This window comes from Oncorhynchus gorbuscha, linkage group LG19 (genome assembly GCF_021184085.1).
Source record: "Oncorhynchus gorbuscha isolate QuinsamMale2020 ecotype Even-year linkage group LG19, OgorEven_v1.0, whole genome shotgun sequence".
NCBI lineage: Eukaryota > Metazoa > Chordata > Actinopteri > Salmoniformes > Salmonidae > Oncorhynchus > Oncorhynchus gorbuscha.
The window spans coordinates 11,870,611-12,136,197 of NC_060191.1; the positions used below are offsets into that span (position 1 = coordinate 11,870,611).

A 265,587-nucleotide genomic window follows, 5' to 3' on the forward strand; every position below is an offset into this window, starting at 1 on the left:
ACCTTTACCATACACACACACATCTGTCGTGTCTTTACTATCATTAAATTGAAGACTTATAGTTATCAAAGATTCTCTGTAATTAGTATTACGTGATCAACTGATTAATCACGTAACTGTAATTAACTAGGAAGTCGGGGCACCAAGGAAAAATATTCAGATTACAACAAATAACTTCCTAATATAACTTTTCAGATATTTTCATATCTGATCCATAGTCTTCTGATTAATGGATTATTTACTTTACCTCACGTTAGTCTAATTCCAAACGTCGTAAATGGTTGGTTATCTGCACGAACCCAGTCTTCACTATGAGTCATCCATACATCAATTGTCTTAAATTATTTATTTATTTCTAACTAAGTAATTCACAGAAATGCATAAACAAACAAACAAGGTAAATGTGGTTACAATAAATGATAGGGGAATGTGCAATAGTGGTCTAAACCGGCATCGCGGCTTGTTAGACAAAAGGGGAAGTGGGGGTCGACTAAGAAGTTACGACAAAGGGATAATTATAACAATTGAAATGCTAATCCTTTGCACATGAACGCTCACTCATTCAGGAACAATTGCAATCAATATATATATATATTTACGCTCAGTATGTCGTCGGGATCTTTGTTGAAAAGTTTGTTTCTGTTAGAGTTTCGTTCTCTCTCTCTCTCTGTCCTGGATTGCGGGGATAGTTCAGTGACATTCATTCATTTGTTATAGAATGGTTGTTTCGTCGGTTGTCGTTCTTCGCGTTTAATGATACCGAATTCCTAGCTGCAGACTAGTAATTAATATCAAAGACTTGTTCTTATTCTGTCAGTATCGATAGTCTAAGAGTTTAACCACGTGGTATGGTTAAAAGATTCAGCAATGGTCTACAACCTTTGTCCTCCTAATGGAGAAAAAAACATGGTCTGATGATCATTTCTCAAAGTTTTTTTCTTCTTTTCGGAATTGCAGAAAAGAGGCTGTCCCAGGATGCCTGACCCGAACTGGGCTCAGGGGCGGTCCTCTGATTTGGTTCAAATCAAACGGGAATTGTATTTTCCTTCATTAAACAGTCCAAAATCATATTACAATTGTGTAAACCTTATCATACTCACTCATTCATCTTAGGTGTAAACCTCATATCTGAGGCTATTACAGTGAGGAGAACAAGTATTTGATACACTGCCAATTTTGCAGGTTTTCCTACTTACAAAGCATGTCGAGGTCTGTAATTTCTATCATAGGTACACTTCAACTGTGAGACTAAATCTAAAACAAAAATCCAGAAAATCATGTTGTATGATTTTTAAGTAATTAATTTGCATTTTATTGCATGACATAAGTATTTGATACATCAGAAAAGCAGAACATAATATTTGGTACAATAACGTTTGTTTGCAATTACAGAGATCATATGTTTCCTGTAGTTCTTGACCAGGTTTGCACACACTGCAGCAGGGATTTTGGCCCACTCCTCCATACAGACCTTCTCCAGATCCTTCAAGTTTCGAGGCTGTCGCTGGGCAGTACGGACTTTCAGCTCCCTCCAAAGATTTTCTATTGGGTTCAGGTCTGGAGACTGGCTAGGCCACTCCAGGACCTTGAGATGCTTCTTACGGAGCCACTCCATAGTTGCTTTGGCTGTGTGTTTCGGGTCGTTGTCATGCTGGAAGACCCAGCCACAACCCATCTTCAATGCTCTTACTGAGGGAAGGAGGTTGTTGGCCAAGATCTCGCGATACTTGGCCCCATCCATCCTCCCCTCAATACGGTGCAGTCGACCTGTCCCCTTTGCAGAAAAACATCCCCAAAGAATGATGTTTCCACCTCCATGCTCCACGGTTGGGATGGTGTTCTTGGGGTAGCACTCATCCTTCTTCTTCCTCCAAACATGGCGAGTGGAGTTTAGACCAAAAAGCTCTATTTTTGTCTCATCAGACCACATGACCTTCTCCCATTCCTCCTCTGGATCATCCAGATGGTCATTGGCAAACTTCAGATGGGCCTGGACATGCGCTGGCTTGAGCAGGGGGACCTTGCGTGCGCTGCAGGATTTTAATCCATTACGGCGTAGTGTGTTACTAATGGTTTTCTTTGAGACTGTGGTCCCAGCTCTCTTCAGGTCATTGACCAGGTCCTGCCATGTAGTTCTGAGCTGATCCCTCACCTTCCTCATGATCATTGATGCCCCACGAGGTGAGATCTTGCATGGCGCCCCAGACCGAGGGTGATTGACTGTGATCTTGAACTTCTTCCATTTTCTAATAATTGCGGCAACAGTTGTTGCCTTCTCACCAAGCTGCTTGCCTATTGTCCTGTAGCCCATCCCAGCCTTGTGCAGGTCTACAATTGTATCCCTGATGTCCTTACACAGCTGTCTGGTCCTGGCAATTGTGGAGAGGTTGGAGTCTGTGATTGAGTGTGTGGACAGGTGTCTTTTATACAGGTAACGAGTTCAAACATGTGCAGTTAATACAGGTAATGAATGGAGAACAGGAGGGCTTCTTAAAGAAAAACTAACAGGGCTGTGAGAGCTGGAATTCTTACTGGTTGGTAGGTGATCAAATACTTATGTCATGCAATAAAATGCACAGTAAAGTGTACCTATGATAAAAAATTACAGACCTCTACATGCTTTGTAAGTAGGAAAACCTGCAAAATCAGCAGTGTATCAAATACTTGTTCTCACCACTGTATATAAACAGCGTTATGGTAATGTGGCCACACAGTCACCCATGAGCTTCCCCAAGTTGTAACAAATGGACAAGTTCGTAGCTGGATTCTTCTCCGGAACATGAAATTTGTTCGTACCTCAAGTTCTGTGAGGTAGAAGAAATTCCTTTGTGCTCTATGAAAATTTACTCTGCCTCTTATACTATGTGGCCATGTAGCAGGGTCTTCTCAGGAATTTACGACCTCTCTCTGACCACAGCAGCCTAGTTGGAGGAAAGGGGGAGGCAGGGAGAGGGGGATGGGGCTTGCTATACCCAAAGAGGGCAACGTTATGACACATCCTATAAGCTCGTTGGTTTACTCCCCTCCCCTCTATCGACATGCTAGAGCATGTGTTTAGCTAATTGCTCAGTATCTGTTTACATTTGTTTAGAAAGTGGTAACCACAAGGGGAAAAAGCTTAATTTGAATGCAGCAAATTCCTCAAGCATATCTAGCAAACCCAATAGATGGTGAACGCACCAGCGCAGCAGCACAGAGCTCATACAGAGCAAGAGACTGAGTGGGTGAGCGAGCCACATGAAAGGGAAGGGAAGGGAAGAGACAGAGAAAGGAGGGGTGTGGATGTACAACCACAGTGTCAGTGGGGGCTAAGAGAGGGGGGGGGGGGTACAGACGTGACCGTGTCCCAAATGTAGTTCTGAAGAAAGGAGAAGAGCTGATGCCTTTGAGATGGAAATGGCTGTGAAGGTAGAGAGGGCGTCAGAGGGCTGGATGAAAAATTCAAAAGGGCCTTTTGATTCTTGATGGGCATTCACTCTGAGAAAAGAGTGGGAGGGAGAAAGTCAGAGAGAGAGGATGGACAGGCACTGACAGGGAGTTAGTTTTTCATCTATATGATTTTTACTCTCATTCCAGTGTTACAGGAAGGGGACGATGATGCAATCTGGTCCTCCTACATGACAGACAAGGCCTACTTCCTGTTTGGCCCTGTCCGGGGGTGTCCTCGGATGGGGCCACAGTGTCTCCTGACCCCTCCTGTCTCAGCCTCCAGTATTTATGCTGCAGTAGTTTATGTGTCGGGGGGCTAGGGTCAGTTTGTTTATCTGGAGTACTTCTCCTGTCCTATTCGGTGTCCTGTGTAAATCTAAGTGTGCGTTCTCTAATTCTCTCCTTCTCTCCTTCTTTCTCTCTCTCGGAGGACCTGAGCCCTAGAACCATGCCCCAGGACTACCTGACATGATGACTCCTTGCTGTCCCCAGTCCACCTGGCCATGCTGCTGCTCCAGTTTCAACTGGCCTGGGCCCTAGGACCATGTCCCAGGACTACCTGACATGAGGACTCCTTGCTGTCCCCAGTCCACTGGCCATGCTCCTGCTCCAGTTTCAACTGTTCTGCCTTACTATTATTCAACCATGCTGGTCATTTATGAACATTTGAACATCTTGGCCACGTTCTGTTATAATCTCCACCCGGCACAGCCAGAAGAGGACTGGCCACCCCACATATGCTCTCTCTAATTCTCTCTTTCTTTCTCTCTCTCGGAGGACCTGAGCCCTAGGACCGTGCCCCAGGACTACCTGACATGATGGCTCCTTGCTGTCCCCAGTCCACCTGACTGTGCTGCTGCTCCAGTTTCAACTGTTCTGCCTTATTATTATTTGACCATGCTGGTCATTTATGAACATTTGAACATCTTGGTCATTTTCTGTTATAATCTCTACCCGGCACAGCCAGAAGAGGACTGGCCACCCCACATAGCCCGGTTCCTCTCTAGGTTTCTTCCTAGGTTTTGGCCTTTCTAGGGAGTTTTTCCTAGCCACCGTGCTTTTACACCTGCATTGTTTGCTGTTTGGGGTTTTAGGCTGGGTTTCTGTACAGCACTTTGAGATATCAGCTGATGTACGAAGGGCTATATAAATAAATTTGATTTGATTTGATTTGATTACTTCACACACTAGCTCAGACTGGAAGGTTAATTGGTTAAGACCTATACAATCTTGGTGGGATTTTACATATTTATATATGTGACCATATTCAGTGGTTCCTCATGCTGTGTTACTGTAAAGGGCTTTGTGACAAATGTTACTGTAAACATGGCTACATAAATACATAAGGTTTATTGATTGATAAATGAATTAATATCCATTCTTGTTTTTCTACTCTCACCATTTTTATTCTCCAAATAGTTTGTCTAAATGTGGGACTTGAGTACACAGTGCAGTGGTCCAGTCCTCATTTCCTCCCTGTTCCATCTGATTCAGACATGTTAACCCCAGCTCCCAGTGGGTCAGTTGACTGCATTTCATTATGGATTAGGAAGGGGCCTGTTTCCTGAAACCAGGAGGGGGGAGTGATACTAGTGTCTGTGTCAGCACCACTGACCAGTCTCTGCTCATTCTGTGAGGACAGAAAGATGGGACAAACAGAAATGCGTGTGGCCACCGGGAGACTACACGCACCTATGAGATTGGATGATTTCACACTCTAACCAATCCTGTTAAGAGATAGCTGGATGTAATATAGATTGATGTAGGAAATTGGACTGACAGAATAAGGGCTCAGATGGGTGTAGGACAGTGGACAGACTGAATAAGGGCTCAGATGGGTGTAGGACAGTGGACCGACTGAATAAGGGCTCAGATGGTTGTAGGACAGTGGACAGACTGAATAAGGGCTCAGATGGGTGTAGGACAGTGGACCGACTGAATAAGGGCTCAGATGGGTGTAGGACAGTGGACTGACAGAATAAGGGCTCAGATGGGTGTAGGACAGTGGACCGACTGAATAAGGGCTCAGATGGGTGTAGGACAGTGGACTGACAGAATAAGGGCTCAGATGGGTGTAGGACAGTGGACTGACTGAATAAGGGCTCAGATGGGTGTAGGACAGTGGACTGGGTGGGTGGTGAAACAGGAGAGCATGATGTACAACACACTGACATGCTGCAGTCCAGGAGGGTTCAACATTACAGAACACACTATTGTGTAGAACAGAGGATTAATTCAAGTACAATAGGGAAGGATGTTATCTATGTTCATTAACGTTTCTATCTCTAGCTTTCGGAATGTTTGACCTACCTGAATACACACCAGCAGAGGAGGCTGGTGGGAGGAGCTAAGTTTGGTATTTTATTAGGATCCCCATTAGCTGTTGCAAAAGCAGCAGCTACACTTCCTGTGATCCACACAAAACAAGAAACGTAATACAGAATGACATAATATAGAACATCAATAGTCAATAAAGAACAGCTCAGACAGAACTACATAAAAATAATTTAAAGGCACACGTAGCCTACATATCAATGCATACACACACACAATATCTAGGTCAAATAGGGAAGAGGCATTGTGCTGTGAGGTGTTGCTTTATCTGTTTGTTTTTTTTAAACCAGGTTTGCTGTTTATTTGAGCAGTATGAGATGGATGGAAGTTCCATGCAATTTGGGCTCTAAATAATACCTGCTAATAGTCCCCATGCTTCTCTCAGAGCAGCACGAAAAGGTGCTAAAATAGTTGTAGGCTATTGCTTCAAATCCTATTGCTTCTAACTTCAATATGCTCTTTAAATAAGTAAGAACTACACCACTTTTAACAGCACATTACTCAACACTAGTGAAACTCATGTCGCCTATGGTAGGCCTACAGTATATAAAAAACATGACATAACTCACCTCCAATAATTACATATAGAGGATTGGAGGATTCTAAATGAAAACCAAAAGGTATCGGGTATCGAACCTGCATCTGTAGCAAAGCATTTTGCACTGTGGGAGCCCCCATCCACTCTGGAGCCCCCATCCACAAAGTATCAAAATACAGAGAGGTGTTTGTAAAGGTATATTGTCCTGCTAATGGCCCATAATGGTCTATTATAATTTTGTACATGGTGTCCAGGTCAGAATAACCAAAACATGTCTTTATTAAAGACTATCAGAAAGAATGTTGGTACTTATTTATTTTTGATCCAAAGCTATGAATGAGTGAGTCATTCAGCTTTATGTTGGTGCTGTGCCATCAACTTGATAATATGTAACAATATTTTGGAGGTTATTTTGTTTTCAAAAAATCGAAAGTGAGCTATTGTAATCTGAATAAAGGCCAAAATAATATTTGTAAAGTCCAAAACTTTTTTTCTGTTTTTAGAGGGAGAGAAACGCTGGGCCAATTGTGCGCTGCCCTATGGGAGTCCCAATCACGGTCGGATGTGATACAGAATAATAATAATAATTTTTGTTGTCTTATTTTTGTATTTTCTGGTGGATCAAACTGAAATTGCAACCAATCATGGCCGGATGTGATACAGCCAACCTATTTTAGAAATACATTTGACGATACCCTCCTTGGCAAGTCTATTGTCCAGCTACCTGCTAATAAGCCATAATGGCACTGTACAACATGACCGTGTGTGTTTAAAATTATATTTTCCAGTAAGCAACCATTTGTCTACCTTCATTAGACCACTTTGTTACAATATTTCTGTAATTCAGTGATATTTATTTCCATAGTAATTAGTTATGAATCCATAACTAAATAAACATTGGCATTTTGAAAGAGGTGTTTTATCATTATTTTATTAATGAAAGCATAAAGATGCCATTCTTAGTTAAATTGTTTTAGTTTGAACTTGCAGACTGGCATTAAGAACAGCAGGAACATTTCCCTGGTCAGCGCCATTACTAGTGCATTGCCTCTTAGTGTTGCTCTGTGCTACCCAGTGTGGCAGGGTGGGAGTCCACTCTCCCTCCCCCCTCCTCCTCCCTTCCCCATGGTCAGTCTTCTGTGCGCGGCTCTGCGGCCCATCCCCCGCCCTCGTGCCTTGAACCTTGCGTGTTTTGAGTGGATACAGCTGGAGAACTGCAAGGCAATCCCATTGTACACCTCTCATGAGCTATGACCAATATAAACTCAGCAAAAAAAATAAACTTCCCTTTTTCAGGACTCTGTCTTTCAAAGATAATTCATAAAAATCCAAATAACTTCACAGGTCTTCATTGTAAAGGGATTAAACACTGTTTCTCATACTTGTTCAATAAACCATAAACAATTCATTAACATGCACCTGTGGAACGGTCGTTAAGACACTAACAGCTTACAGACGGTAGGCAATTAAGGTCACAGTTATGAAAGCGTAGGACACTAAATAGGCCTTTCTACTGACTCTGAAAAACACCAAAAGAAAGATGCCCCGGGTCCCTGTTCATCTGCGTGAACGTGCCTTAGGCATGCTGCAAGGAGGCATGAGGGCTGCAGATGTGGCCAGGGCAATATATTGCAATGTCTGCACTGCGAGACGCCTAAGACAGCGCTACAGGGAGACAGGAAGGACAGCTGATCGTCCTTGCAGTGGCAGACCATGTGTACACCTGCACAGGATCGGTACATCTGAACATCACACCTGCGGGACAGGTACAGGATGGCAACAACAACTGCCCGAGTTACACCAGGAATGTACAATCCCTCCATCAGTGCTCAGACTGTCCACAATAGGCTGAGAGAGTCTGGACTGAAGGCAGGTCCTCACCAGACATCACAGGCAACAATGTTGCCTATGGGCACAAACCCACCGTCGCTGCACCAGACATGGTAAAAAGTGCTCTTCACTGACGAGTTGCGGTTTTGTCTCCCCAGGGGTGATGGTCGGATTTGTGTATATCGTTGAAGTAATGAGCGTTACACCGAGGCCTGTATTTTGGAGCAGTATTGATTTAGAGGTGGAGGGTCCGTCATGGTCAGGGGCGGTGTGTCCACAGCATCATTGGACTGAGCTTGTTGTCATTGCAGGCAATCTCAATCTCTGTACTTTACAGGGAAGACAACAGTCACTTACAGCAGTTTAACTAGACACCTAGGTATTTGTAGTTGTCCACATATTCTAAGACAGAACCGTCCAGAGTAGTGATGTTGGACGGGCGGGCAGGTGCAGGCAACGATCGGTTGAAAAGCATGCATTTAGTTTTACTTGTATTTAAGAGCAATTGGAGGCCACGGAAGGAGAGTTGTATGGCATTAAAGCTTGTCTGGAGGGTTGTTAACCTGTTAAGGATGATGCGAATTTTCGCAGCCTCTCGCAGCTTTTTGTTAAAAATCTTGCAACATTTCAAAGTCCTGCTACTCATGCCAGGAATATAGTATTTGCATATGATAAGTATGTGTGTATAGAAAACACTCTGAAGTCTCTAAAACTGGTTAAATTGTGTCTGTGGCTATTACATAACGGGTTTAGGAGTAAAAATCCCTGGTAAAACTGATCACCAAAAACACCCAAAAAATATTAATCAGCCATTCAATGTATTGTCTAAGGCAAAATAAAATAAATGAGGATCCCCTGTAAACGCCTACAGCTTCCACACGACGTCGCCAGTACTGGCATTAAAGTTTGCTTTATCCTTGGTTTGATGACGTTTTGGCTCCTCCTGTTTTAGGCTCACCACAGGATGTTGTGAAAATGGAAAACATGGACGATGATTTCAAGACTTGCTGCTATCGAATACAGATCGCTCCGTGATCAATTTTGTAGATTATTAACGTTTATTAATACCTAAAGTTGGTTTAGAAAAGTAGTTTGAAGTGATTTGTAAAAGTTTATAGGCAACTTTTGCAATTTTAAAAAGTGACGTTGCGTCTTGGAAAAGGGCATTTTCCTGGATCAGACCGGCTTCCAGCAAATGACATTTTGGCTATACAATGACGGATTTAATCAGGAAAAAGACCCAATTGTGATGTTTATGGGACATATAGGAGTGCCAACAAAGAAGCTAGTCAAAGGTAATGAGTGTTTTTTATATTTTATTTCTGAGTTTTGGGGAGCGCCGGCTACCGCAAAATATGTTGTTTAGGTGATGTTGAGGTATTTTGGGGGGTGCATGCTATCAGATAATAGCTTCTCATGCTTTCGCCGAAAAGCATTTTACAAATCTGACTTGGTGGCTAGATTCACAACGAGTGTAGCTTTAATTCAGTACCTTGCATGTGTGTTTTAATGAAAGTTTGAGTTTTATCAAAAACTATAGGTGGCGCTCTAAAATTTCCGCTGATTTGATCCCGCCACAGGAACAAAGAAGTCCAAAGAAGGGCCAGAAGTATACAGAATGGTGTTGTCTGTGTAGAGGTGGATCAGAGACTCACCAACAGCAAGAGCGACATCATTGATGTTTACAGAAAATAGAGTCGGTCCAAGAATTGAACCCTGTGGCACCCCCATAGAGACTGCCAGAGACCTGGACAACAGGCCCTCCGATTTGACACACTGAATTCTATCAGGGAAGTAGTTGGTAAACCAGGCGAGGCAATCATTTGAGAAACCAAGGCTATAGAGTCTGCCGATGAGGATGTGGTGATTGACAGAGTCGAAAGCCTTGGCCAGGTCAATGAATACGGCTGCACAGTATTGTTTCTTATCGATGGCGGTTAAGATATCGTTTAGGACCTTGAGAGTGGCTGAGGTGCACCCATGACCAGCCCAGATTGCATAGCGGAGAAGGTATGGTGGGATTCGAAATGGTCGGTAATCTGTTTGTTGACTTGGCTTTCGAAGACCTTAGAAAGGCAGGGTAGGATAGATATAGGTCTGTAGCAGTTTGGGTCAAGAGTGGCCCCCCCCTTTGAAGAGGGGGATGACCGCAGCTGCTTTCCAATCTTTGGGAATCTCAGATGACACGAAAGAGAGGCTAGTAATAGGGGGTTGCAACAATTTCGGCAGATGATTTTAGAAAGAAAGGGTCCAGATTGTCTAGCCCGGCTGATTTGTAGGGGTCCAGATTTTGCAGCTCTTTCAGACCATCAGCTGACTGGATTTGGGAGAAGGAGAAATGGGAAAGACTTGGGTGAGTTGCTGTGGGGGTGCAGTGCTGTTGACCGGGGTAGGGAACTGACCCTAGCCCCCCGACACATAAATTACTGCAGCATAAATACTGGAGGCTGAGACAGGAGGGGTCAGTAGACACTGTGGCCACATCCGATGATACCCCCGGACAGGGCCTAACAGGAAGGATATTACCCCACCCACTTTGCTAAAGCACAGACCCCACACCACTAGAGGGATATCTTCAACCACCAACTTACCATCCTGAGACAAGGCCGAGTATAGCCCACAAAGATCTTCGCCACGGCACAACCCAAGGGGGAGCGCCAACCCAGACAGGAAGATCACATCAGTGACTCAACCCACTCAAGTGACGCTCCCTTCCTAGGAACGGCATGAAAGACCACCAGTAAGCCAGTGACTCAGCCCCTGTAATAGGGTTAGAGGCAGAGAATCCCAGTGGAAAGAGGGGAACCGACCAGGCAGAGACAGCAAGGGCAGTTCGTTGCTCCAGAGCCTTTCCTTCACCTTCACACTCCTGAGCCAGACGACACTCAATCGTTTGACCCACTGAGGAGATGAGTCTTCAGTAAAGACTTAAAGGTTGAGACCGAGTTTGCGTCTCTCACATGGGTAGGCAGACCATTCCATAAAAATGGAGCTCTATAGGAAAAAGCCCTGCCTCCAGCTGTTTGCTTAGAAATTCTAGGGACAATTAGGAGGCCTGTGTCTTGTGACCATAGCGCACGTGTAGGTTTGCACGGCAGGACCAAATCAGAGAGATAGGTAGCAGCAAGCCCATTTAATGCTTTGTAGGTTAACAGTAAAACCTTGAAATCAGCCCTTGCCTTGACAGGAAGCCAGTGTAGGGAGGCTAGCACTGGAGTAATATGATCAAAAAAATTGGGGGGTTCTAGTCAGGATTCTAGCAGCCGTATTTAGCACTAACTGAAGTTTATTTAGTGCTTTATCCGGGTAGCTGGACAGTAGAACATTGCAGGAGTCTATCCTAGAAGTAACAAAATCATGGATTAATTTTCCTGCATCATATATACATTCACCAGTCCATTAATCAATTTGTGTGTGTGAGCTGTGTGGTTGAAGCTTCGACCCCATAGGCTAGGCTCTCTCATCCCTTCGAGGCTTCCGTGAGGGAGGTTGGACAATAAGCCCGTCATAGTGGATGTAAGCAATGTCCCCACGCGCTCTGGCAGCTTTCATGGCTGGGATCAGATCTTTCATCTTCTGGCGTACAGCTTCAGGATAGTCCTTGTTGAGGAAGATATAAGTTCCTCTAAAGTTCTTGGCTCTTTCCAGAACCGCTACCTTGTCCTTGAACCACGGGAACTTGACCACTATTGGCCTGGGCCTATCACCTGGACCGGTGGTGGGTTTTCCTGGGCCGGTGGTGGGTAAGTCTCTCTTTTTGTTTGTTTAAAAGATCCTTCACGTGTGATAGAGAGACACCACTGTCCTCAACGGTACTCCCACCGGCTTTGGTCTTTGTCATGGTTGCTAGCAACTTAGGTTATGCTGTTATTCCTTGCAGTTCCAGACAGGGCAGGTCACGGGGAAGATTGAAAACAACATACAGCAGGGATCTAGACAGACACAATCCCAGGACAATCCGCGGTCCCAGCCACAATGGCTTACTGCATCACAGGCTGCGTTCAAGAAAACCCCACTAGCTTGATATGCAGCTAGGCTAGCCGCGACGCCAAATATCTCCTCAGACCCATCCTTGGTCAGCAGGATCACTGGAAAGAGACAAGCAGTCCCTGCAACTGATGCCAACTGCATTGTGTGATCCAAACTAAGAAGCTAGCTAGCTACCAAGAACATTCCAATACACTTTCAAACAACAAACTTTCCAAACAAACAAAACCAAGCTCTTCCTCGTTCCGCGTGCAACAGGAAGTGACGTGAGGGAAGGAGGATTAGATTTGGGAAGGACCGGCTCATTCTAATGGCTGAAATTGAATTAATGAAACCGTATAAAACATATGGAAATCACTTTTGACTTAGTACCATTTATTTCATTCTAGCCATTATGAGTCTGTTCTCCTATAGCTCCTCCCACCAGCCTCCTCTGCACAGCAGTGTCTGGGACTGGACACTGGGGGTCCTCCCTCAGACTTTTTTGGGGGGAGGGCGGGGGTGTTTATCTAAAGCTCATTTCCTGCATTTCTACTAGGGCTGTCCCCAAATAAAAATAATCTTGGTCGACCAAAATTAGTATTTTCTTTTGTCTGATGCTTTTTGATGAAATAATTAAGACACACAAATGACTGAAGAGGGAGCCAGAGATCAAGATAACCTGTTACCTATCCTCCTTCTGCTGCCTGTCTTCGCAAATTCTGCCATTGTGCTCCTGAACTTGCCGGTAATGGGCAACACCAGCGGCCGGCAACCTTATCCATTTGGAGCGCCAATTTATCTTACCATTTCTACCAATCTGCATGCCAGTTATGATTTTCATATGCGCAAATTCGTGGAACAGTTTCAGTTCATTTGTATTAGTCTTTGTATCTCATCATTGTCTGTGGTTAATCTACATTATATCTAAAGGAAAATTATACCAGTCTAAAAGTAACTTTTATTGCCATTGCAAACTATGTAAAAATAGCCAACACAAACGCATTGCAGCCTGCAGGTAGAAAATATCCTGATATAAAATAAACATCCTATAAATCACATTGACTTAACGCATGGCCTGTCTGCAACAGTCTTGATACGTATCAACTGGGTCACCCCAAAACTTGTGCTAGCAAACTTGAGACATTGTATAAAATATTCTGGACCCCCAGAGTTTCCCACGCCAATGAGCTTGGGACAGACATAGCTGTAGGCTATTTGTGCAAGGGATAAGAAGTAATCGAGTGTTTTATGACGTTTTCACTGGATCAGAGCATTACATTTTTTCCCTTTCATGTCAAGTGGTTATCGAAAGGGAGAGAGCTGGAAATATTGTTCAAATGCTTTCAGGAACTTTTGTCATTCAATTGATTCTAAAAACAGACTTTGTTTACTTGCTGTTTGAGGTGAAGAAAAATTACTTTGATTAAGACAATCAGAAATACTATCAGACAACCCCAAATGGGCTCATTTATTGGCCTACATTTGTGCGCAGGCCAGGTTAGACTAGTCCTACTTCTATATGCGTAATCAGGTGTGCGTTCTTATTCAACATTGACAGGAGCTTTTCAAAGAGACAATTAATAAATTGACAAAACCTTTAAATGGTGACAAACAGGTTTTAGTTTATTTCATTCAAGTGTAGCATAGGTTGTAATTTCTGAAAAACACATGTCTACTCTAACAATGAGAATGGTAAATGACTATAATAATAACATATTGAATGTATTAACATAAATTACCGTAACCAAATAAACATAGCAGATTAGAAATGTTACTACTGGTGATATACAGTACCAGTCAAAAGTTTGAACACACCTACTCATTCCAGGGTTTTTATTATGTTTACTATTTTTTACATTGTAGAATAATAGTGAAGACATCCAAACTATGAAATAACACATATGGGATCATGTAGTAACCAAAATGTACTAAACAAATATATATTTTAGATTCTTCAATGTAGCCACCCTTTGCCTTGATGACAGCTTTGCACATGCTTGGTGTTCTCTCAACCAGCTTCACCTGGAATGCTTTTCCAACAGTCTTAAAGGAGTTCCCACATATGCTGAGCACTTGTTGGCTGCTTTTCCTTCACTCTGCGGTCCAACTCATCCCAAACCATCTCAATTGGGTTGAGCTCGGGTGATTGTGGAGGCCTGATCATCTGATGCAGCACTTCATCACTCTCCTTCTTGGAGTTGGGGGGTGGGTCGGTCATGTCCCCCCATCCCCAGTGTAAGTATTCCATCCTGTTTGCATGTAAATGACTTTGTCTGTGCATGTCTGATTCTGTGTACTGTAGGCTATGTTTGAGGAAAATTGTCGTACCTAGGGCTGTGACGGTCATGGAATTTTAGGTAACAGTAATTGGCCAAATGACCATGGTCGTCATAGTATATAAAACATTTTAAAGCATATTTTCTCCTCTCCTCCAGTCCTCACTACCTGTGCTGGAATTGAAATATAATTATTTGAAAAGGCATCCCCATTCAAGTCAATGATGGCATAATGGGTGGAATGGCTGCCATTGTGAGTGTACCCATAAGCACAAAGCAGAAAGTAAAATATGTGTGTTGTGATTTGTTGATTCAACTGACATTACAAAAAATACAGTCCATTGCATAAGCCACATCAGCTCACATAATTTGAATGCAATTTTACATTACCATGGAAATTATAACATCACAATACCTGGTAGCCATAGTCCCAGTCGGTATTAGATAGATGGAGCATCACGGTCCTGCCCGCCTGTGGGGAAAACAACCTGTGGTTACCCCATTTGGCTCACAGCAAGAACTTCACCTTTTTTAAACAAAATGTTCTTGTTGTCTGCTTGTTTTAGTCAATTACAAAACTACCCAGAAAAATATGTAAACGCAACATGCAACAATTTCAAAGATTTTACTGAGTTACAGTTCATATAAGGAAATCAGTCAATTGAAATAAATGTATTAGGCCCTAATCTATGGAATTCACATGAGTGTCCCAAACATGCTCAATAGGGGACGTCTGGTGAGTATGCAGGCCATGGGAGAACTGGGACATTTTCAGCTTCCAGGAATTGTGTACAGATCCTTGCGACATGGGGCCGTGCATTTCATGCTAAAACATGAGGTGATGGCGACAGATGTATGGCAGGGCAATGGGCCTCAGGATCTCGTCACGGTATCTGCATTAAAATTGCCTTCGCTAAAATGCAATTGTGTTCGGTATCCATAGCTAATGCCTGCCCATACTATAACACTAACACCAACAATGGGACACGATTTACAAAGTTGACATCAGCAAACCGCTCGCCCACACGACACCATACATGCCTTCTGCCCGGTACAGTTGAAACTGGGATTCATCCGTGTAGAGCCATCAACGGTGGACATTTGCCCATTGAAGTCGATTACAACGCCTGACTGCAGTCAGGTCAAGACGACGAGCATGCAGATGAGCTTCCTTGAGACGGTTTCTGACAGAGTCTTCAGTTGTGCAAACCCACAGTTTCATCAGCTCTCCAGGTGGCTGGCCTCAGATGATCCTGCAGGTGAAAAAGCTGGTTGTGGAGGTTCTGGGCTGACATGGTAACGTGTGGTCTGTGGTTGTGAGGCCGGTTGAATGTACTGCCAAATTCTCTGATACGGCGTGGAAGGCGGCCAGCACAAGGTGCACCTGTGTAATGATCATGCTGTTTAATCATCTTCTTGATAAGGCACACCTGTCAGGTGGATGGATTATATTGGCAAAGGACAAATGCTCACTAACAGGGATGTAAACAAATTGGTTCACACAATTTGAGCAAAATAAACTTTCTGTGATCTTTTATTTCAGCTCGTGAAACATGGGACCAACACTTTACATGTTGTGTTTGTTCAGTGTACAAGAAAAGTACAACATGTCTGAAGATGACTTTTCAACGTTGCCTGCTCCCGAGCATTCTCACTACTTAGAAAATCACAATATTGTAGGGCTTCCCAAATGCCCCTTTTTATGACTGTGCTAGCAGCCACCTGAGTGAGTGTTAGCTAGCTACCGTCAGGAACATTAAGCTAGCCTAGACCAAAAACAGAAACAAACAGACTTTACAGGTTCATGTAGTGAGTGGAGTTACAAATGGACTACAATAAACAAGTTAAATGTCTTACCTGAGATTAAATGTGTTACACACACACAGACAACTGTAGCGTACTAGGACACCGGGTCCCCACATTTCCTACTATCCCACACCAAATAGCCTGAAGCCACAGGGCTCTTTTCACAGGCTCTTTTTCCCAACATGGGAGCATTGCAAACTGTAGGTTGGGATTTTTGCCCTGATTTTTGGCATGTTTTGTTATTTCTGTATAACTGGGCGTCAATGGAAATAATGTTTTCCCCAATTTGTGGGCGTGGGTGTGGGAAATTTCTAATTATTATGTGAATATCAACTTGGACTATTGTGAGTGTAGGCTACCCATGAGTTTACCAGTCAAATTGCCAGGTTTAGAGTTTCCAAGCATGCTCTATTCATTCTATGTTCTATGTCTGCTGCTGCGTTGTGGCGTGCGTTGCCTAGGCAACCGAAGTCTAATTTGCTTGTTTCAGCAAGGAGCAACATCGTTTCATCACATTGTTAATAAGAGTCCATGGAACGGCTGAAACGGACTCAACCACACGAATGCCCCGCCCGCCCGTCTTCAGGTTCGTTCCACGCACAAAAGTTATGTTATTATATATTTTTTAAACATTTATGACAGTTATTTTCATGACGGTCTTTATCCATAACCTTTGCGGTTATACATTGAATATTCCAGCCCTAGTCGTACTTTGAAAATGTAAAAAATTGCATGAGTCCTGGTGGCAATCCCTGTTCTGAAAGCTGTAGTAGGAGTTGATGAGAGAGAGCTGGAAAGAGAGGGAATAGATTAGGCTAGAGGAATAGGCGCATCAAGAATGAGGAAATGTTGGAGTGAAGAGATGTAGGAGGGGAAGAGAGGTAATGGGGGGGGGGTGCAGCAGCTAGAGCCGTTAGAGGAGATAAAGATGAGATCATTCAGACAATCAGCCGAGACCTCAGGACAATCATCACATCTCATCTGTTTTCAAGAGCAATTCTGTCTTCTATTGAACTGTTGTGACTCGGTCAGGGAGGCAGTCTCTGGGGGCTTTAACACTCGCTGTGCCACACTCTCACAACATTCTCGTTTCCAGGGATAAATAATGGCGAGAAACCGGTACATTATAATACATTATTTATATGAACAGCGTGACGTGAAAGTGAACTGTTAAATTCTATTTTGTGTCCATCTCTGGCTTCTCTGTGGCCTGCTCTGCTATCTGCAAGATCAAACATCAGCGCTCAGTGTGCGATTGTGTGCGTGCTGTTGTAGCCTACCGTAGGCCTATTTACTTTCACAAAGTTGACATAAATTCAAAGGGTTGCGTGCAATGGGTTCTCCTACCTTTCCATTGCCAACAACAAGTAGGCCTGCGGGCTATACAGATCCGCTCCCCCAAAAATGGCCATAGCCTACCCTCCCCAAGAATCCCTCAACTTATCACAACTGGTGAGATGATATGTAGAAAAAGAGAAGGGTAAAATATGCGGAGATACAAAGTATGCACGTGTGATGTATCAACTCTCTGGCTTCATTCATACATTAAACCAGTCAACGCTAGCAGCCTACCATTCACTCATCACAAAGTCCCCAATAGAAAACATCCCTTAGGCTGCATGGCTTCTGAAAATGTAATTGCTTACTATATGTGCAGGCTACACGCAACCTCTTGACGCCGTTACCGTACACAATCTCAATATCAATCTCACATTCAAATCTCCACTAACGTGGCACTGGCAGAGGCTGAAATACAAACGGGTGCTAATCACAAAACGGCAGATACGGTGTCCACAAAAGCGCTTGAGGAAATCGACATTTGCACCATTGTTTCATGATGTTATTATTACAAAAGCGGCCACACGGTGGGCTGCTGGTCAGATTTGCGGGCAGTTGATTAACTGAGCTATCCATGGTGCTGAATCTCCGCTAGTTTAGGCCTGTTTGTTTAGAAGCTGATGTTCCCTGCGACAGTCACCACAATAATGAAGTAATGAAGTAAAAACACCCATAACCTTCCCAAATCCCCCCGATAGCCAGGTACAAAGGCGAGAAACGCTGAGGTAGGCTAAAACAAATGTAATTTTAACTGGACCTCATAATATTTGAGCAGTCGGCCAAAAGTGTTTCATAGGCCTAGGGGGGAATTTTACCCTAAATCCATTTGAATGTGCATTTCTAGTCAACCCACCATGCATACGGTCTCGAAATTTCATTTATCATACGGTTGCATCTTAGATATCGAAACACCCCGCCTGTCAAAAAGTCAAATTACGTCACCATGCGAGACTTAAAGCAGCACGTTCTAGCTGACTCTCTTGGGATGTTCAACCACCGATGGACGTGTAATTCAAATGATTTGCTGAGATGCTTAATAGAGCCCTGCCTGAGCCCTACCTATGCCTGCAATGTTCAGGCCCTACCCTACCCAGGCCCGATTGCTTTTGCCCAAAACACGAAATTAGAAATAACTTTGTTCGTTATTAAATCCATTAGCTGCTCCTCTCTGTCTGTCACTCGCTCGCTGTGGATGAGCTCTGCCCATGGCGGCTTTGGATGTCTGTGTATATTAGCACCAGCTCCTCTTGGGCTGCTCTGCTCAAAGACGAGACATGAGAGAACACAGAGCATGGCTGTTAGCTACTTTTCGTCACGCTAAACTCTGACAATTCAAGGAACATTATTTTCTGCGAAATAATCTCAACTGTTTTATATTTGAAGCAGTTTTGACACCTATGTGTTGAACCAAGTCAACACACTGCCCATTCAATCCAGTTAGAGGGGAATGTTGGGAGAATTTACTCAAGTGGGCAATTGGGAACATCAGGAATAATCAGGACATTCAAAGCTAGAAATCTAGACTCATTGTTTTGAAAAATATTTTGTGAATTTGTCTACTATGGACTACTGAAAAGAACAAAACCAATTTACTTGGGTAAAATAGTCATTTAAAACTAGGCTACGTTAGATCCATGTGTGCATTTCTCCATTTACAGTGGTATAATCAAGTCAGTTTTTTTCTCGCTTGTATTATATGCCTTTAAATAGCACTTCTGGTTTCAACTGGAATACCGGGATACTGGTCATTTCTTGCAATTTTCTCAGGAAGAAACATTGGTAAATTCTCTGGAAAATATTAAACCCTAGTACACACTCTCTCTCTCACACTCACACATACACACACACACACACACACACTAGAAAGATAAAGGTCTAGACCACCCTGGGTTTGTAGGTCCTCTGTTGAAGTAGTTATAGATTTTACTCACGTCACTTGTACTTGTATGCTGTTAGGGTTTATTTTGCTCCTGTGATGCTCTTTCTCCCTGCTCAACAACAAGCTGAGCTGGTGGTCTCCTGTGGGCCCTTAACCATGCAGGTTAAGTAAAGGACACACACACACACGTTACAATATGAATTAATGCTGAGGTCCTGGGGTTACAAATTGTCCTTCCCACCTGGTGGCAACCAGAATTTGAACAGATATGGTTGTTTCAGTCTGGAAAAACACACACAGCCACTTGTCAGTCCTGTTGCATCGCACCTCGGCTCTCACCATTAACTATTGACCAGTCTAGCAACCATGTCTGATAAATAGCACAGCTGAAGAGTAGACGGTGGGGTGACTTCACCTAGACCTTCAGCTATAATATAGGCGGTATGGTATAGGTGGTATACAATAGGCGGTGGCAAATTGTGTATTACAGTACTGTACATGCTGTTCCAAACTTAGTTACCATATTATAAGTGCTCAATTACACAAGACAACATTGTAGCCTAGCTCAAAGAAACATTGAATGTATCAGTGATGACCCAGCTGTCGGTTTGTAATATTTTACTGATGTCTCTGTTATTCTTGTGTTTAGATGTTAGCCGTAAAGGAGGCGGAGGAGAGGGGAGCAGCAAGCCCACCTACGGCTGTCAGGTGACCATCCAGTCGGGAAGGAGAAAGAGATGAGGAAGAGAGGGAGAGACACTGGGATGACACCGAATCCTCTTCCGACCTCTACTTTGACCCCAAGGAGATGAGAGCTCAGAGGTGAACCACCACACTCAATCTCGCTCTCTCTAGCTCTTCCCTTTTCTCTTCTCTCTCTTCCCTTTTCTCTTCTCTCTCTTCCCATCTTTCTCTTCTGTCTCTCTTCCCATCTCTTTCTCTTCTGTCTCTAGTCCCATCTCGTTCTCTTCTGTTTCTCTTCCCATCTCTTTCTCTTCTGTCTCTCTTCCCATCTCTTTCTCTTCTGTCTCTAGTCCCATCTCGTTCTCTTCTGTTTCTCTTCCCATCTCTTTCTCTTCTGTTTCTCTTCTCATCTCTTTCTCTTCTGTCTCTCTTCTCATTTCTTTCTCTTCTGTCTCTCTTCTCATCTCTTTCTCTTCTGTCTCTTCTCATCTCTTTATCTTCTGTTTCTCTTCTCATCTCTTTATCTTCTGTCTCTCTTCTCATCTCTTTCTCTTCTGTCTCTCTTCTCATCTCTTTCTCTTCTGTCTCTCTTCTCATCTCTTTCTCTTCTGTCTCTCTTCTCATCTCTTTCTATTCTGTCTCTCTTCTCATCTCTTCCTCTTCTGTCTCTTCCCATCTCTTTCTCTTCTGTCTCTCTTCCCATCTCTTTCTCTTCTGTCTTTCTTCTCATCTCTTTCCCTTCTTTTTCCAGTTTCCCCTTTTCTCTCTGCTATACTTATTTTTCTACATCTCCCCCTGTGATCTTCTTTCCATATGGAAACACCCTCCTGCATTTGTCATCACTGCTCGGCTGCAGGTTATAAGAAAAAAAAACACGGCTCCTGGTCACATTTTTTTATGAAAAAAACAAATAAGAAAGGATCTTTCTGAAAGTTTACTTTCAGAGGATAAGAAAGCGGTGCAGCGATCTGTTTAATTAAAAAACGTATCCGGGCCAAATCCGGCAGAGTGTGAGGGAAGAGATTAACAGAGAGGTAAGCCATGTTACATTAGCAGAGAATAGTATTACTGCAGCGCCTCACATCTCCACACCTCTCCTGCCTAACAGCTCTCAACTCTAGTATCCATCCCCAATCACAACCAACCGCACATTAAGCATATGTAAATATGGCTGTTCTGCTGTTCATGTGGATGTTTGGTGTTGAAATACTATATATATATTTCTTTATGGGTTTTATGGATGTGTTATTGTTGTGTCACAGTTGTGTTGTGGCTGATTAATGGTTGTGTTACTCCAGAGTGTAGGCCCTGCTGACAGCACGGCGGTCTCCAGTGCTGAGCAGAGAGAGGGTGTACAAACGCGTCCGATACCCCAACGTCTATGACTGCTACGCCGAGGCCACCAAGACATCCGCCTTCGTAGGGGGAGCCAAGGTACAGTATGTGGGGATTACCAGATGTGCGTCACAAATGGCACCCTTTTCTTATTTAATGCACTACTTTTGAGCAGGCTCCATAGGGCTCTGGTCAAAAGTAGTGCACTATAAGGGAATAGGGAGCCTTTTGGGACAAAGCCCTGTACTGCCCAAAACCAATTCTATGCCCTATACACTTGACCTCCAGACCATCATGTTCTATCCAAATAAAAAGTGATTATAACAAGACTAGAAGACATTTTCAAATCCTGCCCACCTGTATTATTGGGCAAAATGAACAGCTTGTATTAGTTTGTATTACTTCCATTTCTCTTTCATAGTGACATGGAGGAAAGTCATAAAGTACACACACACACACACACACACACACACACACACACACACACACACACACACACACACACACACACACACACACACACACACACACACACACACACACACACACACACACACACACACACACACACACACACACACACACACACACACACACTTTTCAGTTCTTTGTTTACCCACCATCCTTCATGGCAGTCTGTTCCTTTTATTACACACCAGCACCCATCACATTACCCACAAGCCACTGCTTTTATCCTGTTTTTTTTTTGTTCTTGGTGATTTTTCACTCACTATTTACATCAACTAACCTGGGGTGTGTTTCTTTAGTCCTCAGTTCAGTAAGAGCAGGTGGGGTCGGGGAAATTATGTTCGCTGGAAAGTTGATACAATTTCAAATCTGAACATGACTTTTGCAATGTTTTGAATGTGTTTGTTTTCAGGTTGAGGCACTGGCTGTTGTTTTATTATGTGTATTGTAAAATGTTTAATATTATGTAGTTCAGTTGGTAATAAATATATTGGGGTGGAAATGTCCTTTATGTAATGCGGTGCGTTGTTAATATTTGGGATGTGTTTGTGTTGTGTTCAGCTGATGTTACCAGAGGGGATAAAGAGAGAGAATAATAAGATGTATGAAGAGGTAAAGATTCCTCCTAGTGATCCCATGTCCATCGGCTTTGAGGAGAAACCCATCTGCATCTCTGAACTAGACGAGGTAAGACACCCAATGGTTACATGTGAATTTGGGAGGTCGGGGGCTAACAGCACTGTCAAACGCACACGGCATACTACACATCACGGAGGGACTTGCAATTTTGGAGGGAGAATGACTGTGAGAAGGTCAGTTCTGGTTACTTTTTAAAAGGACTTTCTACTCATAAGTGAAACATAATTTCCAAGATACAGATCAAAATATTTGACATACAGCAGGTTTTAAAAGGACCAAAGAGTTAGATCTGCTTCCTGTTTTCATTTTTGCCATGGAAAAGATATCACAATACTGGTATCGTCCCAGTCCTACTATTTATCAGTAAGCATCGTCACATGATGTAGCCCACCTGATGCAGCATAGCGGATAGAAATAAATAGTCTGAGGGTTGCCCATCTGCATTTACCCTATTGTGTCACAAACTCTAAAGTTCAAACATTAGGCTATCTTGCTGCTAGTTATAGCAAAACATTGACGACTTGAAAGTCCCCCCCCACCCCCCAAAAATTTACTCAGCCAAACAAGGATCATGTACTGTGAATATAATGTAGACCTGCCAGGGCCCCCTGTTGATTTTGTTTGTAACTCATCATATTAACATGGCATAAGTAATGTCAAAATGTGTAGAATTGCAGGAAAGTAGCTTTAAAACAACGACCCTAAGCACACAGCCAAGACAACACGGGAGTGGCTTCGAGACAAGTCTCTGAATGTCCTTGAGAGACTAGTCAAGGACCATATCACCTCCACCCTACCTGACACCCTAGACCCACTCCAATTTGCTTACCGCCCAAATAGGTCCACAGACGATGCAATCTCAACCACACTGCACACTGCCCTAACCCACCTGGACAAGAGGAATACCTATGTGAGAATGCTGTTCATCGACTACAGCTCGGCATTCAACACCATAGTACCCTCCAAGCTCGTCATCAAGCTCGAGACCCTGGGTCTCGACCCCGCCCTGTGCAACTGGGTACTGGACTTCCTGACGGGCCGCCCCCAGGTGGTGAGGGTAGGCAACAACATCTCATCCCCGCTGATCCTCAACACGGGGGCCCCACAAGGGTGCGTTCTGAGCCCTCTCCTGTACTCCCTGTTCATCCACGACTGCGTGGCCACGCACGCCTCCAACTCAATCATCAAGTTTGCGGACGACACAACAGTGGTAGGCTTGATTACCAACAACGACGAGACGGCCTACAGGGAGGAGGTGAGGGCCCTCGGAGTGTGGTGTCAGGAAAATAACCTCACACTCAACGTCAACAAAACTAAGGAGATGATTGTGGACTTCAGGAAACAGCAGAGGGAACACCCCCCTATCCACATCGATGGAACAGTAGTGGAGAGGGTAGCTAGTTTTAAGTTCCTCGGCATACACATCACAGACAAACTGAATTGGTCCACTCACACTGACAGCGTCGTGAAGAAGGCGCAGCAGCGCCTATTCAACCTCAGGAGGCTTGTCACCAAAAGCACTCACAAACTTCTACAGATGCACAATCAAGAGCATCCTGGCGGGCTGTATCACCGCCTGGTACGGCAACTGCTCCGCCCTCAACCGTAAGGCTCTCCAGAGGGTAGTGAGGACTGCACAACGCATCACCGGGGGCAAACTACCTGCCCTCCAGGACACCTACACCACCCGTTGTTACAGGAAGGCCATAAAGATCATCAAGGACATCAACCACCCGAACCACTGCCTGTTCACCCCGCTATCATCCAGAAGGCGAGGTCAGTACAGGTGCATCAAAGCTGGGACCGAGAGACTGAAAAACAGCTTCTATCTCAAGGCCATCAGACTGTTAAACAGCCACCACTAACATTGAGTGGCTGCTGCCAACACACTGTCATTGACACTGACCCAACTCCAGCCATTTTAATAATGGGGATTGATGGGAAATGATGTAAATATATCACTAGCCACTTTAAACAATGCTACCTTATATAATGTTACTTACCCTACATTATTCATCTCATATGCATATGTATATACTGTACTCTACATCATCGACTGCATCCTTATGTAACACATGTATCACTAGCCACTTTAACTATGCCACTTTGTTTACTTTGTCTACACACTCATCTCATATGTATATACTGTACTCGATACCATCTACTGTATGCTGCTCTGTACCATCACTCATTCATATATCCTTATGTACATGTTCCTTATCCCCTTACACTGTGTATAAGACAGTAGTTTTGGAATTGTTTGTTAGATTACTTGTTGGTTATCACTGCATTGTCGGAACTAGAAGCACAAGCATTTCTCTACACTCGCATTTAACATCTGCTAACCATGTGTATGTGACAAATAACATTTGATTTGATTTGATTTGAGTGGCCCAGCCAGAGCCCAGACTTGAACCCAATCGAACATCTCTGGAGAGACCTGAAAATAGCTGTGCAGCGACACTCCCCATCCAACCTGACAGAGCTTGAGAGGATCTGCAGAGTAGAATGTGAGAAACTCCCTAAATTCAGGTGTCCCAAGCTTGTAGCGTCATACCCAAGAATAGTCTAGGCTGTATTCGCTGCCAAAAGTGATTCAACATAGTACTGAGTAAAGGGTCTGAATACTTTATGTAAATGTTTTTATACATTTGCAAAACATATCTATACCTGTTTTTGCTTTGTCATTATGGGGTATTATGTGTGGATTGATTGGGGGGGGGGGGGGACGATTTAATCAATTTTAGAATAAGTTAACAAAATGTGGAAAAAGTCAATGGGTCTGAATACTTTCCATATGCACTGTGTAGGCTGCACAGACCAGTAATATAAACAACAAAAATGTGCCATTCTGTTCTTTTGAAAACACATTTTATTAGTCTTATGTTTTAGGGCCCGCATAAAACAATTTAGTAATATATTTCTTTGTGATGGTGTATATTCAATTGATTTATTGATATAGATATCCATCCACATCGGCCCACATCTACTTCCTCCCCTAAACCTGCCAGAATCTGCACGGGAGATATACAAGGCTTATCCCGGCCAAGAATATGGTAATCATGGGACTATATGTATTTGGCCCTAAAAAACATTGGCTGATCATTTTTTTTTACTGGCAACATACCGTAAAGGGTTTCTGTGTGACTGTGTGAGTGCCAGCCAGGGCTCAGTTTCACTCCCTGGTGTCCATATTCCTGCGACTGGGAGCGTTCTGGAGCCGTAATTGGCAGTGAGTGATGTTGAGTCTTAATGGAAGTGCTGTACTTCTCAGCCAGCTGTCTGGAGCCACAATGGCTTCTCCTCCCTCACTGACAGGTCGAGTGACAGTCTAAGTGACAGGCTTACAAATCTTCCCTCAGCCAATAGCAAGGAAGTGGACCGGACTGATGGACAGGTGAGCCAATCCCCACCCAGCCATGTGGGAGATGGGAGAGCAGAGGTGGTCAGTCGGCTTCAGTTCAATCACATCACCGTCTTTTCTTCTGGTTCTTCATCTACACTTCTGGAGTCATTCTGTATGGGATCATGGTGGGATGTTTAGAAACAGTTATTATGGCATTTATTCACTGTCAAGTGTGTTGTGAAATGCACTACATTCGATCTTGAATAGATTTTGGGTAGAATCCTAAGTGTGGAATTAACTCCCCTGGATGTCCCCAAACATGGCATCATATTTATGTTTCAACCTTGGAACATATTTTGTCATATTTGAAGAGTACTCCTGTAGCTGTTCACCTCACTTAACCTGTCTGTCACTCAAGATGACAGGCATACTGTGTGTGTGTGTGTGATCACAGGCTGAGACAAATTGATTAAGAGAAAGATTGGTCATGCATGTGTGGTTGCTGTTGTTATTTTTGCGGTGTCTATGACGCTGGCTCAGGTGTTTGTCTCCCTGCCTGTCACTCATTATCTTAATTAGGCTTTTTTAAATGTGTAAATGTCCAGATTTTAATAGCGTTGTTTTTCCAAGGAAACGTCTCACTCTATCTCCAATCAATCCCTAGCTTCCTCTGGTGGGCTAAGTGGAGTTTTGACTATTTCGTTTTTACACCCATTCTGCTATTCCAGAGAGGGTACTTCATGAAGTGGGCTGTGATTGGATGTGAGAGTATCACGAGGGCTGGGATTGGATGTGAGAGTATCACTAGGGCTGGGACTGGATGTGAGAGTATCACTAGGGCTGGGATTGGATGTGAGAGTATCACTAGGGCTGGGATTGGGTGTGAGAGTATCACTAGGGCTGGGATTGGATGTGAGAGTATCACGAGGGCTGGGATTGGATGTGAGAGTATCACTAGGGCTGGGATTGGGTGTGAGAGTATCACTAGGGCTGGGATTGGGTGTGAGAGTATCACTAGGGCTGGGATTGGATGTGAGAGTATCACTAGGGCTGGGATTGGATGTGAGAGTATCACTAGGGCTGGGATTGGGTGTGAGAGTATCACTAGGGCTGGGATTGGATGTGAGAGTATCATGAGGGCTGGGATTGGATGTGAGAGTATCACGAGGGCTGGGATTGGATGTGAGAGTATCACTAGGGCTGGGATTGGGTGTGAGAGTATCACTAGGGCTGGGATTGGATGTGAGAGTATCACTAGGGCTGGGATTGGATGTGAGAGTATCACTAGGGCTGGGATTGGGTGTGAGAGTATCACTAGGGCTGGGATTGGGTGTGAGAGTATCACTAGGGCTGGGATTGGGTGTGAGAGTATCACTTTCAAAAAGCTCTCTCCCACGCTAGAGCTGGGATGATACCAGTATCGCAGCAAAGAAACAAAACATTAAGTGGATTTAACTTCTTTAGGAAAACAGCCCTACTGTTGGAAACAAACATAATTATGTTGTCATCCAGAGTAACAATGATTGATTTTTCAAGCTATAGCAGACAACATTTTACACACAGCAGGTTTTTAAAGGACCAAAGAATTTGGTCTGCTTTGTGTTTTCATTTTGGCCATGGAAGAAATATTGTGAGACTGGTATCATCCCGGCCCTATCCCATACCTCAGGTCCGGTCTCCTTCCTTAACCCCCATCTCCAACCCTGGATTCACCCCTAGCCCTGGGTTCAGCTGCTTTGGCTATTACCCGCACCAGTACCTGATACATTTGCTCCTCGGGTTGGTTCTCGGCTATTCACACTGTATCTTCAAGCCTCCTGGCACATCAAACAGTAAGTGTTCTAAGGGACCAGGTAGGTGAGAGGAAGGTTTGCCCAAGTGCCCGAATAGAGAGGCAAAACATAGTTGTATATGCACACGCATGCATGTCCTAATCAAGGTAGGCACAGTCTTTTGCTCGAAGCGTAGGCACAGTCTTTTGCTCGAAGCGTATTTGAAACTATTCAGTAGTATCTGAAATAAGACAAATACTATTGGAACCCAGGTCTGATGTGAGCCCTCACATGCAACAGCACAGTCGTGGAAGAACCCTTGGTCCTCATCATGAAGGAAGTGATCAATGTCTGAGGCTCTCCTCTACTTTAAGTGGGATGCACAGACAGGATTTATCTCTTCCTCTCTCTCTCTCTCTCAAATTAATTTCCTATTTCTATTTGTCTCACGGGAACAGTGAATGACAGTACACCAGGGCATGATAAGTTTGTGGTTGTGTCTTACAGAGAGAGTTAATAAATAAAGCTCCTTTTCAACGTTTTATTCATTCTGCAGCCTTGGCCGTCGCAAAATTAATTTACAAGTTCCACATTAAATGTTTTTTTTTTTTAAAGAGACAGTGAGAATAAAAAAAGGGAATTCTCTGAGGTGCCATCTGTTTTTCTATATTTCTTTCTTGTATTGTTTTGTTCTGTGCTTCTCCCTGTCTCTCCACTAGCTCCAGCAGGCTAGATTCCCTGCTTCCTGTTCTGTTTGAAACCTCCGTGTGACTGATCCAGATTGATATGGAGCCTGTTCAGCTGAGCGATGTGAATTAGCCCCTAGCGTAGGAGATCCTCTATTCATTAACTTAAGCCATGCTACTCTGAAACAATATGCTTCTCTCTTATTAAGCGCCAAGCACACAACACCGAGGCTAATAAGTCTTTATGTGCTATTAGGAGCAGTGCTTTGCAAGGCAGGCCGAACCGAAAGCCTGTCAGCTTTTTCCCCTTCCCTTTCTTTCTCCACCATCACGCAGCGTAGCGTAGATTGTCATTTATTGAAATCTGTAATGGGCAACAGGGCTCTGCCCTGCCTGGCAAGCCTTTAATAGCACTGTGAAACATTAAAAGTGGGGAATTTATTAAGGGGCCTTTTAACCAATGAATCAGTGGCCTACACATCCTGCTCTCGTCACGCTGGTAAAAGCCCTCCTAATTTCTGTGAATAAATTTGTGTGTTTGTGTGTGTGGTTGGCTTTCCTCCTAATACTGACAGAAAAACAACACAACAACCCCTCCACTCAGGCACTAATAGATGTACTGAAAAATCAACTGAAATATCCACGGAGGCTTGAGAAGACACGGACTAGGGTTGCAAAAGGGAGGGTATATTACTGGAACATTTCTAACTTTACCAGTAAACTACCAGAATTCTGGTATCTTTCAGTGATTTTATGTAATCTATCACAAGACATCTCGTGGCATTGTTGATTAGATGATTTTAAAATGAATTAGGCAATTTTCTCTTGAACCACATGGTCTAGAAACTCATGGACAGTATGACACAGATAAATGTATACTAAATATCAATATTTTTTTTAAAAGTATAAATGACCAAAGTTAAATTACATTGCCATAGCTTTTCTGTTATTTACCAAAATTACTGAAGATTCTGGTAAATTACCGGTAGCTTTTGCAACCCTATCAGACACATCCTGTCCCCCGAGGAACTTCTAATCAGGACCACCCTCCTCCTCAAGGATTCTAAGAAGACTTGACTTACATTAAGACATATGGTTATTCCCGAAGCGGAGCACTGAATTGAGCGATAGGATTTAGGGGCGTGTGTGCTTGCGCTGATGGTCTTTACTGTCCCTAGTGGGTCTTTTAAAGGGCAAGAACATGAGTGATGAATGGGGGAGAGTTTCCTGCCAAACTCTGGTTGTGTATTCTCCTGCAGCTTCTTCGCCTAAGTGGATATTGAACACTTAGCCTGTCTTCTTCATAGACATTGACATGATTGTGTACTGATGGACAGGGTTATCTGTCTACTCTGCTGTCATAGAGAGGGAGGGTCAAAGGGACTTGTGATGGTTGGAATCATGTGTGTGGACTCACTCTTCTGTCCTCATGTCCTGACTAGGTGTCTCTCTCCTCACTCAATGCAGATTTTGGACCTTCATGTGTTCAAACCGTCAAGAGGAGTGTCGTACGCTCGGTTCTTGTTCTAGGATTTAGCACGAAGACTCTTCTAAATGAAGTGAGGGTTTCCACCCTCCTCTTATCTCCTAATTCAATGTTCAACCCTCCCCCATTAGTGTCCCCCCACTTGTTGGTGTCTCTACCTCACCCTTCGGTGTGAAATACATGGGTCCTGTGCTCTGGACTGTGGCAGGAGGACACGAGACAGAGCAGGGAGTGCCATCCATAATGAATATGTCCTGATTACGTTTCCTAATCCAGTTTTGATTTCCTCAGTGCACATGTGTGTGTGTGTGTGTTTGCTCAGACTTGCAAAGCAGGTGTGGGGATGAGAGAGACAGAGAGAGAGTGGGGGGTGGAAAGAGCACAGATGGTGGACAGAGGCTTGTTAAAGCCTTATCTCTGATGTGAAAGGAGAGGCCTTGGGGAGTGGCAGCATACATCTCATCTAGAGCCACTTATCTCTCAGGTTGTGTGTGTGTGTGAGTCCGTGTGTGTGTGAGTCTGTGTGTGTGTGAGTCCGTGTGTGTGTGAGTCCGTGTGTGTGTGAGTCCATGTGTGTGTGTGTGTGTGTGTGTGAATCCGTGTGTGTGTGAGTCCGTGTGTGTGAGTCCGTGTGTGTGTGTGTGAGTCCGTGTGTGTGTGTGTGAGTCCGTGTGTGTGCGAGTCCATGTGTGTGTGAGTCTGTGTGTGTGTGTGAGTCTGTGTGTGTGTGAGTCTGTGTGTGTGTGTGTGTCTGTGAATCTATCTGTGCGTGTGTGTGTGTGTGTGTGTGTGTGAATCTATCTGTGTGTGTGTGTGTGTGTGTGTGTGTGTGTGTGTAAATCCGTGTGTGTGTGTAAATCCGCGTGTGAGTCCGTCCATGTGTGATAGCCTGTGTGTGTGAGTCTGTGAGTCCGTCTGTATGTGAGATCCTGTGTGTGTGAGTCCGTCCGTGTGTGAGAGCCAGTGTGTGTGAGTCTGTGAGTCCGTCTGTATGTGAGATCCTGTGTGTGTGAGTCCGTCCGTGTGTGAGAGCCTGTGTGTATGAGTCTGTGAGTCCGTCTGTATGTGAGAGCCTGTGTGTGTGAGTCCGTCCGTGTGTGAGAGCCTGTGTGTGTGAGTCTGTGAGTCCGTCCGTATGTGAGAGCCTGTGTGTGTGAGTCCGTAAGTCCGTCCGTGTGTGAGAGCCTGTGTTTGTGAGTCCGTGAGTCCGTCCGTGTGTGAGAGCCTGTGTGTGTGAGTCTGTGAGTCCGTCCGTGTGTGAGAGCCTGTGTGTGTGTGAGTCCGTGTCCGTCCGTCAGTAAGTCAATCCGTGTGTGCGAGTCCGTCAGTCTGTGAAGAGTTGACTTAGTCCGTGTGTGAGTCTGTCTGTGTGTGAGTCTGTCTGTGTGCGCGTAGGGGTGAGTCGGCGCGTAGGGGTGAGTCGGCGCGTAGGGGTGAGTCGGCGCGTAGGGGTCAGTTGGCGTGTAGGGGTGAGTCGGCGCGTAGGTGTCAGTCGGCGCCTATGTGTGAGTCGGCGCATAGGGGTGAGTCGGCGCGTAGGGGTGAGTCGGCGTGTAGGGGTGTGTCTGCGCGTGGGGGTGAGTCGGCGCGTAGGGGTGAGTCGGCACGTAGGGGTGTGTCTGCGCGTGGGGGAGTGAGTCGGCGTGTAGGGGTGTGTCTGCGCGTAGGGGTGAGTCGGCGTGTAGGGGTGAGTCGGCGCGTAGGGGTGTGTCTGCGCGTGGGGAGTGAGGGTCGGGCGCGTAGGGGTGAGTCGCGCGTAGGGGTGTGTCTGCGCGTGGGTGGTCGGTGTGTCTGCGCGTGGGGGTGTGTCTGCGCGTGGGGGTGAGTCGGCGCGTAGGGGTGAGTCGCGCGTAGGGGTGTGTCTGCGCGTGGGGGTGAGTCGGCGCGTAGGGGTGTGTGTGTCTGCGCGTGGGGGTGAGTCGGCGCGTAGGGGTGAGTCGGCACGTAGGGGTGAGTCGGCGCGTAGGGGTGAGTCGTGCGTAGGGGTGAGTCGGCGCATGAGGGGTGTGTCTGCGCGTGGGGGTGTGTCTGCGCCTGGGGGTGAGTCGGCGCGTGGGGGTGAGTCGGCGCGTAGGGGTGAGTCGGCGCGTAGGGGTGAGTCGGCGCGTAGGGGTGAGTCGGCGCGTAGGGGTGAGTCGGCGCGCGCACGCAGGGGTGAGCCGGTGTGTGGGTGTGTCTGCATGTGGGGATGAGTCGGCACGCGTGCGTAGGGGTGAGTCGGCGCGGGGGTGAGTTGGCACGTGCGTAGGGGTGAGTTCCGCGTAGGGGTGAGTCGGCGCGTAGGGGTGTGTCTGCGTGTGGGGGTGAGTCGGCGCGCGCTTGCGTAGGGGTGAGTCGGCGCGTAGGGGTGAGTCGGCACGTAGGGGTGAGTCGGCGCATAGGGGTGTGTCTGCGTGTGGGGGTGAATCGGCGCGCGCAAGCAGGGGTGAGCCGGTGTGTGGGTGTGTCTGCGTGTGGGGGTGAGTCGGCGCGCACTTGCGTAGGGGTGAGTCGGCGCGTAGGGGTGAGTCGGCGCATGAGAGTGAGTCGGCACGTAGGGGTGAGTCGGCACATAGGGGTGAGTCGGCGCATAGGGGTGTGTCTGCGTGTGGGGGTGAATCGGCGCGCGCAAGCAGGGGTGAGCCGGTGTGTGAGTGTGTCTGCGTGTGGGGGGCGTGCTTGTGTGAACGAGTGAGTCCAGTCCCAGTGCCCCACGGGCGGGTGCCTCAGGATGGGGTGATTGATTGCTTCTCTTATTCTTGCTCTCTCCCTCGCTTTCACTCTCCACTCACCCTCTGTCTTTTTCTCAATTTCCCCCCCTTTTTCTCTGCCTCTCTTTCCCTTCACCTCCCTCTCCTCTCTCCCTTCAACTCCCTCTCTCTCTCTCTCTCTCTCTCTCTCTCTCTCTCTCTCTCTCTCTCTCTCTCTCTCTCTCTCTCTCTCTCTCTCTCTCTCTCTCTCTCTCTACTGGTGTGCTGTGGGGAAATTAATGGGCCTCCTGTTTGCTGCATCTGCATCTTACTCTGTCAAACCCCACAGTACAGCTTGTGTGTGTGTTTGTCCAGGTCATTCAGGGCTATGTGTGTGGGCTTGGAGCAGGCTGATAAGCTGTTTACTAAAACTAGCAATTAAAAGTTGATCAAGCTGTCAATTCAAATGGAATGAAATGGAACTGAAAAGTAATTAAAAGGATAGCTCCCCATTACCAATGCACATCATTTAATTAGTTTAGCTGTTCACACACTAACTCATACAGTCAGCTTACACGTATACAGTAGCCATACTCACACACCTTTGCACAGGACATTTTTAGTTGAGCAGGTCCAGTGCATTTGGAAAGTGTTCAGACCCCTTGACTTTTCCACATTTTGTTACATTACAGCCTTATTCTAAAATTACATAAGTACTTTTTTCCTCATCAATCGACACAAAATACCCCATAATGACAAAGCGAAAAAACAGGTTTTCAGATTTTTCTTTGCACATGTATTAAAAATGTAAAAAACAATACCTTCTTTACATACAGTTGAAGTTGGAAGTTTACATACACTTAGGTGGAGTCATTAAAACTTGTTTTTCAACCACTCCACAAATTTCTTGTTAACAAACTATTGCTTTGGCAAGTCGGTTAGGACATCTACTTTGTACACGACGCAAGTCATTTTTCCATCAGTTGTTTACAGACAGATTATTTCACTTATAATTCACTGTATCACAATTCCAGTGGGTCAGAAATTTACATACACTAAATTGACTGTGCCTTTAAACTGCTTGGAAAATTCCAGAAAATGACGTTATGGCTTTAGAAGCTTCTGATAGGCTAATTGACATCATTTGAATCAATTGGAGGTGTACCGGTGGATGTATTTCAAGAACTACCTTCAAACTCTTTGCTTGACATCATGGGAAAATCAAAAGAAATCAGCCAAGACCTCAGAAAATCAATTGTAGACCTCCATAAGTCTGGTTCAACCTTGAGAGCAATTTCCAAATGCCTGAAGGTACCACGTTCATCTGGAGAAACAATAGTACGCAAGTACAAAAGTATCTATATCCACAGTGAAACGAGTCCTATACACAACCTGAAAGGCTGGTCAGCAAGGAAGAAGCCACTACTCCAACACCGCCATAAAAAGCCAGTCTACGGTTTGCAATTGCACATGGGGACAAAGATCGTACTTTTTGGTGAAATGTCCTCCGGTCCGATGAAACACAAATGTAACTGTTTGTCCATAATGGCCATCTTTATGTTTGGAGGAAAAAGGGGGAGGCTTGCAAGCCGAAGGATACCATCCCAACCGTGAAGGACGGGGGTGGTAGCAACATGTTGTGGGGGTGATTTGCTGTAGGAGGGCCTGGTGCACTTCACAAAATAGATGGCAAGACGAGGAAAGAAAATTATGTGGATATATTGAAGCATCTCAAGACATCAGTCAGGAAGTTAAAGCTTGGTCGCAAATCGTTCTTCCAAATGGAGAATGACCCCAAGCTTACTTCAAAAGTTGTGGTAAAATGGCTTAAGGACAACAAAGTCAAGGTATTGGAGTGGCCATCACAAAGCCCTGACTAAGTTACACCAGCTCTGTCAGGAGGAATGGCCCAAAATTCACCAAACTTATTGTGGGAAGCTTGTGAAAGACTACCCGAAACATTTGACCCAAGTTAAACAATTTAAAGGCAATGCTACCAAATTCTAATTGAGTGTATGTAAACATCTGACCCACTGGGAATGTGATGAAAGAAATGAAATCTGAAATAAATAATTATTTCTACTATTATTCTGACATTTCATGGTCTTAAAATAAAGTGGTGATCCTAACTGACCTAAGAAAGGGAATTTTTTACTTGGATTAAATGTCAGGAATTGTGAAAAACTGAGTTTCAATGTATTTGGCTAAGGTGTATGTAAACTTGTGACTTCAACTGTAATTATTCAAACCCTTTGCTATGAGACTCAAAATTTTAGCTCAGATCTAGATCTGGCCTCCTGGCCAAACTGAGCAATCGGGGGAGAGAGGCCTTAGTCGGGGAGATGACCAAGAACCCAGTGGTCACTCTGACAGAGCGCCAGAGTTCCTCTGTGGAGATGGGAGAACCTTCCAGAAGGACAACCGTCTCTGCCTCACTCTACCAATCAGGCCTTTATGGTAAAGTGGCCAGAAGGATGCCACTCCTCAGTAAAAGGCACTTGACACCCCGCTTGGAGTTTACCAAAAGGCAGCTAAAGACTCTCAGACCATGAGAAACAAGATTCTCTGGTCTGATTGAACTATTTGGCCTACATTCCTGGAGGAATCCTGGCACCATCCCTACGGAGAAGCATGGTGGTGGCAGTGTTATGCTGTGGGGATGTTTTTCAGCGGCAGGGACCGGGAGACTAGTCAGGATCGAGGCAAAGTACAGAGAGATCCTTGATGAAAACCTGCTCCAGAGTGCTCAGGACCTCAGACTGGGGCGAAGGTTCACCTTCCAACAGGACAACGACCCTATGCACAATGTCCTTGAGTGGCCTAGCCAGAGCCCCGGACTTGAACATCTTTGGAGAGACCTGTAAATAGCTGTGCGGCGATGCTCTGTATCCAACCTGACAGAGCTTAAGAGGATCTGCAGAGACGAATGGGAGAAACTCCCCAAATACAGATGTGCCAAGCTTGTAGGGTCATACCCAAGAAGACTCAAGGCTGTAATTGCTGCCAAAGGTGCAATTATGGGGTAATGTGGGGTATTGTGTGTAGATTAATGAGGGGGAAAAAACAATTTAATCCATTTTAGAATAGGGCTAAAACGTAACAAAATGTGGAAAAAGTCAAGATGTCTGAATACTTTCCCGATAGACTGTATGTTAAAACTAGGACTAGGAGGCAATTGGACAGAGACTGCTCGGTAGGTGTTTTAGATTTAGCTGTAGAATCATTACTGGGATCTTTGAGGCTCCAATTAGTGAGTTTAGAGTGGCTGGTGGATTGGTTCTATATTGGCAGTTTATTCCCATCCAGCCTGGTTGGCACATATGGCCGTAGGCAGGGCTAGCACTCTGATAATGAGCCTGCCAGCTTCCATCGCACTCACCACACAGTACGGACTGGGAGATATATACACACAGACTACACTGTATGAACCGAGACTGGGAGACAAACACACACACACACACACACACACACACACACACACGACATAGTACGGACTGGGATTGGAATACACACAACACACAGGTGTTCTGGGCTTTGATGGGTTCGATACTCCCACAAAATCTGTGTCGAACGGTCACGTTCCATCCAGCTTGCTCACTTTAACAGTGTGTTCACAGTGATGATTTAGCCAGCTGGGTTTTAGAGACTGGCTACAGTTGGGGTCCACACAGCTGGCCTCATTAGGAACTGAATTTAATCTTGCTGCTACGTTGACCACAGATGTGTATGGTCCTCTATTAGACATCTGGAACTAACAACACTTTTAGTCACTGGGTTAAGCACATCCAAGATGGCTGCTTTTTCTCTACCACATCTCCAGATTCCTCCCGCAAGCTTTACACCGGATCATCGCAGCTAGCTAGCTGCAATCAGAGTGGCTACTCCTGGCTAATGTCTCTGTCCCGAAGCAAGCACCACTTAGCCTTGAGCTAGCCTCGAGCTAGGCCCATCTCCCGGCTAGCCGAAGAGGTCCACCAGCCAATACTTGGGCTACAATACCTCTTTTGCCAATTGGCCTGGACCCCTTTACTGCTGACACAGAGCCCCGCCTATCCATCACGACTGGTCTGCCAATGTAAATGTCCAAGGTGGTCTCAACAGGCTCTTCCGTTGCGACGTCACCGGAGGCTCATCTGCTAGCCCCGGCCGGCTAGCTGTCTGAATCGCCGTGTCTCCAGCTCGCCAAGCATAGTAGAGACTACTGAATCGGCCCTCTGACTCATCTATTGCTACTCATTGGACCCTATGATCACTCAGCTACACATGCCTCTCCCTAATGTCAATATGCCTTGTCTATTGCTGTTTTGGTTAGTGATTATTGTCTTATTTCACTGTCGAGCCCACAGCCCTGCCCAATATTATTATTATTATGTTGGTATTATTTCACCTTTATTTAACCATGTAGGCTAGTTGAGAACAAGTTCTAATTTACAACTGCGACCTGGCCAAGATAAAGCAAAGCAGTGTGACACAGACAACAACACAGAGTTACACATGGAATAACATGGAATAAACAATAAACCAGCCAATAACACAGTAAACAAGTCAATGGCACAGTAGAAAAAAGAGTCTATATACAGTGTGTGCAAAAGGCACGAGGAGGTAGGCAATAAATAGGCCATAGTAGCGAAGAATAACAATTTAGCAGATTAACACTGGAGTGATAAATGAGCAGATGATGATGTGCAAGTAGAGATACTGGTGTGCGAAAAGAGCAGAAAAGTAAATAAAAATAATATAGGGATGAGGTAGGTAGAGCTATTTACAGATGGACTGTGTCAAGCTGCAGCGATCAGTTAGCTGCTCAGATAGCTGATGTTTAAAGTTGTTGAGGGAAATATAAATCTCCAGCTTCAGTGGTTTTGCAGTTCGTTCCAGTCATTTGCAGCAGAAAACTGGAAGGAAAGACGGCCAAAGGAGGTGTTGGCTTTAGGGGTGATCAGTGAGATATACCTGCTGGAATGTGTGCTATGTGTGGGTGTTGTTGTTGTGACCAGTGAGCTGAGATAAGGTGGAGCTTTACCTTGCATAGATGTATAGATGACCTGGAGCTATTGGGTCTGGCGACGAATATGTAACGAGGGCCGACTAGAGCATACAGGTCACAGTGGTGGGTGGTATAAGGTGATTTGGTGACAAAACGGATGGCACTGTGATAGACTGCAACCAGTTTGGTGAGTAGAGTATTGGAAGCTATTTTGTAAATGACATCGCCGAAGTCGAGGATCGGTAGGATAGTCAGTTGTACTAGGGTAAGTTTGGTGGCATGAGTGAAGGAGGCTTTGTTGCGAAATAGAAAGCCGATTCTAGATTTGATTTTGGATTGGTGCGGGCAGTGAACGGGCAGTGAACGGTTGAAAAGTATGCATTTGGTTTTACTAGCGTTTAAGAGCAGTTGGATGCCACGGAGGAGTGTTGTATGGCATTGAATCTCGTTTGGAGGTTAGTTAGCACAGTGTCCAAGGAAGGGCCAAAAGTATACAGAATGGTGTCGTCTGCGTAGAGGTGGATCAGGGAATCACCTTCAGCAAGAGCGACATCATTGATATATATGGAAAAAAAGAGTCGGCCCGAGAATTGAACACTGTGGTACCCCCATAGAGACTGCCAGAGGTCCGGACAACAGACCCTCCGATTTGACACAATGAACTCTGTCTGCAAAGTAGTTGGTGAACCAGACGAGGCAGTTATTTGAGAAACCAAGGCTATTGAGTCTGCCGATAAGAATACAGTGATTGACAGATTAGAAAGCCTTGGCCAGGTCGATGAAGATGGCTGCACAGTGCTGTCTTTAATCGATGGCGGTTATGATATTGTTTAGTACCTTGAGCATGGCTGGAGTGCACCCATGACCGGCTCCGAAACCGGATTGCACAGCGGAGAAGGTACGGTGGGATTCGAAATGGTCAGTGATCTGTTTATTAACTTGGCTTTCGAAGACTTTATAATAATAATAATAATAATAGAGAGGCAGGGCAGGATAGATATAGGTCTACAGCAGTTTGGGTCTAGAGTGTCACCCCCCTTTGAAGAGGGGAATGACCGCAACAGCTTTCCAATCTTTAGGGATCTCGGACGATACAAAAGAGAGGTTGAACAGGCTTGTAATAGGGGTTGCAATGATGGCGGCGGATTGTTTTAGAAAGAGAGGGTCCAGATCGTCTAGCCCAGCTGATTTGTACGGGTCCAGGTTTTTGCAGTTCTTTCAGAACATCTGCTATCTGGATTTGGGGGAGGGGGGGTGGCTGACTCCTGCCTTCATCAGAGTTGGGTTGGGTTGTCAGGGGGGGGGGGTGCTGCCCGAGGTTGGAGTAGCCAGGAGGAAGGCATGGCCAGCCGTAGAGAAATGCTTATTGAAATTTTGGATTATCATGGATTTATCAGTGGTGACCCTGTTACCTAGCCTCAGTGCAGTGGGCAGCTGGGAGGAGGTGCTCTTGTTCTCCATGGACATTCCAGTGTCCCAATACTTTTTGGAGTTAGAGCTACAGGATGCAAATTTCTGCTTGAAAAAGCTAGCCTTTGCTTTCCTGACTGACTGCATGTATTGGTTCCTGACTTCCCTGAACAGTTGCATATCGCGGGGACTATTCGACGCTATTGCAGTCCGCCACAGGATGTTTTTATGCTGGTCGAGGGCAGTCAGGTCTGGAGTGAACCAAGGGCTGTATCTGTTCTTAGTTCTGCATTTTTTGATCGGGGCATGCTTATTATCTAAGATGGTGAGGAAATTAATTTTAAAGAACGACCAGGCATCCTCGACTGAGGATGCTGGAGACGTATATCTCCCTCTCTAACTTTAAGCAACAGCTGTCAGTGCAGTTTACCGATGGCTGTGTACAGGTACAGTGAATCTGTAAATAGCACACCCAACTACCTCATCCCCATATTGTTATTTATCTTCTTGCTATTTTGCACACCAGTATCTCTACTTGCACATCATCATCTGCACATCTATCACTCCAGTATTAATGCTAAATTGTAATTATTTCACCTCTATGGCCTATTCTACATTTTCACACACTGTACATAAATGTTTTTCTATTGTGTTATTGACTGTACGTTTGTTTGTGTAACTTTGTGTTGTTTTTGTCGCACTACTTTGCTTTATCTATCTATTTTATGGATTTGTGGTCAAACACATTTTAAAGTGAGCAGAGGTTCGGGAGAGAAGTTCTTTCACAAATGTTATGCTTCTGCTTCCAGCCCCCTCTGGACATCAGAGGACCTCAGATCAGCACCACCTGGTTGACATCCTGGGGAGAACCCTTTGATACCTGCATGGGTCTGTCTTTGTGGGGGAGTAGGGCTGGGACATTCCAGTAACTTTCCCCAAATTCCCAGGTTTTCCAGAAATCCCAGTTGGAGGATTCCATGAATATTCCAACCACGGTTTTTGGAAAACCTGGGGATTTTGGGAAAGTTACTCGGATTTTTAAACCCCAGGGGTGGGTGAAACTGGAATTTGAGATTGGTTCTCGAGGTGTGTTCTCTTTTTGAATGCCTGGGGGATTAAGTGTGTTTAAGACTTGTCGTCGTAATTGAGTTGGAATCTTGCCTGGTGATGTCAAATTGATTTTGTTACTCAGTTTTTTTCTATGAGTTAATGTGATAATCCCAGTGTGCACACTGAATGACTGATCGCAGGCCTGTTCATAAACTCAGTGACAGGAAATAACTCCAACAAACTGAGGCCAGTTGATAAAACAACCGTATAGAATGTTCTAATCTTAAACGTGAATTGTGGTGTCTATTGTTGTTAGTTTCTCTTAGATGTGGTTAACTGTAGGCCGTCATTGTAAATAGGAATTTGTTCTTAACGGACTTGCCTAGTCAAATAAAGGTTAAATAAAATACAAATGTTTCAACTGTTAGCTATATTTGTGGTGTTTCACTTAGTGCTGAAGATGTATAACCATGCTGGTGTTTGTTGCTTGGAGACAGGGATTTTAATTAAATTAATGTTATGTTAACAGCTGCATCTGATGGTATCTCAAGTAGCCTACAGTAATGTTACCTCTTCAGTGCTGCTTGGACCCCGGAGACGACTCCTGGCAGGGACTGCTGCATCTCTTATTGGAAGATTTACAGTGCATACATCTGATTAACAATGAAGCCAGCCAGAGACGTTTTAAGAAATGAAAAAATGAAAAACAAAGCTCTGAACATTTTCAAAAAATCATTGAAAGATGGTAACTTCATATTTACATGTATGCGTTACCTCAAGGTGAATATTGTGACAGGCATACATTTGCATGAATTAGCATGTTTAAGGAGTTTGGGACGCTGGCTCCTCGTTATCTACAGACAAAGTCGATAAATCAAAACAAAAGGGGGTCTAGCTGCTTAAAGTGAACGTGTTTTCCACAGCGACACAGTGTGTGTTTGAGTCCTGGCAATTGTGTGTGCTTGCTTGTGTGTGTGCTTGCTTGTGTGTGTGCTTGCTTGTGTGTGTGCTTGCTTGTGTGTGTGCTTGCTTGTGTGTGTGCTTGCTTGTGTGTGTGCTTGCTTGTGTGTGTGGTTGCTTGTGTGAGTGCTTGCGTGTGTGCTTGCTTGCGTGTGTGCTTGCTTGCGTGTGTGTGCAGGAGCCGTGCGGAAGAGGGTGAAACTGGGCCGCTCCTAATTCAGAAATGCATATTTATAAATCGGTTGGTGCTCTCAGGACTTGGCCTTGGGGGAAATAATTGGTTAGACAGGAGGACGCTCGACTCGCCAGGGAGAGAGGATGAGAGGAAGTCAGCCCTACAGTCATTTAGACTAGAGAGGAAGGATGGGTACAAAACAAACTGCACTAATATCCATTCCTTTACTCGCTTAGTTCAAAGATGTGTCAAGATGGTGTGTATAGCATCTCCTTTCTCTCTATTGCCCTCTTTTCAATGTCTCTCTCTACCTCTTTGTATTACTCTTTCTTTGGCTCTCTCTCTGAATAAATGAACAAAAATATAAATGCAACATGCAACAATTTAAACGATTTTACTTTCTTATAGTTCATCGAAGGAAATCAGTCAATTGAAATAAATTCATTAGGCCCCAATCTATGATTTTCACATGACTGGGTAAGGGCGCACTGGGGTCCACCCACTGGGAAGCCAGGCCCAGCCAATCAGAATTTGTTTTTCCTGACAAAAGGGCTTTATTACAAACAGAAATACTCCTGAGCACCCCCCCCCCACTCACACCCTCATACGATCCCTCCTGTTAGATGGATGGATTATCTTGGCTTGTGATTGGAAGCTTTTTGTGCATATGGAACATAATTTATTTCATCTCATTAAAAATGTGACCAACACTTTACATGTTGCATTTATATTTTGTGTTTGTGTGTGTGTATAGATATATAGATCTCTCTCTCTCTCTCTCTCTCTCTCTCTCTCTCTCTCTCTCTCTCTCTCTCTCTCTCTCTCTCTCTCTCTCTCTCTCTCTCTCTCTCTCTCTCTCTCTCTCTCTCTCTCTCTCTCTCTCTCTCTCTCTCTCTCTCATGGTGTATCCACGATCAGCGGCTTAAGTGGACTCTAATAAAGTTGCTCTTTGATGCATTAATAATTTAACCTTTTCCTCCTCCTGCCTTCATCGGAGTTGGGTTGTCAGGGCCACGGGGCTGACTCCTGCTTTCATCAGAGTTGGGTTGGGTTGTCAGGGCCACGGGGCTGACTCCTGCTTTCATCAGAGTTGGGTTGGGTTGTCAGGGCCACGGGGCTGACTCCTGCTCTTCATCAGAGTTGGGTTGTCAGGGCCACGGGGCTGATCTCCTCCTTCATCAGAGTTGGGTTGTCAGGGCCACGGGGCTGACTCCTGCCTTCATCAGAGTTGGGTTGTCAGGGCCACGGGGCTGACTCCATTCATCAGAGTTGGGTGGACTGTAAGGGCCAAGGGGCTGACTCTTTCATCAGAGTTAATAATTTCACCTTTTCCTCCTCCTTCATGAGTTGGGTTGGGTTGTCCTGATCATCATCAGAGTTGGGTTGTCAGGGCCACGGGGCTGACTCCTGCCTTCATCAGAGTTGGGTTGTCAGGGCCACGGGGCTGACTCCTGCCTTCATCAGAGTTGGGTTGGGTTGTCAGGGCCACGGGGCTGACTCCTGCCTTCATCAGAGTTGGGTTGGGTTGTCAGGGCCACGGGGCTGACTCCTGCCTTCATCAGAGTTGGGTTGTCAGGGCCACGTGACTCCTGCCTTCATCAGGGCCACAGGGGGTTGGGTTGTCGGGGCTGACTCCTGCCTTCATCAGAGTTGGGTTGGGTTGTCAGGGCCACGGGGCTGACTCCTGCCTTCATCAGAGTTGGGTTGGGTTGTCAGGGCCACGGGGCTGATCTCCTGCCTTCATCAGAGTTGGGTTGGGTTGTCAGGGCCGCGGGGCTGATTCCTGCCTTCATCAGAGTTGGGTTGGGTTGTCAGGGCCGCGGGGCTGACTCCTGCCTTCATCAGAGTTGGGTTGGGTTGTCAGGGCCGCGGGGCTGACTCCTGCCTTCGTCAGAGTTGGGTTGGGTTGTCAGGGCCGCGGGGCTGACTCCTGCCTTCATCAGAGTTGGGTTGTCAGGGCCACGGGGCTGACTCCTGCCTTCATCAGAGTTGGGTTGTCAGGGCCACGGGGCTGACTCCTGCCTTCATCAGAGTTGGGTTGGGTTGTCAGGGCCACGGGGCTGACTCCTGCCTTCGTCAGAGTTGGGTTGGGTTGTCAGGGCCGCGGGGCTGACTCCTGCCTTCATCAGAGTTGGGTTGGGTTGTCAGGGCCGCGGGGCTGACTCCTGCCTTCATCAGAGTTGGGTTGGGTTGTCAGGGCCGCGGGGCTGACTCCTGCTTCTTCTCTCCTCTTTGGCCCCAGCCCCTGGATGACACGCAGCACTCATTCTTTATTTTTCTGAGTGTCAGAGCGAAGGAAGGAAGAGTAGAGTGATGGGATATTTTTAATGAATCCTTAAATAAATGATATTGCTGTCTAAGCTCTAGACATCCTGATCCACTCTGAGAGATAGAGAAAGAGTTGAGAGAGGGAGCACGAAGTAAAATAAGGCTATAAAGTGTGTGAGATTGATGGACAGACGGGGACAGAGCACACACCTGGACCTGCAGTTACAGTGGGGAGAACAAGTATTTGATACACTGGCGATTTTGTAGGTTTTCCTATTTACAAAACATCTAGAGGTCTGTAATTTTTATCATATATACACTTCAACTGTGAGAGACGGTTGATTTTTAAGTAATTCATTAGCATGTTATTGTATGACATAAGTATTTGATACATCAGAAAAGCAGAACTTAATATTTGGTACAGAAACCTTTGTTTGCAATTACAGAGATCATACGTTTCCTGTAGTTCTTGACCAGGTTTGCACACACTGCAGCAGGGATTTTGGCCCACTCCTCCATACAGACCTTCTCCAGATCCTTCAGGTTCCGGGGCTGTCGCTGGGAAATACGGACTTTCAGCTCCCTCCAAAGATGTTCTATTGGGTTCAGGTCTGGAGAATGGCTAGGCCACTCCAGGACCTTGAGATGCTTCTTACAGAGCCACTCCTTTGTTGCCCTGGCTGTGTGTTTCGGGTCGTTATCATGCTGGAAGACCCAGCCACAACCCATCTTCAATGCTCTTACTGAGGGAAGGAGGTTGTTGGCCAAGATCTCGCAATACATGGCCCCATCCATCCTCCCCTCAATACGGTGCAGTCGTCCTGTCCCCTTTGCAGAAAAGCATCCCTAAAGAATGATGTTTCCACCTCCATGCTTCACGGTTGGGATGGTGTTCTTGGGGTTGTACTCATCCTTCTTCTTCCTCCAAACACGGTGAGTGTAGTTTAGACCAAAATGCTCTATTTTTGTCTCATCAGACCACATGACCTTCTCCCATTACTCCTCTGTATCATCCAGATGGTCACTGGCAAACTTCAGACGGGCCTGGACATGCGCTGGCTTGAGCAGGGGGACCTTGCATTCGCTGCAGGATTTTAATCCATGACGGCGTAGTGTGTTACTAATGGTTTTCTTTGAGACTGTGGTCCCAGCTCTCTTCAGGTCATTGACCAGGTCCTGCCGTGTGGTTCTGGGCTGATCCCTCACCTTCCTCATGAGCCCCAGACCGAGGGTGATTGACCGTCATCTTGAACCTCTTCAATTTTCTAATAATTGCGCCAACCGTTGTTGCCTCCTCACCAAGCTGCTGGTCCTTCTGTAGCTCAGTTGGTAGAGCATGGCGCTTGTAACGCCAGGGTAGTGGGTTCGATCCACGGGACCACCCATACGTAGAATGTATGCACACATGACTGTAAGTCGCTTTGGATAAAAGCGTCTGCTAAATGGCATATATTATTATTATTATTATTGTCCTGTCGCTCATCCCAGCCTTGTGCAGGTCTTCAATTTTATCCCTGATGTCCTTACACAGCTCTCTGGTCTTGGCGATTGTGGAGAGGTTGGAGTCTGTTTGATTGAGTGTGTGGACAGGTGTCTTTTATACAGGTAACAAGTTCAAACAGGTGCAGTTAATACAGGTAATGAGTGGAGAACAGGAGGGCTTCTTAAAGAAAAACTAACAGGTCTGTGAGAGCCGGAATTCTTACTGGTTGGTAGGGGATCAAATGCTTATGTCATGCAATAAAATGCTAATTAATTACTTACAAATCATACAATGTGATTTTCTGGATTTTTGTTTTAGATTCCATCTCTCACCGTTGAAGTGTACCTATGGTAAAAATGACAGGCCTCTACATACTTTGCAAGTAGGAAAACATGCAAAATCGGCAGTGTATCAAATACTTGTTCTCCCCACTGTATGTGTCTTTTTCCCTAGGAGTGTGGGTGGCCGGAGCAGTTAACTGCCCACTCTGACGACTGAATGTCTTGTGTGTTTCCGCGTGTGTCCGTGTGTGTGTCCGAGTAGTGGGCAGTCGACTGGTCGCGGTCGCTGTCTTTCAGAAGGGTAATTTCTCTCCTTATCAACGTTGGTCGCCGGAAGATTGAGGCATGTCTTTCACCCACACTCTGTTGCCATGGAGAAGCCAGGTGGTGGGCAGGTTGACTGACAGCTGTTCCCACCGCTCAGGATTTAACCTCTCTCCTACTGGTAGTCAAAGCCCTTCCCCTTCCCACACCCTGTCTGCAGCCACCCCATAGGCAACAGCAAATTACCCCCCCATATAGCAGGGACCATCAACTAGATTCAGCCTCGAGCCAATTTCTTTTCTTGAGCGGATGCTTGTGGGGCCGGAACATAATTGCAAATAATTTGTAGACTGAAAATTGACCACAAGAAGCCCAGACAAATATGTTTGACTAAAACATAATAATTTAAAACCTTTGTTTTCATTTGTATACGGTCATGTGTTTCTCTATTGGGAATACTTTCATTTAAAATCACTTGGAGCTAATTTCCTGGTGTTTTTACAGCTTTTATGTGCAACAATTCAAATTCAAATCAAATCAAATCAAATTTATTTATATAGCCCTTCGTACATCAGCTGATATCTCAAAGTGCTGTACAGAAACCCAGCCTAAAACCCCAAACAGCAAACAATGCAGGTGTAAAAGCACGGTGGCTAGGAAAAACTCCCTAGAAAGGCCAAAACCTAGGAAGAAACCTAGAGAGGAACCGGGCTATGTGGGGTGGCCAGTCCTCTTCTGGCTGTGCCGGGTAGAGATTATAACAGAACATGACCAAGATGTTCAAATGTTCATAAATGACCAGCATGGTCAAATAATAATAAGGCAGAACAGTTGAAACTGGAGCAGCAGCACAGTCAGATGGACTGGGGACAGCAAGGAGCCATCATGTCAGGTAGTCCTGGGGCACGGTCCTAGGGCTCAGGTCCTCCGAGAGAGAGAAAGAAAGAGAGAATTAGAGAGAGCATATGTGGGGTGGCCAGTCCTCTTCTGGCTGTGCCAGGTGGAGATTATAACAGAACGTGGCCAAGATGTTCAAATGTTCATAAATGACCAGCATGGTTGAATAATAGTAAGGCAGAACAGTTGAAACTGGAGCAGGAGCATGGCCATTTGGACTGGGGACAGCAAGGAGTCCTCATGTCAGGTAGTCCTGGGACATGGTCCTAGGGCCCAGGCCAGTTGAAACTGGAGCAGCAGCATGGCCAGGTGGACTGGGGACAGCAAGGAGTCATCATGTCAGGTAGTCCTGGGGCATGGTTCTAGGGCTCAGGTCCTCCGAGAGAGAGAAAGAAAGAGAGAAGGAGAGAATTAGAGAACGCACACTTAGATTTACACAGGACACCGAATAGGACAGGAGAAGTACTCCAGATAAACAAACTGACCCTAGCCCCCCGACACATAAACTACTGCAGCATAAATACTGGAGGCTGAGACAGGAGGGGTCAGGAGACACTGTGGCCCCATCCGAGGACACCCCGGACAGGGCCAAACAGGAAGGATATAACCCCACCCACTTTGCCAAAGCACAGCCCCCACACCACTAGAGGGAAATCTTCAACCACCAACTTACCATCCTGAGACAAGGCCGAGTATAGCCCACAAAGATCTCCGACACGGTACAACCCAAGGGGTGGGGGGAACCCAGACAGGCCGACCACAACAGTGAATCAACCCACCCAGGTGACGCATCCCCCCCAGGGACGGCACGAGAGAGCCCCAGCAAGCCAGTGACTCAGCCCCGTAACAGGGTTAGAGGCAGAGAATCCCAGTGGAAAAAGGGGAACCGGCCAGGCAGAGACAGCAAGGGCGGTTCGTTGCTCCAGAGCCTTTCCGTTCACCTTCCCACTCCTGGGCCAGACTACACTCAATCATATGACCCACTGAAGAGATGAGTCTTCAGTAAAGACTTAAAGGTTGAGACCGAGTTTGCGTCTCTGACATGGGTAGGCAGACCGTTCCATAAAAATGGAGCTCTATAGGAGAAAGCCCTGCCTCCAGCTGTTTGCTTAGAAATTCTAGGGACAATTAGGAGGCCTGCGTCTTGTGACCGTAGCGTACGTATAGGTATGTACGGCAGGACCAAATCAGAGAGGTAGGTAGGAGCAAGCCCATGTAATGCTTTGTAGGTTAGCAGTAAAACCTTGAAATCAGCCCTTGCTTTGACAGGAAGCCAGTGTAGAGAGGCTAGCACTGGAGTAATATGATCAAATTTTTTGGTTCTAGTCAGGATTCTAGCAGCCGTATTTAGCACTAACTGAAGTTTATTTAGTGCTTTATCCGGGTAGCCGGAAAATAGAGCATTGCAGTAGTCTAACCTAGAAGTGACAAAAGCATGGATTAATTTTTCTGCATCATTTTTGGACAGAAAGTTTCTGATTTTTGCAATGTTACGTAGATGGAAAAAAGCTGTCCTCGAAATGGTCTTGATATGTTCTTCAAAAGAGAGATCAGGGTCCAGAGTAACGCCGAGGTCCTTCACAGTTTTATTTGAGACGACTGTACAACCATTAAGATTAATTGTCAGATTCAACAGAAGATCTCTTTGTTTCTTGGGACCTAGAACAAGCATCTCTGTTTTGTCCGAGTTTAATAGTAGAAAGTTTGCAGCCATCCACTTCCTTATGTCTGAAACACATGCTTCTAGCGAGGGCAATTTTGGTGCTTCACCATGTTTCATTGAAATGTACAGCTGTGTGTCATCCGCATAGCAGTGAAAGTTTACATTATGTTTTCGAATAACATCCCCAAGAGGTAAAATATATAGTGAAAACAATAGTGGTCCTAAAACAGAACCTTGAGGAACACCGAAATGTACAGTTGATTTGTCAGAGGACAAACCATTCACAGAGACAAACTGATATCTTTCCGGCAGATAAGACCTAAACCAGGCCAGAACATGTCCGTGTAGACCAATTTGGGTTTCCAATCTCTCCAAAAGAATGTGGTGATCGATGGTATCAAAAGCAGCACTAAGGTCTAGGAGCACGAGGACAGATGCAGAGCCTCGGTCCGATGCCATCAAAATGTCATTTACCACCTTCACAAGTTCTCCCCAAAATGCTAAATAAATACTTTTATGCTCAGAAGACTTGGGGAGGCCTTATAAAAGCATTTGGCCCGTGGGCCACCAGTTGGAAAACCTGCCCTATAGAATGAGGGAAATGGTCTGTCAATCAGTGGTAGATAGGTTTACACTTGTGTGTATGTGGGGGGGGAGTGGTTTGTCAGAGTGTTCTTTCCACTGTGTGACTCATCTAAAACCATTCAAATGTTCTGGTGACACTCTCAATAAGGACAGCCAATGTTTGTCTTTACCCTGACCATCTCTCCCGTCCACTCTGCTCTGTCCTGACGTGTATGTTGGACTTGTATCATTATGCTCCCATGTCTGTCTTTGCATTGACTCTCATAATTACTCTGATTTGAACCTTTTCTTATTATCTTCCCTCCTCTTGCGCTCTCTCTCTCTCGCTCTCTCTCTCTCTCTGTCTCTCTCTCTCTGTCTCTCTCTGACTCTCTCTCTGTCTCTCTCTCTGTCTCTCTCTCTCTCTGTCTCTCGCTCTCTCTCTGTCTCTCGCTCGCTCTCTCTCACTCTCACTCTCGCTCTCTCTGTCTCTCTTTCGCTCTCTCTTGCTCTCTCTCTGTCTCTCTTTCCTTATAAAAGCATTTGGCCCGTTGGCCACCAGTTGGAAAACCTGCCCTATAGAATGAGGGAAATGGTCTGTCAATCAGTGGTAGATAGGTTTACACTCGTGTGTATGTGGGGGGAGTGGTTTGTCAGTGTTCTTTCCACTGTTTGACTCATCGCTCTCTCTCTGTCTCGCTCTCTCTCTGTCTCTCTCGCTCTCTCGCTGTCTCTCTCTCTCGCTCTCTCTCGCTCTCTCTGTCTCTCTCTCGCTCTCTCTCTGTCTCTCTCGCTCTCTCTCGGTCTCTCTCGCTCTCTCTCTCGCTCTCTCTCTCGCTCTCTCTCGGTCTCTCTCGCTCTCTCTTGCTCTCTCTCTGTCTCTCTCGCTCTCTCTCGGTCTCTCTCGCTCTCTCTCTGTCTCTCTCTCTCTCTCACTCTGTCTCTCTCGCTCTCTCTCTGTCTCTCTCGCTCTCTCTGTCTCTCTCTCGCTCTCTCTCGCTCTCTCTGTCTCTCTTGCTCTCTCTCTGTCTCTCTCGGTCTCTCTCGGTCTCTCTCGGTCTCTCTCGCTCTCTCTTGATCTCTCTCTGTCTCTCTCTGTCTCTCTCTCGCTCTTTCTCTTCCTCTCTCTCGCTCTCTCTCGCTCTTTCTCTGCCTCTCTCATTCTCTCTGTCTCTCTCACTCTGTCTCTGTCTCTCTCTCGCTCTCTCTCTCTGTCTCTCTCTCGCTCTCTCTCTGTCTCTCTCAAATCAATTCAAGGGGCTTTATTGGCATGGGAAACGTGTTAACATTGCCAAAGCAAGTTAGGTAGATAATATACAAAAGTGAAATAAACAATACAAATTAACAGTAAACATTACACATACAGAAGTTTAAAAACAATAAAGACATTACAAATGTTATATTATGTATACATACAGTGTTGTAACAATGTACAAATGGTTAAAGTACACACTCTCTCTCGCTCTCTGTTTCTCTCTCTCGCTCTCCCTCTTTCATTCCCCCCAGGTTGGTTAGTTGGTGTTTAAGGGGATGCAGCGTCTGAACAGGATCCAGTCCATAGTGTTTGAGACAGCCTACAACACCAATGAGAACCTGCTCATCTGTTTCCCCACCGGGGCCGGCAAGACCAACATCGCCATGCTGACAGTCCTCCATTAGATCAGACAGCACATCCAACCTGGAGGGGTCATCAAAAAGCATGAGTTCAAGGTACCACTCAGCTGTGTGTGTGTGTGTGTGTGTGTGTGTGTGTGTGTGTGTGTGTGTGTGTGTGTGTGTGTGTGTGTGTGTGTGTGTGTGTGTGTGTGTGTGTGTGTGTGTGTGTGTGTGTGTGTGTGTGTGTGTGTGTGTGTGTGAGCGAGACATACAAACATACAGTAGAACACATGTATTATTGGTTGTCCCTATAAAGCCACACACCCCCCCCCCTCCCCACACACACACATGTTCTAATACACACCCATTCTAACACCACACACCCAATGCCAGCCAGCGAGTATTGCCACTTTCTCATACAGTACATCTCCATTAAACTTTTCTTAATCTAAGTGGCCTGTTTCATATTTTTCAATAAATAGTGATTTATGCTGGTTGCCAGGGAACAAGTGATACTCTGCTGTACACTCATTTATCATGACCGTGACCTTTCACTTCCTCTCACTTTCTTTCTCTCTTTCTCCCCCTCCCTGCACACCGTTCTCCCTTTTCTCTATATATATTTATCTCCCTCCCTCTTTCTCTCTCTACTCTCCAACTCGCTCCCTCTCTTCCCTCTATCCCTCTCCCTCCCTCTTTCTCTCTCTTCTCTCCTACTCGCTTCCTCCCTTCCCTCCATCTCTCTCCCTCCCTCTTTCTCTCTCTTCTCTCCTACTCGCTCCCTCTCTTCCCTCCATCTCTCTCTCCCTCCCTCTTTCTCTCTCTTCTCTCCTACTCGCTCCCTCCCTTCCCTCCATCTCTCTCTCCCTCCCTCTTTCTCTCTCTTCTCTCCTACTTGCTCCCTCTCTTCCCTCCATCTCTCTCTCCCTCCCTCTTTCTCTCTCTTCTCTCCTACTTGCTCCCTCTTCCCTCCATCTCTCTCTCCCTCCCTCTTTCTCTCTCTTCTCTCCTACTTGCTCCCTCTTCCCTCCATCTCTCTCTCCCTCCCTCTTTTTCTCTCTACTCTCCTACTTGCTCCCTCTCTTCCCTCCATCTCTCTCTCCCTCCCTCTTTCTCTCTCTTCTCTCCCACTCGCTCCCTCTCTTCCCTCCATCTCTCTCTCCCTCCCTCTTTTTCTCTCTACTCTCCTACTCGCTCCCTCTCTTCCCTCCAACTCTCTCTCCCTCCCTCTTTCTCTCTCTTCTCTCCTACTCGCTCCCTCCCTTCCCTCCGTCTCTCTCTCCCCCCCTCTTTCTATCTCTTCTCTCCTACTTGCTCCCTCTCTTCCCTCCATCTCTCTCTCCCTCCCTTCCCTCCATCTCTCTCTCCCTCCCTCCTTCTCTCTCTTCTCTCCTACTTGCTCCCTCTCTTCCCTCCATCTCTCTCTCCCTCCCTCTTTCTATCTCTTCTCTCCTACTCGCTCCCTCTCTTCCCTCCATCTCTCTCTCCCTCCCTTCCCTCCATCTCTCTCTCCCTCCCTCATTCTCTCTCTTCTCTCCTACTCGCTCCCTCTCTTCCCTCCATCTCTCTCCCTCCCTTCACTCCATCTCTCTCTCCCTCCCTCTTTCTCTCTCTTCTCTCCTACTTGCTCCCTCTCTTCCCTCCATCTCTCTCTCCCTCCCTCTGTAGATAGTGTATGTAGTTCCTATGAAGGCACTGGCAGCAGAGATGACAAACTACTCCAGTAAGCGGTTGGAGCCACTGGGCATTGCTGTCAAAGAGCTCACTGGAGACATGCAGCTAACCAAAGGGGAGATTCTGCATACACAGGTACTGTACAAACACACACGGGTGCGCATGCACGCACACAGTTTCTGCGTAGGCTTTCCTTATGCTCAGTTGGTCCAGAGTGGAGTTGTGTTCTGCCTCACAACTGTTCTCTAGCGCCTCTCAGTGGTTGACTCTCAGCTCGGCTCTCTGGAATACAGTAGCTCTGTACCCTCTTCACACTGAGCATGTTTACTTGCACTAATACATCGATATTAAATGGATTATGACAGTAGGTCGGTTATGGCAAATGTCATGTAAACACTTTACGTGGCGTTAGGTCAAAATCACATGAAGCATATGCCGATTTAAACACCTGGTGTTCTGAACAATCTTTTGAATTAGGACATTAATTATTAACAACTTAATCAAAGTTATAGCCGTGTATTTTTAAATGATTTTGCAAGAGTAATGTGACTGTTTTTTTGGCGGTAGTAGAGTAAGCTCACAGTCATTGGCGCAGTGGAAACTTTTGCTCTGGAGTATAAATCACACTTCACCATCTGGCAGTCCGACGGATAAATCTGGATTTGGCGGATGCCAGGAGAAGGCTAACTGCCCGAATGCAGTGCCAACTGCAAAGTTTGGTGGAGGAGGAATATAATGGTCTGGGGCTGTTTTTCATGGTTCGAGCTAGGAGCCTTAGTTCCATTGAGGGGAAATCTTAATGCTAAAGCTTAAAATTACATTCTAGATGATTCTGTGCTCCCAACTTTGTGGCAATCAGCACAAAGCGAGGTCCATACAGAAATGGTTTGTCGAGATTGGTGTGGAAGAACTTGACTGGCCTGCACAGAGCCCTGACCTCAACCCCATCGAACACCTTTGGGATGAACTGGAACGCCGACTGCGAGCCAGGCCTAATGCCCAACATCAGTGCCCGACTTCACTAATGCTTTTGTGGCTGTATGGAAGCAAGTCCCCGCAGCAAATCAAATCAAATCAAATCAAATTTTATTTGTCACATACACATGGTTAGCAGATGTTAATGCGAGTGTAGCGAAATGCTTGTGCTTCTAGTTATGACAATGCAGTAATAACCAATAAGTAATCTAACTAACAATTCCAAAACTACTGTCTTATACACACAAGTGTAAGCGGATAAAGAATATGTACATAAAGATAAATTAATGAGTGATGGTACAGAGCGGCATAGGCAAGATGCAGCATCGAGTACAGTATATACATATGATGAGATGAGTATGTAAACAAAGTGGCATAGTTAAAGTGGCTAGTGATATATTTTACATCATTTCCCATCAATTCCCATTATTAAAGTGGCTGGAGTTGAGTCAGTGTGTTGGCAGCAGCCACTCAATGTTAGTGGTGGCTGTTTAACAGTCTGATGGCCTTGAGATAGAAGCTGTTTTTCAGTCTCTCGGTCCCAGCTTTGATGCACCTGTACTGACCTCGCCTTCTGGATGATAGCGGGGTGAACAGGCAGTGGCTCGGGTGGTTGTTGTCCTTGTTGATCTTTATGGCCTTCCTGTAACATCGGGTGGTGTAGGTGTCCTGGAGGGCAGGTAGTTTGCCCCCGGTGATGCGTTGTGCAGACCTCACTACCCTCTGGAGAGCCTTACGGTTGAGGGCGGAGCAGTTGCCGTACCAGGCGGTGATACAGCCCGCCAGGATGCTCTCGATTGTGCATCTGTAGAAGTTTGTGAGTGCTTTTGGTGACAAGCCAAATTTCTTCAGCCTCCTGAGGTTGAAGAGGCGCTGCTGCGCCTTCTTCACGATGCTGTCTGTGTGGGTGGACCAATTCAGTTTGTCTGTGATGTGTATGCCGAGGAACTTAAAACTTGCTACCCTCTCCACTACTGTTCCATCGATGTGGATAGGGGGGTGTCCCTCTGCTGCTTCCTGAAGTCCACAATCATCTCCTTAGTTTTGTTGACGTTGAGTGTGAGCTTATTTCCCTGACACCACACTCCGAGGGCCCTCACCTCCTCCCTGTAGGCCGTCTCGTCGTTGTTGGTAATCAAGCCTACCACTGTTGTGTCGTCCGCAAACTTGATGATTTGGAGGCGTGCGTGGCCACGCAGTCGTGGGTGAACAGGGAGTACAGGAGAGGGCTCAGAACGCACCCTTGTGGGGCAGCAGTGTGGAGGATCAGCGGGGTGGAGATGTTGTTGCCTACCCTCACCACCTGGGGGTGGCCCGTCAGGAAGTCCAGTACCCAGTTGCACAGGGCGGGGTCGAGACCCAGGGTCTCGAGCTTGATGATGAGCTTGGAGGGTACTATGGTGTTGAATTCCGAGCTGTAGTCGATGAACAGCATTCTCACATAGGTATTTATCTTGTCCAGATGGGTTAGGGCAGTGTGCAGTGTGGTTGAGATTGCATCATCTGTGGACCTATTTGGGCGGTAAGCAAATTGGAGTGGGTCTAGGGTGTCAGGTAGGGTGGAGGTGATATGGTCCTTGACTAGTCTCTCAAAGCACTTCATGATGATGGAAGTGAGTGCTACGGGGCAGTAGTCGTTTAGCTCAGTTACCTTAGCTTTCTTGGGAACAGGAACAATGGTGGCCCTCTTGAAGCATGTGGGAACAGCAGACTGGGACAGAGATTGATTGAATATGTCCGTAAACACACCAGCCAGCTGGTCTGCGCATGCTCTGAGGGCGCGGCTGGGGATGCCTCTTGTGTCTGAGCCGTTGAATTGAGATTATACTTTGTCTCTATACTGACGCTTAGCTTGTTTGATTTCCTTGCGGAGGGAATAGCTACACTGTTTGTATTCAGTCATATTTCCGGTCACCTTGCCATGATTAAAAGCAGTGGTTCGCGCTTTCAGTTTCACGCGAATGCTGCCATCAATCCACGGTTTCTGGTTTGGGAATGTTTTAATCGTTGCTATGGGAACGACATCTTCAACGCACGTTCTAATGAACTCGCACACCGAATCAGTGTATTCGTCAAGGTTGTTGTCTGACGCAATACGAAACATATCCCAGTCCACGTGATGGAAGCAGTCTTGGAGTGTGGAATCAGATTGGTCGGACCAGCGTTGACGAGACGTCAGCGTGGGAGCTTCTTGTTTTCGTTTCTGTCTGTAGGCAGGGATCGGCAGAATGAAGTCTTGGTCAGATTTTCCGAAAGGAGGGCGGGGCAGGGCCTTATATGCGTCGCAGAAGTTAGAATAGCAGTGATCCAAGGTTTTGCCAGCCCTGGTGGCGCAATCGATATGCTGATACAATTTAGGGAGTCTTGTTTTCAGATTAGCCTTGTTAAAATCCCCAGCTACAATGAATGCAGCTTCAGGATGTATGGATTCCAGTTTGCAAAGAGTAAAATAAAGTTTGTTCAGAGCCATCGATGTGTCTGCTTGGGGGGGAATATATACGGCGATGCGTGGAGAAACCATCTGGCTGCACCGACTCCGATAGCGTCTCTCCAGTGAGCCATGTTTCCGTGAAGCAAAGAACGTTACGGTCTCTGATGTCCCTCTGGAATGCTACCCTTGCTCGGATTTAATCAACCTTGTTGTCAAGAGACTGGACATTGGCGAGAAGTATACTGGTGAGTGATGCACGATGAGCCCGTCTCCGGAGTCTGACCAGAAGACCGCTACGTTTCCCTCTTTTACAAAGTCGTTTTTTTGGGTTGCCGGCTGGGAACCATTCCGTTGTCCTGGGTGAAAGGCAGAACACAGGATCCGCTTCGCGAAAGTCATATTCTTGGTCGTACTGATGGTGAGTTGACGCTGCTCTTATATTCACTAGTTCTTCTCGACTGTATGTAATGAAACCTAAGATGACCTGGGGTACTAATGTAAGAAATAACATGTAACAAAAAAACAAAAAACTGCATAGTTTTCTAGGAACGTGAAGCGAGGCGGCCATCTCTGTCGGCGACGGAAGTACGTGTTACAACATCTAGTGGAAAGCCTTCCCAGGCAAGTGGAGGCTGTTATAGCAGCAAAGGGGGGACCAACTCCATATTAATGCCCATTATTTTGGAATGAGATGTTCGACAAGCAGGTGTCCACATACTTTTAATCAAGTAGTGTATGTTTGCATTCATCTATATGCCAACAGTGCTCAACAATTAATCATAACCATTATAGATAACTAATTGCCAAATTGCCTCATATAAACTTAGCAAGAAAAGAAACGTCTTCTCACTGTCAACTGCGTTTATTTTCAGAAAACTTAACATTTGTAAATATTTGTATGAACATAACAAGATTCAACAACTGAGACATAAACTGAATAAGTTCCACAGACATTTGACTAACATAAATGGAATAATGTGTCCCTGAACAAAGGGGTGATCAAAATCAAAAGTAGCAGTCAGTATCTGGTGTGGCCGCCAGCTGCATTAAGTACTGCAGTGCATCTCCTCCTCATGGACTGCACCAGATTTGGAAATTCTTGCTGTGAGATGTTACCCCACTCTTCCACTAAGGCACCTGCAAGTTTCCAGACATTTATGGGGGGAATGACCCTAGCCCTCACCCTCCGATCCAACAGGTTCCAGACGTGCTCAATGGGATTGAGATACGGGCTCTTCCTTGGCCGTGGCAGATCACTGACATTCCTGTCTTGCAGGAAATCATGCACAGAACGATCCTGCTCCAGAGTAAAGGCCTCAGTGTAACGCTAATTCTTTCGACGATAAACGTGAATCCGACCATCACCCCTGGTGAGACAAAACCACGACTCGTCAGTGAAGACCACTTTTTGCCAGTCCTGTCTGATCCAGCGACGGTGGGTTTGTGCCCATAGGCGACGTTGTTGCCAGTGATGTCTGGTGAGGACCTGCCTTACAACAGGCCTACAAGCCCTCTGCCCAGCCTCTCTCAGCCTATTGCGGACAGTCTGAGCGCTGATGGAGGGATTGTGCATTCCTGGTGTAACTCGGGCAGTTGTTGTTCCCATCCTATACCTGTCCCGCATGTGTGATGTTCGGATGTACCAATCCCGTGCAGGTGTTGTTACACGTCTTCCACTGCGAGGACGATCCTGTCTCCCTGTAGCGCTGTCTTAGGTGTCTCACAGTACGCACATTGCAATTTTATTGCCCTGGCCACATCCGCAGTCTTCATGCCTCCTTGCAGCATGCCTAAGGCACGTTCACGCAGATGAGCAGGGACACTGGGCATCTTTATTTTGTTTTGTTTTTCAGAATCAGTAGAAAGGCCTCTTTAGTGTCCTAAATTTTCATAACTGTGACCTTAATTGCCTACCGTCTGTAAGCTGTTAGTGTCTTAACGACCGTTCCACAGGTGCATTTTCATTAATTGTTTGTGGTTCATTGAACTAGCATAGGAAACAGTGTTTAATCCCTTTACAATGAAGATAGCCTAGGCCAGGTATGCCAATTTGGGTTCCCCCAGGGGAACGCGCAATGCCGTCAGTGATATTCCAACTTAAAATGTGTTTCACATTTTTTTAAACAAAACACTTTGTCATGTAGTACAGTTATATTTTCCAACTGGGCTATACAATTGGGTGAGTTTTTTTCTTACCTGAGTAGCCTCGTTTCACTGCCAAAAATAAAATGAAACCTTCTTGTGTTCAGCGAAATAAAAACACAATGTCACATACAGGTAGCCTAGTCAAATAATTAACATCCAATCACATTAACCGTTACTCTCTAGCGGGAAACCTTCACTCTTGTGCAGTTAGAAACAAAACATAACAATTTGAAAAATAAACCAATGGAGTTTTTTGAGCGAGAATAAAGCTGACTTTTGAGTAGTAAGACATTTATAAAAGCAACAGATACCGTTAATAAGAAGGGGCTAGAAGCGTCTTATTTGATGAGCTACCGAGTGGCTAGGAAAGGCAAGCCCCATACTATTGTTGACTTAATTCTTCCTGCTGCTGCGGATATGGCTGGGACAATTCTGGGGGAAAAGCCAAAAAAACTATACAGCCAATGTCTTCATCAAACAACGCTGTTTCACGACGCATCGTTGTCATGGCAGGAGATGTTTTGAAACAATTACTGCTTCACATACAAGCCAGTGAATGCTATGCGTTACAGCTGGATGAGTCAACAGATGTGGCTGGCCTGGCATAGCTCCTGGTATATGTCTGTTAAGTTTATGGGGCATCAGTTCAGGAAGACATCCTCTTCTTCAAACCACTGGAAACCAGGACAACAGGAGAGGATATTTTTAAAGAACTGGACAGCTTTGTGACATCAAATGGATTTTGGTGGTCAAGATGTGTTGGTATCTGTACTGATGGCGCAAAAGCCATGACGGGGAGACATATTGTGGAGTGGTAACGCGCATGCAAGCAGTTTCTCCTGACGCCACTTGGGTACACTGCTATAACCACTGAGAGGCTCTTGCTGCCAATGAAATGCCTGTCCGCTTGAAAGACGTTTTGGACACTACAGTGAAAATGGTTAACTTTGTTAAAGCAAGGTCCCTGATCTCTTGTGTATTTTCTGCATTATGCATTGATATGGGCCACTTTTACAACATACAGAAGTGTGTAGGTTATCAAGGGGTAAAGTATTGACACATTTTGTTTTAGCTGCGAGACTCGCGTAAAGTTGTCTTTAACTGACCATCATTTTCACTTGTCTGACTGCTTGCATGATGACAAGTTTCTCACACTACTGGTCTATCTAGGTGATGTTTTTTCTCGCCTGAATGATCTGAGCCTAGGATTACAGGGACTCTCCAACTATTTTTAATGTGCGGGACAAAATTGAGGCTATGATTAAGAAGTTGGAGCAATTCTCTGTCTTCATTAACAAGGACAACACACATGTATTTCCATCATTGTATGATTTTTTTGTGTGCAAATGAACTCAAGCTTACGGACTATGCACTTGAGTTGGGTGCGAAATTATGCAGGTACTTTCCTGAAATGATGACACAAACAACTGGATTCGTTATCCCTTTCATGACCTGCCTCCAGTCCACTTACCGATATCTGAATAAGAGAGCCTCATCGAAATTGTAACAAGCGGTTCTGTTAAAATTTTATTTAATCAGAAGCCACTGCCAGATTTCTGTATAGGGCTGCGCTCAGAGTTTCTTGCCTTGGCAAATCACTCTGTTAAGACACTGATGCCCTTTGCAACCACGTACCTATGTGAGAGTGGATTCTCGGCCCTCACTAGCATGACAACGAAATACAGGCACAGACTGTGTGGGGAAAATGATTTAAGACTGAGACTCTCTCCAATACAACCCAACATTGCAGAGTTATGTGCATCCTTTCAAGCACACCCTTTCATCTGTGGTGAGTTATTCACAATTTTCGATCAACAAATAAGGTTTTATATGTAAGATGGTTAAATAAAGAGCAAAATTATTGATTATTATATTATTATTTGTGCCCTGGTCCTATAAAAGTAATTAACCCCGCCCATTTCTAAACCTATCCCTTAAACCTAACCTTAACCACACTGCTAACCTTATGCCTAACCCTAACCTTAAATTATGACCAAAAAAATAAGTGTTTGAATTTTTTTACGATATAGCCAATTTGGACTTTTTGGTTGTTGTAACTAGTGACAACCGCAAAGTAGCCTAAACGGAAATTAGACGGGACGCAATTATTCCAAAACTGCATCTCGTTGTTGGAACACACATTTCCTATACTTAAGTCAACCAGTACATTTTGTACTTGTAATAAAACAGTCGTCATTTGGCATGGAATGTAGCTTGTGTATCTCATCAGTTAGATCCATTTTTATAGGCATTTATTTTTGTAGGCCAACCATGTGTGTAGAGGGAGCAGTCGCAAAGCAATTGATTGAGTGAGACACGGAGGGAAAAACGGAATTTAGGGAGAACTGTTTGATGCTTTGCTTGGTTTCTCTTTTGTTATGCTCCACAAATGCTCATGTGCAAATGGGAAACTAGAGTCAAAGCAAATGCACATTGTGTAGTGTCTTTGGCTATGCTGGATTAATTGCTAAAACATGCTATTCTATAAAATAATTTCTCCGTAATTAATATCACCTGATTGAGCTAATCATGTAAATGTAATTAACTAGAGAGTCGGGCACCACGAAATAATATTTATAGAGCTGTTATCTTCCGAATAAACTGTTAAAGATCTAGTAATATTTTACATCAATAGGAGTCAATATCAATCGTCATCTTACTTCAGTCTCATAATCTGAAAGTTGTACATTCTTGGTTATCTGCAAGAACCCTGGCTAACAAGTTGAATCAGCAATACAACATTTGGTTTAATTATTTATTTACTAAATACCTAACTAATCACACAGAATTCACATACACATAATTAAATCATAACTTGATTACAAATTACGTCATAAAGGAAAATGTCCCTAGCGGGCGGAACAGATATGACAGCTTGTTACACAAAGGAAAAGGGGCTGGGTTGAGTGAAAGAGCGGGGGACTGGGGAACAAAGGGAAGAAGCTGTGCTATCATAAATACAGTATCTGATGCATTCTAAATAACCGCCCATTGGGAAAAGGAAAATGCAATAAATATTTACTCTGAGCTGCGCTTCAGTAGGTTGGTGGTATATGGAAGACCGTGTGGCCAAACCGAGTCCTCTGTCCTTTGAAGAATGTCTCTGGTGGTCACTTGGATAAGTTGTAGTCACGTCGTTGTGTGGTAGATGGGATACTCTGTCTGTTCCTTTCTAACCTGCGTTTGCAGCTGCGGTCGCTAACTCAACGGCTAGGAGGTATCCCTTCTGTCGTGAATAAGAGTTCAAAGTTCATACCATTCGCAACCAAAGCTCATGCTGATGTTGGCTTCATTCTGTAGTTTTTTTCTGAACCATTCTGACAAAGGACCATCATCCTACCTCATTGGAACATGAAGTTCTGTTGTCATCCAGGGCTTATATAGGAAGGGACAGGAGTATGTGTTTGAAAAGTTTTATAGCCCTTGTTCCTTCACAGGGGAGGGCCACTGATTGAGCAGCCCTATTTTATGAAAATCCAAATCTCACATTTTAGAAGCTAAAATCCCATTTCATCCCATCACAAATAATTCAATATTCAAACATTTACATTGAACAACAATTCCATGTGAATCTGATAAATCTGATGTGTAGATTTTCCACTGTAGAGTTTATGTCATCTTATCATTGATGAGAATGTTTCAGATGACAACCGAACTGAAATCATATTCATTAAGTACCACCGCATATGTTCAATTGTTCAGATTACCAGAATATAGTTAATTTCCCCCAAAATTCTGACGTTCCCAGAATCTCTATGTTAACCAAGGGTTTTGCAAATGTAACCTCAGTAGGTTAGAGAGGAAAAAGGGGGGAAGAGGTATTTATGACTGTCATAAACCAACCCCCCAGGACAACATCATGACAATTGTCTTCAAAGTAAAACATAGACCAAAAACACTGAACAAAAATGTAAATGCAATATGCAACAATTTCAAAGATTTTACTGAGTTAAAGTTCATATAAAGAAATCAGTCAATTGAAATAAATGCATTAGGCCATAATCTATGTATTTGAAATTACTAGGAATACACGTGACTCGTTTCAGGGAACTAGGCGTATTTCGCGGGTCAATAGCATTTGAACGTAAACTTTTTTTATTTTTTCAAAATGCGTTTTTTGGCAAAAATGCCTTCTGAAATGTGAAATTTCATGTTCCTTAATAACAAACTTGTATGCCATCTCTAAGTACAAATAAAATGCTTAAATTACTAGCCTAGTTGGTTTCGCTAAAGAAAAGTTAGCAACTTTCCCGACAACCATGATTGGCTGAGATTATAAGTGGACTGGACATGCAGAGAGATGTTTTCAGATGAATCCGCCATATAGCACATTTCTGTCTATTTGAGCTGGTCAGTATGTGTAGGTAATCCCGTCTAACGCAGCTTAAAAAAATGTATCGTGTAGTAGAACTGTATGAATGTTGCTTTCCACTTTCTGTAGGACCGGGTTTTGAAATCAGTGGAATTAGAATATGATAACTAAGGAGATGGAGAAAACACCTGTCTCCAGATTACATCTTCAAACTATGGGGCAACCATGGCATCTGTGACAGGGAGAAGCATCCACCAATGATGTATACTGGTAAGGTAGTCTAGCTAGCACACATTTCTAATTTTGACAAAGTCGTTTTCAATTCAAGTTAGTGTACTGTTAGCTAGCTAACGTTACGTGTATGTTCTTACTATTCATATCTCAGAGCCATTTGTTTGCTAGTTATAGCCCAATGTTAGCTGCCTAACATTGAACCTGTTTGGTTTGCTATCTGCTCATGCAGGGTAGTTACCTACCTCATGCAGGGTAGTAACGTCATGAGTTGGGATTATGGTTCATTGTTTATCTAGCTAGCTACATGTCCTCACAAAAGACTCCATTATGCAAGTAACCTTTTCAATAGAATGTCACTGCGACAACTGATGATAGACGTAGCTGGTAAATTTGCTCTGGCTATCTACTCCGATTTCAGTCACTCTCATCTGAGTGTGCCAGAGTGCAGAATTCTCAACACCCGTTGAATAATGGGCAGTGTCAGATAACATAAAAACAGCCTAACCAGCTCTGCTAGGGTGAGTAAACTGGTCTGTGAGCTGCTCGTTCTCCCAATGTTAGCCAGTTAGCTTGGGTGCTTGACTGCTCTTTTTAGGACAGAATGCTCGGCTCAATCCTTAAAGGAGATGGGTGGGGCTGAAGCTTAAGAGGGTGTGAACGATGCTGAATGACTGTAGATAAAGAAGAGCTCTCCTCTAGGTACTAAAACATTCAAAGGCAATTTTCTCAAAAGTGAGGTTGCAAGTTTATCAACTTTCAAAGCAGAATTACTTTCCCATTATTCCTCAAATGCAGTGTATGATATACCATTTTGTAGGGACGTGGATCAGAAAACCAGTCAGTATCTGGTGTTAATACCATTTGCCTCATGAGGTTCGACACATCTCCTTCACATAGAGTTGATCAGGCTGTTGATTATGGCCTGTGGAATGTTGTTCTACTCCACTTCAATGGCTGTGCGAAGTTGTTGGATATTGGCGGTAACTGGAAAACGTTGTCGTACGCGTGTCTGGTGAATATGCAGGCCATGGAAGAACTAGGACATTTTCAGCTTCCAGGAATTGTGTACAGATCTGCCCACTGAAGTCGGTTACAATGTTGAACTGCGGCCAGGTCAAGACTCTAGTGAGGACAACGAGCATGCAGATGAGCTTCCCTGAGACGTTTTCTGACCGTTTGTGCAGAAATTCTTTGGCTGTGAACACCCAGTTTCATCAGCTGTCCGGGTGGCTGTTCTCAGACGATCCCGCAGGTGAAGAAGCTTGACGTTGAGGTCCTGGGCTGGTGTGGTTACACGTGGTCTGTGGCTGTGAGGCCGGTTGGGCGTAATGCCAAATTAGCTAAAACAACATTGGAGGCGGCTTGTAGTAAAGACATGGACAGTCAGTTATCTGGCAACATCTCTGGTGGATATTCCTGCAGTCAGCATGCCAATTGCACGCTCCCTCAACTTGCCATCTGTGGCATTGTGTTGTGTGACAACATCACACATTTTAGAGTGACATTTCATTTATTGTTTTTACAATTTTATTTACAGTTGAAGTTGGAAGTTTCCATGCACCTTAGCCAAGGACATTTAAACTCAGTTTTTCATGATTCCTGACATTTAATCCTAGTACAAATTCCCTATTTTTGGTCAGTTAGGATCACCACTTTATTTTAAGAATGTGAAATGTCGGAATAATAGTAGATTTCTTTCAGATTTCATTGGGTCAGAAGTTTAAAAACCCTCAATTAGTATTTGGTAGCATTGCCTTTAAATGGTTTAACTTGGGTCAAATTTTTCAGGGAGCCTTCCACAAGCTTCCCACAATAAGTTGGGTGAACTTTGGCCCATTCCTCCTGACAGAGCTGGTGTAACTGAGTTAGGTTTGTAGGCCTCCTTGCTTGGGGTCATTGTCCATTTGGAAGACCCATTTGCGATCAAACTTCCTGGCTGATGTCTTGAGATGTTGCTTCAATATATCCACATACATTTCCTACCTCATGATGCCATCTATTTTGTGAAGTGCACCAGTCCCTCCTGCAGCAAAGCACTCCCACAACATGATGCTGTCAACCCCATGCTTCACGTTTGGGATGGTGTTCTTCGACTTGCAAGCCTCCCCCCTTTTTCATAAAACATAACAATGGTCATTATGGCCAAACGGTTCTATTTTTATTTCATCAGACCAGGGGACATTTCACCAAAAAGTAAGATCTTTGTCCCCATATGCAGTTGCGAACCGTAGTGTGGCTTTTTATGGAGGTTTTGGAGCAGTGGCTTCTTCCTTGCTGAGCGGCCTTTCAGGGAGTGTCTATATAGGACTCGTTTTTATGTGGATATAGATACTTTTGTATCTGTTTCCTTCAGCATCTTCACAAGGTCCTTTGCTGCTGTTCATTGATTGATTTGCACTTTTCGCACCAAAGTACGTTCATCGCTAGGAGAACGCATCTCCTTCCTGAGCAGTATGGCGGCTGCGTGGTCCCATGGTGTTTATACTTGCATACTGTTTGTACTAATGAACGTGGTACTTGCAGGCATTTGGAAATTGCTTCCAAGGATGAACCAGACTTGTGGAGGTCTACAATTTATTTTCTGAGGTCTTGGCTGATTTCTTTTGATTTTCCCATGATGTCAAGCAAAGAGGCACTGAGTTTGAAGGTAGGCCTTGAAAAACATCCACAGATACACCTCCAATTGACTCAAATGAAGTCAATTAGCCTATCAGAAGTTTCCCACTGGAATTGTGATACACTGAATTATAAGTTAAATAATCTGTCTGTAAACAATTATTGGAAGAATTACTTGTCATGCACAAAGTAGATGTCCTAACCGACTTGCCAAAACTATAGTTTGTTAACAAAAAATGTGTGGTGTGGTTGAAAAACGAGTTTTAATGACTCCAACCTAAATGTATGTTAACTTCTGACTTCAACTGTAACTTGGCAAGTCCCCAGCACAAGGTGCACCTGTGTAATGATCTTGCTGTTTAATCATCTTCTTGATATGCCACACCTGTCGTGCTGTTGTCGTCGTTTTAGGTCTCTCTTTATGTAGTGTTGTGTTGTCTCTTGTTGTGATGTTTTTTTTGTCCTATTTTTATTTCTTTTTTTATCCCAGCTACAGGAGGCCTTTTGCCTAGGCCTTCAATAAGAATTTGTTCTTAACTGGCTTGCCTAGTTAAATAAAATAAATTAAAACCTGTCAGGTAATTGGATAATCTTTGTAAAGTCGGTTTTACAGTAGGGGGAAAAAAATTGTAATCTCTTGTTAAAGATTGCGTTTTGACGTCCGTTCAAGTATTCATGTAACCGTACCCACTGTAGTGCCAACCACAGACACACACACAGACTATAGTGCCAACCCCAACTATACTGTTCTGGCTCAGATCTCTTTCTTTACATTGTCCATTGTAAACAGGCTAGCCCAGCACAGCTTGGCTCTGTTTGGCTCGATAGGCTCAGTATGTGAAAAGGGCATCTGTCATAGCAGTTTATGGCTGTATAGAGTAGCAGGGTTTACAAAGCAGAGGGAGATAACAGGAGAGAGTCTATTGTTGATGTTGTCTATCTGGGACAGAGATCCACACGGCCAATGCCAGTGTCTGGGACAGAGATCCACAGGGCCAATGCCAGTGTCTGGGACAGAGATCCACAGGGCCAATGCCCGTGTCTGGGACAGAGATCCACAGGGCCAATGCCCGTGTCTGGGACAGAGATCCACAGGGCCAATGCCCGTGTCTGGGACAGAGATCCACAGGGCCAATGCCCGTGTCTGGGACAGAGATCCACACAGCCAATACCAGTGTCTGGGACCGAGATCCACATGGCCATTGACAGTGTCTGGGACAGAGATCCACACGGCCAATACCAGTGTCTGGGACAGATCCACACGGCCAATACCAGTGTCTGGGACAGAGATCCACAGGGCCAATACCAGTGTCTGGGATTCTTCACAAAAAAATACAGTTTTAGATCTTTATGTTTGAAGCCTGAAATGTGGCAAAATGTCGCAAAGTTCAAGGGGGCCGAATACTTTCGCAAGGCACTGTATATATATATGTTTTTATATTTATTAACTGTTAGGACTTAAACGACCCCAAAAAAAACACTTAGGCAGTCCGCCCAAGGATTACAATGGCTGAGAGGTCAGTGTGTCATGTTTTGTCATTGATTATCATGCCTTGTCCCTGTTCTTCTCCTTCTATTCGTTTCCCTCTGCTGGTCTTATTAGGTTCTTTCCCTCTTTCTATCCCTCTCTCTCCCCCTCCCTCTCTCACTCTCCCGCTCTCTCTTCTCTCTATCGTTTCGTTCCTGCTCCCAGCTGTTCCTATTCCCCTAATCAATCATTTAGTCTTCCCACACCTGTTCCCGATCCTTTTCCCTGATTAGAGTCCCTATTTCTCTCCTTGTTATTCGTTTCTGCCCTGTCGGTTCCTTGTCTAGAATTCACCGTGCTGTGTTTGTGTATCGCCCTGTCGTGTCGTGTTTTCCTCAGATGCTGCGTGGTGAGCAGGTGTCTGAGTCTGTTTGGTTCAAGTGCCTTCCCGAGGCAACCTGCTGTTCACCTGCTGTTCAAGATCGAGTCTCCAGTTTGTCCTCGTCATTTCGAGTGAAAGTTGTGTTTTTTGATTGTATTTACTTTACTGGATTAAAGACTCTGTTTTCGCCAAGTCGCTTTTGGGTCCTCTTTCACCTGCATGACACAGTGTGTGGCTACTTGGTTGACATTATTTTAGGAGGGTTTGTGTGTGTTCTTTTGGTCTCCATATCTTATCTCTTTCTCTCCCTCGTCTATACTTACTACCCCCCTCTCCATGTTCCTGATTCCTTGTTCTCGGCAGCCTCAGTTGTATTTGCCATGGTGACTGCAGTAAGTAGTACTGTAAAATACCAAATTCATATCCTGTTTATTGTCCACTGTATTTGTGCCCTTGAAGGTGGTGCTTGTATTTTAACGCGGGGGGAGAGAAGAGGAGATGCTTTCAACATTACCCAGCAGTACTTTAGTCAACCTCTTTTAAAGTGCTCTCCCAATTCAAAGTGTTCAAATAAGAGTCCAATGCTAGTTACAAAGGCTACTCTGTTTTCTCCAATTAACAAGATGGCTGGATATATTGGAAATGTGGTTGGCATGAGTTGAGACTAACTCATATTTGAAATGTGTCTGTGGTCAGGTTTAACTTGCCACTCACAAAATGAAGATGATGAATATAATGTTGTTATTGAGTAACTAAACCAATTAGATTGCCACTTGTTATGCTCGTAGTGACATAACCAATCAGATGTTTTCTTTCAATTAAAATGATTAGTCAATTGTCCAATCCGATTTCCAATTGTAACAGCTCCCCAGCAAATTAACCAATTAGGTTGTTTGCCTCAGTGAGTGGCCTGTAAATGAGTTTGTTCTTGTCTTTAATGTATTTGTCAATACCTCTGTCACCCAGGTGTGTATTCTCTCAATTGTAAAATCATTCATATTTCCTGCTACTTCTCCCTTGTTTTATATTAATTTCATTAAGTATATATTTTCATTATTAGTCATTATTTTCCCCAGAGCATTTGACTGTATGTGTGAGTCAACGTTGCGTGTGTGAAACAGAATGTAGAAAAGGTGGATGAATGGGATTTGTGAAGGATGTAGGCTAAACTCCTTCCCATCTAGTGAGCCCCTCACTGGTGGAGGGGGTGAGAGGTGGGGGAGAGGTAGACAGAGAGAGGAAGGACTAGGCTGAAAAGGTTGCCAAGAACAAGCATATCTAGCAAATCCAAAAGAGGATAGTAAAGCTTAGACTTTAGAGGTTCATAAACCTCCTGGTACTTAAGGATGGTGAGATGAAAGCAGAGAAACCGAGCGAGAGAGAGAGAGAAATCGAGGGGAGAGATGTGAATCTTGAGAAATGAGGTCAATACCAGTTAATCTGGAGGTGTGTGTGTGTGTGTGTGTGTGTGTGTGTGTGTGTGTGTGTGTGTGTGTGTGTGTGTGTGTGTGTGTGTGTGTGTGTGTGTGTGTGTGTGTGTGTGTGTGTGTGTGTGTGTGTGTGTGTGTGTGTGTGTGTGTGTGTGTGTGTGTGTGGGCGTGCGTGCGTTTGTTTCATTGTGAGAGAGAGGGCACACACACACTTTTAATGAGGATGGACTGGCAGAGGCTCAACAATATTATCCTTACCCCCTGCATACTCCCACCAACCAGCCTTGCTTCTCTATCTACTCAGACTGTAAGAGCTTTGGATGAAATACAATTTCATGAAATGACATTCTGTTTCTTCTAGTGTGGAGTAAGTGTATAGTAAGTGTATTAAAACTCCATTAACTCCATTAAAGTTCACAGGTACTATAAAGTTAGCTCTCTGGAGACCTCAGGGTAAATAAGCAGGATTTTTTTACATGATCCTCATACATTTTTGTAATCTGAAACAACTTTGTAACAGACCTTACTATTTATCCCCTCCCACAGACATATCACACCAGTCTTTGTTTCTCACTGTTTGCTTATATGTGTGAAATCATTGCTGTAGTTCGATACAGAGAAGATTAGCATTCCTACAATATTATTCTGTTGCAATTTAATTTGATCTCTGAGAAATTAAGCTAATTGATTACTGCTGTACATACATTCCTTGTAGTAGTATTGTACTGTTAAGAACTTACTGCACTGCTGGAGCTAGAAACACAACCATTTCCCTGCATCTGCTGGTCTGTGTACGCAACAAATAAACAATGTTTCGATTTATGGGTCTGCTGTTGTCACAACTCCCATTAAAAACATGCAGTGTACATCCACTGCATGTTTTTAATGGGAGTTGTGTGTTTATATATATATATATATATATATATATATATATATATATATATATATATATATATATATATATATATATATATATATATATATATACACGCACACACAGATACATTTGTAGCCTTGACAAGCTGTTTTGTCGTTCACTTACAGTATGAAAGCAGTGAAACAATTCTACCTTCTTACCTTTCCCTCCTCGCAAACCCCCCCTCTCTCTCTGGCACAGATAGTTACCATGGTAACAGTCAATGGGCTTGGAGTGGCTGCTGGCTGGCAGACATGCCAGTGTGCGGGTGGGTGGGTGAATGGACAGTGGGCGTGCTGGTTCTCCTAGTCCCTCAGTCCAGAGAGTAAATAGTAACTTAATGACAGAGTGGCCCCTTGGTGCTCTGCTCCACAGACAGAAAGACACGCACCCACAGACAGACAGACCGTCGGACAGTCAGTCAGACAGGTAATTAGTAGATAAGTGGTAGTGTGGGAAGACCTCGCCATGCCCCTTGGTTCCACATGGCTGTACACATCACTGTTACCATGCTGGGTAGAGCTCCCCTTGTTAACATGGAGCTGGGGCTGAGTCACATTACATAGCAATATAGGGTCGGTTTCTTAGACATACATTAGGCGTAGTCCTAGACTAAAATGCTCTTTCAATGGGGATTCTCCATTCAGTATGATTTTTGTTCAGGGCTTAATCCGTGTTCAAGAAAACCCCTCCATGTGTTCCAGAATTGTTCTGATCCACTGGGTGCACGTTGGGTAGAGCCCCCCACTCATCCTATGGCTGGGTCTGACCACCACAGACGAGCTGCAACTTGCACATCAGAACAGTTCTAGGACACTATTTCTATGTGATCATCATGGAACGTTGATTTGAATGTGGATGTCCATTCTAGTAATTGTAAATCTTCTATAATGGAAACCCACTTTGACACAGGTCTTTATCCACCCCAATTGTGTTCCAGGACTGCACTCTCTTCTATTTCACCAACGCTGCATATTCACAAATATTGTGTTTTTTTCTATCGGAAGGTTTTTGCAGCACTAAGATTAATCCGTGGGAGTCTGTTCAACCATGAATATTAAACACTTAGCAGCCAGTCATAGAAATAAATAATGAGATCAATATCAATGTTATTAAAAACAACGCAAGGAAAATAATGGCTGTTTCCTGTTAAGTCAAATGGCATCTTGTCATTGTTTTTGTTGTGTAATTGAAGAAAGCACTGTGGCCTGCTAGTCGTTGGTTTGGAAGCCAGAGCTTTCATTTAGATGAACCTGCAGCCTAATTAAGACAGCCACTTCTCTCCTATCTGCTAGCACTGTGCCAGTCTCTAATGGCAATGTGTGTGCGTGCGTGGCAATGTATGTGTGCGTGGATGGCCGTTGCCTCTCTGCTAGGAAGGAGCGCCAGTCTAGCCAGATGGATTTGAATGTAAACTAGAGTCTAATGAAATGATTTTACAAAAAGTGTCACACACACACACACACACACACACACACACACACACACACACACACACACACACACACACACACACACACACACACACACACACACACACACACACACACACACACACACACACACACACACACACACACACACACACACACACCCCGATGGGTTGGCAAACAGCTTCCACACCATTCATTATGCATTGTTCTCTTTTTCTATCGTTAGACGCTTAATTGCACTAGAACAATGATTCTGAAGGTTTTAAACGGGAACAGGTGAGATGATGATTAAGAAGATGACAAGGGAGGAGTGAGGGATGTGTAGAGGATAGAGGGATGAACTGATAACACAGAGGATGGATAGAGTGCTCTGGTTGCAGGTGGTGTATATGACACAAGTAGGGCCCAGAGTTTTGCCTTATCATGTGACCTGGACAGGAAGAACTCTGTCCATTAGTTAAACACAGGACCATGATCTGATGGTCATTAAGAACTCTGTCCCCTATTTATAACAGTATCCTGACCTGATGGTCATTAAGAACTCTGTCCCCTATTTATAACAGTACCCTGACCTGATGGTCATTAAGAACTCTGTCCCCTAGTTAAACACAGTACCCTGACCTGATGGTCATTAAGAACTCTGTCCCCTAGTTAAACACAGACTGATGGTCATTAAGAACTCTGTCCGCTATTTATAACAGTACCCTGACCTGATGGTCATTAAGAACTCTGTCCCCTAGTTAAACACAGTACCCTGACCTGATGGTCATTAAGAACTCTGTCCCCTAGTTATAACAGTACCCTGACCTGATGGTCATTAAGAACTCTGTCCCCTAGTTATAACAGTACCCTGACCTGATGGTGATTAAGAACTCTGTCCCCTAGTTATAACAGGTGATTAAGAACTCTGTCCCCTGACCTGATGGTCATTAAGAACTCTGTCCCCTAGTTATAACAGTACCCTGACCTGATGGTCATTAAGAACTCTGTCCCCTAGTTATAACAGTACCCTGACCTGATGGTGATTAAGAACTCTGTCCCCTAGTTATATTAAGAACTCTGTCCCCTACAGTACCCTGACCTGATGGTCATTAAGAACTCTGTCCCCTAGTTAAACACAGTACCCTGACCTGATGGTGATTAAGAACTCTGTCCCCTAGTTATAACAGTACCCTGACCTGATGGTCATTAAGAACTCTGTCCCCTATTTATAACAGTATCCTGACCTGATGGTCATTAAGAACTCTGTCCCCTATTTATAACAGTATCCTGACCTGATGGTCATTAAGAACTCTGTCCCCTAGTTAAACACAGTAACCTGACCTGATGGTGATTAAGAACTCTGTCCCCTAGTTATAACAGTATCCTGACCTGATGGTCATTAAGAACTCTGTCCCCTATTTATAACAGTACCCTGACCTGATGGTGATTAAGAACTCTGTCCCCTATTTATAACAGTACCCTGACCTGATGGTGATTAAGAACTCTGTCCCCTAGTTATAACAGTACCCTGACCTGATGGTGATTAAGAACTCTGTCCCCTAGTTATAACAGTACCCTGACCTGATGGTGATTAAGAACTCTGTCCCCTAGTTATAACAGTACCCTGACCTGATGGTGATTAAGAACTCTGTCCCCTAGTTATAACAGTACCCTGACCTGATGGTCATTAAGAACTCTGTCCCCTATTTATAACAGTACCCTGACCTGATGGTGATTAAGAACTCTGTCCCCTAGTTAAACACAGTATCCTGACCTGATGGTGATTAAGAACTCTGTCCCCTAGTTAAACACAGTACCCTGACCTGATGGTCATTAAGAACTCTGTCCCCTAGTTATAACAGTACCCTGACCTGATGGTCATTAAGAACTCTGTCCCCTAGTTATAACAGTACCCTGACCTGATGGTGATTAAGAACTCTGTCCCCTAGTTATAACAGTACCCTGACCTGATGGTCATTAAGAACTCTGTCCCCTAGTTATAACAGTACCCTGACCTGATGGTCATTAAGAACTCTGTCCCCTAGTTATAACAGTACCCTGACCTGATGGTGATTAAGAACTCTGTCCCCTAGTTATAACAGTACCCTGACCTGATGGTCATTAAGAACTCTGTCCCCTAGTTAAACACAGTACCCTGACCTGATGGTGATTAAGAACTCTGTCCCCTAGTTATAACAGTACCCTGACCTGATGGTCATTAAGAACTCTGTCCCCTATTTATAACCTGATGGTCTTAAGTCCCCCTAGTATCCCTGACCTGATGGTCATTAAGAACTCTGTCCCCTATTTATAACAGTATCCTGACCTGATGGTCATTAAGAACTCTGTCCCCTAGTTAAACACAGTACCCTGACCTGATGGTGATTAAGAACTCTGTCCCCTAGTTATAACAGTATCCTGACCTGATGGTCATTAAGAACTCTGTCCCCTATTTATAACAGTACCCTGACCTGATGGTGATTAAGAACTCTGTCCCCTAGTTATAACAGTACCCTGACCTGATGGTGATTAAGAACTCTGTCCCCTATTTATAACAGTACCCTGACCTGATGGTGATTAAGAACTCTGTCCCCTATTTATAACAGTACCCTGACCTGATGGTGATTAAGAACTCTGTCCCCTAGTTATAACAGTACCCTGACCTGATGGTGATTAAGAACTCTGTCCCCTAGTTATAACAGTACCCTGACCTGATGGTCATTAAGAACTCTGTCCCCTATTTATAACAGTACCCTGACCTGATGGTGATTAAGAACTCTGTCCCCTAGTTAAACACAGTATCCTGACCTGATGGTGATTAAGAACTCTGTCCCCTAGTTAAACACAGTACCCTGACCTGATGGTCATTAAGAACTCTGTCCCCTAGTTAAACACAGTCCCCTAGTTATAACAGTACCTGACCTGATGGTGATTAAGAACTCTGTCCCCTAGTTATAACAGTACCCTGACCTGATGGTGATTAAGAACTCTGTCCCCTAGTTAAACACAGTACCCTGACATGATGGTCATTAAGAACTCTGTCCCCTAGTTAAACACAGTACCCTGACCTGATGGTGATTAAGAACTCTGTCCCCTAGTTAAACACAGTACCCTGACCTGATGGTCATTAAGAACTCTGTCCCCTAGTTAAACACAGTACCCTGACATGATGGTCATTAAGAACTCTGTCCCCTAGTTAAACACAGTACCCTGACCTGATGGTGATTAAGAACTCTGTCCCCTAGTTAAACACAGTACCCTGACCTGATGGTCATTAAGAACTCTGTCCCCTATTTATAACAGTATCCTGACCTGATGGTCATTAAGAACTCTGTCCCCTAGTTAAACACAGTACCCTGACATGATGGTCATTAAGAACTCTGTCCCCTATTTATAACAGTACCCTGACCTGATGGTGATTAAGAACTCTGTCCCCTAGTTAAACACAGTACCCTGACCTGATGGTCATTAAGAACTCTGTCCCCTATTTATAACAGTACCCTGACCTGATGGTGATTAAGAACTCTGTCCCCTAGTTATAACAGTACCCTGACCTGATGGTCATTAAGAACTCTGTCCCCTATTTATAACAGTACCCTGACCTGATGGTCATTAAGAACTCTGTCCCCTAGTTAAACACAGTACCCTGACCTGATGGTCATTAAGAACTCTGTCCCCTGTCCCTGTTACCCTAGTTATAACAGTACCCTGACCTGATGGTGATTAAGAACTCTGTCCCCTATTTATAACAGTATCCTGACCTGATGGTCATTAAGAACTCTGTCCCCTATTTATAACAGTATCCTGACCTGATGGTCATTAAGAACTCTGTCCCCTAGTTATAACAGTACCCTGACCTGATGGTGATTAAGAACTCTGTCCCCTATTTATAACAGTACCCTGACCTGATGGTCATTAAGAACTCTGTCCCCTAGTTAAACACAGTAACCTGACCTGATGGTCATTAAGAACTCTGTCCCCTATTTATAACAGTACCCTGACCTGATGGTGATTAAGAACTCTGTCCCCTAGTTATAACAGTACCCTGACCTGATGGTCATTAAGAACTCTGTCCCCTAGTTATAACAGTACCCTGACCTGATGGTCATTAAGAACTCTGTCCCCTAGTTAAACACAGTAACCTGACCTGATGGTCATTAAGAACTCTGTCCCCTAGTTATAACAGTACCCTGACCTGATGGTGATTAAGAACTCTGTCCCCTATTTATAACAGTTCAATTCTAATGGTCAAAGTATGTAATGGATTTTGAGTATATGGTGCTGAACGGGTACTTTTGGATCAACTGACAAATCATGTCTGTCTGTGTTCATCTGTCTGGCACTGACGGTGTGTGTCCATCTGTTTTCCAGATGCTGGTGACCACCCCTGTGAAGTGGGACGTGGTGACCAGGAAGAGCGTTGGGGACGTGGCTCTGTCCCAGATTGTAAAGCTCCTCATCCTGGATGAGGTGCATCTGCTACATGAGGACCGAGGACCAGTTCTGGAGAGCCTGGTGGCCAGGACACTACGAAAGGCTAGTCCCTCACTGTCTCAGCATAAGGCTCTAAAAATATATAAATATATATTGGTAGCACTGGTGCTCCCAACTTTAAAAAGTTAGTAGCACAAAATAAAATGTAGGAGCACCAGAAATGTAAACATTTTTATTGATTGAGATAAAGCCTATATTGGAGATATATTAATTATATCTACTTTTGAAGCACATGCTGTGGCTAGAAACTATAACCCTTTAAAGACATTGTTTGTCAATTATTATATACACTGCTCAAAACAAATAAAGGGAACACTAAAATAACACATCCTAGATCTGAATGAATGAAATATTCTTATTAAATACTTTTTTATTTATAATAATAATAATAATAATAATAATATATGCCATTTAGCAGACGCTTTTATCCAAAGCGACTTACAGTCATGTGTGCATACATTCTACGTATGGGTGGTCCCGGGGATCGAACCCACTACCCTGGCATTACAAGCGCCATGCTCTACCAACTTAGCTACAGAAGGACCTATTATTTACATAGTTGAATGTGCTGACAACAAAATCACACAAAAATGATCAATGGAAATCAAATGTATCAACCCATGGAGGTCTGGATTTGGAGTCACACTCAAAATTAAAGTGGAATACCACACTACAGGCTGATCCAACTTTGAGTTAATGTCCGTAAAACAAGTCAAAATGATGCTCAATAGTGTGTGTGGCCTCCACGTGCCTGTGTGACCTCCCTACAATGCCTGGGCATGCTCCTGATGAGGTGGCGGATGGTCTCCTGAGGGATCTCCTCCCAGACCTGGACTAAAGCATCCGCCAACTCCTGGACAGTCTGTGGTGCAATGTGGCGTTGGTGGATGGAGCGAGACATGATGTCCCAGATGTGCTCAATTGGATTCAGGTCTGGGGAACAGGTGGGCCAGTCCATAGCATCAATGCCTTCATCTTGCAGGAACTGCTGACACACTCCAGCCTCATGAGGTCTAGCATTGTCTTGCATTAGGAGGAACCTAAGGCCAACCGCACCAGCATATGGTCTCACAAGGGGTCTGAGGATCTCATCTCGGTACCTAATGGCAGTCAGGCTACCTCTGGCGAGCACATGGAGGGTTTTGCAGCCTCCCAAAGAAATGCCACCCCACACCATGCTGGAGGATGTTGCAGGCAGCAGAACATTCTCCACAGCGTCGGCAGACTGTCACGTCTGTCACATGTGCTCAGTGTGAACCTGCTTTCATCTGTGAAGAGCACAAGGCGCCAGTGGCGAATTTGCCAATCTTGGTGTTCTCTGGCAAATGCCAAACATCCTGCACGGTGTTGGGCTATAAGCACAACCCCCACCTGTGGACGTTGGGCCCTCATACCACTGGGCCCTCATACCAGACTCCTCATGGAGTCTGTTTCTGACCGTTTGAGCAGACACATGCACATTTGTGGCCTGCTGGGGGTCATTTTGCAGGGCTCTGGCAGTGCTCCTCCTGCTCCTCCTTGCACAAAGGCGGAGGTAGCGGTCCTGCTGCTGGGTTGTTGCCCTCCTACGGCCTCCTCCACGTCTCCTGATATACTGGCCTGTCTCCTGGTAGCGCCTCCATGCTCTGGATACTACGCTGACAGACACAGCAAACCTTCTTGCCACAGCTCGCATTGATATCCTCCCAGAGCGCTAAGAACCTTGGCGTGATCCTGGACAACACCCTGTCGTTCTCAACTAACATCAAGGCGGTGGCCCGTTCCTGTAGGTTCATGCTCTACAACATCCGCAGATTACGACCCTGCCTCACACAGGAAGCGGGGCAGGTCCTAATCCAGGCACTTGTCATCTCCCGTCTGGATTACTGCAACTCGCTGTTGGCTGGGCTCCCTGCCTGTGCCATTAAACCCCTACAACTCATCCAGAACGCCGCAGCCCGTCTAGTGTTCAACCTTCCCAAGTTCTCTCACGTCACCCCGCTCCTCCGCTCTTCTCCACCTTCCAGTTGAAGCTCGCATCCGACAAGACCATGGTGCTTGCCTACGGAGCTGTGAGGGGAACGGCACCTCAGTACCTCCAGGCTCTGATCAGGCCCTACACCCAAATAAGGGCACTGATCCACCTCTGGCCTGCTCGCCTCCCTACCACTGAGGAAGTACAGTTCCCGCTCAGCCCAGTCAAAACTGTTCGCTGCTCTGGCTCCCCAATGCAAACTCCCTCACGGCCAGGACAGCGGAGTCAATCACCACCTTCCGGAGACACTTGAAACCCCACCTCTTTAAGGAATACCTAGGATAGGATAAAGTAATCCTTCTCACCCCCCTCCCCCCTTAAAATATTTAGATGCACTATTGTAAAGTGGTTGTTCCACTGGATGTCATAAGGTGAATGCACCAATTTGTAAGTCGCTCTGGATAAGAGCGTCTGCTAAATGACTTAAATGTAAAATGTAAAATGATATACCATCCTGGATGAGCTGCACTACCTGAGCCACTTGTGTGGGTTGTAGAATCCGTCTCATGCTACCACTAGAGTGAAAGCACCGCCAGCATTCAAAAGTGACCAAAACATCAGCCAGGAAGCATAGGAACTGAGAAGTGGTCTGTGGTCACCCCCTGCAGAACCACTACTTTATTGGGGGTGTCTTGCTAATTGCCTATAATTTCCACCTGTTGTCTATTCCATTTGCACAACAAAGTGTTCCCTTTATTTTTTTGAACATTACTTAAACGTAAATGTATCCAACAATAACCTATTAAAAGCAGTTCTGTAGCAATGAGGTTTGTGCAATAGGCTATAGGCCCAATACCATTATCACTGCATATTGGCTATGCTGGAATTGCCCTGCTAATGTTGTTCTTCTCAGATGATTTAAGTATTTCAAAACGTATGGTTTATGATCACACCGGTTCTAGATCAGTTGTTGTATTACTTGTGAAGACCAGCTGAGTGAGCATACATTTTAATAAAGTGCTTTTTTATTTCATGGACTGATGGTGCCTCCATCTGATGGTCAGCTTCAGCGGGGGGTGGGGGGGGGGGGCGCAGCAGAGGGTCCACCTCTCACCATCCCTCTGTTCTCCCTCCCTCCGTTGAGACTGACTGTGACCAAAAAGGGACGTCATCCAGCTGATGGTGAAACTTGAGTCTCATGCTCAAATTCATGTTACTCCTATGACCAGTGGAAGTGAAATATTCCTCCATATAAAAATAGACACAAGTTGCCAATAATAACAATGCAAGCATTTCGATACGCTTTGCTGCTCATTCATTGCAGCTGCAGTGCTGGTTGAAATGCGAGTGGAAGAAGGGAGAAGCTCATTTAATGGTGTATAAAAGTGTTCAATAAAAAGTGGTTACAGTGTTGAATAAAACTGTAAACGTGAACTGACTCATAAAAACAGCAGCTCTCTAGTTATGGTTTTAAAGTCTCACAGTATCAATTTGGCTGTGCATCAAGTAAACTGCAGACACGGGAATCTGAGCCATCCGATTGACCAGCTGAAGGACCATAGGTGCATTTGATTTGCTCTCCGTGCTGGCGAGTATGACACTCGGAGGCAGCGGCACAGCGAGGCCGAATCATAACAATTATTCTGGGTGATTACATTTTTTTTGGTAGTCACACTGGTGCTCCCAAAATAAAATTCCAGGTCACAAAGGAAAATGTGTTTAGAGCATATGTGACCAAAATGGTTGCACTTTAGAGCCCTGGTCCCAGCCCTTATCCTACCCTGCCCCCCCCCCCCCCCTTGTCCCCTTCCCCCACACTAGCCTGGCGGTCAGCCCACTCCGACAGGTCAGTCCCTCCCTCTATCATTATACTAGGATCTCCTCACCATGGTGAACATTATGCACAAGGACATTCATATTAATATTAGTACAACACCGTCATTGTTAAATATTGTAAGACTTTTGTCTAGTCTTGGTTTGTGGAGCTAGCTTAGCTTTAGTTAGCCTGTCTGTCTGTGGGCTGTGCTGTGCTGTCTGTGCTGTGTGTTTCTGTATCTGAGTGGGATGCTTGATTCCCGCTTATGATGATTGACAGCGTCATGCGCAGGAATCAACCCGGCCGTTTTGGGATATTACAGTGATTATGCAAATTCCGACAGTCTGGGAAATGGGAGCCATCGTTCCGGAGTGTCCCGCAACCGTGTACCATTGTGATGAGCTAGCGTCAGGTGTCAATCCCAGCCAAGGAGGAAATGAATAAATGGAGGGGGGATAGAGAGATGCATAGTAGGAATTTTCATGGTCTCCTAGGTGACAAGAGGGATTGGAAAGATTCGTTTTTTTCCACTGGCAGACACACACACACACACACATCGATATACCAGTATGAATGTTAAAATATTGATGACAGATATAAAAGTTGGAGATGAAAGAGAGGAGTGTTGAGAACAAAATGGAGAAAGAGACCGATACTGACAAGATATAGTGCTGCTTTTTATTTATTTATTTATTTTAGTGTGCTGTGACGTCGGGGACCTCTGGGTGGGTAAGGTTAACCGCCAGGTAATTGAAAAGCAGTCCGTATGTCTGACCACTGTTGACTCCGTTCACAGCCTATTCATGTGCAGCTCTAGCTGCTACCGCCACACCCCTACCTAGAGACTCTCCTCGACCGCACACTGCTGCCTCTTTGTCTGTCTCTTTGCATTTGTCCAGGGTGTTAGAAATGCTTATAACACTTGAACAATGAGCCTTGGGCTGTTATGAAGGCATATAATGACTTATAATGCATTATGACTGTTCATTCGGCCTAGACACAGGCATGTGCTTCAGAGGCAGTGTTTTTTGGGGGTTTTTTGCACATAAAATCCAAGATGGATCCAACCGTCCTATGTAGCACAGCAGAAATGTATTTCCTGTGTTTCTCCACCCAACGTTTGTAATTAAGGTGTTTGTACCGTACTGGAGCCAACAGTCAACAGCACATTGGAAGGTGTCTTTAAGACACTGTGAATTGTTGATTGGCGCACAGTAAGCAAGATTGTTGCCTCTGGAAGTACAAAAAGGAGTCACCTCATCAATAAATATGATGAGGTGGAGAGGAAACAACACAAGAGTTCTCCGAAGGAGAAGGACAGGGTCTTTAGTTCTCTGGTTTCCAAGAAGAAACAAATCAGTCAGAGCACAGACAGCACTGCAGACACTGGGCTCTGTTGTAGAGCCTTCCAGGGAAGTCTGTGGGGGTCCAGTAACCCGGAAGTTGTGCTCTGTGGTTGCTCTACAAGACTTCAGGCCTCAGCCGCAGTCATAACCCACAAATCATATCTCATATATGATCATATCAATATTTAGGTTAACCATCAAAGTTGCGGTAACTTTGATCCAGAACACACAGGAGTACATGGAACAACCAGACTTCAGAATGATATGTGCTTCAGTGAGACGGTGAGGAAGGGTGATGGTGTGTATCTTTATATGACAAGCTTAGATAGACCTATAAACCATTGGGTTCAGGCCCCAGTAGAGAAATCCATCATATCTTATTCCTTCTCAACGGAACCCACAAATGTAGACACATAAGAAACCGGAGTCTTTATGGTTCACTCTTTCTCCCTCCCAAAGATGTTCAGTCATTTTTGTTGTTGTTGAGAAGTTCACATACTTAGCCTCCATTCCTACCCACAATACACCAGGAGTTGAAGGACCCCAATCCCATTGGACAGATACCCCCAACCCTAACTACACACACCCCTCCTGTCCAATTACCGCTACACCTGACAGGCTAGCCTAATTGTTAGTGTTTTCTGCTGGAGGATCCACGGCTGGAGGAACCACGGCTGGAGGAACCACGGCTGGTGCTCCTGACACAGGAGGAACCGGGTGCTTAAGTTCACATCTTTTAACCTCATGAATATGGAAATCCCTGCCTCTAAATTAAGTCGAGGCTCTAAAGGATGTTCTATTTTCCTCCTTTCTCTTTATGTAAATTTAGGATGATAACTGAAGCAGTTATCACGTGATTTGCTTGTCAAAGTTTTGGTTTATTTCATTTGTATTTTTTTCCCGTCGTCGGGGAGATTAACGCCAGACTTTGTGTTGCTCCGTAGATAAACTTAGGTTATTACCTGCATCACCGTTCATCACTGGAGGCATGAGTGTGGATGGCTCTTTGGTAAAGTATCATAGATGCAGAAGTGTGGAATACTGTATAATTAACTAATGCTGATAATGTAATGTGTTGGTATTGCTGAAACACTGAATAGACTGTCTGGGACAAAGCTCAGGGAAAGCAGCCGCCCTCGAGAGCCCATTAACAGTGAGAGTAGTGGAGAAATGGTGTGCATAAGAAGCCCACTATCATCTCAACCAGGCTGACTGGGGCACTATTAATGAACATAATGTGTATCTACAGTATGGACCGCTTTGTACCACTGGGCTGACACAGTGCTGTGTGTGTGTTAGGCTGATCCGGGCCAGGACTATCGGCTGCCAGGGATTGGCTGGACCCTATCTTGATAGTGGGTATAGACGGGTACTGCATCACATTAAAATCCTTGCCAATCTTCCCTGTCACACTCACCACAGGAGGCAAGGAGATAGGCCTCTCACACTCTCTCTCTCCTTCGCTGCTCTTTGTCTGCTTCTATCTGTTCTCTCTCTTCCTCGCTTCTCTGTCTGCATCTATCTGTTCTCTCTCGCTGCTCTCTGTCTGCATCTCTCTGTTCTCCCTCGCTGCTCTCTGTCTGCATCTCTGTTCTCTCTCCCTCGCTGCTATCTGTCTGCATCTATCTGTTCTCTTTCTTCCTCGCTATACTGTCTGCATATTTCTGTTCTCTTTCTTCCTCGCTGCTCTCTGTCTGCATATTTCTGTTCTCTTTCTTCCTTGCTGCTCTCTGTCTGCATCTATCTGTTCTCTCTCTTCCTCGCTGCTCTCTGTCTGCATCTATCTGTTCTCTCTCTTCCTCGCTGCTCTCTGTCTGCATCTATCTGTTCTCTGTCTTCCTCGCTGCTCTCTGTCTGCATCTATCTGTTCTCTCTCTTCCTCGCTGCTCTCTGTCTGCATCTATCTGTTCTCTCTCCCTCGCTGCTCTCTGTCTGTATCCATCTGTTTTCTTTCCCTCGCTGATCTCTGTCTGCATATATCTGTTCTCTCTCTCCCTCGCTGCTCTCTGTCTGCATCTATCTGTTCTCTCTTCCTCGCTGCTCTCTGTCTGCATCTATCTGTTCTCTCTTCTCTCTGTCTGCATCTATCTGTTCTCTCTTCCTCGCTGCTCTCTGTCTGCATCCATCTGTTTTCTTTCCCTCGCTGATCTCTGTCTGCATCTATCTGTTCTCTCTTCCTCGCTGCTCTCTGTCTGCGTCTATCTGTTCTCTCTTCCTCGCTGCTCTCTGTCTGCATCTATCTGTTCTCTCTTCCTCGCTGCTCTCTGTCTGCATCTATCTGTTCTCTCTTCCTCGCTGCTCTCTGTCTGCATCTATCTGTTCTCTCTTCCTCGCTGCACTCTGTCTGCATCTATCTGTTCTCTCTCCCTCGCTGCACTCTGTCTGCATCTATCTGTTCACTCTCCCTCGCTGATCTCTGTCTGCGTCTATCTGTTCTCTCTCTTCATCGCTGCTCTCTCTCTACATCTATCTGTTCTCTCTCCCTCGCTGATCTCTGTCTGCATCTATCTGTTCTCTCTCTTCCTCACTGCTCTCTCTCTGCATCTATCTGTTTTCTCTTCCTCGCTGTCTCTGTCTGCATCTCTCTGTTCTCTCTTCCTCGCTTCTCTGTCTGCATCTATCTGTTCTCTCTCGCTGCATCTCTCTGTTCTCCCTCGCTGCTCTCTGTCTGCATCTATCTGTTTTCTCTTCCTCGCTGTCTCTGTCTGCATCTCTCTGTTCTCTCTTCCTCGCTTCTCTGTCTGCATCTATCTGTTCTCTCTCTCTGCATCTATCTGTTTTCTCTTCCTCGCTGTCTCTGTCTGCATCTCTCTGTTCTCTCTTCCTCGCTTCTCTGTCTGCATCTATCTGTTCTCTCTCGCTGCATCTCTCTGTTCTCCCTCGCTGCTCTCTGTCTGCATCTATTTGTTCTCTCTCCCTCCCTTTCTCTCTCCCACACACACAGACACAGCTACACTGTCTTTCCTGCTCTAAAGTGTATGCTTCTTGTCCACCTCGTGTGTAAGAAGCACTTCTCTCACTTCTTCCCTTTCAAGGAGACTGGTGTAGGGAAGCATCCAGGTTTGATCCAAATCACCTACTGAAATCCCTTTGTGTCATGACTGGTGAAGTCCAGTCGGATTGTGATGTTATCAGTGTGGGACGTTGCGTTTCATTCAGAGTACGTCATCCTGGTGTGACCTTTGACCTTGGTGTAGGTTTATTCCAGGTGGAGACCCAGAGTATGATCCGTATCCTGGGTCTGTCAACCACGCTGCCCAACTAACTTGACATGGCCTCCTTCCTCCACGTCAACCCCTACATCGGACTCTTCTACTTCGACAGCCGCTTCAGACCCATGTCCCTCGGACAGAGTTTCGTCGGCATCAAGTCCACCAACAAGGTGACCACATACATACACACACACACACTGCTAACACGCATCAAGCTGAACATACTGCCAGAACTCATGTGTCTTTAGCAGGACCACGAGTTTTGTTTTACCACGTTCTTCTGAATCATTTGATCTGGTTAAACGTAGGGAAAGGGGATACCTAGTGAGTTGCACAACTGAATGCATTCAACCCGAAATGTGTCTTCTGCATTTAACCCAACCGCTCTGAATCAGAGAGGTGAGGGGGCCTGCCTTAATCGATGTCTATGTCATCGGTGCCTGGATAGCAGTTGTTGTTGGGAGTTAACTTCCTTGCTCAAGGGCAGAATGGCAGGTTTTTTTACCTTGCCGGGTCAGGGATTCAAACCAGCGACCTTTCGTTTACTGGGCCAATGCTCTTAAACAGTTCTAATACAGCTAATATGGGTTTCGCTCAGATCCAGCAGCTTCATGATATGGAGGAGGATTGCTATGAGAAGGTTCTGGAGCAGATCAGAAATGGACATCGGGTAAGGTTCTCTGTACTGTGTGTTAGTCTGTCTCCCTCTCCACAGCCCCCAGCTTTACTCCACCAGACTCACTCCCCCAGCTTTACTCCACCAGACTTCCTCCCCCAGCTTTACTCCCCCAGCTCTACCCCCCCAGCTTTACTCCCCCAGCTCTACCCCCCAGCTTTACTCCACCAGACTCATTCCCCCAGCTTTTCTCCACCAGGCTCACTCCCCCAGCTTTACTCCACCAGACTTCCTCCCCCAGCTTTACTCCACCAGACTCATTCCCCCAGCTTTACTCCACCAGACTTACTCCCCCAGCTTTACTCCACCAGACTCATTCCCCCAGCTTTACTCCACCAGACTCACTCCCCCAGCTTTACTCCACCAGACTCATTCCCCCAGCTTTACTCCACCAGACTCACTCCCCCAGCTTTACTCCACCAGACTTACTCCCCCAGCTTTACTCCACCAGTCTTACTCCCCCAGATTTACTCCACCAGATTTACTCCCCCAGCTTTACTCCACCAGACTCACTCCCCCAGCTTTACTCCACCAGACTCATTCCCCCAGCTTTACTCCACCAGACTCACTCCCCCAGCTTTACTCCACCTGACTTACTCCCCCAGCTTTACTCCCCAGCTTTACTCCACCAGACTCACTCCCCCAGCTTTACTCCACCCGACTTACTCCCCCAGCTTTTCTCCACCAGACTCACTCCCCCAGCTTTACTCCACCAGATTTACTTCCCCAGCTTTACTCCACCAGACTCACTCCCCCAGCTTTACTCCACCAGACTTACTCCCCCAGCTTTACTCCACCAGACTTACTCCCCAGATTTACTCCCCCAGCTTTACTCCACCAGACTTACTCCCCCAACTTTACTCCACCAGATTTACTCCACCAGCTTTACTCCACCAGACTTACTCCCCCAGCTTTACTCCCCCAGCTTTACTCCACCAGACTCACTCCCCCAGCTTTACTCCACCAGACTTACTCCCCCAGCTTTACTCCACCAGATTTACTCCCCCAGCTTTACTCCCCCAGCTTTACTCCCCCAGCTTTACTCCACCAGACTCACTCCCCCAGCTTTACTCCACCAGACTTACTCCCCAGCTTTACTCCACCAGATTTACTCCCCCAGCTTTACTCCACCAGACTCACTCCCCCAGCTTTACTCCACCAGACTTACTCCCCAGCTTTACTCCACCAGTCTTACTCCCCCAGATTTACTCCCCCAGCTTTACTCCCCCAGCTTTACTCCCCCAGCTTTACTCCACCAGATTTACTCCACCAGCTTTACTCCACCAGACTTACTCCCCCAGCTTTACCCCCCAGCTTTACTCCACCAGATTTACTCCCCCAGCTTTACTCCACCAGACTTACTCCCCCAGCTTTACATTTACATTTACATTTAAGTCATTTAGCAGACGCTCTTATCCAGAGCGACTTACAAATTGGTGCATTCACCTTATGACATCCAGTGGAACAGCCACTTTACAATAGTGCATCTAAATCTTTTAAGGGGGGGTAGAAGGATTACTTTATCCTATCCTAGGTATTCCTTAAAGAGGTGGGGTTTCAGGTGTCTCCGGAAGGTGGTGATTTACTCCCCCAGCTTTACTCCACCAGACTCACTCCCCCAGCTTTACTCCACCAGACTCACTCCCCCAGCTTTACTCCACCAGACATACTCCCCAGCTTTACTCCACCAGACTCACTCCCCCAGCTTTACTCCACCTGACTTACTCCCCCAGCTTTATTCCCCCCCCCCCCAGCTTTACTCCACCAGACTCACTCCCCCAGCTTTACTCCACCAGACTCACTCACCCAGCTTTACTCCACCAGACTCACTCACCCAGCTTTACTCCACCAGACCCACTCCCCCAGCTTTACTCCACCAGACTCACTCCCCCAGCTTTACTCCACCAGACTCACTCCCCCAGCTTTACTTCACCAGACTCACTCCCCCAGCTTTACTCCACCAGACTCACTCCCCCAGCTTTACTTCACCAGACTCACTCCCCCAGCTTTACTTCACCAGACTCACTCCCCCAGCTTTACTCCACCAGACTCACTCACCCAGCTTTACTTCACCAGACTCACTCCCCCAGCTTTACTCCACCAGACTCACTCCCCCAGCTTTACTCCACCAGACTCACTCCCCCAGCTTTACTTCACCAGACCCACTCCCCCAGATTCCTGAGTTGTGGATTCATCCGTTTCCACTCAGCCCCATCTGCACTGTGTGTTGAGTTCCCAGTCCAGCCTGCTGGTTCTGTCTGTATCCCCTTAACATACACTCACACACCTATGTGCACAACATGTACACACACTTAGGCACACCACGAGCACATACACATGTGTGTGTTTACACATTGTCTCACTCAAACACACACAATGCACAAGTAAATGAATTTACACACAGTTTGCCTGCTGTCAATAAAGTTTTTTAAAAGGATCTGAAATACTGGACCAGGTTCTGGTATCTGAATTGGAGAATGTGGTTTGTGCATAATGTTATTATGTGTGGTTTGTGCATAATGTTATTATGTGTGGTTTGTGCATAATGTTATTATGTGTGGTTTGTGCATAATGTTATTATGTGTGGTTTGTGCATAATGTTATTATGTGTGGTTTGTGCATAATGTTATTATGTGTGGTTTGTGCATAATGTTACTATGTGTGGTTTGTGCATAATGTTTTATAATGTGTGGTTTGTGCATAATGTTACTATGTGTGGTTTGTCCATAATGTTAGTATGTGTGGTTTGTGCATAATGTTATTATGTCTGGTTTGTGCATAATGTTATTATGTGTGGTTTGTGCATAATGTTATTATGTGTGGTTTGTGCATAATGCTATTATGTGTGGTTTGTGCATAATGTTATTATGTGTGGTTTGTGCATAATGTTATTATGTGTGGTTTGTGCATAATGTTATTATGTTTGGTTTGTGCATAATGTTATTATGTGTGGTTTGTGCATAATGCTATTATGTGTGGTTTGTGCATAATGTTATTATGTGTGGTTTGTGCATAATGTTATTATGTGTGGTTTGTGCATAATGTTATTATGTGTGGTTTGTGCATAATGTTATTATGTGTGGTTTGTGCATAATGTTATTATGTGTGGTTTGTGCATAATGTTATTATGTGTGGTTTGTGCATAATGTTATTATGTGTGGTTTGTGCATAATGTTATTATGTGTGGTTTGTGCATAATGTTATTATGTGTGGTTTGTGCATAATGTTATTATGTGTGGTTTGTGCATAATGCTATTATGTGTGGTTTGTGCATAATGTTATTATGTGTGGTTTGTGCATAATGTTATTATGTGTGGTTTGTGCATAATGTTATTATGTGTGGTTTGTGCATAATGTTATTATGTTTGGTTTGTGCATAATGTTATTATGTGTGGTTTGTGCATAATGTTATTATGTGTGGTTTGTGCATAGTGTTATTATGTGTGGTTTGTGTTTTCAGTCTCACAGTAGGTGAGTCTAGATGTGATGTCATCTTTCTGTCTGTGGGTCACAGCCCTGGAGCCAAAACTCTCCAATAGGGAGCATCTGTCTAGGCTCCATATTAAATTGTCAGAAGTGGCTGTGACATATATTAATTTCATCTGGGAGGGTGATAGATGGAATTGTCTGGATGAAGCCCCCTGGCCCTCCTGTGCTGGGGTTTCAGCCCGGCAGACGGAACTTTAATAAGCTCTCAATCCAGCGGTTACTGTGGACGCTTCCCTCCTCACAGCTCTGCACTGATAAAACAGCTTCAATAAATAACAGTTTGCTGCAGTGGTTTCTATGGGCCCACAGCGAGGGGGTGGAAGAGGCGCCAGGCTATGCTACTCAATCTGTGCTAACCCCTGCTTAATATAGGTGACCCTGCAGAAAAAGAGGTTTAACTTTAGGCTAATTAATAGAATAGATTATTGATCATTAGTCATTTCCAAACCCCAGACATTCTGTAATTTCTTAAGTCACTGTGCTGAGGAGATGAAACTATCCAGCTAGGCCCTGCTGCTGCTGCCTTCAACATGGCTGAATGATGACACATTAGACTTGAAGAGAAAGAAGAGAAGTTTCAAGCTGACATCTCAAAATGCTTTGAGCTTGTAATGCATCATGTAACATGTGCTACAACCTATACAGCACGGCTTTGGTGACTCTCCTGTCTCACAAACTCATTTGACTGCTGCTATTGGACAAACTGGAGTTACTGGAAAATACATTTGATTCCAACCCTGCCTGACAATGAATGTAATACGATGATTATGACAATTCTTATTTTTAGTTCACGGTTATTGGCTGTAATTGTCCACTGTGATTATCTCCGCCCTACACACACACTGTGCACCAATGGGTTGACATTGATTCCTATGCGTGAAATGTGAAATTAGTCAGAGGGAGGGAAATCTATTTCTCTCTGTGTGTCCAGTGAACGTTTGGTAGTGACGTGGTGGTAAAAAGTCATGTTGGGTAAACTGATCGGTGGGTCCAGTGACGTTATGATACATGTGCAAAAACAAATTCTACAAAAATTGACAACGTGACCATTTGCATGACAATTAATTGTTATCCAAAATTCCATAACAGGAACAGCCCTGAGTGCGTTCGTGCGCATAGTCGGGGTGTAACTGTGCCAGCCCAGCAGTGAGTGGTTAGAACAAGAACAGTGACAGAGAGGGGGATGACACTTCTGAGCTCTGCAGCAGAACAGGAATCAATGGTGGCACATTATCTGTTCTGAGGAAACACACACCCTTCAGGCCTGTACTCACACACGTGCGCATAGAGACACACACACTCACACATGGATATTAACATGCTTTCACTCACTTTCATATCTCCCCACCCACTGTTTCTCATATTTTCACTCCCTCACTCCTCTCTCTTGGGGGGGGTTGCGAGGGGGAGAGAGTCCTTTGCCTCCATCTCATAACTGTCTTGTATTTCTGTTATTGATTGTTTTGTCTGTGGTATTGACTGTTTTACAAGGGCAGTCTGAGTGTAATAGGAAAATTACAGCCCTTCTCTGTCCTTTAACAAAAGATTAAAATGGCACCATGACCTTCTGTTGTTCTCATACAATACAGCAGGAGAGAAGTATCTGCAGTCACAATGGAGCTTTAGTGACTGCAACAGCTAGCCAACGTCTTCTGAATAGACTCAACAACCCGGTCGCATTCACAGGTAGTATCACATTTTCATTTCATTTCATTACAGTATAACGGTTTGATTTGTTTGATCGTAGCTAGCTACATAGCTAACTACATAGCCGTCTTTGTATCAAAGATAATTGTGTAGTCTAGAGCGATTTTCTAGGTTAGCTAGCCAGCTATTGTCGTTCTTTTAACGCAACGTAACGTAAACAACACTACTAGCTAGCCAGCTAGCCCCCGAATAGCAGCACTGTTGAAACTATTACACTCAACGGAACGACTTGATTAGTGTAGTGTCAACAACGCAGCCACTGCCAGCTAGCCTACTTCAGCAGTACTGTATCATTTTAATCATTTTAGTCAATAAGATTCTTGCTACGTAAGCTTAACTTTCTGAACATTCGAGACGTGTAGTCCACTTGTCATTCCAATCTCCTTTGCATTAGCGTAGCCTCTTCTGTAGCCTGTCAACTATGTGTCTGTCTATCCCTGTTCTCTCCTCTCTGCACAGACCATACAAACGCTCCACACCGCGTGGCCGCGGCCACCCTAATCTGGTGGTCCCAGCGCGCACGACCCACGTGGAGTTCCAGGTCTCCGGTAGCCTCTGGAACTGCCGATCTGCGGCCAACAAGGCAGAGTTCATCTCAGCCTATGCCTCCCTCCAGTCCCTCGACTTTTTGGCACTGACGGAAACATGGATCACCACAGACAACACTGCTACTCCTACTGCTCTCTCTTCGTCCGCCCACGTGTTCTCGCACACCCCGAGAGCTTCTGGTCAGCGGGGTGGTGGCACCGGGATCCTCATCTCTCCCAAGTGGTCATTCTCTCTTTCTCCCCTTACCCATCTGTCTATCGCCTCCTTTGAATTCCATGCTGTCACAGTTACCAGCCCTTTCAAGCTTAACATCCTTATCATTTATCGCCCTCCAGGTTCCCTCGGAGAGTTCATCAATGAGCTTGATGCCTTGATAAGCTCCTTTCCTGAGGACGGCTCACCTCTCACAGTTCTAGGCGACTTTAACCTCCCCACGTCTACCTTTGACTCATTCCTCTCTGCCTCCTTCTTTCCACTCCTCTCCTCTTTTGACCTCACCCTCTCACCTTCCCCCCTACTCACAAGGCAGGCAATACGCTCGACCTCATCTTTACTAGATGCTGTTCTTCCACTAACCTCATTGCAACTCCCCTCCAAGTCTCCGACCACTACCTTGTATCCTTTTCCCTCTCGCTCTTATCCAACACCTCCCACACTGCCCCTACTCGGATGGTATCGCGCCGTCCCAACCTTCGCTCTCTCTCCCCCGCTACTCTCTCCTCTTCCATCCTATCTTCTCTTCCCTCTGCTCAAACCTTCTCCAACCTATCTCCTGATTCTGCCTCCTCAACCCTCCTCTCCTCCCTCTCTGCATCCTTTGACTCTCTATGTCCCCTATCCTCCAAGCCGGCTCGGTCCTCCCCTCCCGCTCCGTGGCTCGATGACTCATTGCGAGGTCACAGAACAGGGCTCCGGGCAGCCGAGTGGAAATGGAGGAAAACTCGCCTCCCTGCGGACCTGGCATCCTTTCACTCCCTCCTCTCTACATTTTCCTCCTCTGTCTCTGCTGCTAAAGCCACTTTCTACCACTCTAAATTCCAAGCATCTGCCTCTAACCCTAGGAATCTCTTTGCCACCTTCTCCTCCCTCCTGAATCCTCCTCCCCCTCTCCCCCCCTCCTCCCTCTCTGCAGATGACTTCGTCAACCATTTTGAAAAGAAGGTCGACGACATCCGATCCTCGTTTGCTAAGTCAAACGACACCACTGGTTCTGCTCACACTGCCCTACCCTGTGCTCTAACCTCTTTCTCCCCTCTCTCTCCAGATGAAATCTCGCGTCTTGTGACGGCCGGCCGCCCAACAACCTGCCCGCTTGACCCTATCCCCTCCTCTCTTCTCCAGACCATTTCCGGAGACCTTCTCCCTTACCTCACCTCGCTCATCAACTCATCCCTGACCGCTGGCTACGTCCCTTCCGTCTTCAAGAGAGCGAGAGTTGCACCCCTTCTGAAAAAACCTACACTCGATCCCTCCGATGTCAACAATTACAGACCAGTATCCCTTCTTTCTTTTCTCTCCAAAACTCTTGAACGTGCCGTCCTTGGCCAGCTCTCCCGCTATCTCTCTCTGAATGACCTTCTTGATCCAAATCAGTCAGGTTTCAAGACTAGTCATTCAACTGAGACTGCTCTCCTCTGTATCACAGAGGCACTCCGCACTGCTAAAGCTAACTCTCTCTCCTCTGCTCTCATCCTTCTAGATCTATCGGCTGCCTTCGATACTGTGAACCATCAGATCCTCCTCTCCACCCTCTCCGAGTTGGGCATCTCCGGCGCGGCCCACGCTTGGATTGCGTCCTACCTGACAGGTCGCTCCTACCAGGTGGCGTGGCGAGAATCTGTCTCCTCACCACGCGCTCTCACCACTGGTGTCCCCCAGGGCTCTGTTCTAGGCCCTCTCCTATTCTCGCTATACACCAAGTCACTTGGCTCTGTCATAACCTCACATGGTCTCTCCTATCATTGCTATGCAGACGACACACAATTAATCTTCTCCTTTCCCCCTTCTGATGACCAGGTGGCGAATCGCATCTCTGCATGTCTGGCAGACATATCAGTGTGGATGACGGATCACCACCTCAAGCTGAACCTCAGCAAGACGGAGCTGCTCTTCCTCCCGGGGAAGGACTGCCCGTTCCATGATCTCGCCATCACGGTTGACAACACCATTGTGTCCTCCTCCCAGAGCGCTAAGAACCTTGGCGTGATCCTGGACAACACCCTGTCGTTCTCAACCAACATCAAGGCGGTGGCCCGTTCCTGTAGGTTCATGCTCTACAACATCCGCAGAGTACGACCCTTCCTCACACAGGAAGCGGCGCAGGTCCTAATCCAGGCACTTGTCATCTCCCGTCTGGATTACTGCAACTCGCTGTTGGCTGGGCTCCCTGCCTGTGCCATTAAACCCCTTCAACTCATCCAGAACGCCGCAGCCCGTCTGGTGTTCAACCTTCCCAAGTTCTCTCACGTCACCCCGCTCCTCCGTTCTCTCCACTGGCTTCCAGTTGAAGCTCGCATCCGCTACAAGACCATGGTGCTTGCCTACGGAGCTGTGAGGGGAACGGCACCTCAGTACCTCCAGGCTCTGATCAGGCCCTACACCCAAACAAGGGCACTGCGTTCATCCACCTCTGGCCTGCTCGCCTCCCTACCACTGAGGAAGTACAGCTCCCGCTCAGCCCAGTCAAAACTGTTCGCTGCTCTGGCCCCCCAATGGTGGAACAAACTCCCTCACGACGCCAGGACAGCGGAGTCAATCACCACCTTCCGGAGACACCTGAAACCCCACCTCTTTAAGGAATACCTAGGATAGGATAAGTAATCCCTCTCACCCCCCCTCCCCTTTAAGATTTAGATGCACTATTGTAAAGTGACTGTTCCACTCGATGTCATAAGGTGAATGCACCAATTTGTAAGTCGCTCTGGATAAGAGCGTCTGCTAAATGACTTAAATGTAAATGTAAATGAACAAACACCACTGTACAGTAGTGCTATTAGATGAAAGAGGAATGTTGTAGCGTACAGTGTGGGCTGACCTCTACCTCTGTGTTTTTTGACCTTTGACCCCAGACTGACCTGTGTCTGTGTTCTCTGCGTCTCCATTCCAGGTGATGGTGTTTGTCTATGCTCAAGACTGAATTCTCTCCATCCTCTGTGTTTTTCCCTTTGACCCAGACAGACCCATGTCTCTGTTCTCTGTGTGACCCAGGTGATAGTGTTTGTCTCGCTCGTAATGCCCCGGTGTGGACAGTAAACGTGGGTTAGGAGTGACTACTGGTTAGGAGTAGACGTGTGTTAGGAGTGACTACTGGTTAGGAGTAGACGTGGGTTAGGAGTGACTACTGGTTAGGAGTAGACGTGGGTTAGGAGTGACTACTGGTTAGGAGTAGACGTGGGTTAGGAGTGACTACTGGTTAGGAGTAGACGTGGGTTAGGAGTGACTACTGGTTAGGAGTAGACGTGGGTTAGGAGTGACTACTGGTTAGGAGTAGACGTGGGTTAGGAGTGACTACTGGTTAGGAGTAGACGTGACGTGGGTTAGGAGTGACTACTGGTTAGGAGTAGACGTGGGTAGGAGTAACTACTGGTTAGGAGTAGACGTGGGTAGGAGTAACTACTGGTTAGGAGTAGACATGGGTTAGGAGTGACTACTGGTTAGGAGTAGACATGGATTATTAGGAGTAACTACTGGTTAGGAGTAGACGTGGGTTAGGAGTAACTACTGGTTAGGAGTAGAAGTGGGTTAGGAGTGACTATTGGTTAGGAGTAGACGTGGGTTAGGAGTAACTACTGGTTAGGAGTAGACGTGGGTTAGGACCAGACGTGGGTAGGAGTAACTACTGGTTAGGAGTAGATGTGGGTTAGGAGGAACTACTGGTTAGAAATAACTACTGGTTAGGAGTAGATGTGGGTAGGAGTAACTACTGGTTAGGAGTAGACGTGGGTAGGAGTAACTACTGGTTAGGAGTAGACATGGGTTAGGAGTGACTACTGGTTAGGAGTAGACATGGGTTATTAGGAGTAACTACTGGTTAGGAGTAGACGTGGGTTAGGAGTAACTACTGGTTAGGAGTAGAAGTGGGTTAGGAGTGACTATTGGTTAGGAGTAGACGTGGGTTAGGACCAGACGTGGGTAGGAGTAACTACTGGTTAGGAGTAGATGTGGGTTAGGAGGAACTACTGGTTAGAAATAACTACTGGTTAGGAGTAGATGTGGGTTAGGAGTGACTACTGCTTAGGAGTAGACGTGGGTTAGGAGTAACTACTGGTTAGGAGTAGATGTGGGTTAGGACGAGAGGTGGGTAGGAGGAACTCCTGGTTAGGAGTAGATGTGGGTTAGGAGTAACTACTGGTTAGGAGTAGACGTGGGTTAGGACTATACGTGGTTAGGAGAAACTACTGGATAGGAGTAACTACTGTTTAGGAGTAGACGTGGGTTAGGAGTAACTACTGGTTAGGAGTAGACGTGGGTTAGGAGTAACTACTGCTTAAGAGTAGATGTGGGTTAGGAGTGACTACTGGTTAGGAGTAGACGTGGGTTAGGAGTGACTACTGGTTAGGAGTAGGCATGGGTTAGGAGTGACTACTGGTTAGGAGTAGACGTGGGTAGGAGTAACTACTGGTTAGGAGTAGATGTGGGTTAGGACAGAATACTGCTTAGGAGTAGATGTTGGTTAGGAGTAACTACTGGTTAGGAGTAGATGTGGGTTAGGAGTGACTACTGGTTAGGAGTAGACGTGGGTTAGGACTATACGTGGTTAGGAGTAACTACTGGTTAGGAGTAGACGTGGGTTAGGAGTGACTACTGGTTGGGAGTAAACATGGGTTAGGACTAACTACTGGTTAGGAGTAGACATGTGTTGGAGTATCTACTGGTTAGGAGTAGACATGGGTTAGGAGTAACTACTGGTTAGGAGTAACTCCTAACTACTGGTTAGGAGTAGATGTGGGTTAGGAATGACTACTGGTTAGGAGTAGAAGTGGGTAGGAGTAACTACTGGTTAGGAGTAGACATGGGTTAAGAGTAACTACTGGTTAGGAGTAACTACTGGTTAGGAGTAGACGTGGGTTAGGACGAGTCGTGGGTAGGAGTAACTACTGGTTAGGAGTAGATGTGGGTTAAGAGTGATTACTGGTTAGGAGTAGACGTGGGTTAGGAGTGACTACTGGTTAGGAGTAGACGTGGGCTAGGACGAGAGGTGGGTTGGAGGAACTACTGGTTAGAAGTAGATATGGGTTAGAAGTAACTACTGGTTAGGAGTAACTACTGGTTCGGAGTAGATGTGGGTTAGGAGTGACTACTGGTTAGGAGTAGACGTGGGTTAGGAGTAACTAACGTTACTGTGACTGTAGACTCCAGTCTACTGGAGTGTTTACTAATGTTAAGGTAACTGTAGACTACAGTCTACTGGAGTGTTTACTAACGTTACTGTGACTGTAGACTCCAGTCTACTGGAGTGTTTACTAACGTTACTGTAACTGTAGACTCCAGTCTACTGGAGTGTTTACTAATGTTAAGGTAACTGTAGACTCCAGTCTACTGGAGTGTTTACTAACGTTACTGTAACTGTAGACTCCAGTCTACTGGAGTGTTTACTCATGTTAAGGTAACTGAAGACTCCAGTCTACTGGAGTGTTTACTAACGTTACTGTAACTGTAGACTCCAGTCTACTGGGGAGGGTACTAAAGTTACTGTAACTGTAGACTCCAGTCTACTGGAGAGGGTACTAAAGTTACTGTAACTGTAGACTCCAGTCTACTGGAGTGTTTACTAACGTTACTGTAACTGTAGACTCCAGTCTACTGGAGTGTTTATTCATGTTAAGGTAACTGTAGACTCCAGTCTACTGGAGAGGGTACTAAAGTTACTGTAACTGTAGACTCCAGTCTACTGGAGAGGGTACTAAAGTTACTGTAACTGTAGACTCCAGTCTACTGGAGTGTTTTCTAACTCTACTGTAACTGTAGACTCCAGTCTACTGGAGAGGGTACTAATGTTACTGTAACTGTAGACTCCAGTCTACTGGGGAGGGTACTAACGTTACTGTGACTGTAGACTCCAGTCTACTGGAGTGTTTACTAATGTTAAGGTAACTGTAGACTACAGTCTACTGGAGTGTTTACTAACGTTACTGTGACTGTAGACTCCAGTCTACTGGAGTGTTTACTAACGTTACTGTAACTGTAGACTCCAGTCTACTGGAGTGTTTACTAATGTTAAGGTAACTGTAGACTCCAGTCTACTGGAGTGTTTACTAACGTTACTGTAACTGTAGACTCCAGTCTACTGGAGTGTTTACTCATGTTAAGGTAACTGAAGACTCCAGTCTACTGGAGTGTTTACTAACGTTACTGTAACTGTAGACTCCAGTCTACTGGGGAGGGTACTAAAGTTACTGTAACTGTAGACTCCAGTCTACTGGAGAGGGTACTAAAGTTACTGTAACTGTAGACTCCAGTCTACTGGAGTGTTTACTAACGTTACTGTAACTGTAGACTCCAGTCTACTGGAGTGTTTATTCATGTTAAGGTAACTGTAGACTCCAGTCTACTGGAGAGGGTACTAAAGTTACTGTAACTGTAGACTCCAGTCTACTGGAGAGGGTACTAAAGTTACTGTAACTGTAGACTCCAGTCTACTGGAGTGTTTTCTAACTCTACTGTAACTGTAGACTCCAGTCTACTGGAGAGGGTACTAATGTTACTGTAACTGTAGACTCCAGTCTACTGGGGAGGGTACTAACGTTACTGTAACTGTAGACTCCAGTCTACTGGAGTGTTTACTAATGTTACTGTAACCGTAGACACCAGTCTACTGGAGTGTTTACTAATGTTACTGTAACTGTAGACTCCAGTCTACTGGAGTGTTTACTAATGTTACTGTAACCGTAGACACCAGTCTACTGGAGTGTTTACTAATGTTACTGTAACCGTAGACACCAGTCTACTGGAGTGTTTACTAATGTTACTGTAACTGTAGACGCCAGTCTACTGGAGAGGGTACTAACTCTACTGTAACTGTAGACTCCAGTCTACTGGAGAGGGTACTAATGTTACTGTAACTGTAGACTCCAGTCTACTGGCGTGTTTACTAATGTTACTGTAACTGTAGACTCCAGTCTACTGGAGAGGGTACTAAAGTTACTGTAACTGTAGACTCCAGTCTACTGGGGAGGGTACTAAAGTTACTGTAACTGTAGACTCCAGTCTACTGGAGAGGGTACTAATGTTACTGTAACTGTAGACTCCAGTCTACTGGAGTGTTTACTAATGTTACTGTAACTGTAGACTCCAGTCTACTGGAGTGTTTACTAATGTTACTGTAACTGTAGACTCCAGTCTACTGGAGTGTTTTCTAACGCTACTGTAACTGTAGACTCCAGTCTACTGGAGTGTTTACTAATGTTACTGTAACTGTAGACTCCAGTCTACTGGAGAGGGTACTAAAGTTACTGTAACTGTAGACTCCAGTCTACTGGGGAGGGTACTAAAGTTACTGTAACTGTAGACTCCAGTCTACTGGAGAGGGTACTAATGTTACTGTAACTGTAGACTCCAGTCTACTGGAGAGGGTACTAATGTTACTGTAACTGTAGACCCCAGTCTACTGGAGAGGGTACTAATGTTACGTTAACTGTAGACTCCAGTCTACTGGGGAGGGTACTAATGTTACTGTAACTGTAGACTCCAGTCTACTGGAGTGTTTTCTAACTCTACTGTAACTGTAGACTCCAGTCTACTGGAGTGTTTACTAATGTTACTGTAACCATAGACACCAGTCTACTGGAGTGTTTTCTAATGCTACTGTAACTGTAGACTTCAGTCTACTGGGGAGGGTACTAAAGTTACTGTAACTGTAGACTCCAGTCTACTGGAGTGTTTACTCATGTTATGGTAACTGTAGACTCCAGTCTACTGGAGTGTTTACTAACATTACTGTAACTGTAGACTCCAGTCTACTGGGGAGGGTACTAAAGTTACTGTAACTGTAGACTCCAGTCTACTGGAGAGGGTACTAAAGTTACTGTAACTGTAGACTCCAGTCTACTGGAGTGTTTACTAACGTTACTGTAACTGTAGACTCCAGTCTACTGGAGTGTTTACTCATGTTAAGGTAACTGTAGACTCCAGTCTACTGGAGAGGGTACTAAAGTTACTGTAACTGTAGACTCCAGTCTACTGGAGAGGGTACTAAAGTTACTGTAACTGTAGACTCCAGTCTACTGGAGTGTTTTCTAACTCTACTGTAACTGTAGACTCCAGTCTACTGGAGAGGGTACTAATGTTTCTGTAACTGTAGACTCCAGTCTACTGGGGAGGGTACTAACGTTACTGTAACTGTAGACTCCAGTCTACTGGAGTGTTTACTAATGTTACTGTAACCGTAGACACCAGTCTACTGGAGTGTTTACTAATGTTACTGTAACTGTAGACTCCAGTCTACTGGAGTGTTTACTAATGTTACTGTAACCGTAGACACCAGTCTACTGGAGTGTTTACTAATGTTACTGTAACTGTAGACACCAGTCTACTGGAGTGTTTACTAATGTTACTGTAACTGTAGACTCCAGTCTACTGGAGAGGGTACTAACTCTACTGTAACTGTAGACTCCAGTCTACTGGAGAGGGTACTAATGTTTCTGTAACTGTAGACTCCAGTCTACTGGGGAGGGTACTAACGTTACTGTAACTGTAGACTCCAGTCTACTGGAGTGTTTACTAATGTTACTGTAACCGTAGACACCAGTCTACTGGAGTGTTTACTAATGTTACTGTAACTGTAGACTCCAGTCTACTGGAGTGTTTACTAATGTTACTGTAACCGTAGACACCAGTCTACTGGAGTGTGTACTAATGTTACTGTAACTGTAGACACCAGTCTACTGGAGTGTTTACTAATGTTACTGTAACTGTAGACTCCAGTCTACTGGAGAGGGTACTAACTCTACTGTAACTGTAGACTCCAGTCTACTGGAGAGGGTACTAATGTTACTGTAACTGTAGACTCCAGTCTACTGGAGAGGGTACTAATGTTACTGTAACTGTAGACCCCAGTCTACTGGAGAGGGTACTAATGTTACGTTAACTGTAGACTCCAGTCTACTGGGGAGGGTACTAATGTTACTGTAACTGTAGACTCCAGTCTACTGGAGTGTTTTCTAACTCTACTGTAACTGTAGACTCCAGTCTACTGGAGTGTTTACTAATGTTACTGTAACCATAGACACCAGTCTACTGGAGTGTTTTCTAATGCTACTGTAACTGTAGACTTCAGTCTACTGGGGAGGGTACTAAAGTTACTGTAACTGTAGACTCCAGTCTACTGGAGTGTTTACTCATGTTATGGTAACTGTAGACTCCAGTCTACTGGAGTGTTTACTATCATTACTGTAACTGTAGACTCCAGTCTACTGGGGAGGGTACTAAAGTTACTGTAACTGTAGACTCCAGTCTACTGGAGAGGGTACTAAAGTTACTGTAACTGTAGACTCCAGTCTACTGGAGTGTTTACTAACGTTACTGTAACTGTAGACTCCAGTCTACTGGAGTGTTTACTCATGTTAAGGTAACTGTAGACTCCAGTCTACTGGAGAGGGTACTAAAGTTACTGTAACTGTAGACTCCAGTCTACTTGAGAGGGTACTAAAGTTACTGTAACTGTAGACTCCAGTCTACTGGAGTGTTTTCTAACTCTACTGTAACTGTAGACTCCAGTCTACTGGAGAGGGTACTAATGTTTCTGTAACTGTAGACTCCAGTCTACTGGGGAGGGTACTAACGTTACTGTAACTGTAGACTCCAGTCTACTGGAGTGTTTACTAATGTTACTGTAACCGTAGACACCAGTCTACTGGAGTGTTTACTAATGTTACTGTAACTGTAGACTCCAGTCTACTGGAGTGTTTACTAATGTTACTGTAACCGTAGACACCAGTCTACTGGAGTGTTTACTAATGTTACTGTAACTGTAGACACCAGTCTACTGGAGTGTTTACTAATGTTACTGTAACTGTAGACTCCAGTCTACTGGAGAGGGTACTAACTCTACTGTAACTGTAGACTCCAGTCTACTGGAGAGGGTACTAATGTTTCTGTAACTGTAGACTCCAGTCTACTGGGGAGGGTACTAACGTTACTGTAACTGTAGACTCCAGTCTACTGGAGTGTTTACTAATGTTACTGTAACCGTAGACACCAGTCTACTGGAGTGTTTACTAATGTTACTGTAACTGTAGACTCCAGTCTACTGGAGTGTTTACTAATGTTACTGTAACCGTAGACACCAGTCTACTGGAGTGTGTACTAATGTTACTGTAACTGTAGACACCAGTCTACTGGAGTGTTTACTAATGTTACTGTAACTGTAGACTCCAGTCTACTGGAGAGGGTACTAACTCTACTGTAACTGTAGACTCCAGTCTACTGGAGAGGGTACTAATGTTTCTGTAACTGTAGACTCCAGTCTACTGGAGAGGGTACTAACTCTACTGTAACTGTAGACTCCAGTCTACTGGAGAGGGTACTAATGTTACTGTAACTGTAGACTCCAGTCTACTGGCGTGTTTACTAATGTTACTGTAACTGTAGACTCCAGTCTACTGGAGTGTTTACTAATGTTAAGGTAACTGTAGACTACAGTCTACTGGAGTGTTTACTAACGTTACTGTGACTGTAGACTCCAGTCTACTGGAGTGTTTACTAACGTTACTGTAACTGTAGACTCCAGTCTACTGGAGTGTTTACTCATGTTAAGGTAACTGAAGACTCCAGTCTACTGGAGAGGGTACTAAAGTTACTGTAACTGTAGACTCCAGTCTACTGGAGTGTTTACTAACATTACTGTAACTGTAGACTCCAGTCTACTGGAGTGTTTATTCATGTTAAGGTAACTGTAGACTCCAGTCTACTGGAGAGGGTACTAAAGTTACTGTAACTGTAGACTCCAGTCTACTGGAGAGGGTACTAAAGTTACTGTAACTGTAGACTCCAGTCTACTGGAGTGTTTTCTAACTCTACTGTAACTGTAGACTCCAGTCTACTGGAGTGTTTACTAATGTTACTGTAACCGTAGACACCAGTCTACTGGAGTGTTTACTATTGTGAATGTAACTGTAGACACCAGTCTACTGGAGTGTTTACTAATGTTACTGTAACTGTAGACTCCAGTCTACTGGAGAGGGTACTAACTCTACTGTAACTGTAGACTCCAGTCTACTGGAGAGGGTACTAATGTTACTGTAACTGTAGACTCCAGTCTACTGGCGTGTTTACTAATGTTACTGTAACTGTAGACTCCAGCCTACTGGAGTGTTTACTAATGTTACTGTAACTGTAGACTCCAGTCTACTGGAGTGTTTTCTAACGCTACTGTAACTGTAGACTCCAGTCTACTGGAGTGTTTACTAATGTTACTGTAACTGTAGACTCCATTCTACTGGAGAGGGTACTAAAGTTACTGTAACTGTAGACTCCAGTCTACTGGAGTGTTTACTAATGTTACTGTAACTGTAGACTCCAGTCTACTGGAGTGTTTTCTAACGCTACTGTAACTGTAGACTCCAGTCTACTGGAGTGTTTACTAATGTTACTGTAACCGTAGACACCAGTCTACTGGAGTGTTTACTAATGTTACTGTAACTGTAGACTCCAGTCTACTGGAGAGGGTACTAACTCTACTGTAACTGTAGACTCCAGTCTACTGGAGAGGGTACTAATGTTACTGTAACTGTAGACTCCAGTCTACTGGCGTGTTTACTAATGTTACTGTAACTGTAGACTCCAGTCTACTGGAGAGGGTACTAAAGTTACTGTAACTGTAGACTCCAGTCTACTGGGGAGGGTACTAAAGTTACTGTAACTGTAGACTCCAGTCTACTGGAGAGGGTACTAATGTTACTGTAACTGTAGACTCCAGTCTACTGGCGTGTTTACTAATGTTACTGTAACTGTAGACTCCAGTCTACTGGAGAGGGTACTAAAGTTACTGTAACTGTAGACTCCAGTCTACTGGGGAGGGTACTAAAGTTACTGTAACTGTAGACTCCAGTCTACTGGAGAGGGTACTAATGTTACTGTAACTGTAGACTCCAGTCTACTGGCGTGTTTACTAATGTTACTGTAACTGTAGACTCCAGTCTACTGGAGAGGGTACTAAAGTTACTGTAACTGTAGACTCCAGTCTACTGGGGAGGGTACTAAAGTTACTGTAACTGTAGACTCCAGTCTACTGGAGAGGGTACTAATGTTACTGTAACTGTAGACTCCAGTCTACTGGAGTGTTTACTAATGTTACTGTAACTGTAGACTCCAGTCTACTGGAGTGTTTACTAATGTTACTGTAACTGTAGACTCCAGTCTACTGGAGTGTTTTCTAACGCTACTGTAACTGTAGACTCCAGTCTACTGGAGTGTTTACTAATGTTACTGTAACTGTAGACTCCAGTCTACTGGAGAGGGTACTAAAGTTACTGTAACTGTAGACTCCAGTCTACTGGGGAGGGTACTAAAGTTACTGTAACTGTAGACTCCAGTCTACTGGAGAGGGTACTAATGTTACTGTAACTGTAGACTCCAGTCTACTGGAGAGGGTACTAATGTTACTGTAACTGTAGACCCCAGTCTACTGGAGAGGTGGTACTAATGTTACGTTAACTGTAGACTCCAGTCTACTGGGGAGGGTACTAATGTTACTGTAACTGTAGACTCCAGTCTACTGGAGTGTTTTCTAACTCTACTGTAACTGTAGACTCCAGTCTACTGGAGTGTTTACTAATGTTACTGTAACCATAGACACCAGTCTACTGGAGTGTTTTCTAATGCTACTGTAACTGTAGACTTCAGTCTACTGGGGAGGGTACTAAAGTTACTGTAACTGTAGACTCCAGTCTACTGGAGTGTTTACTCATGTTATGGTAACTGTAGACTCCAGTCTACTGGAGTGTTTACTAACATTACTGTAACTTTAGACTCCAGTCTACTGGGGAGGGTACTAAAGTTACTGTAACTGTAGACTCCAGTCTACTGGAGAGGGTACTAAAGTTACTGTAACTGTAGACTCCAGTCTACTGGAGTGTTTACTAACGTTACTGTAACTGTAGACTCCAGTCTACTGGAGTGTTTACTCATGTTAAGGTAACTGTAGACTCCAGTCTACTGGAGAAGGTACTAAAGTTACTGTAACTGTAGACTCCAGTCTACTGGAGAGGGTACTAAAGTTACTGTAACTGTAGACTCCAGTCTACTGGAGTGTTTTCTAACTCTACTGTAACTGTAGACTCCAGTCTACTGGAGAGGGTACTAATGTTTCTGTAACTGTAGACTCCAGTCTACTGGGGAGGGTACTAACGTTACTGTAACTGTAGACTCCAGTCTACTGGAGTGTTTACTAATGTTACTGTAACCGTAGACACCAGTCTACTGGAGTGTTTACTAATGTTACTGTAACTGTAGACACCAGTCTACTGGAGTGTTTACTAATGTTACTGTAACTGTAGACTCCAGTCTACTGGAGAGGGTACTAACTCTACTGTAACTGTAGACTCCAGTCTACTGGAGAGGGTACTAATGTTACTGTAACTGTAGACTCCAGTCTACTGGCGTGTTTACTAATGTTACTGTAACTGTAGACTCCAGTCTACTGGAGTGTTTACTAATGTTACTGTAACTGTAGACTCCAGTCTACTGGAGTGTTTTCTAACGCTACTGTAACTGTAGACTCCAGTCTACTGGAGTGTTTACTAATGTTACTGTAACTGTAGACTCCATTCTACTGGAGAGGGTACTAAAGTTACTGTAACTGTAGACTCCAGTCTACTGGAGTGTTTACTAATGTTACTGTAACTGTAGACTCCAGTCTACTGGAGTGTTTACTAATGTTACTGTAACTGTAGACTCCAGTCTACTGGAGTGTTTTCTAACGCTACTGTAACTGTAGACTCCAGTCTACTGGAGTGTTTACTAATGTTACTGTAACTGTAGACTCCAGTCTACTGGAGAGGGTACTAAAGTTACTGTAACTGTAGACTCCAGTCTACTGGGGAGGGTACTAAAGTTACTGTAACTGTAGACTCCAGTCTACTGGAGAGGGTACTAATGTTACTGTAACTGTAGACTCCAGTCTACTGGAGAGGGTACTAACGTTACTGTAACTGTAGACTCCAGTCTACTGGAGAGGGTACTAATGTTACGTTAACTGTAGACTCCAGTCTACTGGGGAGGGTACTAATGTTACTGTAACTGTAGACTCCAGTCTACTGGAGTGTTTACTAATGTTAAGGTAACTGTAGACTACAGTCTACTGGAGTGTTTACTAACGTTACTGTGACTGTAGACTCCAGTCTACTGGAGTGTTTACTAACGTTACTGTAACTGTAGACTCCAGTCTACTGGAGTGTTTACTCATGTTAAGGTAACTGAAGACTCCAGTGTACTGGAGAGGGTACTAAAGTTACTGTAACTGTAGACTCCAGTCTACTGGAGTGTTTACTAACATTACTGTAACTGTAGACTCCAGTCTACTGGAGTGTTTATTCATGTTAAGGTAACTGTAGACTCCAGTCTACTGGAGAGGGTACTAAAGTTACTGTAACTGTAGACTCCAGTCTACTGGAGAGGGTACTAAAGTTACTGTAACTGTAGATTCCAGTCTACTGGAGTGTTTTCTAACTCTACTGTAACTGTAGACTCCAGTCTACTGGAGAGGGTACTAATGTTTCTGTAACTGTAGACTCCAGTGTACTGGGAGGGTACTAACGTTACTGTAACTGTAGACTCCAGTCTACTGGAGTGTTTACTAATGTTACTGTAACCGTAGACACCAGTCTACTGGAGTGTTTACTAATGTTACTGTAACTGTAGACTCCAGTCTACTGGAGTGTTTACTAATGTTACTGTAACCGTAGACACCAGTCTACTGGAGTGTTTACTATTGTGAATGTAACTGTAGACACCAGTCTACTGGAGTGTTTACTAATGTTACTGTAACTGTAGACTCCAGTCTACTGGAGAGGGTACTAACTCTACTGTAACTGTAGACTCCAGTCTACTGGAGAGGGTACTAATGTTACTGTAACTGTAGACTCCAGTCTACTGGCGTGTTTACTAATGTTACTGTAACTGTAGACTCCAGTCTACTGGAGTGTTTACTAATGTTACTGTAACTGTAGACTCCAGTCTACTGGAGTGTTTTCTAACGCTACTGTAACTGTAGACTCCAGTCTACTGGAGTGTTTACTAATGTTACTGTAACTGTAGACTCCATTCTACTGGAGAGGGTACTAAAGTTACTGTAACTGTAGACTCCAGTCTACTGGAGTGTTTACTAATGTTACTGTAACTGTAGACTCCAGTCTACTGGAGTGTTTTCTAACGCTACTGTAACTGTAGACTCCAGTCTACTGGAGTGTTTACTAATGTTACTGTAACCGTAGACACCAGTCTACTGGAGTGTTTACTAATGTTACTGTAACTGTAGACTCCAGTCTACTGGAGAGGGTACTAACTCTACTGTAACTGTAGACTCCAGTCTACTGGAGAGGGTACTAATGTTACTGTAACTGTAGACTCCAGTCTACTGGCGTGTTTACTAATGTTACTGTAACTGTAGACTCCAGTCTACTGGAGAGGGTACTAAAGTTACTGTAACTGTAGACTCCAGTCTACTGGGGAGGGTACTAAAGTTACTGTAACTGTAGACTCCAGTCTACTGGAGAGGGTACTAATGTTACTGTAACTGTAGACTCCAGTCTACTGGAGTGTTTACTAATGTTACTGTAACTGTAGACTCCAGTCTACTGGAGTGTTTACTAATGTTACTGTAACTGTAGACTCCAGTCTACTGGAGTGTTTTCTAACGCTACTGTAACTGTAGACTCCAGTCTACTGGAGTGTTTACTAATGTTACTGTAACTGTAGACTCCAGTCTACTGGAGAGGGTACTAAAGTTACTGTAACTGTAGACTCCAGTCTACTGGGGAGGGTACTAAAGTTACTGTAACTGTAGACTCCAGTCTACTGGCGTGTTTACTAATGTTACTGTAACTGTAGACTCCAGTCTACTGGAGTGTTTACTAATGTTACTGTAACTGTAGACTCCATTCTACTGGAGAGGGTACTAAAGTTACTGTAACTGTAGACTCCAGTCTACTGGGGAGGGTACTACAGTTACTGTAACTGTAGACTCCAGTCTACTGGAGAGGGTACTAATGTTACTGTAACTGTAGACTCCAGTCTACTGGAGTGTTTACTAATGTTACTGTAACTGTAGACTCCAGTCTACTGGAGTGTTTACTAATGTTACTGTAACTGTAGACTCCAGTCTACTGGAGTGTTTTCTAACGCTACTGTAACTGTAGACTCCAGTCTACTGGAGTGTTTACTAATGTTACTGTAACTGTAGACTCCAGTCTACTGGAGAGGGTACTAAAGTTACTGTAACTGTAGACTCCAGTCTACTGGGGAGGGTACTAAAGTTACTGTAACTGTAGACTCCAGTCTACTGGAGAGGGTACTAATGTTAATGTAACTGTAGACTCCAGTCTACTGGAGAGGGTACTAACGTTACTGTAACTGTAGACTCCAGTCTACTGGAGAGGGTACTAATGTTACGTTAACTGTAGACTCCAGTCTACTGGGGAGGGTACTAATGTTACTGTAACTGTAGACTCCAGTCTACTGGAGTGTTTACTAATGTTAAGGTAACTGTAGACTACAGTCTACTGGAGTGTTTACTAACGTTACTGTGACTGTAGACTCCAGTCTACTGGAGTGTTTACTAACGTTACTGTGACTGTAGACTCCAGTCTACTGGAGTGTTTACTAACGTTACTGTAACTGTAGACTCCAGTCTACTGGAGTGTTTACTAATGTTACTGTAACTGTAGACTCCAGTCTACTGGAGAGGGTACTAATGTTAATGTAACTGTAGACTCCAGTCTACTGGAGAGGGTACTAACGTTACTGTAACTGTAGACTCCAGTCTACTGGAGAGGGTAGTAATGTTACGTTAACTGTAGACTCCAGTCTACTGGGGAGGGTACTAATGTTACTGTAACTGTAGACTCCAGTCTACTGGAGTGTTTACTAATGTTAAGGTAACTGTAGACTACAGTCTACTGGAGTGTTTACTAACGTTACTGTGACTGTAGACTCCAGTCTACTGGAGTGTTTACTAACGTTACTGTAACTGTAGACTCCAGTCTACTGGAGTGTTTACTCATGTTAAGGTAACTGAAGACTCCAGTGTACTGGAGAGGGTACTAAAGTTACTGTAACTGTAGACTCCAGTCTACTGGAGTGTTTACTAACATTACTGTAACTGTAGACTCCAGTCTACTGGAGTGTTTATTCATGTTAAGGTAACTGTAGACTCCAGTCTACTGGAGAGGGTACTAAAGTTACTGTAACTGTAGACTCCAGTCTACTGGAGAGGGTACTAAAGTTACTGTAACTGTAGACTCCAGTCTACTGGAGTGTTTTCTAACTCTACTGTAACTGTAGACTCCAGTCTACTGGAGAGGGTACTAATGTTTCTGTAACTGTAGACTCCAGTGTACTGGGGAGGGTACTAACGTTACTGTAACTGTAGACTCCAGTCTACTGGAGTGTTTACTAATGTTACTGTAACCGTAGACACCAGTCTACTGGAGTGTTTACTAATGTTACTGTAACTGTAGACTCCAGTCTACTGGAGTGTTTACTAATGTTACTGTAACCGTAGACACCAGTCTACTGGAGTGTTTACTATTGTGAATGTAACTGTAGACACCAGTCTACTGGAGTGTTTACTAATGTTACTGTAACTGTAGACTCCAGTCTACTGGAGAGGGTACTAACTCTACTGTAACTGTAGACTCCAGTCTACTGGAGAGGGTACTAATGTTACTGTAACTGTAGACTCCAGTCTACTGGCGTGTTTACTAATGTTACTGTAACTGTAGACTCCAGTCTACTGGAGTGTTTACTAATGTTACTGTAACTGTAGACTCCAGTCTACTGGAGTGTTTTCTAACGCTACTGTAACTGTAGACTCCAGTCTACTGGAGTGTTTACTAATGTTACTGTAACTGTAGACTCCATTCTACTGGAGAGGGTACTAAAGTTACTGTAACTGTAGACTGCAGTCTACTGGAGTGTTTACTAATGTTACTGTAACTGTAGACTCCAGTCTACTGGAGTGTTTTCTAACGCTACTGTAACTGTAGACTCCAGTCTACTGGAGTGTTTACTAATGTTACTGTAACCGTAGACACCAGTCTACTGGAGTGTTTACTAATGTTACTGTAACTGTAGACTCCAGTCTACTGGAGAGGGTACTAACTCTACTGTAACTGTAGACTCCAGTCTACTGGAGAGGGTACTAATGTTACTGTAACTGTAGACTCCAGTCTACTGGCGTGTTTACTAATGTTACTGTAACTGTAGACTCCAGTCTACTGGAGAGGGTACTAAAGTTACTGTAACTGTAGACTCCAGTCTACTGGGGAGGGTACTAAAGTTACTGTAACTGTAGACTCCAGTCTACTGGAGAGGGTACTAATGTTACTGTAACTGTAGACTCCAGTCTACTGGAGTGTTTACTAATGTTACTGTAACTGTAGACTCCAGTCTACTGGAGTGTTTACTAATGTTACTGTAACTGTAGACTCCAGTCTACTGGAGTGTTTTCTAACGCTACTGTAACTGTAGACTCCAGTCTACTGGAGTGTTTACTAATGTTACTGTAACTGTAGACTCCAGTCTACTGGAGAGGGTACTAAAGTTACTGTAACTGTAGACTCCAGTCTACTGGGGAGGGTACTAAAGTTACTGTAACTGTAGACTCCAGTCTCCTGGAGAGGGTACTAATGTTACTGTAACTGTAGACTCCAGTCTACTGGAGAGGGTACTAACGTTACTGTAACTGTAGACTCCAGTCTACTGGAGAGGGTACTAATGTTACGTTAACTGTAGACTCCAGTCTACTGGGGAGGGTACTAATGTTACTGTAACTGTAGACTCCAGTCTACTGGAGTGTTTTCTAACTCTACTGTAACTGTAGACTCCAGTCTACTGGAGTGTTTACTAATGTTACTGTAACCATAGACACCAGTCTACTGGAGTGTTTTCTAACGCTACTGTAACTGTAGACTTCAGTCTACTGGGGAGGGTACTAAAGTTACTGTAACTGTAGACTCCAGTCTACTGGAGTGTTTACTCATGTTATGGTAACTGTAGACTCCAGTCTACTGGAGTGTTTACTAACATTACTGTAACTGTAGACTCCAGTCTACTGGGGAGGGTACTAAAGTTACTGTAACTGTTGTCTCCAGTCTACTGGAGAGGGTACTAAAGTTACTGTAACTGTAGACTCCAGTCTACTGGAGTGTTTACTAACGTTACTGTAACTGTAGACTCCAGTCTACTGGAGTGTTTACTCATGTTAAGGTAACTGTAGACTCCAGTCTACTGGAGAGGGTACTAAAGTTACTGTAACTGTAGACTCCAGTCTATTGGAGAGGGTACTAAAGTTACTGTAACTGTAGACTCCAGTCTACTGGAGTGTTTTCTAACTCTACTGTAACTGTAGACTCCAGTCTACTGGAGAGGGTACTAATGTTTCTGTAACTGTAGACTCCAGTGTACTGGGGAGGGTACTAACGTTACTGTAACTGTAGACTCCAGTCTACTGGAGTGTTTACTCATGTTAAGGTAACTGTAGACTCCAGTCTACTGGAGTGTTTACTAACGTTACTGTAACTGTAGACTCCAGTCTACTGGAGTGTTTACTCATGTTAAGGTAACTGAAGACTCCAGTCTACTGGAGTGTTTACTAACGTTACTGTAACTGTAGACTCCAGTCTACTGGCGAGGGTACTAAAGTTACTGTAACTGTAGACTCCAGTCTACTGGAGAGGGTACTAAAGTTACTGTAACTGTAGACTCCAGTCTACTGGAGTGTTTACTAACGTTACTGTAACTGTAGACTCCAGTCTACTGGAGTGTTTATTCATGTTAAGGTAACTGTAGACTCCAGTCTACTGGAGAGGGTACTAAAGTTACTGTAACTGTAGACTCCAGTCTACTGGAGAGGGTACTAAAGTTACTGTAACTGTGGACTCCAGTCTACTGGAGTGTTTTCTAACTCTACTGTAACTGTAGACTCCAGTCTACTGGAGAGGGTACTAATGTTACTGTAACTGTAGACTCCAGTCTACTGGGGAGGGTACTAACGTTACTGTAACTGTAGACTCCAGTCTACTGGAGTGTTTACTAATGTTACTGTAACCGTAGACACCAGTCTACTGGAGTGTTTACTAATGTTACTGTAACTGTAGACTCCAGTCTACTGGAGTGTTTTCTAACGCTACTGTAACTGTAGACTCTAGTCTACTGGATTGTTTACTAATGTTACTGTAACTGTAGACTCCAGTCTACTGGAGAGGGTACTAAAGTTACTGTAACTGTAGACTCCAGTCTACTGGGGAGGGTACTAAAGTTACTGTAACTGTAGACTCCAGTCTACTGGCGTGTTTACTAATGTTACTGTAACTGTAGACTCCAGTCTACTGGAGTGTTTACTAATGTTACTGTAACTGTAGACTCCATTCTACTGGAGAGGGTACTAAAGTTACTGTAACTGTAGACTCCAGTCTACTGGGGAGGGTACTACAGTTACTGTAACTGTAGACTCCAGTCTACTGGAGAGGGTACTAATGTTACTGTAACTGTAGACTCCAGTCTACTGGAGTGTTTACTAATGTTACTGTAACTGTAGACTCCAGTCTACTGGAGTGTTTACTAATGTTACTGTAACTGTAGACTCCAGTCTACTGGAGTGTTTTCTAACGCTACTGTAACTGTAGACTCCAGTCTACTGGAGTGTTTACTAATGTTACTGTAACTGTAGACTCCAGTCTACTGGAGAGGGTACTAAAGTTACTGTAACTGTAGACTCCAGTCTACTGGGGAGGGTACTAAAGTTACTGTAACTGTAGACTCCAGTCTACTGGAGAGGGTACTAATGTTACTGTAACTGTAGACTCCAGTCTACTGGCGTGTTTACTAATGTTACTGTAACTGTAGACTCCAGTCTACTGGAGTGTTTACTAATGTTACTGTAACTGTAGACTCCAGTCTACTGGAGTGTTTTCTAACGCTACTGTAACTGTAGACTCCAGTCTACTGGAGTGTTTACTAATGTTACTGTAACTGTAGACTCCATTCTACTGGAGAGGGTACTAAAGTTACTGTAACTGTAGACTGCAGTCTACTGGAGTGTTTACTAATGTTACTGTAACTGTAGACTCCAGTCTACTGGAGTGTTTTCTAACGCTACTGTAACTGTAGACTCCAGTCTACTGGAGTGTTTACTAATGTTACTGTAACCGTAGACACCAGTCTACTGGAGTGTTTACTAATGTTACTGTAACTGTAGACTCCAGTCTACTGGAGAGGGTACTAACTCTACTGTAACTGTAGACTCCAGTCTACTGGAGAGGGTACTAATGTTACTGTAACTGTAGACTCCAGTCTACTGGCGTGTTTACTAATGTTACTGTAACTGTAGACTCCAGTCTACTGGAGAGGGTACTAAAGTTACTGTAACTGTAGACTCCAGTCTACTGGGGAGGGTACTAAAGTTACTGTAACTGTAGGGACTCCAGTCTACTGGAGTGTTTACTAATGTTACTGTAACTGTAGACTCCAGTCTACTGGAGAGGGTACTAATGTTACTGTAACTGTAGACTCCAGTCTACTGGAGAGGGTACTAACGTTACTGTAACTGTAGACTCCAGTCTACTGGAGAGGGTACTAATGTTACGTTAACTGTAGAACCCAGTCTACTGGGGAGGGTACTAATGTTACTGTAACTGTAGAACCCAGTCTACTGGGGAGGGTACTAATGTTACTGTAACTGTAGACTCCAGTCTACTGGAGTGTTTTCTAACTCTACTGTAACTGTAGACTCCAGTCTACTGGAGTGTTTTCTAACTCTACTGTAACTGTAGACTCCAGTCTACTGGAGTGTTTACTAATGTTACTGTAACCATAGACACCAGTCTACTGGAGTGTTTTCTAACGCTACTGTAACTGTAGACTTCAGTCTACTGGGGAGCGTACTAAAGTTACTGTAACTGTAGACTCCAGTCTACTGGAGTGTTTACTCATGTTATGGTAACTGTAGACTCCAGTCTACTGGAGTGTTTACTAACGTTACTGTAACTGTAGACTCCAGTCTACTGGGGAGGGTACTAAAGTTACTGTAACTGTAGACTCCAGTCTACTGGAGTGTTTTCTAACTCTACTGTAACTGTAGACTCCAGTCTACTGGAGTGTTTACTAATGTTACTGTAACCATAGACACCAGTCTACTGGAGTGTTTTCTAACGCTACTGTAACTGTAGACTTCAGTCTACTGGGGAGGGTACTAAAGTTACTGTAACTGTAGACTCCAGTCTACTGGAGTGTTTACTCATGTTATGGTAACTGTAGACTCCAGTCTACTGGAGTGTTTACTAACATTACTGTAACTGTAGACTCCAGTCTACTGGGGAGGGTACTAAAGTTACTGTAACTGTTGTCTCCAGTCTACTGGAGAGGGTACTAAAGTTACTGTAACTGTAGACTCCAGTCTACTGGAGTGTTTACTAACGTTACTGTAACTGTAGACTCCAGTCTACTGGAGTGTTTTCTAACTCTACTGTAACTGTAGACTCCAGTCTACTGGAGAGGGTACTAATGTTTCTGTAACTGTAGACTCCAGTGTACTGGGGAGGGTACTAACGTTACTGTAACTGTAGACTCCAGTCTACTGGAGTGTTTACTCATGTTAAGGTAACTGTAGACTCCAGTCTACTGGAGTGTTTACTAACGTTACTGTAACTGTAGACTCCAGTCTACTGGAGTGTTTACTCATGTTAAGGTAACTGAAGACTCCAGTCTACTGGAGTGTTTACTAACGTTACTGTAACTGTAGACTCCAGTCTACTGGCGAGGGTACTAAAGTTACTGTAACTGTAGACTCCAGTCTACTGGAGAGGGTACTAAAGTTACTGTAACTGTAGACTCCAGTCTACTGGAGTGTTTACTAACGTTACTGTAACTGTAGACTCCAGTCTACTGGAGTGTTTATTCATGTTAAGGTAACTGTAGACTCCAGTCTACTGGAGAGGGTACTAAAGTTACTGTAACTGTAGACTCCAGTCTACTGGAGAGGGTACTAAAGTTACTGTAACTGTGGACTCCAGTCTACTGGAGTGTTTTCTAACTCTACTGTAACTGTAGACTCCAGTCTACTGGAGAGGGTACTAATGTTACTGTAACTGTAGACTCCAGTCTACTGGGGAGGGTACTAACGTTACTGTAACTGTAGACTCCAGTCTACTGGAGTGTTTACTAATGTTACTGTAACCGTAGACACCAGTCTACTGGAGTGTTTACTAATGTTACTGTAACTGTAGACTCCAGTCTACTGGAGTGTTTTCTAACGCTACTGTAACTGTAGACTCTAGTCTACTGGAGTGTTTACTAATGTTACTGTAACTGTAGACTCCAGTCTACTGGAGAGGGTACTAAAGTTACTGTAACTGTAGACTCCAGTCTACTGGGGAGGGTACTAAAGTTACTGTAACTGTAGACTCCAGTCTACTGGCGTGTTTACTAATGTTACTGTAACTGTAGACTCCAGTCTACTGGAGTGTTTACTAATGTTACTGTAACTGTAGACTCCATTCTACTGGAGAGGGTACTAAAGTTACTGTAACTGTAGACTCCAGTCTACTGGGAGGGTACTACAGTTACTGTAACTGTAGACTCCAGTCTACTGGAGAGGGTACTAATGTTACTGTAACTGTAGACTCCAGTCTACTGGAGTGTTTACTAATGTTACTGTAACTGTAGACTCCAGTCTACTGGAGTGTTTACTAATGTTACTGTAACTGTAGACTCCAGTCTACTGGAGTGTTTTCTAACGCTACTGTAACTGTAGACTCCAGTCTACTGGAGTGTTTACTAATGTTACTGTAACTGTAGACTCCAGTCTACTGGAGAGGGTACTAAAGTTACTGTAACTGTAGACTCCAGTCTACTGGGGAGGGTACTAAAGTTACTGTAACTGTAGACTCCAGTCTACTGGAGAGGGTACTAATGTTACTGTAACTGTAGACTCCAGTCTACTGGCGTGTTTACTAATGTTACTGTAACTGTAGACTCCAGTCTACTGGAGTGTTTACTAATGTTACTGTAACTGTAGACTCCAGTCTACTGGAGTGTTTTCTAACGCTACTGTAACTGTAGACTCCAGTCTACTGGAGTGTTTACTAATGTTACTGTAACTGTAGACTCCATTCTACTGGAGAGGGTACTAAAGTTACTGTAACTGTAGACTGCAGTCTACTGGAGTGTTTACTAATGTTACTGTAACTGTAGACTCCAGTCTACTGGAGTGTTTTCTAACGCTACTGTAACTGTAGACTCCAGTCTACTGGAGTGTTTACTAATGTTACTGTAACCGTAGACACCAGTCTACTGGAGTGTTTACTAATGTTACTGTAACTGTAGACTCCAGTCTACTGGAGAGGGTACTAACTCTACTGTAACTGTAGACTCCAGTCTACTGGAGAGGGTACTAATGTTACTGTAACTGTAGACTCCAGTCTACTGGCGTGTTTACTAATGTTACTGTAACTGTAGACTCCAGTCTACTGGAGAGGGTACTAAAGTTACTGTAACTGTAGACTCCAGTCTACTGGGGAGGGTACTAAAGTTACTGTAACTGTAGACTCCAGTCTACTGGAGTGTTTACTAATGTTACTGTAACTGTAGACTCCAGTCTACTGGAGAGGGTACTAATGTTACTGTAACTGTAGACTCCAGTCTACTGGAGAGGGTACTAACGTTACTGTAACTGTAGACTCCAGTCTACTGGAGAGGGTACTAATGTTACGTTAACTGTAGAACCCAGTCTACTGGGGAGGGTACTAATGTTACTGTAACTGTAGAACCCAGTCTACTGGGGAGGGTACTAATGTTACTGTAACTGTAGACTCCAGTCTACTGGAGTGTTTTCTAACTCTACTGTAACTGTAGACTCCAGTCTACTGGAGTGTTTTCTAACTCTACTGTAACTGTAGACTCCAGTCTACTGGAGTGTTTACTAATGTTACTGTAACCATAGACACCAGTCTACTGGAGTGTTTTCTAACGCTACTGTAACTGTAGACTTCAGTCTACTGGGGAGCGTACTAAAGTTACTGTAACTGTAGACTCCAGTCTACTGGAGTGTTTACTCATGTTATGGTAACTGTAGACTCCAGTCTACTGGAGTGTTTACTAACGTTACTGTAACTGTAGACTCCAGTCTACTGGGGAGGGTACTAAAGTTACTGTAACTGTAGACTCCAGTCTACTGGAGAGGGTACTAAAATTACTGTAACTGTAGACTCCAGTCTACTGGAGTGTTTACTAACGTTACTGTAACTGTAGACTCCAGTCTACTGGAGTGTTTACTCATGTTAAGGTAACTGTAGACTCCAGTCTACTGGAGAGGGTACTAAAGTTACTGTAACTGTAGACTCCAGTCTACTGGAGAGGGTACTAAAGTTACTGTAACTGTAGACTCCAGTCTACTGGAGAGGGTACTAATGTTACTGTAACTGTAGACTCCAGTCTACTGGGGAGGGTACTAACGTTACTGTAACTGTAGACTCCAGTCTACTGGAGTGTTTACTAATGTTACTGTAACCGTAGACACCAGTCTACTGGAGTGTTTACTAATGTTACTGTAACTGTAGACTCCAGTCTACTGGAGTGTTTACTAATGTTACTGAAACCGTAGACACCAGTCTACTGGAGTGTTTACTAATGTTACTGTAACCGTAGACACCAGTCTACTGGAGTGTTTACTAATGTTACTGTAACTGTAGACTCCAGTCTACTGGAGAGGGTACTAACTCTACTGTAACTGTAGAGTCCAGTCTACTGGTGAGGGTACTAATTACATTTCATTTACATTTAAGTCATTTAGCAGACGCTCTTATCCAGAGCGACTTACAAATTGGTGCATTCACCTTATGACATCCAGTGGGACAGTCACTTAACAATAGTGCATCTAAAACTTAGGGGGGGTGGGGTGAGAGGGATTACTTAACCTATCCTAGGTATTCCTTAAAGAGGTGGGGTTTCAGGTGTCTCCGGAAGGTGGTGATTGACTCCGCTGTCCTGGCGTCGTGAGGGAGTTTGTTCCACCATTGGGGGGCCAGGGCAGCGAACAGTTTTGACTGGGCTGAGCGGGAGCTGTACTTCCTCAGTGGTAGGGAGGCGAGCAGGCCAGAGGTGGATGAACGCAGTGCCCTTGTTTGGGTGTAGGGCCTGATCAGAGCCTGGAGGTACTGAGGTGCCGTTCCCCTCACAGCTCCGTAGGCAAGCACCATGGTCTTGTAGCGGATGCGAGCTTCAACTGGAAGCCAGTGGAGAGAACGGAGGAGCGGGGTGACGTGAGAGAACTTGGGAAGGTTGAACACCAGACGGGCTGCGGCGTTCTGGATGAGTTGAAGGGGTTTAATGGCACAGGCAGGGAGCCCAGCCAACAGCGAGTTGCAGTAATCCAGACGGGAGATGACAAGTGCCTGGATTAGGACCTGCGCCGCTTCCTGTGTGAGGCAGGGTCGTACTCTGCGGATGTTGTAGAGCATGAAACTACAGGAACGGGCCACCGCCTTGATGTTAGTTGAGAACGACAGGGTGTTGTCCAGGATCACGCCAAGGTTCTTGGCGCTCTGGGAGGAGGACACAATGGAGTTGTCAACCGTGATGGCGAGATCATGGAACGGGCAGTCCTTCCCCGGGAGGAAGAGCAGCTCCGTCTTGCCGAGGTTCAGCTTGAGGTGGTGATCCGTCATCCACACTGATATGTCTGCCAGACATGCAGAGATGCGATTCGCCACCTGGTCATCAGAAGGGGGAAAGGAGAAGATTAATTGTGTGTCGTCTGCATAGCAATGATAAGAGAGACCATGTGAGGTTATGACAGAGCCAAGTGATAGGAGAGGGCCAAGAACAGAGCCCTGGGGGACACCAGTGGTGAGAGCGCGTGGTGAGGAGACAGATTCTCGCCATGCCACCTGGTAGGAGCGACCTGTCAGGTAGGACGCAATCCAAGCGTGGGCCGCGCCGGAGATGCCCAGCTCGGAGAGGGTGGAGAGGAGGATCTGATGGTTCACGGTATCGAAGGCAGCCGATAGATCTAGAAGGATGAGAGCAGAGGAGAGAGAGTTAGCTTTAGCAGTGCGGAGCGCCTCCGTGACACAGAGGAGAGCAGTCTCAGTTGAATGACTAGTCTTGAAACCTGACTGATTTGGATCAAGAAGGTCATTCAGAGAGAGATAGCGGGAGAGCTGGCCAAGGACGGCACGTTCAAGAGTTTTGGAGAGAAAAGAAAGAAGGGATACTGGTCTGTAATTGTTGACATCGGAGGGATCGAGTGTAGGTTTTTTCAGAAGGGGTGCAACTCTCGCTCTCTTGAAGACGGAAGGGACGTAGCCAACGGTCAGGGATGAGTTGATGAGCGAGGTGAGGTAAGGGAGAAGGTCTCCGGAAATGGTCTGGAGAAGAGAGGAGGGGATAGGGTCAAGCGGGCAGGTTGTTGGGCGGCCGGCTGTCACAAGACGCGAGATTTCATCTGGAGAGAGGGGAGAAAGAGGTCAGAGCACAGGGTAGGGCAGTGTGAGCAGAACCAGCGGTGTCGTTTGACTTAGCAAACGAGGATCGGATGTCGTCGACCTTCTTTTCAAAATGGTTGACGAAGTCATCTGCAGAGAGGGAGGAGGGGGGAGGGGGCGGAGGATTCAGGAGGGAGGAGAAGGTGGCAAAGAGCTTCCTAGGGTTAGAGGCAGATGCTTGGAATTTAGCGTGGTAGAAAGTGGCTTTAGCAGCAGAGACAGAGGAGGAAAATGTAGAGAGGAGGGAGTGAAAGGATGCCAGGTCCGCAGGGAGGCGAGTTTTCCTCCATTTCCGCTCGGCTGCCCGGAGCCCTGTTCTGTGAGCTCGCAATGAGTCATCGAGCCACGGAGCGGGAGGGGAGGACCGAGCCGGCCTGGAGGATAGGGGACATAGAGAGTCAAGGGATGCAGAGAGGGAGGAGAGGAGGGTTGAGGAGGCAGAATCAGGAGATAGGTGGGAGAAGGTTTGAGCGGAGGGAAGAGATGATAGGATGGAAGAGGAGAGAGTAGCGGGGAGAGAGAGCGAAGGTTGGGACGGCGCGATACCATCCGAGTAGGGGCCGTGTGGGAGGTGTTGGATGAGAGCGGGAGGGAAAAGGATACAAGGCAGTGGTCGGAGACTTGGAGGGGAGTTGCAATGAGGTTAGTGGAAGAACAGCATCTAGTAAAGATGAGGTCGAGCGTATTGCCTGCCTTGTGAGTAGGGGGGGAAGGTGAGAGGGTGAGGTCAAAAGAGGAGAGGAGTGGAAAGAAGGAGGCAGAGAGGAAAGAGTCAAAGGTAGACGTGGGGAGGTTAAAGTCGCCCAGAACTGTGAGAGGTGAGCCGTCCTCAGGAAAGGAGCTTATCAAGGCATCAAGCTCATTGATGAACTCTCCGAGGGAACCTGGAGGGCGATAAATGATAAGGATATTAAGCTTGAAAGGGCTAGTAACTGTGACAGCATGGAATTCAAAGGAGGCGATAGACAGATGGGTAAGGGGAGAAAGAGAGAATGACCACTTGGGAGAGATGAGGATCCCGGTGCCACCACCCCGCTGACCAGACGCTCTCGGGGTGTGCGAGAACACGTGGGCGGACGAAGAGAGAGCAGTAGGAGTAGCAGTGTTGTCTGTGGTGATCCATGTTTCCGTCAGTGCCAAGAAGTCGAGGGACTGGAGGGAGGCATAGGCTGAGATGAACTCTGCCTTGTTGACCGCAGATTGGCAGTTCCAGAGGCTACCGGAGACCTGGAACTCCACGTGGGTCGTGCGCGCTGGGACCACCAGAGTAGGGTGGCCGCGGCCACGCGGTGAGGAGCGTTTGTATGGTCTGTGCAGAGAGGAGAGAACAGGGATAAACAGACACATAGTTGACAGGCTACAGAAGAGGCTACGCTAATGCAAAGGAGATTGGAATGACAAGTGGACTACACGTCTCGAATGTTCAGAAAGTTAAGCTACGTAGCAAGAATCTTATTGACTAAAATGATTAAAATGATACAGTACTGCTGAAGTAGGCCAGCTGGCAGTGGGTGCGTTGTTGACACTACACTAATCAAGTCGTTCCGTTGAGTGAATAGTTTCTGCAGTGTTGCTATTCGGGGCTAGCAGGCTAGCTAGCAGTGTTGTTTACGTTACGTTGCGTTAAAAGAACGACAATAGATGGCTAGCGAACCTAGAAAATCGCTCTAGACTACACAATTATCTTTGATACAAAGACGGCTATGTAGCTAGCTAAGTAGCTAGCTACGATCAAACAAATCAAACCGTTGTACTGTAATGAAATGAAGTGAAAATGTGATACAACCTGTGAATGCGACCGGGTAGTTGAGTTCTATACAGAAGACGTTGGCTAGCTGTTGGCTAGCTAGCAGAGTCACCTACGTTAAGGACGACAAATAGCTGGCTAGCTAACCTCGGTAAATTAAGATAATCACTCTAAGACTACACACTCTAAACCTAAACAACACAATTATCTTGGATACGATGATACGAAGACAGCAAAGACAGCTATGTAGCTAGCTAACACTAAACTAATCAAGTCGTTCAGTTGAGTGTAATAGTTTTCCCAGTGCAGCTAATCAGTGGACGTTAGCTAGCTGGCTAGTGAAGACTACGTTAGGACGGCGAAATACGATAATTACGCAATTATCTTTGATACAAAGACGGCTATGTAGCTAGCTGAGAAGAAATTGCTAGGATAAGACAAATCAAACCGTTGTGATATAATGAAATATAATGAAAAAGTTATACTACCCGTTGGAGCGACGTGCAGATGCGACCACTCGCTCCAACCGGAACCGGAAACCAATGTTACTGTAACTGTAGACTCCAGTCTACTGGCGTGTTTACTAATGTTACTGTAACTGTAGACTCCAGTCTACTGGAGTGTTTACTAATGTTACTGTAACTGTAGACTCCAGTCTACTGGAGTGTTTTCTAACGCTACTGTAACTGTAGACTCCAGTCTACTGGAGTGTTTACTAATGTTACTGTAACTGTAGACTCCATTCTACTGGAGAGGGTACTAACGTTACTGTAACTGTAGACTCCAGTCTACTGGGGAGGGTACTAATGTTACTGTAACTGTAGACTCCAGTCTACTGGAGTGTTTACTAATGTTACTGTAACTGTAGACTCCAGTCTACTGGAGTGTTTTCTAACGCTACTGTAACTGTAGACTCCAGTCTACTGGAGTGTTTACTAATGTTACTGTAACTGTAGACTCCAGTCTACTGGAGAGGGTACTAAAGTTACTGTAACTGTAGACTCCAGTCTACTGGGGAGGGTACTAAAGTTACTGTAACTGTAGACTCCAGTCTACTGGAGAGGGTACTAATGTTACTGTAACTGTAGACTCCAGTCTACTGGAGAGGGTACTAACGTTACTGTAACTGTAGACTCCAGTCTACTGGAGAGGGTACTAATGTTTCTGTAACTGTAGACTCCAGTCTACTGGGGAGGGTACTAACGTTACTGTAACTGTAGACTCCAGTCTACTGGAGTGTTTACTAATGTTACTGTAACTGTAGACTCCAGTCTACTGGAGTGTTTTCTAACTCTACTGTAACTGTAGACTCCAGTCTACTGGAGTGTTTTCTAACTCTACTGTAACTGTAGACTCCAGTCTACTGGGGAGGGTACTAACGTTACTGTAACTGTAGACTCCAGTCTACTGGAGTGTTTACTAATGTTACTGTAACCATAGACACCAGTCTACTGGAGTGTTTTCTAACGCTACTGTAACTGTAGACTCCAGTCTACTGGAGAGGGTACTAAAGTTACTGTAGCCTTAGACTCCAGTCTACTGGAGTGGGTACTAAAGTTACTTTGTGTACTGTAAAGTGGCTGTGCGCTCCTAGGCTGTCTCTCCTCTCCTCAGACAAACACCGTTATTTATGAGCATTTATTCATGAGATTTATTAAAGGAGAGGAAAGTGAGAGAAATTGAGGTCAGCCACCTCTTTAGAGCGGGTTCCTCAGGGGAGAGCTGTAAACAAAGAGGAAGGCTGTGTGTGAGAGTCAGAGTCCTGCTCTGCCCCCGTAGATACCATGAACAAACTTTACAGCACTCAGATACAGGCCAATTAACAGGCCAGGGAAGTGAAGTGCAGCTCTCAATCACTCTGTGTGTGTTGTCTAAGTGTTTTATCTACTGGGTGTTTGACTGCCTTCTACATATACTGTGAATGAGAACAGCTCAGGTGTTGAATGTGCTTGAGGAGGACAGTACGGATATTTAACGTGTAGACCATGGAGTAGAGTTCTGGTTGAAGACCGATGCGGGCCGACAGACCTACACCTATAGATGTAGACAGACAGTCAGTGGTGTGTAGCTTGGCCCATGCTCTAGTCCAGTTGGACCCAACCAGACTCACTATTTCTTGTCCAGGCAGAGTAGAGTAGCGTATGATGAGAACCTGCTGGTCAGAACCTGCTGGTCATGATTGACTGTAGCCATGCGCTCAGGATGAACGGAATCAATCACACAGGACAGGGATCAATAGACAGCCACTCACTCACTCACACACACACACACACACACACACACACACACACACACACACACACACACACACACACACACACACACACACACACACACACACACACACACACACACACACACACACACACACACACACACACACACACACACACACACACACACACACACACACACACACACACCAGTGTCAGGGTTGGCCTGCTGCTCCCTCAGTGATTTCTGAAAGCCTCTCCTCTCCACTTCACACAACTACTGTACCACTGGGGCTACGGCATTTACCGCATTCTCACTGTGTCTTTTTGTGTGTGCCGTGTGTGTATGCATGTGTTGTGCGCACACACTCTCTTAGTTAATGGTGTGTGTGCATGGAGAATACACGGGTGTATCTGTAGCAGTCCTCAGAGGACGACTGTTAGTCAGACTGTATGTCTCTCCGTATTTAAATCTCCCCCAGCAGAGAGAGAGCAGTACAGCAACATGAGGCAGAGTGATAAATCTACTAACCTTTCCTTTATTCCTCAGGGCCAACCCAAGATGGATGTGCCTCTAATCTTCCCTCCTATTTATATGGGGAAATGTATAAATATACAAATCATATCACTTTTCACGCTTTGTAAATCCACAAATACAGACGAGAGATTATGTAATGGGTTAAAAATGGTGCCTCGTGGCCTGGTTTGACATAATGGATGAATTAGTTAAAGATAAAGTGTGTGTGTATGCCTGGGAATATACATTTAATTGTGTGTAGCACAATAATAAACATAATTATCTGTTGTTTATAGTGCCTGAAAGGAGACTAAAATAGACATCAGAACGCTAATCAACTGTAAAGAGGACTGTGTGCTCCTGTTGAGTTGTGAATTAGACCCTCAGTACAGATGGGGCTGCAACACTTTAGTCAGTGATACAGTAAGTTAACCATTAAACCATTAAATTGAGTAAACCCACGATTATAGCTGGTTGTTCCATGGTTTATACAGCATATTATTAAAGCTGGTTGTTCCATGGTTTATAGAGTATATGATTAAAGCTGTTTGTTCCATGGTTTATACAGTATATGATTAAAGCTGTTTGTTCCATGGTTTATACAGTATATGATTAAAGCTGTTTGTTCCATGGTTTATACAGATTAAAGCTGGTTGTTCCATGGTTTATACAGGTTAAAGCTGGTTGTGCCATGGTTTATACAGGTTAAAGCTGTTTGTTCCATGGTTTATACAGATTAAAGCTGGTTGTGCCATGGTTTATACAGGTTAATGCTGGTTGTTCCATGGTTTATACAGATTAAAGCTGGCTGTTCCATGGTTTATACAGATTGAAGCTGTTTGTTCCATGGTTTATACAGCATATTATTAAAGCTGGTTGTTCCATGGTTTATAGAGTATATGATTAAAGCTGGTTGTTCCATGGTTTATACAGTATATGATTAAAGCTGTTTGTTCCATGGTTTATACAGTATATGATTAAAGCTGTTTGTTCCATGGTTTATACAGTATATGATTAAAGCTGTTTGTTCCATGGTTTATACAGTATATGATTAAAGCTGTTTGTTCCATGGTTTATACAGATTAAAGCTGGTTGTTCCATGGTTTATACAGGTTAAAGCTGGTTGTGCCATGGTTTATACAGGTTAAAGCTGTTTGTTCCATGGTTTATACAGATTAAAGCTGGTTGTGCCATGGTTTATACAGGTTAATGCTGGTTGTTCCATGGTTTATACAGATTAAAGCTGGCTGTTCCATGGTTTATACAGATTAAAGCTGTTTGTTCCATGGTTTATACAGATTAAAGCTGGTTGTTCCATGGTTTATACAGATTAAAGCTGGTTGTTCCATGGTTTATACAGGTTAAAGCTGTTTGTTCCATGGTTTATACAGATTAAAGCTGGTTGTTCCATGGTTTATACAGGTTAAAGCTGTTTGTTCCATGGTTTATACAGATTAAAGCTGGTTGTTCCATGGTTTATACAGATTAAAGCTGTTTGTTCCATGGTTTATACAGGTTAAAGCTGTTTGTTCCATGGTTTATACAGATTAAAGCTGGTTGTGCCATGGTTTATACAGGTTAATGCTGGTTGTTCCATGGTTTATACAGATTAAAGCTGGCTGTTCCATGGTTTATACAGCATATGATTAAAGCTGGTTGTTCCGTGGTTTATACAGTATATGATTAAAGCTGGTTGTTCCATGGTTTATACAGTATATGATTAAAGCTGTTTGTTCCATGGTTTATACAGTATATGATTAAAGCTGGTTGTTCCATGGTTTATACAGTATATGATTAAAGCTGTTTGTTCCATGGTTTATACAGTATATGATTAAAGCTGGTTGTTCCATGGTTTATACAGTATATGATTAAAGCTGTTTGTTCCATGGTTTATACAGCATATTATTAAAGCTGGTTGTTCCATGGTTTATACAGTATATGATTAAAGCTGGTTGTTCCATGGTTTATACAGTATATGATTAAAGCTGGTTGTTCCATGGTTTATACAGTATATGATTAAAGCTGTTTGTTCCATGGTTTATACAGTATATGATTAAAGCTGGTTGTTCCATGGTTTATACAGTATATGATTAAAGCTGTTTGTTCCATGGTTTATACAGTATATGATTAAAGCTGGTTGTTCCATGGTTTATACAGTATATGATTAAAGCTGTTTGTTCCATGGTTTATACAGTATATGATTAAAGCTGTTTGTTCCATGGTTTATACAGTATATGATTAAAGCTGTTTGTTCCATGGTTTATACAGTATATGATTAAAGCTGGTTGTTCCATGGTTTATACAGTATATGATTAAAGCTGGTTGTTCCATGGTTTATACAGTATATGATTAAAGCTGTTTGTTCCATGGTTTATACAGTACATGATTAAAGCTGTTTGTTCCATGGTTTATACAGTATATGATTAAAGCTGTTTGTTCCATGGTTTATACAGTATATGATTAAAGCTGGTTGTTCCATGGTTTATACAGTATATGATTAAAGCTGTTTGTTCCATGGTTTATACAGTATATGATTAAAGCTGTTTGTTCCATAGTTTATACAGTATATGATTAAAGCTGTTTGTTCCATGGTTTATACAGTATATGATTAAAGCTGTTTGTTCTATGGTTAATACAGATTAAAGCTGGTTGTTCCATGGTTTATACAGATTAATGCTGGTTGTTCCATGGTTTATACAGATTAAAGCTGGTTGTTCCATTGTTTATACAGATTAAAGCTGGTTGTGCCATGGTTTATACAGTATATGATTCAAGCTGGTTGTTTCAATGTTTTATACAGTATATGATTAAAGCTGTTTGTTCCATGGTTTATACAGTATATGATTAAAGCTGTTTGTTCCATGGTTTATACAGATTAAAGCTGGTTGTTCCATGGTTTATACAGGTTAAAGCTGGTTGTGCCATGGTTTATACAGGTTAAAGCTGTTTGTTCCATGGTTTATACAGATTAAAGCTGGTTGTGCCATGGTTTATACAGGTTAATGCTGGTTGTTCCATGGTTTATACAGATTAAAACTGGTTGTTCCATGGTTTATACAGATTAAAGCTGGTTGTTCCATGGTTTATACAGATTAAAGCTGGTTGTTCCATGGTTTATACAGATTAAAGCTGGTTGTTCCATGGTTTATACAGTATATGATTACAGCTGTTTGTTCCATGGTTTATACAGATTAAAGCTGGTTGTTCCATTGTTTATACAGATTAAAGCTGGTTGTGCCATGGTTTATACAGATTGAAGCTGTTTGTTCCATGGTTTATACAGTATATGATTAAAGCTGTTTGTTCCATGGTTTATACAGTATATGATTAAAGCTGGTTGTTCCTTGGTTTATACAGTATATGATTCAAGCTGGTTGTTTCAATGTTTTATACAGTATATGATTAAAGCTGGTTGTTCCATGGTTTATACAGTATATGATTAAAGCTGGTTGTTCCATGGTTTATACAGTATATGATTAAAGCTGGTTGTTCCTTGGTTCATACAGTATATGATTCAAGCTGGTTGTTTCAATGTTTTATACAGTATATGATTAAAGCTGGTTGTTCCATGGTTTATACAGTATATGATTAAAGCTGGTTGTTCCTTGGTTCATACAGTATATGATTCAAGCTGGTTGTTTCAATTTTTTATACAGTATATGATTAAAGCTGGTTGTTCCATGGTTTATACAGTATATGATTAAAGCTGTTAGTTCCATGGTTTATACAGTATATGATTAAAGCTGTTTGTTCCATGGTTTATACAGTATATGATTAAAGCTGTTTGTTCCATGGTTTATACAGTATATGATTAAAGCTGTTTGTTCCATGGTTTATACAGTATATGATTAAAGCTGTTTGTTCTATGGTTAATACAGATTAAAGCTGGTTGTTCCATGGTTTATACAGTATATGATTAAAGCTGTTTGTTCCATGGTTTATACAGTATATGATTAAAGCTGTTTGTTCCATGGTTTATACAGATTAAAGCTGGTTGTTCCATGGTTTATACAGGTTAAAGCTGGTTGTGCCATGGTTTATACAGGTTAAAGCTGTTTGTTCCATGGTTTATACAGATTAAAGCTGGTTGTGCCATGGTTTATACAGGTTAATGCTGGTTGTTCCATGGTTTATACAGATTAAAGCTGGCTGTTCCATGGTTTATACAGCATATTATTAAAGCTGGTTGTTCCATGGTTTATAGAGTATATGATTAAAGCTGGTTGTTCCATGGTTTATACAGTATATGATTAAAGCTGTTTGTTCCATGGTTTATACAGTATATGATTAAAGCTGTTTGTTCCATGGTTTATACAGTATATGATTAAAGCTGTTTGTTCCATGGTTTATACAGTATATGATTAAAGCTGGTTGTTCCATGGTTTATACAGTATATGATTAAAGCTGGTTGTTCCATGGTTTATACAGTATATGATTAAAGCTGTTTGTTCCATGGTTTATACAGTACATGATTAAAGCTGTTTGTTCCATGGTTTATACAGTATATGATTAAAGCTGTTTGTTCCATGGTTTATACAGTATATGATTAAAGCTGGTTGTTCCATGGTTTATACAGTATATGATTAAAGCTGTTTGTTCCATGGTTTATACAGTATATGATTAAAGCTGTTTGTTCCATGGTTTATACAGTATATGATTAAAGCTGTTTGTTCCACGGTTTATACAGTATATGATTAAAGCTGTTTGTTCCATGGTTTATACAGTATATGATTAAAGCTGTTTGTTCTATGGTTAATACAGATTAAAGCTGGTTGTTCCATGGTTTATACAGTATATGATTCAAGCTGGTTGTTTCAATGTTTTATACAGTATATGATTAAAGCTGTTTGTTCCATGGTTTATACAGTATATGATTAAAGCTGTTTGTTCCATGGTTTATACAGATTAAAGCTGGTTGTTCCATGGTTTATACAGGTTAAAGCTGGTTGTGCCATGGTTTATACAGGTTAAAGCTGTTTGTTCCATGGTTTATACAGATTAAAGCTGGTTGTGCCATGGTTTATACAGGTTAATGCTGGTTGTTCCATGGTTTATACAGATTAAAGCTGGTTGTTCCATGGTTTATACAGATTAAAGCTGGTTGTTCCATGGTTTATACAGATTAAAGCTGGTTGTTCCATGGTTTATACAGGTTAAAGCTGGTTGTTCCATGGTTTATACAGATTAAAGCTGGTTGTTCCATGGTTTATACAGATTAAAGCTGGTTGTTCCATGGTTTATACAGTATATGATTACAGCTGTTTGTTCCATGGTTTATACAGATTAAAGCTGGTTGTTCCATTGTTTATACAGATTAAAGCTGGTTGTGCCATGGTTTATACAGATTGAAGCTGTTTGTTCCATGGTTTATACAGTATATGATTAAAGCTGTTTGTTCCATGGTTTATACAGTATATGATTAAAGCTGGTTGTTCCTTGGTTTATACAGTATATGATTCAAGCTGGTTGTTTCAATGTTTTATACAGTATATGATTAAAGCTGGTTGTTCCATGGTTTATACAGTATATGATTAAAGCTGGTTGTTCCTTGGTTCATACAGTATATGATTCAAGCTGGTTGTTTCAATTTTTTATACAGTATATGATTAAAGCTGGTTGTTCCATGGTTTATACAGTATATGATTAAAGCTGTTTGTTCCATGGTTTATACAGATTAAAGCTGGTTGTGCCATGGTTTATACAGGTTAAAGCTGTTTGTTCCATGGTTTATACAGATTAAAGCTGGTTGTTCCATGGTTTATACAGGTTAAAGCTGGTTGTGCCATGGTTTATACAGGTTAAAGCTGTTTGTTCCATGGTTTATACAGATTAAAGCTGGTTGTGCCATGGTTTATACAGGTTAATGCTGGTTGTTCCATGGTTTATACAGATTAAAGCTGGTTGTTCCATGGTTTATACAGATTAAAGCTGGTTGTTCCATGGTTTATACAGATTAAAGCTGGTTGTTCCATGGTTTATACAGGTTAAAGCTGGTTGTTCCATGGTTTATACAGATTAAAGCTGGTTGTTCCATGGTTTATACAGATTAAAGCTGGTTGTTCCATGGTTTATACAGATTAAAGCTGGTTGTTCCATGGTTTATACAGTATATGATTACAACTGTTTGTTCCATGGTTTATACAGATTAAAGCTGGTTGTTCCATTGTTTATACAGATTAAAGCTGGTTGTGCCATGGTTTATACAGATTGAAGCTGTTTGTTCCATGGTTTATACAGTATATGATTAAAGCTGTTTGTTCCATGGTTTATACAGTATATGATTAAAGCTGGTTGTTCCTTGGTTTATACAGTATATGATTCAAGCTGGTTGTTTCAATGTTTTATACAGTATATGATTAAAGCTGGTTGTTCCATGGTTTATACAGTATATGATTAAAGCTGGTTGTTCCTTGGTTCATACAGTATATGATTCAAGCTGGTTGTTTCAATTTTTTATACAGTATATGATTAAAGCTGGTTGTTCCATGGTTTATACAGTATATGATTAAAGCTGTTTGTTCCATGGTTTATACAGATTAAAGCTGGTTGTGCCATGGTTTATACAGGTTAATGCTGGTTGTTCCATGGTTTATACAGATTAAAGCTGGTTGTTCCATGGTTTATACAGATTAAAGCTGGTTGTTCCATGGTTTATACAGATTAAAGCTGGTTGTTCCATGGTTTATACAGGTTAAAGCTGGTTGTTCCATGGTTTATACAGATTAAAGCTGGTTGTTCCATGGTTTATACAGATTAAAGCTGGTTGTTCCATGGTTTATACAGTATATGATTACAGCTGTTTGTTCCATGGTTTATACAGATTAAAGCTGGTTGTTCCATTGTTTATACAGATTAAAGCTGGTTGTGCCATGGTTTATACAGATTAAAGCTGTTTGTTCCATGGTTTATACAGTATATGATTAAAGCTGTTTGTTCCATGGTTTATACAGTATATGATTAAAGCTGGTTGTTCCTTGGTTTATACAGTATATGATTCAAGCTGGTTGTTTCAATGTTTTATACAGTATATGATTAAAGCTGGTTGTTCCATGGTTTATACAGTATATGATTAAAGCTGGTTGTTCCATGGTTTATACAGCATATTATTAAAGCTGTTTGTTCCATGGTTAATACAGATTAAAGCTGGTTATTCCATGGTTTATACAGTATATCATTAAAGATGGTTGTTCCATGGTTTATACAGTATATGATTAAAGCTGTTTGTTCCATGGTTTATACAGTATATGATTAAAGCTGGTTGTTCCATGGTTTATACAGTATATGATTAAAGCTGTTTGTTCCATGGTTTATACAGTATATGATTAAAGCTGTTTGTTCCATGGTTTATACAGTATATGATTAAAGCTGGTTGTTCCATGGTTTATACAGCATATTATTAAAGCTGTTTGTTCCATGGTTTATACAGTATATGATTAAAGCTGTTTGTTCCATGGTTTATACAGATTAAAGCTGGTTATTCCATGGTTTATACAGATTAAAGCTGGTTGTGCCATGGTTTATACAGGTTAAAGCTGGTTGTGCCATGGTTTATACAGATTAAAGCTGGTTGTGCCATGGTTTATACAGGTTAAAGCTGGTTGTGTCATGGTTTATACAGATTAAAGCTGGTTGTGCCATGGTTTATACAGATTAAAGCTGGTTTTTCCATAGTTTATACAGGTTAAAGCTGGTTGTTCCATGGTTTATACAGATTAAAGCTGGTTGTTCCATGGTTTATACAGATTAATGCTGGTTGTTTCATGGTTTATACAGATTAAATCTGGTTGTTCCATGGTTTATACAGATTAAAGCTGGTTGTTCCATGGTTTATACAGGTTAAAGCTGGTTGTTCCATGGTTTATACAGTATATGATTAAAGCTGGTTGTTCCATGGTTTATACAGTATATGATTAAAGCTGTTTGTTCCATGGTTTATACAGTATATGATTAAAGCTGGTTGTTCCTTGGTTTATACAGTATATGATTAAAGCTGTTTGTTCCATGGTTTATACAGTATATGATTAAAGCTGTGTGTTCCATGGTTTATATAGTATATTATTAAAGATGGTTGTTCCATGGTTTCATACAGTATATGATTAAAGCTGTTTGTTCCATGGTTTATACAGTATATGATTAAAGCTGGTTGTTCCATGGTTTATACAGTATATGATTAAAGATGTTTGTTCCATGGTTTATACAGTATATGATTAAAGCTGGTTGTTTCAATGTTTTATACCATATATATTATTAAAGATGGTTGTTCCATGGTTTATACAGATTAAAGCTGGTTGTTCCATGGTTTATACAGATTAAAGCTGGTTGTTCCAGGGTTTATACAGATTAAAGCTGGTTGTTCCATGGTTTATACAGGTTAATGCTGGTTGTTCCATGGTTTATACAGGTTAAAGCTGGTTGTTCCATGGTTTATACATATTAAAGCTGATTGTGCCATGGTTTATGCAGGTTAAAGCTGGTTCTTCCATGGTTTATACAGATTAAAACGGGTTGTTCCATGGTTTATAGAGATTAAAGCTGGTTGTTCCATGGTTTATACAGGTTAAAGCCTGTTGTTCCATGGTTTATACAGATTAAAGCTGGTTGTTCCATGGTTTATACAGGTTAAAACTGGTTGTTCCATGGTTTATACAGATTAAAGCTGGTTGTTCCATTGTTTATACAGATTAAAGCTGTTTGTTCCATGGTTTATACAGATTAAAGATGGTTGTTCCATGGTTTATACAGATTAAAGCTGGTTGTTCCATGGTTTATACAGATTAAAGCTGGTTGTTCCATGGTTTATACAGATTAAAGCTGGTTGTTCCATGGTTTATACAGGTTAAAGCTGGTTGTTCCATGGTATATACAGATTAAAGCTGGTTGTTCCATGGTTTATACAGGTTAAAGCTGGTTGTTCCATGGTTTATACAGGTTAAAGCTGGTTGTTCCATGGTTTATACAGATTAAAGCTGGTTGTTCCATGGTTTATAAAGATTAACGCTGGTTGTTCCATGGTTTATACAGTATATTATTAAAGCTGGTTGTTCCATGGTTTATACAGTATATTATTAAAGCTGTTTGTTCCATGGTTTATACAGATTAAAGCTGGTTGTTCCATGGTTTATACAGGTTAAAGCTGGTTGTTCCATGGTTTATACAGATTAAAGCTGGTTGTTCCATGGTTTATAAAGATTAACGCTGGTTGTTCCATGGTTTATACAGTATATGATTAAAGCTGGTTGTTCCATGGTTTATACAGATTAAAGTTGGTTGTGACATGGTTTATACAGATTAAAGCTGGTTGTTCCATGGTTTATACAGATTAAAGCTGGTTGTGCCATGGTTTATACAGATTAAAGCTGGTTGTGCCATGGTTTATACAGATTAAAGCTGGTTGTTCCATGGTTTATACAGATTAAATCTGGTTGTTCCATGGTTTATACAGATTAAAGCTGGTTGTTCCATGGTTTATACAGGTTAAAGCTGGTTGTTCCATGGTTTATACAGTATATGATTAAAGCTGGTTGTTCCATGGTTTATACAGTATATGATTAAAGCTGTTTGTTCCATGGTTTATACAGTATATGATTAAAGCTGGTTGTTCCTTGGTTTATACAGTATATGATTAAAGCTGTTTGTTCCATGGTTTATACAGTATATGATTAAAGCTGTGTGTTCCATGGTTTATATAGTATATTATTAAAGATGGTTGTTCCATGGTTTCATACAGTATATGATTAAAGCTGTTTGTTCCATGGTTTATACAGTATATGATTAAAGCTGGTTGTTCCATGGTTTATACAGTATATGATTAAAGATGTTTGTTCCATGGTTTATACAGTATATGATTAAAGCTGGTTGTTTCAATGTTTTATACCATATATATTATTAAAGATGGTTGTTCCATGGTTTATACAGATTAAAGCTGGTTGTTCCATGGTTTATACAGATTAAAGCTGGTTGTTCCAGGGTTTATACAGATTAAAGCTGGTTGTTCCATGGTTTATACAGGTTAATGCTGGTTGTTCCATGGTTTATACAGGTTAAAGCTGGTTGTTCCATGGTTTATACATATTAAAGCTGATTGTGCCATGGTTTATACAGGTTAAAGCTGGTTCTTCCATGGTTTATACAGATTAAAACTGGTTGTTCCATGGTTTATAGAGATTAAAGCTGGTTGTTCCATGGTTTATACAGGTTAAAGCCTGTTGTTCCATGGTTTATACAGATTAAAGCTGGTTGTTCCATGGTTTATACAGGTTAAAACTGGTTGTTCCATGGTTTATACAGATTAAAGCTGGTTGTTCCATTGTTTATACAGATTAAAGCTGTTTGTTCCATGGTTTATACAGATTAAAGATGGTTGTTCCATGGTTTATACAGATTAAAGCTGGTTGTTCCATGGTTTATACAGATTAAAGCTGGTTGTTCCATGGTTTATACAGATTAAAGCTGGTTGTTCCATGGTTTATACAGGTTAAAGCTGGTTGTTCCATGGTATATACAGATTAAAGCTGGTTGTTCCATGGTTTATACAGGTTAAAGCTGGTTGTTCCATGGTTTATACAGGTTAAAGCTGGTTGTTCCATGGTTTATACAGATTAAAGCTGGTTGTTCCATGGTTTATAAAGATTAACGCTGGTTGTTCCATGGTTTATACAGTATATTATTAAAGCTGGTTGTTCCATGGTTTATACAGTATATTATTAAAGCTGTTTGTTCCATGGTTTATACAGATTAAAGCTGGTTGTTCCATGGTTTATACAGGTTAAAGCTGGTTGTTCCATGGTTTATACAGATTAAAGCTGGTTGTTCCATGGTTTATAAAGATTAACGCTGGTTGTTCCATGGTTTATACAGTATATGATTAAAGCTGGTTGTTCCATGGTTTATACAGATTAAAGTTGGTTGTGACATGGTTTATACAGATTAAAGCTGGTTGTTCCATGGTTTATACATATTAAAGCTGGTTGTGCCATGGTTTATACAGATTAAAGCTGGTTGTTCCATGGTTTATACAGATTAAAGCTGGTTGTTCCATGGTTTATACAGATTAAAACTAGTTGTTCCATGGTTTATACAGATTAAAGCTGGTTGTTCCATGGTTTATACAGGTTAATGCTGGTTGTTCCATGGTTTATACAGGTTAAAGCTGGTTGTTCCATGGTTTATACATATTAAAGCTGATTGTGCCATGGTTTATACAGGTTAAAGCTGGTTCTTCCATGGTTTATACAGATTAAAACTGGTTGTTCCATGGTTTATAGAGATTAAAGCTGGTTGTTCCATGGTTTATACAGGTTAAAGCCTGTTGTTCCATGGTTTATACAGATTAAAGCTGGTTGTTCCATGGTTTATACAGGTTAAAACTGGTTGTTCCATGGTTTATACAGATTAAAGCTGGTTGTTCCATTGTTTATACAGATTAAAGCTGTTTGTTCCATGGTTTATACAGATTAAAGATGGTTGTTCCATGGTTTATACAGATTAAAGCTGGTTGTTCCATGGTTTATACAGATTAAAGCTGGTTGTTCCATGGTTTATACAGATTAAAGCTGGTTGTTCCATGGTTTATACAGGTTAAAGCTGGTTGTTCCATGGTATATACAGATTAAAGCTGGTTGTTCCATGGTTTATACAGGTTAAAGCTGGTTGTTCCATGGTTTATACAGGTTAAAGCTGGTTGTTCCATGGTTTATACAGATTAAAGCTGGTTGTTCCATGGTTTATAAAGATTAACGCTGGTTGTTCCATGGTTTATACAGTATATTATTAAAGCTGGTTGTTCCATGGTTTATACAGTATATTATTAAAGCTGTTTGTTCCATGGTTTATACAGATTAAAGCTGGTTGTTCCATGGTTTATACAGGTTAAAGCTGGTTGTTCCATGGTTTATACAGATTAAAGCTGGTTGTTCCATGGTTTATAAAGATTAACGCTGGTTGTTCCATGGTTTATACAGTATATGATTAAAGCTGGTTGTTCCATGGTTTATACAGATTAAAGTTGGTTGTGACATGGTTTATACAGATTAAAGCTGGTTGTTCCATGGTTTATACATATTAAAGCTGGTTGTGCCATGGTTTATACAGATTAAAGCTGGTTGTGCCATGGTTTATACAGATTAAAGCTGGTTGTTCCATGGTTTATACAGATTAAAGCTGGTTGTTCCATGGTTTATACAGATTAAAGCTGGTTGTTCCATGGTTTATACAGATTAAAGCTGGTTGTTCCATGGTTTATACAGATTAAAGCTGGTTGTTCCATGGTTTATACAGATTAAAGCTGGTTGTTCCATGGTTTATACAGATTAAAGCTGGTTGTTCCATGGTTTATACAGATTAAAACTAGTTGTTCCATGGTTTATACAGATTAAAGCTGGTTGTTCCATGGTTTATACAGGTTAATGCTGGTTGTTCCATGGTTTATACAGGTTAAAGCTGGTTGTTCCATGGTTTATACATATTGAAGCTGGTTGTTCCATGGTTTATACAGGTTAAAGCTGGTTTTTCATGGTTTATACAGATTAAAGCTGGTTGTTCCATGGTTTATACAGATTAAAGCTATGCGTAATAACTGGATTGCATATAGATGTACTTATGCTATGTCAAAAAACGCTAGTCTTCTAATTGTTAAAATATTTACAAATGCCTTATTAAGACGTTAATAAGCAGAACATGTTGGAGAAAGACCTTTAGAGTAGTAGTTGATCTCTCTCCTCCATTGTCCTGTTAGTCCTGCTGTCCTCGTGTCTGTCTCTCCATCCATTGTCAGTCTTGTTTTAGTGGGGGAGGGAGCACGAGGCTGATTCCACTCTAAGCCCACAAAGGGATAATGCATGACTTATTTGTGCTGGGAAATTGGCGCACATTAATATTTATAGGTGTTTTTAAATCTCCCGTATGCATATGTAGTGGAGCATATAGCACCTCTAAGGTCAATTAAAAAATGTGCCATTATTTATCCTACCTTTAAAAGTCAAAAGTTATTCCAGTATATTTTCTGTCATAATGTTCATTAATTGACTCGGGGGTTGAAGAGGCTGTCAATCTATCTTAGATATCTTTATGCAGCCACTAGAATAAAGAGTGCTGCTGGAATAATGGTTATTTATTGAGCTAGTTCATCATGTCTATGCAAATCATGTCTATCAGAGTGAAAGAGTCAACATTTCTCATTAAGTGGAACATAATTGGGTGGTCCTGTAGCTCAGTTGGTAGAGCATGGCGCTTGTAATGCCAGGGAAGTGGGTTCAATCCCCGGGACCACCCATACGTAGAATGTATGCACACATGACTGTAAGTCGCTTTGGATAAAAGCGTCTGCTAAATGGCATATATTATTATTATTATTATTATAATTGGTCAGACCATCTGTTGGCCTCTCCATACTACTTTTGATAAGGGTTATTTCGCATGCGTGTGCCCTCAGCATGTGTGTGCCCTCAGCATGTGTGTGCTCGTAGCATGTGTGTGCCCTCAGCATGTGTTAGCCCTTAGCATGCGTGTGCCCTCAGCATGTGTTAGCCCTTAGCATGCGTGTGCCCTCAGCATGTGTTAGCCCTCAGCATGTGTGTGCCCTTAGCATGTGTGTGCCCTTAGCATGTGTGTGCCCTCAGCATGTGTTAGCCCTTAGCATGTGTGTGCCCTTAGCATGTGTGTGCCCTTAGCATGTGTTAGCCCTTAGCATGTGTTAGCCCTCAGCATGTGTGTGCCCTCAGCATGTGTGTGCCCTTAGCATGTGTGTGCCCTTAGCATGTGTGTGCCCTTAGCATGTGTGTGCCCTTAGCATGTGTTAGCCCTCAGCATGTGTTAGCCCTTAGCATGTGTTCCCTTAGCATGTGTGTGCCCTCAGCATGCGTTAGCCCTTAGCATGCGTGTGCCCTCAGCTTGTGTTAGCCCTTAGCATGTGTGTGCCCTTAGCATGTGTGTGCCCTCAGCATGTGTTAGCCCTTAGCATGCGTGTGCCCTTAGCATGTGTGTACATGTAATGTGTGTGGTGTACGAGTGCATGGTGAGTATGCCTGTGTGAGAACTCCACCTACACTGAGGAGACCACTAGTTTTTCTCTCCAGTTTGATGGGTCCTCTCTGTGAGATGAAAGGTGCAGGCCTGTCACAGCGACCCAGCACCAGAGAAGTGTACAGTGGCTCAGCTCAGCAGTGGAGTTGAAGAGCCACCTAGTGGCCAGGTTAGGGTACAGCAGGACAGCTCTCCTCCGCACCTCTTTTGGTGCGGAGGAGAGGCACCCTATTCCCTATATAGTGTATTACTTTTGAACCCAGATTGAGCCGTTTTAGAGCCATGGCCACGAGTCCATCGTGGCTTTAGAGCCATCGCCAGCAGCATACCACCCTGTATATCACTGCTGGTTTGCTTCTGAAGCTAAGCAGGGTTGGTCCTGGTCAGTCCCTGGATGGGAGACCAGATGCTGCTGGAAGTGGTGTTGGGGGGCCAGTAGGAGGCACTCTTTCCTCTGGTCTAAAAAAAAAAGAAGAAATATCCCAATGCCCCAGGGCAGTGATTGGGGACACTGCCCCCAATAGGGTGCTGTCTTTCGGATGGGATGTTAAACGGGTGTCCTGACTCTCTGAGGTCATTAAAGATCCCATGGCACTTATCGTAAGAGTAGGGGTGTTAACCCCAATCTGGCCCTCGAACCATCACGGTCACCTAATAATCCCCAGTTTACAATTGGCTCATTTGTCCCCCTCTTCTCCCCTGTAACTATACCCCAGGTCGTTGCTGCAAATGAGAAAGTGTTCTCAGTCAACTTACCTGGTAAAATAACAGATAAATAAAAATGAATCTGTTCTAGTCAGTGAATTGGTGTCTATGGCCGGTACACCAGTATGCATGGTGTAGGTCTATTGTATGGTGCTGAGAGCAAGTTTTAGTCAGTATAGTTGTAGACTGGGAGGTTTACTGCTTGTTTTAGTTAGAGATGTTGACATGTATTGAAGGCCAGTGTCATTTAGTGGAGAGGTACTGAGAGGTGCTCTAGTGTAGACTGCAGACAGGAAAGAGGCATTGCGATGGATGGATGCCCATTGATGTGGATGAAAGGATGATGACTCTGTCTCTCTCCCCTTCTCTCCCATCCACCCCTCTCTCTTCCTCTCTCCCATCCATCTGTTTTTTTTTATCTGTCACTCTCTCTAGGGGTGTGTGTGTGTGGTGGTGGTAGTGAAGTGTATCTTTCATCTTCTGTACAATACAGTACTCTGTCTTTGATGGGGTTTCATGTCCTGTTGCGTTGACAGGGTGTCTGTCGGGGGGGAAGCGTTTTTCTATGTAGACGTTCAGACACGGCGGAGACGCTAGGCCACCTGGGACTCCACGCCGCCTGCCTGCCGTTACACAGGACCGCAACACGCTCATTAATGTCTATATTTGCCTTCGTTTGGGGCTATTTTTACACTGCCAATGATCTTTTGAACGTGTCTGAGTTGCCGTGACGATCTGTCACTACTGTACGCCCAAGCTGATAGTGCAGACCAAAGAGTGATAAACTGCAATGAAACAGAAACACACTCAGAGAACACACACACAAACACACAGTCGGATACAGGTAACACACACTGACAACGACACTCTGACTAGACGTATAAAACAGTGGTGTAGATAAACAGACTGACGGGTGCAAGAAAAGTACTGCAAAGGAAAATACACATTTTAGTATAATAGCTCATTTTCAGTCTGGTAGCCTCATAGCCTGAGGGACCGGTCTGACATGTAACCGTGGTCATGCAAAACAACCCACTCTCTCATTGTCCTGTTTAATTGCTACATCATTAGGTTGTAAAAGGCTGAGTTGAGTGTGTGGTTCCTCTGTGCCTCCCACCGTGTCCCTCTGAGAAAACAAAGAACTGTGCCTGGCTTTCATCTTCATCTCCTCTCCACACACACACACACACACACACACACACACACACACACACACACACACACACACACACACACACACACACACACACACACACACACACACACACACACACACACACACACACACACACACACACACACACACACACACACACACACACACACACACACACACACACACACACACACACACACACACACACACACACACACACACACACACACACACACACACACACACACACACACACACACACACACACACACACACACACACACACACACACACACACACACACACACACACACACACACACACACACACACACACACACACACACACACACACACACACACACACACACACACACACACACATTTCACATTTCACATTTCACATTTCACACATTACACACACATGCATGTAAGCACATAACATACTATACACACAAGCCATGTGCATGCAAACCCCTCCACCCCGTACATAGACCTACGTTCTGTTTATACTGTACTGGATGTACTGTACCCAGAGGAAATGTTTTGATCAGACACAAAGGTAGAGATGGAGCAAGAGTGATAGGAAAAAAGAGAGCGGTAAAGTGGAGTAGAGTGTGAGTAAGTGGCAGCTCCTCCACCAGCTCCTGCGCCCGCTCCGCCAGATCCTCCTCCCGCTCCGCCAGATCCTCCTCCCGCTCCGCCAGATCCTCCTCCCACTCTGCCAGCTCCTCCTCCCGCTCTGCCAGCTCCTCCACCAGCTCCTCCACCAGCTCCTCCTCCCGCTCTGCCAGCTCCTCCTCCCGCTCTGCCAGCTCCTCCACCAGCTCCTCCACCAGCTCCTGCGCCCGCTCCGCCAGATCCTCCTCCCGCTCCGCCAGATCCTCCTCCCGCTCTGCCAGCTCCTCCACCAGCTTCTCCTCCCGCTCTGCCAGCTCCCCCTGCTCCTCCTTCCACTCAGGCAGCTCCGCCAGCGCCTCCGTCTGCTCCGCCAGCTCCTGTACTCGCTCCGCCAGCTCCTCCTCCCACTCCTCCAGCTCCGCCAGCGCCTCCGCAAGCTCCTGCACTCGCTCCGCCAGCTCCTCCTCCCACTCTTCCAGCTCCGCCAGCGCCTCCGCCAGCTCCTGCGCTCGCTCCGCCAGCTCCTCCTCCCCCTCCGCCAGCTCCTGCGCCAGCTCCTGCACCCACTCCGCCAGCTCCTCTTTCCTCTCAGCCAGCTCCTCCGCCAGTTCCTCCGCCCGCTACCCCAGCTCCGCCAGCTCCTCCTCCAGTTCCACCTGCTCCTCCCCCCACTCCTCCAGCTCCTCCCCCCACTCCACCAGCTCCTTCCCCGCTCCGCCAGCTCCTGTGCCAGCTCCTGCGCCCGCTTCGCCAGCTCCTGCAACCGCTCCGCCAGCTCCTCCTCCCCCTCCGCCAGCTCCTGCGCCAGCTCCTGCACCCACTCCGCCAGCTCCTCCTTCCTCTCAGCCAGCTCCTCCGCCAGTTCCTCCGCCCGCTACCCCAGCTCCGCCAGCTCCTCCTCCAGTTCCACCTGCTCCTCCCCCCACTCCTCCAGCTCCTCCCCCCACTCCACCAGCTCCTTCCCCGCTCCGCCAGCTCCTCCGCCCGCTACACCAGCTCCGCCAGTTCCGCCTGCTCCTCTGCTGGCTCCTCCACCCGCTCCGCTGGCTCCTCTGCCCGCTCCTCTGCCCACTCCTCTGCCCACTCCGCTGGCTCCTCTGCCCGCTCCTCTGCCCACTCCGCCAGCTCCTCCGCCCGTTCCGCCAAAGCCTGTCAAAGTAAGGGGCCAAACATTGACTATCAAGGGCTGGCCAAATTAAATCAACAATTAACCATCCTGTCTGTCACAATCTTGCTAAGTAAATTAACACTTCATTGCATGCTGAGTTGTGCTTGTGAGTATCACTGTTGGCGGTGGTGGAGGGAGCTAGTTATGTAGATCTGAATAACAGAAGAGCTGGCAGTATTACAGAGAATGGAGTGATGGTAGTACTGCCTAGTGCATCAGTATAGAGTAGAGAGCTACAGGACAGTCCAATGGAGTCAGGGCTATGTGCTGTATGTTTGTACAGGGACATTGCATCCTAATTGTTGATCTTGCTTTTATCACTTGCACAGGCAGTTGACTTTTAGCTAGTTGTATTGTGTGTGGAGTTTGATGTCAGTTTTACTGAGCCCTAACATGATATACTACAACCGGTGTCATACTGTGGTTAACGGTGTGTGTCTAGTTGGAACCGTGGTAGTGGTGTGCGTGCCGTGTGTGTACAGTGCTCTGAAGCCTCAGGCTTGGCCGCTCCTTGATGCTTAGCATCATCTCTCTCTCGCAAACTCATACACAGATACACTTGGGTACACCCATCTAGTACCGGGTCAGGTCCCCCTTTGCCTCCAGAACAGCCTGAATTCTCGGAGGCATTGCCTAATTGGTGTCAAGGGACATACTTGTGTGCCAGGAAGACATTGCCTTATCTGACAAATCCCGGTTCCTGTTGCGTCATGCTGATGGCAGAGTCAGGAATTGGTGTCAGCAGCATGACTCCATGGCCCCATCCAGCCTGGTACAGGCTGGTGGTGTAATGGTGTGGGGAATTTTTTCCACTCCTCAATTGTCTAGTGTTTGTGATCGCGTGCCCACTGGAGCCACTTCTTCTTGAACCCGGTGTGGTCGTCTGCTCCAATAGCCCGTCCGTGCGTTCCGAGATGCTGTTCTGCAGTTCTGCATACCACTGTTGTAATGCACAGTTATTTGCCTGTTTGTGGCCTGCCTGTTACCTTGCACGATTCTTGCCATTCTCCTTCGACCTCACATCAACGAGCTGTTTTCACCCACAGGACTGCCGTCCTGCGTGAAAAGCCCAGGGGGCCGACCGTTTCTGAGACACTGGAACCGGCGCGCCTAGCACTGATTATCATATCACACTCAGTCACTTAGGTCACTCGTTTGGCCCATTGAATTGAACAGTAACTGAGTGCCTCAATCCCTGTATGCCTGCATTATGTAGCAGGTCACTCACTGCCACTTGACTCACTGTCTGTAGGAGCGGACCATTTTCGTGAACTGGGTGGTGTACATAATAAACTGACCCGACAGTGTAATACCCCGATACTACATTAGCATACATTATCATGTTTATTGAAAGACATTCTCTGCAGGGATACTTTCTTAGACACATACCACTCTGTTGTGAGGGTGTAGTAGGTAAGGTGGTTAAGGAGGAACATGAATGGAGAACTCATTCAGATAAGCAGTTTGTTCATCGTCTGTAAAGCATAGTTTGTGAAGAAAAGCCTTGTTTGTGAAGAGCCACTTGTTAAAGACGTCCTTTAGCCATTTTTGGACTTTTACTGTTGAAAAGCAATATCCTAAGTGTAAGTACAGTAAAGTACACACACTAAAGGGTAGAAAAAGATACATGTTTTGAGCAATATAGTGTTTTTTAGGCACAACTGCAAAGTCCAAGGAGTAGGGCATTCACTGTGTTGGTTTGATGGGAATCTGTGATGTCATTGTCTTCACCTCTTGCTTGAGGAACAATAGAGGGGCAATAGAGGACAAAAGAGGAAACCCAACCCCCCCCCCCACTTGTGCTATGTCATGACTTACCTGGACCACCTATTGAGATGCACCTTTTGTTAAGTAAATCAGGTGTTCCGGAAACACAATTGGTATTTAAATCTGAGTGGGAGCCAATGTGCAATTTGGCGCATGTACTGTACACACAGAAACACTTTCTCTCCCTCAAAACCCACACACACACACACACACACACACACGCAGACAGATGCTAGCTATAATGGGCTTTTTCCTCTGTGCTCTCTCTCTGACCTCTGTTTAGTTGTCCAGAGAGAGATAAAGCTGATGAGCAGCCCATTATTACTGCCTGGCCAGGTCACCACCTCACCTCTCGGCCTGTCAACACACACACATCTCAATCAGCAGCCACTGTGTGTGTGGGTGTGTGTGTGTGTGTGTGTGTGCGCAAGTGCCTTAGTATGTACATGCTGCATATGTGTGTACTTGAAACAAGGTTTTTTAAAATGTAGTTACCTTCAGTTAAATTACTGGTCCTTAAACTAACAGAGAGGCAGCTATTAAAACTGAAATAAAACCTCAACTTAGTGTTGCAGGGTTTTATCAGATACTAAAGGACACTGACTGATACTGGCCCAGCAGGATCAATATAACAGCTGTTTTATAGATCTGTCTGAACTACACTACAGATGTGTGATAATAACTCTATTGGGTAGCGGTCTGGACACCTTGATGGTGCCCTCTAGCAGCTGCAGTGGGGAGTTGGGTCTGAATAAGGACACAGTCATAAAGCAGTTCACATGTTGTGCCGACTGTGGCCGAGTCAAAATGTATCTTTGACCTCTGATCCTTGGGGGTCGTCAGCAATGCTTTATTGGCATGACAACTTCTTACCTCTCCTTCGCTCCCACCTCTGACTGTTCCCTCTCTCTCCTTCCCTCCCACCTCTTACTGTTCCCTCTCTCTCCTTCCCTCCCACCTCTGACTGTTCCCTCTCTCTCCTCTCCTGATTGTGTTCTCTCTCTCCTTCCCTCCCACCTCTTACTGTTCCCTCTCTCTCCTTCCCTCCCACCTCTGACTGTTCCCTCTCTCTCCTTCCCTCCCACCTCTGACTGTTCCCTCTCTCTCCTTCTCTCCTGATTGTGTTCTCTCTCTCCTTCCCTCCCACCTCTTACTGTTCCCTCTCTCTCCTTCCCTCCCACCTCTTACTGTTCCCTCTCTCTCCTTCCCTCCCACCTCTGACTGTTCCCTCTCTCTCCTTCTCTCCTGATTGTGTTCTCTCTCTCCTTCCCTCCCACATCTTACTGTTCCCTCTCTCTCCTTCCCTCCCACCTCTGACTGTTCCCTCTCTCTCCTTCCCTCCCACCTCTGACTGTTCCCTCTCTCTCCTTCCCTCCCACCTCTGACTGTTCCCTCTCTCTCCTTCTCTCCCACCTCTGACTGTTCCCTCTCTCTCCTTCCCTCCCACCTCTTACTGTTCCCTCTCTCTCCTTCCCTCCCACCTCTGACTGTTCCCTCTCTCTCCTTCTCTCCTGATTGTGTTCTCTCTCTCCTTCCCTCCCACCTCTTACTGTTCCCTCTCTCTCCTTCCCTCCCACCTCTGACTGTTCCCTCTCTCTCCTTCCCTCCCACCTCTGACTGTTCCCTCTCTCTCCTTCCCTCCCACCTCTGACTGTTCCCTCTCTCTCCTTCCCTCCCACCTCTGACTGTTCCCTCTCTCTCCTTCCCTCCCACCTCTGACTGTTCCCTCTCTCTCCTTCCCTCCCACCTCTGACTGTTCCCTCTCTCTCCTTCGCTCCCAGCTCTGACTGTTCCCTCTCTCTCCTTCGCTCCCAGCTCTGACTGTTCCCTCTCTCTCCTTCCCTCCCACCTCTGACTGTTCCCTCTCTCTCCTTCCCTCCCACCTCTGACTCTTCCCTCTCTCTCCTTCCCTCCCACCTCTGACTGTTCCCTCTCTCTCCTTCTCTCCTGATTGTGTTCTCTCTCTCCTTCCCTCCCACCTCTGACTGTTCCCTCTCTCTCCTTCCCTCCCACCTCTGACTGTTCCCTCTCTCTCCTTCTCTCCTGATTGTGTTCTCTCTCTCCTTCCCTCCCACCTCTGACTGTTCCCTCTCTCTCCTTCCCTCCCACCTCTGACTCTTCCCTCTCTCTCCTTCCCTCCCACCTCTGACTGTTCCCTCTCTCTCCTTCCCTCCCACCTCTGACTGTTCCCTCTCTCTCCTTCCCTCCCACCTCTTACTGTTCCCTCTCTCTCCTTCCCTCCCACCTCTGACTGTTCCCTCTCTCTCCTTCTCTCCTGATTTTGTTCTCTCGGTCCTTCCCTCCCACCTCTGACTGTTCCCTCTCTCTCCTTCCCTCCCACCTCCGACTGTTCCCTCTCTCTCCTTCCCTCCCACCTCCGACTGTTCCCTCTCTCTCCTTCCTTCCCACCACCGACTGTTCCCTCTCTCTCCTTCCCTCCCACCTCCGACTGTTCCCTCTCTCTCCTTCCCTCCCACCTCTGACTGTTCCCTCTCTCTCCTTACCTCCCACCTCCGACTGTTCCCTCTCTCTCCTTCCTTCCCACCACCGACTGTTCCCTCTCTCTCCTTACCTCCCAACTCCGACTGTTCCCTCTCTCTCCTTCCTTCCCACCTCTGACTGTTCCCTCTCTCTCCTTCCCACCTCTGACTGTTCCCTCTCTCTCCTTCCCTCCCACATCCGACTGTTCCCTCTCTCTCCTTCCTTCCCACCTCTGCTGTTCCCTCTCTCTCCTTACCTCCCACCTCCGACTGTTCCCTCTCTCTCCTTCCTTCCCACCTCTGACTGTTCCCTCTCTCTCCTTCCCTCCCACCTCCGACTGTTCCCTCTCTCTCCTTCCCTCCCACCTCTTACTGTTCCCTCTCTCTCCTTCCCTCCCACCTCTGACTGTTCCCTCTCTCTCCTCTCCTGATTTTGTTCTCTCGGTCCTTCCCTCCCACCTCTGACTGTTCCCTCTCTCTCCTTCCCTCCCACCTCCGACTGTTCCCTCTCTCTCCTTCCTTCCCACCACCGACTGTTCCCTCTCTCTCCTTACCTCCCACCTCCGACTGTTCCCTCTCTCTCCTTCCTTCCCACCTCTGACTGTTCCCTCTCTCTCCTTCCCACCTCTGACTGTTCCCTCTCTCTCCTTCCCTCCCACATCTGACTGTTCCCTCTCTCTCCTTCCTTCCCACCTCTGCTGTTCCCTCTCTCTCCTTACCTCCCACCTCCGACTGTTCCCTCTCTCTCCTTCCCTCCCACCTCTTACTGTTCCCTCTCTCTCCTTCCCTCCCACCTCTGACTGTTCCCTCTCTCTCCTCTCCTGATTTTGTTCTCTCGGTCCTTCCCTCCCACCTCTGACTGTTCCCTCTCTCTCCTTCCCTCCCACCTCTGACTGTTCCCTCTCTCTCCTTCTCTCCTGATTGTGTTCTCTCTCTCCTTCCCTCCCACCTCTGACTGTTCCCTCTCTCTCCTTCCCTCCCACCTCTGACTCTTCCCTCTCTCTCCTTCCCTCCCACCTCTGACTGTTCCCTCTCTCTCCTTCTCTCCTGATTGTGTTCTCTCTCTCCTTCCCTCCCACCTCTGACTGTTCCCTCTCTCTCCTTCCCTCCCACCTCTGACTGTTCCCTCTCTCTCCTTCTCTCCTGATTGTGTTCTCTCTCTCCTTCCCTCCCACCTCTGACTGTTCCCTCTCTCTCCTTCCCTCCCACCTCTGACTCTTCCCTCTCTCTCCTTCCCTCCCACCTCTGACTGTTCCCTCTCTCTCCTTCCCTCCCACCTCTGACTGTTCCCTCTCTCTCCTTCCCTCCCACCTCTTACTGTTCCCTCTCTCTCCTTCCCTCCCACCTCTGACTGTTCCCTCTCTCTCCTTCTCTCCTGATTTTGTTCTCTCGGTCCTTCCCTCCCACCTCTGACTGTTCCCTCTCTCTCCTTCCCTCCCACCTCCGACTGTTCCCTCTCTCTCCTTCCCTCCCACCTCCGACTGTTCCCTCTCTCTCCTTCCTTCCCACCACCGACTGTTCCCTCTCTCTCCTTACCTCCCACCTCCGACTGTTCCCTCTCTCTCCTTCCTTCCCACCTCTGCTGTTCCCTCTCTCTCCTTCCCTCCCACCTCTGACTGTTCCCTCTCTCTCCTTCCCTCCCACCGCTGACTGTTCCCTCTCTCTCCTTACCTCCCACCTCCGACTGTTCCCTCTCTCTCCTTCCTTCCCACCACCGACTGTTCCCTCTCTCTCCTTACCTCCCACCTCCGACTGTTCCCTCTCTCTCCTTCCTTCCCACCTCTGACTGTTCCCTCTCTCTCCTTCCCACCTCTGACTGTTCCCTCTCTCTCCTTCCTTCCCACCTCTGACTGTTCCCTCTCTCTCCTTCCCACCTCTGACTGTTCCCTCTCTCTCCTTCCCACCTCTGACTGTTCCCTCTCTCTCCTTCCTTCCCACCTCTGACTGTTCCCTCTCTCTCCTTCCCACCTCTGACTGTTCCCTCTCTCTCCTTCCTTCCCACCTCTGACTGTTCCCTCTCTCTCCTTCCCACCTCTGACTGTTCCCTCTCTCTCCTTCCCTCCCACCTCCGACTGTTCCCTCTCTCTCCTTCCTTCCCACCTCTGACTGTTCCCTCTCTCTCCTTCCCTCCCACCTCCGACTGTTCCCTCTCTCTCCTTCCCTCCCACCTCTTACTGTTCCCTCTCTCTCCTTCCCTCCCACCTCTGACTGTTCCCTCTCTCTCCTTCTCTCCTGATTTTGTTCTCTCGGTCCTTCCCTCCCACCTCTGACTGTTCCCTCTCTCTCCTTCCCTCCCACCTCCGACTGTTCCCTCTCTCTCCTTCCTTCCCACCACCGACTGTTCCCTCTCTCTCCTTACCTCCCACCTCCGACTGTTTCCTCTCTCTCCTTCCCTCACACCTCTGACTGTTCCCTCTCGCTCCTTCTCTCCCACCTCCGACTGTTCCCTCTCTCTCCTTGTCTCCCACCTCCGACTGTTCCCTCTCTCTCCTTCTCTCCCCCAAATCCAGCGTTCCAGGAACAAGCAGATGAAGGAGATGTTCCCAGATGGTTTTGGGATCCACCACGCTGGGATGCTGCGTGCTGACCGTAGCCTGATGGAGAGCATGTTCTCCAGGGGTTACCTCAAGTTTCTGTGCTGTACTGCCACTCTGGCCTGGGGAGTCAACCTGCCTGCACACGCTGTCATCATCAAGGTCAACTTGTGCGCGCGCGTGCGTTTCAAGTTCAGCTAGTCGTATGAACAGGATACACATGGTATACACTGTCCAACAAAATGCTTACTTTTTCCGTCTGAGGTATGAACTTGTAAGTCTCTATCATGTGCCCTTCACTCTTAGAAGACGGTAAGTCCGTGTAGGTGTCTGTACTAAAACACCCAGGCATCTTGGAAGTGATGCAGATCTTCGGGTGTGCTGGGCGGCCCAAGTTCGACAAGTACGGCGAGGGCACCATCATCACGGCACATGACAAGCTGAGCCACTATCTCACCCTGCTCACCCGGCAGAACCCCATAGAGAGCCAGTCCCTAGAGACCATGGCTGACAACCTCAACGCTGAGGTAGGGACACACACGCCACCATCAATAATATAGCTCTTACCAACCGATCACACATCTTCAGGACCTCTCCTTTAACAATCATACCAGTGCTTCCACTGCAGTCATTTAGCTGTGGCGCTGCACCACGCCAAAATCATTGCTGCTACACAAAATAAAAATGAAACATTGAAAATGTTAGAACAGTCCAAATGTACTTTTCCTCTGCAAACAACCCCATAGTTAAATAGCTTTTGTATTTACTTAGTCACCTTGTTGTGTGTTCTATCCAAGGTAAATATTCCTCTCAAGGCACATTGAAGTTGCGAGAGCCATCGGGAGGGGAACATCCATTCTGACAAGTAGTCAATGCACAACAATTCATAATGTAATAGTGGGAAAAACAGCTGTTTCCACTCCTACTTTATTTCTAAACTCCTAAATATGCTCAAACTGCACCAGCAGCAGCATGGTTAAACTCAGCAGTCATTCTCACTGTGCATAGGGGATGTAAATGTAACACAGGGCCTTAATAGGGTAACTTGGGTTAAAACGCCACTCTATTTTGGGGAGTGATTTAAAAACTGGCCATGATGCAGATGTAACTCTTAGTTGTTCAAGAGTAGTGGCAATCAGGGGAAGGGGGTTCTGTGAGAAGTACAGGCAGGTGGTGTGTTACCCCGGTTAGTGTTTTACCCCAAGTTACCCTCACAGGTAGGCTGTGTTTATGCAATTTTGGGGGGACATAAAATGCATCATTATGAATGATCAGTCCAATAGAGTAAATGCAGATAGGCAATCCCATGCTTCAACATATTTATTTCTAGCCACTATGGTGCATCAGTTAGGCTACAGGTGATAATGCGTATAGCTAATAGCATACTTGATAATATGGAACATGCATAGGCTATATGCATGGTCCAAAATGTTAAAAATATACTTTTTATTTTATTTTTGCATTGTAATTTCAGAAATGTCCATAATATACAGTGCCTTGCGAAAGTATTCGGCCCCCTTGAACTTTGCGACCTTTTGCCACATTTCAGGCTTCAAACATAAAGATATAAAACTGTATTTTTTGTGAAGAATCAACAACAAGTGGGACACAATCATGAAGTGGAACGACATTTATTGGATATTTCAAACTTTTTTAACAAATCAAAAACTGAAAAATTGGGCGTGCAAAATTATTCAGCCCCTTTACTTTCAGTGCAGCAAACTCTCTCCAGAAGTTCAGTGAGGATCTCTGAATGATCCAATGTTGACCTAAATGACTAATGATGATGAATACAATCCACCTGTGTGTAATCAAGTCTCCGTATAAATGCACCTGCACTGTGATAGTCTCAGAGGTCCGTTAAAAGCGCAGAGAGCATCATGAAGAACAAGGAACACACCAGACAGGTCCGAGATACTGTTGTGAAGAAGTTTAAAGCCGGATTTGGATACAAAAAGATTTCCCAAGCTTTAAACATCCCAATGAGCACTGTGCAAGCGATAATATTGAAATGGAAGGAGTATCAGACCACTGCAAATCTACCAAGACCTGGCCGTCCCTCTAAACTTTCAGCTCATACAAGGAGAAGACTGATCAGAGATGCAGCCAAGAGGCCCATGATCACTCTGGATGAACTGCAGAGATCTACAGCTGAGGTGGGAGTCTCTGTCCATAGGACAACAATCAGTCGTATATTGCACAAATCTGACCTTTATGGAAGAGTGGCAAGAAGAAAGCCATTTCTTAAAGATATCCATAAAAAGTGTTGTTTAAAGTTTGCCACAAGCCACCTGGGAGACACACCAAACATGTGGAAGAAGGTGCTCTGGTCAGATGAAACCAAAATTGAACTTTTTGGCAACAATGCAAAACGTTATGTTTGGCGTAAAAGCAACACAGCTCATCACCCTGAACACACCATCCCCACTGTCAAACATGGTGGTGGCAGCATCATGGTTTGGGCCTGCTTTTCTTCAGCAGGGACAGGGAAGATGGTTAAAATTGATGGGAAGATTGATGGAGCCAAATACAGGACCATTCTGGAAGAAAACCTGATGGAGTCTGCAAAAGACCTGAGACTGGGACGGGGATTTGTCTTCCAATAAGTCAATGATCCAAAACATAAAGCAAAATCTACAATGGAATGGTTCAAAAATAAACATATCCAGGTGTTAGAATGGCCAAGTCAAAGTCCAGATGTGAATCCAATCGAGAATCTGTGGAAAGAACTGAAAACTGCTGTTCACAAATGCTCTCCATCCAACCTCACTGAGCTCGAGCTGTTTTGCAAGGAGGAATGGGAAAAAATGTCAGTCTCTCAATGTGCAAAACTGATAGAGATATACCCCAAGCGACTTACAGCTGTAATCGCAGCAAAAGGTAGCGCTACAAAGTATTAACTTAAGGGGGCTGAATAATTTTGCATGCCCAATTTTTCAGTTTTTGATTTGTTAAAAAAGTTTGAAATATCCAATAAATGTCGTTCCACTTCATGATTGTGTCCCACTTGTTGTTGATTCTTCACAAAAAAATACAGTTTTATATCTTTATGTTTGAAGCCTGAAATGTGGCAAAAGGTCGCAAAGTTCAAGGGGGCAGAATACTTTCACAAGGCACTGTATCTGAGGCTAATAGTGGAAAGTTAGTGTTTCACATTCTTATTAACCAGCCAGTATTGTGATTGGCTGTGATATTGGCTGAAGGGGCATCTGTTATCAAACTGAGAAAGCTGTGTGGCTGTTTAGTGGCTGATAAAACAGCTTAGTGGCTGTTTTATCTAGTGGAGATCGCTCTGTCATTTCCTGGTTGCTAAAATTCTACACTGTTAACTAAATTTCAGTTTATGTGAGAAAACAAGCACTGAATGGTGTCGGGAATCATTGTACCATCTAAATCGCTGTGAAATGTATTTTCAATAACAGAAAATATTGTTTTTGCAGCTGTTTGAAGCTGGTGGACCAAAACAAAAGTTAACAATATTTGTCTTTATTGAAAAGATATTTCACGGCGACCTGTGTTTGACAGCAAGATGCCACTGGCCACCATCAATCATGTTCTCTTCTCATCTCCAACCAATACCCTTTTCACCAAATGAACACAGTACGGTAAGTCACCACTAGATGGCACCCACCTCAAAGATTCAATGAGGTCTTATTGAGAAGGAATCTATGCTGAGTATGGAATCTCCACCAGGTGCTGTAAGGGGGCTGAAATGACTGAATGTGATGTTATTGATCTCTCGCTCTCTTTCTCCCTCTCTCTGCAGGTATCACTAGGAACTGTGACTAACGTGGAGGAAGCAGTGAGGTGGCTGAGTTACACCTACCTGTACATCTGCATGAGAGCCAACTCTCTGGCCTACGGGATCAACCACGAGGCCTACCAGGTACACACGCATGCATGTACACACACACACACACACACACACACACACACACACACACACACACACACACACACACACACACACACACACACACACACACACACACACACACACACACACACACACACACACACACACACACACACACATACACCTATACACCTATACACCTATACACCTATACACCTATACACCTATACACCTATACACACCTACACACCTACATACCTACATACATACCTACATACCTACATACATACATACAGTCTCTGTGTTAGATGGACCCAGGTCTGGAGTGGTACTGTAAGGAACTGATCATGATGGCAGGGTTAAACTGTTCTGTCTCTCTGTTAGATGGACCCAGGTCTGGAGCTGTACTGTAAGGAACTGATCATGATGGCAGGGTTAAACTGTTCTGTCTCTCTGTTAGATGGACCCAGGTCTGGAGCTGTACTGTAAGGAACTGATCATGATGGCAGGGTTAAACTGTTCTGTCTCTGTGTTAGATGGACCCAGGTCTGGAGTGGTACTGTAAGGAACTGGTGATGATGGCAGTGTTAAACTGTTCTGTCTCTGTGTTAGATGGACCCAGGTCTGGAGCTGTACTGTAAGGAACTGGTGATGATGGCAGGGTTAAACTGTTCTGTCTCTGTGTTAGATGGACCCAGGTCTGGAGTGGTACTGTAAGGAACTGGTGATGATGGCAGTGTTAAACTGTTCTGTCTCTGTGTTAGATGGACCCAGGTCTGGAGCTGTACTGTAAGGAACTGGTGATGATGGCAGTGTTAAACTGTTCTGTCTCTGTGTTAGATGGACCCAGGTCTGGAGTGGTACTGTAAGGAACTGGTGGTGATGTCAGGGTTAAACTGTTCTGTCTCTGTGTTAGATGGACCCAGGTCTGGAGCTGTACTGTAAGGAACTGGTGATGATGTCAGTGTTAAACTGTTCTGTCTCTGTGTTAGATGGACCCAGGTCTGGAGTGGTACTGTAAGGAACTGGTGATGATGGCAGGGTTAAACTGTTCTGTCTCTGTGTTAGATGGACCCAGGTCTGGAGCTGTACTGTAAGGAACTGGTGATGATGGCAGTGTTAAACTGTTCTGTCTCTGTGTTAGATGGACCCAGGTCTGGAGTGGTACTGTAAGGAACTGGTGATGATGGCAGGGTTAAACTGTTCTGTCTCTGTGTTAGATGGACCCAGGTCTGGAGCTGTACTGTAAGGAACTGGTGATGATGGCAGTGTTAAACTGTTCTGTGTCTGTGTTAGATGGACCCAGGTCTGGAGTGGTACTGTAAGGAACTGGTGATGATGGCAGGGTTAAACTGTTCTGTCTCTCTGTTAGATGGACCCAGGTCTGGAGTGGTACTGTAAGGAACTGGTGGTGATGTCAGTGTTAAACTGTTCTGTCTCTGTGTTAGATGGACCCAGGTCTGGAGCTGTACTGTAAGGAACTGGTGGACGATGGCTGGGTTAAACTGTTCTGTCTCTGTGTTAGATGGACCCAGGTCTGGAGTGGTACTGTAAGGAACTGGTGATGATGGCAGTGTTAAACTGTTCTGTCTCTCTGTTAGATGGACCCAGGTCTGGAGTGGTACTGTAAGGAACTGGTGATGATGTCAGTGTTAAACTGTTCTGTCTCTGTGTTAGATGGACCCAGGTCTGGAGCTGTACTGTAAGGAACTGGTGATGATGGCAGGGTTAAACTGTTCTGTCTCTGTGTTAGATGGACCCAGGTCTGGAGCTGTACTGTAAGGAACTGGTGGTGATGGCAGGGTTAAACTGTTCTGTCTCTGTGTTAGATGGACCCAGGTCTGGAGCTGTACTGTAAGGAACTGGTGATGATGGCAGTGTTAAACTGTTCTGTCTCTGTGTTAGATGGACCCAGGTCTGGAGCGGTACTGTAAGGAACTGGTGATGATGGCAGGGTTAAACTGTTCTGTCTCTGTGTTAGATGGACCCAGGTCTGGAGCTGTACTGTAAGGAACTGGTGATAATGGCAGTGTTAAACTGTTCTGTCTCTGTGTTAGATGGACCCAGGTCTGGAGCTGTACTGTAAGGAACTGGTGATGATGGCAGGGTTAAACTGTTCTGTCTCTGTGTTAGATGGACCCAGGTCTGGAGCTGTACTGTAAGGAACGGGTGATAATGGCAGTGTTAAACTGTTCTGTCTCTGTGTTAGATGGACCCAGGTCTGGAGCTGTACTGTAAGGAACTAGTGGCAGTCAGGAAACTGTACAAGGCCAGGATGATCCATTTCGAGAAGAGGACAGGATACTTCACTTCCACCGCCAGTCACTTCTATATCAAATACAACACCATGGAGGCACACCAGAGTTCCATAACATGACTTTATATGTACTATGTTGTATTGTACACTTTCCATGACATACAGTACCAGTCAAAGATTTGGACACACCTACTCATTCAATGGTTTTTACTATTTTCTTCATTGTAAATTAATAGTGCAGACATCAAAACTATGAAATAACACATATGGAATCATGTAGTAACCACACAAGTGTTAAACAAATCAAAATATATTTTAGATTTTAGATTCTTCAAAGTAGCCACTCTTTGCCTTGATGACAGGTTTGCACACTCTTGGCATTCTCTCAACCAGCTTCATGAAGTAGTCACCTGTAATGTATTTCAATTAACATGGGCCAGCATCCCTGTGGAAAGCTTTTGACATCTTGTAGAGTCCATGCCCCGACAAATTGAATCTTTTCTGGGAGCAAAAAAGGATGCAACTCAATATTAGTAAGGTGTTCCTAATGTTTGGTTTACTCCAATGTATTATATTATTGTAACTGGGTATAGATACCCTTCTGTGTAGGTGTAGTATGGCATGGTATTATCTACAAATAAACTCATCATGAATGATGGTACAGTAACATGCAATATACAACTAGATAACAGCTGTTCCTTATGTCATGTTTGTGTTTGTCCACCTCCTCCTCCATGCAGACGTCCAACGAGCTGTTCAACTCCCAGAAGACAGAGGCTGACATCCTCAGCATCGTCTCCAAGGCCGAGGAGTTTGAACAGGTCAAGGTGAGAGGTCACAGGTCACACCGTGAGGTCACTCATCACACATTATAGACTGCTGCAGGACACCTGCTCAACAGTATAGCAAGGTCTTGATATAGTTTGAGTACCCAGGTGGAAGTGCTCCTGACTGTGTGTGTGTGTGTGTTATTTTTCCAGGTGCGTGATGAGGAGATGGAGGAACTAGAGCAGATGCTGTGTAACTACTGTGAGCTGCCTGCTGCAGGCGGAGTGGAGAACGGATACGGCAAGATCAACATCCTACTGCAGACCTACATCGGCCGGGGAGAGGTGGACAGCTTCTCCCTCATCTCAGACCTGTCCTACGTAGCACAGGTGGGTTACAGGCACAGCACCACACACAGCACCACACACAGCACCACACACACACTACACACAGCACCACACACAGCACCACACACAGCACCACACACACAGCACCACACACACAGCACCACACACGCACCACACACACACTACACACAGCCCCACACACGCACCACACACACACTACACACAGCACCACACACAGCACCACACACACAGCACCACACACGCACCACACACACACTACACACAGCACCACACACGCACCACACACACACTACACACAGCACCACACACAGCACCACACACACACTACACACAGCACCACACACACAGCACCACACACGCACCACACACACACTACACACAGCACCACACACACACTATACACAGCACAACACACAGCACCACACACAGCACCACACACACACTACACACAGCACCACACACACAGCACCACACACGCACCACACACACACTACACACAGCACCACACACACAGCACCACACACACACTACACACAGCACCACACACACAGCACCACACACACACTACACACATATGCTCTCTCTCCATCTGTTTCTCACATATACACACACACACACTCATACAAACTGAACCATACCTGAAGAAACTTCAACTTGTGTACATACTCTGCTTCACCTCCAAACTGAGCTAGCCTAGCCCCTCTGAGGGGTTCAGCTCTACCCCTGTGTCCCCTGCTAGGCCGCAGCCCCTGCCAAGACTTCCCATTCCCTCAGCCAGCAGCATATGGCGTCCACATTCTAGAGCAGACTGTTGTACTGATAGGGGTTTAGAAATGGTGTCTTAACTAATCATATAGTACACATCCATAAACGGGTTTCCTGTTTGTACCAGCATCTCCATTGTTTCAGAGGGATCATGAGGCTTTCATGAACTGTCACAGTTAATCTGCCATGCCGGGATTTCGGCATTATGCTCTTTATGAAAATCAAATGGTTTAATATATCTGACGGAATGTAATATGTTTGGCTGGTGCATATTTCATAATGACTGATAGCCTGGAATCTTTTTTACATTTGGAGTTTTTTTCTCCCCGCATCCCATCCCCTCTTCCCATCCCCTCTTCCCATCCCCTCTTCCCATCCCCTCTTCCCATCCCCTCTTCCCATCCCCTCTTCCCATCCCCTCTTCCCATCCCCTCTTCCCATCCCCTCTTCCCATCCCCTCTTCCCATCCTCTGCTGAACCCATCTATCATGGTTTCCGCGGTAACTGATTCCATGTGGCTGAATATTTGGAATTGTTCACAGCAAATTCCCTCTTTGCTCCTATTTCGCCCGATTTCAGATGTGCAGCCGGTTTGATGGCTGTGGCCGGGAGGCAGGCAGCCATAGTGGAATAGAGGGGACCTGATGGTTAATCCAGACTGAGGACTGATAGGTCCTGCTCCCGCATGTTACTGCCACTACACACCAACAGACACACACACACACACACACACACACACACACACACACACACACACACACACACACACACACACACACACACACACACACACACACACACACACACACACACACACACACACACACACACACACACACACACACACACACACACACACACACACACACACACACACACACACACACACACACAAGCACAGAGATAAAGTTGCATACATACATATATGTGCGCACACTCACAAACACTGGCAGACATACTATCTCTCTCTCTCTCTTTCACACACACACACAAACACACACACTCTCTCTACCAGGGGCTAACTCCCTGTCTCTCATGCATACCCACACACTCCTCAATGGCTTTAGCAACTGGATGATAGATAGAGCTGTTCTGCAGGCCGGTGCACTTGACCGCAGGACACTCCTGAGAGAGTAGATTATTGTACATGAGCGCTGAGAGACCTGAGACCACAGTTCACCTGTGTTTACTGCATGCTCTTAAAGACACATACACACAAAATAACTGGAGAAGGAAGGCAGCTTAATCATGAAGTTAGTCAATCTCAATAATCTCCCTGGTTGGAACTATGCTGGTGCTGTGACTCGGACTGTGAGGCCTGATATGTTTTGGCTGTTGGTCGATATTTGGAGTATGAGTGTGAGTGTAGGCTCAGTAAGGGTGTGAGTGTAGGCTCAGTAAGGGTGTGAGTGTAGGCTCAGTAAGTGTGTGAGTGTAGGCTCAGTAAGTGTGTGAGTGTAGGCTCAGTAAGCGTGTGAGTGTAGGCTCAGTAAGGGTGTGATTGTAGGCTCAGTAAGGGTGTGATTGTAGGCTCAGTAAGGGTGTGAGTGTAGGCTCAGTAAGGGTGTGAGTGTAGGCTCAGTAAGGGTGTGAGTGTAGGCTCAGTAAGGGTGTGAGTGTAGGCTCAGTAAGGGTGTGAGTGTAGGCTCAGTAAGGGTGTGAGTGTAGGCTCAGTAAGGGTGTGAGTGTAGGCTCAGTAAGCGTGTGAGTGTAAGCTCAGTAAGCGTGTGAGTGTAGGCTCAGTAAGGGTGTGAGTGTAGGCTCAGTAAGAGTGTGAGTGTAGGCTCAGTAAGCTTGTGAATGTAGGCTCAGTAAGCGTGTGAGTGTAGGCTCAGTAAGCGTGTGAGTGTAGGGTTTTCTCTCCAGAGGGTTTGATGTAGGAGTGCGGTTGCCCTAGTGGCCTTTTAACCAGCAGCAGACCAACATCCAGCCCAGCTGGTGTTTCTGTGTCTCTACCTGTCTATATGCCTGTCTCTATGTCTGCCTGCCTGTCTCTGTCCATCCTCCCACTCAACCACATGTCCCGGACAGAAGCAGATCTGACCAATCTATCACAGATAGCAGCCTCGCCCCGACTTATCCATCACAACAGAGCCAGGCCCAACAAATCAATCCCAGCACGGCCAATCCATCATGTCATTAACACCTGCCCAAATCAATAAGAGCCCAGCCACGTCAGATCTGATCAGTTTATCAACGAGCAGCGCCAACCACCTGATCCATCTGTCAGGACAGACATGAGCAATCCATCATCGCACAGCCAGGCCTGACCCATGTTTCAGAACAGAGCCTCATACCAGTCCCGCGGCTCTCGATCAGACATGATTAATCGTCCTACATCTTGATGGATTATTTCAGTCTCTGCATGACTCTCTCTGTCCTGCTGTACCCATTGTAGAACACTGCTCTAAGTCTGGCTGTAGCCTGTGTGTTTTTACACCTGCTGTAATACACTACTCCAATTGTGACTCTCTGTCTGTCCTTGTTTTTCTACTATAGAATGCCACTCAAATTGTAACTGTGTGTGTGTATTTCGTCCCTGTGTAGAACGCAGCTCGTATCGTCAGGGCTCTGTTTGAGATTGCTCTGAGGAAGCGCTGGCCTGCCATGACCTACCGCCTGCTCAACCTGTGTAAAGTGATAGACAAGCGTCTGTGGGGCTTCGCTCATCCCCTGAGACAGTTCTCCATCCTGCCTCACAACGTGCTGGCCCGTCTGGAGGAGAAGAAACTGTGGACAAACTGAAAGATATGCAGAAGGACGAGATAGGTGAGACAATACTGGGCCAGGTGTGGTTCACTACCAAATTAGACACAATTCTATTGTGTTCTCTAGAGGTGTGTGTGTGTGTGTGTGTGTGTGTGTGTGTGTGTGTGTGTGTGTGTGTGTGTGTGTGTGTGTGTGTGTGTGTGTGTGTGTGTGTGTGTGTGTGTGTGTGTGTGTGTGTGTGTGTGTGTGTGTGTGTGTGTGTGTGTGTGTGTGTGTGTGTGTGTGTGTGTGCGCTCGCTCGTGCTATAGTGATACCACTCCCCTCTCTCTCTGTGTCACATGCTCCACCATGTGAACATCGGGTTGAAGGTGAAGCAGTGTATCCACCCTTCCATACTGATGGAGGCCACCATCCAACCAATCACACACCGTGCTCAGGATCCGCCTCCAGATAACCCCCGACTTCCAGTGGCACGACCAGGTAACTATGTCGACCTCACCTAGGATCACCTCGTTGTCTCTCGCTCTCTCTCTCTCTCTCCCTCTCACACACACACACACACACACACACACACACACACACACACACACACACACACACACACACACACACACACACACACACACACACACACACACACACACACACACACACACACACACACACACACACACACACACACACAGTACACAAACAGTAGGCATTATCACAGCACTCTTTAAGTGTGTCGAAATGCTGTTAACAGTAGAAATGTGTGTGTGAAGTGTCAGTAGTCTGTCAGTATGGAGCTGTCCTCTCCACCAATGGCCCTGCTCCTTTCCTCCTCCAGCCAGTGGTAGATGAATGAGTGAAAAGTGTGAATCTCGCTGCTGTTCTACCTCTGTAGCCTCTGAAAATAAACGAGGTGGAGCAGCCAGCTGCTGAAACAACCCTGCAGCATCTGATTCTCATCACTGTGTTTCCCTCCTCATCACAGACTTTACCTCTGGAAGTGTACTGGTTGAGGGCTCTTCTTTTCTTTTGATGTTTAAAATTAAGGTTTATTTAAAGGGGAGATGGCTGATTCTAGATCAGTGTTTAGGTGCATCACCTTCTTGTACTATTATCCTGCGGCTTTAATACTACATATGAGTTAGGCTATAGAATCTCTATGGAGATTGGAGAATGTCATCGAGGCAGATGACTCCTGTAGTTTGTGAGGGAGTCGGGGTGGGATAGGAGGCCCGCTGTAGCCCGGCTGTGTATGAAGATGAATGTTTGTGTGATTAGCGATGCATGCTCTGCTCATGGGAGAGTTGTAATGGGACACCCCCAGCTTAGCCAGTGATCCCTGCTGCATATGTACACACGCCTTGCCGCGCAAGCTAGCCACGACACATGTAGAGACACATGAGATCTCCTTCTCCCTAACTCTAACCCAAGCCACGGACTCCAGGATCATGACTCATTCTAATAGGGAGCTGGATCTCGTTTTCTAATATGAATGTGTGGTTCCCCACTCCCTTTAGTGTTCTTCTGTTTTGGGGTCATCCGAATGCTGTGCATTTATCATGAGTAGGACCCAGAATTGTTCCTGGCTCAGGTCATATGGTTGGGAATAACTCCAAGCCCTAATCAAGAGTAGTGTCCCTGATATCTTTAGAAATGTACTGGGCTAGGGACCAGGACAGAAGATGACATTATAGCTGTTGTTGTAGTGTGTTTGTCTGTACAAACTGGACTGTCTCCTCTCTCCATGTGTCATAAAGCAGTCTCCTGGACCTGTGGTCTGTTAGCCAGCCAGCAGTTGTTTCCACAGCAGTGGAAAGGAATTAGCGTACAGTGTTCTACAGGGGGTCAGCGCCGAGCAGAGAAATGCACAGTACAGTGCACCTCCTACTGGGGAGAGAGGAGAGGATAGGGCTGATGTTTCTGTTTGGAGTCACCTCAAAACCCATTCCTGAACATTTTACACACATACACACATGCACCACAACACACGCACCTACTAACAAATACACAAGTACATTGCTTTGTTTTGAATTGCTACTATCTGGTTAAACATCCTGGGAGTGCTCTGATCTTCTAATGCCACTGATTCTTCATGCTTCTGCCCTCTCCTCTCCTCTGCCTCTCCTCTGCCTCTCTCCTCTACCTCTCTCCTCTACCTCTCTCCTCTCTCCTCTACCTTTCTCCTCTCTCCTCTACCTTTCTCCTCTCTCCTCTACCTTTCTCCTCTCTCCTCTACCTCTCTCCTCTCTCCTCTGCCTCTCTCCTCTCTCCTCTACCTCTCTCCTCTCTCCTCTACCTCTCTCCTCTCTCCTCTCTCCTCTCTCCTCTCTCCTCTGCCTCTCCTCTCTCCTCTGCCTCTCTCCTCTCTCCTCTACCTTTCTCCTCTCTCCTCTCCTCTCTCCTCTCCTCTCTCCTCTCCTCTCTCCTCTCCTCTCTCCTCTCTCCTCTCCTCTATCCTCTCTCCTCTGCCTCTCTCCTCTCTCCTCTACCTTTCTCCTCTCTCCTCTACCTCTCTCCCCTCTCCTCTGCCTCTCTCCTCTCTCTTCTACCTCTCTCCTCTCTCCTCTGCCTCTCTCCTCTCTCCTCTACCTCTCTCCTCTCTCATCTGCCTCTCTCCTCTCTCCTCTGCCTCTCTCCTCTCCTCTCTCCTCTGCCTCTCTCCTCTACCTTTCTCCTCTCTCCTCTACCTCTCTCATCTCCCCTCTGCCTCTCCTCTCTCCTCTGCCTCTCTCCTCTCTCCTCTACCTTTCTCCTCTACCTTTCTCCTCTCTCCTCTCCTCTCTCCTCTCCTCTCTCCTCTCCTCTCTCCTCTCCTCTCTCCTCTCTCCTCTGCCTCTCTCCTCTCTCCTCTACCTCTCTCCTCTCCTCCTCTCCTTTCTCCTCTCTCCTCTCCTCTCTCCTCTCTCTCTCTCTCCTCTCTCCTCTCTCCTCTCCTCTGCCTCTCTCTCTCTCTCTCTGCCTCTCTCCTCTCTCCTCTACCTTTCTCCTCTCTCCTCTCTCCTCTCCCTCTCCTCTCTGCCTCTCTCTCCTCTCTCTTCTACCTCTCTCCTCTCTCATCTGCCTCTCTCCTCTCTCCTCTACCTCTCTCCTCTCTCATCTGCCTCTCTCCTCTCTCCTCTGCCTCTCTCCTCTCCTCTGCCTCTCCTCTCTGCTCTGCCTCTCTCCTCTCCTCTGCCTCTCCTCTCTCCCTCTGCCTCTCTCCTCTCTCCTCTACCTTTCTCCTCTCTCTCTCTCTCTCTCTCCCTCTCTCCTCTCCTCTCTCCTCTCTCCTCTACCTCTCTCCTCTCTCCTCTGCCTCTCTCCTCTCTCTCTCTACCTCTCTCCTCTCTCCTCTACCTCTCTCCCCTCTCCTCTGCCTCTCCTCTCTCCTCTCTCCTCTACCTCTCTCCTCTCTCCTCTGCCTCTCCTCTCTCCTCTGCCTCTCCTCTGCCTCTCTCCTCTCTCCTCTACCTTTCTCCTCTACCTTTCTCCTCTCTCCTCTGCCTCTCTCCTCTCTCCTCTGCCTCTCTCCTCTCTCCTCTGCCTCTCTCCTCTACCTTTGTCCTCTCTCCTCTACCTCTCTCCTCTCTCCTCTGCCTCTCCTCTCTCCTCTGCCTCTCCTCTGCCTCTCTCCTCTCTCCTCTACCTTTCTCCTCTCTACCTTTCTCCTCTCTCCTCTCCTCTCTCCTCTCCTCTCTCCTCTCCTCTCTCCTCTCCTCTCTCCCTCTCCTCTCTCCTCTCTCCTCTACCTTTCTCCTCTACCTTTCTCCTCTCTCCTCTCCTCTCTCCTCTCCTCTCTCCTCTCTCCTCTCTCCTCTCCTCTCTCCTCTCTCCTCTGCCTCTCTCCTCTCTCCTCTACCTTTCTCCTCTCTCCTCTACCTCTCTCCCCTCTCCTCTGCCTCTCTCCTCTCTCTTCTACCTCTCTCCTCTCTCCTCTGCCTCTCTCCTCTCTCCTCTACCTCTCTCCTCTCTCATCTGCCTCTCTCCTCTCTCCTCTGCCTCTCTCCTCTCCTCTCTCCTCTGCCTCTCTCCTCTACCTTTCTCCTCTCTCCTCTACCTCTCTCCTCTCTCCTCTGCCTCTCCTCTCTCCTCTGCCTCTCCTCTGCCTCTCTCCTCTCTCCTCTACCTTTCTCCTCTACCTTTCTCCTCTCTCCTCTCCTCTCTCCTCTCCTCTCTCCTCTCCTCTCTCCTCTCCTCTCTCCTCTCTCCTCTACCTTTCTCCTCTACCTTTCTCCTCTCTCCTCTCCTCTCCTCTCTCCTCTCCTCTCTCTCTCTCCTCTGCCTCTCTCCTCTCTCCTCTCCTTTCTCCTCTCTCCTCCTCTCCTCTCTCCCCTCTCCTCTGCCTCTCTCCTCTCTCTTCTACCTCTCTCCTCTCCCCTCTCCTCTGCCTCTCTCCTCTCTCTCTACCTCTCTCCTCTCTCATCTGCCTCTCTCCTCTCTCCTCTGCCTCTCTCCTCTCCTCTCTCTCCTCTGCCTCTCTCCTCTACCTTTCTCCTCTCTCCTCTCCTCTCTCCTCTCCTCTCTCCTCTCTCCTCTCCTCTCTCCTCTGCCTCTCCTCTGCCTCTCTCCTCTCTCCTCTACCTTTCTCCTCTACCTTTCTCCTCTCTCCTCTCCTCTCTCCTCTCCTCTCTCCTCTCCTCTCTCCTCTCTCCTCTACCTTTCTCCTCTACCTTTCTCCTCTCTCCTCTCCTCTCTCCTCTCCTCTCTCCTCTCCTCTCTCCTCTCTCCTCTCCTCTCCTCTCTCCTCTCTCCTCTACCTCTCTCCCCTCTCCTCTGCCTCTCTCCTCTCTCTTCTACCTCACTCCTCTCTCCTCTGCCTCTCTCCTCTCTCCTCTACCTCTCTCCTCTCTCATCTGCCTCTCTCCTCTCTCCTCTGCCTCTCTCCTCTCCTCTCTCCTCTGCCTCTCTCCTCTACCTTTCTCCTCTCTCCTCTACCTCTCTCCTCTCTCCTCTGCCTCTCCTCTCTCCTCTGCCTCTCCTCTGCCTCTCTCCTCTCTCCTCTACCTTTCTCCTCTACCTTTCTCCTCTCTCCTCTCCTCTCTCCTCTCCTCTCTCTCTCTCTCCTCTCTCCTCTCCTCTCTCCTCTCTCCTCTACCTTTCTCCTCTACCTTTCTCCTCTCTCTCCCTCTCCTCTCCTCTCTCCTCTCCTCTCTCCTCTCTCTCTCTCCTCTCTCTCTCTCTCTCCTCTCCTCCTCTCCTCTGCCTCTCTCCTCTCTCCTCTACCTTTCTCCTCTCTCCTCTACCTCTCTCTCCTCTCTCCTCTGCCTCTCTCCTCTCTCTTCTACCTCTCTCCTCTCTCCTCTGCCTCTCTCCTCTCTCCTCTACCTCTCTCCTCTCTCCTCTGCCTCTCTCCTCTCTCCTCTGCCTCTCTCCTCTCCTATCTCCTCTGCCTCTCTCCTCTACCTTTCTCCTCTCTCCTCTCTACCTCTCTCCTCTCTCCTCTGCCTCTCCTCTCTCCTCTGCCTCTCCTCTGCCTCTCTCCTCTCTCCTCTACCTTTCTCCTCTACCTTTCTCCTCTCTCCTCTCCTCTCTCCTCTCTCTCTCCTCTCTCTCTCTCCTCTCCTCTCTCCTCTCTCCTCTACCTTTCTCCTCTACCTTTCTCCTCTCCTCTCTCTCTCCTCTCTCCTCTCTCTCTCTCTCTCTCCTCTCCTCTCTCCTCTCTCCTCTCCTCCTCTCTCCTCTCCTCTCTCCTCTCTCTCCTCTCTCCTCTCCTCTCTCCTCTACCTCTCTCCCTCTCTCCTCTGCCTCTCTCCTCTCTCCTCTCCTCTCTCTTCTCTCCTCTCCTCTACCTCTCTCCCTCTCCTCTGCCTCTCCTCTCTCCTCTCTCTCTCTCTACCTCTCTCCTCTCTCTCCTCTGCCTCTCTCCTCTCTCCTCTACCTTTCTCCCTCTCTCTCTCTACCTCTCTCCTCTCTCCTCTACCTCTCTCCTCTCTCCTCTACCTCTCTCCTCTCTCCTCTGCCTCTCTCCTCTCTCCTCTACCTCTCTCCTCTCTCCTCTACCTCTCTCCTCTCTCCTCTACCTCTCTCCACTCTCCTCTACCTCTCTCCTCTCTCCTCTGCCTCTTTCCTCTCTCCTCTGCCTTTCTCCTCTCTCCTCTGCCTCTCCTCTCTCCTCTGCCTCTCTCCTCTCTCCTCTACCTTTCTCCTCTCTCCTCTCCTCTCTCCTCTGCTCTCTCCTCTACCTCTCTCCTCTCTCCTCTGCCTCTCCTCTACCTTTCTCCTCTCTCCTCTCTCCTCTACCTTTCTCCTCTCTCCTCTGCCTCTCTCCTCTCTCCTCTGCCTCTCTCCTCTCTCCTCTACCTTTCTCCTCTCTCCTCTCCTCTCTCCTCTCCTCTCTCCTCTACCTCTCTCCTCTCTCCTCTACCTCTCTCCTCTCTCCTCTGCCTCTCTCCTCTCTCCTCTGCCTCTCTCCTCTCTCCTCTGCCTTTCTCCTCTCTCCTCTACCTTTCTCCTCTCTCCTCTACCTTTCTCCTCTCTTCTCTACCTTTCTCCTCTCTCCTCTACCTCTCTCCTCTCTCCTCTACCTCTCTCCTCTCTCCTCTGCCTCTCCTCTGCCTCTCTCCTCTCTCCTCTACCTTTCTCTTCTCTCCTCTACCTCTCTCCTCTCTCCTCTGCCTCTCATCTGCCTCTCCTCTCTCCCTCTGCCTCTCTCCTCTCTCCTCTCCTCTCTCTCTCCTCTACCTCTCTCCTCTCTCCTCTACTTCTCTCCTCTCTCCTCTACCTTTCTCTCTCTCTCCTCTCTCTCTCTCCTCTCTCTCTCTCTCTCTGCCTCTCCTCTCTCCTCTGCCTCTCTCCTCTCTCCTCTACCTTTCTCTTCTCTCCTCTACCTCTCTCCTCTCTCCTCTGCCTCTCTCCTCTCTCTACCTCTCCTTTCTCTTCTCTCTCTCTGCCTCTCTCTCTCTCCTCTGCCTCTCCTCTCTCCTCTGCCTCTCCTCTACCTCTCTCCTCTCTCCTCTACCTTTCTCCTCTCTCCTCTACCTCTCTCTCTCTCCTCTGCCTCTCTCCTCTCCTCTCTCCTTTCTCTTCTCTCCTCTACCTCTCTCCTCTCTCTCCTCTGCCTCTCTCTCTCTCCTCTGCTCTCTCCTCTCTCCTCTGCCTCTCTCCTCTCTCCTCTACCTTTCTCTTCTCTCCTCTACCTCTCCTCTCTCTCCCTCTGCCTCTCCTCTCTCCTCTACCTTTCTCTTCTCTCCTCTCCCTCTCTCCTCTCTCCTCTGCCTCTCCTCTCTCCTCTGCCTCTCTCTCTCTCCTCCTCTCCTCTCTCCTCTACCTTTCTCTTCTCTCCTCTACCTCTCTCCTCTCTCCTCTGCCTCTCTCTCATCTGCCTCTCCTCTCTCCTCTGCCTCTCTCCTCTACCTCTCTCCTCTCTACTCTACCTCCTCTCCCTCTCTCCTCTACCTTTCTCTTCTCTCCTCTACCTCTCTCCTCTCTCCTCTGCCTCCCTCCTCTCTCCTCTGCCTCTCTCCTCTCTCCTCTACCTTTCTCTTCTCTCCTCTACCTCTCTCCTCTCTCCTCTGCCTCTCTCCTCTCTCCTCTACCTTTCTCTTCTCTCCTCTACCTCTCTCCTCTCTCCTCTGCCTCTCCTCTCTCCTCTGCCTCTCACCTACCTCTCTCCTCTCTCCTCTACCTTTCTCCTCTCTCCTCTACCTCTCCTCTCTCCTCTGCCTCTCCTCTCTCCGCTGCCTCTCCTCTCTCCTCTACCTCTCTCCTCTCCTCTCTCCTCTGCCTCTCCTCTCTCCTCTGCCTCTCTCCTCTCTCCTCTACCTTTCTCTTCTCTCCTCTACCTCTCTCCTCTCTCCTCTGCCTCTCCTCTCTCCTCTGCCTCTCACCTACCTCTCTCCTCTCTCCTCTACCTCTCTCCTCTGCCTCTCTCCTCTCTCATCTACCTTTCTCTTCTCTCCTCTACCTCTCTCCTCTCTCCTCTGCCTCTCCTCTCTCCTCTACCTCTCTCCTCTCTCCTCTGCCTCTCTCCTCTCTCCTCTACCTTTCTCTTCTCTCCTCTACCTCTCTCCTCTCTCCTCTGCCTCTCCTCTCTCCTCTGCCTCTCCTCTCTCCTCTGCCTCTCCTCTCTCCGCTGCCTCTCCTCTCTCCTCTACCTCTCTCCTCTCCTCTCTCCTCTGCCTCTCCTCTCTCCTCTGCCTCTCTCCTCTCTCCTCTACCTTTCTCTTCTCTCCTCTACCTTTCTCTTCTCTCCTCTACCTCTCTCCTCTCTCCTCTGCATCTCCTCTCTCCTCTGCCTCTACTCTCTCCTCTGCCTCTCCTCTCTCCTCTACCTCTCTCCTCTCTCCTCTGCCTCTGTCCTCTCTCCTCTGCCTCTCCTCTCTCCTCTGCCTCTCCTCTCTCCTCTGCCTCTCTCCTCTCTCCTCTGCCTCTCCTCTCTCCTCTGCCTCTCTCCTCTCTCCTCTGCCTCTCTCCTCTCTCCTCTGCCTCTCCTCTCTCCTCTACCTCTCCTCTCTCCTCTGCCTCTCCTCTCTCCTCTGCCTCTCCTCTCTCCTCTGCCTCTCTCCTCTCTCCTCTGCCTCTCTCCTCTCTCCTCTGCCTCTCCTCTCTCCTCTGCCTTTCTTTTCTCTCCTCTGCCTCTCCTCTCTCCTCTGCCTCTCTCCTCTCTCCTCTCTCCTCTACCTTTCTCTTCTCTCCTCTACCTCTCTCCTCTCTCCTCTGCCTCTCCTCTCCTCTCTCCTCTACCTTTCTCTTCTCTCCTCTACCTCTCTCCTCTCTCCTCTGCCTCTCCTCTCCTCTCTCCTCTACCTTTCTCTTCTCTCCTCTACCTCTCTCCTCTCTCCTCTGCCTCTCATCTGCCTCTCCTCTCTCCTCTGCCTCTCTCCTCTACCTCTCTCCTCTCTCCTCTACCTCTCTCCTCTCTCCTCTACCTTTCTCCTCTCTCCTCTACCTTTCTCTTCTCTCCTCTACCTCTCTCCTCTCTCCTCTGCCTCTCCTCTCTCCTCTGCCTCTCTCCTCTCTCCTCTACCTTTCTCTTCTCTCCTCTACCTCTCTCCTCTACCTCTCTCCTCTCTCCTCTACCTTTCTCTTCTCTCCTCTACCTTTCTCTTCTCTCCTCTACCTCTCTCCTCTACCTCTCTCCTCTCTCCTCTACCTCTCTCCTCTCTCCTCTGCCTCTCCTCTCTCCTCTGCCTCTCTCCTCTACCTCTCTCCTCTCTCCTCTGCCTCTCCTCTCTCCTCTGCCTCTCTCCTCTACCTCTCTCCTCTCTCCTCTACCTTTCTCTTCTCTCCTCTACCTCTCTCCTCTCTCCTCTGCCTCTCCTCTCTCCTCTGCCCCTCTCTTCTACCTCTCTCCTCTCTCCTCTACCTTTCTCTTCTCTCCTCTACCTTTCTCCTCTCTCCTCTCCTCTCTCCTCTCCTCTCTCCTCTCCTCTCTCCTCTCCTCTCTCCTCTCTCCTCTCCTCTATCCTCTCTCCTCTGCCTCTCTCCTCTCTCCTCTACCTTTCTCCTCTCTCCTCTACCTCTCTCCCCTCTCCTCTGCCTCTCTCCTCTCTCTTCTACCTCTCTCCTCTCTCCTCTGCCTCTCTCCTCTCTCCTCTACCTCTCTCCTCTCTCATCTGCCTCTCTCCTCTCTCCTCTACCTCTCTCCTCTCTCCTCTGCCTCTCCTCTCCTCTCTCCTCTCTTAGTGTTACGGTTCAGTGGGAGAGCCCTGGTGGCTGTGGGTGGAGGACACCATCATCTACCATTCAGAGTATCTGCTCCTACAGAAGAAATAGGTGGGTTTCTGGGTACCAGAACTTCTAGAATGTGTCTGAGAGCCACTCCTGTGTTCCCTTAGGGCAAAGGTTGCCCCTAACTACAGATCTAGGATCAGATTACCTGACCCCTAATCCTAACCTTAACCATTACAGGTACGGAATATATCTGACCCTGTATCAGTGGATATGGTTGAGCCTAGTCTTTCTTACCTTGTGTGTGTTTTCCAGGTGGTGAGTGGGGAGCCCCAACAGCTGGTGTTCACCATCCCTATCTTTGAGCCCATCTTCCACACGCTCTACCACACCAACACCAACGTCCTGCTGGGGGCGCCAACGGGCTCCGGTAAAACCATCACTGCCGAGTTGGCCATGTTCCCAGTCTTCAACCAGTACCCTACCTCCAAGCTCTGTCTGCCCCCCTTCACTCTATCTCTCTCTCTTTTTCTCTTTCTATATCGCTATACATTTCTCTCTGTTTATATCCTTGCTCTGTGTGTGTTCTCAGGTGGTGTACATTGCCCCTCTGAAAGCTCTGGTCAGGGAGAGGGTTGAGGACTGGAAGATCAGGATAGAGGAAAAACTGGGGAAGAAGTGAGAGACGTGGTTATAACCATGTGCATTTCAGTTGCATTCACATCTGTCAATGACCATCAGCTGTGGTATATCCATCCATCTATCCATCCATCTATTGTCTCTTTCTTGCTCTCTCCCCTCCCTCTCCCTCCTTCCCTCTCTCCTCGTCCCTAGGGTTGTGGAGCTGACAGGTGATGTGACTCCAGACATGCGGGCCATCGCCGCGGCCGACCTGATCGTGACCACGGCAGAGAAGTGGGACGGCGTGAGTCGCTAAAGGCAGAACCGCAGCTACGTCCAGAATGTAGCCATCCTCATCATCGTTGAGATCCACCTGCTAGGTACCACAGCCTAGTTCTATCTAGAAGCATATAGAGAGATCTTTAATATCTATGGGTATGGTTCTTGCCTCACAAACCCCATGAAATCAAAACTTTTATCCTCATACAAACAGAACGTTCAATAGAGCCTAAACTTTAACCCTTATAAACCCTCATACAAACAGAACGTTCAATAGAGCCTAAACTTTAACCCTCATAAACCCTCATACAAACAGAACGTTCTATAGAGCCTAAACTTTAACCCTCATAAACCCTCATACAAACAGAACATTCTTTAGAGCCTAAACTTTAACCCTCATAAAACCTCATACAAACAGAACGTTCTATAGAGCCTAAACTTTAACCCTCATAAACCCTCATACAAACAGAACGTTCTATAGAGCCTAAACTTTTACCTTCGTAAACCCTCATACAAACAGAACGTTCTATAGAGCCTAAACTTTAACCCTCATAAACCCTCATACAAACAGAACGTTCTATAGAGCCTAAACTTTTACCTTCGTAAACCCTCATACAAACAGAACGTTCTATAGAGCCTAAACTTTAACCCTCATAAACCCTCATACAAACAGAACGTTCTATAGAGCCTAAACTTTTACCTTCGTAAACCCTCATACAAACAGAACGTTCTATAGAGCCTTAACTTTTACCTTCGTAAACCCTCATACAAACAGAACGTTCTATAGAGCCTTAACTTTAACCCTCATAAACCCTCATACAAACAGAACGTTCTATAGAGCCTTAACTTTAACCATCACACAAACAACATTCTTATAGAATTCTAAAGAGTTAATAATAATACTACTCTCCATAGTGAAGTGCTTTGTCAAACTTTCTCACACTGGATTGTACCACTGTGTCTCACACTAGACCATACCACTGTGTCTGTATCCCAGTATCCCATCTCCTGTAGTTTAAACCAGCTCACCCTTTCACCTTTTGACCTCCTGTCCTCTGTTCAGATAGACTTCATGTCTCTATCATCAATTGGAGGTTTTGTAATTGACATTGTTGTTCTCAAGCCAACCAGTAAACCACATTTGTGGTGTTAGCCAGTGTTTTTTAGGGTTCATGTATCCGCCTCCCCTTTTCATATTTAATACATGTATATAATAAGAGTTATTAGAATAATACTGATGTTTTTGGCAGGGAATCCGTGTAATAGTTTTGACCACAGTACGGTAATGGTTTGGAGTTCTGTTTCTCTGGAGCCATGCTGGAGTTGCTCTGGTAATCAACAGAAATCACGGTACCAATGCGGACAGATGACTTGACAGTCCTTTAATAATAATAGCAGTAATCACATCAGAAGGGTATATAATAACCTCCTTGTCCACCGCAGAGAGACATGGGAACTTGTGTATGCCTGCATGTCCAACATGACCCCGGTCACACATGAAAAGCACATGTAGACAGACACTCTTTACATTCACTTAGTATTTTCTTTTTGAGATAAAATGTATATCTGATGAAAAACATTTTATATAACATGTATAGAGCATTCATAAGCATTTACAGCTGCTTATTTCTGAAAGTTATAAAGTGTTACCATAACGTCATTTGTAATGCTTTTCAAACATTGCGCTGAAAATCCCACCATTCCAGTCTTCTCTGTGACGGTATTGGTTGTCTAAACGTTGTGTTACTGTTGCAGTGTCCCTGGCAGACAGATTGTCTGGTTATAAATCTGGCTGTTTAGACTGGGGACGGGAGGGACTGGGGATGTTGGCTGGGTTTAGATGCCCAATACATTATCCAGGCCTTTAGATATGTGTACACACGCGCCTGCCCTGCCTGGCCACTCCACACGCCACAATGCAATGCTGCCCTACCCAGCGAGCCTCTGAGCACACCAGACAAAAAGCGCTCAGTTCCTTGTCCCTCTCCCCCGGACAAGGACAATGACAAACCTTTAGACACCCAGATGGGCCTTGCTTCCAGCTGGACTCACTTTATCTCTCTTTCTCTTTCTCTTTCTCTTTCTCTTTCTCTTTCTCTTTCTCTTTCTCTTTCTCTTTCTCTTTCTCTTTCTCTTTCTCTTTCTCTTTCTCTCTCACAGGTGTGTTTGTTTAACTGCTGGCCCTCTGTGCGTCCCGTCCCATTGGAGTTTCACATCCACGGCTTCCCAGGACAGGACTACCGCACCCGCATGGCCAGCATGAACAAGCCTGTGTTCCAAGGTACAATATACCACACACATGAACACAGTTTCTGTATGCAACTACACTGTGCATCCCCCCTCTATATCGCTCTCTCAATATATATATATAACATGCCTGTTCTTATCGTTGTGTCGCGGCGACAGACTCGTCTCACAGCTCTAGAGCTGATAGCCTTCCTGGCCACGGAGGACGACCCCAAACAGTGGCTGCACCAGGACAAGACTCGGGTGACCAGGCTTATACTTGCTACCTCCTAGTGGAACTAACCCTGTAATCAGAGCTGTGTACATCTACAGTATTTCTCTCTCGCTCGCTCTCTCTTAGTCTCTACCTCCTCTGACTGTTCCTCCGGTCTTCCTATTCCTCATCCTCTGCTGCTTGTTGCTCTCTCCTGTCTCATAGTCTCCTTCCTCCAGTTATTCTCTCTCTCTAAGCACTGGTTTTAGTGTAATTACAGAGGGAACTCAAACCAATTTCTACAGGAAACGCCTGTGTCAAATCCCATTATTTTCTCTGCATACTTCAGGATTATTTCAAGATGAGAAAATGTGCTCTGATAGAAGATGGGCAGTAATTAACTTAACATGTGTGTCTGACATATAGGTGCCCATAAACAAGGAACATGTCTTAAAATATAAACACACACACTAGCTAATGCTCTCTCTCCTGCTATCTCTCTCACACACACACATTAAAAAACAGTAAAACAATGTATTTGCTCAGGCCTGCCAAACAGCGAGAGAGCTGAGCAGAGCGGTGTTGGATGTGGATACATAGAGCAGAGCGGTGTTGGATGTGGATACAGAGAGCAGGGGCCGTGTTGGATGTGGATACAGAGAGCTGAGTGGGGTTGGATGTGGATACAGAGAGCAGAGCAGAGTGGTGTTGAATGTGGATACAGAGAGCTGAGTGGGGTTGGATGTGGATACAGAGAGCAGAGCGGTGTTGGATGTGGATACAGAGAGCAGAGCCGTGTTGGATGTGGATACAGAGAGCAGAGCGGTGTTGGATGTGGATACAGAGAGCAGAGCAGAGTGGTGTTGAATGTGGATACAGAGAGCTGAGCGGTGTTGGATGTGGATACAGAGAGCTGAGCAGTGTTGGATGTGGATACAGAGAGCTGAGTGGTGTTGGATGTGGATACAGAGAGCAGAGCCGTGTTGGATGTGGATACAGAGAGCAGAGCGGTGTTGGATGTGGATACAGAGAGCTGAGCGGTGTTGGATGTGGATACAGAGAGCTGAGCAGTGTTGGATGTGGATACAGAGAGCTGAGTGGTGTTGGATGTGGATACAGAGAGCAGAGCCGTGTTGGATGTGGATACAGAGAGCAGAGCGGTGTTGGATGTGGATACAGAGAGCAGAGCAGAGTGGTGTTGAATGTGGATACAGAGAGCTGAGCGGTGTTGGATGTGGATACAGAGAGCTGAGCGGTGTTGGATGTGGATACAGAGAGCTGAGTGGTGTTGGATGTGGATACAGAGAGCTGAACGGTGTTGGATGTGGATACAGAGAGCAGAGCAGTGTTGGATGTGGATACAGAGAGCAGAGCGATGTTGGATGTGGATACAGAGAGCAGAGCAGTGTTGGATGTGGATACAGAGAGCTGAGTGGTGTTGGATGTGGATACAGAGAGCTGAGCAGTGTTGGATGTGGATACAGAGAGCTGAGTGGTGTTGGATGTGGATACAGAGAGCTGAACGGTGTTGGATGTGAATACAGAGAGCAGAGCAGTGTTGGATGTGGATACAGAGAGCTGAGTGGTGTTGGATGTGGATACAGAGAGCTGAGCAGTGTTGGATGTGGATACAGAGAGCTGAATGGTGTTGGATGTGGATACAGAGAGCAGAGCAGTGTTGGATGTGGATACAGAGAGCAGAGCGATGTTGGATGTGGATACAGAGAGCTGAGCAGTGTTGGATGTGGATACAGAGAGCTGAGCAGTGTTGGATGTGGATACAGAGAGCTGAACGGTGTTGGATGTGGATACAGAGAGCAGAGCGGTGTTGGATGTGGATACAGAGAGCTGAGTGGTGTTGGATGTGGATACAGAGAGCAGGGCGGTGTTGGATGTGGATACAGAGAGCTGAGTGGTGTTGGATGTGGATACAGAGAGCAGAGCGGTGTTGGATGTGGATACAGAGAGCTGAGTGGTGTTGGATGTGGATACAGAGAGCAGAGCGGTGTTGGATGTGGATACAGAGAGCTGAGCGGTGTTGGATGTGGATACAGAGAGCAGAGCAGTGTTGGATGTGGATACAGAGAGCTGAACGGTGTTGGATGTGGATACAGAGAGCTGATCGGTGTTGGATGTGGATACAGAGAGCAGAGCGGTGTTGGATGTGGATACAGAGAGCTGAACGGTGTTGGATGTGTGTCTGGTATATAATCCCTCATATTGGGCCTTATGAAGTCACAGTAGGCTTGGCGTTGTAAAATATGGATATTAACATGTTTTATGGGGCTGCTCGCCTTTCACACCAAGCCTGTGGTCTGAGCGAAATATCGAGCTCTGACTGACTTCAAACCCCAACTCGTAAAATACACACACACACACACACACACACACACACACACACACACACACACACACACACACACACACACACACACACACACACACACACACACACACACACACACACACACACACACACACACACACACACACAGAGCAAACTAGTCCTTAGTACTGTATATATATATATTTTATTTTATTTAACTAGGCAAGTCAGTTAAGAACAAATTCTTATTTTCAATGACGGCCTAGGAACAGTGGGTTAACTTCCTTGTTCAGGGGCAGAACGACAGATTTTTACCTTGTCAGCTCGGGGATTCGATGTAACCTTTCGGTTACAAGTCCAACGCTCCAACCAGTAGGCTACCTGCCGTATATGCAGCAGAAAAATCTATTTCACAGGACACATTTCATCCTTTCTGCTCCATATTTCCTAGCTCTGTGTGTCTGTCTGTGTGTGTGTGAGAACCTGACATTTACTGTATGTGTATTTTTAGCCCTGGGTGTGTTGAACTGGCCCTGCAGTGTGTGTGTGTTCCAGTGATATATGCTGCTCCCTGCTGTGTTTCTGTACTGGCCGTGTAGCTGCTGGAGTCCCTGTGGTTTGAGTGACAGGCGGCTGGCGCTAGCTGCCTCAGTCTCAGTGGGGGTCCCTCCATCCCGCCCTCCGTCTCCTCTCTGCCCGAGTTAGCCTTATGATCTCTCTATTACTTCCTCTGTTGCAGTTAGCCCCTCTCCCGCCTTCCTGCCTCTGTGAACATGTACCCCTCGTCCTCCCTGTAAAACCCTCTCAAATGTTTTGCTTGCTCTGTCCCACATGTTTTCCGTTTTTTTCTCCACCTCCCTTTTCTCCACTCCTTCCGTAGCCCCCCTCCCTACTTATGTCCAACAATGTCTTCTTCGTCATGGAGGTGTCTTCTAGTCCTACACTGTGTACTGCTTTACTGTTTCTCTATTGGTCGAGAAGATAAGGTCTCGTGCTGTCGTGGGTTGATGAGGTGAGGTCTCATGCTGTGATTGGTTCATGTTACCCAGATGACAGACATCACCACTGTGAGGGAGTCCAACCTGAAACTGACGTTGGCGTTTGGTATCGGCATGCATCACACTGGACTACACCAGAGAGACAGGAAGTCTGTGGAGGAACTGTTTGTCAACTGCAAGATCCAGGTATGACCCAGATAGGTCCAGGTAGACCCCGGTAGGACCCTGATAGGTCCAGGTAGAACCATGTAGGACCCTGATAGGTCCTAGTAGACCCAGGTAAGACCCTGATAGGTCCAGGTAGAACCATGTAGAACCCTGATAGGTCCTAGTAGACCAGGTAGGACCCTAATAGGTCCAGGTAGAACCAGGTAGGATCCTGACATATGCAGGTAGGACCCTCTTAGGTCCAGGTGGGATAGGACCCTGATAGGACCAGGTGTGATAGGACCCTGATAGGTCCAGGTAGGACCTGATAGGAACCTGACAGGTCCAGGTAGGACCCTGACATGTCCAGGTAGAATCAGGTAGGACCCTGATAGGTCCAGGTAGGACCTGATAGGTAGGACCCTGATAGGACCAGGTGGGTTAGGACCCTGACAGGTCCAGGTAGGCCCTGGTAAGAACCTGACAGGTCCAGGTAGGACCATGACAGGTCCAGGTAGAACCTGGTAGGACCCTGACAGGTGCAGGTAGAACCTGTTAAGACCCTGACAGGTTCAGGTAGGACCCTGACAGGTCCAGGTAGAATCAGGAAGGACCCTGATAGGTCCAGGTGGGATAGGACCCTGATAGGTCCAGGTGCGATAGGACCCTGATAGGTCCAGGTGGGATAGGACCTTGATAGGTCCAGGTGGGATAGGACCTTGATAGGTCCAGGTAGGATAGGACCCTGATAGGTCCAGGTGGGATAGGACCTTGATAGGTCCAGGTGGGATAGGACCTTGATAGGTCCAGGTAGGATAGGACCCTGATAGGTCCAGGTGGGACCAAGGTAGGACCCCGATAGGTCCAAGTGGGAAAGGACCATGATAGGTCCAGGTGGGATAGGACCCTGATAGGACCAGGTGAGATAGGACCCTGATAGGTCCAGGTGGGACCAAGGTAGGACCCCGATAGGTCCAAGTGGGAAAGGACCATGATAGGTCCAGGTGGGATAGGACCCTGATAGGACCAGGTGAGATAGGACCCTGATAGGTCCAGGTGGGACCAAGGTAGGACCCTGACAGGTTCAGGTAGGACCCTAACAGGTCCAGGTGGGATTGGACTCTGATTGGTCCAGATGGGATAGGTCCAAGTGGGATTGGACTCTGATAGGTCCAGGTGGGACCCAGGTAGGACTCTGATTGGTCCAGGTGGGACCCAGGTAGGACCCTGATTAGGTCCAGGTGGGACGCAGGTAGGACCCTGGTTAGGTCCAGGTGGGACCCAGGTAGGACCCTGTTTAGGTCCAGGTAGAACCTGGTAGGACCCTGACAGGTCCAGGTGGGACCCTGATAGGTCCAGGTAAGACCCTGATAGGACAGTGACATACAGACAGACGACACTCACACAGGTATGACACAGACAGGTGACACAGGTAAAAAACAAATAATAGACACTCATACATGAATGACACACTGAGGTTCCTCCTACAGGTATATACGTATTGAATAGTTACAGGTATATACATATTGAATAGGTGCAGGTATATACATATATATCTCCAAAACTCTTGAACGTGCCGTCCTTGGCCAGCTCTCCCGCTATCTCTCTCAGAATGACCTTCTTGATCCAAATCAGTCAGGTTTCAAGACTAGTCATTCAACTGAGACTGCTCTTCTCTGTATCACTGCTCTCATCCTTCTAGACCTATCGGCTGCCTTCGATACTGTGAACCATCAGATCCTCCTCTCCACCCTCTCCGAGTTGGGCATCTCCGGCGCGGCCCACGCTTGGATTGCGTCCTACCTGACAGGTCGCTCCTACCAGGTGGCGTGGCGAGAATCTGTCTCCTCACCACGCGCTCTCACCACTGGTGTCCCCCAGGGCTCTGTTCTAGGCCCTCTCCTATTCTCGCTATACACCAAGTCACTTGGCTCTGTCATAACCTCACATGGTCTCTCCTATCATTGCTATGCAGACGACACACAATTCATCTTCTCCTTTCCCCCTTCTGATGACCAGGTGGCGAATCGCATCTCTGCATGTCTGGCAGACATATCAGTGTGGATGACGGATCACCACCTCAAGCTGAACCTCGGCAAGACGGAGCTGCTCTTCCTCCCGGGGAAGGACTGCCCATTCCATGATCTCGCCATCACGGTTGACAACTCCATTGTGTCCTCCTCCCTGAGCGCTAAGAACCTTGGCGTGATCCTGGACAACACCCTGTCGTTCTCAACTAACATCAAGGCGGTGGCCCGTTCCTGTAGGTTCATGCTCTACAACATCCGCAGAGTACGACCCTGCCTCACACAGGAAGCGGCGCAGGTCCTAATCCAGGCACTTGTCATCTCCCGTCTGGATTACTGCAACTCGCTGTTGGCTGGGCTCCCTGCCTGTGCCATTAAACCCCTACAACTCATCCAGAACGCCGCAGCCCGTCTGGTGTTCAACCTTCCCAAGTTCTCTCACGTCACCCCGCTCTCTCCACTGGCTTCCAGTTGAAGCTCGCATCCGCTACAAGACCATTATGCTTGCCTACGGAGCTGTGAGGGGAACGCCACCTCAGTACCTCCAGGCTCTGATCAGGCCCTACACCCAAACAAGGGCACTGCGTTCATCCACCTCTGGCCTGCTCGCCTCCCTACCACTGAGGAAGTACAATTCCCGCTCAGCCCAGTCAAAACTGTTCGCTGCTCTGGCCCCCCAATGGTGGAACAAACTCCCTCACGACGCCAGGACAGCGGAGTCAATCACCACCTTCCGGAGACACCTGAAACCCCACCTCTTTAAGGAATACCTAGGATAGGATAAGTAATCCTTCTCACCCCCCTTTAAGATTTAGATGCACTATTGTAAAGTGACTGTTCTACTGGATGTCATAAGGTGAATGCACCAATTTGTAAGTCGCTCTGGATAAGAGCGTCTGCTAAATGACTTAAATGTAAATGTAAATGTAAGCTTAGCCTTTTGTTAACAACACTGTCATCTCAGATTTTCACAATATGCTTTTGAACCATAGCTAAACAAGCATTTGTGTAACAGTATTGATAGCCTAGTATAGCATTAAGCCTGGCATTCAGCATGCAACATTTTCACAAAAACAAGAAAAGCATTCAAACAAAATCATTTACCTTTGAAGAACTTCAGATGTTTTCAATGAGGAGACTCTCAGTTAGATAGCAAATGTTCAGTTTTTCCAAAAATATTATTTGTGTAGACAAATCGCTCCGTTTTCTTCATCACGTTTGGGTAAGAAAAAACCCGAAAATTAAGTCATTACAACGCAAACTTTTTTCCAAATTAACTCCATAATATCGACAGAAACATGGCAAACATTGTTTAGAATCAATCCTCAAGGTGATTTTCACATATCTATCGATGATAAATCATTCGTGGCAGTTTAGTTTCTCTGAAGAAATGGAACGCGCATGGACCTAGAGATTACGCAATAATTTTGACGCAGGACACCGGGCGGACACCTGGTAAATGTAGTCTCTTATGGTCAATCTTCCAATGATATGCCTACAAATACGTCATAATGCTGCAGACACCTTGGGGAAACGGCAGAAAGTGCAGGCTCATTCCTGGCGCATTCACAGCCATATAAGGAGACATTGGAACACAGCGCCTTCAGAATCTGGGGCATTTCCTGTATGTAATTTCATCTTGGTTTCGCCTGTAGCATTAGTTCTGGGGCACTCACAGATAATATCTTTGCAGTTTTGGAAACGTCAGAGTTTTTTCTTTCCAAAGCTGCATGCATAGTCGAGCATCTTTTCGTGGCAAAATATCTTGTTTAAAACGGGAACGTTTTTTATCCAAATATTAAAAGAGCGCCCCCTATCTCGAAGAAGTTAAAGAAAAACTAACAGGTCTGTGAGAGCCAGAAATCTTACTGGTTGGTAGGTGATCAAATACTTATGTCATGTAATAAAATGCTAATTAATTACTTAAAAATCATACAATGGGATTTTCTGGATTTTTGTTTTAGATTCCGTCTCTCACAGTTGAAGTGTACCTCTGATAATAATTACAGACCTCTACATGCTTTGTAAGTAGGAAAACCTGCAAAATCGACAGTGTATCAAATACTTGTTCTCCCCACTGTATATACAATCCAATTTAATACAATAGAACTGTAGGTACTTAACTTCAATGAATTTCTCTATAAAGTGTAAAGAACTCAATAAATAATAATATAATAATAATAATAATATATGCCATTTAGCAGACGCTTTTATCCAAAGCGACTTACAGTCATGTGTGCATACATTCTACGTATGGGTGGTCCCGGGGATTGAACCCACTTCCCTGGCGTTACAAGCGCCATGCTCTACCAACTGAGCTACAGGACCACCATTAAATAAAGTAATGGCAACAAATACTGTGATTACTTTTTGCAAATTGATTCAAACTATCGCTTTGTGAATCATAGTTTTACTAAAATAAAGCTATCATTATTATGATCAACAAAAATAAAAATCATACAGGTACTTGGAAACAAAAAAAAAGTTTCCTTTAAAAAAAATGAATAATGTCATTGCAACGAGTGATGTAGACAATGGATTCCACATTGAGTAGTACTCTGTCTCCCAAACTCGATTCAAATAATCAATAATCATCCAGCTTTCATTATTTGAATCAGCTGTGTAGTGCTATGTCAAAAGCCAAAACGTGCAACTCTTTGGGCTTTGGGAAACCTTGCTCTCGGTCATATTAGACTTTCAGGTGGCTGTCTCTCCTTCATTGGGTCTTGCTCTATTTCTCATTGATGATGTTATATTTCCGTCACTGGTCTTCTTCTCTTTCACTGCTGATCGAATCTTTTCCAGAACTTGGCTTTCTCAACCATGCTGCCACTCTGCTTTGATGTCTTCATCTCATCCGCATCAGGCTCAGACAAACCTATGAACAAACCAGCATTCCTTCAAAGCCTGTCTGTGTGATTACTATAACATTAGGAAAACCTTAGGAACTCCTGCTTTTTCCATGACGTAGACTGACCAGATGAATCCATGTAAAAGCTATGATCCCTTATTGATGTCACTTCAATCGGTGTACATGAAAGTGAGGAGACAATTGAGACATGAATTGAGACATGAATTGAGACATGAATTGAGACATGAATTGAGACATGAATTGAGACATGAATTGAGACATGAATTGAGATATGAATTGAGACATGAATTGAGACATGAATTGTGTATGCGTGCCATTGAGAGTGAATGGGCAAGACAAAAGATTTTAGTGCCTTTAAACGGGGTATGCTAGTAGGTACCAGGCGCACCTGTTTAACATCTTTCTAAGTGGTTTCTAAATGTGCGTTATTTAACTGTTACAACTGACCCCGTTTTACTATTAGCCCCGGTCTCCCCGACCTTAATACCAGTAGACAACAGTTCTGAGAGCCAAATAAAACTTCACGGCTTTTATTTTATTTGAGAATCGTTGCATTAATCAAGTGTGAAACATCACACTTACTACTACTTCTCATCTACTATGGTGTAGATGAGAAACGTCTGTCGAGACCCATTTTCTGTTTAGGGTCAAACTTCACGTACAAACGTACAATTTGTTTTGAATAGCGTTCCTTATTTTGGTTGCCTATATACTATGATATTTAAGGTATGCTAATAGCTGCACACACACGAAGCAGGAATGTGGCTTTGGCCACACTACATCCAAGGCTAATGTAGGATAAGGATAGTGTAAACAGAAACGTGGCAACTGATGTTGAAGAGAGAGATCTTACTACACATATTCTACTAATGTAAATCTACTCCAATACAGTCAGCCTCTCGAGGCTATCCTTCCAAATCTCATTGACTTGACTATAGGGCAGGCTCTCTGGGCAGGCTGTTAACGCTCGCATCTGATTGGCTCTGAAGTTTAAATGTTTGTATAATGTCTAATACTGGCATAGTTTCAAAAGGAAAAATCAATAAATATGCGCTACATAATGTGTTTATGTGCATTTGCACGCTGAGTCTTAAATGAAGGTCATTTGTACAATGCTAAAATAAGACCAGCTGAGTTTAACCTTAGATGTTATATGAAGAAAGGTAAGTATTGCCCTAATATATGATCCGATTCAAATCCACTCTAGCCTAGGGATTCCTGCACATGGATTGATGTTACCAAATTCCCCACAGGATTATCGATTTCCCCTTAATCTGACAGCATCATTATTTTCCTGTATTTTAATAATAATATGTGGTGATAATGGTTAGGGTTGCACATTTTGGGGAATATTCAGAGGTGGAAACTTTCCGTGAGAATTCACGGAAATATATGCATATTAATATTAATACCCTTTAAATGTAGATGTTTTTTGCATTGGATATATTTACCATATCATATGGAGACAGAAACATAAACATTTTACCTTATAAGTAATCATAATTGCAAATGATTAAATCCTTCCAATAGAAATAACAATTATTTAGTTATGAATTGAACTTGAGTTGACTCTTCACATGGGATGATTTCACTGAACAACAAAAGAAAGGGAATATTGAATGATCCCCAATGATCCTTTGCATCTCCCAAACATGTTGCCTTTCAAATCTGTAAAATGATAGTCTAGAAATGAATGCTTTGGTTGTCTTCCTCTCAGGCTTCCATGTCTTCTCCCTGGAACTCCTCAATGTCCACCTCTTGAACATCAGACTCTGAGGCTTCATCTTCGCTCTCACTTTCCAACCTTGTTGAGGATGGCTCATTGTCAGGCTCAAAAAGCCTCAAAGGGCAGTACGGATTTCTTCTCTTACATCTGCAAGCAGAGTCTGAACATCAGAGAGGATGGCATTGTCTCCCTCAATCCGTGCAATGGCTACTGCTATAGGTTTCAGGCTGCTTACCACTCTCTCCCAAAATACATCATCCAGGAGGATCCTCTTGATGGGGCTGTCCATATCGTCAGACTGTGATATGGCCATTTCTTGGAAAGACTCCTTCCCCTCTAGGAGACTGTCAAACATGATGACAACACCACCCCAACGGGTGTTGCTGGGCAGCTTCAATGGGGTGCTCTTATTCTCACTTTGCTTGGTGAGGTAGATTGCTGCTATAACTTGATAACCATTTCCTTGGGTCTCTTGTAGAGTGTATCCATTGTTTTCAGTACTATGATGTCCTTGAGGAGCAGATTGAATTCATGAGCAGCACAGCCAATCGGTGTGATGTGAGGGTAGGACTCCTCCACTTTAGACCAAGCAGCCTTCATGTTCGTAGCATTGTCTGTCACCAGTGCAAATACCTTCTGTGGTCCGAGGTCATTGATGACTGTCTTCAGTGTGTCTTGTGGCTGTGCTCTTGTAGAATACTGGTTGAGGGGTGGAGATGATGTAGTTAATTATTCCTTTCTCACGAACATTCGACCACCCATCAGAGATGATTGCAATACAGTCTGCTTTCTCTATGATTTGCTTGACCTTCACTTGAACTCTGAACTCTGCATCCAACAAATTAGTAGATAAATCATGTCTGGTTGGAGGGGTGTATGCTGGGCGAAGAACATTCAGAAATCTCTTCCAGTACACAATTGCCTGTGAGCATCAGAGGTGAGCCAGTTGCATACACAGCTCGAGCAAGACATTCATCAGCATTTCTCTGACTATGTTCCTCCATTGAGTCAAAAGTATGTCTGATTCCAGGAGGACCATGAGCTGTTGCTATCAATAAGGTGTCTGATTCATCATTTTCACCTTGAAAAGAAGTAGAGGGACTTTTGTCAGAGGTTACTTGTTGTGAGCGCTGAGGGAACTTTATGCACTTGGCCAGATGACTCTGCATCTGTTGCATTCTTCACATACGATTTGGCACAGTATTTGCACATTTACACAGCTTTACCAGCTCTCCACACATCAGATAGTGCCCATAGCATTTTCCTGAAAAGAGTAGGGAAAAAATGAGTAAAGAAAAACAAATACAATTCCATGTACAGATAAATAGTTAAAGCAGTTAGATTAAACAACTCATTTGTAAGATACATTTTTCTATGAAACATGTATGGAACAGGTGAATTAACACTCCTCAGTTAGCAGGCTCAAGCAAGCTTAAACCCACACGGTAGCAAAACCTAACTAGCAGAAATTATTAACAAGTTAGAAATGATTTAAACACACTTTGCTGTAGGCTACTATTTTCTAGTTAACAAAAAATCATGTATATCACATAACATATATTCACCCCACCTAGTATTGTAATCAAAACTGACCAGAAAGTATGTAGTCATTGGCTCAGACAGTGTAGTAGTGTGGGCTCAATAGCATCTCATTAGTGTGCAAGATCTTAAGAATCAGCTGTACATGTGATAGAAGAGTGCAGTGCACATGTGATGGTAGAATGCACTGTGCATGCAGAGGGTTGTAATTTCATTGAATTGGGGATAGTTTAACCAAAATGTGCCACAAGACCTAGAATGCGTTATGTGTATCCCACAAAACTTCCAATGGAAAATTTCATGTAAAATTCAGAAAATTTACCAGAAAGTTTCCGACCCTTTGCAATCCTAGTGATTACACAGCAACCCTAGGGATTCCACAGATGATTTACAGCCACAACAGCACTCTGTCTCTGCAACAACACAAGTACACACATGCAGGGACGCACACACGTACATTTACATACATACACACACTCTCACACACAAACACTGATCCTCATAATGGATGGCTGGGTAGAAGGAAGCACTGTGCTGCAGAGACATCTGCTATGCTTTGAGGACGAGGATTCCAGAACATTCCAGACTGCTGGCATTGACACGGCTGTCAGCCCACATTTACCACTAAGGCCTGACCCGGCCTCCCAGCCCCGACATACATAGACACACACACACACACACACACACACACACACACACACACACACACACACACACACACACACACACACACACACACACACACACACACATACACACACACACACACACACATATTGTGTTATGTAAGTTGAAAACACACTGTTGGTTTAAAGATTAACATACATTTTTAGCACCATTAAGTTATACTTCAAGCTCTACATACCCTTTCAGCCTGTTCTGTTTTTTTTATAGTTGGTTTAGTATCGGTAATATCAGGTGATTTATGGGTTAGATATGTGTACCCCATTTACATTACATTTAAGTCAACAGCATCCAGAGCGACTTGTCATTCACCTTATGACATCCAGTGGGACAGTTTTATGCATCTAAAACTTAGGGGGTGGGGTGAGAGGGATTACCATCCTAGGTATTCCTTAAAGAGGTGGGGTTTCCTCCGGAAGGTGGTGATTGACTGAGGTCATTGTCACAGCTGCAAGGCCCTGATCTGTCCTGCAAGCCCTGGAGACAGTCACCTTGTCACCGGCCGTTACTCATGGAGACATGATTGACTGGGGAGGCTTGTATCCAGCGCTGCTACACACACACACAACACACACACAACACATACACACACCATAAATGTATTTGTGCAGCATCAGGAGTCTAATGGTGATGATTCTAATGGACATGACTTAATCAGACAGCCCATAACACTCTCTCTCACACACACACTCTCTCACACCCCAGTACAGAGCTGTGAAATGTGGTCAGTAATAAACGCGTTGGCTGCTGGGCTGTGTTGACATGTGGAGTGATGATAATGACGTCCATACTTAACATTAAACCCACATTAAGTATGGCCGCCGCTCCCCAACTGCTGTTTCCGTTTTAACGCTGCATTATTTTCCAAAGGGCTCTGTGTTTCTCCCCCCGCCCCACCCCTCCTCTGGTTTTCAACAGAACAACAGATTGTGAATGATAATCATGGGAGGATTGTTTACATGAGTGTAATGTGAGGAGTGGGCTGTGTCGGAGTGAGTGGATCCATGTTTACATACACACACATTATTATACATCAGTATGGAGGCAACTGTCAAATTACCTTCATTAAGCATCCTTCTACCTGTTAACTGAGCCATTGGTATTCATCCTCCATCTCTCTTGCACAAGCTCGTTCTCTCTCTCTGTCTGTCTATCTCTCTCTCTGTCTATCTCTCTCTCTGTCTATCTCTTTCTCTGTCTATCTCTCTCTCTGTCTATCTCTTTCTCTCCCCATCTGTTTCATTCTCATATTATTTCTCTATTTCCTCTCCTCTGCAAATGATGTGTAATAGCTTGAACTCCTCTGCACGCTGTATAACCATCACATCTTCCATACCACTAACTTTAAAGCTTTACACACACACACACACACACACACACACACACACACACACACACACACACACACACACACACACACACACACACACACACACACACACACACACACACACACACACACACACACACACACACACACACACACACACACACACACAGCAAAACACACACACACACAGCAAAACACCCACACACACTCAAACGTGCACACACACTCAAACGCTAACCCAAACACACACACACACACTCAAATGTTATTTGTTATTAGAAGTTAATGAAGCACGTAGTTGTGTGCACTTATGACCATGTCTCATGTGGTAGCTCTTACCCATTAGAGCCGCTGAGCCACGCATGGAAGCCATTTTGGCTGTGCGTTGTCTTAGCTCAGCAAATACTATATGGCCCAAAACCTGGGAATCATTTTGTGATAAGAGGATATTTTGTTTGTTCCAGGCTGTGGGCTGGCATGGCCCAAGGGCAAGGGTTCTCTACACCTACAGTTTGTCTTAATAATTATCTGTTACCCCAGTTCTACCCCTAAAACAAACCCAGAGAAGACTAACAGGCCTATTCTGTGCTATTATTGATGCGTATGATGCAGTGGCTTTTGATCGATGTGTGCCGTGTATTGATTTTGATGTGCTAGCTAGAGAATACACTGTGTGTGTGTGCTGACGTGTGTTGATAATATACATTATGCCTGTATAGATGAAGTGTATCTGTGTTAGTGTGGGGAGCATGGAGTCGTTACTATGGTCAGCCCAGGGTTATGAGTAAATCAATAAGCAGTAAAAACATACATATATTACAGACTCCCCATAGACTCCTTTAATACCGCTGAGTTATTACTGCCACTGGCCACATCTTAAACATGTCCAATAGTATTTATCTGTTTTAGCATAACTTTGCAGCGGCTACAGAGGGTTTATCAGAGAGAAGGGAGAGGTAGAAGAGCATTGTATGTGTCAGCTGTTTCCTTATAGATGGACTCCTTTTTAGGGACCTTTTAAAGGATTTGACTTGCTCATGTGGTGTTCTGGACCTATGAGAGGTCGCTTGATTTGGGAGTAATAGTCGGGAACTAGATATGAAAATGATATAACGTTTCAATTTCCTCTATTAAATAGCCTAGGATCTTTTATAAGCGTGGCTGTTGCTTTTTTGTCGTTGTCTTGTCTTTCCTAATTGTTATCATCTCTCTTCCTAGGTTTCTGTTACATGTAGGTCTAACCGTGGTTGTGTGTTGTCCAGTTACATCATCAACAAGTTCCTGTCCAACCTGGTGGAGAGGAGTCTCCAAGACCTGGAGTGTTCCTACTGTATGGAGATAGGAGAGGTAGGGGAGTGTTTGTGTGTACGACGTGTGTGTATGTGCACATGTATTCATATTGATTAATGTGCCTATAGTAGTAAGGCAGTGTGAAGATATGGCACACAGGTACACAGGTACACAGGCACACCGGTACATACTGAGGGAACCATTGTGGTTTGTGTTGATAGATTTAACATGAATCAGTACAGTTGACCATGTCTTCTTGCCCCTCTTCATCTCTGTCTTCTCTCCTCACTGTCTCCTTTCATCTCTTCTGCCCTGTTTCCTCTCCTCTCTGTCTTCCCTCCTCTCTTCCTCCAGGATGATTGCACCATTGAGGCCCTGACGTACAGTCGTATCTCCTCCTGCTACTACCTGAAGCACCAGACAGGATGTTCAAGGAGAGGCTGAGGGCTGAGCTGCCCATCCAGGACATCCTCTCTGTCCTCACGGTATGTCTGACTGCCTGCTGGGAATGACCACAGAACATGATGACATTGTCTTATTTTCACCAGGGAATCTATCTCTTCTACTATATACTGCCCTGGACTGTCCTGGACAGGACTATCCTGGACTGGACTGGACTGTCCTAGACTGGACTAGACTATCCTGGACTGTCCTGGACTGGACTATCCTGGACTGGACTGGACTGTCCTAGACTGGACTAGACTATCCTGGACTGGACTGGACTGGACTGTCCTAGACTGGACTAGACTCGATCGACTCCATCAGTGGTGGGTCTACAGCCATTGATTTGCATTTCCTTTTCTGAATGTTTGAGTGTGTAGTTGAATCTAATAGTCTATCAGGCATTGTGCAGGCCGATGTCATTTGTTTACCATACTACTGTGCTTCTACATGTGCTTCTCCCATTGTGTTCACATTGAGAGAGAGGGATAGACTACTGGACAGTAGGATAGGTAGATGATCATGATTGAGGTCTGGATCTCAGTTCTGTCAAATTAACACCTCTTTATCTGGGCCTCATTAACTCTCCTCATTATTCCTGGGTGTATGTGTCTTTGTTCTCCTCCATATGTTTTTTCTTCCTCTTTTTCCCAGTTAATAGTGAGTACCTATTCCTCCTCTCCCTCTACTCCTTGTTTTAGTCTGTTATTCCTAGTGAGGCTGCTGATTTGTGACTGGTAATTGGTCGCTGGTAAATGGTGGGATCATTAGGAAACAAAGCGGTTTCACACCTCTCCTCAATAGGGGTCACCCGGAGACATCATAGTTGTCAGATAACCCGTTGTGCCCCCTCCACCCTCTGACTCCCCCATGACGGCTCTCACCCAGACATTTTGACGAGATGGAATGGTGAAGAATCACAGATTATAGAGGAACTGTCGGGAAAGAAATGTGTTGAAAATGCAGAAAATATGTGGACATTATTTTCCCCTCTTTTGCTCCCACAATGCCCCCAGCCGGCCCCTACACCCCCCTGTCCCTTATCCACCCCCACAGCTAGATTCCCTTATCCACTCCCCCAGCTAGATTGCCTTGTCCACTCCCCCAGATAGATTCCCTTGTCCACTCCCCCAGCTAGATTCCCTTGTCCACTCCCCCAGCTAGATTCCCTTGTCCACTCCCCCAGCTAGATTCCCTTGTCCACTCCCCCAGCTAGATTCCCTTGTCCACTTCCCCCAGCTAGATTGCCTTGTCCACTCCCCCAGCTAGATTCCCTTGTCCACTCCCCCAGCTAGATTCCCTTGTCCACTCCCCCAGCTAGATTCCCTTGTCTACTCCCCCAGCTAGATTCCCTTGTCCACTCCCCCAGCTAGATTCCCTTGTCCACTCCCCCAGCTAGATTCCCTTGTCCACTCCCCCCAGCTAGATTCCCTTGTCCACTCCCCCAGCTAGATTCCCTTGTCCACTCCCCCAGCTAGATTCCCTTGTCCACTCCCACAGCTAGATTCCCTTGTCCACTCCCCCAGCTAGATTCTCTTATCCACTCCCACAGCTAGATTCCCTTGTCCACTCCCCCAGCTAGATTCCCTTGTCCACTCCCCCAGCTAGATTCCCTTGTCCACTCCCCCAGCTAGATTCCCTTGTCCACTCCCCAGCTAGATTCCCTTGTCCACTCCCCCAGCTAGATTCCCTTGTCCACTCCCCAGCTAGATTCCCCTTGTCCACTCCCCCAGCTAGATTCCCTTGTCCACTCCCCCCAGCTAGATTCCCCTTGTCCACTCCCCCAGCTAGATTCCCTTGTCCACTCCCCCAGCTAGATTCCCTTGTCCACTCCCCCAGCTAGATTCCCTTTCCCACTCCCCCAGCTAGATTCCCTTGTCCACTCCCCCCAGCTAGATTCCCCTTGTCCACTCCCCCAGCTAGATTCCCTTGTCCACTCCCCCAGCTAGATTCCCTTGTCCACTCCCCCAGCTAGATTCCCTTGTCCACTCCCCCAGCTAGATTCCCCTTGTCCACTCCCCCAGTTAGATTCCCTTGTCCACTCCCCCAGCTAGATTCCCTTGTCCACTCCCCCAGCTAGATTCCCTTGTCCACTCCCCCAGCTAGATTCCCTTGTCCACTCCCCCAGCTAGATTCCCCTTGTCCACTCCCCCAGCTAGATTCCCTTGTCCACTCCCCCAGCTAGATTCCCCTTGTCCACTCCCCCTGCTAGATTCCCTTGTCCACTCCCCCAGCTAGATTCCCTTGTCCACTCCCCCAGCTAGATTCCCTTGTCCACTCCCCACAGCTAGATTCCCTTGTCCACTCCCCACAGCTAGATTCCCCTTGTCCACTCCCCCAGCTAGATTCCCTTGTCCACTCCCCCAGCTAGATTCCCTTGTCCACTCCCCCAGCTAGATTCCCTTGTCCACTCCCCCAGCTAGATTCCCTTGTCCACTCCCCCAGCTAGATTCCCTTGTCCACTCCCCCAGCTAGATTCCCTTATCCACTCCCACAGCTAGATTCCCTTGTCCACTCCCCCAGCTAGATTCCCTTGTCCACTCCCCCAGCTAGATTCCCTTGTCCACGCCCACAGCTAGATTCCCTTATCCACCACACAGCTAGATTCCCTTATCTACTCTCCCAGCTAGATTCCCTTGTCCACTCCCACAGCTAGATTCCCTTGTCCACTCCCCCAGCTAGATTCCCTTATCCACTCCCACAGCTAGATTCCCTTGTCCACTCCACACAGCTAGATTCCCTTGTCCACTCCCCCAGCTAGATTCCCTTGTCCACTCCCCCAGCTAGATTCCCCTTGTCCACTCCCCCAGCTAGATTCCCTTGTCCACTCCCCCAGCTAGATTCCCTTGTCCACTCCCCCAGCTAGATTCCCTTGTCCACTCCCCCAGCTAGATTCCCTTATCCACTCCCACAGCTAGATTCCCTTGTCCACTCCCCCAGCTAGATTCCCTTGTCCACTCCCCCCAGCTAGATTCCCTTGTCCACGCCCACAGTTAGATTCCCTTATCCACCACACAGCTAGATTCACTTATCTACTCTCCCAGCTAGATTCCCTTGTCCACTCCCACAGCTAGATTCCCTTGTCCACTCCCCCAGCTAGAGTCCCTTATCCACCCCCAAAGCTAGATTCCCTTATCCACTCCCACAGCTAGATTCCCTTGTCCACTCCCCCAGCTAGATTCCCTTGTCCACTCCCCCGGCTAGATTCCCTTGTCCACTCCCCCAGCTAGATTCCCTTATCCACTCCCCCAGCTAGATTCCCTTGTCCACTCCCCCAGCTAGATTCCCTTGTCCACTCCCCCAGCTAGATTCCCCTTGTCCACTCCACCCAGTTAGATTACCTTGTCCACTCCCCCCAGCTAGATTCCCTTATCCACTCCCACAGCTAGATTCCCTTGTCCACTCCCACAGCTAGATTCCCTTGTCCACTTGTCCCTCAGCTAGATTCCCCTTGTCCACTCCCCCAGCTAGATTCCCTTGTCCACTCCCCCAGCTAGATTCCCTTGTCCACTCCCCCAGCTAGATTCCCTTGTCCACTCCCCCAGCTAGATTCCCTTGTCCACTCCCCCAGCTAGATTCCCTTATCCACTCCCCCAGCTAGATTCCCTTGTCCACCACCCACAGCTCCCCCCCCCAGCTAGATTCCCTTGTCCACTCCCCCCAGCTAGATTCCCTTGTCCACTCCCACAGCTAGATTCCCTTGTCCACTCCCCCAGCTAGATTCCCTTGTCCACTCCCACAGCTAGATTCCCTTATCCACTCCCCAGCTAGATTCCCTTGTCCACTCCCCCGGCTAGATTCCCTTGTCCACTCCCCCAGCTAGATTCCCTTGTCCACTCCCCCACAGCTAGATTCCCCTTGTCCAGCTAGATTCCCCACTCCCCCAGCTAGATTCCCTTGTCCACTCCCAAAGCTAGATTCCCTTGTCCACTCCCCCAGCTAGATTCCCTTGTCCACTCCCCCAGCTAGATTCCCCTTGTCCACTCCCCCCAGCTAGATTCCCTTGTCCACTCCCCCAAGCTAGATTCCCTTGTCCACTCCCCAAAGCTAGATTCCCTTGTCCACTCCCCCAGCTAGAGTCCCTTATCCACCCCCACAGCTAGATTCCCTTATCCACTCCCACAGCTAGATTCCCTTGTCCACTTCCCCCAGCTAGATTCCCTTGTCCACTCCCCCGGCTGATTCCCTTGTCCACTCCCCCAGCTAGATTCCCTTGTCCACTCCCCCAGCTAGATTCCCTTGTCCACTCCCCCAGCTAGATTCCCTTGTCCACTCCCCCAGCTAGATTCCCTTGTCCACTCCCCCAGCTAGATTCCCTTGTCCACTCCCCCAGCTAGATTCCCTTGTCCACTCCCCAAAGCTAGATTCCCTTGTCCACTCCCCAAAGCTAGATTCCCTTGTCCACTCCCCCAGCTAGATTCCCTTGTCCACCCCCACAGCTAGATTCCCTTGTCCACTCCCCCAGCTAGATTCCCTTGTCCACTTCCCCCAGCTAGATTCCCTTGTCCACTCCCCCAGCTAGATTCCCTTGTCCACTCCCCCAGCTAGATTCCCTTATCCACTCCCCCAGCTAGATTCCCTTGTCCACTCCCCCAGCTAGATTCCCTTGTCCACTCCCCCAGCTAGATTCCCTTGTCCACTCCCCCAGCTAGATTCCCTTGTCCACTCCCCAGCTAGATTCCCTTATCCACTCCCACAGCTAGATTCCCTTGTCCACTTCCACAGCTAGATTCCCTTGTCCACTCCCCCAGCTAGATTCCCTTGTCCACTCCCCCAGCTAGATTCCCTTGTCCACTCCCCCAGCTAGATTCCCTTGTCCACTCCCCCAGCTAGATTCCCTTGTCCACTCCCCCAGCTAGATTCCCTTATCCACTCCCACAGCTAGATTCCCTTGTCCACTCCCCCCAGCTAGATTCCCTTGTCCACTCCCCACAGCTAGATTCCCTTGTCCACTCCCCCAGCTAGATTCCCTTGTCCACTCCCCCAGCTAGATTCCCTTGTCCACTCCCACAGCTAGATTCCCTTGTCCACTCCCCCAGCTAGATTCCCTTGTCCACTCCCCCAGCTAGATTCCCTTATCCACCACACAGCTAGATTCCCTTATCCACTCTCCCAGCTAGATTCCCTTGTCCACTCCCACAGCTAGATTCCCTTGTCCACTCCCCCAGCTAGATTCCCTTGTCCACTCCCCACAGCTAGATTCCCTTATCCACTCCCCCAGCTAGATTCCCTTGTCCACTCCCCCCAGCTAGATTCCCTTGTCCACTCCCCCCAGCTAGATTCCCTTGTCCACTCCCCCAGCTAGATTCCCTTGTCCACTCCCCCAGCTAGATTCCCTTGTCCACTCCCCCAGCTAGATTCCCTTGTCCACTCCCCCAGCTAGATTCCCTTGTCCACTCCCCAGCTAGATTACCTTGTCCACTCCTCCCAGCTAGATTCCCTTATCCACTCCCACAGCTAGATTCCCTTGTCCACTCCCACAGCTAGATTCCCTTGTCCACTCCCCCAGCTAGATTCCCCTTGTCCACTCCCCCAGCTAGATTCCATTGTCCACTCCCCCAGCTAGATTCCCTTGTCCACTCCCCCCAGCTAGATTCCCTTGTCCACTCCCCCAGCTAGATTCCCTTGTCCACTCCCCCAGCTAGATTCCCTTGTCCACTCCCCAGCTAGATTCCCTTGTCCACTCCCCCAGCTAGATTCCCTTGTCCACTCCCCCCAGCTAGATTCCCTTGTCCACTCCCACAGCTAGATTCCCTTATCCACCACACAGCTAGATTCCCTTATCCACTCTCCCAGCTAGATTCCCTTGTCCACTCCCACAGCTAGATTCCCTTGTCCACTCCCCCAGCTAGATTCCCTTGTCCACTCCCACAGCTAGATTCCCTTGTCCACTCCCCCAGCTAGATTCCCTTGTCCACTCCCCAGCTAGATTCCCTTGTCCACTCCCCAGCTAGATTCCCTTGTCCACTCCCCCAGCTAGATTCCCTTGTCCACTCCCCCAGCTAGATTCCCTTGTCCACCCCCACAGCTAGATTCCCTTGTCCACTCCCCCAGCTAGATTCTCTTGTCCACTCCCCCCAGCTAGATTCCCTTGTCCACTCCCCAGCTAGATTCCCTTGTCCACTCCCCCAGCTAGATTCCCTTGTCCACTCCCCCAGCTAGATTCCCTTGTCCACTCCCCCAGCTAGATTCCCTTGTCCACGCCCCAGCTAGATTCCCTTGTCCACTCCACCACACAGCTAGATTCCCTTATCCACTCCCCAGCTAGATTCCCTTGTCCACTCCCCAAAGCTAGATTCCCTTGTCCACTCCCCCAGCTAGAGTCCCTTATCCACCCCCACAGCTAGAGTCCCTTATCCACCCCCACAGCTAGATTCCCTTGTCCACTCCCCCAGCTAGATTCCCTTGTCCACTCCCCCGGCTAGATTCCCTTGTCCACTCCCCCCAGCTAGATTCCCTTGTCCACTCCCCCAGCTAGATTCCCTTGTCCACTCCCCAAAGCTAGATTCCCTTGTCCACTCCCCCAGCTAGATTCCCTTGTCCACTCCCCCCAGCTAGATTCCCTTGTCCACTCCCCCAGCTAGATTCCCTTGTCCACTCCCCAAAGCTAGATTCCCTTGTCCACTCCCCCAGCTAGATTCCCTTGTCCACTCCCCCAGCTAGATTCCCTTATCCACCCCCCACAGCTAGATTCCATTATCCACTCCCCAGCTAGATTCCCTTGTCCACTCCCCCAGCTAGATTCCCTTGTCCACTCCCCAGCTAGATTCCCTTGTCCACTCCCCCAGCTAGATTCCCTTATCCACTCCCCCAGCTAGATTCCCTTGTCCACTCCCAGCTAGATTCCCTTGTCCACTCCCCCAGCTAGATTCCCTTGTCCACTCCCCCAGCTAGATTCCCTTGTCCACCCCCAGCTAGATTCCCTTGTCCACTGCCACAGCTAGATTCCCTTGTCCACTCCCCCAGCTAGATTCCCTTATCCACTCCCACAGCTAGATTCCCTTATCCACTCCCACAGCTAGATTCCCTTGTCCACTCCCCCAGCTAGATTCCCTTGTCCACTCCCCCAGCTAGATTCCCTTGTCCACTCCCCCAGCTAGATTCCCTTGTCCACTCCCCCAGCTAGATTCCCTTGTCCACTCCCCCAGCTAGATTCCCTTGTCCACTCCCCCAGCTAGATTCCCTTGTCCACTCCCTCCAGCTAGATTCCCTTGTCCACTCCCCCAGCTAGATTCCCTTGTCCACCACACAGCTAGATTCCCTTGTCCACTCCCCCAGCTAGATTCCCTTGTCCACTCCCCCAGCTAGAGTCCCTTGTCCACCCCCCAGCTAGATTCCCTTGTCCACTCCCCCAGCTAGATTCCCTTGTCCACTCCCCCAGCTAGATTCCCCTTGTCCACTCCCCAAAGCTAGATTCCCTTGTCCACTCCCCCAGCTAGATTCCCTTGTCCACTCCCCCCAGCTAGATTCCCTTGTCCACTCCCCCAGCTAGATTCCCTTGTCCACTCCCCAGCTAGATTCCCTTGTCCACTCCCCCAGCTAGATTCCCTTGTCCACTCCCCCAGCTAGATTCCCTTGTCCACTCCCCCCAGCTGGATTCCCTTATCCACTCCCCCAGCTAGATTCCCTTGTCCACTCCCCAGCTAGATTCCCTTGTCCACTCCCCCAGCTAGATTCCCTTGTCCACTCCCCCAGCTAGATTCCCTTGTCCACTCCCCCCAGCTAGATTCCCTTGTCCACTCCCCCAGCTAGATTCCCTTGTCCACTCCCCAAAGCTAGATTCCCTTGTCCACTCCCCAAAGCTAGATTCCCTTGTCCACTCCCCCAGCTAGAGTCCCTTGTCCACCCCCCAGCTAGATTCCCTTGTCCACTCCCCCAGCTAGATTCCCTTGTCCACTCCCCCAGCTAGATTCCCTTGTCCACTCCCACAGCTAGATTCCCTTGTCCACTCCCCCAGCTAGATTCCCTTGTCCACTCCCCCAGCTAGATTCCCTTGTCCACTCCCCCAGCTAGATTCCCTTGTCCACTCCCCCAGCTAGATTCCCTTGTCCACTCCCACAGCTAGATTCCCTTGTCCACTCCCCCAGCTAGATTCCCTTATCCACTCCCACAGCTAGATTCCCTTGTCCACTTCCACAGCTAGATTCCCTTGTCCACTCCCCCAGCTAGATTCCCTTGTCCACTCCCCAGCTAGATTCCCTTGTCCACTCCCCCAGCTAGATTCCCTTGTCCACTCCCCCAGCTAGATTCCCTTGTCCACTCCCCCAGCTAGATTCCCTTATCCACTCCCACAGCTAGATTCCCTTGTCCACTCCCCCCAGCTAGATTCCCTTGTCCACTCCCCACAGCTAGATTCCCTTGTCCACTCCCCCAGCTAGATTCCCTTGTCCACTCCCCCAGCTAGATTCCCTTGTCCACTCCCCCCAGCTAGATTCCCTTGTCCACTCCCCCAGCTAGATTCCCTTGTCCACTCCCCCAGCTAGATTCCCTTGTCCACTCCCACAGCTAGATTCCCTTATCCACCACACAGCTAGATTCCCTTGTCCACTCCCCAGCTAGATTCCCTTGTCCACTCCCCCAGCTAGATTCCCTTGTCCACTCCCCCAGCTAGATTCCCTTGTCCACCCCCCCAGCTAGATTCCCTTGTCCACTCCCCCAGCTAGATTCCCTTGTCCACTCCCCCCAGCTAGATTCCCTTGTCCACTCCCCCAGCTAGATTCCCTTGTCCACTCCCCCAGCTAGATTCCCTTGTCCACTCCCCCAGCTAGATTCCCTTGTCCACTCCCCAGCTAGATTCCCTTGTCCACTCCCCCAGCTAGATTCCCCTTGTCCACTCCCCCAGCTAGATTCCCTTGTCCACTCCCCAGCTAGATTCCCTTATCCACTCCCACAGCTAGATTCCCTTGTCCACTCCCACAGCTAGATTCCCTTGTCCACTCCCCCAGCTAGATTCCCTTGTCCACTCCCCCAGCTAGATTCCATTGTCCACTCCCCCAGCTAGATTCCCTTGTCCACTCCCCCAGCTAGATTCCCTTGTCCACTCCCCCAGCTAGATTCCCTTGTCCACTCCCCCAGCTAGATTCCCTTGTCCACTCCCACAGCTAGATTCCCTTGTCCACTCCCCCAGCTAGATTCCCTTGTCCACTCCCCCAGCTAGATTCCCTTGTCCACTCCCACAGCTAGATTCCCTTGTCCACTCCCCCAGCTAGATTCCCTTGTCCACTCCCCCAGCTAGATTCCCTTGTCCACCCCACAGCTAGATTCCCTTATCCACTCCCCCAGCTAGATTCCCTTGTCCACTCCCACAGCTAGATTCCCTTGTCCACTCCCCCAGCTAGAGTCCCTTATCCACCCCCACAGCTAGATTCCCTTATCCACTCCCACAGCTAGATTCCCTTGTCCACTCCCCCTAGGCTAGATTCCCTTGTCCACTCCCCCGGCTAGATTCCCTTGTCCACTCCCCCGGCTAGATTCCCCTTGTCCACTCCCCCAGCTAGATTCCCCTTGTCCACTCCCCAAAGCTAGATTCCCCTTGTCCACTCCCCCAGCTAGATTCCCTTGTCCACTCCCCCAGCTAGATTCCCTTATCCACTCCCACTGCTAGATTCCCTTGTCCACTCCCCCAGCTAGATTCCCTTGTCCACTCCCCTGGCTAGATTCCCTTGTCCACTCCCCCAGCTAGATTCCCTTGTCCACTCCCACAGCTAGATTCCCTTGTCCACTCCCCCAGCTAGATTCCCTTGTCCACTCCCCCAGCTAGATTCCATTGTCCACTCCCCCAGCTAGATTCCCTTGTCCACTCCCCCAGATAGATTCCCTTGTCCACTCCCCCAGCTAGATTCCCTTGTCCACTCCCCCAGCTAGATTCCCTTATCCACTCCCACAGCTAGATTCCCTTGTCCACTCCCCCAGCTAGATTCCCTTGTCCACTCCCCCAGCTAGATTCCCTTGTCCACGCCCACAGCTAGATTCCCTTATCCACCACACAGCTAGATTCCCTTATCTACTCTCCCAGCTAGATTCCCTTGTCCACTCCCACAGCTAGATTCCCTTGTCCACTCCCCCAGCTAGATTCCCTTATCCACTCCCACAGCTAGATTCCCTTGTCCACTCCCCCCAGCTAGATTCCCTTGTCCACTCCCCCCAGCTAGATTCCCTTGTCCACTCCCCAGCTAGATTCCCTTGTCCACTCCCCCCAGCTAGATTCCCTTGTCCACTCCACCCAGCTAGATTCCCTTGTCCACTCCCCACAGCTAGATTCCCCTTGTCCACTCCCCCAGCTAGATTCTCTTGTCCACTCCCCCAGCTAGATTCCCATATCCACTCCCACAGCTAGATTCCCTTGTCCACTCCCCCAACTAGATTCCCTTGTCCACTCCCCCAGCTAGATTCCCTTGTCCACTCCCCCAGCTAGATTCCCTTGTCCACGCCCACAGCTAGATTCCCTTATCCACCACACAGCTAGATTCGCTTATCTACTCTCCCAGCTAGATTCCCTTGTCCACTCCCACAGCTAGATTCCCTTGTCCACTCCCCCCAGCTAGAGTCCCTTATCCACCCCCACAGCTAGATTCCCTTATCCACTCCCACAGCTAGATTCCCTTGTCCACTCCCCCCGGCTAGATTCCCTTGTCCACTCCCCCCGGCTAGATTCCCTTGTCCACTCCCCCCGGCTAGATTCCCTTGTCCACTCCCCCAGCTAGATTCCCCTTGTCCACTCCCCAAAGCTAGATTCCCCTTGTCCACTCCCCCAGCTAGATTCCCTTGTCCACTCCCCCAGCTAGATTCCCTTATCCACTCCCACTGCTAGATTCCCTTGTCCACTCCCCCCAGCTAGATTCCCTTGTCCACTCCCCTGGCTAGATTCCCTTGTCCACTCCCCCAGCTAGATTCCCTTATCCACTCCCCCAGCTAGATTCCCTTGTCCACTCCCCCAGCTAGATTCCCTTGTCCACTCCCCCAGCTAGATTCCCTTGTCCACTCCCACAGCTAGATTCCCTTGTCCACTCCCCCAGCTAGATTCCCTTATCCACTCCCACAGCTAGATTCCCTTATCCACTCCCACAGCTAGATTCCCTTGTCCACTCCCCCAGCTAGATTCCCCTTGTCCACTCCCCCAGCTAGATTCCCTTGTCCACTCACACCAGCTAGATTCCCTTGTCCACTCCCCCAGCTAGATTCCCTTGTCCACTCCCCCAGCTGGATTCCCTTATCCACTCCCACAGCTAGATTCCCTTGTCCACTCCCCCAGCTAGATTCCCTTGTCCACTCCCCCAGCTAGATTCCCTTCTCCACGCCCACAGCTAGATTCCCTTATCCACCACACAGCTAGATTCACTTATCTACTCTCCCAGCTAGATTCCCTTGTCCACTCCCACAGCTAGATTCCCTTGTCCACTCCCCCCAGCTAGAGTCCCTTATCCACCCCCACAGCTAGATTCCCTTATCCACTCCCACAGCTAGATTCCCTTGTCCACTCCCCCGGCTAGATTCCCTTGTCCACTCCCCCCGGCTAGATTCCCTTGTCCACTCCCCCAGCTAGATTCCCTTATCCACTCCCCCAGCTAGATTCCCTTGTCCACTCCCCCAGCTAGATTCCCTTGTCCACTCCCCCAGCTAGATTCCCTTGTCCACTCCCACAGCTAGATTCCCTTGTCCACTCCCCCAGCTAGATTCCCTTGTCCACTCCCACAGCTGGATTCCCTTGTCCACTCCCACAGCTAGATTCCCTTGTCCACTCCCCCAGCTAGATTCCCCTTGTCCACTCCCCCAGCTAGATTCACTTGTCCACTCCCCCAGCTAGATTCCCCTTGTCCACTCCCCCAGCTAGATTCCCTTGTCCACTCCCCCAGCTAGATTCCCCTTGTCCACTCCCCCAGCTAGATTCCCCTTGTCCACTCCCCCAGCTAGATTCCCTTGTCCACTCCCCCAGCTAGATTCCCTTGTCCACTCCCCCAGCTAGATTCCCTTGTCCACTCCCCCAGCTAGATTCCCCTTGTCCACTCCCCCCAGTTAGATTCCCTTGTCCACTCCCCCCAGCTAGATTCCCTTGTCCACTCCCCCAGCTAGATTCCCTTGTCCACTCCCCCAGCTAGATTCCCTTGTCCATTCCCCCCAGCTAGATTCCCTTGTCCACTCCCCCAGCTAGATTCCCTTGTCCACTCCCCCAGCTAGATTCCCTTGTCCACTCCCCCAGCTAGATTCCCTTGTCCACTCTTCCCATGCTAGTTTCCCTTGTCCACTCCCCCAGCTAGATTCCATTGTCCACTCCCACAGTTAGATTCCCTTGTCCACTCCCCCAGCTAGATTCCATTATCCACCCCCACAGCTAGATTCCCTTGTCCACTCCCCCAGCTAGATTCCCTTGTCCACTCCCCCAGCTAGATTCCCTTGTCCACTTCCCCCAGCTAGATTCCCTTATCCACTCCCCCAGCTAGATTCCCTTGTCCACTCCCACAGCTAGATTCCCTTATCCACTCCCCCAGCTAGATTCCTTGTCCACTCCCCCAGCTAGATTCCCTTGTCCACTCCCCCCCCGCTAGATTCCCTTGTCCACTCCCACAGCTAGATTCCCTTATCCACTCCCCCAGCTAGATTCCCTTATCCACTCCCCGAAGCTCTGCCTTTGCCTCTTCTTAAAGTTCACAAGTGACCTACTATATACACACACACAAACTGAGAGTATGTGAAAAAAAGTATGTTGCACTTCCCCCTGTCTGTCTCTCTGTCTGTCTCTCTGTCTGTCTCTCTGTCTGTCTCTCCTGCTCTTTCCAATATTCGCCTCCCCCTTTCCCTCCCTCCCTGTCTGTAAATGTCACTAAAGAGAAAGTGTGCAGGAGAGATGGATGGATGGAGGGAGGCAGGGATGGATTGCTGGATGGAGTGAGTAGGGAAATTAGCAGTTAGTGTGTTATGAGGATCTCTGTATAAAGATCTATTGTCTTTATCCCCTGCATATCTGCATGCAGACACTAAACCACTGCCATATCAATCCCGTTTTTCCCCTCATCGTTCCCTCTGTTCCTCAATCCCCCTCTTTTCTAACACTGCATCTCTCTGCTGATGGATGTCAGCTTAACAGTCCAGAGCAGGGTAGGCCCAATGACAAATGTCTCCGCTGGTCCTCTGTTGATGGAAATACGTTGGGGAAACTTAACGTACTACATTGAGTTAGAGAAACGCAGAAAACGAGCCATGCGTGTCCATGCATCTGTGTCCTCTGAAACCCCACAAACAAGCCTCAACACAGAACACCACGTCAGCACTAAACACAGCCCGATTGATAGGGCATCGTGGTTTTATATTAGACCAAATGGTTTCATGTTAGACCAAATGGTTTTATACTAGACCAAATGGTTTTATAATAGACCCGATGGTTTTATTAGACCAACTGGTTTTATACTAGACCCAATGGTTTTATACTAGACCCAATGGTTTTATACTAGACCCAATGGTTTTATACTAGACCCAATGGTTTTATACTAGACCCAATGGTTTTATACTAGACCCAATGGTTTTATGTTAGACCCAATGGTTTTATACTTGACCCAATGGTTTTATGTTAGACCAAATGGTTTTATGTTAGACCCAATGGTTTTATACTTGACCCAATGGTTTTATGTTAGACCAAATGGTTTTATGTTAGACGCAATGGTCTTATGTTAGACCAAATGGTCTTATATTAGACCAAATGGTTTTATATAGCCTATACATATCCTATGAGGAATGAAGAATAGAGATGTAGACATGAGTGTTTTGGTTGTTCAACATCATCCATTCACAGTTTAGCACAGACTCTTAACAATATGAAAGGGAACCACCACTGCACATTGTATTAAAAAATAAAACTTTATATTGTGGGAAATTGCTGTGTAGTTGCTGACTGTTCATAGGATTTTATGAGCAGGTGTGGACAGTTGTAACTTAAGGTTTCTTCATTCGCTGAGAGGTTTTGCTCTTAAATATATTTTGGGGGGACAGCTCTCTTGGGAGAGGGGAGCCAGTGATCCTGATGCAGCTGTTTTAACAGAGATGACTGAAACAAAGGATCTAACCACAGCAGGGAACTAACTTCCCACTCGCTGACTTTGATCTCTCTCCTTCTCGCTTTCTCTTTATATCCCCCTCTCTCTTCTCTTCTCTCCCTCTCCTCCCCCTCTCTCTTCTCTTCTCTCCCTCTCCCCCTTCCCTCCCTCTCTCCCTCCCTTCCCTCCCTCCCTCTCTTCTCCAGGATGCTGAGGAGTATGGGGAGCTGCCCGACAGCGCCCACATCAAGACCCACCTGCTACTGCAGGCCCATTTCAGCCGCGCACAACTGCCCTGCTCCGCCTACGGCACCGACACCAAGACCGTGCTGGACAACGCCATACGCATCTGTCAGGTTAGTGCCTGGCTGTGTGTGTGCAAGATCTGCTGTATAGGTTTATGTACTGTACCACACACTGCTTCCCTCTGGGGACACCCACCACCCTGCTCCTTTCTGAACAGTGCACCTCTGAAATACTTCCTCTGTTTTCTTGTCCTTTTGTTCCCATCAAAAAGAACATCCCAGAATGGATCCTCTCTCAGCCCTGGGATTCAGACCCTGAGCACATGTCCATGTGTCAGTCAGAGTACCAGTACTTAGATGTTCTGGGTGGAAGAAAGCTCTTCCCTGTTCATTTAATATGGGAGGCAGTTTCTGCTTAGTGCTTGGAGCCACTTTGTAGCATGGTCAGGACAGAGTGCAGTAGAGGTGACATAGGGATGACATAGAGAAGATATAGACAGGGCTCTAAATGTATGTTTGTATTGGTAGCACTGGTGCTCCCAACTTTAAAAAAGTTAAGAGCACAACATAAAATCTTGGAGCACCAAGATTGATTGAGATATAGCATATTGGGCCTATATGAATTCCAGCTACTTTTGGGGCACATGTTGTGGTATATAACTAATATTTAACCCTGTAAGACATTTGTTTATTGTCAAAATCTAAAATGTTGATACAAAAACCTGTCATTTAAATGACAAAGTGTTTGTCAGGTGGGGATTGTGTACTGCGTGTGTAATAGAGTTCGCCAAATAAAGGACCACTCGATTGGTGCAAACCATCAAGATATATCATTCTTCCAGGTAAGTCTACTTTGCAGTTAACATTTCATTTGGAAAGTGGTGTGGGAAAGCCTTTAGAAGTGACTGTTTTGGCGTCGCTAACTGGCTACAGGAAGTGGTGGACGCGGGCATTCCCATGCCGTCACGTCTTCACAAAGTTGAAGGAAAAATACAAGTTAGTGATGCATACTTGAATATTCTTGGGCCTTCTTTACTTTGGATTGAATGACTCTACGTTAGGGCCCTCAGAAACAACTGCGCAGTGAAGCATATCATTACAACCATTATTATCTGGCTGATTTGTTTTCCTGGTTATACTGGTGCTCTCAAACTGAAATGTTAGCTCCACAGCACGATATCCAGGAGCACGTTGCCACCGAATGGTTGCTTTTTAGAGCCCTGGATTTAGACATGACATAGAGGTGCCATAGAGGTGCCGTAGAGGTGTCATAGAGTGCATCAGATGCCAGGAGACTGGTAAACCGAAAGCCTGACAAGCTTTTCAAATAATCTAAATGATCATTGTTGACTTGTGTTCAAACTATTTCCATTTCAGTGTGATCATTAATCTGTATATGTGTTTACTGTTGTAGATCATTTCAGCCTTTTTTAAAAGACAAAGGCAAATACTGTGTCTATTTTGGGTCTCTTGCTTCCTAGCGGGAAAGTGTTGAGCGTGATGAGGAAGACCGTCAGGTTTGACCACAGGACCTCACAGGGACTTTAACAAGACAGACTGCACTGTCTGCCACTAACCTAACCACCACACACACACTTACTGCTGATAGGTCCAGTACACACACAATACAAACACACACAATCTTAGAATACACACACACACATAATGTGGATCCTGACCGGCAGGAGGCCCTGTCACTCAGGAGGCTGTTGAGGTGTACAGATGAGTTGTAACTCCTTGTAAAAAAGAGCCTTGTCAGGGATTCCTCCTAACAACCAGGCCTGCCCACCAAGTGCCCTGGCCACCAGATCTCAGGTCTGCTGGTGATTGGCCATGCCTGGGAGAGATTTGGTCCATGTCTGCCTGTAGGATCTGGTTCTGTAACCCATTGTTGCTGCCTTTGTACTGTATGTGTGGGGGGATGATCTGCGAAGCGCTGACTGTGTGTGTGTCTGGCAGTGGTTGTCCGTTGCTCGTCCACAGGCTAACAGAGCCTTTTTCCTCATGTGGCGAGGGTATCGTATTCATTAGAGCCAAACGGAAAATGAAATCAAGCATCTCTTTTTGGACTGAAGTTTCAGTCCGTTTTCTTCCGTTTGGTGCCTAATGAATATGGCCCAGCTAACGGGGACTCCAGTGACGTCAGCCGTAGTTCTGTCACCATCCATTTGCTTCTTCAGCTTCTGTGAAATGTTAATCAGTACTACTTTAATTTGTACTGCATTAGCATTTTGATTAACTCTGCCGAGGCTTCGCCTGTGCACTCAAGGTCCTCTTTAGTCATAGTTACTGCCTGGGAATTACTTTCTGATTATTTAAGTTTGTTAGAATGCATCGGAGCTTGGCAACTCTAACCTTACGAGGGAGGGAGGGAGGGAGCAGGTTAGCGTTTTTTTGTCATGAATCTTGTTCTGGAGGGAGCTCTGCAGAGTGGTCATAAAATATGATTTTAAACCTTAACCCTAACCTTAACAACACTGCTTACCCTAATGCCTAACCCTAACCTTAAAAAGCAACACCAAAAAGCAATATAGCAAATTTTTACTTGTCAGCTTGCCCCAGTTCTGCCTCCAGGACAAGGCTCATCCCAAAAAACATCAACCTGCGTGCGAAAAAGTAGTGTGGGGGGTGTTAGAGAAATTGAGGGCTGGATTTATTGTGTAGATGTTTAGCATATGTGCATGAATGTGTAAAGACATGCTGAATTTGAGTGTGGAAAAAGGGCTCAATCCTAACATAACTCATTGTGAGTAAATCTCACACTGATGTCAGTGGGGGATGTTATATAGTCATATAAATGCACACATTTTTCAACTAAAGTATTCCCTGTCTGTCTACAGGCCATGCTGATTGTAGCAGCCAACGAGGGCTGGCTGGTGACTGCTCTCAGCATCTGTAACCTGGTGCAGATGATCATTCAGGGCAGGTGGCTCAATGACTCCTCTATACTGACCCTACCTACCATAGAGCAGCAGCACCTCTACCTGTTCAGGTAGACAACATGACTCTACTGACCCCCCCCCCCCCCACACACACACACATTCTGCTAACCTCAGGGCTGCTCATGCACACACACTAACACACACACACACAGAGAGAGGAAATTCAAGAGTGAGTGTCCAAGGCAATCTTAATTATTTTTACATACAGACCATGGGGATTTGAGACACTGTGTCCTGCAGTGAAGAATAATTTTGTGCCAACTCAATAAATATGGTAAGGAGAAAGGGATAGAGGGATGAGAGAGGACACAGAGGTTCCAGTGGCAACGACACAGCAGGAAGTGTGGTTAGGATTTAAAATCACATGACTAGATCTGCCCCCTGTTGTTCCCCACAGCAGGTGGAGCTCCAAGGGAGGGAGGGGCGGAGCCAGGGGCTTCCACGGTCCAATAGAAGGGCTCCCTGAGCTGGTTGCCTCCTGCGAGGGGCGGGAGAACACCTTCGCTGCCATCTTGGGGGAGGAGCTTCAACCCCATCAGATCTCCCAGGTAACAACCTTCTAACATTCTGCGTTCCTTCACCTCACTGTTATACTGGATGTGTAAAGTGAGACTTTCCATTAGAAACAGAGGCTTTCTAGGGGTACATACTCTTCACCATGAACCCTCCCGTCTCCATTGTCCTCCACCACAATGAAATAACGTGAAATACTTCCAAGGTGTCAGCCTCATCTCTCTATTCATGTAACGTTCTCAAATACACTACCAGAGCACTACCAAACAACATATACACACACTCTACCAACGTCAGCCCACACACACACACACACACACACACACACACACACACACACACACACACACACACACACACACACACACACACACACACACACACACACACACACACACACACACACACACACACACACACACACACACAGAGTGAGAAGCATCAGAGAAGCATCAGTCTGTCGCGGTGGTCCAAGGTACCTCCAGGATCTCCTATTACGGTCCAATGCAAGGGTTTACAGCACCAATCTAAGTGCTAATTGCAGATGTAATGAGAGCGTCCAGGCGCCACTGCCAGCCCAGCGGCCTTGCCCAATCAGTGTCCCTGCTCCCCCGCCTCCCAGCCACTCAACGCTCTCCCCCCCCATGGCATTGCGGCCTGGCTAATTAAATAACTAGATGCGTGGCAGCATCCCAGTCTGATTCGCCAGGGGACAGTAATCCTTACATAAATAGCTTTTGTTGGGTGAATCTGAGAGGCTTTTCTCCTTCTCCCATCCCAGTCCCTCCCTGACACTGACAGGGTCTTCAGGAGGAAAACACACACACTCTCACACACACACACACACACTCAGACACACATTCGCACACCTATCATCCATACGCTCTCTGTCTCTACCTTCCCTCTACCTCTCTTGCTCTCTATCCCCTTTTGGATTTGTGTTTTCTTCTCCATTCGAGTCAGAGATGTTAAAGTCACCATGACAAAGCTTTAAGAGGCACCTAAGACCATGGGAATTATGTGTGTTTAAATGAATCAAGCTTTCTTCAAACGCTCCAGTCTTACCAGATAGATATGTCCGTCCATCCATCCATTATACAAGGCTCTCACTTAAGTCTGACTGTCTCTGTCTTCACCTCTGGCTCTTTGTTTGTCTCCCTCCTCTTTTCTCTCTCTCTGCACTCCGGTCTGACACATTTCCTTGTCTCTCTCTCCCTCTCTCATTTCCCTGCACCCATCTCTGTTTCTCTCTTACTATCCCTCCTCCCTCTCCTCTCTCCTCCAGGCCTGGTCGTTCCTCAGCCATCTGCCGGTGGTGGAGGTGCGTCTGAGTGTGAAGGGTTGGTGGGAGGGGTGTGGGGAGCAGACAGAGCGCCCCCCTCCCTGCGGTCGGGGGGAAAGCTCAGAGACGAAAGAAGCTGGCTGGACGTCCACGCTGACCAGGAGTACGTCCTGCAGGTCTCACTGCAGAGCATCAACACCGGCCAGCAGAGGGTATGTACACACATGTATAAAGGAGCTCACACAAACATTATTGACGTTAGTTATGAGTTGATTTGTCGTCATGTTTTCCAGAGGAGGCAGGACAGTAAGACCCAGGCCCCCAGGTTCCCCAAGAATAAGGATGAGGGCTGGTTTCTGGTTCTAGGAGAGGTGGAGCGCAGAGAGCTACTGGCCGTCAAACGCATCGGATACTGCCGACACCGCAGCCTTGCCTTCTAAACCCCTGAGAAGCCTGGAAAGTACGTACGGGAATGTTAAAAAGAATAGGAAAAAGTTCAACACTTTATTTTCTTTGGGGTCTAAGCCCGGTTACTTTATGCATCTTGGGACAGCTGCCAGTGTGAAAGGCCTTTATAAAATAGTTTGATTAATTGATATTTATCCCACCACAAACATTTACTTCCCCTGGTAACCCCCTCCTCTCCCTCCAGGTGTATCTACACGCTATACTTGATGAGTGACAGTTACCTGGGTCTGGACCAGCAGTATGACCTCCACCTCAACATGACCCCTGCCTGCATCGCAGCCCTGGTCAACAGTGAAGTCACTGAGGCCATGGGAGGAATGTCCGTCAAGTGATACGTCAACATGATGACATCATCATGAGTGACATGGTGACAATGACAATCTAAAAATGACAAGAGACAATGGCCATGTGTCTTTAGAGGCCAATGTTTGGGATATTTACCCTGATGATGTGATGGTGGTAATTGTGTGACTGGGTGTTAGCCTTAAAGCAGGGATGTCAAGCTCATTCCATGGAGAGCCTAGTATCTGCAGGTTTTTGTTTTTTCCTTTTAATTAAGACATTGACAACCAGGTGAGGAGAGTTGTTCCTTACTAATTTGTGAGGGAGGGAGGGAGGGAGGGAGGGAGGGAGGGAGGGAGGGAGGGAGGGAGGGAGGGAGGGAGGGAGGGAGGGAGGGAGGGAGGGAGGGAGGGAGGGAGGGAGGGAGGGAGGGAGGGAGGGAGGGAGGGAGGGAAGATGGTCTGGGTCATGGGCTATGGGCTATAAGAAACTGTTGGGCCTAATGGGACCCTATACAATGATCAGTCAGTCAATAGAAATACTCATGAAAGACGGGGCTGTGAAGTTACCTCATCAACATTGTGTAATACAATGAATACCTATTTTGTTGCAGTATATCATATCATTCCCCAGTCATATTATGTCAATTATATTTACAGGCATTGGCCTACTATCTAAAACTCTCCAAATCCACCAACTTTTGAACGGGTATTGAGAAAAATAGAATAGTGCTGTGGGGCTATAGGTACTGCCCCCCACCCCCACAATCCTTAGTGTATAGCAAAGAAAAGCCTCCTCCTTTCCTTCTTCTTCCTCTCCTCCTCTTTCTTTGGAAGATTCATCTATAGAAGCTGATCAAACTGCCATAGACAGTCATACAAGGAACAGAAGAACATAACCAAAATACACAGAGATAAATGTGTAAAGATGTCTGTGTTTCATTGATTAGTATGCTGTAACTGTGTTCATTTTCTTGGGAGAGCTGACAACTATATTTTAGAACCAAACTTATGAGACAAAATCCAGCTGCGTCTTTGTTCTGATTTTTGGATTGTCCCATCAATTGAAGCAGATGTAACTTCTCTGTTGATTGAATATAATGACTTTTGAAAAATACTTTTGTTTGGTTTGAAAAGTCTTGAAATTGTTTGGAGGTTTTTCAACTTTGAGATAGTGACCTATATATTGTTATGTTATATATTACACTTATTATCAACGGCAAAAAAAACATATCATGCAAATATTTACCGATAAACCTCCTATTATAAAAAGCACACCATTTAATCTCAAACTACACAGCATGTACAAATACTTTCTCTACTGACGCTGTCTGTCTGGTTGCACCACCATGTCCTTTCTATAGGATACAGTCTGTCACTGGGGCCATTTTCCTCTGCTATGGTTTCATCTGAATATGGTCCTAAAGAACAACACTGTCAGTCAGACATGGGTTAAATAAACATGTCAAACAGTTTGAAGTATTTGGTAGTGATTGTGGTGAGCATCATTTAGATCTGTACTTACACCCCTGCGCTGGACTCTCCTCTCCTGTAGCGGTCAGGTTCACCACGCCATCGCCGTATTTCCACCGCTTCACTATTGGATTCAGAATTGCAGAATGCTAATAGGCCTATTGTATGGGAATTAAATCATAAGGAATGCGTTGCTTCGTCTCTGTAAAAACGCAGAGTAGCAGAGGCTACTTTTTTTCAGTCTGTATACAGGGTATCCCATATTTGAGCTTAATTAAATACGAATATAATTGTGTTACTTTATAGCCCAAGTGTGACAGGGACTCCAATGTAATTTGATGATTTTCATCTGAGTAGGCCATATAGCTAAATAGTGGGCTGTGCAGGCCTCAGTGCTAGACCTGTATTTTATTATAGGTGTAGGTTGTTTGGTAGTGTAGCCTACTGCATTACAGTTAGTGATTGATATTAGTCTAGCAGTGCCTAATGTGATAATCATAGTTTTTTTGAGTTAAAAACTATGGAGTCTAATCTAATTAGCATAATGAACAAATCACCATCAAAATCCTTCTGCTTAAGCTAGCTAGAGGTATCTGTTTATATCTGATGTTTTTTTTGCATGGGCTGCGTCTCAATCTACTCCATCGGCCAATGGCGGCCTTCTGCATCTGTGGTGGAAGGTGATCGAGCTACAGCGGTGTTTGTCAGATCAGGAGACATCTCACAAAAACTGTCTCTGTCATCTGAAAGGTTTGGCCTAAAAAACGAATATGTTCTCCGTTTTTCTCTACTACCCCCACAAGCGTCACTTCATGGGACACCCCCACAAGCGTCACTTCATGGGACACTTCATGGGACACCCCCACAAGCGTCACTTCATGGGACACTTCATGGGACACCCCCACAAGCGTCACTTCATGGGACACTTCATGGGACACCCCCACAAGCGTCACTTCATGGGACACTTCATGGGACACGTCTGAGGTCTCACCACTGATCTGCCAACTTTCGGTCTGAATGATCAGTTTGGGCTACACACTAATATGCCACTCTATAGAAAGGAGAGGCTATTATGAACATATACATGTTGTTTTGCTCTAGGACACCCACAAGCCTCATCTGAATGTGGCCCAGTACCAGATTTATGGAAATAGTTTAGCACCCAAAATGTATTTTTGTTTTAAATATGGGTTAAATATAAAACATATTTCCTGATCGTTAATCTCTCAGATATAGGACAGATACTTTCAAATAAACATTTTTATTAACATTTATTCCATGTATGAATGATATTCAATGTGTTTCTATAAACTAATAGCAGTAATGCCAAATTCAATGTTTCATCAAGTAAGTGAATCCTATTTTTATAGGTCTACCTAAAGGGGTCCTAAAATTCAAAATCATACCTAAATTATCCTTGGTATGACCATCTTAAAACAATGCCAAATGTTATTTTAGTAGAACACCAACTTAGATTCTTAAGGATGGACTTTTCTGTTATTTTCACAGTGTAGGCTATCTCTGTGTGTAGCCATTTAGACAAAACGTCGTTAATTGTCTAACTTGAGGCATGTCACATTACTTTCCATTAAGGACATCAATGACAGTGAACATGTTGCTATGAATTTCGTCATGTTTGGCTAATAACTGTATGGAATCATTTTAAGTCCATCCTGGGGACTTAATAAGCTCGAGTATTTTCTATTCTCTTTCCCACAGATATTTGCAGTCTAATTAGTAGTACATTTGGGTTTTACGAAAAGGTTCAACTGGCATCAACTATTCCGTGCATGCACCGCATCCTGGGTTATTTTTCTTTATCGCGCGCCGCAGGAGATATCCTATCATCTGGGCGTCCGTGTCGAAAGTGAAAGAATAGGAACACAACACATGATGGGAGAAAGACTAGAAGAGTGTGGATGAGGTGGGGTGGGAGAGTGCATGGGCAAGGGCACACTTGTCTTTCCGTTAACGTATCCCAATATGGTGTCAAGATCCGAGAAAAAAAACCCAGTATATTACGTTCCAAATTGATTTCGCATAGGCCTAGTGGTTTAAACCTAGGTTGCAATTAATTAACAAATTCTTATTTTTTATATTAACTGCTGGGGCTATAATGATATATTTTGCCGTTTGTCATCCGCGATTTTATTTTGTGCAATTGTCTGTTTTATCGGAAATAAAACGGAAAGGTCGAGATATGGGAAACACTCTTTTCACGCAGTCACTGACGTGACTTTTTCGTAGCAGGTAAGGAGACCTCTTACAAAAATTGCTAGGTATCGAAATGGCGTGAAAAATGTCCCGTCGACATGTAATCTAGGCCTATCTTTAATATATTCCTCATTTTCAATAAAGAATCACTTCAATATTGCAACATTTTCAATTTTATTCAATATCACTAACGTACATTATTAATCTGTTTTGCGTAAAATGTACCCTATAGGCCCTAGACATCCAGCGTTTCCATATCTGCCATCTCGTTTGGCAGTTTATCAACTGAATCAATTGAATAAACTCCGCGGACTAAATGCCTTGTGGCACTGGTCTATCAACATACCTCAGGTTATGTTATGGAATTGAAGTCCATCCATAGTGCATGGTCATCTAACCTGCTATCCCCGAGTTATTACATTGAAAAACATTTTGCATACCTACATTGTTGAACGACTTGACGTTTTGAAATTGTACTATAACCGTGTTTATACTTTTTGGTTATTAACCGACTATGTTATTCCTCCATAGCCCTAAACGTAGCCTATATTTCCTTTTTAGGACTATGAAATATGAAAGCTTTATTTTTTATCTGGAGAATCAGACGATGACAAACGACTAGCCCTATATGCTAAACTTGGCTCACACCGCAATAAAAACAATATCTAAAACAATGTATCGCTATAAAAAATATATATATATATCAACGTATAAGCCTATATAATAAACGAATAACATTAGCCGTATGACTCTCTATAATGTCCCAGGATGATTTCAACAAGGCTAGAGGTGAGGATCTATACGAGCAAATCCCGGATTCACATCGAGCATTGACACGTTTATAATAATAATGCCCAATAGGGAAATGGAACAGACTACTTACTGCCCAATGAGGGACAGGCTGGCTGGTAGAAACGCGGGGGTGGGCCGTTCTCAGATTCTACAGGAGAAATAGGGAGATCGTGTTAAAAACAGAGGAGGGTTTGAAAAACGACTTTTGATACACTCGCAACCCTAAAGTAGAGATGATGGAAGTCTAGTGTGCCTCTGCTGTCGTAGTTGAAGTTCTACTGAGGATTTTTGGGGAAACTAGGACATGAGAACAGAAGTGAGAAGAGGTAACATTGCTGCGGACTTCTGGAAAAAAAAAGTTGGGTTTGGTTGTATCGACGCTCCGAGGTAGGTTGATAATCTAGCATGTTTCCAACACTGTATCTGATACTGCCTTGAAACGAAGATACAGTCATTAAGGACCACTAAAAGGAGATTGTGCTTATTGGCACTCTGTCTCTAGGCTAATTACTCAAGTTTAGTAAACCAACCTAATTGGTGTGTAATGCGCATTGCAATCAATGGTCACCACAAGTGTGATGTTCACATTTTACATAGGCCTATCTGGTGCAATTGAACGTGTGCAAATTACAATTTTACATCAGTAGGCCTATGCCTACTTGAACAGTATTGGGTTAATAGTGTTAATGTATTCGCGCATATTATTATGATTTTTTTCAGAGGGACATGATGCCTTCGGAAACGGTGTGAAGGACCTGAACTCACAGAGATGTTGGGCCCAAGCGGACGTCACGTACAGTGGATCTGACGCTATGGGCGATTACTCCTCATAATAAACAGGATACTCAGATCCTTCTTCGCCAGCTTAATCTATCCTGGAAGTAACATGGGAATGTTCATATTGTATTTCTGGATTTAGTCAGGAAGGAGAACCGAGCAGCTACGGTGTTATCTTGACCCACCACACAAGGTATCCGCGCCAGAGAAATACAGTTCGTGCTTTTGAAGAGCCAGCGCATTAAACAGAATGCATGTGTGTCAAAGCAGTACCATGATCTAGAATTGAGACCTGTATATTGACTGACTTTTATTGGTTGGTGAAATCACGCCCAGGTCGTGGAAAATATAATTATTCGAAAATGAAAGAAAAATCGAAAAATGCTGCCCGGACTCGACGGGAAAAGGAAAATAGTGAATTCTATGAGCTGGCCAAGTTGTTGCCTTTACCTTCTGCCATCACGTCTCAGCTTGATAAAGCTTCAATTATTCGACTCACAACAAGTTACTTGAAAATGAGAATTGTTTTTCCTGAAGGTAAGGTTATTATATTATTATATTAAATGTATATTATGATGATTATTATTAGGCTATTATAACAACCAACGTTTATATTGATGTTATCATAAGTGTTATTGGTGTGTTTAATATTCTATTTGTGTGACAGATATGCTTTTTGTTTTTTTGTTTTGATGCTAGATAGTCATGTTCTTATGCAAGGATAATAATTCAAATAATAATTCCAAATGTTGCCACATATTATCAAATGACTTTGCCTTATCTATATACTGATATGCATGTGTTATATTATAATGATGTCTTATAATGATGAATCATGTCATGTTATTAACGTTTTAATTCCGCTCTCATTCTGCAAAACGCCTGTGCTGCCACTTCTCCTCGTTTACACGAATCATTGGGGAATCAATAAGACTACAGTAATTATTGTGTTTACGTATGGGAGAGGTGTAGGCCTACATTAATCTAAATTAAGCTATATGTTGCACAACATAACTCGTTAGGCCCAATTAAATTTCATTCAATATTCTCGCCACTGTTGCACGTGAATGGAATACTGTTATTTACCTGTTATTTCCCATACTGATATATGGAATATTTGTATATATTAGTTGGTTATATATAGTCAAATATAGGCAATCGAAAATGCCATACGACTTAAGGTAACTTTTGTAGGACTTTCGAATTATGGCCATGAAATTGTGTCAATATTATTAATTAGGACTAAGAAATGTTTTTCATTGGAATTTATTCAATCCGAATCTACCCTAATGTTTTTCCAAAACAAACTTGATTTATGCCTAGGTAGCCTAAAGATGGCAACTTTATGCACACGATGTCCTGTGAAATAAGTAGTGCGCGCGCATAAATGGACCGCTGTACACACCTCTTTGTCTGTGAAGAATACACTGTGCGAGTCTTTTTACATGTATACACGTGTAGTCCCCTTTCAGAGTCAGGCGACCATGATGCCCCTGGAAGACGATTAGCCGTCATTTGCCACCTTCTCCCCGCGGTCTCAACGGGCCCCTGTTCTGCGTGACCGCTACAGAGCCGCGCCAATTAGCGTCACCCGAGCGACTAGCGGTCTGAGCCTTACGAACATATGGGGGGGGCCTTGTGACACTGAGGCAAAGAAGAGAAGCGACTTCTCAAGAATGACTTCTCAAGCTTAGGCTCTTAAGACACACACACAACAACAAAAACGCACGAGAGTATATGGATTGTGGATTTTGCTTAAGATCGATTCCCCCTATGTGACGAATGTTGTTTTTTGGCCTATAGGCCTAACCTATGTATGACGTTGCAGGTGATCAACGATCCATCGCATGCACGGGCGTCTATGGCGTACCCGTAGATATTAGCCTATCAATAATGTTAATGCAGTCAGTATAAGAAGTGGAACACAGCAGGTAATAGGCCTACTAAACATATGTCATCTAAAGTCTAATTGACTAATTGACTAATTATATAAGCACACGCGATTGGTTGTTTTGACGTTGTTGTGACAAGTGTCATATATTGTCTATTGTTAATTGGATCTTCATCAGTGTTTTACTGAGTTGTCCAAGGTCCACATATGTGATTTACACTATAAACCTACTTTGTATTGGGGGATTCCTCCTGTACTAAAAACAAAAAAATACCATGATTTTGGGGATTTTCACGAAATTGAATCCATAGAAGGGTCCTTTGGAGGAAGAATTGTTGACATATATTTGACATTTGTATCTTAAAGGATAATTGAGAAATAAAGACTTGAATTTCGAATATTTGTGACATTGTTGTTTTACCCTTTAATACTCTATAATGTTTCATCTGTAGGTGCTGCGAAACAAAAAATTGGTTTCACATGAAGCTTTACTGCTTGCTTTGTGATGTTAGGAGTATTTTGATTTCAATAACAATTTTCTTACATTAATTTATAACAATTGAAAAATTGGATTTGGCTATTTTTTTCCAATATAGGCCTGTGGTTTAACATAATATAGGTCTACCTACTCTACAGGCATATCAACGTTTCAGAGTGGGATCTCTGCTAGTTTTAAATTTATGGACCATTTCATACAGAGAAATTGACGAAGTAGGCAATGTAACCAATCACAACCCTCCTTTAACTTGCATCATTGCTCATCCTGCAATTCACCCACAGAGAGCGACCATTTTGAATCCATTTTCACATTCACTCATTGATAAGACTTGCAAATTGGATCATTACTCTAAAAGTAGCAGAGATCCCACTCTGGAACTGTGATAGCCTGTAGAGTATATTATGTTCAGCAATATAGAGAGAAATTAGCCAAATCCAAAATGGTAGCCTATATTTTCAATGTTCATGTTTTATATTTTTCAATATTATATATTTATGTCATACATTTTTAGAAGAAAAATATAGCTGATATCACCGAGCAAGCGGTAAATATTCATGTGACACCAGTCTTTTATTTGTAGCCCCTACAGATGAAACATTATGGTGTCTTAAAGGAGGCCTGGGTAAGGCGAAAATGTCATATATTCCAACTTCAATGAATTATTTCTCAATCATACAAATGTAAAATATATGTCAACAATCCTTTCTCCAAAGGACCCTGCTTTCGATTACATCTAGTGATAATCACCAAAATCAGGCCACTCCAATCTGTCCCCTATACATTTTACATTTATGAGCCATGATAACCATATAAGTTAAATTGGTACAGCATTCACAGGTGCAACAAATATAGCCTCTTACAAGGCACGCCTCAAAATATGTTAATGAGCCAAAACAACAATAAGCCTACCATGCACCCACTAGTGGTGAAAATGTTTTTGGCGCTCCAAAGATACGTTTATTTATTTCTTACTGTTGATAATACCTCAAATGTGAGTTTTGCGTTACAGTGTAGGCTATAGGCTATCATAGGCTATCAATTGAAGCTTCTAATAGATAGGCCCGCCTATTATTTAATATTAATAAAAGACGAGTGTAGAAAAAAATGTAAACCAGAAATAAGTCTATCTAGCGTTAGTAGCCTATGTACACCTATTCTCACCAGAAGATCATTTCAGTCACCGTTTGTCTGTGTGAATGGAATGATGAGGAAATTATGACAGGACTATGCTTAATTCGTTTTTTTATCACCGTTCCAGGATTTTATTAGGCTACAGCTCACCGTTTCCACACTTGATAAGGAAACAAAGCATGCGGTCGTTTTCCCAACACTAGCATATGGTAAAATAAACTGATGAATAATTTAAGCTACAGTCTCACAGGGAGGAAGGGATGGTGACTGTATGGGGGAATCTTCTGTATACTCAGTTTAGGAGGGTCCTGTCACTGATGCGTTTTACGATCCGTTTTGGGAGCCATGTGCTTACCTCATTAAATAGCCTCTGCTGTTTTAAAAGGCTGTCCAAACACACACACTGCTGCAAAGCAAATCGCATTGAAGCACATAACACAATGTCGAATTAGGCCGGGAAAGTGACCGCGTTTATTGCAAAGAAAATGTTCTGAGTATTCGCCAGTAAAATATTATATGACAATGTACAGAGGTGAGAGTGTTTTATGGCCGTTATTGACAGCGAGCGGCCAATAACCTTCGCTCCACCCTACGTTGTCCCACGGTGTTGAATTACAAGTCACATCAGAGAGAGAGAGCGGGAGAGACGTGTTGATACATTTGTTTTGCTGAAGTCTTCCGCCGCTGTTAGATTAATCGAAAGCACAAACAGACATACAATGCGTATTTGGGCCACCTCACATTTTATTTGGTTCAACAAAATGTTTCGAAAATAGATAACCATAACAGCAAACAATGTGTCTGGCTTGTCAGGAGTTGCTGACGCAAATATGCAATATTAGAATCATAATTCCAATATAGGACATTATTAGGCCTATCCCATCTCTTGGAAGGATTTTTAAGCTTTTTATATTCTTATACGTCGTTGAAACCTGCACAATTAATGGTATACGATATATTTGTGTGTAGGCCTACAAAACGTAGTATACTTCTTCGAAGAGCTGAGGCCCATGTAAATAATGATCTAAATCTGTTGTGGACCCGCACGTGAGCAAAATAATAAATTGAGCTCAGAGAAACTGGGAGCTTTTCCAACTGCAATTTTATAGGAGACGAATACAATTTTCTAACCCTGCATGCGAGCAATAGAACACTCTTTCAGGACAGGGCTCTCCAGACTAATCTTTGAGTCGTCGCTAACGCCTCTTTTGTTTGAAATGTAGGCCTACTTTTGTTCAGCTTGGACCACTTCATGTCGCAGGAGTATCTTTAGATCCTATTTCTGAATGTAATGCCCAATTTAGTGATTATCATAAGCGCGCGTTGATGTCGAAGAGAGCCTAATTCCCTGCGGTAGGTCAAGTGCGAGAACCTAAAGGCCCCAGCTCGAGCTTCCACACAGATTACCACGGCGCGGAGAGGAACATACAGTCCTAGCTATGGGGTGGGACTAGTTACCACAGCCTATTTGTGCAATTTTATTTTCAATTGATTTTAAATCTAACCCTAATCTTAACCACACTGCTAACCTTATGCCTAACCCTAACCTTATATTAAGACCAACAAAAAAAATGTCATACATTTTTACAATATAGCCAATTTTGACTTTGTGGCTTTGGTACCTAGTGGAAACCCACCTATGGCCCTGCTTGATTGCAATTACCTTAAAACGTGACGGATTGACACACAAAACACGTCCCTAGTCCCCCCCCCCCCCCAACAAGCTTCTTCTACACGTTACGTTATCGTGACGATATGATATGCTAAAAGTTAAGAGATTTAGAGTTAATCATTGTCTATTGAATAATATATGCTTTTCCATATGATGCCGAATGGTCCAGCTCCTGTAGTGAAGAGGCTGCATATTTGAGTTGTGATTAAGGAGTTATTTGTTTGTTTCCGTTGTGTAAACGTGAAGTGCATTTTTGGTTAATATTAAAATGCGAAATGTTTCTGTCTTTATTGTGATCTTTGCACTGGTGCGTGTTTGTTTTCGTATGGAATTTGCATTTCAATCGGGATTGCGCGGTGGTTTACAGGGGACACCAACTCTTATTTGCTTTATCGAGTTTAGTTGGTTCCTTCGGGTGTGCGGTGGAGGAGATTTGCACGTCCAATATCTTTCCAACCTGTTTACAGTCCATTCATTGCGAAAATATTTTCGTTCGCTGTGAATTCAGGTGTGCTCAATTGAACGAATAATATTAGGTTTTTAAATATAGACCCAAACATTATATTTATTTCAAGTGTGAATATTATTATGATATTGTCATTGATTTTAACGCTGATAGCCATATTATTACATTTACACAATTACGTCGAAAATGTCTGCATCTCAAAGGCATCCTCTCTATAAGGATATTGGGCCTATGTAAGATTATTATTGTCATATTTGGTTATTATGATGATGAGTATTATTATGTCGCTTTAATTATAATAATAATAATAATAATATATGCCATTTAGCAGACGCTTTTATAACTTATGTACATTCATTCTAAAATACTCACTGATATTCACTTATTTTCCTATGTGTGTTGCAGGGCTGGGAGAGTCCTGGGGCCACGTGAGTCGGACCAGATCTCTGGATAATGTTGGGCGAGAGCTGGGATCACATCTGTTACAGGTGGGATCACATATACTACAGGTGCAGACTTATTTGAATTATGAACGCCATTTTTATCTTTGCAATATAATGGAAATGTTTTTTTATGTCGAATGGAAAACTTGTTTTTATTATTGTGAATTCTGTATGCATGATTTATCTTTTATTGTATTATTATTATTATCATTATTATTCTTATCATTATCTCACGTGACAGCAGCAGTTGTCGCCCGTTATCCATGTTTTAAAAGGAGAGTGATTTTCTTCCTCACAACGCCTCCTGCTGCTCTCATTCTTGTGGATATAAATCTGGAAATATCTTCAACGCATTCATAGTCACGCGCTGCGCCTCTCTTCTCTCCTCCAAGCGTCTCTAGTTACAAGGGTTCGTTCCTACATGATCGTAACAACACTAAATGCAACACAGCAAGAGCACCATGGCCTAGTATAGTCGAAGTGCTAGACTATAATAATGATCATAATGATCATAATGATATTAAGTATGCAGACATTATTAGTGTTTTTCTATTGATAAGTTCAAGATAATTAATAATTTCAATATAAATAGTTTGGTTTACATGAAGTAAATTGTGTTATTATTATTATTATTATGCTAATTGGCAACAACCTTTTTGATACAGTCAACCAATAAAAAAACACTATGCTACGATGCTGTCATAGACGTCTCCGATATTGTCCTTATTTTGCATTGACAACAGATTGATTATTAATATGACAAATTAAATGATCTAATAACCTGTATAGTAACCTTAATATGTAGGCCTAGCTAGGCAAAGGTCTACGCACATTTTGTCCACTTTGGACCTAATTAATATGTACATTACATTTATTTTTCAGACGTTGGACGGGTTCATTTTTGTGGTTGCTCCGGACGGGAAAATAATGTACATATCTGAAACAGCATCGGTCCATTTGGGCTTATCACAGGTACGCTGCTACTGATTGCTTTATTTTGCATTCGATTTAAATCGATCATTGTGCTTTGTGCTACGGTAGACATAGCCTATAGTCCTATGTTTTACGTTCCTTGAAAACAATGACTAAACGTGCATTTTAACAGGTAGAGCTGACGGGAAATAGTATTTACGAGTACATCCACCCCGCTGACCACGACGAAATGACAGCCGTGCTGACAGCTCACCAACCCTGCCACTCGCACTTTGTCCAAGGTATGGTAGCCTGTGTGTGCTATAGTGACTGAATCATGTGTCGTGGTATTTACAATATATGGTCGTCTTTGATTGCGTTTTCTCTCTGTCTTTGAAGAATATGAAATGGAACGTTCATTCTTTCTGAGAATGAAATGCGTCCTCGCGAAAAGAAATGCTGGTCTGACATGTGGTGGATACAAGGTAAGCCTGTTGGTGCCATCTTTCTCTATGTCGAAGTTGTTAGATTTTATAGTCAGTCATTCCAGTTTGTACTGCTTGTGTGACCGAATTCTTGATAGTTTGCACATCATCTTTATAAATGAAGCCTATATTTTCAACTTTTCTGGCAAACTGCAGTTGGTTTTTGAAAAATCCATTAAACTGTAGTTTTAGCCCTGCTAGAAACTCTCCATTGCCATGCAGTCCATAATAACACAAATCTCTTGCAATATCTCTAAACTGGTTGAATACATATTTCCATGTGTGTATTCTTATGTATTGTAGGCCTACATGCATATTTGTGTGTACAATTCTGTCAGGTGATCCACTGCAGCGGGTACCTAAAGATCCGTCAGTACAGCCTGGACATGTCTCCATTTGATGGCTGCTATCAGAACGTGGGCTTGGTGGCGGTGGGCCACTCTCTACCCCCTAGCGCTATCACTGAAATCAAACTACACAGCAACATGTTCATGTTCAGAGCCAGCCTGGATATGAAGCTCATCTTCCTCGACTCCAGGTAAATAGAGTATTTAATGCCACTCACACACTGGAGAAGCTTAGTGGTCCCAAATACTTAAGGCTCCACTTGAAACAACTTCTAACGGCATTGTAGAGCATTCATAACGTCTTCATAAACACTACATAGATGCATGAGTAGTCATACACATCTGAAATCATGAGGAAGATGCGGAAATTGGGTACATTCTGTATGCACATGTATCAGTAATTCTGAGTGTATTTAATATTGTCTGTGTCCCAGGGTAGCTGAGCTGACAGGCTATGAGCCCCAGGATCTTATAGAGAAGACGCTTTATCACCATGTCCATAGCTGTGACTCCTTCCACCTGAGATGTGCACACCACTTGTGTGAGTTAGGTTTGTTTTGCTCTCCTACAGTTACTATCTCCCAGTCCTCAGAACTAGTATTTTCTATCTGTGATATATTAACAGTGTAGTGGCAATAGTAAGACAATAGACAAAACTAACACCACTGTCTGTGCTGAATGTTATACACATATATAATGTACTTACAGTGCATTCGGAAAGTATTCACACCCCTGACTTTTTCCGCATTTTTCCCCCTCATCAAACTACACACAATACCCCATAATGACAAAGCAAAACAAGGTTTTTAGACATTTGCAAATGTATTAAAAATAAGAAACTGATATCATATTTATGTAAGTATTCAGATCCTTTACTCAGTACTTTGTTGCAGCACTTTTGGCAGCGATTACAGCCTCAAGTCTTCTGGGGTATGACGTTACCAGCTTGGCATACCTTTATTTGTGGAGTTTCTCCCTTTCTTCTCTGCAGTTCCTCTCAAGCTCTGTCATGTTGGATGAGGAGCGTTGCTGCACAGATATTTTCAGGCCCCCCCCTGAGATGTTCGATCGGGTTCAAGTCCGGATTCTGGCTGGGTCACTCAAGGACATTCAGAGACATGTCCCGAAGCCACTCCTGCGTTGTCTTGGCTGTGTGCTTAGGGTCGTTGTCCTGTTGGAAGGTGAACCTTCACCCCAGTCTGAAGTCCTGAGTGATCTGGAGCAGGTTTTCATCAAGGATCTCTCTGTACTTTGCTCCATTCATCTTTCCCTCAATTCTGACTAGTCTCCCAGTCCCTGCCGCTGAAAAACATCCCCACAGCATGATGCTTTCACCACCATGTTTCACCTTAGGTATGATGCCAGGTTTCCTACAGACATGACACTTGGCATTCAGGCCAAAGAGTTCAATCTTGGTTTCATTAGACCAGAGAATCTTATTTCTCATAGTCTGAGAGTCTTTAGGTGTCTTTTGCCAAACTCTAAGTGGGCTGTCATGTGCCTTTGACTGAGTAGTGGCTTCTGTCGGGTCACTCTACCATAAAGGCTTGGTTGGTGGAGTGCTGCAGAGATGGTTGTCCTTCTGGAAGGATCTCCCATCTCCACAGAGAAACTCTGGAGCTCTGTCAGAGTGACCATCGGGTTCTTGGTCACCTCCCTGACCCTTTTCCCCCGATTGCTCAGTTTTTCCCGGGCGGCCAGCTCAGAAAGAGTCTTGGTGGTTCCAAACTTCTTCCATTTAAGAATGATGGAGGCCACTCTGTTCTTGTGGACCTTCAATGCTGCTACTGTGGGACTCTATATAGACAGGTGTGTGCCTTTCCAAATCATGTCCAATCAGTTGAATTTACCACAAGTGAACTCCAATCAAGTTGTATAACGAGCAGCGTGGTGACCTAGATGCCAGAGAGGGAGCAAAGGGTCTGAATTCTTATGTAAATAAGGTATTTCTCTTTCTTATTTTGAATACATTCGCCCCTAAAAAATATCTAAAAACCTGTTTTCACTTTGTCATTTTTGGGAATTGTGATTTTTATTTTATTTAATCCATTTTAGAATAAGGATGTAACGTAACAAAATGTTAAAAAATGTCGAGGGGTCTGCATACTTTCTGGATGCACTGTAATTGTACTTTAGCTTACATCACCTGAAACAAAGTGCCTGTATTGCTTTATGAACTATCTGATTGATATTATGGTTTCACGTCGCCAGAGTCTAAATTATTATCTGACAAATAAAATATACATATTTTTAATTATGTTTTATCAGTTCTAATATATTTTGTGTATATGACAGCGTAATTATAATAACCTGTTCTACTTTGAACAACATCCATGTTGCACTACAATCATACGTTATGTTATACATGACCACTAATTAATGCTTCATTATTTTGAACAATGATATAAACAAGAATTTCAGTTTCCCTCTAACTCTCTCTCTCCCCATCTCTTTGTCTCGGTCTCCCACTATTTGTCTCTCTCTCTTTGTCTCTGTGTCTCTGTCTCTCTCTCTCCCCCTCTCTTTGTCTCTGTGTCTCTGTCTCTCTGTCTCTACCCCTCTCTTTGCCTCTGTCTCCCTCTCTTTGTCTCTGTGTCTCCCTCTCTTTGTCTCTGTATCTCCCTCTTCTTGTCTCTGTGTCTCTGTGTCTCTGTGTCTCTGTGTCTCTGTGTCTCTGTGTCTCTGTGTCTCTGTGTCTCTGTGTCTCTGTGTCTCTGTGTCTCTGTGTCTCTGTGTCTCTGTGTCTCTGTGTCTCTGTGTCTCTGTGTCTCTGTCTGTCTGTCTGTCTGTCTGTCTGTCTGTCTGTCTGTCTGTCTGTCTGTCTGTCTGTCTGTCTGTCTGTCTGTCTGTCTGTCTGTCTGTCTGTCTGTCTGTCTGTCTGTCTGTCTGTCTGTCTGTCTGTCTGTCTGTCTGTCTGTCTGTCTGTCTGTCTGTCTGTCTGTCTGTCTGTCTGTCTGTCTCCCTCCCTCCCTCCCTCCCTCGCTCTCTCCCCCTCTCTCCCTCCCTCCCTCCCTCCCCAGTGCTGGTGAAAGGTCAAGTGACCACTAAGTACTATAGGTTCCTGGCTAAGCAGGGTGGCTGGGTTTGGGTCCAGAGCTATGCCACCATCGTACACAACAGCCGTTCCTCCAGACCCCACTGTATCGTCAGTGTCAACTACGTCCTCACGTAGGTACCTCAGCAAAACCCCAGAGGACAACACATGAAAGCCATTGTACAACAGTTATTTCTTATGTGATCCTTGGTGGATGACATACAGGCCCAACACTACATCAGTGGGTCATAATATGTGTGCTCGTCCCACAGTGTGTATAGCCTACCCCTTTTGGTTTGTCTGTACAACACCAATACGTCTGTAGCACTGTCAGTGGAAAGAATGGTGCTGTAGGTCTAGGGTGTCTGGTGTTTCTTCAGTGGATGGTTATATCTTCTATCGGGAGGCATGGCACCGCAGAGAGACATCAGCAGTCACACCTGTCCTTGATTTGTTTGGTCTGATGTGATACCTGGCTCTGGGAGGGTCAGGCCAGGCTTGCGCCTGTTCAGATTTTTACACAGCACCACACGCACACACAGACTTCTTTGTAGCTCAGCTTAGCTGTCGTTTCCCTCTCTGATAAGATAATGAGTATTATCAAGGTTTACACAAGCCATCACTGCAAAGCAATTAACGAGAGGTTAATTAGAAATATATTTATTTTGAGGTTAATAAGAAACATGACATGTTTTTTTGTTCATTTGCTTAAATGACTTAAGTGTAGTGGATGAGGTGTTTGTTGAAGCTAAGTTTTGACAGGATTGTAAAAATGACTTTTTATGTGTTAAGCTCATTTATAGTGGAACGAAATTGTGTATTTTCGTCTCATCAAAGCCTGTCGACTGTGTTTTTTGTTGTTCTGTAGATGTTAGGATGAAATGTTCTGTTAGATTTCTCTGTCTAATAGGGGGAGAGTTTACAGGAGCTGACAGGAAGGATGCAGCGTTCTGTCACTGTTTTCAATTAGAATCATATTTTCTTGAAAAACTGAAAGTTGTTTATGGTCACTTTCTTCTGCTGTAGAATAGTTATTGTGTAATAGTGTGGATGTCTGTGTGTAGAATAGTTATTGTGTAGTAGTGTGGATGTCTGTGTGTAGAATAGTTATTGTGTAGTAGTGTGGATGTCTGTGTGTAGAATAGTTATTGTGTAGTAGTGTGGATGTCTGTGTGTAGAATAGTTATTGTGTAATAGTGTGGATGTCTGTGTGTAGTATAGTTATTGTGTAATAGTGTGGATGTCTGTGTGTAGAATAGTTATTGTGTAGTAGTGTGGATGTCTGTGTGTAGAATAGTTATTGTGTGTAGTAGTGTGGGTGTCTGTGTGTAGAATAGTTATTGTGTAGTAGTGTGGATGTCTGTGTGTAGAATAGTTATTGTGTAGTAGTGTGGATGTCTGTGTGTAGAATAGTTATTGTGTAATAGTGTGGATGTCTGTGTGTAGAATAGTTATTGTGTAGTAGTGTGGATGTCTGTGTGTAGAATAGTTATTGTGTAATAGTGTGGATGTCTGTGTGTAGAATAGTTATTGTGTAATAGTGTGGATGTCTGTGTGTAGAATAGTTATTGTGTAGTAGTGTGGATGTCTGTGTGTAGAATAGTTATTGTGCTGAGTAGTGTGGGTGTCTGTGTGTAGTATAGTTATTGTGCTGAGTAGTGTGGATGTCTGTGTGTAGTATAGTTATTGTGTTGAGTAGTGTGGGTGTCTGTGTGTAGTATAGTTATTGTGCTGAGTAGTGTGGGTGTCTGTGTGTAGTATAGTTATTGTGCTGAGTAGCGTGGGTGTCTGTGTGTAGTATAGTTATTGTGCTGAGTAGCGTGGGTGTCTGTGTGTAGTATAGTTATTGTGCTGAGTAGCGTGGGTGCCTGTGTGTAGTATAGTTATTGTGCTGAGTAGTGTGGGTGTCTGTGTGTAGTATAGTTATTGTGCTGAGTAGCGTGGGTGTCTGTGTGTAGTATAGTTATTGTGCTGAGTAGCGTGGGTGTCTGTGTGTAGAGATCATTGAGTTGTCAGGTTTATAAAATCTTATTCATGTCTATGGACTTGGCTGTTACCTTTGGAACCCTCACCCAGGAAGGGAAAGTCAGTTGGCAAGGTGTCTGTGTGTAGTATAGTTATTGTGCTGAGTAGCGTGGGTGTCTGTGTGTAGAGATCATTGAGTTGTCAGGTTTATAAAATCTTATTCATGTCTATGGACTTGGCTGTTACCTTTGGAACCCTCACCCAGGAAGGGAAAGTCAGTTGGCAAGGTGTCTGTGGAATGAACAACAATGTCCATCTGTCTGTCTGCAGACTGTCAACTGTCTCAGTCAGGCATGGGTTCACAAAGTCTTTTTTTTCCTTCCTTATAGTTTTCATTTGTTTGGTTGAGTCAACCTGGCCTGAGGTGTCAGATAGAAGTGGTTTCACTGTTAGCACTATTCCATTATCTCTATTGGCCTTGGCAAACCTCAATCCAGTCAAACTTAAGTATTAGAAAGAAAACGAATACAGTTTGAACCCAGATCTGGTGGACTGTCTTTCTCAGTCAGTGGTATTGAGCTAAGTGTGGGCCTCCATCGTGCATGAGCACTGATAAACAACACAATTTGCTTCAACCCAGTTTTCCACTGGAAAAGTTACCATAACGTTCTAACCTCTTTTCACTCACCATGCGCAAACAGTCCATATATATATATATATATATATATATATATATATATATATATATATAGTCTGAGTCAAGCTCTATTGGTTCTGTGTGTTAGTATTGGCTCAGTACAGATGTAGAATCTTAATTTGATCACCTTGTTGCAGGAGAACTTTCCTACAATGCAGGAAATGTATAACTTGTCATGCAATTGAGGTTTAAAAGGGCTTCTGAAGTTCGTAATTTCCACTTAGAAATCTTATAATTATATTCCACATAATAATTCACATTTCCTGTTTCTGCAGGATCATTTTCCTGCTGTTGCAAACTGGCTCAAATTAAGATCCTACATCTGTAACATCTGTAACCTTCCGGTTAGGTCTTTGGAAACGGTGCCACTGCCTTCTAGGATGGGACATTTAGCCTATTTCCTGGTGTGCTGCTGTGTGTAACGTGTATTGCTGCAGATGTAAAAGTGTTTCAGTAAATGAATTAGGCCCATAAAACACTCCATTAACCAGAGTAGGCAGAAGAGGCTTCTCCATACAGAGCAGAGAAGAAGGAAATGACTCGACATGCACAGCCGCTGACTACCCCCCTCCCCAAATCCATAACGGTGTTTATGAGGTTTTAATTGATAGGCCATAAAGATGAGGAGTGTTTATGGCTGCCAGCTTGGTGAGAGAGTAGAGAGTTTAATGTTTGGATGGAGATTTTTCATTCCCCCCCATGTGATCTTTTTTTTTAAACAATTGTTTTATTTTTATTGAATCACATACTGTACAGTCAATTAGTACCGTCTTGTGATCTTGTTGAGATGATTTATCGTGTGATACATTAAGCTGTCATGAGACAATGTTCAAATGTGTTTTTTTGCCTCAACGTATCTGTGAGAATAGCATCAGTCAGTCCGTGAATTCATTGTAACTCAGTTCATTAGCAGAGAGAGAGATAACAATACAATGTCATCCACTGAGTGTTCCTGTCCTGTCTGAGGCTAAATAATAATGATAATAATGAGTTCATTGTAACACATTAGAGTAACAATACAATGTCATCCACTGTCCTGTCCTGTCTGAGGCTAAATAATAATGATAATAATGAGTTCATTGTAACTCAGTTCATTAGCAGAGAGAGAGATAACAATACAATGTCATCCACTGAGTGTTCCTGTCCTGTCTGAGGCTAAATAATAATGATAATAATGAGTTCATAGTAACTCAGTTCATTAGCAGAGAGAGAGATAACAATACAATGTCATCCACTGAGTGTTCCTGTCCTGTCTGAGGCTAAATAATAATGATAATAATGAGTTCATAGTAACTCAGTTCATTAGCAGAGAGAGAGATAACACCTGAAACCCCACCTCTTTAAGGAATACCTAGGATAGGATAAAGTAATCCTTCTACCCCCCCCTTAAAAGATTTAGATGCACTATTGTAAAGTGGCTGTTCCACTGGATGTCATAAGGTGAATGCACCAATTTGTAAGTCGCTCTGGATAAGAGCGTCTGCTAAATGACTTAAATGTAAATGTAATAACAATACAATGTCATCCACTGAGTGTTCCTGTCCTGTCTGAGGCTAAATAATAATGATAATAATGAGTTCATTGTAACTCAGTTCATTAGCAGAGAGAGAGATAACAATACAATGTCATCCACTGAGTGTTCCTGTCCTGTCTGAGGCTAAATAATAATGATGATAATGAGTTCATTGTAACTCAGTTCATTAGCAGAGAGAGATAACAATACAATATCCACTGTTTGTCCTGAGAAATAATAATGATGATAATGAGTTCATTGTAACATTCATTAGCAGAGATAACAATTGTCATCCACTGTCAGGCTAAATAATAATGATAATAATGAGTTCATTGTAACTCAGTTCATTAGAACTACAATCATCCACTGCCTGTCCTGTCTGAGGCTAATAATGATAATAATGAGTTCATTGTTTCTGTTTCTGTTATCAGTTCATCAGAGAACTATCACAGCCCCTTTCTCACTGTTGTTATCAGAGGCAGTGGTGGGTGATTCACACAGTAGCAGGTAGAGGTGTACTAGTCTACACTGATTAACACACAGCTAGTAGGGAACACAGGAGTTCACCTCTGGTTGAACTGCCTCTATGTGTTCTAGTACTGATAACCTATCTGCCTCGTCCTATTGGCTAGTACTGATAACCCTTCCACCTTCCGTCCCTTCCTATTGACCAGAGCCTGTCACTGTGATCCCTGACCTTTCTTAGGCAATACTCTGTGTTTACAGAGAGACATGAACACTTTATCACATAAAGGAGTTGGTGTGTGTGTCATGGACTGAAATGCGTGACCTGACCTGATCCTATGAGAATACTATTCTTTATGTTTTTAATGGTGTTTGTATGGAACGTGTACTTCTTGATTGTGATTGTGTGTGATTTAGAAATCAAAGATTGTGTGTGTGTGTGCATGTGCATGTGCGTGTGCATGTGCATGTACCTGTAAATGTCTCTGTGTGCGAGTGAGGATGTGCACATGCTTGGGGTGTGTGTGTTTGTTTATGTGTGTGTGTGTGGAGGATGGATAATTGTTTGGCCAGAGTAAACCATGTCCAGATTTTTCCATCCATCTTCTCCAACTTGATTCATCATAGTGAACAGAATCCATACGGGGAGGACTGGGACCTGAAATCGGCCCTGGTATTTCTAACACACTGGCCCATTTTCTTCCTTGAGGCCCCTACACCTGCCCATTTTCCCCCTTGATGGCACATTATTAGCCAGATAATGCTTATGTACCAGCCCATCTGGCATTTGCCTGAAATGCCAGCTGGCCAGTCCACCCCTGCTTAACAGAGAAATCAATTCCCATTTCAAAGTACTGTCTCCTGGCATGGTGTTCCTGTGGGCTTGGTTTAGCCTGTGGGCTAGGTTTAGCCTATGGGCTTGGTTTAGCCTGTAGGCTTGGTTTAGCCCTTAATCGCATGTGTATTTGAACGGACAGCCTCCCCTCTGTTGTATGTTTGTTAAAGGCCTTGTTACAATCCTGATGGAGAAACAAGTCCTTCCCGCCCTCACTCACTCACTCACTCACTCACTCACTCACTCACTCACTCACTCACTCACTCACTCACTCACTCACTCACTCACTCACTCACTCACCACTCACTCACTCACTCTTTCCATGTCTCTCCCCTGCCTCAGTATGAACCCACAGCCCAGACATCCTCTCTCTGGGGTCAGTCTTCTGTCTGTGCCCCTCTACGAGCTTTGACACACACACACACACACACACACACACACACACACACACACACACACACACACACACACACACACACACACACACACACACACACACACACACACACACACACCACACGCACACGCACGCACGCACACCACGCACGCACACACACACACACACACACACACACACACACACACACACACACACACACACACACACACACACACACACACACACACACACACACACACACACACACACACACACACACACACACACACACACACACACACACACACACACACACACACACACACACACACACGCATGCTTTAATTACCAGACAGATGTTATTGGGTACATGCACACTGAGAGTGAAAAAAAAAATACCCAGGTAGACAAGCCACACTTGGATAAACAGTCGTAACATTGGAGCTGCCTTGTCTTGTTTAATGATGGTCTTTATGTAATCCTAACACAGTTAAATCAGGAATATATCTGTGTATCTACATCAGGGCTCTCCAACCCTGTTCCTGGAGAGCTATCATCCTGTAGGTTTTCACTCCAACCCTAATCTAGCACTCTTGATTGATAAACTGAACCAGGTTAGTTACAGCTGGGGTTGGAGAGAAAACCTACAGGAAGGTAGCTCTCCAGGAACAGGGTTGGAGAGAAAACCTACAGGAAGGTAGCTCTCCAGGAACAGGGTTGGAGAGAAAACCTACAGGAAGGTAGCTCTCCAGGAACAGGGTTGGAGAGAAAACCTACAGGAAGGTAGCTCTCCAGGAACAGGGTTGGACACCTATGATCTACATGATATACAGTACATACTGTATGTGTATGTTTCTGCAGGGATACTGAGTATAAAGGACTCCAGCTGTCTCTGGACCAGGTGACAGACACCAAGCCCTCCGTCCCCTTCAGCAGTGCTCCCACCAGCCTCACTGAGAACCGCAGAGCACCCAAGAGCAGAGTGTCCCGAGCCAAGGCCAAGGCTCGACTCTCCCCCTACACCCAGGTGAGGCTCTATAGGAACATGAAGCACTGGTCCTGTACACATCCTAAACAGAGGCAACTCTCTCTATTTGAGCCAGGATACTGCATGATCTATCAGTGATGGGAGGTGGTTTATACCTGATGTATCACCTCTTGATTACCTAGGTAATGACTCATATTTCTCCTCTCTCTCGCCCTGTCTCTCTCCCTCTTTCTCGTGCTCTCTCCCTCTCTCTCACGCTCTCTTCCTCTCTCGCGCGCACTCTCCCTTTCTCTCCGTCTCTGCAGTACGCTGGTTTCCAGGCCGAGCGTTCAGAGTCGGACCAGGATAGCCCTTGGGCAGGATCTCCCCTCACAGACTCTGCTTCCCCTCAGCTGCTGGAGCAGGGGGAGGGGCTTGGCACCTCCTGTGCCTACAGGCAGTTCTCCGAGCCACGTCCCCTCTGCTACAGCCTCCCAATCACTGAGGAGCAACACCACCACCACACCCCCAGCGACAGCCACTCCCACCTCGACACACACGGCCACAAGCAGACGTGCGAGCGGGGCCGCTGTGAGGCAGGGAGGTACTTCCTGGGTGCTCCCCAGGGTGGGAGAGAGGCGTGGTGGGGAGCTGCCCACTCTGTGCTGCCCCTGGCCAAGACCTCGTCCCTGGAGAATGGAGAGGGATATGAGAGCAGCGTGCCCCACATCACCTCCATCCACAGTCTGCATAGTAAGTCCCTATCCCTGGCCCTTTAGCTTGTATTACTGTAGGAGGCTGGAGATGGGTGAACTCCACTGTTGCAGGCTCAAACACACACAGATTTTATTCGGGTTGGTACAAAAACCTGCTCACACTTCAGATCTCCCACCTCTGCTTTATTTAACCTTTATTTAACCAGGAAAAATCTTGTGGTTATAACCTCTTTGCAATGGTGACATGGAAGAGGTCAGCAGCAAAATACAGGTTAGTTTTAACACGTAAGATAACATGCTGCTAACTCTGCTTAGCCCTGGATATAGCTTCCTGTTGGCTCTAAGATCAGTGTCCTGTCCCTCCCTCTACAGACCGTGGCCAATGGGACCAGGACAGTGTGGTCAGCTCGCCAGACGGGGGCTCCGCCAGCGACTCTGGGGACCGTTACCACGCAGACTACTTCCGGGCCAGCCCCCAGGAGCCGAGCAAGATCGAGACCCTGATCCGAGCCACGCAGCAGATGATCAAGGAGGAGGAGAATCGTCTGCAGCACCGCAGCAAGCTCCACCCAGGCCCTGACACTCCTCTAGGGCCTGCCAACGGCCTCCCGAAGGGCCCCGGCCCCTGCTTCACCACCGACTACCCCCAGGGGGTGCTACAGAGTGTGTTGTGCCGTGGCCTGGGTCAACTGGGTCAGGTGATCAGCCCCGGATCAAGCCCTGTCCCTCTCTCCAGGCTCAGCAGCCCAGGGTCTGACCACTACCTCCCCAAGCCCAAAAACTACCTCCAGCAGGCAGGACCGTCAGACCTGTCCCCTCTCTCCCAGCCCCTCCACCACCAGCTTGGCCGTCCAGGCCCCTGCACATCCTCCTCCCCTACCCCTGCCCCGGCCCTCTACCCTTCCCACCCCCAAACCCAAATGGGGAGGCCTTATCTGGACAAGCAAGCTGCTACCTACTCCCTGACGGGCTACGCTCTGGAGCACCTGTATGACCCCGAGAGCCTCAGGGACTTCTGTTCCTCCGCTGGCTCCACCCACTACGACGTGACTTCACACCTGCGCATGCAGGCAGAGCAGGGGCCGGGACACAAGGGGACCTCCGTCATCATCACCAACGGCAGCTAACGCCTGCTTGTCCAATAACACTAAAGTCTAAAATGTCAGCCTATTCCCTACATAGGGGAATAGGGTGCCATTTCCCTGCACGCTACATTTGACCAAAGCCTGCATAGGGCTCTGGTCAAAAGTAATGCACTACATAGGGAATAGGCTGACATTTCGGGTTCTCACTAAAACACATGAAGAAGAAACTGTAGATCCATGGAATCTCCATGCTATAGCCCAGCTTTAACTGCCTCATCTGCATTTTAGCCAGCAAAAATACTTTTTTCCTATCCTACTTCTTGTGTTTCCTTTTCTTTCAGTTTTTACAGAGCTACGTTATTCCATTTGCACTGTCAAAAATGGAGTTTCATTGTGGGAACCTCATCCCTAGGGTTGAAGATAGGGTTGTGGATATGTTTTGAGTTAACCGGGAAGGGTTCAACGTTAGTGCACTTTTTAGTGTTGGTGGTCAGAATCCCCTTATCACAGCACAACTCTAGAGTTAAAGTCAACTAGACCTGGTTAAATTGATATATTTTTTGTCCGTGCTACAGACGGCTATATCTGTCTGCTAATACAGGACTAGTAAAGGCCCAGGGCAGTACTTTTGTGATAATAATTCAGGGGGTACTGCAGCACCCTCAGCACCCGTACTTCCAGTAGCTATGATTAAAGGTGTGCAGTATAGAGATGAAGCAAAAATGACACGAAAACAATTCACAGACATCAATGATTATGCAAATTCATTCTATCTATGTTCTCCCCAGTAGGTAAGCTATGGATTAAGGGAAGTGTACCCACACTTTCAGAGAAAGCAAAGGGGGGATTTAAGGGATACATGCAAGAGATGTACATATGCCTACATTTACATTGAGACATACAGCAGTTCACCTGGACTGTCAGGTAGCAGGCTTTACTTGGGCTAAATGTCTTGTTGGTGTGTATAACAACAGTTATTACTGCTTTGGTCTGTCACCTCAGTGAGGATAACAACATTATATACAACCTCTAATGAACAACCTTATTGAGGTGTGATTACTGAGAGGCTAAGGGTCAATATGATGATGTGGATTGTCTTATTAGCCAGGTGTAGTGGTAAACGTTGAGGGGGAATTTAGCATGCTTACAAGGTAAACACTGAGGTGGGAGTTAGCATGCTAACAAAGCTGATGTGGGAGTTAGCATGTTAAAAAAGCTGATGTGGGAGTTAGCATGTTAAAAAAGCTGATGTGGGAGTTAGCATGCTAACAAGGCTGAGGTGAGCGTAAGCATGCTATCTCGGCTGACTCGAGAGTTAGCATGCTAACTCGGCTGACGTGAGAATTAGCATGCTAACAAGGCTGACGTGAAAGCTAGCATGCTAACATGGCTGAGGTGGGAGTTAGCATACTTATAAGGTTGAGGTTGTGTGTATCTCCGAAGCATGTCGTGTTAAATTGTCAACAAGGGTAAACAAGGGGAAAGAGATGCTCATTGTTTATTGAACATTTGATGAGATGAAGGAAAAATCAAGAGGTGAAATGAAGAGGTTGTGTCTGCTGTGGTTGATTGACTAGTACAGTGTTTAGAAGAGCGGTTAGGACACTTTCTGTCTAATACTACAGAATGATGCCGTGGCACCGCTTGCTTGTACCAACATGACGTTAGTTATTAGTACCATAATAATGAGTTATATGACAATTCATGAGATGTTTTCACAAAGTCATGATACATGCAGCAATATGCAATCCAACCAGTTGGGTATTCGTTTAGACAGCCTAAATAATCATCACATCTGATCATGCTAATGCTTGCATTACCTTTCACTAACGCTTGTGACAACCTTCATATCATGTTTATTATACTGTTTTGTAGGCAGTGTGACACATTTCAAACGTTCCCTTGGATTCTATTGTAAATGTGGTTACCATATCTCTTATATTTATACGTTTGGATTTGTTAGTTTTCTGAATTGTGCTTCTCCAAAGTTATTTATGATGTAAATATGCTCAGAAAAAGACACCACTTTGGAGCCCAGGGGAAAAGTTGTATTTATTTAGTGAATGTTTATTTAGGATTTTGAAGTATAGTTGCAATCAAAACAGTCTGCTTGCATATGAGTGTGTTTTGATTTAAACAAATTCTATGAAAAAATTAAATAAACAGAACACTTTTTGCAAAGAACAAATGACTCATAATTGACGGGAGATTTATATTGTAGGCTACTGTAAGCATTTGAGTGTAAATGCAATAATTAACTTATTTTGCTATAGATGTTGATAAAACATATAAGAAAAAAAATCTATTAGACAACATGAAACTGTATATTTACTGTTACATTTACCCATAAAAATAAAAGTATTGCATTCTGACTAGCTAATAATACACAAAAAAGACTGAAGTGAAAAAATTTTTTTTAAAAGACTTTAAAAAAGACACCCCAAAACTGTGGTATATTTACTATGTTTACGTAAACCATTTTCTGCAATGATTCAATTTACTAGCGTTTCAGAGATGGGACATTTTAGCAGTGAGAAGCACAATAAATGTCCCCTGGTTATGTGTGGCTGCTACGGCAAATAAAGAGACGGATGAAAATCGATACGGGACGATCTGCAATTAAGCGAGAAGATTTGTGGGTCTAGAGAGGTCAGTGATGAGGAGCTTCGTCTCTCTCTCTTTCTCTCTCTCTCTCTCTCTCTCTCTCTCTCTCTCTCTCTCTCTCTCTCTCTCTCTCTCTCTCTCTCTCTCTCTCTCTCTCTCTCTCTCTCTCTCTCTCTCTCTCTCTTCCTCTCTCACCTCCCCCTCTCTCTATTGTCTGATGGATGTTTACTGGGTGTTTGCTACAGTCGTTTCAACCCTAGACCGCTCAGACTCCAGCACTGCATCACTTTCCCCATCCCTGTGCCTCTGTCTGTCATAGATATTACAAGGACGTTAAGACCATTTAATCCCACAGGTGGTGGTGGTTCTTCTTCTTGTTGTTGTTCTTGTTCTTGTTGTTCTTGTTCTTTCTCTTCTTCTTGTTCTTCACTTTACTTCCTCAGCTAGGACCGGAAGGAAGGAGATATTCGTCATGGTATTGGACTTCTTTTTTTTCACAAGTTCATACAAAGGTACATAGGTTGCTAGGCAGGCTAGAGAGCTGATTTATAAACAATAGTTTAGGCTAGTTTAACATAATAAGATGTATCCTAAAATGTCAGAATACACAACAACAACAAAAATAGGAAAAAAACAAGTGCATTGGAATCTAAATGACCAAAAAGTCCTAGTGATCGAAAAAATGTTTTTTTTTATCCCTTATGGGAATCCTGCATTTAAAAAATCCTGCAGAAGATTTTGTACAGGAAGTCATGCAGGATATTCCGTAGGATTTCTGGGCCCACTTTCCTGTAGGGAAAACCTGCTGGATCCCTTCCTCAACCTTCAGAGAATTTAATCTAGGACAATCCACAATCTTTCAAAAGATTGTACAGAAAGCACAATACAACAGACTCCATGGTAATTTTGATTGTTTGTCCATTTCATCATCACTGCATAAAATATGATTTGTAGGATCATGGTAAAAAGCAGATTTTGTAACATACTGTATGTGAGTATGCGTATGTGTTAGATTCTTATTTTTTCTATTTTACCCTCTTTTCTCCCCAATTTTTGATCTTGTCTCATTGCTGCAACTATCCAAAGGGCTCGGGAGAGGAGACAGTGGAGACCTGCGTGACCTACCTAACCACACTCCTTAACACCCGATTAACAGATTAACCCTGAAGCCAGTCGCACTATTGTGAGGAAACACCATTCAACTGGCTACCGGTGTCAGCCTGCAGGCACCTGGCCCGCCACAAGGAGTCGCTAGAGCGCGGATGAGCCAAGTAAAGCACCACCGGCCAAACCCTCCCCTAACTCGGACAACACTGGGCCAATTGTGCACCGTCCTATGGGATTCCCGGCCACAGCCGGTTGCGGCACAGCCCGGGAATTAACCCAGGACTGTAGTAATGCCTCTAGCATTGTGATGCAGTGCCTTAGACCGCTGCGCCACTCAGGAGGACCCGTGGCTCTGTTTTATAGGGAGAAATGAGAGGCTGAAACTGTGTTTGCTGTTATCTTTGCCTGCATGGCTATCCAGTGCTGCCTTCTGTGGTAGCCAGTCTCACTGTTGTTTACAGGCTCTGTCTTAACTGGAGAGGAGAGGAGAGAGATGAGAGGGGCAGAGTTCAGAATATAACTGCAAGAACATCTGTGTGCGTGTGTGTTACATACTGTACTAATAGAATACAACCTACTAAACCTTAACTTAACTAGTAGACTACTGGCCAAACAGTTATATTTCTGTTTCATCAGACCAGAGGACATTTCTCCAAAAATTACAATCTTTGTTCTCATGTGCAGTTGCAAACCATAGTCTGGCTTTTTTTTATGGCGGTTTTGGAGCAGTGGCTGAGCGGCCTTTCAGGTTATGTCAAACCATCGTTATGTTTGGAGGAAAAAGGGGGAGGCTTGCAAGCCGAAGAATACCATCCCAAACGTAAAGCACAGGGGTGACAGCATCATGTTGGGGGGTGCCTTGCTGCAGGAGGGACTGGTGCACTTCACAAAATAGAAGGCATCATGAGGATGGAAAATGATGTGGATATATTGAAGCACAATCTCAAGACATCAGTCAGGAAGTTAAAGTTTGTTCACAAATGGGTCTTCCAAAAGGACAATGACCCCAAGCATACTTCTGAAGTTGTGGAAAAATGGCTTAAGGAGAACAAAGTCAAGGTATTGGAGTGGCCATCACAAAGCCCTGACCTCAATCCAATGGAAAACTTGTGGGCAGAACTGAAAAAGTGTGTGTGTGCAAGGAGGTCTACAAACCTGACTCAGTTACACCAGCTCTGTCAGGAGAAATTGGCCAAAATTCACCCAACTTATTGTGGAAAGCTTGTGGAAGGCTACCCGAAACGTTTGACCCAAGTTAAATAATTTAAAGTTAATGCTACCAAATACTAATTGAGTGTATGTAAACTTCTGACCCACTGGGAATGTGATGAATGAAATAAAAGCTGAAATAAATCATTCTCTCTGCTATTATTCTGACATTTCACATTCTTAAAATAAAGTGGTGATCCTAACTGACCTAAGACAGGGAATTTTTACTCTCATTAAATGTCAGGACTTGTGAAAAACTGACTTCAAATGTGTTTGGCTAAGGTGTATGTAAACTTCCAATTTCAACTGTAAATGCAATCACTTCCTTATTTATGTGACAGGTCATGATCGGTCATGTGACTTGGATAATGTCATCAAGTGCTAGCCTAGACATTCAAAAAATATAATATATCACCATCCATTTCAAAACACTTTAAAAACTTGTGACAACAGTACTAAAGAGACATAGCAAGAGGGATATCAAACATCATTTGTCACTTTCCATGGAAGCAAAAGTTGTAAATGTTTTGTTTTTGTCAGAGCTAGCCAGCTAGGAGCCAGTGGTAGCGAACATGCTAGCTAAGCTTGCTAACTTACTCATAAAAAAATATTCTGCAAACACAACATGTAAAAAATAACTATGCTACCTCCTAACATGTTCATATAAACATTTGTTGTAGTTTTAGTATGCTTCTCTGACTCCTTGCCTGTATTTTATTTTAATTAGTAGTAGTTGAACTAGCTAAACTGCCTGACAGCCATTTCCTCAACTGCCAACCTGTCAACTGTTGCTATGGTGACCAAGATGCCACATGACCTTTCCTCTTCTTGTTGTAAATTGTAAAGGACAGTTAAAACCAAGTTTTCTGGGATATACAAAATTATGTGCACTCATCTCCATATACAATCTATCGCCTCCTTCAGCAGTTTGACTATATAATAAAATATCTCATTTCTGCAGGAATCATGCTGGGATTTACTTGGCAGGTCCTGAAGCAATTGCCATATCCTGCAAGAATATCAAAATCCTGCAGGTTTCGGTCCTGTGGTATTCAACCTGGAATTGACTTAGTCCTGCACAACTATAAGAATCCTGCAGGTTTCGGTCCTGTGGTATTCAACCTGGAATTGACTTAGTCCTGCACAACTATAAGAATCCTGCAGGTTTCGGTCCTGTGGTATTCAACCTGGAATTGACTTAGTCCTGCACAACTATAAGAATCCTGCAGGTTTCGGTCCTGTGGTATTCAACCTGGAATTGACTTAGTCCTGCACAACTATAAGAATCCTGCAGGTTTCGGTCCTGTGGTATTCAACCTGGAATTGACTTAGTCCTGCACAACTATAAGAATCCTGCAGGTTTCGGTCCTGTGGTATTCAACCTGGAATTGACTTAGTCCTGCACAACTATAAGAATCCTGCAGGTTTCGGTCCTGTGGTATTCAACCTGGAATTGACTTAGTCCTGCACAACTATAAGAATCCTGCAGGTTTCGGTCCTGTGGTATTCAACCTGGAATTGACTTAGTCCTGCACAAATATAAGAATACGGCAGGTTTCATACCTGAAGGATTCAACCTGGAATTGACTTAGTCCTGCACAACTATATAGAATCATGCAGGTTTCGAGGACCCAAAAGCGACTGAAACAGGTTTATTCAACCTGGAATTGACTTAGTCCTGCACAACTATAAGAATCCTGCAGGTTTCGCAGTCCTGTGGTATTCAACCTGGAATTGACTTAGTCCTGCACAACTATAAGAATCACTGCAGGTTTCAGGGCCTGTGGTATTCAACCTGGAATTGACTTAGTCCTGCACAACTAGGAAGAATCCAAAGGTTTAAATCCTGTGGTATTCAACCTGGAAAGGACTTAGTCCTGGGACAACTATAAGAATCCTGCAGGTTTCGGTCCTGTGGTATTCAACCTGGAATTGACTTAGTCCTGCATAAATATAAGAATACGGCAGGTTTCATACCTGAAGGATTCCTGCAGGAGTTTACTTGGTCCTTCAGGAATGATCATATCCTGCAGGAATATCATAATCCTGCAGGTTTCGATCCTTCAGGATTCATGTCATGGTCTTTCAGGAATTGCCATTTTTGTGCAAGATTGTCAACATTTCTGCTGGACAAGTCATACTCCTGCAGGAGTTGTGCAGGAGTTATGACTTTTTCTTCTAAGAGTCAGCATGTAACCTACCAACCCGCACATGGTGTGATAATTTTTGACACAATTTTCAAATACTTATTTCAAATACAATTTTAAAATACCTGGGTGAAATGCATGGGAGTGCATTTGAGTCTGTGTATTTGAGTATTTCAAAATAGTATTTTACGAATATATTCCAATATTCAACTACTGTTTTTTTTTAAAGAAAGGTGGTCTGAATACTTATTTTGAAATGTGTTTGTAACGGTTCTCTTGGTGTGATGAAGGAGAGTCGGACCAAACTGCAGCGTGTAGATTGCAATCCATGTTTAATCAACAAACGTAAACACGAATTAACACAAACACTAGAAAACAATAAACGTAACGAAAACCGAAACAGCCTATACTTGTCAACTAACACAGCGACAGGAACAAAGACACTAAGGACAATCACCCACGACAAACTCAAAGAATATGGCTGCCTAAATATGGTTCCCAATCAGAGACAACGATAAACACCTGCCTCTGATTGAGAACCACTCCAGACAGCCATAGACTTTGCTAGATAACCCACTAAGCTACAATCCCAATACCAACACCAAAACCCCAAGACAAAACACACCACAATACAAAAACCCCATGCCACACTCTGGCCTGACCCAATACATAAAGATAAACACAAAATACTTCGACCAGGGCGTGACAGTGTTTAAAGTTATTGAAATACATTCAATAGTATTTTAACGCAGGTCTGGCTCATACGTTTAGTATTGGTTAGGGAGAAAAGCATACATATTTGATAATGATTGGATGTATACTGTATATTTGTTGGATTTATATACTTTATGCACAGTATTTTTTATTTTTTATTATAAACAGAACACTATGTAATCAATTAGTCAACAAAATCAACTAGAATAATTGTATTTCTATACAGTAGTTAGATCAGGTTCAATGCATGGCCTCCTCAATGGCCTGGATAGCTACCAGATGCTGGACTGGAGGAGGTCTATGGAGTGGATTTAAACACATTGCTATATTACTCAGGTATTATGTCCACTCTGGTTAGGGTTCCATTGTTAAATCTCCAACCATTAGACGTTCTGATTGGATTAACTAGGATATTGAAATGACTGGGGGTTTCCCCATAGAGGAAGTAAGAGCAATCTTTCACACTCCTCATTATTCCCCCCCCCCTCCCTTTCCCTGCAGAAGTACCAGTGCATGTCTAATGGTGGTCCAGTGGGGTTAATGACCAGCTTCATTTATTATGCCACCTTTCACTGTGACTATATATCCACGCCTGGGCTGGCTGTATACATCCATCCAACACTCCACAGACTCACTAATCATTTACAGGTGCCTTTCCATTCTGAAGCTCATGGGGAGGGAAACGACCAAGCCAATGTTGTGATATATTCTCAGTGACCAAGGCAAATGGATCTGTTGGATTTAGGTCCTACCCAGCTACCCAGTCCATGACCCCTCCTTCTCGCTCTCTGTTAACTTCCAAAAGCAGCACACATAGGTTAGCTTAGCCACCACAGTTACCAATTGCAGAATATTGTCCAAACAAAAGGTGTCCATTTTGGTGGTGTCATCCCAAAAGAAAGACAAGAAGACACAAATGCTGATTGGCTAATCCTGGCCTGTTTACGACAGGGCTGGGGAGCATGCCCAGTGAGGAAACCAGAGCCCGTTGTTGTAGTGGAGCCCAGACAGGTGAGGGCCTGCTGTTGCCCCCAAGAATGTGACACACACACACACACACAGCATGTGTAAATAACAAATTGTAACACACAACAGAAATATTACTGTATGTTCATAGCCACCAGAATAAGTACACAAACACACATGCAGCAGTTAAAGTGAGCTGCACCTTCGGTCAAATGGAAAGTCGGATCAAAGAGAAAAGTAGGTAAAAACAAAGGTTTTATTACGGTTGCAAAACACTTGGCAAATGTCTTACTTGGGTAAGAGTTGTGGTTGAGGCTAAGGTTAGGGTTGAACTGCAATGTGGACATTTTATTTATTCTTTATTTAACTAGGCAAGTCAGTTAAGAACAAATTATTATTTTCAATGACGACCTAGGAACAGTGGGTTAACTGCCTGTTCAGAGGTAGAACGACAGATTTTGTACCTTGTCAGCTCAGGGATTTGAACTTGCAACCTTTCAGTTACTAGTCCAATGCTCTAACCACTAGGCTACCCTGCCGCTCCACATGACTACCTAGCTCGAGCTCTACCCCTAACCCTAGCTTCCAAATCACACATCACGTCCACATCCAGTTCAACCATAGATCATTTGGGTGTTAGCCATTCCTCTCTCTCTCACTGTCACTGTTAAACATAGATGTGATATGCATATGTCTGTTGTACGTACATGTCTGTTATACACAGATGTCTGTTATACACAGATGTCTGTTATACGTAGATGTGATATGTCTGTTATACACAGATGTCTGTTATACACATATGTCTGTTATACACAGATGTCTGTTATACGTAGATGTGATATGTCTGTTATACACAGATGTCTGTTATACGTAGATGTGATATGTCTGTTATACACAGATGTCTGTTATACACAGATGTCTGTTATACACAGATGTCTGTTATACGTAGATGTGATATGTCTGTTATACACAGATGTCTGTTATACGTAGATGTGATATGTCTGTTATACACAGATGTCTGTTATACGTAGATGTCTGTTATACACAGATGTCTGTTATACACAGATGTCTGTTATACGTAGATGTGATATGTCTGTTATACACAGATGTCTGTTATACGTAGATGTGATATGTCTGTTATACACAGATGTCTGTTATACGTAGATGTCTGTTATACGTAGATGTGATATGTCTGTTATACACAGATGTCTGTTATACGTAGATGTCTGTTATACGTAGATGTGATATGTCTGTTATACACAGATGTCTGTTATACACAGATGTCTGTTATACGTAGATGTGATATGTATGTTATACACAGATGTCTGTTATACGTAGATGTCTGTTATACACAGATGTCTGTTATACACAGATGTCTGTTATGCGTAGATGTGATATGTCTGTTATACACAGATGTCTGTTATACGTAGATGTGATATGTCTGTTATACACAGATGTCTGTTATACACAGATGTCTGTTATACGTAGATGTGATATGTACATGTCTGTTATACACAGATGTCTGTTATACACAGATGTCTGTTATACGTAGATGTGATATGTACATGTATGTTAAATGTAGATCTCTGTGATATGTACAAGTATGTTATACGTAGATGTGACATGTCTGTTATACACAGATGTCTGTTATACGTAGATGTGACATGTCTGTTATACACAGATGTCTGTTATACGTAGATGTGACATGTCTGTTATACATAGATGTGATATGTACATGACTGTTATACGTAGATGAGATATGTACATGTCTGTTATACATAGATGTGATATGTACATGACTGTTATACGTAGATGAGATATGTACATGTCTGTTATACATAGATGTCTGTGATATGTACATGTCTGTTATACGTAGATGTGATATGTACATGTCTGTTATACATAGATGTCTGTGTCATGTACATGTCTATTATACATAGATGTCTGTGTCATGTACATGTCTATTATACATAGATGGCTGTGTTATGTACATGTCTGTTATACATAGATGTGACATGTCTGTTATACATAGATGTGATATGTACATGTCTGTTATACGTAGATGAGATATGTACATGTCTGTTATACATAGTTGTCTGTGATATGTACATGTCTGTTATACGTAGATGTGATATGTACATGACTGTTATACATAGATGTGATATGTACATGTCTGTTATACATAGTTGTCTGTGATATGTACATGTCTGTTATACGTAGATGTGATATGTACATGACTGTTATACGTAGATGTGATATGTACATGTCTGTTATACATAGATGTCTGTGATATGTACATGTCTGTTATACGTAGATGTGATATGTACATGTCTGTTATACATAGATGTCTGTGATATGTACATGTCTGTTATACGTAGATGTGATATGTACATGTCTGTTATACATAGATGTCTGTGATATGTACATGTCTGTTATACATAGATGTGATATGTACATGACTGTTATACGTAGATGTGATATGTACATGTCTGTTATACATAGTTGTCTGTGATATGTACATGTCTGTTATACGTAGATTGATATGTACATGTCTGTTATACATAGATGTCTGTGATATGTACATGTCTGTTATACATAGATGTGATATGTACATGTCTGTTATACATAGATGTCTGTGATATGTACATGTCTGTTATACATAGATGTGATATGTACATGACGGTTATACGTAGATGTGATATGTACATGTCTGTTATACATAGTTGTCTGTGATATGTACATGTCTGTTATACGTAGATGTGATATGTACATGTCTGTTATACGTAGATGTGATATGTACATGTCTGTTATACATAGTTGTCTGTGATATGTACATGTCTGTTATACGTAGATGTGATATGTACATGTCTGTTATACATAGATGTCTGTGATATGTACATGTCTGTTATACGTAGATGTGATATGTACATGTCTGTTATACATAGATGTCTGTGATATGTACATGTCTGTTATACATAGATGTGATATGTACATGACTGTTATACGTAGATGAGATATGTACATGTCTGTTATACATAGTTGTCTGTGATATGTACATGTCTGTTATACGTAGATGTGATATGTACATGTCTGTTATACATAGATGTCTGTGATATGTACATGTCTGTGATATGTAAATGTCTGTGTTATGTACATGTCTGTTATACGTAGATGTCTGTGTTATGTACATGTCTGTTATACGTAGATGTCTGTGATATGTACATGTCTGTTATACATATATGTCTGTGTTATGTACATGTCTGTTATACGTAGATGTGACATGTCTGTTATACATAGATGTGATATGTACATGTCTGTTATACGTAGATGTCTGTGATATGTACATGTCTGTTATACGTAGATGAGATATGTACATGTCTGTTATACGTAGATGTCTGTGATATGTACACGACTGTTATACGTAGATGAGATATGTACATGTCTGTTATACGTAGATGTCTGTGATATGTACATGTCTGTTATACATAGATGTCTGTGATATGTACATGTCTGTTATACGTAGATGTCTGTTATACGTAGATGTCTGTGATATGTACATGTCTGTTATACATAGATGTCTGTGATATGTACATGTCTGTTATACATAGATGTCTGTGATATGTACATGTCTGTTATACATAGATCTCTGTGATATGTACATGTCTGTTATACATAGATGTCTGTGATATGTACATGTCTGTTATACGTAGATGTCTGTGATATGTACATGTCTGTTATACGTAGATGAGATATGTACATGTCTGTTATACGTAGATGAGATATGTACATGTCTGTTATACACAGATGTCTGTTATACACAGATGTCTGTTATACGTAGATGTGATATGTCTGTTATACACAGATGTCTGTTATACGTAGATGTGATATGTCTGTTATACACAGATGTCTGTTATACGTAGATGTGATATGTCTGTTATACACAGATGTCTGTTATACACAGATGTCTGTTATACGTAGATGTGATATGTACATGTATGTTAAATGTAGATCTCTGTGATATGTACAAGTATGTTATACGTAGATGTGACATGTCTGTTATACACAGATGTCTGTTATACGTAGATGTGACATGTCTGTTATACACAGATGTCTGTTATACGTAGATGTGACATGTCTGTTATACATAGATGTGATATGTACATGACTGTTATACGTAGATGAGATATGTACATGTCTGTTATACATAGATGTGATATGTACATGACTGTTATACGTAGATGAGATATGTACATGTCTGTTATACATAGATGTCTGTGATATGTACATGTCTGTTATACGTAGATGTGATATGTACATGTCTGTTATACATAGATGTCTGTGTCATGTACATGTCTATTATACATAGATGTCTGTGTCATGTACATGTCTATTATACATAGATGGCTGTGTTATGTACATGTCTGTTATACATAGATGTGACATGTCTGTTATACATAGATGTGATATGTACATGTCTGTTATACGTAGATGAGATATGTACATGTCTGTTATACATAGTTGTCTGTGATATGTACATGTCTGTTATACGTAGATGTGATATGTACATGACTGTTATACGTAGATGTGATATGTACATGTCTGTTATACATAGATGTCTGTGATATGTACATGTCTGTTATACGTAGATGTGATATGTACATGTCTGTTATACATAGATGTCTGTGATATGTACATGTCTGTTATACGTAGATGTGATATGTACATGTCTGTTATACATAGATGTCTGTGATATGTACATGTCTGTTATACATAGATGTGATATGTACATGACTGTTATACGTAGATGTGATATGTACATGTCTGTTATACATAGTTGTCTGTGATATGTACATGTCTGTTATACGTAGATGTGATATGTACATGTCTGTTATACATAGATGTCTGTGATATGTACATGTCTGTTATACATAGATGTGATATGTACATGTCTGTTATACATAGATGTCTGTGATATGTACATGTCTGTTATACATAGATGTGATATGTACATGACGGTTATACGTAGATGTGATATGTACATGTCTGTTATACATAGTTGTCTGTGATATGTACATGTCTGTTATACGTAGATTTGATATGTACATGTCTGTTATACGTAGATGTGATATGTACATGTCTGTTATACATAGTTGTCTGTGATATGTACATGTCTGTTATACGTAGATGTGATATGTACATGTCTGTTATACATAGATGTCTGTGATATGTACATGTCTGTTATACATAGATGTGATATGTACATGTCTGTTATACATAGATGTCTGTGATATGTACATGTCTGTTATACATAGATGTGATATGTACATGTCTGTTATACATAGATGTCTGTGATATGTACATGTCTGTTATACATAGATGTGATATGTACATGACGGTTATACGTAGATGTGATATGTACATGTCTGTTATACATAGTTGTCTGTGATATGTACATGTCTGTTATACGTAGATGTGATATGTACATGTCTGTTATACGTAGATGTGATATGTACATGTCTGTTATACATAGTTGTCTGTGATATGTACATGTCTGTTATACGTAGATGTGATATGTACATGTCTGTTATACATAGATGTCTGTGATATGTACATGTCTGTTATACATAGATGTGATATGTACATGTCTGTTATACATAGATGTCTGTGATATGTACATGTCTGTTATACATAGATGTGATATGTACATGACGGTTATACGTAGATGTGATATGTACATGTCTGTTATACATAGTTGTCTGTGATATGTACATGTCTGTTATACGTAGATTTGATATGTACATGTCTGTTATACGTAGATGTGATATGTACATGTCTGTTATACATAGTTGTCTGTGATATGTACATGTCTGTTATACGTAGATGTGATATGTACATGTCTGTTATACATAGATGTCTGTGATATGTACATGTCTGTTATACGTAGATGTGATATGTACATGTCTGTTATACATAGATGTCTGTGATATGTACATGTCTGTTATACATAGATGTGATATGTACATGACTGTTATACGTAGATGTGATATGTACATGTCTGTTATACATAGTTGTCTGTGATATGTACATGTCTGTTATACGTAGATTGATATGTACATGTCTGTTATACATAGATGTCTGTGATATGTACATGTCTGTTATACATAGATGTGATATGTACATGTCTGTTATACATAGATGTCTGTGATATGTACATGTCTGTTATACATAGATGTGATATGTACATGACGGTTATACGTAGATGTGATATGTACATGTCTGTTATACATAGTTGTCTGTGATATGTACATGTCTGTTATACATAGATGTGATATGTACATGTCTGTTATACGTAGATGTGATATGTACATGTCTGTTATACATAGTTGTCTGTGATATGTACATGTCTGTTATACGTAGATGTGATATGTACATGTCTGTTATACATAGATGTCTGTGATATGTACATGTCTGTTATACGTAGATGTGATATGTACATGTCTGTTATACATAGATGTCTGTGATATGTACATGTCTGTTATACATAGATGTGATGTCATGACTGTTATACGTAGATGAGATATGTACATGTCTGTTATACATAGTTGTCTGTGATATGTACATGTCTGTTATACGTAGAGATATGTACATGTCTGTTATACATAGATGTCTGTGATATGTCTGTCTGTGATATGTAAATGTCTGTGTTATGTACATGTCTGTTATACGTAGATGTCTGTGTTATGTACATGTCTGTTATACGTAGATGTCTGTGATATGTACATGTCTGTTATACATAGATGTCTGTGTTATGTACATGTCTGTTATACGTAGATGTGACATGTCTGTTATACATAGATGTGATATGTACATGTCTGTTATACGTAGATGTCTGTGATATGTACATGTCTGTTATACGTAGATGAGATATGTACATGTCTGTTATACGTAGATGTCTGTGATATGTACACGATGTCTGTTAGATGAGATATGTACATGTCTGTTATACGTAGATGTCTGTGATATGTACATGTCTGTTATACATAGATGTCTGTGATATGTACATGTCTGTTATACGTAGATGTCTGTTATACGTAGATGTCTGTGATATGTACATGTCTGTTATACATAGATGTCTGTGATATGTATGTCTGTTATACATAGATGTCTGTGATATGTACATGTCTGTTATACATAGATCTCTGTGATATGTACATGTCTGTTATACATAGATGTCTGTGATATGTACATGTCTGTTATACGTAGATGTCTGTGATATGTACATGTCTGTTATACGTAGATGAGATATGTACATGTCTGTTATACGTAGATGAGATATGTACATGTCTGTTATACACAGATGTCTGTTATACACAGATGTCTGTTATACGTAGATGTGATATGTCTGTTATACACAGATGTCTGTTATACGTAGATGTGATATGTCTGTTATACACAGATGTCTGTTATACGTAGATGTGATATGTCTGTTATACACAGATGTCTGTTATACACAGATGTCTGTTATACGTAGATGTGATATGTACATGTATGTTAAATGTAGATCTCTGTGATATGTACAAGTATGTTATACGTAGATGTGACATGTCTGTTATACACAGATGTCTGTTATACGTAGATGTGACATGTCTGTTATACACAGATGTCTGTTATACGTAGATGTGACATGTCTGTTATACATAGATGTGATATGTACATGACTGTTATACGTAGATGAGATATGTACATGTCTGTTATACATAGATGTGATATGTACATGACTGTTATACGTAGATGAGATATGTACATGTCTGTTATACATAGATGTCTGTGATATGTACATGTCTGTTATACGTAGATGTGATATGTACATGTCTGTTATACATAGATGTCTGTGTCATGTACATGTCTATTATACATAGATGTCTGTGTCATGTACATGTCTATTATACATAGATGGCTGTGTTATGTACATGTCTGTTATACATAGATGTGACATGTCTGTTATACATAGATGTGATATGTACATGTCTGTTATACGTAGATGAGATATGTACATGTCTGTTATACATAGTTGTCTGTGATATGTACATGTCTGTTATACGTAGATGTGATATGTACATGACTGTTATACGTAGATGTGATATGTACATGTCTGTTATACATAGATGTCTGTGATATGTACATGTCTGTTATACGTAGATGTGATATGTACATGTCTGTTATACATAGATGTCTGTGATATGTACATGTCTGTTATACGTAGATGTGATATGTACATGTCTGTTATACATAGATGTCTGTGATATGTACATGTCTGTTATACATAGATGTGATATGTACATGACTGTTATACGTAGATGTGATATGTACATGTCTGTTATACATAGTTGTCTGTGATATGTACATGTCTGTTATACGTAGATGTGATATGTACATGTCTGTTATACATAGATGTCTGTGATATGTACATGTCTGTTATACATAGATGTGATATGTACATGTCTGTTATACATAGATGTCTGTGATATGTACATGTCTGTTATACATAGATGTGATATGTACATGACGGTTATACGTAGATGTGATATGTACATGTCTGTTATACATAGTTGTCTGTGATATGTACATGTCTGTTATACGTAGATTTGATATGTACATGTCTGTTATACATAGATGTCTGATATGTACATGTCTGTTATACATAGTTGTCTGTGATATGTACATGTCTGTTATACGTAGATGTGATATGTACATGTCTGTTATACATAGATGTCTGTGATATGTACATGTCTGTTATACATAGATGTGATATGTACATGTCTGTTATACATAGATGTCTGTGATATGTACATGTCTGTTATACATAGATGTGATATGTACATGTCTGTTATACATAGATGTCTGTGATATGTACATGTCTGTTATACATAGATGTGATATGTACATGACGGTTATACGTAGATGTGATATGTACATGTCTGTTATACATAGTTGTCTGTGATATGTACATGTCTGTTATACGTGATATGTACATGTCTGTTATACGTAGATGTGATATGTACATGTCTGTTATACATAGTTGTCTGTGATATGTACATGTCTGTTATACGTAGATGTGATATGTACATGTCTGTTATACATAGTTGTCTGTGATATGTACATGTCTGTTATACGTAGATGTGATATGTACATGTCTGTTATACATAGATGTCTGTGATATGTACATGTCTGTTATACGTAGATGTGATATGTACATGTCTGTTATACATAGATGTCTGTGATATGTACATGTCTGTTATACATAGATGTGATATGTACATGACTGTTATACGTAGATGAGATATGTACATGTCTGTTATACATAGTTGTCTGTGATATGTACATGTCTGTTATACGTAGATGTGATATGTACATGTCTGTTATACATAGATGTCTGTGATATGTACATGTCTGTGATATGTAAATGTCTGTGTTATGTACATGTCTGTTATACGTAGATGTCTGTGTTATGTACATGTCTGTTATACGTAGATGTCTGTGATATGTACATGTCTGTTATACATATATGTCTGTGTTATGTACATGTCTGTTATACGTAGATGTGACATGTCTGTTATACATAGATGTGATATGTACATGTCTGTTATACGTAGATGTCTGTGATATGTACATGTCTGTTATACGTAGATGAGATATGTACATGTCTGTTATACGTAGATGTCTGTGATATGTACACGACTGTTATACGTAGATGAGATATGTACATGTCTGTTATACGTAGATGTCTGTGATATGTACATGTCTGTTATACATAGATGTCTGTGATATGTACATGTCTGTTATACGTAGATGTCTGTTATACGTAGATGTCTGTGATATGTACATGTCTGTTATACATAGATGTCTGTGATATGTACATGTCTGTTATACATAGATGTCTGTGATATGTACATGTCTGTTATACATAGATCTCTGTGATATGTACATGTCTGTTATACATAGATGTCTGTGATATGTACATGTCTGTTATACGTAGATGTCTGTGATATGTACATGTCTGTTATACGTAGATGAGATATGTACATGTCTGTTATACGTAGATGAGATATGTACATGTCTGTTATACACAGATGTCTGTTATACACAGATGTCTGTTATACGTAGATGTGATATGTCTGTTATACACAGATGTCTGTTATACGTAGATGTGATATGTCTGTTATACACAGATGTCTGTTATACGTAGATGTGATATGTCTGTTATACACAGATGTCTGTTATACACAGATGTCTGTTATACGTAGATGTGATATGTACATGTATGTTAAATGTAGATCTCTGTGATATGTACAAGTATGTTATACGTAGATGTGACATGTCTGTTATACACAGATGTCTGTTATACGTAGATGTGACATGTCTGTTATACACAGATGTCTGTTATACGTAGATGTGACATGTCTGTTATACATAGATGTGATATGTACATGACTGTTATACGTAGATGAGATATGTACATGTCTGTTATACATAGATGTGATATGTACATGACTGTTATACGTAGATGAGATATGTACATGTCTGTTATACATAGATGTCTGTGATATGTACATGTCTGTTATACGTAGATGTGATATGTACATGTCTGTTATACATAGATGTCTGTGTCATGTACATGTCTATTATACATAGATGTCTGTGTCATGTACATGTCTATTATACATAGATGGCTGTGTTATGTACATGTCTGTTATACATAGATGTGACATGTCTGTTATACATAGATGTGATATGTACATGTCTGTTATACGTAGATGAGATATGTACATGTCTGTTATACATAGTTGTCTGTGATATGTACATGTCTGTTATACGTAGATGTGATATGTACATGACTGTTATACGTAGATGTGATATGTACATGTCTGTTATACATAGATGTCTGTGATATGTACATGTCTGTTATACGTAGATGTGATATGTACATGTCTGTTATACATAGATGTCTGTGATATGTACATGTCTGTTATACGTAGATGTGATATGTACATGTCTGTTATACATAGATGTCTGTGATATGTACATGTCTGTTATACATAGATGTGATATGTACATGACTGTTATACGTAGATGTGATATGTACATGTCTGTTATACATAGTTGTCTGTGATATGTACATGTCTGTTATACGTAGATGTGATATGTACATGTCTGTTATACATAGATGTCTGTGATATGTACATGTCTGTTATACATAGATGTGATATGTACATGTCTGTTATACATAGATGTCTGTGATATGTACATGTCTGTTATACATAGATGTGATATGTACATGACGGTTATACGTAGATGTGATATGTACATGTCTGTTATACATAGTTGTCTGTGATATGTACATGTCTGTTATACGTAGATTTGATATGTACATGTCTGTTATACGTAGATGTGATATGTACATGTCTGTTATACATAGTTGTCTGTGATATGTACATGTCTGTTATACGTAGATGTGATATGTACATGTCTGTTATACATAGATGTCTGTGATATGTACATGTCTGTTATACGTAGATGTGATATGTACATGTCTGTTATACATAGATGTCTGTGATATGTACATGTCTGTTATACATAGATGTGATATGTACATGACTGTTATACGTAGATGAGATATGTACATGTCTGTTATACATAGTTGTCTGTGATATGTACATGTCTGTTATACGTAGATGTGATATGTACATGTCTGTTATACATAGATGTCTGTGATATGTACATGTCTGTGATATGTAAATGTCTGTGTTATGTACATGTCTGTTATACGTAGATGTCTGTGTTATGTACATGTCTGTTATACGTAGATGTCTGTGATATGTACATGTCTGTTATACATATATGTCTGTGTTATGTACATGTCTGTTATACGTAGATGTGACATGTCTGTTATACATAGATGTGATATGTACATGTCTGTTATACGTAGATGTCTGTGATATGTACATGTCTGTTATACGTAGATGAGATATGTACATGTCTGTTATACGTAGATGTCTGTGATATGTACACGACTGTTATACGTAGATGAGATATGTACATGTCTGTTATACGTAGATGTCTGTGATATGTACATGTCTGTTATACATAGATGTCTGTGATATGTACATGTCTGTTATACGTAGATGTCTGTTATACGTAGATGTCTGTGATATGTACATGTCTGTTATACATAGATGTCTGTGATATGTACATGTCTGTTATACATAGATGTCTGTGATATGTACATGTCTGTTATACATAGATCTCTGTGATATGTACATGTCTGTTATACATAGATGTCTGTGATATGTACATGTCTGTTATACGTAGATGTCTGTGATATGTACATGTCTGTTATACGTAGATGAGATATGTACATGTCTGTTATACGTAGATGTCTGTGATATGTACATGACTGTTATACGTAGATGAGATATGTACATGTCTGTTATACGTAGATGTCTGTGATATGTACATGTCTGTTATACATAGATGTCTGTGATATGTACATGTCTGTTATACATAGATGTCTGTGATATGTACATGTCTGTTATACGTAGATGTCTGTTATACGTAGATGTCTGTGATATGTACATGTCTGTTATACATAGATGTCTGTGATATGTACATGTCTGTTATATGTAGATGTCTGTGATATGTACATGTCTGTTATACATAGATGTCTGTGATATGTACATGTCTGTTATACATAGATGTCTGTGATATGTACATGTCTGTTATACATATATGTCTGTGATATGTACATGTCTGTTATACGTAGATGTCTGTGATATGTACATGCCTGTTATACGTAGATGTGATATGTACCTGTCTGCTATACGTAGATGTCATATGTCTGTTATACGTAGATGTGATATGTACATGTCTGTTATACATAGATGTCTGTGTCATGTACATGTCTATTATACATAGATGTCTGTGTCATGTACATGTCTATTATACATAGATGGCTGTGTTATGTACATGTCTGTTATACATAGATGTGACATGTCTGTTATACGTAGATGTCTGTGTCATGTACATGTCTGTTATACATAGATGTGACATGTCTGTTATACATAGATGTGTTATGTACATGTCTGTTATACATAGATGTCTGTGTCATGTAAATGTCTGTTATACATAGATGTCTGTGTTATGTACATGTCTGTTATACATAGATGTGATATGTACATGTCTGTTATACATAGATGTGATATGTACATGTCTGTTATACATAGATGTCTGTGTTATGTACATGTATGTTTTTCGTAGATGTGATATGTACATGTCTGTTATACGTAGATGTGATATGTACATGTCTGTTATACATAGATGTCTATGCTATGTACATGTCTGTTATACGTAGATGTCTGTGATACGTAGATGTGATATGTACATGTCTGTTACACGTAGATGTCTGTGATACGTAGATGTGATATGTACATGTCTGTTATACATACAGTGGGGCAAAAAAGTACTTAGTCAGCCACCAATTGTGCAAGATTCCCACTTAAAAATATGAGAGAGGCCTGTAATTTTCACCATAGGTACACTTCAACTATGACAGACAAAATTAGAATAAAAATCAAGAGCAGGATTTTTAATGAATTTATTTGCAAATTATGGTGGAAAATAAGTATTTGGTCAATAACAAAAGTTTATCTCAATACTTTGTCATATACCCTTTGTTGGCAACTACAGAGGTCAAACGTTTTCTGTAAGTCTTCACAAGGTTTTCACACACTATTGCTGGTATTTTGGCCCATTCCTCCATGCAGATCTCCTCTAGAGCAGTGATGTTTTGGGGCTGTTGCTGGGCAACACGGACTTTCAACTCCCTCCAAAGATTTTCTATGGGGTTGAGATCTGGAGACTGGCTAGGCCACTCCAGGACCTTGAAATGCTTCTTACAAAGCCACTCCTTCGTTGCCCGGGCGGTGTGTTTGGGATCATTATCATGCTGAAAGACCCAGCCACGTTTCATCTTCAATGCCCTTGCTGATGGACGGAGGTTTTCACTCAAAATCTCACTATACATGGCCCCATTCATTCTTTCCTTTACACGGATCAGTCGTCCTGTTCCCTTTGCAGAAAAACAGCCCCAAAGCATGATGTTTCCACCCCCATGCTTCACAGTAGGTATGGTGTTCTTTGGATGCAACTCAGCATTATTTGTCCTCCAAACACAACGAGTTGAGTTTTTACCAAAATAGTTATATTTTGGTTTCATCTGACCTTATGACATTCTACCAAACTTCTTCTGGATCATCCAAATGCTCTCTAGCAAACTTCAGACGGGCCTGGATATGTACTGGCTTAAGCTGGGGGACACGTCTGGCACTGCAGGATTTGAGTCCCTGGCGGCGTAGTGTGTTAATGATGGTAGGTTTTGTTACTTTGGTCCCAGCTCTCTGCAGGTCATTCACTAGGTCCCCCCATGTGGTTCTGGGATTTTTTGCTCACCGTTCTTGTGATCATTTTGACCCCACGGGGTGAGATCTTGCGTGGAGCCCCAAATCGAGGGAGATTATCAATGGTCTTGTATGTCTTCCATTTCCTAATAATTGCTCCCACAGTTGATTTCTTCAAACCAAGCTGCTTACCTATTTCAGATTCAGTCTTCCCAGCCTGGTGCAGGTCTACAATTTTGTTTCTGGTGTCCTTTGACAGCTCTTTGGTCTCGGCCATAGTAGAGTTTGGAGTGTGACTGTTTGAGGTTGTGGACAGGTGTCTTTTATACTGATAACACATTCAAACGAAGCAGTTACAGGTCTGTGAGAGCCAGAAATCTTGCTTGTTTGTAGGTGACCAAATACTTATTTTCCACCATAATTTGCAAATAAATTCATAAAAAATCCTACAATGTGATTTTCTGGATTTTCTTTTTCATTTTGTCTATCATAGTTGAAGTGTACCTGTGATGAAAATTACAGGCCTCTCTCATATTTTTAAGTGGGAATCTTGCACAATTGGTGGCTGACTAAGTACTTTTTTGCCCCACTGTATGTATAACAGACATGTACATATCACATCTACGTATCACAGACATCTACGTGTAACAGACATGTACATATCACATCTACGTATCACAGACATCTACGTATAACAGACATGTACATAGCATAGACATCTATGTATAACAGACATGTACATATCACATCTACGTATAACAGACATGTACATATCACATCTACGAAAAACATACATGTACATAACACAGACATCTATGTATAACAGACATGTACATATCACATCTATGTATAACAGACATGTACATATCACATCTATGTATAACAGACATGTACATAACACAGACATCTATGTATAACAGACATTTACATGACACAGACATGACACAAAAATCCTACAATGTGATTTTCTGGATTTTCTTTTTCATTTTGTCTATCATAGTTGAAGTGTACCTGTGATGAAAATTACAGGCCTCTCTCATCTTTTTAAGTGGGAGAACTTTCACAATTGGTGGTTGACTAAATACTTTTTTCCCCCACTGTAGATGTCTGTGATATATACATGTCTGTTATACGTAGATGTCTGTGATTTTTTATTTGATTTTTTCACCTTTATTTAACCAGGTAGGCAAGTTGAGAACAAGTTCTCATTTACAATTGCGACCTGGCCAAGACAAAGCAAAGCAGTTCGACACATACAAAGACACAGAGTTACACATGGAGTAAAACAAACATACAGTCAATAATACAGTAGAAACAAGTCTATATACGGTGTGAGCAAATGAGGTGAGATAATGGAGGTAAAGGCAAAAAAAGGCCATGGTGGCGAAGTAAATACAATATAGCAAGTAAAACACTGGAATGGTAGATTTGCAAAGGAAGAATGTGCAAAGTAGAAATAAAAACAATGGGGTGCAAAGGAGCAAAATAACTAAATAAATAAAATAAATACAGTAGGGAAAGAGGTAGTTGTTTGGGCTAAATCATAGGTGGGCTATGTACAGGTGCAGTAATCTGTGAGCTGCTCTGACAGCTGGTGCTTAAAACTAGTGAGGGGTATAAGTGTTTCCAGTTTCAGAGATTTTTGTAGTTCATTCCAGTCATTAGCAGCAGAGAACTGGAAGGAGAGGCGGCCAAAGAAATAATTGGTTTTGGGGATGACCAGAGAGATATACCTGCTGGAGCGCGTGCTACAGGTGGGTGTTGCTATGGTGACCAGCGTGATATGTACATGTCTGTTATACGTAGATGTCTGTGTTATGTACATGTCTGTTATACGTAGATGTGATATGTACATGTCTGTTATACGTAGATGTCTGTTATACGTAGATGTCTGTTATACGTAGATTCTGTGATATGTACATGTCTGTTATACGTAGATGTCTGTTATACGTAGATGTCTGTTATACATAGATGTGATATGTACATGTCTGTTATACGTAGATGTGATATGTACATGTCTGTTACACGTAGATGTGATATGAACATGTTTGTTATACGTAGATGTCTGTGATATGAACATGTCTGTTATACGTAGATGTCTGTGATATGTACATGTCTGTTATACGTAGATGTCTGTGATATGTACATGTCTGTTATACGTAGATGTGATATGAACATGTCTGTTATACGTAGATGTCTGTTATATGTAGATGTGATATGTACATGTCTGTTATACGTAGATGTGATATGTACATGTCTGTTATACGTAGATGTGATATGTACATGTCTGTTATACGTAGATGTGATATGTACATGTCTGTTATACGTAGATGTGATATGTACATGTCTGTTATACGTAGATGTGATATGTACATGTCTGTTATACGTAGATGTGATATGTACATGTCTGTTACACGTAGATGTGATATGAACATGTTTGTTATACGTAGATGTCTGTGATATGAACATGTCTGTTATACGTAGATGTCTGTGATATGTACATGTCTGTTATACGTAGATGTCTGTGATATGTACATGTCTGTTATATGTAGATGTGATATGTACATGTCTGTTATACGTAGATGTGATATGTACATGTCTGTTATACATAGATCTCTGTGATATGGACATGTCTGTTATACATAGATCTCTGTGATATGTACATGTCTGTTATACATAGATCTCTGTGATATGTACATGTCTACTATACATAGATCTCTGTGATATGGACATGTCTACTATACATAGATCTCTGTGATATGTACATGTCTACTATACATAGATCTCTGTGATATGTACATGTCTACTATACATAGATCTCTGTGATATGTACATGTCTACTATACATAGATCTCTGTGATATGTACATGTCTACTATACATAGATCTCTGTGATATGTACATGTCTGTTATACATAGATCTCTGTGATATGTACATGTCTACTATACATAGATCTCTGTGATATGGACATGTCTACTATACATAGATCTCTGTGATATGGACATGTCTACTATACATAGATCTCTGTGATATGGACATGTCTGTTATACATAGATCTCTGTGATATGGACATGTCTACTATACATAGATCTCTGTGATATGGACATGTCTACTATACATAGATCTCTGTGATATGGACATGTCTGTTATACATAGATCTCTGTGATATGGACATGTCTACTATACATAGATCTCTGTGATATGGACATGTCTACTATACATAGATCTCTGTGATATGGACATGTCTACTATACATAGATCTCTGTGATATGGACATGTCTACTATACATAGATCTCTGTGATATGGACATGTCTACTATACATAGATCTCTGTGATATGGACATGTCTACTATACATAGATCTCTGTGATATGTACATGTCTACTATACATAGATCTCTGTGATATGTACATGTCTACTATACATAGATCTCTGTGATATGTACATGTCTACTATACATAGATCTCTGTGATATGTACATGTCTACTATACATAGATCTCTGTGATATGTACATGTCTACTATACATAGATCTCTGTGATATGGACATGTCTACTATACATAGATCTCTGTGATATGTACATGTGTGTTATACATAGATCTCTGTGATATGGACATGTCTACTATACATAGATCTCTGTGATATGTACATGTCTGTTATACATAGATCTCTGTGATATGGACATGTCTGTTATACATAGATCTCTGTGATATGGACATGTCTACTATACATAGATCTCTGTGATATGGACAGTGCATTCGTAAAGTATTCAGACCCATTGACTTTTTCCACATTTTGTTACAGTACAGCTTTATTCTAAAATGGATTAAATTGTCCCCCCCCCCATCAATCTACACACAATAACCCATATTAGCAAATCAAAAACAAGTTTTTGAATTTCTTGCAAATGTATAATTATTTTTAAACATAAATATAACATTTACATAAGTATTCAGACCAATTACAGCCTCGAGTCTTCTTGGGTATGACGCTCCAGCTTGGCACATCTGTATTTGGGGAGTTTCTCCCATTCTTCTCTGCAGGTTGGATTCTCAAGCTCTGTCAGCTTGAATGGGGAGCATTGTTACACAGCTATGTTCAGGTTTCTCCAGAGATGTTTGATCGGGTTGGGCCACTCAAGGACATTCAGAGACTTGTCCCAAAGTCACTCCTGCGTTGTCTTGGCTGTGTGTTTAGGGTAGTTGTCTGGTTGGAAGGTGAACTTTTGCCCTAGTCGGAGGTCCTGAATGCTCTGGAGCAGGTTTTCATCAAGGATCTCTCTTTGGTCCATTCATCTTTCCCTCTATCCTGACTAGTCTCCCAGTCCCCGCTTCTGAAAAACATCCCCACAGAATGATCCTACCACCACCATGCTTCACATTAGGGATGGTGCCAGGTTTCCTCCAAACGTGACACTTGGCTTTCAGATAAAAGAGTTCAATCTTGGTTTCATCAGACTAGAGGATCTTGTTTCTCACTGTCTGAGAGTCTTTTAGGTGCCTTTTGGCAAACTCCAAGCGGGCTGCTATGTGCCTTTGACTGAGGAGTGGCTTCTGTCTGGCCATTCTACCATAAAGGCCTGATTGGTGGAGTGCTGCAGAGATGGTTGTCCTTCTGGAAATGTCTCGCATCTCAACAAAGGAACTCTGGAGCTCTGTCAGAGTGACCATTGGGTTCTTGGTCACCTCTCTGACCAAGGCCCTTCTCCACCAATTGCTTAGTTTGGCCGGCGGACAGTTCTAGGAAGAGTCTTGGTGGTTCTGAACTTCTTTCATTTAAGATTGATGGAGGCCACTGTGTTCTTGTGGAGCTTCAATGCTGCAGACATTTGTTGGTACCATTCCCTAGATCTGTCCCTCAACACAATCCTGTATCGGAGCTCTACGGACAATTCCTTAGACCTCATGACTTGGTTTTTGCTCTGACTTGCACTTTCAACTGTGAGACCTTATGTAGACAGTGCCTTTCCAAATAATGTCCAATCAATTGAATTTACCACAGGTGGACTCCAATCAAGTTGTAGAAACTTCTCAAGGAGGAGCAATGGAAACAGGATGCATATGAGCTCAATTTAGAGTCTCATAGCAAAGGGTCCGAATTCTTATGTAAATAATATATTTATGTTTTGTTTATTTTTAATGCATTTGCAAACTTTTCTAAAAACCTGTTTTTCACTTCGTCATTATAGGGTATTGTGTGTAGATTGATAAGGAATACAAATAATTTAATCCATTTAGAATAAGGCTGTAACGTAACAAAATGTGGAAAATGTCAAGGGGTCTGAATACTTTCCGAAGGCAGTGTATAAGTCTTTCCCTGTGACGAGCAGAGGGCCACTGTCTGTCTTTCCGTCTATCCGGGAATGTGTGTGCGCGTGCGTGCGTGTGTGTGTGCACGTGCGTCCATCTGCCTGAACAGAAGGCTTGTTTACCCCACCAACCTGTTATTCAACTGTGAAAAGAGTGGCTTGTCTATTATATCGATCCTAGCCACACAAGCACAGACTTCACTGTTAGTTTTGGGGATTATCTTGATGCTAGTCCAGATTATATATTCTTGTCCCATCTGAAATGTTTGTTCTTATGCTCAAATGTCAGAAAATGTCGCAGCAAACAACGCAGTCCAGTTCGATACGTCTGCACAGAGAAAGGTTACAGATGCAAAAACCAATGAGGCTTTAGATAAAATGTTTTATTGAATATATTTGAAAATATTTATTGGTGGTACTACTGTCTCCATTGCTCACTGTGTAGTATAATGTAAGTGGACTATAAATGTATACAGATGTACTGTATATAGCCCAAATGTACAAGTGTACTATACTGTAAATGTATATTGTATGATATTATTCAGACATGGAGGTTTGTTCAGGGACTCATCATATGATGTTCTTCTTCAACCCATCAAAGATGGCAAGTGGGATCATACATTTGAATTCCATACAGTGTTTATAATCTAGTTTGCGTGATGACATCCCTCACATGCCAACTAAGGCCACGCAGCAGTGAAACCTAAATCTCAAATGCTTTCCCCCCACTAACCTTTCAGTTTTGTGTGTTTTTGGAATAAAGCCATATTGTATTTTATTTTCCTCTCTCTTCATCTTAAGATATGTTTATGAGCTCACTCTCAAAGAATCCTTAAACCCTCATCCTTGAAACCCCCTCTCGCTCAAAAGTGGAACAGACTTTTGCAGCATTGGGTCGGCTAACGCATACCTCTATGAAGGGGGGGGGGGGGGATCCTCCTACCAGCCCGCCCGCCACTCTAATGCTCCTTTCACAGTCTCAAATAATCTCTCTGTTGGCGATTTCACGCATGAGCTTTTGACTCCAGTGTTATTTTCACAACCTTTCCTCACTAAGTCCGGCAGGAGCCTGAAACAGAACACCTACATCCTCCTCCTCCTCTTCTCCTCCTTTCCTCATCTCTGGCTTCATGTGTGTCCCTCTGTTTTCTCAAGGCAAAGTCCAGCCTTATCTCTGATTCCCCTCATCAAAGATAAAGGCTAAATGGAAAGAGAGGAATGAAAGGATGAAAGCCCCCTCATCAGTTGTGTTCTGGGCCAGCTGCACCACAGCTCCACCACAGCTTTATGAGGCCCAGCGGAGTGGCAGGCAGGCTGAGTGGATTGGTGGGCTGGGCATGGTGCTACACAGACAGGAACAGAAGGACACGGACAGAGAGATACAATTGGAATGTTTACCTAAGGGAAAGTGAAACGAAGCCTGTCACGACCGGTGGTTAGATACCATCACCACACTATAACACTCTCAGATTCACTTACACAACACAGCCACACACATCCAGTACTGTGGCCCACACACAGGCATCACTTGATCTCATCAGTATGTAACACATATGTATGCCCTATTGTTCCTGGTTGAGATGAAAGTGTGTAGACACACACATTGTAGAATCCACAGAGTGAAGTAGGTTCAGTACGCTCTGCCTCTGCAGTGACTAAAGATTCTCTCTCCTGCTGTGATGAAAATAAACTTGATCAATGTGACAAGGCACACGGGGTCACAAGCACCCGAACAGGCACGGACACACACACACGCTTACACACTCACACACTCATTCTGTGTGTAAATTCTGTAATGTACATACTAACATGGATTAAGGGAGTATAATTGATTTGAGGAAGAACGTGTCCAGATGCTTGTTTAGAACGACATGCTGGGGTGAAAGTCCACGGTGTAGGAGTTTGACGAGAGAAATAAGGAGAAAGAAATAGAGAAAACAAATAATCCCCCCCCCCATCTCTTTCACCCAACAAAGCAGCAATCAAAACTGGAACCTAAAAACATCATTGAGTCAAAGCATTTCCACAGTGAATTATTCTGAGAAGACCAGGGTTATTCTGAGAAGGCCAAGGTTATTCTGAGAACGCCAGGGTTATTCTGAGAAGACCAGGGTTATTCTGAGAGAGCAGGACTGTGTGAAGCGAAACCTGTTGCGTGTCGGCTGATGTATTGGAGAGGTCCTTAGCTTTGGAAAGGTCCTTAGCTTTTCCATTGTTGAAGTCATCAGCTCAGCCTGATTGAGTGAGAGGTGGATTGTCCTGCCCTGGCTGATGAGCAATTACTGAGAAAAATGTGTTTTCCAAAACTCATCTTATCTTCTTTGAAAAATCAACAGTTCGTGTTGCTGTTTTCCATCTGAAGATTGGATGTCTTGTAAATGGATGAATGCTGATGTTCGAACAATTCAATATAATGACTGTTTGAGGAAGTAGAAATGTCTTCTAGCCACTTGTATAGTAAAGAAAAATGTATATACGTTCAATGTAACATGTATAATTAGATTGTTTATGTATCTTGTTTGACAGATTTGATGAAAGTCTTGTTTGATATACAGTACCAGTCAAAGGTTTGGACACACCTACTCATTCAAGGGTTTTTCTTTATTTAGACTATTTTCTACATTGTAGAATAGTAGGGAAGACATCAAAACTATGAAATAACACATATCATGTAGTAACCAAAATAAGTGTTAAACAAATCAAAATATTTGTTATACTGTATGTTAGATTCTTCGAACTATCCACCCTTTGACTTAAGGACAGCTTTGCACACTCTTGGCATTCTCTCAACCAGCTTCACCTGGAATGCTTTTTCAACAGTCTTGAAATTAATTCCCACATATGCTGAGCACTTGTTGGCTGCTTTACCTTCACTCTGCTGTTCAACTCATCCCAACCAATCTCAGTTGGGTTGAGGTTGGTTGATTGTTGAGGCCAGGTCATCTGATGCAGCACTCCATCACTCTCCTTCTTGCTCAATTAGCCCTTACACAGCCTGGAGGTGTGTTGGGTCATTGTACTGTTGAAAAACAAATGATAGTCCCACTAAGCGCAAACCAGATGGGATGACGTATCGCTGCAGAATGCTGTGGTAGCCATGCTGGTTAAATGTGCCTTGAATTCTAAATAAATCACTGACAGTGTCACCAGAAAAGCAACCCCACACCATCACACCACCTCCTCCATGCTTTACGATGGGAACTACATATGCGGAGATCATCTGTTCACCTACTCTGCGTCTCACAAAGACATGGAGGTTGGAACCAAAAGTCTCAAATTTGGTCTCATCAGACCAAAGGACAGATTTCCACCGGTCTAATGTCCATTGCTCATATTTCTTGGCCTAAGCTAGTCTCTTCTTCTTACTGGTGTCCTTTAGTAGTGGTTTCTTTGCAGCAATTCAACCATGGGAGGGCCTGATTCACGCAGTGTCCTCTGAACAGTTGATGTTGAGATGTGTCTGCTACTTGAAGCATTTATTTGGGCTGCAATTTCTGAGGCTGGTACCTCTAATGAACTTATCCTCTGTAGCAGAGGTAACTCTGAGTCTTCCTTTCCCATAGTGGTCCTCATGAGAGCCAGTTTCTGCATAGCGCTTGATGGTTTTTGCAACTGCACAACTGCAAAGCTCTTGAAATTTTCCTGATTGACTGACCTTCACGTCTCAAAATAATGATGGTCTGTAATTTCTATTAGCTTACTTGAGCTGTTCTTGTCATGTTATGGACTTTGTCTTTTGCCAAATAGGGCTGTCATCCGTATACCATCCCTACCTTGTCACAACACAACTGATTGGCTCAAACGCTTTAAGAAGGAAAGAAGTCCCACAAATGTACTTTTAACAAGGCACATCTGTTAATTGAAATGCATTCCAAGTGGCTACCTCATGAAGCTGGTTGAGAGAATGCCAAGAGTGTGCAAAGCTATCATCAAGGCAAAGAGTGGCTATGTTAAAGAATCGCAAATATAAAATATATTTAGATTGGTTTTACACTTTTTTTGTTACTACATGATTCCATATGTGTTAATTCATAGTTTTGATGTCTTCACTATTATTCTACAATGTAGAAAATAATCCAAATAAAGAAAAACCCTTGAATGAGAATTTTGTGTCCAAACTTTTGACTGGTTCTCTATTTAAAGTATTGGGATGCATTTATTGTATGTGTGTGGTCTATGCGTATGTGACCATATAAGTGTGAATGTTGAGTACCATAGTGTGGGATGTGAGTGTCTGAGAATGTATCTGTATGTTTGTCTGTATGTGTATCTGTGTGTGTGTGCCATAGTGTTGTGTTGGGAGGGGTTCTCAGCCATCTGTCTCTGAGCAGACTGGTAGAGCATAGTGAGCTGAGTGTCTAACAGCAGAATGAGGAGTTTGTGTGTTTAAGCAGATAATGGGGAACAAAGGAGAAGACATCATAGCTCATGGCCCCTGCCCTCTCCGTGTCCCCTCCCCGTCTCCCCCTCCTTTCCCCTCTCCCGTTTTCAATCTCCCCCTCTGCCCGTCTCAATGTCCCCCCTTTCCCTTCTTCATCTCTCCCCATACCCCTGTATGCTCATTACACCCCGTATGTCTCTGTCTCTCTGTCTATCAACCCATGGTCCTCCAACCCTTCACCCAGGCTCAAACAGCGCCCCTCGCTATCAAAACGCCACTATTACCAGTCAGCAGTAGGCAACAGATTGGTGGCTGCTGAGGGCACCTAGGGGCACTCCCTCATGTCGGACGTCCCCCATATACTCCCTTCTTTAACATACAAATGGCCTGTTTTGTGTGGAGGATTGGAGATGAATTAAACACACCATTTGGTGCTGCTGCTTGTTGAGATTCACTTTTTCTTCACTCATTATTTTTCCCACTCTCTCTCTCTCTCTCCCCTGCCCCCACTCTCTCTTTCTCTCTCCCCTGCCCCCACTCTCTCTCTCTCTCTCTCTCCCCTGCCCCCTCCCCACTCTCTATTTCTTACCTTCAATTCAAATTTCTCCCAACCCTCCCTCTCTTTTACCCCTTCTCTCTCTCTCTCTCTCTCTCTCTCTCTCTCTCTCTCTCTCTCTCTCTCTCTCTCTCTCTCTCTCTCGCTCTCTCTCTCTCGCTCTCTCTCTCTCGCTCTCTCTCTCTCTCTCTCTCGCTCTCTCTCTCTCTCTCTCTCTCTCTCTCTCTCTCTCTCTCTCTGTACTGTGACTAAGGTTAGAGATGAGGCCATAATAGAGATTACATTGGGTCTCTTTGTCCCACTACAGAGGAGCTGGGTGGATAACACTATAACTTATTCTGAACAGGTGGTTCTCAGTTAAAGAAGATCTTAGACACACGTTCATTTCCTCGCCCATTAGCACCCTGTAATCACTCAACACCTCTTCCTTCACACCCCTGCCCCAAGAAGGAGAAGGTCCTCTTCCTTCACATTTCAAGGGCTGGGTGGTCATATTTAATGGCGTTTTAGTTTCTTGTCTAGTATTAGAATTTCATTTTTAATAATAGACAGAGACATTCATAAGGAATGGAGATCATGCTCAGGGAATTGAACTTTCCTCATTCTTCTCTATCCAATCCCTGGCCTGCTAGCCTGGTCCCAGACCTGTTTGTGCTGGCTTGCCAACTCATATGGTCATTGTCACACCACTGACAAGGCGGCACTAATAGATCTGGAACCAGTGTGCTTCTTGAATCTGGTGGATGGAATTTGGAGAGAAAGTAATGCATCTTGTGTGGAAGGCAAACAACCATGTTGCAAGTCAATTAAGGTTCTGGCAGATCCATTCCAGATGTGATGGCATCTGTTTATCCTGCCATGTTACAGTGAGAAAAAAGGAGCGAGAGAAAGAAAGGGGAGAGGGGAAGGTGAGAGAGAGAGAGAGAGAGAGAGAGAGAGAGAGAGAGAGAGAGAGAGAGAAGAGAGAGAGAGAGAGAGAGAGAGAGAGGAGGGAAGAGAGAGAGAAGAGAGAGAGTTGAGAGGGGAAATTGAGAGAGAGAGAGAGAGAGAGAGAGAGAGAGAGAGAGAGAGAGAGAGAGAGAGAGAGAGAGAGAGAGAGAGAGAGAGAGAGAGAGAGAGAGAGAGAGAGAGAGAGAGAGAGAGAGAGAGAGGGAAGAGAGAGAGTTGAGAGGAGAGGAGAGGTGAGAGAGAGAGAGAGAGAGAGAGAGAGAGAGAGAGAGAGAGAGAGAGAGAGAGAGAGAGAGAGAGAGAGAGAGAGAGAGAGAGAGAGAGAGAGAGAGAGAGAGAGAGAGAGAGAGAGAGAGAGAGAGAGAGAGAGAGACATAAAGAGAGAGTGAAAGACCAAGAGAGAGGGAAGAGAGAGAGTCGATAGGGAGGGAGGGGGAGGGAGGGAGGGGGCGGGAGTGAGGAAGGAAGGAAGGAAGGAAGGAAGGAAGGAAGGAAGGAAGGAAGGAAGGAAGGAAGGAAGGAAGGAAGGAAAGAGAGAGAGTGTCGATTGAGGAGAAGGTGAGAGAGAGAAGAAAAGCAGAGGGATACAAGAGGGCAATGAGAAGGGGGTGGAGGAAGACGAGAGAGGAGAGAGAGGAGAAGAGAGGTGAGGCCATGTTTACGCTGTCTTGGTCCCCCAGCTGCAATCCTCCTGCACCTTGTTACCAGCTGTGTACATGGACAGGAGGATGACAAACACACACACTAACACACACATACTCACGCACGCACTCACACACATCATTGCCCAGAGAATAGGCAGAACAGAGAAGGGTTCTCTCCTGTCCTGTGAAGTCATCCCCTCAGGCTCCATTTAACAGTGAAAACACAGTCTGACCTCTTCCTCAGTCAAGGGCAGCAGAGAAGACCTGCACTGCTTCGCTGCAGTTAAATGTTCAAACTCTACCATTCAGCCAACACATTCCAATACACTAGAACACTGTAAATGTGCAGAAAACCCCCTGTTTAAATGGCCTGTTATTAGCTGTTTATGTGTAAAGTTAACCATTTGTGAAGAGCAGGAAGTGTGTTAATAGGGGTTAAAGCATGGTTTGAATGTATTCCCTGATAATGACACATTAGTTTCACACTTTATGTGTTAGTAGTTAGTTTCTCACTGATACCAGAGGGCAAAACCTGTTAATGTTTCCTGTTGTGGTTCTGGAGGGAGGATGTAAACACGAGGAGGTTTAACACCTCGTTATTACAGTAACATGTTTCATATGATTAGTTATTTTTGCCCACGCTGCACCTGTGCTCAGAAAATGTTTTGTCAGTCAGTTGAGAGAAAGAGACTGGGAGACAAAGAAGAGTCAGAGTGAGAGGTTTGAAAACTAAACTATGTACTATGGAGGTTTGAGAACTACATCATGTACTATGGAGGGTTGAGAACTACAGCAGCATGTACTATGGAGGGTTGAGAACTACAGCATGTACTATGGAGAGTTGAGAACTACAGCATGTACTATGGAGGGTTGAGAACTACAACATGTACTATGGAGGGTTGAGAACTACAGCATGTACTATGGAGGGTTGAGAACTACAGCATGTACTATGGAGGGTTGAGAACTACAACATGTACTATGGAGGGTTGAGAACTACAGCATGTACTATGGAGGGTTGAGAACTACAACATGTACTATGGAGGGTTGAGAACTACAACATGTACTATGGA

The 265,587-nt window shown here is 44.5% G+C and overlaps 1 protein-coding gene, 1 long non-coding RNA gene and 1 pseudogene across 2 annotated transcripts; all 3 read left to right on the forward strand.

Moving 5' to 3' along the window:
- The first annotated feature begins 21,381 nt into the window (after positions 1–21,381).
- Positions 21,382–202,741, forward strand: LOC124006000 (annotated as a pseudogene).
- A 1,311-nt stretch (positions 202,742–204,052) lies between these two features.
- On the forward strand, positions 204,053–204,959 carry LOC124004702. Its single transcript, XR_006833509.1, has 3 exons — positions 204,053–204,185; positions 204,267–204,433; positions 204,626–204,959. It is a non-coding gene; the product is annotated as an uncharacterized LOC124004702 (long non-coding RNA).
- Positions 204,960–209,368: 4,409 nt separating this feature from the next.
- Positions 209,369–231,514, forward strand: LOC124006215 (single-minded homolog 1-A-like). Its single transcript, XM_046316064.1, has 12 exons — positions 209,369–209,588; positions 209,922–210,515; positions 216,043–216,125; positions 216,963–217,052; positions 217,186–217,294; positions 217,392–217,477; positions 217,816–218,015; positions 218,259–218,365; positions 220,845–220,992; positions 227,574–227,739; positions 228,006–228,432; positions 228,768–231,514. The coding sequence occupies exons 2-12, from the start codon at positions 210,341–210,343 to the stop codon at positions 229,520–229,522; spliced, it is 2,346 nt and encodes a 781-aa protein (XP_046172020.1). The 5' UTR covers positions 209,369–209,588; positions 209,922–210,340; the 3' UTR covers positions 229,523–231,514.
- Positions 231,515–265,587: the final 34,073 nt, after the last annotated feature.

What these genes read in the sequence shown, in the direction of transcription:
- LOC124006215 (XM_046316064.1), top strand. Translation starts at nt 210,341, where the DNA reads ATGAAAGAAAAATCGAAAAATGCTGCCCGGACTCGACGGGAAAAGGAA. An exon ending in TGACATGTGGTGGATACAAG is followed by an intron (nt 217,478 to 217,815) that starts GTAAGCCTGTTG and finishes CAATTCTGTCAG; the next exon opens with GTGATCCACTGCAGCGGGTA. An exon ending in GACTCTCCCCCTACACCCAG is followed by an intron (nt 227,740 to 228,005) that starts GTGAGGCTCTAT and finishes CCGTCTCTGCAG; the next exon opens with TACGCTGGTTTCCAGGCCGA.